The sequence below is a fragment of the Centropristis striata genome, chromosome 5 (assembly GCF_030273125.1).
Source record: "Centropristis striata isolate RG_2023a ecotype Rhode Island chromosome 5, C.striata_1.0, whole genome shotgun sequence".
In the NCBI taxonomy this organism is placed as follows: Eukaryota; Metazoa; Chordata; class Actinopteri; order Perciformes; family Serranidae; genus Centropristis; species Centropristis striata.
In genome coordinates this window covers 8,278,902-8,567,259 of record NC_081521.1, presented here as the reverse complement: position 1 = coordinate 8,567,259, position 288,358 = coordinate 8,278,902, and the positions used below count along the sequence as shown (strand labels likewise).

Below are 288,358 nucleotides of genomic sequence, written 5' to 3'. Positions count from 1 at the left end.
ATTTTTGGTATTTTATGGTCATTTATAGCAAAATATCATCTAATTTGATGAAGTAGAATAATCAGTTTGTACACAAACACCTTACTGCATGCTTTAAAAATCACATTCAAGCTACTTCAAGACATTTTAAAAGTGCATTTTTAAGTTTCTGACAGAATTTGTCTTCAATAATCAGAAGCATGAAAATATACCTTGAAAATGCTTGGAAGGTGCTTCATGTGCAGCATGATATATTTACAGCAGTCTCAGAAAGTGGGGTCAAATATTTTACTATGCTTAAAATTTCTTTCAATTAGGCTACTTTAATTATTAAAAGTAAAATACTAACACTTGATTAAGTGTAATGAACATCTTGAGTAAAAATATCTAGGAGAAGTGGAGCTGAGACTTTGTCAATCTAAGTGAAATCCACCTCTGAGGTGGGATCAGAATGATCCTGAAATTTTGGTATCAAGGTGATCCAGATATCTGCCTTGAGTTTTGAAATACCCAAATCCAGCCTTTTATCTGAATTCAAAGGAGGATTGGATTACCGGAGTGGAATTCTGATCTTCAGGATCAGGGTTATCTGGATCTGTGTTTGAAATACCCAATTTTCAGATCAGATCTAGATTTAATCCTATCCGACCAGGATAATCCTATCCAATCACTCTTGAAATACCGGCCCCTGGTGGCCGCTGGAGGCAGTATCAAAATGACCAAAGAAAGGATACAAAATTACTCAAAAAAGACACAAAATTACACCAAAAAAAAAAGACACAAAATGACAGAAAAAAAAACTGAATAACTTAAAAAAGACACAAAATTACCAAAAAAAGACACAAAATTACTTTAAAAAAAGACACAAAATGACCAAAAAAAGACACAAAATTAAGAAAAAATATAGACACAAAATTACTCAAAAAAGACGCAAAATGACAGAAAAAAACTGAATTACTTAAAAAATACACAAAATTACCAAAAAAAGACAGAAAAAGACTTAAAAAAAGACACAAAATGACCCAAAAAATACACAAAATTACCAAAAAAAGACACAAAATGACTTAAAAAAAGACACAAAATTACCAAAAAATGAAGACACAAAATTACTCAAAAAAAGAGACAAAAGGACAGAAAAAACTGAATTACTTAAAAAATACACAAAATTACCAAAAAAGACACAAAATTACCTAAAAAATACACAAGATTACCAAAAAAAAGACACAAAATTAATTTTAAAAAAAGACACAAAATTACCAAAAAATAAAGACACAAAATTACTCAAAAAAAGACACAAAATGACAGAAAAAACTGAATTACTTAAAAAATACACAAAATTACCAAAAAAATACACAAAGTGACAGAAAAAAATGAATTACTAAAAAATACACAAAATTACTTTAAAAAAAGACACAAAATTACCAAAAAAAGATACAAAATTACTTTAAAAAAAGACACAAAATTACCAAAAAATAAGGACACAAAATTACTCAAAAAAGACACAAAATAACAAAAAAAAAAGACACAAAATGACAGAAAAAAACTACAGGGATGTAGTTCTTACCTTTTTTGTGGTAGATGGAGGCTTCTGAGTATCCACTGCTCAACAGGAGGATAAGAGGCAAGCAGAAAGCAAACACCAGTAATAGAGAGCATCCATGAATGTTACTTATTGAATGTAACATTGTAAAAAAAGTAATATTATTTATTAAATCTTACAAGTCTTATCTCTAGAAAATAAAAAAAATCTGCCTTTGTCACTTGGTCGTATCTTGCGTAACTGTCCAGGAAAACCTAGTAAAGTCCTTGTGATGGCCCAGTAGACACTGGCTCATATTTATAGTCTCACATCACTGCATGGAAAAGAGAGAAAAAAAGAATCTCCACATGTTTAGTTCTTTGGTTTCTTTTGTTTGGAGCGAGCTGTGTTTGGAGTTTAGCGTCTCTAAATATTACCCTTGGCCCTGGTGTGCTGCGTTCAGGCTCCGTGGGAGAGACAATGGTTCAGTTGGTTCAGTGGTGGCCTCAACCACCTGGACTTCAAGAGTTTTGAAGTGACTTTCATTTTATCTTTCAGATTTCTCCTTTCCTCTATCTCTACACTCAAAAAAATAACTTGTTCCCAGAACGAAATAAAATTATGGAAATAATTTCCACCTAAATAAAATGCTTTAATTTAGCGAGAAACAGTTTTGTTGAGTGAACAAAATCTAAATATGTTGGGTCAACATGATGTATTTGCGTTACTGTTAATTTATTACCAGGGCTCAGTCCAACTAGATTTGTAAGGGTAATTAGGGCCTCGGGGCAATCGCACCGAGCACTGGTCCCACACAGCAATAGCTGTAGGGACCAGTGCTGCACTACTGTTATTATGTGGATTTTTTCTTATTCCTCTTCCGGACGCAATTTCGTCCCGCTACTAGTCCTACAACTTGAAGAGTTGCAGGACAAATTATATATCAAAACATGCGGTTTGATCGGGATCGGTGTGCTATTACTTTTCTCTACAGAATACGAATCTTTCGCGACATAAGTCGCGAAAAACTGCCCAAAATTTTGCATTGAAATGAATGGGATGGCCGACAAAAAATGAGTGAAAAAGAACAATAATTGGAGATATTTAAATGTCTACTTCTCTGGCATAATTTCACCTAGAGACTCCATTTAAACTTTAAACAGTAGACACAAGTCTTGTGTATTGATGTATTAATTTGCGTTTCGATAGGTCATATAGTTTTTTATCAATCCCTGTTCAATGACCATGATCATTTTTGGAGAAATTCTGAGATTATAATGGGTGTGTATTGCACGGAATGTTCGTGTCACAGTGTGTGACATCATCGCCAGAGTGTAGAGGGAGAGGAAAAACTGTCAAAAAATAAATTTGAAAACTGCGCTCCAGGCCTCAAATTCCACTCTACAGAAATAATTTATACATAGAAACGTAGGAAAATTTATCTTCTCACTCACAATCCTCTGGTAAAGCTGTCAGAGTTATAGTTTGGGCGTACGACGCACAGATGCACCAACAACACGCACCAACAGCCTCATTGGCTCCCATATTAAAAACGCAGGAAGATTCTAAAAAAAAAGGGATATGGAACAGTTTTTTTAGATCGCTCTAACAAAGCTATTTTTTCATTTTTCTTTAAAAAAAACATATGTAGACGTTCAGGAAGAACTCAGGACGCTCAAAGTGAAGTCGGATCAATGATAGGTATTATGGTTTCGCCAAAAATGCTTTCTGTTCGAGGCCAGAAATTCTAGTTCAACTCTGGCTGCTGTCACTCTTTCGGAACATTAACAGGTGTCACTTAATTCAGTTGATTGCTTTGATCTTTGATGTGATTACAGTTACAGATACACACACATGCGCGTCAGTGCGCACACTCCTCACACATGCATACACCTGCTTCAAACACGCACACACACACACACAGGTAACTTTGTGATTTTAATTACACACATACACAGGTAACTTTATGCGATTTTCGCTACACACACACACACACACACACACACATATTGAGGTTAAAGGGCATAGTTTGAAATCTCTGAAGAATATCATCATAGTGTACACACACCGGCAGTAGCCCCCGTGGCCCTTTCAGAATTTCCCCAGAGGAAATTTTCTAGTTGTAACATACGAACATAATTTTCTTGGGCCATTTAAACGTGTATGACATTATTAAGACTTACTTTATTTAATAGGGTAGTTACAACTACTTTTTAAAATAGTGCAGGACATGAATTAATTGTGTTGAGCCAACAAAACAAAGTTAGGTTGAAGTGGTTTAGCCTAAAAGATTACCTTTATCATATGAAAATGAACATAACAGTAATTATTCAGGAAATAAATAATTTTTAAAGAGTATTATATTCAGCAATTTAATTAGGTTGTTTTCACATAAAGTATTCTAGTACATTTTAAAGTGTTGCATTTTATGCTAAAACTACATGTTTTAAAACTGTTCAACCACAAAACATAATTTTATTTAGTGGAAGCTCAATGTTAGATTTAGGAGAAGGTAGCAGACACCCAGTTTGCTTTTTTTGAGTGTATCACCTCCCGATACACACAGATGCTGACTATTAAAGCTAAACCTATTTTTATGACTGCTGACGTTGTCAAAAAACAACTCTTTGTGCTGACTTTGTCCCTTGTGTGAAGGAAATTGGTTCAGGCCAAATGATCACGAAACTGCATTCTCAAACATCAAAAATGCATGAAAAACATTACAATCTTCAAAGTCTATTTTTCTTTAACTCTGGGAACTTGACCTGTATTTCACAAGGAGCAAAGTGTCAGTTTCCATCACGAAAGGAAAGCTGATATTCTCTATTTACCGACTGCAATTGTGTCTTTTTTGGTTAATTTTGTGTCTTTTTTTTTGTGGTAATTTTGTATCTTTTTTTTGGGTAATTTTGTGAGTTTTTTTAAGTAATTTTGTGAGTTTTTTGGGGGGTAATTTTGTGTCTTTTTTTGGGTAATTTTGTGTCTTGTTTTGGGTAATTTTGTGTCTTTTTTGTGGTAATTTTGTGTATTTTTTGGGTCATTTTGTGTCTTTTTTTTGGTAATTTTGTGTCTTTTTTTTGGGTAATTTTGTGTCTTTTTTTGGTAATTTCGTGTATTTTTTGGGTCATTTTGAGTCTTTTTTTGGTCATTTTGTGTCTTTTTTGGGTGATTTTGTGTATTTTTTAAGTAAACTAAACTAAGGCTAGAGCAGGGGTCCCCAAACTTTTTTCGGTGGGGGCCACATCAGCTTTTCTTTCTGTGATGGGGGGCCACTGTGACCACCAGTGTTATATTGTAAATATAACGATCATTTGTTGGCCTTGGCACCACCTGTTGGTTTGCAAAAAAGTAAGAAAAAGTGTTCACATGTTTATTTGAAGTACCACAGATACTCCTTTTTTTTGTAGAAAATGAAAACACAAGCTGATGCCAGTTAACAATGATTTTCTAATAATTTTCTGTCTTTTTTTGGTCATTTTGTGTCTTTTTTTTGGTCATTTTGTGTCATTTTAAGTATTTTAGTGTTTTTTTCTGTAATTTTGTGTCTTTTTTTTTTTTTTTTTAGCAATTTTGTGTCTTTTTTTTGGTCATTTTGTGTCTTTTTTTATGTAATTGAGTTTTTTTCCTATCATTTTGTGTCTTTTTTTGAGTAATTTTGTGTCTTTTTTTGGTCATTTTGATACTGCCTCCAGCAGCCACCAGGTAATTTGAGTTTGAGACCCCTGATCTAGATAGTGATCAAGTAAAAAAGTGAGATAAAATTATATTACGACTAAAATATAACATTACTATATAGTGTTCAGTCTAAAATACACAAATCTTTGAATAGAGTTGTTAAATACTTTCAAAACAACATTGTAGTTCCTGCTCTCTGTTTGTGCATTACTATTAGAAGCTTTTACAGCAAAATCAGAGTGCAGTTTACATTTTTGGGGTCAAAGGTCAAATAAATCGTCATGATTTTTTAACATAAAAATTACATCATCAAACACTGCAAAAAAGGTGTTTAGTCTAAAAACAAGATAAAAACACTAAATCTGAGGGAAATGATCTTGCTACATTGGCAGATAATTTCACTTGACAAGATTTCTTAAATTAAGATGATTAAATCTAGAAATAAGCATGTTGAACATGTTATAGCCCCTTTAAGACCTGACAGGAAATGACGAGGGTGTCATGGTTTGCACCGGACATTTTCTGCTTTTAACTGTTTACATATGTTGCAGTACATATAGCATGAAGTAAAGACCACAACACTGCCAAGCAAGTATGTCAGACATTTCTTTGCTGTATATACTTTGTATGGAGTCTGACAAAAATAGCTCAAATATTTGTGGGCAAAGTCATAAATGTTCCCAGTTGTGAGTGTATACATGTGTAGATACCGTTACGTCAAAAATATAGACTGATAGGAAGAAACTGCTGTTTCTCTCTGTGTCTCTGTCACACACACACACACACACACACTCTTGTAACCCTTAAAACAAAGTCTGAAATCTCAAAAAAGCCTTTAAAGAAGTGAGGACCGGCCGAAATGTCCTCACTTTGCAAAATGTCCTCACTCTGTTGGTTAGAAACGTGTTCTGGTCCTCACTATGTAGGAAGTACAAGAACACACACACACACACACACACACACGCACACACACATTGTTGTACTTCTATATTTGTGAGGGCCCCCATTGTAACAGTGAATTCCCTTGTAAGGTTATAATAGTTTTGAATTTTTCATTATTTTTAATTTTCTTGTGATTTTTTGTTTTCAAATTCAGTTAGTTTTAATGAGTTTTTAGAGTGAGTTTGCTAGTTTTAGTTTAGTATATTTTTTAAAATGCTTTAGTTTTAGTTCCGTTTTTATTAGTTTTAGTGTTAGTTGTAGTTTTTTGTAATGGGGTATTTGTTGGGTGGGAGATTAAAAGAGGTCACAGTAAATTTTGCCTTTAAATATGCATGAAAAAAGTTGACAAAGATGAAAACGAAGGACATTTTCACTATAATTCTAGTTTTGAAGAAGTGAGGACCGGCCGAAATGTCCTCACTTTGCAAAAATGTCCTCACTCTGTTGGTTAAAAACATGTTCTGGTCCTCACTATGTAAGAAGTACAAGAACACACACACACACACACACACACACACACAAAGGCAGATTGTTCTGCATGTGTGAGTGACCACAGGACAGTTTGTGGTCAGTCTCTTCCTTCCTGACAGCCTCCGGCCAGTAACCAGTGGACTCACCACACTCTGACAGAAGAGAAAACAAACTGGACATCAAGGGACTGGAAGGATCTTGTGGTGGCCGAAGGGGATCCGGCTAGAAACCACCGCCGCCTCCACGTCCCCCTTTAGTCACAGAGGAACAATTTCACGGTGTTGGGTGGTTGGTGGTTGGTGGTGGCTCACACAGCAAGAAGCTCCTGTTGTTTTGTAACATAACCAGTGCTGCTGGAGCCTCTTTTGTACAGACTTTGCATCTTTTTCCTGTGTCTGTATCGGTTTTCCCTGGTGGTCCAGTTTCTCTAACACAGGGAACACATAATACCCTACACCCTACAACAGTAGTTCTCAAACTTTTTGAGTCGCGACCCCCATTTTAACATGCATGTTGTCCGCGACCCCCGCTCACTGAACAGAATCTCATGCGCACAGTTACGAACATACAAAAAAGACACAAAATGACTAACAATACACAAAATGACCAAAAAAGGAAACAAAATGACCAAAAAAGGAAACAAAATGACCATAAAAGGAAACAAAATGACCTTAAAAAAACACAAAATGACTAACAATACACAAAATGACCAAAAAAGGAAACAAAATGACCAAAAAAGACACAAAATGACTAAAAAAAAAGACATTAAATGACCAAAAAGTGAAAACACAGTGGAGACAGAGCTGACTTCCAGGTTGAGAATAGCTGCCCTACAAAGTCTAACTACAGTAACTATGCAAAGGGTCAAACTGAGAAAAATTACTTCAAAGTTTGTTTTTTTTACATTTTTCAAACTGGCCAAGTGACATGTATTGATGATGTGATTTATATGCTCAAAATCATGACGATTTATTTGACCTTTGACCCTAAAAATGTAGTTACTGCACTCTGGTTTTTGCTTTACTATTAGATCCTTTTACAGCAAAACCAGAGTGCAGTATGTATAATGTTGTTGTCTTCTTTCAGCTTTTATATCATTATTATTTATATATATATTAAATATTATTTATATTTGTTATAAGTGTATTTGAAAGTGTTAACTAAAAGTGAAAGTTAACAACTATATTTAAATATTTCTGTATTTTAGACCAAATATTATAAAGTAATGTTATAATTTAGTCTTAATATAATTCTATCTCACTTTTTAACTTAATCCCCGATAAAACCCGATCAAATAAACATATACATTTCTGTTATTTTTGTCTTCACTATTCAACACAATGAAGAAATACAAGGCTCCACTGTATTAAAGTCAAATCAGACCACTTAATGCGGTCTGCTTTGGTTTTGAGTTGGATTTTGTAGTTACTGCAATTTTTATCTCATTATTCTCTGGAATAAAGCAAAATTGAAATCTAAAACTTTGTCACAAGATAAAACAGACATCAGACATCATTTTTAGTCATAACTCAATTTTAACCAGAAATGTAGTTACTGCAGTTAGACTTTGTAGTGCAGAACAAGTGAAATGATTAGATTAGATTAGATTTGACTTTATTAATCCCACAGCGGGGAAATTTCTTTGTTACAGCCGACCACAACAATTTCACACAAAATAATTTCCCTTTTAGATAAAGATAAAAATAAAACTAAACAATCTAATAGAAAAAGACATTCAATAATATACAATATACTATATACCAGTAGTTCTCAACCTTTTTGAGTCGCGACCCCCAATTTAACATGCATGTTGTCTGCGGCCCCCGCTCACTGAACACAATCTCACACGCACTGTTCAGATCATACAAAAAAGAAACAAAATGACCAAAAAAAGGAAACAAAATGACCAAAAAGACACAAAATGACAAAAAAAAGACACAAAATGACCAGAAAAGACACAAAATGACCAAAAAGACACAAATTGACCAAAAAGACACAAAATGACCAAAAATGACCCAAAATGACTCAAAAAAGAAACAAAATGACCAGAAAAGACACAAAATGACCAAAAAGACACAAATTGACCAAAAAGACACAAAATTACCAAAAAAGACACAAAATTACCAGAAAAGGAAACAAAATGACCAAAAAAGACACAAATTGACCACAAAATGATAAAAAAAAGACACAAAATGACCAAAAAAAGGCTCAAAATGACCAAAAAAAGACACAAAATGACCCAAAAAAGGAAACAAAATGATCAAAAAAAGACACAAATTGACCACAAAATGATCAAAAAAAGACACAAAATGACCAAAAAAGACACAAAATGACTTAAAAAAACACACACAGAATGACCACTAGACATTAAGACATTAAATGAAACCAAAAAGACTAAAACACATGAACACATGAACACTTTAACACAGTGGAGACAGAGCTGACTTCCAAAATGATTTGGCGACCGCCAGAAATCATCTCGCGACCCCAATTGGGGTCCCAACCCCAAGGTTGAGAATAGCTGCTATATACAACTCAGTGCAAATTAAGTGAAGAATGTGCATAGTGCAAATTATATGCAAAATGTGCAGAAAAGAAATAAAGAAAGCTCCAACACAGGTTGTGCTGGTGTTGTCCAGTCTTATGGCTGGAGATCATGAAGTCTCTTTTATACCTGCACTACAACTCTCACCTGATCTTGATTTTACCTCTTATCTTTATGTGAGACACAAAAATGTCCGAATAATTTTGACTGGAGATTTAACTGATTTAACTGTCAACTTTCAAGTACATGGTCTGTGTAATGTCACTTTGAGCCTGTGTGTGAATAGAGCGGGTCATTGTCCAGAGAAAATACAGCAAGAGTGGGCATGTTTCTGAACTTTCTGAATGTGACTGGCACAAAACACAGACATCCAACGGTGCAAAACAAGGGTAATTTGTGCAATGACGGCAATGAAAAACCCCTGACCACGGTGTTTTTGCGTTGTGTTCTCCCTTCTGCACACTCTACCCAGATGTCACCCCATGCCTAGACAAAATTTCAAGTAGTTAAGAAAGTGTCTGACACAGACAAAACCCCTGCCAAAGTCTGGAGATGATGGCTTAAAACTTGCCTCTACAGTGCAAAAAAAGAAAAGTTGGGTGAACTCAAAATTTCAAGGCAATAAACTTCGATAAAATTTCAAGTTGGACAATTAAACTAAATATTTTAAGGGTTTTTTTTTAGTTTGCTCAACTCTGAATTCAGATTTTTGTCAACTCAACACGATTGTAACACCGCTATGAAATGTCAGCTAATGTTGTGACCACAATTTTGAGTTAGCACTGATACGCTAATGGATACTCTTGTAGCTGTAACAAGCAGCGCCGCTAACGTCAGTTAGCCGCTAGCGTCAGTTAGCCACTAGCGTCTGCTAGCCGCTAGCATCAGTTAGCCGCTAGCTTTCGCTAATGACCAAATTTCACCGCTTTTTACAGCATTTCAAAAACAAACAAATAAGAGCTAGCAGAACTATTGTCCCTTGTTTTGAAATATAAGTAACAACAACTCACCAACTTGTTTTTGAGCAGACAATTGGCTTCCTTTGTTGTGCTAACTTACATTATTGCCCTAAATGTCAATAATTTATATTTCCAAGTTTTACCAACTTAAATCACTGTTTTAGGCCAAAAAATACAAGTTGGCTTTTTTGCAGTGTAGATGTGATCAGTATCCTCAGAGTTGCATCAATTTAGGAAGGTAATACCTTCACCATTTATATTAAGTGTCTAATATATATTATCACAGACCTGCAAAAGGCTCTTATTCATTCACTTTTACCAAAATCTTGCCCCAGCCTTAATCAAGTGTTTAAGTTTCTAACCCTACACTGTAAAAAATGTCTGTAGCTTTTACGGTGAAAAACTGCTAAACCATGACAGTAAAAGACCGTAAAATGATAAATGGGTTAATTCAGTTTGAGTAACAATGAAACACCATAAATGTATATATCAGGCAAAAAATTTTTTAAAATAAATTATTCCACTGTAAAATACTCTGGCACCATGTTTGTAGCAAAAATATACTGTAATATAAATACAAGCCATCATTTTTGCATTTATATTTTGTAAAAATACTTTTTCTAACTGTTAAATGTATTATACACCATATCTCTAACAGAAATATACTGAAATATTTAAAGGTAAAAACTTTAATTCATGCGGCATTTATAAAATATTTTTTTTTGTCAATTATATGGCAGAACAGCGTTTCTTTTGATGGAAAGACTTTATATTTTTTACGGTAAAATATGGAATAAAATGGCAATCTTAAATGTGAAATCAACAGTGCTAATATAATTTTACCGTAATATTAGAAAAAGTTGCACCGTATTTATTACGGTAAAGTTCTGGCAACCACAGCTGCCGTTTTTTTACCGTAAAAACAACAGGTTATTTTTTTACAGTGTACCCATACCATAAACACCTTTATGGTCACAGAAAGACTGCGGGGTGATGATCCCCCCCCCCTCTGTGTGTTGTGGCATGCTTTCTCTCTTCATTTGTAGGAGGAGCCACAGGTCAGGCCACTACTCCAGTCTGCAGAGGAGGAGGAGGAGGAGGAGCACACCTGAATCCAGTCTCAATCACTGAGGTTATATAGGCCACGTTCAGACTGCCAGCCAAAATCTGTTTGATTTTTAGCCCATCCAGATTGGAACTGGATGGCTCTTTTGAAGTCTGAACAGTCACAAATCACATGAAATCCGATTTTTGCGAACCGGATCGAAACCACCTTCGGGAGGTAGTTTCAGATCACATTTGGACAGATGCGTCTCAGTCTGAACCTCCAAACACTCAGATCGGTTTTGACTGTCCGTGACGTCACTCTACGTGGCCCGCGTAGCGCCGGCAGCACGGAGACGAGGTGTCCACCGGCAGCCGCGCCCGACTCATGCGGCCCGACGGGGGCGTCCATCCGCCCGGTTTCTCCCCTGGTGATCTGAGATGTTCTGCACCTCTACTGGACAGTGATAAGGCCAATATACTGAGGTGACCTGCCTCCCTCATGTTTGTTGTTCTTCTTCTTGAGAAGAATCGCTGTTGCAATTATATGACGTCAGACGCTCTGACGCTGTTACTATGGCAACCTGTCAGATCAGTCAACAATGTGGCCCAGTCTGAACAGAGCCATATCTGATTTGGACACTTGCTTAAAACAGCATGGCCAGTCAGCCCTAAAAATCGGATTTGAGTAGGAATCTGATTTGAATCAGATTCGCCTGCAGTCTGAACGCAGCCTTAGAGGAGCTGAGGCCTCAGTTCTCTCTCTCTCCTCCACAGCCTCCACCTTGGTTTGTTTTAGTTGGTCTGGTTTAGTTTGTTAGTTACTTTCAGCTTATACACCTGCATTTCAACACATTGCATGCATGCACACACCTCACCACTGATATACTGACTCACATAATTGAGTTTCTTTGCGTTTTCAATTAATTAAATAAACATTATTTCCGTATAACTTGAAAACATGTGTGGTCTCCCTTGTTTTGTCGTGATCTATGAGCCGCTTCATGACAGTGGTTATGGCACATACTCACACTCACACTTCATCTATCTGGTTTTATGAACATTTATTGTGACTTTTTTGAATCTGGCACCCAAACAATACCCCATTACAAAAAAACTAAAACTAATACTAAAACTAATAAAAACTAAACTATAACTAACCATTTTCCCAAAAAATTAAAACTAGCAAACACACTCTTAAAAACTAATTAAAACTAACTGAATTTAAAAACAAAAAATAACATGGAAATTAAAACTTAAACAACTAAAAAATCCAAAACTATTGTAACCTTGCTTCAGGAGCATTTGCTCTGAACTTATATTGACGCAGAGGGTTTTACATTGGAGTTAGCTAAAAGCTAGCTGCATCTCATCCGGATGCTAAAGGGTATCAAATATGTTTATATCAACATATATGTGGTTTATACAATGGATGAAACATTTTGATCCCATAAATCGTATCATTCTTGTTTTAACATTATTCCTCAGGCCCTTTTAGGTATATAATAGACTTCTGATGTAACAGCTGTGGAAATTACATTGTTGTATTTGTTTTGGACACTGAAACAGGACTAACTGTATTGATCTCTGAATAACTTGGGAATTACACTGCAAGAAAGATGTGTCTAAAAACAAGATAAAAACACTAAATCTGAGGGAAAGGATATTGCTGCATGGACAGATAATTTACCTTGACGGGACAAAATTAACACTTTTAAATCTAAAGTTTTTTTTTATCTTCGTAAGAAACAAATAATCATCAGGTCACTCTGCTCGGACCAGTTCATCACTGCTTGCAGCTTTAATTTATCTTTTTTAAGAGTTAATTTCTTATTTTAAGTGTTCAACATGCTTATTTCTAGATTTAATAATCTAAATTTAAGAAAACTTGTCAAGTGAAATGATCTGTCCATGCAGCAAGATCATTTCCCTCAGATTTAGTGTTATTATCTTGTTTTTAGACACACCTTTTTTGAAGATGAGGGGATTTTTTTCTTTCCACTTCTCATGGAAGAATCATTCTCAGTATGTTGTGTTTCTGAAACTGCAGCATCATTGATCCATATCTTGCAGGAATTGCACAGAAAATAACGCAGCATACTTGCAGAGTGGAACTGTAAGAAAAATATCTTGATAAATAGCTGTCACACTGTGGTAGGTCAAACAGATTCTACGTGAGCGAGGCTGACTGTGGTAGGTTGGCAGAAAACAAGTGAAAGAGGTTTTGCTCGCTGTTTTGTAACAGCGTGGTAGGTCGAGAAGGACTGAGAGCAGCAGAAAAGGACCACACAGACTCCTAAAACCTCTGATGATCACTAATGCTGTGACAATGTCCAGATCCATCAGTCAAAAGCTTTTCTATGAGATTCATTTCACAGCTTCTCTAACCAGGAGAAACCTGCCACTGTAAATCAACACCTGCTTCTGGGGCTCTCTTAGAGGAACTGATGCAAAGACAAGTTAACTGCTGAGATAATTAATCGACCAACCATTATACAGAATGAGATAGGGCTAAAAATACTGGGAAAGGTGTCAATGTTATTGTTTTATCAACATAAACAAATAAATTAGTCTAGATTGAAGTGGCTCACCAAGTTTTTTGATGCATTGCCAAAAATTCTTTGAGACATTCATGTTCCCCAGAGGATCAATCCTGTTGACTTCAGTGATCCCCTGACTTTTTCTCCATATGCCACCATGGCGTTGACATTTGACTAAAATACCTATAAAACAAAAAACTAACCAGTGGTTTGTATGAAATTGATGCACACAGTCATGTCCCTCTAATGATAAATTATAATACAGAAACACTGATGATCAGCAGGTCAAATTTATGACTGTCCAATAGTTTGGAAAATTAGCAAATACCATACATCCATCCATCCTCCTCCGCTTATCTGGGGCCGGGTCGCGGGGACAGCAGGCTAAGCAGGGCATTCCAGACATCCCTCTCCCCAGCCACAACATCCAGCTCCTCCTGGACCCCGAGGCGTTCCCAGGCCAGGAGAGAGATATAATCTCTCCACCGTGTTCTGGGTCTTCCCCGGGGCCTCCTACCAGTTGGATGTGCCCGGAAAACCTTCAAAACTAAAAGAAATTCCCATCAGCCTCACTGTACCTTTTGCTTAGTGCTTATTATCAAATGCTAACATACTAACACACTAAATTAAGATGGTTAACTTGGGAAACACGATCTGAAATTGTCATTGTGAGCATGTTTGTGTGATGAAGCCAGGCAACCTCTGGGTTGCCGCCTCCGGCTTGTTGGCAGCTCATTTAGAAGAGTAAGAAGGATTCGCTGGATTTGTCTCCAGTCGCTTTCTTGAAAATAGTCGCTAAGGGGGTCTGAAAAGTCGCTAGATTTAGCAACAAAGTCGCTAAGTTGGGAACACTGCTTCGCTGGCTTTTACAAATGGCATGTGTTGTTGTCGTGTAAATGGTAAATGGACCTGCACTTATATATCGCTTTTCTAGTCGCTTGCGACCACTCAACTCGCTTTACACTACAGACTGCGCTCATTCACCCTTTCACACACACATTCATACTGGTGGTAGAGGCTCATTACCACCAGGGTCATTTTTGACCCATGTTGTGCATCAAAAGGTTAAAAGTGAAAGAACTGAAATGGACAGTGGAAGAGGCTGCACAAAATGTACCTGAGGCCTGTCTTTGGCCCTTGGGCCACACTTTGAGCAACTATGCTTTAAGTGTATGGTATTGGTACTGGTATGATACATTTTTAAACAATAGCCAGCTCTCGTCCCAGGTGAAGAATTAACTTAAATGTCAGTTCCAAGCCAGAATGGCAGTGAAAGCTTTGAGGTTTCTAAAAGTAGAACTTTGTACTTTAGTGGAGCCAGCCTTGTGGTATCTCATCCTGCTTCACAGTTCCAAATGGCTACAACACAGAATTCAATAAATAACACTGCTGGGCAACCAGTGTGGTAGTTGCTAAAAGCAGACCACACAGAGGACGAACTCGCTGATGAATTACAGGTACTTACTGTGACAAGCTGCAGATTCTGGAGACACAGGCGGTTTCATCCGTGTGCAGTGGCCCTGTGTGATATTTTTGGTTGTGTGACTCACCCTCAACACTACAGCAGAGCTGCATGCTCTGGCTTGGCTGTTAATCACATAAACAGTCCTGTTTCAATCACAACTTTGTGCATTTTGATGGATACAGGCCTTACAAAAAAATGTAACATCAAATGTTTTCCTCTAGACCAGTAGTTCTCAACCTTTTTGAGTCGAGACCCCCAATTTAACATGTATGTTGTCCGCGACCCCCGCTCACTGAACACAATCTCACAGTTCAGATCACCCAAAAAAGAAACAAAATGACCAAAAAAAGACACAAAAGGACTAAAAAAAGACACAAAATGACCAAGAAAAGGAAACAAAATGACCAAAAAAGACACAAATTGACTACAAAATGATAAAAAAAAGACACAAAATGACCAAAAGAGACACAAAATGACCAAAAAAAAAGACATTAAATTACAAAAAAAATAAACAAAATGACCAAAAAGACACTAATTGACCACAAAATGACCAAAAAAGACACAAAAAGACCACAAAATGATTAAAAAAAAGACACAAAATGACCAAAAAACACACAAAATTACCAAAAAGACACAAAATGACCAAAAGAGACACAAAATTACCAGAAAAAGACATTAAATGACCAAAAAGACTAAAACACATTAACACATGAACACTTTAACACAGTGGAGACAGAGCTGTCTTCCAAAATGATTTGGCGACCCCCAGAAACCATCTTGCGACCCCAATTGGGGTCGGGACCCCAAGGTTGAGAATAGCTGCTCTAGACCTGCACTCATCTTCTATGTTAAAACATCTGAAAGTCACTTTTATAGTATTGGAAATTTAAAAAAATGGTCTGTGAACTTAATTCATGTAAAAATGATGAAACAATGTCAAAAAAATTGTTTGGCACACTGATTTTGATATTTATATTTATTTTGAGTGGTTAATGGCTATGGTTAATTAGACATGACTACGGTTAATTCAGGGGTGTCCAAACTTTTTGCAAAGAGGGTCAGACTAAATAAAGTGAAGATGCCCGGGGGCCAATAGGTTTTTCTGACATTTCTTTAACCATAAAAGTTACATTAAAATACTCACTGTTATAAAACAATATTCATTGTCACAATTACCTTTATTTTTCAAATGGAAATGTAACCAAATATATGCCACTCATACAGACGTGAACAACTATAAAAACACAATTCTGCCTTTCATTCATATCTGCAGAACAAACTGGAGAAAATACCTTAAATATCCATGAGTTTGATAAATAACTTCCTCATGAATAACGCATGAATACATGAATAACAGGAGCTATAAGTAATGCAAAGTGGTCTGTTATTAAAATTTAAAACAAGTTAATTTTTCCCTTGTCTTTTACAATATCTTTCTGAAAGCAATAGCTTGTGTCACATCTTCAGGTACAACTTCAACTTTTACAACCAAATCTTATTCAAGACTTTAATAAAATAAGTGCCATAAGTCCAAGTACATTAGAGTGCTTTTGGCTTTTCACATAGTGACAGAGATTATGGTTCAAAACACTTAATTGCAGATTGATCAAGGAACATATAACTTGCTGACACTAATGAGAAGGATGATACTGAGATTTAGCTTCCAGTAAAGAGGCCATATCTGGCTTGAAGCCAGTGGTTGATATGCGTAAAATGTCACGTAAGTGGGAGTCACTCATCCTTGACCTCAGTCGGTTTTTGTTGAAGTTCATGACTGAGAATGTCTGCGCGCACAAATAAGTAGAGTCGAATAAGCTCAGCATTTTCTTAGCGAATGACCGCAGTTTTGGAAACCTGCCTTTGTCCATCTGTCGGTAAAAGTCAACAAGTGAACACTGCTGGTGTTTTCCGCGGCACTCATTGTAACACTGCAGCTCAATGAGCTCCAGCTGCAGCTGGAGAGGAGCATCATCGGGGTCCGAGGACAATGGAGCAGAGAAAAGCAACATGTCCTTTTCAATAACTGCAAAGTCCAGAAAGCGTTTGTTAAACTCCGCAGAAAGAGATGTGATAGCTGTCGCATAACTGTTCATTTGCGCACCGATGTTGTCCTGCGGGAAACTGTCAATTACCTCTTTCAAAGCTGGGAAGTGCACGGTGCAGGGCTCTGTTTGGGACAAGTGTCTTTGGAAGAGCTGCAGTTTGGTTCCAAAAGCCTTGATGTGAGCGTACAGCTGGCTCACAACTGCATCTTTTCCTTGAAGACTAACATTCAGCGCATTTAGATGCTTCGTTATATCAACCAAAAAAGCCAGATTTGCCAGCCACACAGGATCGGACAGTTCTTCCATTAGTTGTCCCTTCTCACCCAAAAAATGTCCAATTTCCTCTTTCAGAGAGAAAAATCGCTGCAGTGCAGACCCCCGACTTAGCCACCTCACATCGTTGTGAGGTGGCTAAGTTGTATTACATCACCGTATTCAGCCTGGATGTCGCGCAAGAACTGCTGAAACTGTCGGTGGTACAGAGCTTTAGAGCGAATACAATTTATTGCCTTTGCCACTGGTTTCATAACAACGACAAACTTGAGATGTCTGGCGCACAGAGCCTGCTGGTGAATGATACAGTGAAGTTTAATGGCGTTACCTGCTTCTTCGCTGACTTTATTGCAGATCAGTGTGGATAATCCACTTCGTTCACCAGCCATGGCAGGCGCACTGTCGGTAATGATCCCAGAAACTTTACTCCACGGCAGTTTCATATCATCAACAGCTTCACAAACAGAATTGAATAAATCCGTTCCTCTGGTTTGCCCTTTAAGGCTTTTAAGATCAAGCAGCTCCTCCGTCACGTTCATGTTGTCGTCAACTCCTCTTTAAAAAATCAGAAGTTGTGCAGTGTCACATACATCTGTGCTTTCATCGCAGGCCAATGAGAAATAATCAAAAGCCACTCCGCTGTCCCCCAGTTGTCTCTGAATATCGGACGATATGTCCTCAACTCTCACAGTGCCACAGTATTGCGTGCCAAGCAAACGTTCATGAAATGTTCTCCACCATTTTCATGACACAGTCTTGTCAGTCACAGTCTTGTCAGTCACAGTCACAGATGAATGTACCTTCAGTAAAAGGTTTGCCATGTTTAGCTATTAGCATGGCCACTTTGTAGCTGGATTTGGTGATATTTTCATTTGACTCACGGGCCCGCGTGAAGAATCGCTGTTGCGATGCCAGAGCAGCTTGGAGTTGCTTCACCTTCACCTTCAGCGCGGTCACTCCCTGTTAGCTTTTTATATGTAGCATGTTTAGTTTCATAGTGTCTCTTTATGTTAAAATCCTTAAACAAGGCAACCGCCTCGTTACAAATTAGACAAACACAATAGCCTCGATTTTCAGTGAAGAAATATTGTAATTCCCACCGCTCCTGAAAGCGGCGGCCCCCGCTGTCAACTTTCCTCTTTTTCTTTGCAGTCGCCATGGCAGAAATGAATGGAGAAGGTTTTGCGGCAAAGATGCAGAGCCAATGACTGTATATAAACCTGATATAAACAAGTGCAGAGCCGGATAGCATTAGAATGGTGCTGCCCCCTGTGGTGAAAGGAGGAATCACACATTTAAAGTGTTTTGATTTTTTAAAATCTGACAGAGACAAATATTTATTATTAGACATTATAAGACGCTGCGGGCCGTATGAAATCTGACAGCGGGCCGTAATTGGCCCCCGGGCCGGACTTTGGACATGCCTGGGTTAATTGCTTAAAATTATTCTTTGGTTTTATTTATCATTAAAAAGGCAGATATTGCATTAAATGTTCATGTCTGGTTTCTTGTTTGAATTAAATGTTCAAACTGTTAATGTTGTTTTCTTCAATTCAAAAAGCCTGTGAAACACAAGAAAGTGTTATAAAGACTGTATCCCAAATCAGACACATCTGCACTTTCCGGTGTTTTCACGGTCATTTCGAATAAGACCGCCACATCAATGTAGGTTTAATTGATTTATACATATTTAACAATCTACATGTGAAATTTCATTTATGTAAATGGAGATTTACATGTCTAATTACAATATGAAAGTAACTCTGATGAGAGAAAACAGTAAGAACGCTTGGGAGACACTCAGGAGACGATTTTAAAAGTATAGCTTTATTTTTACTGTACTGTATTTTATTGTGAAGGACAGAAGTACAGTCCGGATGTGTTGATAACGATGGTTGATAACGGTGATATTTATTCAACTTACCCAGAAAGATTCAATTTCCCCTGAAAAACTCAGCAGCTCATTGTTTTATTGTTTTACAGTGAGGAGAGCCACATGTCTGATTTAGGATACAGTTAGCACACGGCTAATTCACCGTTAGCGTCCTTTAGCAGACTCTGGTAAACCCGAGGCTAACGTGACTTTCATGGTACCCTCTCTTTTTCTCTTGGAGATATTCAGCATTTTTGTCACCATTTTTCAATTAGCTCTCTGTTTCTGTTATTAGGTGAGGTTACCACTAAGTGAGGTTACCGCAAGGTGAGGTTACCACTAGGTGAGGTTACCGCTAGGTGAGGTTACCGCCAGGTGAGGTTACCGCCAGGTGAGGTTTCCGCCAGGTGAGGTTACCGTTAGGTGAGGTTACCGTTAGGTGAGGTTACCGCCAGGTGAGGTTAGCGCTAGGTGAGGTTAGCGCTAGGTGAGGTTACCTCTAGGTGAGGTTACCACTAGGTGAGGTTACCTCTAGGTGAGGTTACCGCTAGGTGAGGTTACCACTAGGTGAGGTTACCGCAAGGTGACGTTACCACTAGGTGAGGTTACCGTTAGGTGTGGTTACCGCTAGGTGAGGTTACCGCCAGGTGAGGTTACCGCCAGGTGAGGTTAGCGCTAGGTGAGGTTAGCGCTAGGTGAGGTTACCTCTAGGTGAGGTTACCACTAGGTGAGGTTACCTCTAGGTGAGGTTACCGCTAGGTGAGGTTACCGCTAGGTGAGGTATACTGCAGGAGGGATGTTACAGATGTCCTTATTCTCGTGATATAGCCTTTATTTTTTAACTTTTCTATAGTGATTTTTCTATTTAAATAAATGAATAAATGTTTAATGTAGCCCTTATTTAATTGTTTTTGTCCCACTAATGAATTAAATGCTGACTCATCTATATTTAACACATTAGATTTATTACATCCCTTAAAATCTAGAGGGCTCTTAATGTTTTAAGAGTGAAAAGTGTGTCAAACCGTCTTCCCGATCAGAACAGAACAGTGTTTATTGCTTGACCTTAAATCCACATGATGCATTGATTCAGTCCCGATAATGCCTTTGAATGTAAAATATCTTTATTCGACCTTCTCAAAATGTGTTTCAATAACAGAAATTGTCATCATGGTGAGTTGGAATACTATTCACAAATAGGAATTAATTAGACATTATTTTCAAATCAAAATCAGCATGTCATCATAATTCATGAAAAGCAACAAGCCTCTTTCAGACTGTCCACTTGTCCACGATCAAGCAACTTTATAAATAGACTTTTGTACATTTTTGGGTGTTGACAATTCAACAAGCAGTCATCCTTTAGTGAGTCAAAATTGAGATGTTAAATTGGATGTGACAGAACAACAATCATCATACATCATACCAAAATACATAGAAAGTAAACAATAACAGAAAGGAAAGATTCTGTAGTTAACACATGAAACAAAGATCTCATCAGAAGTACTTGACAAATATCAGTATATCATTCTTTTGTTATACAAAACAAAAAACAGATTATTTCTTCTTTTTTTCATGTTAACACATGATAGTTGATGGTATTTTGGCAACATCTCCATTTCAGGAGATAACAGAAAGTCAACTATTATCATAACATAAGTCACTGGACAGTATTCATCTTTACCCCCGACCCATCCCACCCCCAACATTATGTCTTTATACATGATATTGCATGATAAAAACCATGATGAAATCCTTGACATATCAATGGCATTTACATAGACAACAAACATTTTGTTTGCTGCTCGAAATTGGAAATGATTTCTCATCGACTCTGTGTCCTTTTATGCACTTTTCTTTCTTTTTCATGCCTTCATGTGATTCAAGATTGAGGTGAATTCAGCGTTGGAGTCTAATCAAACTAAAAATAAAGGAAAATCAAGTGTTGTTTTTTTTTTATACATATCAAAATATCTCCCCAAATCAAGTTAAATAACTGGGGGAAAAATATTCTTAAATCGTTTTAGTTTGAATTCTTCGACTTGAAACTGAATTGACCTCAATTCTGCAGTAAAACCCGACTAGCATCAGAGCTCAGACAGAGTATGTAGTCTTTAGTAGAAAAAACTACAGTGTCACTACTTGTTTTGCTGGTTCTGCACCACATCTGAATTAAATCAAGAGTTCTTAGAGGCACCTGGAGTGGTACAAATATGTGCTCATCAGGGTTAAGGTATTGTCAGTTCCTTGTTAAGGTATTTTTCAGTTCATCGTCAAGTCCTCAGGAACAAAATACCCGGAGAGGAGACCAAACCAATGATCACACGGGTAATGATGCTTGGAAGCCTGACGTAGGCCTCAGGGCTTTTTTTCTTTGTTATTTCCGTTTTCGTAGATTCGTTGTAAGTATGTCCTGGGCCCATGAAAGAATTCCCAAATGAATGATGCACTATAGTAGATGTCTAAATCACAATATATACTATATGAGAGACATTACCGCAATTTATACCATTAGATATATAAAAAAAAAAGAAAAATCACCATGCTGATGACTTAGCAAGTGCACTGATTTTCTCAAATGACCATGTACATTTCAAAACATATTTCTTGCAATACCAAATGGATGAGGTTTGTAGATACTTTTTCAGAAGTGTCAATTTTATTTTTTCAAATGCTTGCAAGGTTACGTCAAGGTAAAAGTGAAAGAAACTTTTCTTAAATGAGGGCCCACCACTCCTACCGTAAGATAGTTGATAGATGTAGGCTAAGGTCTGTGCAGAGCCTGCATGGTCAGCATCATTAGATTCAGCATAAGGGCTGTTTTCATATTGTCTTAAAGGCGCAGTACAAGAAAAAAACAACTACTGTACAAAAATGTGTCAAACTGAAATCTCACCAGCAAGACACGCTGTAATGTGCCATTTGACCATGATCACATTATAAGAGCATTGACTAAAAATGCTTTAATCCGACTTGACTGTGTTGATTATTTCCATAATGAGCCTTTAATACAATACTGTGTTCACAGCTTCCTGAGAGTTAGCTAGCTACCATTCTGAAAAACACACTACACATCTAGCTATCTGCTCATTTTATGTATATAGCATAGGGATGCATCAATAACCAATACAAGATACTTTACTAGGTTAATATCTGGCTGAGATTAGGTATATTACCTAGCATTTCCCCATTATATTTTTGTATTATATATGAAGTTAAGTCCTTAATTTCTTAAAGGTATACTATGCAGGATTTTCCTAATTTATATATAAACACATCATTGACTCATACAAAAGCCTCCATCATCACTTGTGACCCACTATTAGTGTGTGTCTGTATCTTAAGAGACCACCAATCAGTGGTGGAAAGTAACAAAGTACTTTTACTCAAGTACTGTACTTAAGTACAATTTTGAGGTACTTGAGTATTTCCATTTTATGTCACTTTATACTTCTACTTCACTACATTTTGAGGCAAATATTGTACTTTTTACTCCACTACATTTATCTGACAGCTTTAGTTACTTTACAGGTTGAGGTTTAACATAAAAAAAACACTAAATTTAGGTGATTAGACAATTTTTAAAATAAACCTCATAACAGAATATTAAGTAGTCAATATGAGCCCTACCTTGAGAAATGCATCATTAATAATAATCTAATATAATATTTGGAATATATAAAATAATCTGAGCGGCTCCATTCTGCATAACGAGTACTTTTGATACTTTAAGTACATTTTGATGCTGATACTTTTGTACTTTCACTTAAGTACATTTTGAATGCAGGACTTTTACTTGTAGTGGAGTAATTTCACAGTGTGGTATTCGTACTTTTACTTAAGTAAGAGATCTGAATACTTTTTCCACCTCTGCCACCAATGTTAAAATAATTTTGGGACATCACGCTTTGGCTACAAAGCTACAAAAATTGTGGACACAATACTGAAAAAAACTTGTTCCAAAGCAATAATGAATCTGGGGTTTTGCTTTCACTGAGCCAGGGCAGAGGGGACAAGTTTTAATGTTTTGTTTACTACCAATAAGCAAAAATTCCTGCATAGTATACCTTTAAGGTGTGTTCAGGAGTTCAGACAAATGCGAAGCAAATTTTTTGCGCAGATCGATTACAAACAAAGTCGATGGTAATGCTTATTTAAGCATCAAGATTTTCCTGACATCACTGAAAATCAGATGTGGAAGAAAACTCAAAAGTCCTCCAAACCATACAACCTCATATGTCACTTTCCAACTTTCAAATCCCACAGGAGCGTTTCCAAAATAAGCGCCCGTACAGATTACAGGAGATCAACATGACCTCATACGTACATGTAACGGTCACAGTTTGGTTCAGGTTTTTGCAAAAAACTACCTAAAGGTTAGGGCAAAAGTACATGTTTATGCATTATAAAAGTTAGTTAAAAATGTAAAATTAATGTACACATGGATGTTAAGTTACATTACTTCAAATAACATTGTTTACTTTTGTTTTCACATAGGAAACGAACCAGTATCCTGGGTTAAAATTCTGTGATTTTTTTCACTCATCCACCCTAAGATAACTTTTTCATTCTTCATACTTCGTATCCTCGCTTCCACCTTGGCTTCCTGCCCACTGGCCCACTAGGGCAGTAGTTCTCAACCTTTTTGAGTCGCGACCCCCAATTTAACATGCATGTTGTCCGCGACCCCCGCTCACTGAACACGCACAGTTCAGATTACCCAAAAAAGAAACGAAATGACCACAAAAAGACACAAAATGACTAAAAAAAGACACAAAATGACCAAAAAAGACACAAAATGACCAAAAAAAGACACAAAATGACCAAAAAAGACACAAAATGACCAAAAAAAAGAAACAAAATGACCAAAAAAAGACTCAAAATGACTAAAAAAGACACAAAATGACTAAAAAAGACACAAAATGACCAAAAAAAGGAAACAAAATGACCAAAAAAGACACGAATTGACCACAAAATGATCAAAAAAAAGACACAAAATTAACAAAAGAGACACAAAATTACCAAAAAAGACATTAAATGACCAAAATGACTAAAACATTAACAACAACATTAACACATGAACATTTTAACACAGTGGAGACAGAGCTGACTTCCAAAATGATTTGGCGACCCTCAGAAATCATGTCGCGACCCCAATTGGGGTCAGGACGCCAAGGTTGAGAATAGCTGCACTAAGGGGCGCCACTAACTATAACATGGGTCTTGATAAGTTGCTGTTCAACACATGGGCTCGTATTTCGGGAAAGGACAGTCTTGACAAACTTTCTGGTGTTTCTGGGACTTTACCAACAGGTATAAGGCATCAGTAGAGGTTATTTCCGTCGGAAATGAACGTCGCTAAGGTATGTGGTATCTGTAGAGGTAAAACCGGCCATATTTGCGAACCGAAAATCTGCTTCGCATTTGATCGGAACACACCTTTGCAACAATGTAACAACATCTATATTGTTTTGTTAAAGTAATGATGTCATCTGATATTTTAACCCATAAGAACCCATGGTGACACCCGGTAACAAACACTTTAAATCTTCTATAATCTCCCATATTCAGCTTTATGTTTGACTTTAACTCATTAAATGCCTAAGTGACACATACTCAACACCCTGGTGTGGTGGTCATGTGACTGTGACAGGAAGTGACTTCTCCAAAATGTGGCTGTGACTGGAAACAGAAATGTGAAGAAGTAGCTAATTTCAAAAAGCTTTTTTTTTTTTAGGCTAAGTTTAAACACATTGTCCTGTATTGCATTTAACTTGTTCTGACCATATTTCCTGAACAAATTAAAGTCACAATTTTGATATATGTTATTGAGATGCAAACAAAAAGGCAAATGGTCAATTTGTTTTTATTTATTATTGATTTATTATTATGTTACTTAAAAACAAATCTGAAAAATAATTTGTTGTTAAACAGCACTATTAATGTCTACAACATTTATCAAAATTGTGACATTAATAGTGCAGTTTAACAACAAATAATTTTTCAGATTTGTTTTTAAGTAACATAATAATAAATTAATAATAAATAAAAACAAATAACAATTTGTAACAAATAACAACCTTTTTCTTTTGTATCTCTACAACATTTATCAAAATTGTGAGATGCAAAAGAAAAAGGCAAATTTGTGTCTCTGTAAGCAGAAAAGGTGTCTAGTAGTTAAGTATTATAAACATAAATACCATAAACAGCCATTGTAACATTTATGTCACATCACAGATCTTTGACACTTATAGGGATAGTATTTTTTTTGTTGAAAACATCAGAAATGTGTTTTATGTGGTCCACTTATAGAACACATTCTTAAAGGATAACTGGGTTTGGGTTCTTATGGGTTAATTAAGATGAATTGCTCTTGTTAATAGTGCATCCCTTACATGGATTACAGTTAAATATAATGCAGTAAAATCCCTCACTGGATTGTATTTCCATTGTGATATCGTCCATTAAATAAACAGCTGCAGATCACCTGGTTGGTTGAATTGTTTCCCGTGAAATGGATCCAATAACTTCTCAGTGTTTCACAATATGATCATGCCCCCACCCCACCAAATGGGCAAAGCATGCCAATCTCATAAGAAACGATTAACTGTGTGCTTTTATGACACAACTAATTTAATTCCTGTGATGACTCGACCCAGGTCGGGTGCCTTAGGAGGTTCAGTTACAGCATATCGGCCTGAAGTGCTGCTCTGAGAGGGATAAAAGCCCCGTGGTGCTCTGGATTACAGCATGCTCTGTCATACTGTGCAACTGCAGCTTGTCACATGTTAGAATCATATTGTCACTGATACAATGACAATCAGTAGCGTTGATGCAGACATATCAAGAGGCTGTAGCCTCCAGAGGCCCAGAACTGTGCTCATGGGTACATTGTTGACCTCATACTGGCAACACCATCAAACTGAGTGAAGAATGCCCTTGCAAGTATTGCCCTATTCATGAAATAGGTGCGATTGTTTTGTTGAAAGTAGCACAGGAAACACAGTATCTCCATGGTTACCTCATGAGTTGTCCGAAAAGGCAGTAGTTCTCAACCTTTTTGAGTCGCGACCCCCAATTTAACATGCATATTGTCCGCGACCCCCACTGACTGAACACAATCTCACACGCACAGTTCAGATCAGCCAAAAAAAGGAAACAAAATGATCAAAAAAGAATCAAAATTACCAAAAAAACACAAAATGACTAAAAAAAGACACAAAATGACCAAAAAACGCACAAATTGACCACAAAATGATCAAAAAAGACACAATATGACCAAAAAAAGACACAAATTGACCACAAAATGATTGAAAAAAGACACAAAATGACCAAAAAAGACACAAAATGACCCAAAAAAACACAAAATTACAAAAAAAACACAAAAAGACTAAAAAAAGACACAAAATTACCAAAAAAAGACACAAATTGACCACAAAATGATCAAAAAAGACACAAAATGACCAAAAAAGACACAAATTGACCACAAAATGATCAAAAAAGACCCAAAATGACCAAAAAAGGCACAAATTGACCACAACATGATCAAAAAAAAGACCCAAAATGAAAAAAAAAAAGACATTATGTGACCAAAAAGACTAAAACACATTAACACATGAACACTTTAACACAGTGGAGACAGAGCTGAATTCCAAAATGATTTGGCGACCCCCAGAAATCATCTCGCGACCCCAATTGGGGTCCGGACCCCAAGGTTGAGAACAGCTGCTATAAGGTGTGTCAAGCCAATCACTTCTAGGTTGCCTTGTTTGAAATGTCCTATAGAAAGGACAACTTTTATGTTGCTGGTGTAGCAGTGATCCATATCATACTTATCATACTGACACGAGTGGCTTCGTCTGGAGTGCTACATCAAGGTACATTGTTGTTAAAGCAACAATAATCTGGGTAGTATTAGTCACAATGCTACATAAATAATACTTTTAAAAATGTTATTTGACATTATTTTTGGGTTATTGTTTTATTACTGTAACACATGGTGTGTCTTTTTCTAAGCTGATTCAAATATTGTTAGACTCAATGGGCCTCATGCAAGAAGTGTTGGAACAGTATGAACAGATTATTTTTGGAAATTCTAAACTCATGGTGGATAGTCAACTTTCCCTTTCTTTATTTTTGGATTCATTATTATGTTAAAATAATTTTTGCTTGGCAATTTCTATGGTTCTGTAGTTGCTCACGCTTCAGCTATGCTCTTATCATGCAAAACTTTAAGCCTTAATATTTAAAAAAACAAGGTCATTTATATTAAAAAAGCCACCCCCTCTCAGTTGTCATGCACATGGAAATTAGCTATGGAGACCAAAACCATTTTTTTGTAGCAGGCTGCAAACATTTTTGACCTGCAAGTTATTGGCACTTCCATACTTAGGAATATTACTAAGGAATATTACGTAAATGACACAAGTTAAGTAGCTATGTTCACTTAAGTATGCCATGATGAATGATGACTATGAAGTTTAATAGGGACACAAACAGCAGGCACCTGGGTGAAAGGTTGTTTGTTTTTTCATTTTGACCTTTTTTTCATGATTTCAACTTTTTTTCTCATTAATTTGACTATTTTCTCGTCACTTTGACTTTTTTTCATGATTTCAACTTTTTTTCTCATTAATTTGACTATTTTCTCATCATTTTGACTTTTTTTCATGATTTCGACTTTTTTTCATTTTTACCTTTTTTTCGTGATTTCAACTTTTTTTTGTCATTTTGACTGTTTTCATGTGGCTTCAACATTTTTCTTTTCATTTTGACAATTTCTTGTGATTTCAACTTTTTTCTCATTAATTTGACTATTTTCTCGTCATTTTGACCTTTTTTCATGATTTCAACTTTTTTTCTCATTAATTTGACTATTTTCTCATCATTTTTACTTTTTTTCATGATTTCAACTTTTTTCTCATTATTTTGACTATTTTCTCGTCACTTTGACTTTTTTTTCATGATTTCGACTTTTTTTCTCATTAATTTGACTATTTTCTCGTCACTTTGACTTTTTTACATGATTTTGACTTTTTTTTCATTTTGACCTTTTTTTCATGTGACTTCAACATTTTTCTTTTCATTTTGACAATTTCTTGTGACTTCAACTTTTTTCTCATTACTTTGACTATTTTCTCGTCACTTTGACTTTTTTTCGTGATTTCGAGAGAAAATTGGTTTGGGGTAAAAAACTTAATAGAATTAGAAACTTAATTTCCTCATCTTGATTGCCTACTTACAAAAAAACTAAGGGGAAATGGTCCAATCACTGTGCAAGATGGGCAATTGGCCATTTGATATACAAATTAGAAGGTCAAAAACTCAAAATTTCGCTTGGGAACCATTTTTTTTTGACTCAGCACCCTTGAGATATATAAGGTAGGCCGGTTCCTGACTTGTACCCATAAATGCTCCTCACTTCTTATAGGAGGCCTTTTTTCTGAAATCCGTCTAGACTATTACATAGACTTTGAGTTGAAACATATTTCTTATACGTAACAAACGCAATCTGTAAAATAATATTTTTCTGCTGAAGCGTGATTGAGAATACAACTTCCGAAGTTTGCAAAACTCATAGATAAAATTAGTTTTTTAAAATGTTCTTGCATGAGACCCAGTTTGGCTACTTTAAGGCTACTTTATAAGGGGGATGCAGGCGGTACCCTGGGACGACTTCAGACTATTGATCCGTCTAAAACTGGCTACGGCCCTGCACATAACGGCATAAACATATATAGATAAGAAGTTTGTCAGGATTTAAGGGTAGGACACCAAGTCACAGTATATTCTGCTCATGTTACAGAGAGAACTTTTGTCTTCAATGTTTGGAGTTTTTTTGTCCCACTTATGATTCCTATGACTACTACAAGCAGTGTTTCTTATTCATATTCATAGAGGCAAATAAGTGACATCACCTTAAGACAATGCAGCACTTGGGGCTTCCCTCTGAGAGAAGGTCCACTCATACAGCCATATTCACACAGTCTTAAGACATCTGTAGAGTAAACTGATCACTGTATGCTGGAACCATAAACTGGAGTAAACTGCACACTGGTGAATTACAAAGGAGTGAACTCGGACAAAAAACATGATTTCTAAATCTGACTTGGACAGCTGCAATTCAGGTCAGCAATTAAAGTTTTTACTACATACTGTAGGGTGAAATACTACAATAAGGCTCTTTTTGAGGCCACGCTCATTAAGGGAAAGCATCTTTTTTTTTCTGTGTCAAAAATTGTAATACACAGTCCCCTGCTATTCTGTGGAATATCCATTAAAGATATTCATTTTATTCCCATCTGTCATATAAACACAATGGATCTCCACATACTCCGATGCTCTTCTGGCACAAGGAACATTGAAACCAAGGGTAGAAATACTATACTTGAATGCATTAGAGTCGGATGAGGTTTTGTTGTCGGCTGTTTTTGTCAGCAGTAATGTTATTTACATTGTTAAGTATGTACAGTAGATAATCTCCCAGAGATGTTAGGTTCTGTAAAGCTGCAATGGGGTACTCCTTTAAATTCCTCACATTTTAAAGTCCTTAGATGAAGAGCCATACAGGTCAGTGTTGAAGTGTTTCGAATGTTTTAATAATGGACTTGCTACTGTATTCAGTAGACCAGGAGTATCAATAATCCGCTTTTCTGAAGTTATGAATGTACACAACACAAACTCAAAGTCATTAAATAGCAAGATTTAAGATAAATCATTGTTAAAGCATAGATGGACATTATGGTTCTTCATCTTAAGGATTGAATTTCTCACACAAATCAAGACTTTAAATACAGTAAATCTTTTTTTTTCATCATAAAGGTATTCGTTGAGAAAGTCGAGTGTTAAATGCACTGTACAACCTTTTTTTTTTTTTGAAAATATAGTTTATCCCAGTGTGTTGTTTTTTTTTTTATCTTACAGAATCCTGTACACTTGGTGTCTGCATTAAGATTGGGTGATATCCTGATCATTGGAGAGAGGAGAAGAAGAGATTAAAGAGAAGAGAAGAGAAGAAAAGAAGAGAAAAGAAGAGGAGAGAAGTTGTCCAGGGCCAATGTTTCCCTCAGTGAAGGCGCTGCACTCCGTACCTTGGCTCTCTTCTGTCCCGCACCTCAATCTGAAGAAAACAAGACATAGGATTCTTATTGGTTGATTAAGAGACTAATGCTGGGCTTACACCAAAAGATGTTCCCAGTCCCAGACTAAAAACTGAACTGTTTAATACTTTTTTCCATGACTGTATTTTTGGCCAATTTGTGTCTATTTCGTTAATTTTGTGTCCTTTTTTTGGTCATTTTGTTTATTTTTTGATAATTTTGTTTATTTTTTGATCATTTTTACATCTATTTTTGCCATTTTGTGTCTTTTTTTAGTCATTTTTCCATCTATTTTTGGTCTTTTTCAATCATTTTTAAACCTATTTTTGGTAATTTTGTGTCTTTTTTGGTCATTTTTAAATCTACAGTCATGGAAACATTCTTGATAATAACCAAAATCATTATGAATAAAACCATGTTGTGTTACGTCACTGCAACAAACCCAAGACTAGGAAAAGACTGATATGAAACAGAGCAGATTACTACCTTAAACTGAACCATGGAGATGACGGAGAGCCGTGACTCCAGTAAAACTCCTAGATTTACTAAAGACTTTCAGCTTTTTGTCTGGGACTGGGAACATCTTTTGGTGTAAGCCCAGCATTAGAGGTTATAGATAAGATTTAAACAATTTACCTAAATGTCACTTTATTAGTCATGGGGGAGTACAATTCAGTTAAGGGCTTTGTTGAGTTTAATGGTGTCTTTATAGCAAACACAAAGCAAACATTTTTTTTTTTTTTTACAGTTGGGTAGATTTACAGTTTTGCTGGTGTAGTTTCTTGTACAAACTTAAACCAGCTTGATTTTATGCAAACTGGCTGAACCGGCATTTGTTATTATGACATTATGTCATGGCCAATTAAGGTAACTGACAGACAAGTGACAAAAAGACATGACTAAGTCAGACTAAAAAAACTGACATTGTGACAAAACGGAAACATTTAAAAAAAAAAAGACTTGAGCCCTGAGCCCCTATGTCAACGATTTGTGCAGAAGAGACTTAAACTGGTAAAGAAACGTCTGTAAATCAGCAAATCACCCTCATGAAATTACTCGCTTTACTATCAGGATTTTATTTAGTCTAGAAGAGCTGTAAGATTAAATCGTTTTATTTACTGAGCAACTTTTTAAAAGGAATAAGCAGAGTTTCTTTATACATCAATGGGTGAGCCTCAGTATTTGCTTCTTCTTCTTCTTCTTCTGTTTATTGGCTGTTTGCAAAACACCTTTGAGGTAAGTTACCACAGTCAAATGGACCGGAGTCACTACGCTATCATTCATGGCCTCTCTCAGTCTCATTATGTTCCACTCGGGACCAGCTGCTGATTCAAGTGTGACATCTACTTGTGAAATTCAGTATACTAGTATTAGTCTAGACGGAATTGTCCAAAAAGTGAAAGTGAGGAGCATTTATGGGTACACATCAGGAACCGGCCTACTTTACTTATTTCAAGGGTGCTGAATCCAAAAAAATGGTTCCCAAATGAAATTTTGAGTTTTTGACCTTCTCATTTGCATATCAATATGGCGGCCAAATTGCCCATCTTGCTCAGTTGTTGGACCATTTTCCCCAAGTTTTTTTGTAAGTAGGCAATCAAAGATGAGGAAATTAAGTTTCTAGATCTATAGTCTAGGGTCAGAGCAAGAATATAGTGGAGGCTCATTGTCTTTTTTATGTATATTTATATATATGCAAAATACCAACTTTTAAGGTGAAATTAAGCATTATTTGTGTGTTTTTTTTAAGGCCGACACAAATATTCAATCAATATCACTTTTAAATGTTCCAGTTGGTATTTTGCATACATATATATACAAAAAAAAGGCACTGAGACTCCACTATATCCTTGCTCTGACCCTAGACTATAGATCCAGAAACTTAATTTCCTCATCTTGATTGCCTACTTACAAAAAAACTAAGGGGAAATGGTCCAATCACTGTGTAAGATGGGCAATAGGCCATTTGATATACAAATTAGAAGGTCAAAAACTCAAAATTTCGCTTGGGAACCATTTTTTTTGGACTCAGCACCCTTGAGATATGTAAGGTAGGCCGGTTCCTGACTTGTACCCATAAATGCTCCTCACTTCTTATAGGAGGCCTTTTTTCTGAAATCCGTCTAGACTATATAAACTGGTTTAAAAAAAGGTTTACACCAGCTCTACCCTAGGCAAGATTACATAAAATGTCAATGCAAAGACCCGAATAAATGTTAATTGATATAAATGGATAATACAGTTTAATATGTGTTATGTGACATATGGGAGGTGGGTGACAACAATTATGGTTTGTTTGATACCTTAATTTGAGCACTATACTGCTCTAGGGCTGCGCGATATCAGGCGGCAATCTCCGTGTCTGAGCATGGAGGCCACCAGGAAGTGCATAAAGCCTACAATTCGAGTTTCGAGAAATTCCAGTAGGGGGTGCTAAGTTTGGCTGCAAAAGAAATCTGCCCATTCATTTCAGTGCTAAATTTGAAAACTTCTCACTTGATTTATTACCTCAGAAATTTTTTTCAGGGACAACACTATGGTCTCAATCGCTTGTAAAAAATCTTCTTCAAGACAATTTGATGTCAATAGTGTAAATAATGGCCCCATTTAGAAGAAAATAGAAGATAAAGAATCGTATGATTTGGGGCGGGGCTACCTTTGATTGACAGGTCACTGACAAGGCGAGCCGTCACCAGGAGAGAAGCAGAGCGTATCCACGGCAACGTGTCAATAAAGTTATATATAACGTTATATAGATAGAAAAGAGGACGTTTATCGGTTTGGTCTCATAACTTTGACCCTTTCACACTATATTTTCACTTAATGACAGTTTATTTGAACGTTTTGTTCAGTAAAAATGTCTTGTTCAGCGTTTGGTTGGACTAACAGACACTCCAAGGAGTCGCTGCTCAGTTTTCTGAGGTAAGAAAGATACATTTTGTTTTTGGTTTTTTGCTAGCCAAAACTAACATCCCAGTTAATGCTCCAGTTAATGCTAACATGAACTAGCAGCGGCTTCTCTCAGTCGGGTTGCCGGTGTAGAGATGCGTGTAGTCAGTGTCGTCAGATCTCTCACGCTCCGCCACAGTCCAATTATGGTCTGCTCCGCGTATCGGAAACATGATGGCGACGCAAGATGGCGACGAGTGTAACGCTGAACTCGAGGCTTCCAACGGGCAGTCCACAAACCAATGGGTGACGTCACGGTGACTACGTTCATTATTTATATACAGTCTATGGGCGATATGGACCAAAAGTCATATCCCGATATATATATAGGCTGAATATCTATATACGATATATATCCCGATATTTTTATGGCAAAGTGAGAGCAAATGTTCAGTCAAAGTCAAATATGACATGTCACGAGTAGTTTTATTGTAACCGTTTATTTAAGTGAAGATAAATACTGTATAATAACAGGAGAACCTTTTTTTAAAAAAAATCAAAGCTCCATAAAGTTCACATTTAAAAAAAAAAAAACATCTTAAATAAATATTGTCTATGAAATAAAAAATAGGCCAATTTTTTTCTAAAATAAATATATTCATTTGAGAAAAGAATAACGAACATTAGAAAAGAACTAAATGTGACAAACCCTAGTAAGGGCAGCATATATATATATATATATATATATATAAATATATACACTACTGGTCAAAAGTTTTAGAACACACCAACTTTTCCAGAATTTAATTGAAAATGATGCAGTTTAATGTCTCAGTGTACTCTGAAATTAATGCACATTTGCAACATTTAAAGTTCTTGATTGAGCATGATCGTGTTTTGAAAGTAAAAAAAAGATTCAAAATCACATTTTATGTTGGACTAAAGGACTAAAAAAAAGACAAAAAATGACAAAAAAGACACAAAATGACTAAAAAAAGACACAAAATGACAAAAAAACAACACAAAATGACTTACAAAGACATGAAAATAATTCAAAAATGGACAAAATAGCCCAAGACTCCATAGAGTTAAGTTGTTAACCGTTAACATTTCTTGTTCCCTGAAAAAGGCCTACTTGTATAATTCTGAAATGTACATTATTTTTCAGTTTTGGTTAACCTTACCTTTTTTTATTTACCTCTGGCAGTTCACCACTTACCTTTGTACCCTTTCAAGCTGTTCATTTGACTTGAACAGCTTGAATTTCAATAAAAAACTGGAAAAATTGGGGTGTTCTAAAACTCTTGACCGGTAGTGTAGTGTATTGCTCTAAAGCTAATGAACCTCTACACAGGCAAATCTGAAGATATTACTTTAACATGATGTACAAAGCAAAAGTCAACTTACCCTTGACACAGCATAATCTGCAAGGACAAAAAAGAACAAAAGTGTTGGCATAGACACAGTGAGGCAAGGAAAAGTGCATATTTGTATAAAATAAAATAAAAATCTGCTTATGTAAGTATGAGTTAAGCATTTGGGTCATTACTTATTGGTAAAAAAAAACAACAAATTAAATTTCAACCTATGTCCACATTTTCAGAATTCAATGTGCTTCTCTTAGATGATTTATACTTTCTGTCATTTTGTATTATTATAATGCTGATGCAGTTTACTTTTCAACCTTTGTAACTTTCATGGGCTGTCCATAGGTTCTCACACAGTTTCTTTTTTTATCCCTTTATGTATAGAAGGTAAAGGAACATTTGCTTCTTTGAAAGACATTCGAGCGAAGCATTAGATGCATTGGATGTGTAAAATCACTGAGACTGTCAATGAGGTTAATCAGATAAAAACGAAAAGACACGCCTATGCTCTGGAATATCTCCAGTTACCATGGAAACCATCATGGAGATAGACTGTTGGAGAACCGAGACGTCTTATGTCACTTTTCTCTCTTTATCTCCGTCTTTTCCTCTCACTCCCTCTCTCCTCTACTCCAGTAGTTCTCAACCTTTTTGAGTCGCGACCCCCAATTTAATATGCATGTTGTCAGTGACCCCCGCTCACTGAACACAATCTCACACGCACAATTCAGATCACCCAAAAAAGAAACAAAATGACCAAAAAAAGACACAAAATGACAAAAAGAGACACAAAATGACCAAAAAAAGACACAAAATGACCAAAAAACACACAAAATGACAACAAAAGACACAAAGTGACCAAAAAAAGACACAAAATGACTTAAAAAAAGACACAAAATGACAAAAAAAAGACACAAAATGACCAAAAAAGGAAACAAAATGACCAAAAAAAGGAAACAAAATGACCAAAAAAGACACAAAATGACTAAAAAAACCAAAATAACCAAAAAAAGCCACAAAATTACAAAAAAAACACAAAACGACCCAAAAAAGACACAAAATGACCAAAAAAGACAGAATGACCAAAAAAGACACAAAATGACCAAAAAAAGATACAAAATGACCAAAAAAAGACACAAAATGACAAAAAAAGACACAAAATGACAGAAAAAAATACACAAAATGACCAAAAAAAGACATTAAATGACCAAAAAGACTAAAACACATGAACACTTTAACACAGTGGAGACAGAGCTGACTTCCAAAATGATTTGGCGACCCCCAGAAATCATCTCGCGACCCCGATTGGGGTCCCGACCCCAAGGTTGAGAATAGCTGCTCTACTATATCTTGCTCTCTATCCGTCTGTATCTCTCCGTCTACTATGTCATAGATCGCTCTCTATCTCTTACAACCTCGCTCTGTTTTCTTCTTAAGTTGTAACACATTGGCTTTATGGAGTCAAATCCAACCTGGTCTCACAGAAATCTGTGGAATAGACACGGAATCACTCAAATTTCCGTGAAACTGACACGGATTTCTCTACAATGCAAGTTAATGACAGTCATATCCCGTGGCTATTCCAACATACAAAGTGATTATGTACATTCACTGAGTGAAGATTTAGAAAATAAAACATATATTTCTCGCTAGAAATGTGATCAAAATCCATTTTTATGCAGAAACTGAGTCAAAATATTGATTTTTTTCACTAAAAATGAGAGTACTGTCCGCCATGTTTTTTGTTCTGACCGCCAGGACCTTGAAAGTCACGTGACTTGGAACAAACCAATAGGAACAAATATCCATGGAATAGCCACGGGATATGACTGTCATTAACTTGCATTGTAGCGAAATCCGTGTCAGTTTCACGGAAATTTGAGTGATTCCGTGACTATTCCACGGATTTTGAGTTAAGGATTTTGAGATCATTCCTGTGAGACCAGGTTCATCAAATCACACACATAATTCTTATGTTAGGAGACTTTTTATTGTTTTGCATGTTTTTTCTTATTCTTGCCCCTCCACTGGCTCCTTCTTCCATTCCTTTCCTCCTCTTCCTCTCTTTTCATACAGCTGAAACAATGCAATTCAAGCGTCCTGATGCAACATCATGCAAACTGTCAGAAACCCTCTGAGGGATGTTCTCCCGCTCTTGAATACAGCACTGAAAGCAGTTTGGCTGGAGTTACTGAGGTCAGGTTAGAGTGTAGTCATTTTTCAACCAGGCAAATATTGTTCATGTTAATGCCATCACTGTTAGTCCTTAAAATATGAACGGTTCGGAGCTTTTAGTGACTGTATTACACACTGTGCTCTCCTCTTTGTATTTCTAATCAGGTTCCCCGTTAATGGGGTTTTAAGGGTTAACATGTTGCTTAAATAAGTTGGCAACACCGATGGCAGGGCTGAAGTTTTTCTGGACACGGATATGGCGTAATATAATCGATTCTAGGGAGAAAAATTGATTTTTTTCAAATCACCCCAGAAAAAAATCGCGATATGTACATGAATCAATTTTTTCCCCACCCCTATTAATAAGTAACGGGTATGCCGCCATGACGCCAGAAAAACTCATTTGTCTATAGCCTTGCTTCTGAAATAATCCTGCAGCCTCAACTGTCTGCATTTGGGTCCTTCCCTTTTTTTGCTATTCCCCCTCGCCCCTGTACTGTTAGCTTTAAACATTAGCATAGCCAGCTAAAGAAACCTAGCCATACTCCCGAAACAATGCAGCATATCAAAAGCAATTATATTATTATTCAAGGACATGTTGGATTAATATAAACCCCATTCAGGCCATGGCCAGTTTCCTACTTGCTTTATATCAGATTTCTGGTTAGCTACTCTCCAGGAACCACAGCTAGCCAAATTCAAACCTTAGATAGCATTAGCTCTTTCAACCTCCTCATCCTAGATAAAACATACTGTTCAAACAGACTGTATAAAGGAAGTGTAGCTTCTGGGTCTGAAAAGTGTGCCAATGCAGAAGTGCTTTAAATCTGCATTCTGGTTGTTTGTAAGAAGTCTAATTGTATATAAGTCTATGAGAAGATAACCCTACTTCACACTTGATTTATTTCCACTGTAAACATTTTCCTAATGACTTTATAATCTCAATCCTCTTCAGGTTATGATTTAAAGATACAAAGAATAAAGCATGAATCACATCTCATTGTTAATTGAATTCTGCCTTTCTACAGTAAGAATCCAGACAGGGTTATGTCAGAGGTAAAGGACATCCAGCTGGTGAGGCTGGACTGTTTCATTATTCATTTACTCAGTAGTTCTCAACCTTTTTCAGTCGCGACCCCCAATTTAACATGCATGTTGTCCGCAACCCCCGCTCACTGAACAGAATCTCACACGCACAGTTCAGATCACCAAAAAAGAAACAAAATGACCACAAAATGACTAAAAAGACACAAAATGACCAAAAAAAAGACACACATTGACCAAAAAAAGACACAAAATGACTAAAAAAAGAAACAAAGTGATCAAAAAAAGACACAAAATGACTGAAAAAAGACAAAAAATGACCAAGAAAGACACAACTTGACCAAAAAAAGAAACAAAGTGATCAAAAAAAGACACAAAATGACCAAAAAAGACACAAAATGACCAAAAAGACTAAAACATATGAATACTTTAACACAGTGGAGACAGAGCTGACTTCCAAAATGATTTGGCGACCCCCAGAAATCATCTCAAGACCCCAACTGGGGTCCCGACCCCAAGGTTGAGAATAGCTGCCTTTACTAACCTTTGTTGTCTGTCTGCAGATCATCAAGATAGAAATCTGTCTGCCGGTTGCCCAGGACGAAGGCCAGGAAGGAGAGGATGAGGGCGTCCAGGATGCCCATGATGGCCAGCATATAGGCCCAGCGTACAGAGCAATCACCCAGCGAGTATTTCCCCGTCTGCTCCCCGCACATGTCTCGGATCACCTCGGCGTCCCATCCGTCGGGAAAGATCATGCAACCCAGCACCAGGCACACTCCTGTAGCACATCGTAGAGGAGAAGAGAAGAGAAGATGGGTTAAAGTGGTAACTGGGATTGGGGAGTGGGATCTGTGGGGTATGATGACAGTGACATATGTGGGGTGATGGAGCATACAGATGTCCTCAAATTGGCCTCTGAAATCTGTGTAGGAAACACATTCCTATGAAGAAAATGCAACTGAAGGATAGGGACATTTAGCTTAGCTTAGCTTAGCTTAAATTAGCTATAACTGAAGTGTTAAAACTATTATTTGTAGAGCTGTTACATGACCATTTAAGGCTTACTTCCTCTATGGAACTGCAGGTCAAGAGAGTATGTCCTGCCTCATACTGAATAAGACTCACTTCCTCTATTTGGCTATAGGTTAAGAGAGCACATTGTGCCCTCTTACTGAACCATTAGAGAACTAGATCAGTGCAGCTAAAACAACATACATACAAGACACCATAAGCTTCAAAAAGGGTAATAAGAAAGGGAAGGTGTCTAGTTTTGAAATGAAATATCACAAGGTGCCGAGTATGGGTTGGCTAATGCGTCACCATCCAAAATTGACCAATTGCAACAAGCCCAAACTTGTCGGGGTGGGTCCCAAACCCAGAAGAAAACTGTGAATAAGGAACTTAGGAAAGTAAGTATAGAAGGACGTAAAGAAGGAAGTAAAGAGGGATTTAAAGAAGGACGTAAAGAAGGAAGTAAAGAGGGAAAGGAGGAAGTAAAAAAGGAAGTAAAGAAAGAAGGAAAGGAGGAAGTAAAGAAAGAAGGAAGTAAAGAAGGAAAGGAGGAAGTAAAGAAGGAAGTCAGAAGGAAGTAAAGGAAAGGAGGAAGTAAAGAAGGAAGGAGAGAAGGAAGTAAAAAGGGAATTAAAGGAAAGGAGGAGGTAGAACAGGAAGTAAAGAAGGAAAGGAGGAAGTAAAGAAGTATGTAAGAAGGATTTAAAGAAGGAAGTAAAGAAGGAAGTAAGAAGGAAGTAAAAGAGGAAAAGGAAAGAAGAACTTTTTGGCTCATTGCATTTTGCAATTATTCTTTCAATAAATGGTAAACTTTCTTCAGTCATTTTGAGTCTTTTGTAAAAAACCAACTCTACAACAAAAGGACCAGGGCAGACAGGCAGAAGCTGTCAGTGAAGCATTAAAGCAAGGTGAAATGATCAAGCTAGCTAGCCAACTAGATTTTATGAAGCATACACTACTGGTCAAACGTTTTAGAACACACCAACTTTTCCAGAATTTAATTGAAAATTATGCAGTTTAATGTCTAAGTGTACTCTGAAAATAATGCACATTTGCAACATTTAAAATTCTTTATTGAGCATGATAGCGTTTTGAAAGTAAAAAAAAGATTCAAAATCACATTTTATGTTGGACTAAAGGACTAAAAAAAGACACAAAATGACCAAAAAAAGACACAAAATGACCAAAAAAGACACCAAAAGACACAAAATTACCAAAAAAAGACACAAAATGACTTACAAAGACATGAAAAGAATTAAAAAATGGACAAAATAGCCCAAGACTCCATAGAGTTAAGTTGTTAACCAATTTCTTGTTCCCTGAAAAAGGCCTACTTGTATAATTCTGAAATGTACATTATTTTTCAGTTTTGGTTAAGCTTACCTTTTTTATTTACCTCTGGCAGTTCACCACTTACCTTTGTACCCTTTCAAGCTGTTCATTTGACTTGAACTGCTTGAATTTCAATAAAAAACTGGAAAAATTGGGGTGTTCTAAAACTTTTGACCGGTAGTGTAGCTGGGTCTAACAGTCCTTTTATATCAAAAGCTACCGCCGTTTAACTCCACTCAGTGATTAAACAACCTCTTCAGCAGATTAGGGTTAGGGTTAGCTCGAGACCTGCAGGTTTGCCACCACTGACCTTAAAACCTAGGACCCTTTTTGGGAAAAGCGGGGAAAAGTGGTCCTATGTTGCCCAGTCTCAAACAAAGAGGGGAACATCGGACCCAGGGAACATAGACACGCTCCCCTAACAACAATCGCCATTTTGCTACATACGGCCCAAATGACCACTGTTCTGCCCTGTATGTCTTTAATATGTGAAGAGTTTAAGTTCATTGTTAAAATGTATTTGTATTGTTATTTCCTTAAAAAAAGTTGGTTGAGCTTTTACTTTGAAGGTGGAAAAGAAACAGGAAACAGGAAGTAGTGAAGGCATGTAAACAGAGACTAGAGCATGACTGCAGTTGTAAGGTTTCTCTTAATGAATCCAGTGCAATCTTCCATGTCAATCCTTCAGAAAGCAATGGCTGTAAGTTGTGGATGTTCATTACATGTTTGACAATTGATATTGATGACTTTTGATGGACATTTTTGTAGGTTTGTTCATGTATAATAACTTTCTGTGTGAGCCTATAAGATTACTTTGCTGTTGTAATTCATACCTTGCTACTTGCCTGATATGTTGTCTTTGTTACTTACAGTGTTTATACTTGCCTGTTGTACACCTTATTTATCATAGTTAATGGCAGACTGTTTATATTTACATATTTCTGTGGTAGCAGTCTATTAAGGACATTTTTGTATTTTCCTTTATAGTTTTACTCCGGTTCAATGTGTCATCCTGACTTGACCTGCTGTTTAGAAGTCATTAAAGGAGCAGGCACCAAGGTTATAATAGTTTTGGATTTTTCATTAGTTTTAGTTTTAATTTCGTTGTGAATTTTTGTTTTCAAATTCAGTTAGTTTTAGTTTTAAGAGTGCGTTGTCTAGTTTTAGTTTATTTTTTATTTCTTATTAGTTTTAGTGTTAGTTTTAGTTTTTTTGTAATGGGCTATGTGTTGGGTGCGAGATTCAAAGTGGTCATAATGAATTTTGCCTTTATTTCCTTTGTTTTATCCATCTCAGCCCCAATATGTGTTGCATGTTGAAATAGAAACACTGAATTATGAATGAAAAAAGTTGACAAAAACGAAAACTAAGGACATTTCCACTATAATTTTAGTTAGTTTTGTAACCACGCAATACAGTTTCAGTTAGTTATCGTTTTTTAAAAACTCTAGTTTTTATTTTTATTTCAGTTAACGAAAATGTTTTTTCAATTCTAGTTTTCGTTATTTCGTTAGTTTTCGTTAACTATAATAACCTTGGCAGGCACGCTCACTTCCTGGCTCTTGAAAAGGAGTTTGGCTGGCTGTTTATTTATGTTAACACTTTGGATGCAAAAAACATAAAGAGAACAGTACAACCACAACGAACACCGAACATGTGAACATTAGCAATGTCCGTTCTATTCCCATTCTATTCACCTGCTGCTCATTGTTTAGGGAAAATCTGTGTGTAAATGCAAAAGCTCTTCAGGTGTAGAGGGGTTAACAGTGAACCAGTGACAAGGTGGAATACATACAGTGTATAGATTATTCACCTGGAGACAATCGAATATGTGATGGAATATATAAAACAAACAGACCTGCATGCACTCACACCCACAAACAGGAGTGAGTGCACACAGACCCACACAGCACAAAGCCCTCTGGGGAAATGCATACATGCACACTACAACAAAAATGGTAATCTATACTTTACACCTCTGCCCATTCATCAAAGTGAACATCACTGGGGAGCTGATTGTGCCATATTCCTTGCTCACCAGCACTGTTTAAATAGCATTCAGTCTGTGCCTAAGGGGCTGTAAGTAAAGCAGTGGGCTCCACTGGGAGATGGGGAAAATACATGGCAGACATCAGGCTGAATCTTCATTTCAAACCAGACATGTCTTTTCCACGGGCAACATCACTTGTGATACACATGAAATGTCAGACAGATTTGGCTGAGTTGGTGATTATTACGCTTTGGTCCAATAAATGTTCAAAAGACTTAACGTCTGGAACTCCATTGGTGTGCAATTGGGGATATTTAAAGTGCAGTGTGTGCCATGTGTGTCTATTGAAGGATGTTGGGCAGCATTCAAACACAGTAGCTGCTGTGTGGAATGAGGCGTACAGTCTGCTGAGAGATCACTGGCTGAAATGAAAAACAGAGGATTACATCACTAAACAAGTCTAGAGCCCTATTGCTGTCAATACAGAGATTTAAAAAAAGCTGTTGAAATATGATGTCCACCTAAAATGACAGAAGATCCTCAGAGATCAGAAAGGCTCTTTTTACCTTAGAATGTGAATATATATGGTTGAAAGCTGAGACTGCAGCTGCAACCAAACACAATGTAACACAATGTTGTGCTAGTAACAGGACCTTACAAGCAAATGACAAGCATCGTTTTGTCTAAAATATATAGAGACATGTTACTAGAAGTAGTTCAATTAACTAAATTGTGATCTAGTCCAGTAGTTCTCGCGAGTCGCGACCCCCAATTTAACATGCATGTTGTCCGTGACCCCCGCTCACTGAACACAATCTCACACGCACAGTTCAGATCACCCAAAAAAGAAACAAAATGACCAAAAAAGACACAAAATGACCAAAAAAATACACAAAATGGCCAAAAGACACAAAATGACCAAAAAAAGACAAAATGATCCTAAAAAGACACAAAATGACCAAAAAAAACACAAAATGACCAAAAAAGACACAAAATGACCATAAAAAAGACATTAAGTGACCAAAAACACATTCACACATGAACAATTCAACACAGACAAAAACTGAAATCCTAGTAAGATGAAATATCTTAGATAAAAGGGGATATTTGCTTATTTTTTGTCTGATAAGATATTTCTTCTTAGTAAGCAGTTTTTGTTTTAGACTGTTTCACTTGTTTGATTCCACGGCTTTTGCCTCATTTCAAGAATTTTAAGAAAAAATATTCTACATACAGATAAAACATATTTGTAGCTGTATCAAGAAAAGTTCACTAGTTTTTAGTTTTCTGACTATATAAAGCACCATTTTAGCAAACACAAGGTTTCCAAAGTGCTGCAAAAACAATAAATAGATAACACAATCCAAAGGGATGTAGTAAACAATACAACAGTGAAATGCAATAAGATAAAATAAATTAAAAATAGGATAAAAATAAATAGAATAAAATGTATGTGGTGTGTGGAGTCTGGGGGTTGGTTTCTGTGTTTCTCTTGGCAGAAAAAATAAAATAAGCTGCTGTTTAGATTGTTCATTCCAGTCGTCTGCTTTTTGGGTCCAGCAAACCCCTAATTACAACAATGTAAAATGTACTGCACGCACAAAATAAAATATGCATGTATACAAATAAAAACAAAAAAATCATAAAATCAACACTCTCTGTGGTGTTAAAAGCCAACAAGAAGAGGTGAAGATGATGGTTCTAGCATTTACTTATTATTAATTCAAGAATATTTTTCAACATATTGAGAAAATAGGTTACGTGTATTTCGTTAGAATCAAGAAAAATGCACTGATTAGTTAGAGTACAATAATTCTAAGGTATTTGTGGGTTCATTGAGATTAGATATTTTACTTGTGTTGGGAAGTATTGACAAGCCAAATTTTCTTGTTCCATTGGCAGATACATTTGCTATTTTTAAGCAAAATACACCTAATTTTTGTACTTTTTTTCTCTTGTTTTTAAGAGCTGGCTTTTAGCAGCGTGGGTATTTATTTTTATATTTCTTATTTTAATATAAATAAATTTGCATTTTTCTTTGCATCTCCACAACATATGTTAACCCTCTATGGTACAGTGTTGCCCTCAGGCAACATACACATTTTTGGCCTGTCAAATTTCTACAATGCATCTTTTTGAGTGATGTGATACTTTAAGAAAGAGGGAAGAGTATAGGGAACCAATAGCAGTGCTTTAATTTGTCACATGATCTCTAGGAGGCCATATTGAAACATTATTTTGCAGACTTTTCCAAAGGAAACAGCTTTGCCATTTTGCGCCACAAAAATCACTCAAAACTTAATTTTCTGGCCCTTTTCCATCTGGAAAAATATATTCCTATTGATAGGTGAGTATACTTAATTTATGATAGTTTCAGACACTTAGACTGTTCAAGACATTCATTTCAATGGGTCGTTGGTTCAATGGTACAATGTTTCCTACAGGCAACATTCAGACAAGAAACCGGTTAAAAAAGTTCCTTTTATGTTTTTAAATTGAAATGTTATGTATTGTATCCTGTTGAAGCTACTAAATCTTTTACACATGTTTATTAAATAAATGATGTTAAAATTATTTTTTAAAACTTTCTTTTTCACTTGTGCATCGCTATGGTACAATGTTGCCTACGGGCAACAAACCCCAAAAACTTTGGTATCATAATGTGTACCATAGAGCATTAAAATTGTGACAATAGTGCTGTTTAACAACAAATTATTTTTCAGATTTGTTTTTAACTAACAAAATAATAAATCAATAATACAAATAAATAAACCCTAATAGGGTTAAATGCAATAAAGTGCACCCTATTAACGGATTAGAATTGTTAAATTTAGCCTCATAGCAAAAAATATGCTTTTTGAGCTACTTTTTTAGATTTCTGTTTCCAGTCACAGCCACATTTTGGAGAAGTCACTAAAGTGTTTGTTATACCCATGTCACTGTGGTTTCTTATGGGCTAAAACAAAGCATTTCAACAAAGTGCAGAATGGCAGGGAAATGTTTGCTTGTAGGGTCTGAAGGTGATACATGTGAGTGTATTAAAGTGACGTCCATTAGTCATAGTATGGTTGAACCCTGTCACATTAGAGATTCCCTCTGAAGAGCCTGGGTTTCTCCCAATGGCCATCCATCACCAGGAAATGGTGGGCGGTGAACTCAGATGAACAGATGAGGGAGGATATCAGATTAGTCACCACCTCTCTGTGTAAAGCAGAACACCATGCAAATATGACCAGTCTTATTTCCGGCTGAGACGTACACCCTTGAAAAATGTGACCGCTCCTTCGACAAAATGATTGCAGGCGTAATGAGAGAATGTAATGAGAAAGAGTATAATGACGATAATACAGTAAGTAATGAGAGAATAGAGCAGCGATGGAAGCAATCATCTTGGGAAATCATCATGGTATTAGCTTCTTTTATGACCTTTATACAAGATATTAACATAGATGAGAGATGATAAAATCATTAAGCGAGTAATGAGCGTCAGGTAACATGTTTTATGGGTTTTTGATGAATGTTTCCCCATCTGCCATGGAGCTCATCCAAACTTATTGAGTGTGGGCTTTTTCAAAATGTCGATACAGAGACACTTGGAGAATCCCAATTGGCATATACTTCAACCTCATGGCAGCTCAATAACTAATCATTTTCCTTTGTGGTAAATATTATAAAGTCATATAATTTGTAAGATACGAAATTTGTTCACCAGCTTAAAAAAAACAAGGAATTATAGTGTGTTTGTGCTGTGAGCAATTTAAATCACATTTTCTGAATCAAATCATGTTTTGGCATGATATTAAATCTTACTCTGTGGTATCATTTCATGTGATGAAAGATACTTGGGTTTTATTTTCGTAGCTCCAACCGTTGGTTTGGTTGGAAATTTTCGGAATTGTACTCAACAAAATCCTTGAGATCCCACAAATTGTATCATCTGTGAACAGATACTGTATCTTCATGTGAATAAAGAATATGTTGCCAATGGGAAAATATTTAGGTACTGAAAAATGAGAAGTATTGACCAATCCTGTTTGTGCAGCTAAAGAGTTGTTGTGGCGTGCATTCATTATCACAGGGCTGACTCATCGAGCCAGACAACCATTCACGCTCTCATTCACTCCTACGGACAACTTAGAGCAGGGATGGGCAACTTAAATGCTGCAGGGGGCCACAATTTTTCATGGACACTACCACAAGGCCACATACAGTATAAATAGGAATACAAAATGTTTGAAGCAAATAAAAAATAACCATTTACTGTCATTTCTTTTTTTTTTTTCAGTGCAAGAACAGCAGAGCAACACTAATTGCAATAAGTCATTTTGTGCATTTTTACACTGCACTTTGAAGGTTTCATGTTTTTAGTAATTTTGTGTCTTTTTTGGTTATATTGTGTGTCCATTTGTTCATTTTGTGTATTTTTTTGTTAATTTTGAGTCTTTTTTTGTCCTTTTGTGTCTTTTTTGGTAATTTTGTGTCTTTTTGTTAACAGCGCAGTGACTTAATAACAGTATAAATAGGAATAAAAAAGGTTTGAAGCAAATAAAAAATAACCATTTACTGTGATTTCTTTTTTTTTTTCAGTGCAAGAACAGCATACCAATATTAATTGCAAGAAGTAATTTTGTGCATTTTTACACTTAACTGCACTTTTAAGATTTCATGTTTTCGGTAATTTTGTGTCTATTTGTTCATTTTGTGTATTTTTTGTTTTGTTAATTTTGAGTCTTTTTTTTGTCATTTTGTTAATTTTTTTGTTAATTTTGTGTCTTTTTTTGGTAATTTTGTATCTTTTTGGTAATTTTGTGTCTATTTGTTTATTTTGTGTCTATTTGTTTACAGCGCAGTGACTTAATAACAGTATAAATAGGAATAAAAAAGGTTTGGAGCAAATAAAAAATAACCACTTACTCTGATTTCTTTTTTTTTAGTGCAAGAACAGCAGAGCAACACTAATTGCAATAAGTCATTTTGTGCATTTTTACACTGCACTTTGAAGGTTTCATGTTTTTGGTAATTTTTGTCTTTTTTGGTTATATTGTGTGTCCATTTGTTCATTTTGTGTATTTTTTTGTTAATTTTGAGTCTTTTTTTGTCCTTTTGTGTCTTTTTTGTTAATTTTGTGTCTTTTTTTGGTAATTTTGTGTCTTTTTGTTAACAGCGCAGTGACTTAATAACAGTATAAATAGGAATAAAAAAGGTTTGAAGCAAATAAAAAATAACCATTTACTGTGATTTCTTTTTTTTTTTCAGTGCAAGAACAGCATACCAATATTAATTGCAAGAAGTAATTTTGTGCATTTTTACACTTAACTGCACTTTTAAGATTTCATGTTTTCGGTAATTTTGTGTCTTTTTTGGTAATTTTGTGTCTATTTGTTCATTTTGTGTATTTTTTGTTTTGTTAATTTTGAGTCTTTTTTGTCATTTTGTTAATTTTTTTGGTAATTTTGTGTCTTTTTTTGGTAATTTTGTATCTTTTTGGTAATTTTGTGTCTATTTGTTTATTTTGTGTCTATTTGTTTACAGCGCAGTGACTTAATAACAGTATAAATAGGAATAAAAAAGGTTTGGAGCAAATAAAAAATAACCACTTACTCTGATTTCTTTTTTTTCAGTGCAAGAACAGCAGAGCAACATTAATTACAAGAAGTAATTTTGTGCATTTTTATACTGCACTTTTAAGATTTCATGTTTTTGTTAATTTTGTGTCTTTTTTTGTTATTTTGTGTCTATTTGTTCATTTTGTGTATTTTTTTGGTCATTTTGTCTTTTTTGGTAATTTTGTGTATTTTTTTTTCATTTTGAGTCTTTTTTTGTAATTTTGTGTCTTTTTTTTAAACCTAAGTGCATGTTTTTGGACTGTTGGAGGAAGCCGGTGTACCCGGTGACACCACACGGGGGACATGTGAACACCACACAGCAGGCTGGAGTCGAACCTGCGACCCTCTCGCTGTGATGCAAGAGTGCTGACCACTAGACCCACTTTATGATATCACGCTTAAAAAGCCCCACAAATAATCCAGTCAGATGTCATCTGTCAACACCAAATCCATTCTCATGTCTCTCCTTTTCATGTCAAGTTTATAATGAGACTGTAATCAATGGAAGAAAAAGTCTTGGCTATCCGCTAGCTATTGGAACCCCCAAAATATTAGCCGATGCCCCTACAGGCAAAACTTTTGTCAGATTGTTAGTCGATGGGTCAGGATTGAATAGGTTGTTAATAAATCTGCAGTTCGGTCAAATTTTGCGCAGGTTGCAACAACACAAACAATTTATTTTCTGGAATAATACCTTGAAACCACAATATGTAACTGGCCGTAGAGGCCAAACTGGTCTGAGAGTTGGACCGTGATTACTTTATCAAGGACTTTTCCTCGAAGAAGGCCAGTAAAAAGCCGGTGGTTTAGGTGAGTAGTTTCTACGACTGTAGTCGGACGGTGGGTCTGAACACATTAGTGCGATTTAGTGCATTTTTTTTATTAACATTACAACATGACTCCTCCATGGCATGTGCTGTATTTGTGTGTGTAAGTACGTCTGTGTGCGCCGGCCAGCGCGAGGGAGAGAGAGTATTAATGGGACACTCTGGATACGCTGGTTGATAGTTTCGCTTTTTATCAAAATAGGTGGTTACCTATATTTTAATTAATACTACAAGGGCTGGCTATATGAGCGTTCTGTCTCTCCCATAATATATGTATCGTCCTGTACATGGCAGGTGCCAAACAAAACAGACCTAAACTGACAGTAATGTGTGGTTGTGTGTGCTGGTGTTGTTATGTGCGTAATGGAAAGAGCGCCGTTGCACGCGCACATAATGCGTGTGTAGACGGGCTCGTGGTCATGATAATCCGTCTATGTGTATATCGTCCTGTACGTGGCAGGTGCCAAACAAAACAGACCTAAAATGACAGTTATTTTGTGTAGTTGTGTGTTGGCCGGTGTTGTTATGTGCGTAATGGGAAGAGCACCTTTGCGCGCACACTTCGCGTGTGTAGGAACTAGGCAGGGGCCCGTGGCGAGTTTGTGTCCAGAGGTTGTGGACTGAGGGGTTGCAACCTTGGCTTGATTTTATTTTATTTTTTATCACAGATGAAGTCCCGCAGAGCCAACTTGCAACAGAACCAGAAGAGCCCTCCTGCAGCAGCAATATATATATGCCATTGTTTTGTAGGTTGTGGAGAAATGCCACCTATAAATAGGGTGGTATTACTAATGGACGGCATGATTTCCAATTTACTTTATTCATGTTAAAGCTTTGACACATTTAATTTCATTAAAATGTAAAATGAAAAAAAAAATGAAATGAATAAATAAATACATAAATATGAGGGGAATTTCACTGTAATGTATTTTATTGAACTTAACAAAAGAAGACAACACAACCATGCCAACATGTCAGCACTGAAATGTGCTTAAGAGTACTCCTGAGTGTTCCTAGGATTTGTTCTTACCTAAGAAAAATCCTGGATAAGAAAAAAATTCATGAATGCCACAATCTTCGTAAAATCTTCGTAAGTAGGACTTAAGAAAAAATTTGTTCTTAAGAACGGTTCGTGAATGAGGCCCAATGTTCTGAAATCCCATTGGTCTGACACATAGAATCCAGTGAGTGCCCATGTGCATCTGAAAAAATAATGGTGGTGCTATAATGGTGATAAGGTTTAGGCACAAACACCACTTTATTAGGCTTCGAGAAAGATAATTTCTTCTGACTTTTGGGCCGTAGGAACAATGGCATGGCGCCCTTTTATGAGATTCATAAGGCAGTATGACATGATCTCTATCTGCCCTTCTCCTCCATCTTCAACTGAAGCCTTTAAGTGGGCACCAGCAGGCTAAAAATAACCCCCACCTTCCTACAACCCAAGAAAAGCCCTTTGAAGTTGTTGGGGTTTTTCCTCTTCCTTCCTTCCCTCCACTCTCTCAAGACACTTCATTCTGAACTTGGAGGGGAGGAACTTCAAAGACGGCAAGAGGGGGATTGAACAGAGAAGGAGGGTGGGAGCACTGAAGAGACAGCAGAGAGCTGGAGAATGAAAGGGAAAAACAAATCGTATGAAGGAGAAAGAATGCAAGATGGTTCAGACTGCTCCACTCCATTGTGTCATTTTTTATCATCTCAGTTCATCACTTCCTGTCATTTCTTTTCATCGCAGCGTTCACAAGCCATCAGCTGTTAGAAACAAGGCGTCAAAGATCAAACTCATGAAAACATTTTGAGATATGCTGCCAAGAGACGTTTGTGTTCCAACTAGGTAAAATGACAGTGAACCAATTTATTCATAGTGCCCTAAAGTTATTTATAGACTTATTATGTAAGCATTTTGTCAGACTTTCTAATCTACATGTCCACACAGATCCCTTTCTTCATTCGAGACAAACTGATGATTATATAAGAGCTCTAAAAATACCATCAGGGCACTATATATAAGTGTGAAGTATTTTTGATGGGAGCAGATTCAACTCCTCAGCAGCTAGACACGACCATGACGCCACCCAACACTGTGTCATGTGCTCTGATGGAGTTATTATATTATAGCACACATACACACATTCATATAGACACACATGCGTCCACACACTGGATGTTCCAATGACCATCTCTAATGAAGCTACACAAGCATCCACATTGTCATTCCACTGTTCATGCCAGTGTGAAAAACTAATGTTATAATGTTTTTTTGTTTTTTCCAGATCTTTATTAACAATGAAGGAAATACAGGCATTCAGTATATAAACAAGATATACAAAGAAAAATGTCAGTTACAGTATCTGTAGAATTAAATATATATATAAAAATAAAATAATAACATTATAGGGCAGATAGGGTATAAGGTGCTTCCCTTTATATTATTCTGGGGTTTCTGAAAATATGTTTTTAAAGTGTATGAGTGCGTTCATATTTTTTATTTGACATCAACTCTAAAGTTTCGATATAACATTTTAATTCTCTTGTGAAAACGTTAAAGTTAGGGAGGGATTTGGAAAACTTCATCCTGTGGATGTGAAACTTTCCCATCAGAAACATAAGATTTGATATAAAGCATTGTGTTTTGTCATTAGATTCAAATTTTGAGATGATATCTTTAGGTTAAAAAATGATCTGTCCAGTCTTATCAAGTATGAAGTTTTCCATATCCCTCCAAAAACTCCAAATGTTAACCAAGGCTAGAATAAGGTGGTGACATCATCATTGCATTTTTTTTTGAACAGCAATAAGCTGTGTCCAGGGTCACCCCATATTTGCTACCAAATTGACCATATTTACATTCTACCATTGAATTTGGAATTTAAATTAATTCAAATTAAATGGGCACTACGTTTGACCAAAACCCACAACAGATGATTAGTGCCGATGTCAGCATAACGTCATAGTCAGCTAACAAAACAAACGGAAACCTTGAGGCTAAACCAAATCACTTAGTAAGGATTGTATTATTGGGTTAGACCCTAAGCATGGGCTGTCTAAATATTTTGCCAACCTTTTTGGTTGGTGTCATATGAAACCAGAAGATCTAATGAATCCAGTAATACCAACCATGTTGACGGGAAGGGGTTAAAATAATGCTCCAAAGTTAGGCTATTCATTTTAACAAGGAAAAAATGGACAGGTTCATTTTCAAAGGGATTGCTTGATCTCTGACTTTAAGATATCTGAATAAAAATTTGGCAAACATCTTGGAATTTTTATAACAAGTTCTCCAACAGAAACGGCAGAAGAGGTCGTGTGTCAGTACCACAAATTACGGCGCGTATCGCGGCTCGCGTTTCACAGCACGTTTGTATCGCTCACGGTACAACAGCGCGTTCTAAATATAGCACACACGTAAAGTCCGCTGTTGTAAAAAAAGACTGCAGTTTCTGTGGATAAATATTGAAATAACCACTGACCTTAGGTTTAGTGCAAAAAACTTCTGGTAAGGCGTTATAAAACAGAGTTTAAACAGTAAATAAATGTACGTAAATGCTGGAAATGACATAGTTACAAGGGTCACGTGACTGTCACAGTTTGCATAAAAAACATAACTTAAAACAAAAGTTAAAAATGGTTTACTTTCATTTTCACAAGGGAGGAGAACCCCGCTCTCCTGGGTGAGAGTCCACCGCTTGTTTGACCCGTCTACCACCCCAACCTCCTCCCGGGAATCCACCCTTTTAAACTTTGCTTGGCTGTCAATCACTACTATGGCCCCGTTCACACGAGGACGCTTGCGGGTAAAAACGACAAAATATTTTATCGGAAGTGCCTTTCGTTTAGACGGTGACGGTGTTTTGGGGGCTTGAAGACGCAAAAATCTGAAACCACCTTCCAAAGTGGAAAAGTTAAATACGCTCCGCCGTAGCGTGTCCGTCTACACTGCCAAGACGCAAAACTCTGCTCAGATCTGCTCACGTCACGTATGTGTTTACGTCACATACATGCTCCAGTACAGGGAAATAAACAAACGTGGGATTATTTCCATGCGTCGGACCTTCAAGCTGCTCTGGCAGCTCTAATAAACTTACAGGAGTCTTTCCACCAAATGTACAGGATATGTAGAGATAGTATTAGTGAACAGAGAAGGATCTGTAATTACGTCTATCACATTTTGGATGCAGCAATTTGTCGGAGGTGAGCCAGACGGCTGTGAACGAGACCTGGGAGATCTAGTGGATGGTGGAGAACTTTGTGGAAGCAGTAGCGGATGAAAATGTGTGGCGTGAAAACTTCTGCATGCCCAAAGATGCTCTTATCGCTTTAAGTGATGCCGCCTGGCTGCATACAATCGAATTTCACACACTTTTGCGTCACCGTATGCACGCAGATTTCCTCCCGAAAATGCTCGTCTAAACGAGGAATAAAAAGTGAAGATGCACGCCACTTTTGCGTCTTCTGTTCACACTGTCCTCGTGTGAACGGGGCCTATGTCAGCAAGATGTTGGCGGCCGCGTCACAGCGGAAGGTGAAATTCATAAATATAATTGGTCAAAAGCAGTTTGCGCTACAGAGCGGGGGTTTCATGTCAATATGCATACATGTACGGTTCGCGGTTGTAAAAAAGGCTGCAGTTTCATTACATTTATACCATTTGTCCAAGGTATCCTCTAGGTATATTGACAATAAAAGGGTTTCCAAGCAGTTTCCAGAACAGATGTGCTTGTCAAATGTTAATTGATTAATTAATTAAGTTGTATTACAGTTGTATTACAAAACATTGTGCTGCCTCTCAAATTAATCCAGTTTTCAGATGATGTAACCACTTCTTTGTGACATCCACAGTTGACCTGTCCCCATTAAAATCCACTGCCCCCCACCTCCAATTCTCTATAAAAGGGGTCGGAATGCTCAGGGGTTAATATCTATCTAGTATATATATAAAATAGATAAATAAATATCGCAAAGTAAGGCATTCAGCTGATGTGGAGGTCTCGCCCTTCTATCCTAACCTAAGGCCTGAGGCTGTTTCAATATCCAGAAGTCATCCTGTAAGTCTTAAAGCTCACAACTCACTGCAAAAAAGGTGTAGTCTAAAAACAAGATAAAAACACTAACTCTGAGGGAAATGATCTTGTTGCATGGACAGATAATTTCACAATACAAGATTTCTTAAATTAAGATTATTAAATCTAGAAATAAGCACGTTGAACACTTAAAATAAGAAATTAACTTATAAATTATAGAAAACTTCTAAATCTAAAGGGTTTTTTTAATCTTGGCAAGAACCAAATAATTGGCAGGTCACTCTGCTCGGGCCAGTTCATGCAGCTTTAATTTATCTTGTTTTAAGAGTTTATTTTATTTTAACCGTTCAACATGCTTATTTCTAGATTTAGCAATCTTAATTTATTAAATCTTGTCGAGTGAAATTATCTGTCCATGCAGCAAGATCATTTCCCTCAGATTTAGTGTCTTTATCTTGTTTTTAGACACACATTTTTTGCAGTGCACAGGCTGCATTAAGAACCAAACTGTAAGCTCCCGTTCAAACCACTGGCCTGCTTGTGGAAGCAGTTTGAAGTCCAAACACAGAGCAGCGGAGTGGAAAGGTGTGAACATGACTTCATTAAGAGATCACCATGTCCACTATATAATGTAATAAAGCTGTCTGAGGTCCAACCTTCACTGTGCTACTGCGTCTAGACCTTGGCCTGCTGTCCTCCATCTATCTAATGGACGGCCTCTTCGCTGATATACACAGCTTTTATTGGAGTTGGGATCAGCCTGTGTGTGTGTGTGTGTGTGTGTGTGTGTGTGAGTTAAGTGCGGGTGTGTGTATTGCTGAGGGGACACTTTACAAGATGTTGCTGCCGCCAGGGTTCACTGGCCCATTTGGCATGGAGCTTTCACTCTATTTCCCCTCTTTCATTCTGACTTTACACTGTTTCACTCCTACTGTAAATTATATCTATACTTTTTTTGTTTATATATACATCCAATCTCAATGCATCCTGACAGTGTTTGTATTTAGATCTATCTGTCTGTCTGTCTGTCTGTCTGTCTGTCTGTCTGTCTGTCTGTCTATCTATCCATCCATCCATCCGTGCATCCGTCCATCCATCCATCCATCCACCCGTCCATGCATCCATCCATCATCCATCCATCCACCCATCCATCCGTCCATCCATCCATCCATCCATCCATCCATCCATCCATCCATCATCCACCCACCCATCCATCTATCATCCATCCATCCATCCATCCATCCATCATCCAACCATCCATTCATCCATCCATCATCCACCCACCCATCATCCATCCTTCCATCCATCCATCCATCCATCCATCCATCCGTCCATCCATCCACTATGCTGAGCATCATATTTTCCTCTAATAACGTCTTGCTTTTTAATCATAAATTTACAAATGTCACCAAATCGTTGATGCTGCCTAAATGTTACGCCTTTACCAAACTAATTTCTGCAGATTCAAAACCCAGACTCCAGTCCTCCCCCTCTCTTCCCTTTTCTCTTCCTTTATCTTCTCCTTACTCGTCCCTGTGTCCTTCACCGACTGAGGAGGAAGTTTCTGGCACGAGTCCCGAATCTGGAAAGAGGATTGGCAGCGGTGCAGAGGCTGCACATAATCATATAATGTGTCATCTCACAAGTCCAAGCATAATTTTTCATTGAGCGACGCAAAGCAGTTTTGTGATAAAGTGAGGGATCAGTGAGCGGCCCCTTCTGGCAATCCATCTGATTCATAATTAGAGGAAGAGGATCTCTATGAACCAGCGCTGATACGGAAACTACACTTGACTGAACCTTACCACAATGGATTTTGATGTTTTTTCAAAACTTTTGGTCATTGTCAAATACATTACCATGTCAAATACACACTGTGCTCAGTCTTGCTTTGTGGTTTGATAATATAGAGTTGTGTTTCTGGATATCATGAGATTTGTAAAGTTTTTACAGGTTTAATGGCAAATGTGAAGAAACCCCCAAATTATTGTTTTTAATGATCTATTCGACAACATGATACAGTGTATTTAACATTGCTTATAGCACCTTTCTTTCCCAACCTTAACCAAGACAATTAGATGTCTACACTTCACAATACATCATTGTCTATTCACCATAACCACAGCCTCCCACTTTATTAGGTACACCTGTGCAACTGCTTGTTAACACAAATATCTAATCAGCCAATCACATGGCAGCAACTCAATGCATTTAGTCCTGTAGACATGGTGAAGACGAGCTGCTGCAGTTAAAAGCGAGCATCAGAATGGGGAAGAAAGGTGATTTAAGTGACTTTGAACGTGGCATGGTTGTTGGTGTGAGTATTTCACAAACTGCTGATCTAACAACCATCTCTAGGGTTTACAGAGAATGGTCCCAAGAAGAGAAAATATCCAGAGGAGAATAGTCAGACTGGTTCAACAGGAACTCTAATAACCACTGGTTACAACCAAGGTCTGCAGAAGACCATCTCTGAACTCACAACAGGTCCAACCTTGGAGCAGATGAAGACCACACCGCCACCACTCACCACTTTCCCTGTTCACATTGAAGACAAACAGACCTCGAGCCCCCCCTTTTTTCGGCTATTGATCAAAATTAATTTCTTTGTCTTGTATGTTTTTTTGTAGTATTTTTCAGCCCAGATATTGTTATGTATCATAGTTGATTGTCTTGCAATGTATGTAGTATTGATAGTGATACCATCACTATCTATCTATCTATCTATCTATCTATCTATCTATCTATCTATCTATCCATCCGTCCGTCCGTCCGTCCGTCCGTCCGTCAGTCTGTCCGTCTTTCACTCCCACTGTAAATTATATCTGTACTTTTTTGTTTATATATACATCCAATCTCAATGCATCCTGACAGTGTTTTCATTTGTACTTAGAGCTGTCCACTTGTGTTTGATCACTCGATCTCTTTTATCTATCTATCTATCTATCTATCTATCTATCTATCTATCATCCATCCATCTTTAAATTTATCCATCTATCCATCCATCCATCTAGCATCCATCTATCTAGCATCCATCCATCCATCCACCCATCTATACATCTAGCCATCCATCCATCCAGCATCCATCCATCCATCCATCTTTAAGTCTATCCATCTATCCATCCATCCATCCATCCATCCATACATCTAGCCATCCATCCATCCATCCATCCATCCATCCATCCAGCATCAATCCATCCATCCATCTTTAAATCTATCCACCCATCCATCCATCCATCCATCCAGCATCCATCCATCCATCCATCCATCCAAAAAAATCAGAAACATCTTGTTTTAGAAACGATATTGAGGTTACACTGGATAATCCACAGAGCATTAAAATGAGTAAATCAATTGATAGCAACATAAAAAATACTGGCATACCTAGTCATTACAGATTAAAAACATCAATATACCTCAAATACAAATAGCAATTTCACATGATTCCTTAATTTCTCCTGGTCAAACCTGCTGAAATAACGCAGGGAATCGCTGAACAAACAGCTCTGTACAGTGCACGCATGAGCAAAAACACCCTTGATCATAATGCGAACATGATGAAGCCGAAATCATCTTCTTCAAAAGAATATATCTCGTTTAACGGTCTGAAATGCCTAATATAAAGCCTGACACTGAAAGAGAATGAACAATATGTCCTTTTGAAATGGAGCGATATGTTATTCAGTAAGGATTACACATTAATGAGAAGCATGGATGATGTATGGTACAGAAATTTCCATTTTTCCCCTCCATACTTGTGCATGTTATCAACATGCTTTAGGGGCTTTCTCTCTCTCTTTCTATTGCTTTCTTTCTCTCTCTCTTACACACACACACACACACACACACTGAGTGACAATGAAGAGGAGGGTCAAAGGAATCCATTATTCAGCTGTCAGGATATTTTTAGAAACACCCCAGTGACTTTGGAATTATTTATTAAGCGCCTGATAATTAAAACATGTACGTTTGGTTGGGAAAAGCTGGGCAGAAATCTCAGAGAGAGAGAGAGAGAGAGAAAGAGAGATAGAGGCAGGGATATCCCTCGGGGAACCTCTTCTCTCTGTCTCTCTCTCTGTAGTTCTATATTTAACTCGACCACTGCAGCATCTATTTAGCTGCTGCTGGTAACACATGCACGTGGGCGCATTTATCTACATACATGCACTGGTGCTGGCACACATGTGAAGCTATTCACATCGACGAGCGCACGCTCTTTACACATTTAGTGCAGGAAAAAAAAAACAACACACGCCGCAGTAGCTCCAGAGAAGAGAGAGAAAACGTTCTCATCAATAATTCAAATCTCACACCATCATATACACATTTACCCACTGTTTTACATGCTCACGTGAACATGTGTGGCCACATATGCAGTAATACACACATGCTCACATGCACACACACACACACACACACACATAGGAGCAGCAGCGTGTCGTCAGCATGCACACACACTCATTCAAGCTGTGCTTCACTCACTCTCATTCTGTCTCTCACACATGCTCTGCTGCTTCCCGCTGCAGTGTGACACACCGGGTACTTCACACTGCTTGTAAGAACAACAATGGACAACAGTTTGTGTGTTCATGTAAAAGAGTGAGAGCAACAAAGAGCAAGAATAGACAATGACAACATCATTTATCAAACTGATCCGACAACCCGTTGGTCTGACACATTGAAATATACGTCAAATGGCCCAGTCGTCCAAAAAGCCACATAGATCATCAACGGCAGCTGTGTTTTCTGTTGTGTTTTTTGATTTGCTGTTGTGTTTTTTGATTGTGTTTTTTTATTTGCTGTTATGTTTTTTGATTTGTTATTGTGTTTTTTTATTTTCATAGACAGCTGTTTAAATCACACACATATCTTGCTGTGTATGTGTTATGAACGTATTAATAGCGTCTACGTTCAGTGATCAAGACTTCCAGTCTGTGTTCCTGTTCCTGATTCACTCGCTGCAGTGGGTGGCGAAATAAATTCAATCAATCAATCAATCAATCAATCAATCAATCAATCAATCAATCAATCAATCAATCAATCAATCAATACGTACTAACATTGTTGATTTCTTCCCATGAAACTGACATCTGAGTAAATCAGTAAATTTCAGCTGTCAGTCAGCCTGGTGCAGGCAGGTTAACCAGCTGCTATCCACATGCAGTTTATAGGTTCAAAACACATCTACACTGTAAAATTTTTTTTTTTTAAATCTGTTGTTTTTACAGTAAAAAAACAGCAGCTGTGGTTGCCAGAACTTTACCGTAATAAATACGGTGCAGCTTTTTCTAATATTACGGTAAAATGATATTAGCACTGCTGATTTCACATTTAAGATTGCCATTTTATTTCATTACATAAATTAAAGATTTCACCATTAAATATTATAGCATATTTTTGTTAGAGATATGGTGTTTAGTGCATTTAACAGTGAGAAAAAGTATTTTTACAAAAAAAAATGCAAAATTACAGTGACGGCTTGCATATATATATATATATATATATATGTTACAGTATATTTTGTTACAAACACGGTGCCAGTGTATTTTTTTTAAACTATAAAAAATACTGTTTTGGCTGATATATACATTTACGGTGTTTCATTGTTACTGAAACTGAATTAACCCATTTATCATTTTATAGTCTTTTACTGTCATGGTTTAGCAGTTTTTAACCATAAAGACACCATACAGACATTTACAGTGTACAGTGGGATGTTTGTGTAAGGTCAGTCCTACACATGGGTGTGTATGTACATGTACCAGGAATAGTTATTGACATGACAAAATCATGGTCAGCCATATACTAGGTTTATGACCTAGTGTTGTTATTGTACGCTCTCCACAAGCAAGGACTGAAAACCTTCTTCTTCCCGCGGTCCAAAGCTCCTATGCTTGTGGTGTATACACTAACACTCCACTAGTGCTCCGTGCTCCTGGCAACACGGCTACCTACAGCTACAGTTAGCAGGAGTTAGCAATTAGCTAACTGCTCTTGATGACACACAGAGATGAAAGGGTAAACATAAATGAGAATTTCGTAAAAGTAAGGCTGTAACAAATTATTTGTTTTAGGTGATTACTCTAATAACAATTGTATAAGTAACTAGAAAATTTCTTCTGAAAGGGCCACGGGGGCTACTGCCAGTGTGTGTACACTATGATAATATTCTTCAGAGATTTCAAACTATGCCCTTTACCCTCAAAATGTGTGTGTGTGTGTGTAGCGAAAATCGCATAAAGTTACCTGTGTGTGTGTGTGTGTGTGTGTGTATGTGTGTGTGTGTCATTAAAATCACATAAAGTTACCTGTGTGTGTGTGTGTGTGTGTGTGTGTGTGTGCACGTGTGTGTTTGAAGCATGTGTATGCATTTGTGAGGAGTTGTGCGTGCTTACACGCATGTGTGTGTGTGTGTGTATCTGTAACTGTAATCACATCAAAGATCAAAGGCAATCAGATCAAAGCAATCAACAGAATTAACTGACACCTGTTCCGGCATAGTGACAGCAGATGTAGAGAGGCTGGAATTTCTGGCCTCGAACAGAAAGCATTTTTGGCAAAACCATAATACCTATCATTGATCCGACTTCACGTCTACATATGTTTAAGAGGAAGAGGAAGAAGAAGAAATCCACAGTATAACAGTAGTGCAGCTTGGTGCGATTGCCCCGAGGCCCTAATTAATTACATTAGTCATTACAATGTAAATTATTATTACTGCAGTGTGTTACTTGTAATGACAAGTGAATTGTCTTTCATTCATGCTCTCTATTCCTGCAATACTTTTGCCATCTTTTTTCTTACTTGATTTCACACACACACACACACACACACACACACACACACTAAGAGCGAACAGTCGCTGACAGGTCATTTCTCACAGGACAGCTCCTCCCCTGTGCCACGGCCCATGTCCTGCTTAGTTCTGTTAAATATTGCAACAGACAGGGAAAGACTTGAAGGACAGATGGAGGCGTGAGCTGATGGAGGAGAAAGAGAGTCATCAAGCTGCAATGGCTTGTGGGCTACTGAGCTTTCCTGTGGTACCTCATATCTGCTGGAGGGGTGAGAGAAAACGATACGAATTGGAGAGGGGAGACGGGGGAGGAGATAAAGCAGAAGATGATGGTGGAAGAGAACGATATGAAAAACAAAACAGACCTCACTGTCTCTGTAGGACGGTAAAAACTCAGTTTCTTGCACAAAATCCATTTTTCTTCCAGAAAGGTGAATTAAAACCAAAGCTCTAGCAGTTTTCCCAGGAGCATTTTCCACTGAATTAATCTAAATCCAAGCAAAGGTGCGAGCAGTAGGCTCTTCACAGACCTTGGGTGCTTTTGGGAAATCTAGGCCCCCTCTTGTTCTTTTCTTAGAATATAAGATTTTTCCTTCTAAGTGTGAGAGTGATGGATAATGAGTCCATTATTCACTTTCTCATTGAGGTGTGACACAACTTTGGGACGACAGGGGGAAAAGTCACCTCAGAAACCATTCCCACTTAAAGCAACATTTTGTGTCCCTAGCCCCCTGCCACCTTCATTGTCTACAAATGTATTTGTGGTCCACTTAAAAAACTTACCTACATCCCAGGTTCCAAAAAAAAATAAAGCAAAACAGAATGTATTCTGCTTTTTTATGTTCCACACAATGTACCAACTTTAAAGAGAATTGGATGTTTGGCGCTGTTGGAGACGGCCACCTCTCCAGTAGCTCTCCAGTTTGTATAACTCCTCACTTGGGGGGAGGAGGAGGAGGAGACAGCCACTCACTGTACAATAATAGGCTGAACACTCATCTTCTTTCTTTTCTTTGGCAATAACCGTGCAATATTTTTATTTATCTGCTCATTTAAGTCTTCTTCTTATTTGGTAATTTTATCCACGTACAAAACACAATGCCATACATTCCTCTATATTTATTTAGCTATATCCATCCTCCATAAATGGTAAATGGTAAATGGACCTGCACTTATATAGCGCTTTTCTAGTCGCTTTGCGACCACTCAAAGCGCTTTACACTACAGATTGCACTCATTCACCCTTTCACACACACATTCATACTGATGGCAGAGGCTACCCTAAACGGTGCCTCCTGCCACCATTGGGAATTCATCCACACACCGATGAACGCAGCATCAGGAGCAATTTGGGGTTCAGTATCTTGCTCAAGGATACTTCGACATGTAGGCTGCCATGGTCAGGGATCGAACCACCAACCCTTCGGTTAGGGGCCAACCAACTCTACCACAGCTAAATGAACGTTTAATGTAGCCCTTATTTAGTTGTTTTTGTCCCATTAATGAATTAAATGCTGACTCATCTATATTTAACACATTAGATTTAATACATCCCTTAAAATTAAGAGGGCTTCACGACCCCCCCTGGATCCTTGGCGCCCCATTGGGGGGGTCGGGAATCACTGATATAGAACAATGATAGCTGCAGGAAAATTGCACTAGAAACACTCCAAAAGTGATTATAGCTGTTCCTAACAGCAACACTGACAGCTGGTTCTAAAAGCTGGCTCTCATAAAGAAGGCTGAGATGCACTAATGATTTGGATATTTGGGCATACCTTCAGACTGTCGCTCCTGGAAGGCTTTCATAGTGTTGTACTCACTTGTACACACAAAAAATAAAGAAATAGTAAGCTTAAAACATTATGAATGAATAAATGAGAGTGGAGATCAAACGCTGCCCAGTTGGTGAGCCAGCTTACATCAGAAAACCTGAGTTAAACCCATAGGTGGATAACCCACAAATGTACTTGTGTGATACAGGCCGAAGCTGCTGAGTTTTGCAATCAATTCCTCTTGTATTTCTAACAGCAATGCAGGAGCAGTGCAGCATGCACAGCAAAATCAGGAGTGTTAATTCAACTCACATAGTGTTGAATTTAACACTTTTTCTGAGTTTATATAGTTCTCACAGATTCTGAGTTAAAATTACACTTTGAAAAGTGTTAATATTTTAACTCTTTAATAGTGTTAAATATTTGACAGCCTTGGTGTTGTTTTATGACACCACATAAATGCACTTTTAACTCCAAATTGTGTTATTCCTTTTCACTTTGAGTGTTAATTTTTTAGCATATATCGTGTTATTTTATGACTCAAAGTATATTTTCAACACTAAAATCATGTTACTCCCTTTCACTGTGAGTGTTCATTTTTAACATACATTGCGTTACTTTGACACATTAAAGTGTATTTTTAACCCTAAAATCATGTTATTTCGTTTCACTAATGTGATAATTAATATTCATTGTTTTGTTTTACGATACATTAAAAGTGCGTTCTGTCTTTAGCCGAACATACAAGTCACAAAATGTGAAAATCAACTCCAACTGAAGTGAATCTAACTCAGGTGTTAACATGTACCAACGCTGGCAGAGCTTTTTGATCACTATAAGTTTTAAAACAACTCCACAATCAACACTCACGAACTCAAAATTATTAACACTGAAAAAACAACACTACAGATTTTGCTGTGTGTGTGTAGATAGTTCTGCTGATGCTTTAGTTTCTTGTAGACTCTCAATTGGCTTGGGTTTGTCCCACAGACATCCACATCAATATTGCTTCTTTCAGGTCGTTGGGTAAATACAGTCACTATGTATTGCCAAGAATTATGAGTGGCATCTTATAGTCCAGACGGAATTGTCCAAAAAGTGAAAGTGAGGAGCATTTATGGGTACAAGTCAGGAACCGGCCTACTTTACTTATTTCAAGGGTGCTGAATCAAAAAGAAAATGGTTCCAAAGCGAAATTTTTAGTTTTTGACCTTCTCATTTGTATATCAATATGGCGGCCAAATTGCCCATCTTGCTCAGTTGTTGGACCATTTTCCCCACCATCTTTTGTAAGTAGGCAATCAAAGATGAGGAAATTAAGTTTCTAGATCTATAGTCTAGGGTCAGAGCAAGAATATAGTGGAGGCTCAGTGTCTTTTTTATGTATATCTATATGCAAAGTACCAACTTTTAAGGTGAAATCATTATTTGTGTGGTTTTTTTAAGGCTGACATAAATATTCAATCAATATCACTTTTAAATGTTCCAGTTGGTATTTTGCATACATATATATACATAAAAAAGGCACTGAGCCTCCACTATATCCTTGCTCTGACCCTAGACTATAGATCTTACAAAAAAACTAAGGGGAAATGGTCCAATGACTGTGCAAGATGGGCAATTGGCCATTTGATAAACAAATTAGAAGGTCAAAAACTCAAAATTTTGCCTGGGAACCATTTTTTTTGTACTCAGCACCCTTGAGATATGTAAGGTAGGCCGGTTCCTGACTTGTACCCATAAATGCTCCTCACTTCTTATAGAAGGCCCTTTTTCTGAAATCCGTCTAGACTATATGGGGCAACTTTGGCCCATTTTCAGCTCATAGGAGCCAAGACACACTGTGTCACTCTGCTCTGCCAAGAGGTCTGCATCCCAGTGTACTGGCCTTGGTTCCATGTATTCCTCTCATCTTTTATTTGACCTTAACTAAACCAATAAGTCCCCTTAGTTCACCGCAGGAAGGATTTTTTGGCGCGACAGTTGTCTGAGTCTTTTTGATTGGAAGAATCATTCACTCTGACAGAAAGCAACGCCAGCAACATTGCTGTCCAATGTGGACGTTCAGACAACACTGCATGAAAGGTGTGTCTAAAAACAAGATAAAAACAGTAAATCTGAGGGAAATGATCTTGCTGCATGGACAGATAATTTCACTTGACAAGGTTTCTTGATTTAAGATTAGTCAATCTAGAAATAAGCATGTTGAACACTTAAAATAAGAAATTAACTCTTAAAAGGAGATAAATTAATGAACTGGCCTGAGCAGAGTGCACTGCAAATTATTTTTTTCTTACCAAGATAAAAAAAAGTGTTAGATAATTTATCTTGTTTTAAGAGTTCATTTCTTATTTTTAGCATTCAACATACTTATTTCTAGATTTAACAATCTTAAATTAAGATTAAATTTAATCTTGTCAAGTGAAATTATCTGTCCATGCAGCAAGATAATTTCCTTCAGATTTAGTGTTTTATCTTATTTTTAGACACACCCTTTTGCAGTGTATACAGGTGCATCTCAATCAATTAAAATATCATAGGAAAGTTTATTTATGTCAGTAATTCAATTCAAAAAGGTGAAATGACATATTATATAGACCCATTATACACAGAATGAAACATTTCATGTCTTAATCTATTTAATTTCTTCTAATTATCATGATTATGGCTTACATTTAATGAAGACCTAAAATTCAGTGTCTCAAAAATATTTGAATGTTACAAAAGACCAAGGTAAGCCTTTACAATAACCAACTAAATAATGTTTATAGATGGTCTATAGACCCATTATTTATAATTTACAAAGTGCTATACATATTTAATCTTTAAATGTTTTCAACCAATTTCTTAAAGGTATATGAATCATTTCAATATCATTAACATACTTAATATGGTGCTAAAAATGTTAAAATAAGTGCAACTAAAACTATTAATAAACTATTAATTATAATTTATTGGTTTGTTAATGGTAAAGTAACTATAAACTTACATTAATATACCATTTATTTGCCATTTATAAATTATTTAGTTAGTTAAACATTAATAAATATATATATTTACCATTCTAAATGGCCTATATATGGTTTATAAATGATGATTAAACATTGTTTAATCATCTGTTTGTTTCAACATCTGTTTACCATTTATAAATGATGGCTATTGTAAAGTGTTACCAAGACCAATTTTAAAAAGTATGTTTAATATGTATAAATGTTGTCTCTGAAAACAATGTCCTATATATCTATGTATCTATGTATCTATATGACTCAATACTTGGTTGGGGCTGTTTGACTTGAACTACTGGAAATGGACTTTTCATCATATTTTAATGTATTGAGATGGACATGTACATGAGTGTGAGTGGAGAATGAAACTTTCATTGGGTGAACATTTCTGTCTCACTTTGGTGTTGCTGAATCATGCTAGCAGACCATCGCGATCAGCACCAAAGCTGCTCTTTAATTGACACTTTTGGTCCATTTGGCCAAATTCGAGGCCACCTCCGGTTCAAATTGGCCCTCACTGTATTTGCTGCGGTATACTCTGTCACTGTCCTGTGCCAGGAGACCTGCTGCTACGCCCAGCAGGCCAGAGTGGATGATTAAACCATCATCTCCAAGGTGGTGAGCAGCATTAGGCTGTCTGCCAAACCTATTAGACAATTTACCTCCACCACACATTGTACACATCCACTGGAAGGACAGTAGAACCTTGTGAAGTTTTACAAACTCTGACAACTACTCACAAATTTGAGGCAAAGTGGATAGAAACTAAGTTTGAGTAGAAAAGTATTTAATTAGAAAAGTATTTGGTATATGTAATAACAGTCAGTAGTGAGCGAATTATATGTGAAGCCAAGAATTTCCAAATTAATTATGCTGTAAGCAACTAAGTACATTAACTCAAGTACTATACTCAATAAAATGGCTCCAGGGAGATTTTAAGTCGGAGGTTCAATACTTCCTTACTTATACTTATACTTATAAAATAAATGGACCCATTTATTAAAATGAGTAAAAGTACTGATTAAAGCAGTTTTACTTTTGAAATCAGTTTCTTTGATTCTGTTTGGCTGATAAAGGACATCCCAGATATCGCGATGTGGTAGCTGTTAGCTCGGCTTGTTTCTCTGATAACTTCCAATATCCAAACGTTCTGGAGGGTTTTTTTTGCTTGTGTTTCAAGTCAAGATCCAGATCTCTGATAAATACAATTAAATAAAACAAACTCTAAAATGTTTTTTGCAAAAGTTAAATCTTCTGCTTCTGGCAGACAATCACAACTTTGATCTGACACTACTGACAGGGGACCAAATGAAACAGACCATTACCTTAATGAAATTGAGTTCTGTGGGTTTAAACATTGTTGGAAACATTTTTAAAGATGTAAGTACACAGCCAGGTACAAATATACTGTAGATCTTTTCATTTTTAGATATTTTTTAGCAGAAAATGTCACATTGTATCTTTAATAAAGGATCTGAATATTTCTTCCACCACTGCATTTTCTAAATGTTTTGCTTGATTAATGGTTTGTGGAAAGACCTGGGTTCAATTCCTGTTAAGTCATGAAGATTTAGCTAAAGAGAGTAAATCTATACCTCTGCTATTCTGTCTGATTCGTGCTGATTGCAGAATACCAAACCCTTTCAACACACTCGGCAGAACAGAGGACAGAGTGGGCAGATGAGGATGAGGAAAAGAACAATACTGGAGGAAAAAAAGTGCTGATCTCCCTTTCTCTCTCTCTTTCCCTTCCTGTCTTTTTATTCCTTTCTCCCTCCCTCTCATTCAGTATGCTGACTGTTTCTGTAGAGAAAACTGACTCCCACGCTATTCTGCCTGGCCTATTTATCACATTGATCAGCTTATAAAGAAGTTGGATATACACAGGAGGTTCGCTACTCATGTGCGTATGTGAGAGATCATGATTTTTTGCACCTTCTGAGAGAAACATGCTGCTCTTGCTACTCAAAGGTTGCTGACATGGTCATTTTACTCACTCAGCCTGGCGACATCTAATCACCATTGATTAAACAGATATTTCAGCATTTTTTCTCACACAACAATCTTACATTTTGTTGCAAAAAAAAAAAAAAAGAGTACCGGTGCTGAATATCACAGGAAATTAAAAAGACAACAGCAATAAATCAGATCAAATGTGTAATTTTCTCTGTGGGCTATTTAGAATAATCAACCTTTATCCTGAGAGTAGAATAACATTGTTTAATCAACTGATTCTATAAGCTTTACACCCAGAATATGCTGAATTTGTACCCATAGGGGTTCTACGACTTATCAATGAGGCCTCTTCAGTACAGCTGTGGATCTCTATGTACCTTTTTGAGCACCAATACATGAGATCCAACATCAGCCCTATCAGCCAACCTGGTCTCACAGAAATCCGTGAAATAGCCACGGATTTGCTTAAATCAAAATCTGTGGAATAGCCACGGAATCACTCAAATTTCCGTGAAACTGACACGGATTTCACTACAATGCAAGTTAATGACAGTCATATCCCAAGCTGGTATTTTTTCCTATTGGTTTGTTCCAAGTCACGTGACTTTCAAGGTCCCGGCGGTCAGAACAAAAAACATGGCGGACAGTTCTCTCATTTTTAGTGACAAAAATCAATATTTTGACTTCGTTTCTGCATAAAAATGGATTTTGATTACATTTCTAGCGAGAAATATATGTTTTATTTTCTAAATATTCACTCAGTGTATGTACATAATCACTTTGTGGCGAAGATCTCACCAGAAAAAGACGATCTGATGTGTTTTATTTTGTAATCTACCGGATGTGCTGTGCGATCTCATTGAGTCGCGCTTCGCTGTAAATGGTCCGGACTCTGCTCTCCTGTTTTAGTTAAAATATCTTCATAAAACAAACATTGTTGTCTTTTTTTAGCATAGATAATATACATGCATTATAATTATTTATTAGACAGTGTGTGATATTCGATATATTGGGTAGAAATAGGTTTTCACAACCCTAAAACGGAAGAACTGAAAAGTTTTGCTCGACATAAGTACTGAAGAGAGGTCTAGGGAGTTGTAGTTTTTTTAATAAAACAGGGTTTCCCCTAAAATTGGAAGTTGGAAATACTTAATTAGTGGCTTTCCAGGGGTTTGAGGGCATGTCAATCACATTTTTTTCATCAGACTTTAAATATTGTCTTGTTCAATGGGGGATTTTTTTATTTTTTCAGCATATCCTAAAGCCCCCCCACCCCCACCCCTTAGTGACTATGCTCACATTATATTTCATGTCAACACCTTTCTATGCCCTGGTTAGTGGGTACTTGGCTGAAAAAATATTTCTCAGAGGGTACATCACTGAAAAAAGGTTGAGAACCACTGGATTAGAGGGTCTGAGACAATTTTCTGAAAATGATTTACTGTTTCAGTTACTTTTCAAGCAAACATTATCTGATTCAAAATGCCACTAGCTATTTGATGGGTTTTTTGCCCTTATGATAGTAAAATAAATATCTTTGGGTTCTTAACTTTTGGTCAGAGAAAACAGAACACTGTTTGCCACCTTGAGCACTGGGAACTTGTGATACATCGTTTGCTATTTGCTGACATTCTCTACATACCGAAAATGAACAAATACTAATAACATACTACAAGAGAGCACGACATTTAAAGATGGATTTTTAGTGATGAAACGCAACCTGACTTTGATACATATAATTAATTCAACAAGTTCTCCAACATAAACGGCAGAAGAGGTTGTGTGTCAGTACCACAAATTAAGACTTGTAGGCACGTATTGCGGCTTGCATTTCAGGGCACATGTGGAAAAAAAAGACCTTAGGTTTAGGGCAAAAAACTTCTGGTCAGGCGTTATAAAAGACAGTTCAAACAGTAAATGAATGTATGTAAATGCTGGAAATTAAGTAGTAACATGGGTCACGTGACTGCCGCGATTTACTTAAAAAACTGGCTATTTTGTCCATTTTTTAATCCTTTTCATCCTGCCTGTATACAGCACTTAAAAAATGTTTAAATGCCATGTTGGTATTGTGTGTGATCCTGTCATTCAACTCTGGTTTTTATTCTAGTGGGACTCTATTTTATTTGTGTCTTGTGTGTTTAGCGTAACAATTTTGGTCATTTTGTGTCTTTGTAAGTCATTTTGTGTCTTCTTTTGGTCATTCTGTGTCTTTTATTGGTCATTTTGTGTCTTTTTTTTGTAATTTTGTGTCTTTTTTTAGTCATTTTGTGTCTTTTTTTGTAATTTTGTGTCTTTTTTGTAATTTTGTGTCTTTTTTAGTCCTTTAGTCCATCATAAAATGTGATTTTGAATCTTTTTTTTTAACTTTCAAAACACTATCATGCTCAATAAAGAATTGTAAGTGTTGCTAATGTGAACAAAGGTGTGAAATCTAACATATAAGAGGGTTCCATCCAGTTCTATCATTTTATACTAAATCTATTTGAGCTTGTCTCCTGTTTTACTTGGTATATCATCATCAAACTGAAACTGGCCTCATGGAGTTTACAGCCAGAACTTTAGAGGTAAATTTACAGTAGGGCTCCACGCTGCTTTGTTTTCTAGTCTGGATGGAGTCAACAAGTCTGGATTATTTGGAGCTTTTGGACACTCCAGAGGGTTAAGAACATAACTTAATTTAAAAATGATCTATCTTTGTTTTCACACTGGATGCCAGCCCCGCTCTCCTGGGTGAAAATCCACCACTTGTTTGACCCATCCACCACCCCATCCTCCAACTGAACACAGGAACCCGCCCTTTTTAAACTTTGCTTGGCTGTCAATCACTACTATGTCAGCAAGATGGCGGTGGGCGTATTACAGCGGACGGTGAAATTCGTAAACATAGCTCGTTTTTTGCTGCCTGTACACACGACCTACACTGTAAAAAATAATCTGTTTAATTTACGGTAAAATATCGCCAGCTGAGGTTACCAGAACTTCACTGTAAAAATAACAGTGAGTGGGTTTTCTACTGTTAATTTACATGTAAATATCAGCAAAAACTGTAATTTAGACTGAATAATCCTGTTATTTTTAGGGTTATTGTGTCATTCATTTACACATGGTATTTCTCCATAAATTTTGCATGAAAATGTTATATTTTTACAGCAAAACTGTGTGTTTCTTCCAGTCGATGACAGAAAAAAGTAAACATTTTGTGCTATTCTTTGATTTACGGTAATTAAAAGTGTCTAGTGTCTATTTAAGCCCTATTTCTGATGTATTTGACAGTGTTTTACTGTTATTTCTACAAACATTTTTTACAGTGTATATTGACGTTTTTGACAGGAGAACAGGCTGGATTAATTTATTTGATTTATGTTACTATTGGTTACAAACCATTCACTATAATGTCATACCTGATCCCATTAAAGTGCTCATAAAATCCCATATTTTCAAAGCTCTGGCACCTGCACATATTAAAAGTGAGCCATCAAAGTGAGCATTTGTAAAAGTTACAGACTCCATTTTTTTGACATGACTCTACTGTCCTACAGTCTACCTGAGTCTAACTGCAGTAACTAGGCAAAAGGTAAAACTGAAAAAAAAACCTGTTTTAAAGTTTTTTAACGTTTTTTAACTGGCCAGCCAAATGGGTTATATGTATGTAGATAATAATTTCCCTTTCAAATATGTGAACATTTATATTATTTCTATGTTTAAATTAGTATATATATCCAACGCAGACTGTGGTAAGTGCAATTACTGCTTTGGTTTTGAGTTGGATTTTGTGTTTTTTTTTAATAATAATTTCTCTTAAATTAAAGAAAATCTGAAATCTAAAACTTTGTCACAAGATGAAACAGACATCAAGGAGTTCATTTTTAGTTACAACTCCGTTTTGACCAAAAATGTAGTTCCTTCAGTGAGGCTTTGTAGGGCAGTACACTGCAAAAAAAGAAAAGTTGGGTGAACTCAAAATTTCAAGGCAACAAACTTCGATAAAAATTTAAGTTGGACAGTTAAACTAAATATTTTAAGTTTTGTTTTTGAGTTTGCTCAACTCTGAATTTCTCTGGCACGATTGTAACGCCGCTATGAATGTCAGCTAATGTTGCGACCACAATTTTGAGTTAGCATTGATACGCTAATGGCTACTCTTGTAGCTGTAACAAGCAGCGCCGCTAGCATCAGTTAGCCGCTAGCATCAGTTAGCCGCTAGCTTTCGCTAATGACCAAATTTCACAACAAAGAAATAAGAGTTATCAGAACTATTGTCCCTTGTTGTGAACCCCAACTTAAAGATATAAGTAACAACAACTCACCAACTTGTTTTTGAGCAGACAACTGGCTTCCTTTGTTGTGCTAACTTACATTAATACCCTAAAATCCTTGGCTTTCTTTTTACTTTTTTACCCTTTTATTTGTCTTTTTTATCTCTAACTCTGTTTTGGATTGAGTTTTTATTACTATTTTATTCTATTTTTTTTTCATGTTTTACTGTTTTTAGTATTTTATTCTTTTTATTGTTTTTATTTATATCCAGTTGTGTGTGATTTATTCTATTTTAATAACTGTACAGCACTTTGGTCAACTGAGGTTGTTTTTAAATGTGCTCTATAAATAAACTTTGACTTGACTTGACTTGACTTAAATGTCAGTAATTTATATTTCCAAGTTTTACCAACTTAAATCACTGTTTTAGGCCAAAAAATACAAGTTGGCTTTTTTGCAGTGTAAGCTATTGAGTTGTGTGTAAAAGGTAGCGCTCTATACTCCACGAGAGCAGGAGACAAAGCATCAGCCTCCTGAAAACACTAATCCAATCGACCTGGAATCAGCCCTCAAAATAGCGACACAGGCCGGTGTAAGCCCATACATGGCATCAAACTGCAGCGTATACGATGAGCTGAAACGGATGAATGAATGACATTTGCATTTCATCAGCATAAAGCTATGATCCTGCTGCCACTGCTGTCTTTGGAGATGCAGTGGTGGATCCTGGGAGTATCAGTGGTAACGGGGGAGCTCCGGGCCTGTTATTGCTTCCAGCGCGTGAATAATCGGTAAATGTATTCCTGCACAACATCCTAATTTAGTGTAACAGAACATGGCCTATACCCTTTAGAGTACAGCGTGTTGCTTTCAGCTAAGACAATGAATCTGCTGATATTTCTCTAAGACTTTCTATGAATCTCATGTCTAAAATACATTACAAATATACTCATAATGCATCATCAGCCTATCACACTGTATAATTATACTATAATCACTCATAAATAGTCATAATGCTCTGAGTCTTGGGCTATTTTGTCCATTTGTGTCTTTTTGTGTCTTTTTTGGTCATATTGTGTCTTTTTTTTAGTCATTTTGTGTCTTTTTTTGGTCATTTTGTGTCTTTTTTTAAGTCATTTTGTATCTTTTTGTGTAGTTTTTGGTCATTTTGTGTAGTTTTTAGTTATTTTGTGTCTTTTTTTGGTCATTTTGTGTCTTTTTTTTTAGATACTTGACCTTATAATCATAGCACATAATGAAGCATTTTACACTGACTTATAAGGCATTGTTAATATTTATGAATGTCTATAACTAGGCTATAATTAATATAATTAATTATAATATGAGCAGATTTTAACACATTCTAAGTATATTTATAATGCATTATAATGTGATTTTTTAGAATTAGGGTAAGCCTAATCCTGACTCTTTAACACATCATAAGTAGATTTATTGCGCATTGTGACCTGCAATTATGAAGGACTGATACTTAAACTTTTCACAAATTCTAAAATTCTTTGTAGTGTGCTATGATTGTTGTCAGAAGTCATTATGAATATTTATGAGGACTTATAAGATATGCAATGATGTACTTATAATGCAAAATAAACATGGACTTGTGAAAAAAAAACCTGTCACTGACCAACAATTCTTCCTGACCGTATAAGTTATTAAAAAATAAAGAAGGAAAGCATGTCAAATACATATATATGGTCACCCATGAAGTTGGAATAAAACACTTTTGACCTCTTTTCATGAAATGATCGTGACAATGTGGTTTATTCTTGACAGATAAAGTGTATATCTTCTCAAAACTTATTAATTGTGGTTTTAATTTCATTGTGATATGTTTGGAAGAGGCTGATTAATAAAGGATTATGTCTGAAAACAAAATGATTCCAACTGTATGGGCGACCGTATATAATAACTTTTATGTGAGACTTGCAGTTTTGTGAAAATATGTTGGTAACACTTAACAATAACCAACTAAGTGATGTTTATAGATGGTTTATAAACCAATTATTAACCATTTAACAAAGTGCTATACATATTTAATCTTTAAATGTTTTCAGCCAATTTCTCAAAGGTAAATTAATCATTTCAAAATCATCAACATACTTAATATGGTGTTAAAAATGTTATGAGTGCAATTACTAATAATAAACAGTTAATTATAATTTATTGGTTTGTTAATGGTAAAGTAACTATAAACTAACATTAATATACCATATGTTTACCATATATAAACGATTTAGTTAGTTAAACGTTAATAAATTATGTACTTTTCCATTCTAGATGGTCTATATACAGTTTATAAATGGTGATTAAATATTAATAAACTATCTGTTTACCATTTATAAATGATTTAGTTAGTTAAACGTTAATACAAATATATATTTACCATTCTAAATGGCCTATATAGAGTTAATAAATGATGATTAAACATTAATAAACTATCTGTTTACCATGTATAGATGATGGTTATTGTAAAGTGTTATAAAAATGCTCCATCTTCTCAAACATTTTGAAATATATGGGTGGTATTTAGGGTCAATTAATTCGAAATGGCAACAAATTTAGGTGGATTTAAGGAGCTGGAATATTTCCAAAGTGACTGTATAACTTATTTGCAGAAGGCTCCCTAAAAAATGCATGTATTAAAAATGCAATATTTAAAGATAGTATACAGCGACAGCAGCACTCCTGCATGGCTTCCTCCTGCAAAGTGGCTAATTGCGCAATTAAAACAGAAGGTTCAGTTGAGTTTTTGGTGGGTTTTTGTCTCTTTATCCCTAGTGTTTTACATCTATGTGACTAAAAAACACCATATGTCGCCTCTGCTCCAGTCATCTTTTAAGAGCATGCACCTACCGCACAGCAGCTGCATCCAGGCGCAGGTCTTGTAAACGGTGGAGGTGTTGCAGAAAAAGAAGAGCGCCATGCAGGCGATGCAGCTGAGGGTCAGCACCATGGACAGCAGCACGAACACCGAGGCAGCCTTGAAGGCTCCGGACGGGATGGAGCTGAAGTCGGAGAAGCTGCCCACGCAGGTGAGCTCCCGGCTGGGCGACGGCCCGGTGCCCACGCAGTAGTGGAAGAGGCCGAAGTAGCCGGCCTGCGGCGTGTTGACGCTGTCGCCGATCCAGTAGGGCTGGATGAACACCACCACGTTGACGATGGCGAAGCAGATGGTGAAGATGGCCCACAGCACCCCGATGGCCCGGGAGTTGCGCATATAATTGTCATGGTAGATCTTGGAGGCTTCTTGGGAAGGCAACATGTTTGGTGTTTTTTTTTTCTTCTTATTTCTCCTTATATCTCTCTTTCCACCCTCCTCCTCTTTAGACTCTTAGAAAAAATCTATAGAAATGCCCAGATATTGTTTCCTTATATCAAAGCGTAAAATTCCCCACTTTGGCTTCTTCTTCTGTTGCTCTTAAAGGCTGTTACACGGGGCCTACATAACCACACGATAAACCTGCAAATATGATATCACAAGACTAAACATTGTAAAAATGGATGCTACATTGAAGCAACAGAAAATCATAGCCTACCCACACCACTAATGAATAATTTACCAACACCAGTGATTCAACATTGCTGTCTAAGGCTCGTTTCCTTGGGGCTACACCATGAATGATTCAAAAAAATCCATCAAAACAGGATTTTTCTTTATTTCACAGTGGTCGGGTGGAGTTGGGGGGTGGGTGGGGGGTTAAAGCTGTGTTTCGTCCTCATCCATCAGTCCAGATCTTTCTTCAGGATGTCCCCTTTATGTTATTACCATCCGTGAGATGTGGCCGTAGCGCCAGCGGTGGACCCCGTTTTTACCTTCCGAGGCATCCGTGGGGTGCTCCCCCTCTTTCCTCCTCTCCGCTCGCCTTCAGTGTCCACGCAGCATGTGGAAATCAAACAGAATGGGGGGAAGAAAAAAAAAACCGAGACCAGGTTTCAACACGAGCCCCTCTGTCAAATTTCAACAGTTCTTTCTCGTAAATCCGACATCCTCCACCGCCTCGACTCCATTATCATCATGTTTTTTTGTCGTAGCCTTTATCCAGTATGTCTCCTCTCCCTCTCTCCCCCTCTCTCTCGCTCTCTCTCTCTCTCTCTCTTTCTCCGTCCTCCTCCTCCCGTTTCTCTGCGCGCCCCCCGGAAGATGCTGATGTTGTACTGATGACAACGATGGAGCGCGTTCACGTACGCGCGCGCAGCGGCAGCAGGAGCAGCAGTGGGACATTTGCATCAAAGCGCGTCTCCGTCTCTGATCACCTTGAATTTTAAATTAGATCAACAAATATTCCCTCACGTTTAGATGAACTAGGACTGTTTTCTTTGACCTCTATTGCATGGTGTTCCCATATGGAGAAAATGACATTATCTCCTTTTTTTAAAACATGAAAAACATGTTTTAACCTCCTGAGAACCTGCGTCCTCATATGTGGACTTTACATCTTAGGTTTGCTGGACCTTTATACTATACTTCATTCTGCTTAACTATGACATGTTGTCCTCAGCAGTACACACTCTAGAAAATACATCAATGAGTGAAAAAATCAGATGGCAGCATCTGGTAAAGTCAATCAACAGCTTATCCCCAGAAAAAAGTGGACCAGGTACAAAACCTGATCAGATTTTATGGTTAAAACTTGTTTATTTGTGCTTAATAATGTTTGTAGTTTGAGATTCTGTACAAATTTGACTATTTTTAGCAATAGCAACAAGCTACGACTGCTAATCAGGAAGTTCTCATTTGACAACGAATAGATTTTGCTATCGTTCTTTCAAAGAGAAGCTGTAAATGTATGGAAATAAACAGATTTACACACTGGTGAATTAATTGTGTAAAATAGTAAAATAACGCTTAGTTTTTAATAATACCTTGTTTTTAATAATGCTTAGTTTTTGTACTTATCATGTCCTACTAATCCTAAATATTTAGGAGAAACTAACAATACTTACCAAACTAAAGCTTGGGTCTCAGGAGGTTAATGTTTAGATGTCAAAAGTGGGTCTTCTACTTTAATGTGACAAAAAATTGATCACATACACGATCAAGAAATCCTGCTTGCATTTCCTTTTACCATGGCCATGTGACACCAAGAAGCCCATCATATGAGGGATACAAAAGTAATTATTCCATATTTCCTAATTTATCTTATTTTATCTTTAAATTTCCATCAATAATACCAGTTTAGACGCAATATGTTTCAGTAAAAATTTAAAATATATTATGTATTGCTGTATATGCAAATATATAAATTAACTGAAATGGTTGGGGATCCAGAAAGGCACCAGGGGGTGCACCAGGGAGGACTGACAAATGTGTGAATTATAACATTTATTTTGGATAACACAATTGGAAATCAGAGGAGTTCCACTTGCTCCTACTTTGGTGTTCATTTTCAGTCAATAATCCTAGTCAAGATGCCTCCTGCTTCTGCATGGAGAACCAGGTGAAATTGCATCCGAATGGATATGTAATATGAATCGGATTTAACAAAAACCTATGTGGATGAATACTAAATGAAAGGAATATATTGAACCAATATATATATATATATACACACACACACACACACACACAATACAAATCCATTCTTATTAACACTGAACGTAAGATGTTAATGTTGAACTTGTGCGTAATTCCTTATTTGTGTTTATATATTTCCATTATTAAAGCAATTTTAGGCTGTTTTATTTTAAAAACCGTGAAAAATACTTCCTGTTTAAGTAATAATTTATGCAGGCTATAAAAAATATACACATTTTTACTCATTGAGCCCACTTTTACTGTTCTCTGTGAAAATACGACAGAATAGACCATTTGTTAATAGCAGCCATAATGACAAATATGAGTGCTTTGCGGTTCACAGGACCGCGGAGCATTCTAAAAATAGCACACATGTAATTATACATACATATACGGTTCACGGTTATAAAAACAGCTGCAGTTTTGTTGTATTTAGGCTACAAAACCACTGACCTAAGTTTAGGGCAAAAAACTTCCTGGTTAGGCGTCATAAAAGACAGTTTAAACAGTAAATAGATGTGCGTAAATGTCGAAAGTGAAATAGTTACAAGGGTTACATGAGCTGCTGAAGTTACGTAAAAACTTTTTCACATGGGACACGAACCAACTTGTGCTAATTAAAGTGTTGCTAGCTAGCATATACAAATTTATCATGGCTGCACGACCCACATGGCTCAATGTTAGCACCTTGTTTCCGTAGACGTGCTTTTCTGTTAGAAAATGAAGATATACCATCTTTATACCATCTATACCAACGTTGAGAACTACTGATCTATTTGACTCTAATAGGACCATCATTTCTAAAGATGAAGATTATGCTGCATTGAAGAAGACTAGAAACTAAGAATTGAGACCATAAACTCATTCTGAGTATGTGTACTGAGGTAATACATAAAGTGAGAAATCACGTTATATTCTATTGAATTGCATACAAAAGGTAGCCTGGGTATACCCATAATGCCTTGCACGCTCGATTTCATTTCGAACCTGCAGCCAGTCTGGCAACTACGGAGGTTTCTTAGCCCTGTTTTAGGGATCCAATCACAGAACGGGGAGGGACGGCAAGATGATGAAGCGTACTACTCGACAGATGGAAGCTTGTAGTTTTGAAGTTTTCTTACAGATCCAACATGGCTGCAGCAGACACGAAACTCTCTTTTCATCTAGCTGTAGACGGTGTTTTAAATAGTTTAGAGCGAAAGTTGACTTTAAAAGAAAAACAACGTTTGACTTTACACTCCTGTTGCACCACCAAAAAGGATGTTTTACCCTTGCTTCCCACAGGATTTGGCCGCTACCGCTCACTGCTGTAACCACGGTGATCTAAATAATCTTGCAGAAAGCGAGAACTGGAGAAGCAAAGCAGCAAGCAACACACACCAACACTGCCGGTAGACTGTGAGCAGCTAGAGCCAGAACATGCTGCAGAAAAACGTTGCAGAAGCAGAACTGAGCATTTTAGTCTCAAAGTAGCGATGGGTTAGTCTGGCTACGTAAACATCAATTTCATCAAGGCTATACAAAAGCCGTTCTTCTTGCAACCAATGGAGTCACCCCCTGCTGGCTTTTAAAAGAAATGCAGTTGGAAGGTACTTCCACTTTAGCTTCATTTTTCAGGCCCAGAGGTTGTGACTTGGTAGTAGCATGTTATACACAACCTCCCATGACAATGTTAGGATAGAGCTAAAGATGATAATATTTCTCCAGTAAAATAAAAAAAGGTTTTAAAAACCTAAAACTAAGAAAAAATTCAACTGAAAGTCTTAGGAAAGTCCCTTGAGGGATATTTGTGTTAATTTGCCATATGAATAAATACTCACATGAGGTTACCCTGAAATAAGAACTCAATTAAACCGTAGTGCTTTTATTTTGAAGCGATTTACGTATGTGCGTGCATGCGTACACACCTACACAAAAAAGGGGAAAAAACAATGAGGTAGCTTTTTGTTACTTACCTTAAAGCTTTTTGCATAACGTTAATAAATTGCTGGTTTCTTGCATAACATACAAGCTTTATATTGTTTTTATATGGTGCTCCACTTGATGATAGATCTATAGAGCATAGATGCAGAATCATCCATATCTGGACTGTGATGCATCGATTATACGATAATTTTTAACATTCCCACTCCACATTAACATAGCCTTATTATGTCAATGTCATGTATTCTTACCAAGCAGCTCAGCTTACTGGAAATTAATATTAACCCTCTGGAGTCACCAAAAGCACCAAAGGATGACTTGTTGACTCCATCCAGACTAGAAAACAAAGCAGCGTGGAGCCCTACTGTAAATTTACCTCTAAAGTTCTGGCTGTAAACTCCATGAGGCCAGTTTCAGTTTGCTGATGATATACCAAGTAAAACTGGAGACAAGCTCAAATAGATTTAGTATAAAATGATAGAACTGGATGGAACCCTCTTATATGTTAGATTTGACACCTTTGGTCACAATGGCAACATTTACAATTATTTATTGAGCATGATAGTGTTTTAAAAGTTAGAAGATTCAAAATCACATTTTATGTTGGACTAAAGGACTAAAAAAAACCCTACAAAAAGACACAAAATTACAAAAAAAAGGCACAGAATCACCAAAGCAGACACAAATTGCCAAAAATAAAAGGCACAAAATGAGAAGACAAACTGACCAAAAAACCCACAGAAGACACAAAATGTCAAAAAGACACAAAAAGACACAAAATGACAAAAAAGACACAATATGACAAAAAAAGACACAAAATGACCCAAAAAGACAAAAAAAGGCCAAAAAAAGACATAAAATGAATGAAATAGACACGAAAAGGATAAAAAAAATGGACAAACTAGCCCCCATGACTCCATAGAGTTAAGAAGAAGATGAGGATGAATATAAGAACCTCTTACTCTCATGAGGTGTTTTACAGCTTCACGTGGTCCTCACATCAGCTGACTGTGACTATTTTAACACATGAATGCAGCCATGCAGACATTCACACACAAAATTCACAAACTCTCTGTTTTCTCTCTCTCTCTCTCTGAAAACACCTCTCATTTCTCTAGAGGTGTCCCCTCGCTGCGTACAAGTCTATTTTCTTCCTCTGACATGTCCTCACTTCAGCAGCCACGCTCTACCTTTTTGCTCTCACTCTGCCAATTTTAGCTCACACACACAAACACACACACCCACACACACATATATATAAATCCCTACACACTACGGGAAAATACACAGAAGCACACACCCTCACAGCTTGTCAACTCCCCTGCTGCTGCTAGCAGATGACAGCAGGCCTCTCGATGAAGAAAGATAGTCTGAGTGCTGTGAAAGTAGAGGGCAGAAATATATGTTTGTTTAGACAGCATCCAGATGTGCTACATGTGTTCCGAGCAAAGAAGGAAAAACAGAAAGAATATAGCTTGTGCATTATTAATCCGATTTCTATATGACTTATCAAACATAAACGTATAAACATGAAGGAACATGCTTTCTGTTTCTTTTGACAAGCTCTAATAAAACGTCAGTGGAGGAGTACATTTGGGCCTGGTAGTGATCATCACAGCAACAGTCTTTGCACGTCCTACCTCTGGAGCGTCTGCTCTCTCACCGATCACTGTCTTGGCCTAGTTTTCCATGAATGTGCTAGCTTGAGGGCAGATGTGTTTCTCCCCGGAGTGAGTAACAGAGCCTTTAATGGACGGAGAATGAAGCCTTCTACAGTTAAGTCAACATCTGGGCTGAGAGAAAAAAAGGTTTCCTGAATACAGAAAGCACAGGAAGTAGGTACTGTAATTTTATACTCATATAGTAGATACTCAGTGTGTTCACTCATTACCTAAAGCAGGGGGCCACATGAGATACTGTAAAGGTTGCAGAGGGCTCAAACAAAACTCTGAACTTAATTCTGCTCAACTCTATGGAGTCATGTGGGCTAGTTTGTCGTTTTTTTAATCCTTTTCATGTCTTTGTAGGTCATTTTGTGTCTTTTTTGTAATTTGTGTCTTTTTGTGTAATTCTGGTGTCTTTTTCGTTCATTTTATGTCGTTTTTTGGGTCATTTTGTGTCTTTTTGTGTCTTTTTGACATTTTGTGTCTTCTGTGTTTTTTTTGGTCATTTTGTCTTCTCCTTCTGTGTCTCTTTTAGTCATTTTGTGCCTTTTTTTGTCATTTTGTGTCTTTTTTGTCATTTTGTGTCTTTTTGTAGGGTTTTTTTTTAGTCCTTTAGTCCAACATAAAATGTGATTTTGAATCTTCTAACTTTTAAAACACTATCATGCTCAATAAAGAATTTTAAATGTTGCAAATGTGAACAAAGGTGTCAAATCTAACATATAAGAGGGTTCCATCCAGTTCTATCATTTTATACTAAATATATTTGAGCTTGTCTCCAGTTTTACTTGGTATATCATCATCAAACTGAAACTGGCCTCATGGAGTTTACAGCCAGAACTTTAGAGGTAAATTTACAGTAGGGCTCCACGCTGCTTTGTTTTCTAGTCTGGATATATGTGTGATACACAGTATTTCCAGATATGTTTCATATGAGCACACAGCGCTTTGTGGTTGATCATCATCTTGTGTTGTGTTGCCATCTGTTGGTAAAATACTGAACTGCAAGTGGGTGACTGGAAAAGTCCATAGCTGTTTCTCAATACAGTTTGCTTAAAAACATTTTTCCAATCCTCCTCTCCTTTTCTCAGAATTCTAAACACAAAACTCTTTTCTCCCACTACATTCACAAAACCTCTGATTCTTTTAGCAAAACCATCCCATCGCCTCAAAATAGTTTTACCTGTTCTCAAAACCAAACAATGCTGTCACATCTTGAACTAATTGGTCAGAATAGAAAAACTGCTGATCAGTCATTATACACTACACCAAAAACATTGAAAACACAGTGTTCAAGGCATGTAGCTCATGGAGAAATGTTTATTGGTCACATTAAAGTATAGCACATGCATTTTGCATCTCAAAAGTAAAAATACATTAAAAAAAGATTGCACAACTCAGTGGATTCAGCATTTAGTCTGCATTGAAACATAGCTACTGTGAAAAAAATCATCCTGACATTGACAAATACAAATGAAAGTGTACAGCCTACAATGTACTGTAAAAGGTAAAAAATAAAAATAAAAACCCTCAAACCACTTCAGTTGATCGGATAGGACCAACCTGCTGCACTCTGAACTGGTTTATATTGGTTGTCATGTTGTCTTGACATGAAGAGAAACAAGTGTGATCAGTGTGAATCGTTGTGTTCACTGGATGGCCGTTGTGTTTCATTTGTGTTCATGTTTTGTCACTTGTTGTTACCATTATGTATCACAAGTGCATTTCAGTGACAACTGTGTCTTATTGCAGGAGAATTGTGTTTAGAGTTTTGTAAAAGGAATGACTGAGATCTGCAAATAGTGTTTTACTAGATTAAGATGGCAGATTTATGGCAGCAGTTCTCAACCTTTTTGAGTCGCGACCCCCAATTTAACATGCATGTTGTCCGCGACCCCCGCTCACTGAACACAATCTCACACGCACTTCAGATCACCCAAAAAAGAAACAAAATTACCAAAAAAGACACAAATTGACCACAAAATAATTTTAAAAAAGACACAAAATGACCAAAAAAACACACAAAATTACCAAAAAAACACACAAAATTACCAAAAAAAGACTTAAAAGTGACCAAAAAGACCAAAACACAAGGCTTTATTTGTTTTGCAGTTTGAGTAAGCTTGAAAATGAAGTCCATTTTTTTCTTTTTGCCCATTATATGACAATTTGGGGCTATTTGTTAATACAATATCCTTCATTTTAATGACTTCTTTTGTCGTTTTCATTTTATGAAAGGAATATTTTCTGGCTGTGTTTGCACAGTAACATTTTATGTGAGTAGTTTCGTTCTTGTCTGACAATTGTTTCACCTCTACCAGCTGCAGTGTTTTACATGAACTAGCTATATATTTTAAACAACTGTTTATATTGCAAGTGCAGACATTAACATACAGGTGCATCTCAATATGTGACCTAATACTCTACTCCAGTAGTTCTCAATCTTTTTGAGTTGCGACCCCCAATTTAACATGCATGTTGTCCATGACCCCCGCTCACTGAACCACCTTTGAAAGACACAAAATGACCAAAAAAAGACACAAAATGACCAGAAAAGACAAAAAATGACCAAAAAAGACACAAAATGACCAAAAAAGATACAAAATAACTAAAAAAGACAACAATTGACCAAAAAAAGACACAAAATGATGCAAAAGAGACACAAAATCACCAAAAAAGACACATGAACACTTTAACACAGTGGAGACAGAGCTGACTTCCAAAATGATTTGGCGACCCCCAGAAATCATCTCGCGACCCCAGTTGGGGTCCCGACCCCAAGGTTGAGAATAGCTGGTTTATGGTTTTGTCAAAAGGATGTTGGATTCAGGGAATGAGTTTAGACAACTGAGCAATTGATTCACACAACAGGAATAATTAATGTTTTAGCAATTGAGAAAAACTGTAATGAGCTGTAATGATGTTCAGGGTTTATAAGGCAGTTAGACTGTGATGCCTGCAGCTGTCTTCTATTATATTATTTTGGATTAAGTCAAGTCAAGTCAAATTTATTTATGTAGCACATTTCATATGATAGACGTAAATTCAATGTGCTTGAAGTAAAAATTTTACATGAGAGAAATATACAATATACACACACACTAAACATTGCATTAACATTATATATGAAAGAGATAAAATAAACCAAAAAATAATGTGACATACACTACTGGTCAAAAGTTTTAGAACACACCAACTTTTCCAGAATTTAATTGAAAATGATGCAGTTTAATGTCTCAGTGTACTCTGAAATTAATGCACATTTGCAACATTTAAAATTCTTTATTGAGCATGATAGTGTTTTGAAAGTAAAAAAAAGATTCAAAATCACATTTTATGTTGGACTAAAGGACTAAAAAACTAAAAAAAGACACAAAATGACAAAAAAGACACAAAATGACTTACAAAGACATGAAAAGAATTAAAAATGGACAAAATAGCCCGAGACTCCATAGAGTTAAGTTGTTTACCCATTTCTTGTTCCCTGAAAAAGGCCTACTTGTATAATTCTGAAATGTACATTATTTTTCAGTTTTGGTTAACCTTACCTTTTTTTATTTACCTCTGGCAGTTCACCACTTACCTTTGTACCCTTTCAAGCTGTTCATTTGACTTGAACTGCTTGACTTTCAATAAAAACTGGAAAAATCGGGGTGTTCTAAAACTTTTGACCGGTAGTGTACATAAAAACATATAATACAGCATAACAAATGAGGGTATAGAGTAGGGTAAGAGGTAGTGATATTATCAATATTAAAAGAAACAACAATAGTAGTGCTTTTAAAAGAGCCTTTTACCCTTTACCTAAATAAAAGCTAGAGAAGGAGACCCTGTTGTAACAGACCTGAGTTCCTGTGGTAAAGAACTCCAGAGAGTAGGAGCATAATGACTAAAGATTAGAACTGGATTAGAGTATTAAGGCCACTGCAGCCAGTTGCTCCTTTCTGATCAATCCCTGTTCTCAGCTCCTCCGTCCCCACGAAGGTTTGCTTTAGCTTGATGCTTTAGGTTGTCCTGTGTCTTTGTTCCACAATATCAACCCTACGCCAGCTATTCTCAACCTTGGGGTTCCGACCCCAATTGGGCACGTGAGATGATTTCTGGGGGTCACCAAATAATTTTGGAAGTCAGCTCTGTCTCCACTGTGTGAATGTGTTCATGTGTTTTAGTTCTTTGGTCATTTAATGTCTTTTTTTTGTTAATTTTGTGTCTTTTTTGGTCAATTTGTGTCTTTTTTGGTCAATTTGTGTCTTTTTTGTTAATTTTGTGTCTTTTTTTGGTCCTTTGTGTCTTTTTTTGGTCATTTTGTGTCTTTTCTGGTAATTTTGTGTGTTTTTTTTGTAATTTTGTGTTTTTTTGTAATTTTGTGTCTTTTTGGTCATTTTGTATCTTTTCTGGTAATCTTGTGTGGTTTTTTTTTGGTAATTTTGTGTCTTTTTGTCATTTTGTGTCTTTTTTTGTCATTTTGTGTCTTTTTTAATTATTTTGTGGTCAATTTGTGTCTTTTTTGGTAATTTTGTGTCTTTTTTTTTGGTCATTTTGTGTCTTTTTTGGTCATTTTGTGTCTTTTTTGGTCATTTTGTGTCTTTTAAAAAATTATTTTGTGGTCAATTTGTGTCTTTTTTGGTCATTTTGTGTTTTTTTGTTGTAATTTTGTGTTTTTTTGTCATTCTGTGTCTTTTTTGGTCATTTTGTATCTTTTCTGGTAATTTTGTGTGTTTTTTTTTGGTAATTTTGTGTATTTTTGTTATTTTGTGTATTTTTTTGTCATTTTGTGTCTTTTTTTTATTATTTTGTGGTCAGTTTGTGTCTTTTTTCGTAATTTTGTGTCTTTTTTGTCATTTTGTGTCTTTTTTTGGTCATTTTGTGTCTTTTTTGGTCTTTTTGTGTCTTTTTTAAAATTATTTTGTGGTCAATTTGTGTCTTTTTTGGTAATTTTGTGTCTTTTTTGTCATTTTGTGTCTTTTTTGGTAATTTTGTGTCTTTTTTGGTAATTTTGTGTCTTTTTTTGGTAATTTTGTGTCTTTTTTGGTCAATTTGTGTTTGGATCTAGCTGACGGCGTTTTAAATAGTTTAGAGCCAAAGTTGATTTTAAAAGAAGAACAACGTTTGACTTTACACTCCTGTTTCACCACCAAAAAGGATGTTTTAGCCTTGCTTCCGACAGGATTTGGCCAAAGCCTAATCTACCAACTAGCGCCGCTACCGCTCGCTGCTGTAACCACGGTGATCTGGCTACGAGCCGGGGGACAGCGGAGCCCCTAGAGACCCCCAGCAGCTCGTCTATTGACCATAAAATCAGTGGATGTGTGTGGCTGAATGACATGAGGGGGAATAAGGCGTAAACATAAATAATCTTGCAGAAAGCGAGAACTGGAGAAGCAAAGGAGCAAGCAACACTCTCTCACAGACACACAGACACACACACACACACACACACACACACACACACACCAACACTGCCGGTAGACTGTGAGCAGCCAGAGTCAGAACATGCTACAGAAAAACGTTGCAGAAGCAGAATTGAGCATTTTAGTCTCAAAGTAGGGATGCTAGAGGGCTAGTCTGGCTATGTAAACATCAATTTCTGTCGCTCTACATATGTCATCTGGTATAACTGAAATTCTATTTAAACAAAATAAAATATAAATTTCACTAAATTATAAAAATGCCCTGGTGAAAATTATAACATTTGTGTTGTTTGGGACATAAGTATAGCTATAATATAAGTTTATAAAAGCAATATTTAGTGCCAAAACTTAAATCATAAACATGCTGTCAGCTCAAATGGACAACAGTCCACTGACAGCCAGCTCCTCTCTGAACCCCTGAGCTTTAGTTGGGGGCTGAACAAACAAACAAACAAACAAACAAACAAAGACAGACGTGTGCAGATATGTAAGCGATGCATAAGAATAATTCATTTCAGGGTTGGTGACTTGCAGAGTACACATCTCCAGTTACATTACATTACATTACATGTCATTTAGCAGACGCTTTTGTCCAAAGCGACTTACAATAAGTGCATTCAACCTGAAGGTACTAGACATAGACCATAGGAATCGAGTAAGTACATAACTTTAAGAGCTAACTGTCATCGCTAAAGGAGTGCTATATGTTAAAGAAGAAAAGAAGAGAAAAGAATAAGAGTTTTTTTTTATATATATATATGTTAGGTGACCATGACTTAACCGAGGTATTGTTGGAAGAGATAGGTCTTCAGCCTGCGGCGGAAGATGTACAGGCTGTCTGAGGTCCTGATGTCTGTGGGGAGCTCGTTCCACCATTTGGGAGCCAAGACAGAGAAAAGTCTCGAAGTGGTTTTGAGGCGAGTTGACCCACGCAGGGTGGAAGTCGCCAGCTGTTTGTCAGGTTGAGTTTGAGGTGGTGCGAGGACATCCACTGGGAGATGTCGGCCAGACATGCAGAGATACGTGCTGCTGCCTGTGTTTCAGACTGGGGAAATGAGAAGATTAGCTGGGTGTCGTCGGCATAGCTATGATAGGAGAAGCCATGCGAGTGGATGAGGGAGCCAAGGGAGTTGGTGTATATCAAGAAGAGGAGTGGACCAAGGACAAAGCCTTGGGGGACCCCGGTGGTGAGTAGACAGGGTTCTGAAACAGAACCCCTCCAAGTTACACGGAAGGTGCGGTCCTTGAGATAGGATTTGAGCAGAGACAAGGCAGAGCCAGATACTCCCAGGTGGTGAAGGGTGGAGATGAGGATCTGGTGATCCACAGTGTCGAAAGCTGCAGAAAGGTCCAGTAGAACCACCACAGATGAGAGAGAGGCCGCCTTCGCCTTGTGAAGCTGTTCAGTCACAGCGAGAAGGGCAGTCTCTGTTGAGTGGCCCTTCTTGAAACCAGACTGGTGAGGGTCAAGGAGGTTGTGCCCGTGAAGATAGCAGGATAGTTGATTAAAGATAGCCCGTTCCAGAGTTTTGGAGAGGAACGGCAGGAGAGAGACGGGTCTGTAGTTGTCCTCTAAGAATGGGTCGAGGGTGGATTTCTTTAGGAGAGGATTCACTTTCCTTGGATTCCTTGCTTCCTTCAGAGAGTTAGGAAAGCAGCCAGTAGTCAAGGAAGTGTTGATAAGGTGGGAGAGGAACGGGAGGAGATCCGGAGCAATAGACTGAAACCGGTGGGAGGGAATAGGATCCAGCTGACACGTGGTAGGACGGGCAGAGGTAACAAGGCTGAGCACTTGAGGAGGAGACAGTGGAGTGAATGCTGAGAGGGAGGGAGACACTGATGGGGAGGGAGGAGAGGCAGGTTGTAAGACTGGATGAGTAAATGAAGAGCGTATGTCCTCAATCTTTTTCAGGAAGTGGTTGACAAAGTGGGTCGGTAGGAGGGAGGAGGTAGGAGGGGGGGTTGGAGAGACCAGGAGGTTTGTAAGGATGGAGTAGAGCTTCTTGGGGTTGGAGAATGAGGATTGGATTTTGGTCTGATAGAAAGAGCTTTTTTCAGCTGAGATCAAAGATGAGAAGGCAGCAAGAAGAGATTGGTAGTTGCGTAGGTCCTCAGGGTCTTTAGCTTTCTGCCACTTCCGTTCTGATGCCCGTAGGGGAGCTCTGGTGGCTCCACAGAGTCCGACAGCCAAGGGGCAGGGGAGGACTGGAGCACTTTCCGAGGAGTGAGAGGACAGAGTGAGTCAAGAGAGGAGGAGAGGGTGGCAAGGAGAGTGTCGGTTGCAGAGTTGGGCTGCAGAAGTGAGAATGAGTCCGATGAAGGGAGGGATGAGAGAACAGTTGAGGCCAGAGTAGGAGGAGAGAGAGAGCGAATGTTGCGGCGGACCAGTGCGGTATCTGTCGGTGAGGGCAGACAGTCCGATCGGGAGAGTGGTTGATGAAGAAATTGATGAAGTAGCCCCAACGGGTTTGAAAATTTGTCAGGTAAGATAGCTAGGCAGTGAGGCACTGAAAGCTGAACTTAACTTTAACTTTAAACTGAACCAAACAAATAAAGCATAAAGCCTCAGTAAGCAGAGAAACAATCTTAAGCAAAAAACAATATGCAACCTTAAGCAAAAACAATAAGCAACCTTAAGCAAAAACAATAAGCAACCTTAAAGCAAAAAATACTACCAGAGACCAGGAGCCAGGTTAGATCCGCACAGATTAATGCACAGCAGTTTGCAGCACAGCAGTTTGCAGCATGCAAAAATTGGAAGATTTATAATAAGCCAAGTTCTGGATGATATCTTTACTGAAAATGAGGCAGAGACACAGAGCAGCATGTGGATGAGCAGGTTTCTGAGGTTTGATGCAATAAAGACAGAAAGACAACCATATTCTGCTTCTACAAAAAATATCTCTGCAAGGAACACAATACAAGTGTCACTTTTTGCCACACATGCATCTAAAGACACACACATACACATGCATGTTCTTGCACACAAATATTGGGACCAGTACTTGATTTCTATTGGTTTGATTCGCTTTATTGGTTATTTGCAAATCTACATTTAATACTTATTCTGCTTTTCATTTTTTAATTGTATTCCAGTTCTATTGTGGAAAAAAAACAAACTTTTGTCTTTTTCTTGAAGTAAATGAATATACGGGTTAAAATTGACCTTAACGCCATAAATGTTGCTATAATTTATAATATTAACTGTCTTGGAATTACATAAATTCACTTGAAAGTTGAGCTTTCCAATAGTTCTTTAAACAATCAAAAGTAAATAGTCAAATGTGCCCTCTCAGTGGTTTACTGTGATACACTGTATGATATTTGGAATAATATTACTGCTGATTTAATGTCTATGTTGCATTTAACTGCTGTATGTTTAAGGTTGTGCTCATTTGAACTCATTTTTTGGATTTAATCAACAGCAGTGCATCATATCATAGGATCATTATCTTCATTATGAGCTGTCCTGTGAGAAAATCAGAAAAACAGCCCTGTTTTTAGCTTTGGCAGTGAGTTTTCCAGTTGCTCCAGGAGGGTTTTAAATTACTGTACTTTAAACATACTTAAAATTGCAGTTTCATCATATCTGGTTAAGTGCACGGTCCTATATGTGGCTCTGTGTTAGTGTTGATGAAAAATGGTGGCCTCCTGCAGCATTTAAGTTGCCCATCCCTGATCTAGGTGTCTACCTGGATAATAAATTGGACTGGTCCCTAAACACTGACGCTCTCTACAAAAAGGGGCGGAGCCTCCTCTTTTTCTTCTTGAAGCTCAGATCTCTGGACATGTGTAGTGCGATGCTGCAGATGTTTTATCAGTCTGTGGTGGTAGTGTGTTGTTTTATGCTGCAGTCTGCTGGGGAGGCAGCATCACACACAGAGATGATCAGACTGGTCTAAAGAGCTGGTTCTGGTCTAAAGCAGTAGTTCTCAACCTTTTTGAGTCGCGACCCCCAATTTAACATGCATGTTGTCTGCGACCCCCGCTCACTGAACAGAACCTTACGCACACACAGTTCAGATCATACAAACTCAGTTGATACAACAAATTTTGGACAAATAATGAAGCACAAAATGACCCAAGAGAGAAACAAAATGACAAAAGACACAAAATGTCTAAAAAAACCCTACAAAATGACAAAAAAAAGGAAACAAAATGACCAAAAAAGACACAAATTGACCAAAAAAACCCCCAAATTACCCCAAAAACCCCCCAAATGAACAAAGGGCTAAAACACATGAACACTTTAACACAGTGGAGACAGAGCTGACTTCCAAAATGTTTTGGCGACCCCCAGAAATAATCTCGGGACCCCAATTGGGGTCGGGACCTCAAGGTTGAGAATAGCTGGTCTAAAGAGCTGGTTCTGGTCTAAAGAGCTGGTTCTGGTCTACAGAGCTGGTTCTGGTCTAAAGAGCTGGTTCTGGTCTAAAGAGCTGGTTCTGGTCTACAGAGCTGGTTCTGTGGTTGGAGCCAGGTTGGAGCCACTGGAGGAGGTGGTGGAGAGATGACCTGTCAACATGTTGGAGGCCATCCTGAAATACCAGATCATCTGCTACACAAAACCTTTATGGACCTAAACAACAGCAGTGGACGGCTCCTCTCTCTCTGTTGAAGGACGGAGAGATTCAAAAGATCCTTCTCTCCTATTATTATTATTATTATTATTATTATTATTATTATTATTATTATTATTCTCTTCTACAGCCATCAGGCTGTCTCATTCTAACAGAGATTCTACCAGACTAACTGAATTTACCCTCGGGGATAAATAAATAAAGTAATTTTAATTTTTGAATTTGAATTTTACATTAGTGGAATACTTAACCCATGAGAATAAGAACCCATGGTGACACCCGTGTAACAAACACGTTAAATCTTCTATTTTTTGTTACTAGGCTAAGTTTAAACCCATTTAACAATTCTAATCCGTTAATAGGATGTCCTGTATTGCATTTAACTTGTTTTGACCATATTTCCTGAACAAATTAAAGTCACAATTTTGATAAACAAAAAGACACATGGTTATTTGTATTTATTTATTATCGATTTATTATTATTATGCTACTTAAAAACAAATCTAAAAAATAATTTGTTGTTAAACAGAACTAATAATGTCACAATTTTGATAGATGTTGTGGGGATGCAGAGAAAAGGGCAAACTTGTGTCTTGTTTTTTAAATTTTAAAATACGAAATATTATAAGCATAAATATTAGAATCATAAATACTATAAGCGCCCAATGTAATGTTTATGTCACATCACAGATCTTTGACATTTAGGGATAGTGTTTTTGAAAACACATCAGAAATGGTGGTATATCCCCCATAACTTTCCTTTAAGGATAACTGGGTCTGGGTTCTTATGGGTTAAGTAACTGTTGGTTTACATCAATGTGAGGTAGATATTTTTTCCTGTGAGACATTAGAACAGAAATTGATTTTAAAAAATCTCATCATCTTGTGTATGAGAAGATTTACTTTAATACTTTGACAAAATATTTCAATTACCATTTTTTTTAATTCAAACTCATCTCCGAGGAAAATAATTGAGTTGCAATGTTGTGCTCTGAACACTAGAAGGAAGCATTTCATCAGAACTGCTACAGTCATAGTTCAGACTCCAACCACTTTATTATGGCACGGGCTTTCTGCTCTTCATAAGGCAGCTTTTCAATGCTAAAGATTCAAATTCAGCTCCAAAGAATATTTTATCATTAAGGAATGAATAAATAACTCGGCGAGAGAGCTTTGCTGTGTGGGTGTTTTGACTCCTGCTTCTTAGTTTTCAATGAAGGACAATATCGTGTGGTAAGCTCATGAAAATTCATATCACAGTCTGACCTTTGCTCCCTAAATAATAACGGAGCATCAGCTGTGAGTGTATTGCCTCCGTTGTGGCTCACAGCTTCAATATTTCTTTGACTCTCTGTTTCAGATGGTTTATTGAAGTCAAAGTGTGCTGAGCTGTTGTCTCTTGTGCAGAATGCTGCTCCAGCTGATCACAGACTGCATGTTGGCAGCGGCTCTGCTGGGTTCGAGCCATTCGGACACAAGTATTGTGAATCAAATATGCTGTCACATCATCAAAGGCATTTCAAACTGTGATCGGAGCCGGAAATTGGAGTTGGTAACATGTTGTGAGGCGAGACACACTGAGAAACCCAGTGAGAAACACACAATTAAAGCAGAGGCCAGTTCAGACAGAAACATTTTTTTTGAAGAGCACCATATGGTTTATTTACAGCAGGGATGGGCAACTTAAATGCTGGAGGGGGCCACAGTGTTTTCATGGACACTACCACAGGGCCACATATAGGACCGTGCACTTCAACAGGTATGATGAAATGCAATTTTAAATATGTTTACAGTGCAGTCACTCAGCTATTCTCAACCTTGGGGTAGGGACCCCAATTGGGGTCGCGAGATGATTTCTGGGGGTCGCCAAATCATTTTGGAAGTCAGCTCTGTCTCCACTGTTTGGTCATTTTGTGTCTTTTTTTGGTCATTTTGTGTGTTTTTTGGTGATTTGTGTCTTTTTTGTGTGTGTTTTTGATCATTTTGTGTCTTTTTTGGTCATTTTGTTTCCTTTCTTTGTTGATTTTGTGTCTTTTTTGTTGATTTTGGTTTTTTTGGGTAATTTTGTGTCTTTTTTGGTCATTTTGTGTCTTTTTGGTCATTTTGTTTCCTTTTTTTGGTCATTTTGTGTCTGTTTTGGTGATTTTGTTCCTTTTTTGGGTAATTTTGTGTCTTTTTTGGTAATTTTGTGTCTTTTTGGTCAATTTGTTTCCTTTTTGTGGTCATTTTGTTTCTTTTTTGGGTGATCTGAACTGTGCGTGCATGTTAAGTTGGAGGTCTCGACTCAAAAAGGTTGAGAACTACTGCAGTAATTTAACATATTTCATGCTCAAATGCATGTATAACAGTATAAATAGGAATACAAAAGGTTTGAAGCAAATAAAAAATAACCACTTACTGGCTCAATAAGTAAATATTTCATTCGGGTCAATTATAGTGTGTTGTATACTAGAGCATAAAAATGCCAGAAAAAAAGACAAAAGACCAACCCTTTTCTGGATTTTTCTGGAGGTTTTCTAGATTTTTCTAGAGCTTTTCTGGATTTTCCTCGAAACGTCTCTAGATTTTTCTAAAGTTTTTCTAGATCTTTTTCTAGATTTTTTTCTTGATCCTTGTCTGGATTTTTCTAAAGCTTTTCTAGATATTTCTGGATCTTTTTCTAGATTTTTTTTCCTAGTTTTTCGTAGAGCTTTTCTAGATTTTTCCTGATCCTTTTCTAGATTTTTCTGAAGCATTTCTAGATAGTTCTAGATCTTTTCCTGGATTTTCTAGATTTTTTCTAGATCATTTTCTAGATTTTTTCTTGATCCTTGTCTGGATTTTTCTAAAGCTTTTCTATTTATTTCTAGATCTTTTTCTAGATTTTTTTCCTAGTTTTTCGTAGAGCTTTTCTAGATGTTTCTTGATTCTTCTCTAGATTTGTCTTGATCCTTTTCTACGTTTTTCTGAAGCATTTCTAGATATTTCTAGATTTTTTCCTGGATTTTCTAGATTTTTTTCTAGATCATTTTCTAGATTTTTATGGCTCCTTCTCAAATTTTTCTGAAGCATTTCCAGATATTTTCCTGGATTTTGTGGATTTTTTCTAGAGCATCTTCTAGATTTTTCTAGATCCTTTTAATTTTGCTAAATATTTTTTAGATATTCCTGGATTTTTTTCTAGATTTTATTTCATAGTTCTTCCGAGAGCTTTTCTAGACTTTTCTTGATTATTATTATTTTTTTTTTTCTAGATCCTAGATTTTTCTAAAGCATTTCTGGATTTTTCTAGATCTTTTTCTGGTTTTTCTAGATTATTTTTCTAGAATCTAGAAATGCTTTACAAAAATCTATAGAAGAATCAAGAAAAATCTAGAAAATAATCCAGAAATATCTAGAAAAGCTTTCGAAAAATTAAAAGGATCTAGAAAAATCTTAAAAAATGATCTAGAAATGCTCTTGTAAAAATTAGAAAAAACATCCAGATAAATATCAAGAAAAATCTAGAATATGATCTAGAAAACAAATATCTAGAAAATCTAGAAAAAGATCTAGAAATATCTAGAAATGCTTTAGAAAAATCTAGAGAAGGATCAAGAAAAATCTACAAAATAATAAAAAAAATCAAGAAAAGCTCTAGATTTCTTTTTAATATCACCTTCTAGATTTTTTTAGATCCTTCTCAAGAAGTAATTTTGTGCATTTTGACACTGAACTTTGTGTCTTTTTTTGATGATGTCATCACTCTAGCCTCTCCATAGGGTAACATTGGGGGGATTTTTTGGTGTGTTTGTCTTTTTGTGTCTTTTTTTGTTCATTTCATCTCTTTTCTTGTTCATTTTGTGTCTATTTGCTCATTTTGTGTTTTTTTTTTTTGTTCATTTTGTGTCTTTTCTGGTCATTTTCTGTCTTTTTTGTTCATTTTTGTGTCTATTTGTTTACTTTGTGTCTACTGTGTTTACAGTACAGTAACTTAACACATTTCATGCTCAAATGTTTAACAGTATAAAAACAAAAGGTTTGAAGCAAATAAAATATAACCACTTACTGTGATTTCTTTTTTTTATCAGTGCAACAACAGCAGACCAACATTTATTGCAAGAATTCATTTTGTGCAGTTTTACACTGCACTTTTAAGATTTCATGCTCAAATGCATGTAGTGAGGGCCACTTCAAGTGAGGGTGCGGGCCGTATGCGGCCCCCGGGCCTCCAGTTGCCCATCCCAGATTTACAGCATCACTTCCTCAAGTCCTTTTAGACTGAATCTACAGTCAGACATTACGTGCTGCTGCTTGCTTTGCTATAATCAGCAGGAGCTTGTGCGTATTTGTGGCTCGATCTGTACGTTTGAACCATGAAGCATCTCATTTGGCGCACTCAGACTGGCTCACCATATCCTAATCAGAGAGAATTGTGAATGTGGCAGAAACAAGACAAGTTGCAGTTTATAGGAGTCCTGCATGCAGGTCTGTACAGTCTGAAATGAAGCAAATTGCTTACTTAAAAGAGATAGAGATGTCCTTCAGCAAACTTTGAAAGCATCTCCAAAAATGGCCATGCTCATTTTTGAAAGAAAACATCTGTCAACTGAGAATGGGTTGCTAATTCTGCACTGTTCAGTTATTGTTCCTGACAGTTAAATTGCATTGGAGATATAGACAAATGGAAATTATACCAAGCATATATTCATATTATAAATGACAAATCAGATAATAAAGGAACCAAATGTTTCCCCCTCCACTCAACATCATTTGCTAATGTTGTTACTTGTTGTTGTTTGAGCTTCACTGTTACGAATGATGAATAATGGACTTAAATTCCCCTCAAAAACATCAATATAGTGTGTTTTTTTACAGGCAGGAAAAATACGACTCACATTTACATTTTAGAGTGTCATCCACCACTATCTTGCTGATGTAGTAGTAATGATCGACGGCAATGAAAGAATTTAAATGGTGGATGTCACACTTGTTCCTTGACCCAGGAGAACAGGGTTCCTGTCTACGATGGCATATTAGGGCCAAGTATGGAAAAAAGAAAAAAAATATGGATCCAGGGGAGGGGGGTAATATTTTGAGAAAAAATTTACAAATTTACGAGATTAAAGTGGCATATCTGCTAGAAAAAAGTTGCAGATTTACGAGATTAAACCTGGCAAATTTGTGAGTAAAAAGTTGGAAAAATAGTGTTTTGTATTTGTCAAGGAACCTGAACACACCACAGACACCGCCCGGAAAGCATCACATTTCATTCGTTCATTCATGCTTGTTTCACAGCAGCATGTTTATTGTTCCCAGCCTTCATCCCCTGTTTTCCAGGCGGCATCTGTGGTGTGTTCAGGTTCCTTGACAAAGACGTAACACTATTTTTCTGACTTTTAATCTCGTTAATCTGCAACTTTTTTTCTTGTAGATTTGCCACTTAAATCTCGTAAATTTGTGATTTTTTTCTCGAAATGTGTCATACTTGGCCCGAATACGCCGTCATACCTGTTCCAAATGAAGACAAAAGTAAATGACTCTTTATGTAACTTCCATTTCTTATGCAACTTCAATGGCTCACTTCACCTCCGGAATTTACATACATTTATTTACTAATCAGGATGTTTTTTGCCCTAAACCTAGCTCAGTGGTTTTGTAGCCTAAATTCTCCGAAACGGCATCTTTTTTTACAACTTCAAACTGTATGTGTATGTATATTGACGTGTGTGCATAACCGTGAATCAATTATATATGTTTGATGCTTTTTATTTTTTATTTTTTACACATCATTTACATGCACTAAATACATTTTTAAAACTATCTTTTATAACCCCAAACCATGCATTTTTTTGCCCTAAGCTAAGAGAAGTAGGTAACGCTTTATATTAAGGTCCTTGTAATAATCATTAATTAACAAGTAATAAGGCATTGTTCTCGCTTTAGATCCCTTTAGCTGCAAAAAGCATAATTAAGTGTTAACAAGTGCATAGTTAACTTATAATAGATGAGCAATAAAGTATATTTTAATATCAATAAGCAAACAAAAGATTAATAAAGGCATGGCAAAGACATAATGGGTGGGTTATGGGTGTTTGTAATGCTATTATGAAGAATTATAAGATACTCATGAGGCTTTTATTAATGTTCTTATTATAAATCTCTTATAGCCTGCTATTAGCTGTATTATAATGCCATTATTAATACTTATATAGGCTTATAAACACACAGTAATGTTAATAAGCATCTTGTACAAGGGCCTTATTACTTGTTAATTAATGGTTATTACAAGGACCTTAATATAAATCGTAACCGAGAAGTATTTTTGTAGCCTAAACTCAACAAAACTGTGTCTTTTTTTGAATGCCTAAATCTAAAGAAACTAAGAGTGAGATGTAACAAAACAGTGACAGAGCCAATAGCAACCTACTAGAAGTTGGAGCAGGTCAATACAAGCTCTTTTGGGATGAAAAGCGCTGATAAACAGCCTTCAGAATCCCGATGGGATGATTAAACAGATGTTTAAAGCTCTCATACACTGCAAAAAAAGAAAAGTTGGGTGAACTCAAAATTTCAAGGCAACAAACTTCGATAAAATTTTAAGTTGAACAATTAAACTAAATATTTTAAGTTTTGTTTTTGAGTTTGCTCAACTCTATGTCAGCTCATGTTGCGACCACAATTTTGAGTTAGCATTGATACGCTAATGGCTACTCTTGTAGCTGTAACAAGCAGCGCCGCTAGCATCCGTTAGCCGCTAGCATCAGTTAGCCGCTAGCTTTCGCTAAATCGCTAATTTGTTAATCTTTCACTGACCGAATCTCACAACAAAGAAATAAGAGTTAGCAGAACTATTGTCCCTTGTTGTGAACCCCAACTTAAAGATATAAGTAACAACAACTGACCAACTTGTTTTTGAGCAGACAACTGGCTTCCTTTGTTGTGTTAACTTACATTATTGCCCTAAATGTCAATAATTTATATTTCCAAGTTTTACCAACTTAAATCACTATTTTAGGTCAAAAAATACAAGTTGGCTTTTTTGCAGTGTAGGCCTGTTATAGGATCATACATTAACATTTATTTTAATGTTATTTTTAATGTTAAAATATAGCCACTACCAGCATTTATTACCATTCATTTTTCAGGTCCAAACATAGCCATTGGATGCTGAAAGGAAAAATACAAATCTTGGGAGACATTCTGTACTACCTCTCTGCTTTCTTCTTTCCAATATTTCTCACCTTTACCCAACGAATAAATAGGACCAACACATTTTCACTCAGTATTTACCACAACTTCTCTCTGATACAGCAGATTTAATCAGGAATGGAAAAAGAAGTTTAAAAAAAATCAACGAATGAGTAAGTACTTCTTCTCTTTACATTAATGCTTGTCGATTTCGCTGTCAGATGCCTGCTTTGCTCTGCAGTGAAATGGAAACTAAACAGGATTTCTCCTCCTTGAATAATTAGCTGCCACTACACACACACACACACACACACACACACACACACACACACACACAATCCAAGCCACTGTCCGCTTTATCGTCCGACCACTTTATTTATAGATCATCCGGAGATGGCAGTGTTGAAAATGGTAAAATAACTAGAATTTATTTATTTATTTATTTTTTACTATCCTCTTGCTCTACTCATTTATTCTCTCATTTATCTCTCTCACATTTTTCTACCTCTGGCTCCTGTTTTTTTTTTCTTCTATCCTCCTTCCATTTCTGGCTCACTCCCCATTTCTCTCGCTGCTGTTTTGCTCAGACCATGAAAATTTTCAATTTCTGCCTGATCAGCTGCAAAATTGAGTGGATCTGCATGTGCACACACACACACACACACACACACACACACACACACACAAACACACATACAGCTGAGAATAACATCTATTTGTCATTTTTGTGTGTGACAAGGCCACGGCAGAGCTGATCTCACTATCCTGTGATCTAGACAAGTCTATTTTGATCACATAGAGATTCAACCTGTACGTTAAACAGGAGATCAGCCTTCTTCCCCTTTAGTCTTATACTAAACGTTAACATCTTTGTATGAATCGCTTCTCCTTTTTTTCCTCTTCTTGTAACATATTTACGCCCTCCTCCTTCCTTTCATCTGATTCTCAGACCTTTGCAGCTTTGTTTTCCAAAAATAAAATATTTCAAAACACTGCTATTTTTTGCAGCTTCGAAATGCAATTGCGGTGATTAGGTGACAGTGGGAGGCTTTAAAGAGTGTGTCATGATGCTTTCAGGAGAGCTGATTAATAGAAAATTACAGAGAAGCCCTTCCGGATTTAGAAGCGCAGACATCTTATTAGAAGGTGACAGCTTGTTTCTTCTGTTGAGCTAATTGACCATGGGTGTGCCAGCCCGACTGTTTGATTACCTGCTCCACTGAATATATATATAATAATATATAATATATGTGATGTAACCGTTCCTTTTCACTATTACAAGGTGAGCAATAAGTACAGTTAGGGTGTTAGAAGCGAGAGGGGAGAGGAGGGAAGCATGGATTAGGAGGACGGGTTGCTTTCCTCTTTAGAGTTTCCACAGATACAATTTCAGTGAATTTAGGCTTTTCATGCTTTAGCTTCCACAAATGGAATAATTCACATTGTTGTCCTCGGGTTACCCTTATAATACCCAAAACATGTTGTTCAGAAAGTTTAATCTCAAATATGTGAACTCCAACCTATTAAAGAGGACATGCTATTTTTAGGTTCATACTTGTATTTTGAGTTTCTACTAGCATACATTTACAGACTGTAATGTTCAGAATATACAGTCATGGAAAAAAAATATTAGACCACCATTGTTTTCTCTAATTTCTTGTAAATTTTATTGCTATATATATATATATATATGGTAACACTAGATTAGGGAACACATATTCAACATTAATTAGTTGCTTATTAGCATGCTAATAAGTAACATATTGGCTCTTAATTAGTCATTATTCCGCATTGTAAAGTCAATCATTACTCTACAAAGTGGGTCACTTAGCGCCAGTGTTGGCTGTCTCATTCTTCAAGAGACCCTACCAGATTAACATAAAGTAATTTTAATTTTTAATTTTAACAATCCACCAATCCTCATCCAATCATCCAAAAGGAGCCACCAGTCACGTCAAAGGTCTGGAGAAGGTGGCTATCTGCCGTTTCCATGGTTTCCTTCACCGATATATAGAGATTATTAAGTCCATACAAAGTAAAGCATATTAAGATCATAACTCATATACAACAACTTCCTTACTTACTACTAATAAGCAATAATTCTGACGTTACTGAGGGAAAACTCTTGGTTAATGTCTTACTGGTTGTATAATAAGGCCATGCAGAATAACGCATTAATAACTACTGAATAATGACTCATTAAGAGCCAATATGTTACCTATTTGCAAGGGTCAACAAAATGACCAAAAAAAGGAAACAAATTGACTAAAAAAGACACAAATTGACCACAAAATGATAAAAAAAAGACACAAAATGACAAAAAATACACAAAATGACAAAAAAAGACACAAAATGACCAAAAAAGACACAAAATTACTAAAAAAACAAACACAAAATGACCAAAAAAGACACAAAATTACTAAAAAAACAAACACAAAATGACCAAAAAAGACACAAAATTACCAAAAAAAGACATGAAGTGACCAAAAAGACTAAAACACATTAACACATGAACACTTTAACACAGTGGAGACAGAGCTGACTTCCAAAATGATTTGGCGACCCCCAGAAATCATCTTGCGACCCCAATTGGGGTCCCGACCCCAAGGTTGAGAACAGCTGCCCTAATCTATATATATATTTGTATATATATATATATGTCTATGGTCTCACGTGTTAAATCCATGGGGAATGTGAAGTCACGGTCCAAACTGTCGCTAATCGATTACTTGACGATCGAAAACCAATACGTCATGTCCAGAGTCTCATAAATCCCTCTGGGGCCTTTTTTTGTAATGGAGACCCACAGAGTGAGCGTTTACATGTGAGAGGGCGTGGCCTGAGGCTTTCCCAGCCGCCACTCTTTACCCCAATGGAAACACATTCAAATGGCTTATGATAACCCATCTTCAACTGTTTCATCAACTGATGTCATTGGCATCAGTTATGATTGAAATGAATGAGGGATGACATAATATTAGCTGAGGTAGGTGTAAACTCTCTCAACTCCCATAAATGGAATTATTTCTTTTCTCCTTATTTAATGTGAGGGTGAGGATCAGAAAGCTGCAGTCTTAACAGCCCTTTGCTTTCAGATGTTTTTTCATATGACATTTTCCAATAATTGCAGTTTTTTTCCACTTCACTGCAAAAAAGCCAACTTGTATTTTTTGGCGTAAAACAGTGATTTAATTTAGTAAAACTTGGAAATATAAATTATTGACATTTAGGGCAATAATGTAAGTTAGCACAACAAAGGAAGCCAGTTGTCTGCTCAAAAACAAGTTGGTGAGTTGTTGTTACTTATATCTTTAAGTTGGGGTTCACAACAAGGGACAATAGTTCTGCTAACTCTTATTTCTTTGTTGTGAAATTTGGTCATTAGCGAAAGCTAGCGGCTAACTAATGCTAGCGGCTAACTGATGCTAGCGGCTAACTGTTGCTAGCGGCTAACTGATGCTAGCGGCGCTGCTTGTTACAGCTACAAGAGTAGCCATTAATCGTATCAATGCTAACTCAAAATTGTGGCTACAACATTAGCTGACATTTCATAGCGGCGTTAAAATCGAGTTAAGCAAACTCAAAAACAAAACTTAAAATATTTAGTTTAATTGTCCAACTTAAAATGTTATCGAAGTTTGTTGCCTTGAAATTTTGAGTTCACCCAACTTTTCTTTTTTTGCAGTGTTGTTGTGACATACTGGTAAGGCTATTCTGTGTCCATGAAGTACTTTGGTGACATTTTCTTTCAACAAAGGTTGTTCACTTTGTCGGAAGGGCATTGTGTTTCCAGAGCTGCACACCAACTTTTCTTAAAATGGGCCGTTTGGTCTTCATCACCATAAAAGTTGCTTTATGTACTGTATGATCCACTACCCTGACTGGCCTAAAGACTAATGCCTGCTAGTATACAAACCTGATTTAGACCCTGAAACTCAATAGCCTTTTCTGCAGCTGTAGCTTTTCTCTCGGCTCACATGAAGAAAATTGTTTAACTGCTGATGGCAAGATATTGCATTTCTTACTGTTTAACCAATGTTTGACCAATAAATCAGACATAGATGTGAGGTGATTAGAACTTATTGGAAACATCTTTTCCATGGGCATCCCTGTATTACTGAGATGAAATGTTTATTTCATATGATTGATATGTTTCTTATGCATTTAAACAGATTAGTAAATGTATATGAAACATTTTTCATGAAAAGTACACTGTTAAGATGATGTTTGCTATGATTTATTACAAATATATGTGATGTTCAGATATTCTAAACCTAAGAGGTTTTAGCTCCGTGGTAATGTACCCCTGAAGAGAAAAGGTTTTATTTGTTTTGCAGTTTGAGTAAGCTTGAAAATTAAGTCCATTTTTTTTCTTTTTGCCTATTATATGACGATTTGGGGCTATTTGTTAATACAATATATTTCATTTTAATGACTTCTTTTGTCGTTTCCATTTTATGAAAGGAATATTTTCTGGCTGTGTTTGCACAGTAACATTTTATGTGAGTAGTTTCATTCTTGTCTGACAATTGTTTCACCTCTACCAGCTGCAGTGTTTTACATTAACTAGCTATATATTTTAAACAACTGTTTATATTGCAAGTGCAGACATGAACATACAGTTGGATCTCAATATGTGACCTAATACTCTACACCAGTAGTTCTCAATCTTTTTGAGTCGCGACCCCCAATTTAACATGCATGTTGTCCGCGACCCCCGCTCACTGAACCACCTTTAAAAGAAACAAAATGACCAAAAAAAGACACACATTGACCACAAAATGACCAAAAACAGATACAAAATGATGCAAAAAAGAAACAAAATGACCAAAAAAAGACACAAAATGACAAAAAAGACACAAAATCACCAAAAAAGACACAAAATCACCAAAAAGACACATGAACACTTTAACACAGTGGAGACAGAGCTGACTTCCAAAATGATTTGGCGACCCCCAAAAATCATCTCGTCATTTTGTGTGTTTTTTTGGTCATTTTGTGTCTGTTTTGGTCATTTTGTGTGTTTTTTGGTCATTTTGTTTCCTTTTTTTGGTCATTTTGTTTCCTTTTTTTGGACATTTTGTGTCTTTTTAGGGTGATCTGAACTGTGCGAGTGAGATTCTGTTCAGTGAGCGGGGGTCACGGACAACATGCATGTTAAATTGTTAAAACTGGGCCAGTCACAGCAAAAAGATTTACAGTGATGAGAAGCACTACAGGTTAGAGAAAAAATATGTATTTTTGATTTTGAAGCGAAGAGTCCCTTTAAAGCTGAGTGGCGTAAACACAGATAAACAGGTGACTACATGTAAGTGATTAATCACATATACACACGGGAGAGAGAGAGAGAGAGAGAGAGAGAGAGAGAGAGAGGTGCTGTTGTCGGTGCCTCCGGTTGGCTGCGCTCTCCTCCTCCTCCTCGGCACCGGACAGACACCGGGAGCGCACCGTTAACGCATGAAGGATGAATGAACTTTAAATCTGCCTCACAACTTTCACTGCCTCTCTCCCTCCCTCTCTCTCTCTCTCTCTCTCTCTCTCTCTCTCTCTCTCTCTCTCCGTCAGTGCCGTGTCTCTCCGGTCCCTCCTCCGCTGTTCTACAAGCCAAACACCACAAGAAGATTTCTCCGACAATGGATTTACTGCAATCACGATCCTACTGTGAATGATCATCACATCTTCTTCTTCTTCTTCTTCTTCTTCTTTCTTTTTTTTTGGCGGATGCTCATTAGCGTCGTGAGTCGAGATGATGGCATCAATAGGGGAATTCGATCCTCTCAACACCAGAGTCCCTGCAACTAAAATAGAAGTTACTGTTTCGTGCCGGTAAGGTCAAACTCACGCAAATACACATTTTAAATCCGTTGAAATGCAGATTAAAAGTCGTGCAATCAGTCTAATATGAAATTCAAATTTACAAGGAGGCAGCATCAAAGAGGCGGAAGTTAATGACATGTACATTTATGTTTTCTTCTGATCTATCTATCTATCTATCTATCTATCTATCTATCTATCTATCTATCTATCTTATGCATGACCTTTTACCTGACGCCACCCTCAGGTAAATGGTAAATCCCATCAGCTGCCTCCATTATGCATCATAGTGATTATAAATCCTATAGACTGTCATGATTTCTGCATGAGGTCCAGCCAATGACCCGCTAGATCACCATTGATATTCACAGACATGCATGCTTGATTATTGAATTGTCTACCGTATGATGCCAGTAAATTCACTAATAATAAAAACCATAAAATACATTATTATATATCTATAAAAGCCCAGAACAATAGAGCACACCTGGTGAGCAGTGTGAATGGTCAGCTGCTTTGCTGGCCGTCTGGCTGGCTGACTGACTGACGGAGCAGTTACAACTCAGGCAGGGTTTTGCAGGCTGTCAACCTGCCTGCTTGGCCGTGTGCTGACTGGCTCTCCAGTCCACTCCTGAATAATGAATAGCTGCTGGTCCCTCCTGAGATCAGCCGGGATTGAAGTGGCCAGACACCTGAGTTAGACAGATCCGACATGGGAGAGGCAGGTTTGGGAGAAGTTGTTTTTCGCCCAAATGATTCGACACAGATACACTGCAAAACCTGAAATCTAAGTAAGATTAAATATCTTATATCAAGGGGATATATGCTTATTTTTTGTCTGATAAGATAGTTCTTCTTAGTCGCTAGTTCATCTTTTATGTTCGACTGTTTCACTTGTTTTAAGTGTTTTGGTCCTTAATTATCTACACCAGTAGTTCTCAACCTTTTTGAGTCGCGACCCCCAATTTAACATGCATGTTGTCCGCGACCCCCGCTCACTGAACACAATCTCACACACACAGTTCAGATCACCCAAAAAGGGAACAAAATGACCAAAAAAAGGAAACAAAATGACCAAAAAGACACAAAATTACCGAAAAAGACACAAAATTACCCCAACAAAGAAACAAAATCACCAAAAAAGACACAAGATTACAAAAAAAGACACAAAATTACACCAAAAAAAGAAACAAAATCACAAAAAAATGACCAAAAAAAGGAAACAAAATGACCAAAAAGACACAAAATCACCAAAAAAAGACACAAAATGACAAAAAAAAGACACAAAATGACCAAAGAAAGGAAACAAAAGGACCAAAAAACACACAAGTTGACCACAAAATGATTTAAAAAAAGACACAAAAGGACCAAAAAAGACACAAATTGACCACAAAATGATTAAAAAAAAACACACAAAATGACCAAAAAACACACAAAATGACCAAAAAAAGACATTAAATGACCAAAAAGACTAAAACACATGAACACTTTAACACAGTGGAGACAGAGCTGACTACCAAAATGATTTGGCGACCCCCAGAAATCATCTCGCGACCCCAATTGGGGTCCCGACCCCAAGGTTGAAAATAGCTGATCTACATAATATATTACAATAAATGCTTGAAACTAGAATATCAACAGTTACAAAGCTCTTTCATCAACACTTACAAGTAAAAAAAACTGCTATTTTAAAGTAATTATTTCTTATTTCAAGCATAACTAAGAAATCATAACTTTGACATAATTTGACCTCTTCACATCCTTAAAACAAGCAGCCAGATGGAATCAATTGTTTTATTATCAATGAAACAATAGAGATGTGTATTGTTGTGTATGTCTGTATGTAATTAATTAGTACATTGGTACATAGCTGTAAATTGACACTTGATATTTAAACATTTAACATGAAACATTTAACAACAACAATAAAAATAAAAATCACTTTTTTTATTAGTTAGAATACACTAATTCTAAGGTATTTTTGGGTCCGTTAAGATTAGTTATTTTTACTTGTTTTGGATAGTCTTGACAAGCCAAATTTTCTTGTTACATTGGCAGATAATTTAGCTATTTTTAAGCAAAATACACCTAATTTATGTACTTTTTTCCTTCTTTTTGAGAGGTTGCTTTTTGCAGTGTACAATTACACACTGTAAACAATTGTCTTGTAAATTAACAGTAAATACTGGCAGCAGGGTTGCCAGCTTTCTACTGTTAATTTTACAGTTCCTCTATTTTTTTTTTACTTTACAGTATGTTACTGTGATAAAACCACATACTGAATTACAGTAAAATCCTGCATTTCATTGATTTTTACAGTAGACTAAAACACAGTATAGTGCTGAAGCTAGTTGCAATATTGTTGCAGTATACAATGCAGTCATTTTTTGTAAATAGAGCAATTACTACGAATTAAGCGCTGTCTTCACTGTAACCTCAATAATTTTAATATACAATATACTGAATGAGTTATTTAAGTGAATACAGCCATTAAAATATCATATATTTTATGGGAAACAGCAAGCTACCTAGAATTATTGCCCAGAATGCATGGTTTTCTACAGTATAATACCTTTTTAATGGAAAACAGTATGTTCCTGTCGCAATTTGGCTGTTTTCTTACAGCAATTTGTTACACTGCATATTATCTCAAGTATTATTCAAGTTTAACCATTTTCCACCGCAAGAACATTATGACCTTTTTCCATTCCTGTTATTATTTTGGAAGATCTAAACTCCTTTTCGTTTTGCCTCCTTTTGCTGAGGATTTGGGGTTTTTTAGGAGGGGATAGCAGGTCAACAGTAGATACCATACAGGTACATCTGAAAAATTAGAATATCATGAAAAGGATAAGAATATTTTTTGTCAGTTATTTCAGAAAGTGAAACTCGTATATTATATAGATTCATTACACATAGAGTGAAATATGTCAGCCTGTTTTTCTTGTAATTTTGATGATTCTGGCTAAAAAGATAATGAAAACACAAAACTCAGTGTCTCAGAAAATTAGAATCAATCAAATCAAACTTTATTTAAATAGCGCTTCATACATAGAAATGTAACGCAAAGTGCTTCACAAAAAATAAAAAATAAAAACAGACAATAAAAATGATAAACCCATCCCTCCCCTCCCCAAGTACACATCTGCACGTACACATACATTCACACACACACACACACACACACACACACACACACACACACACAGACTCTTGACAACAGCCCATAGACTCCTATGGGCTTCAGGTCAGCCCATCTATATAATGTATGAATTTCACTTTATGAAATAATTGACAAAAAATATTGAACTTTTTCATGATATTCTAATTTTTTTAGATGTGCCTCTGTAAAAAAAAGGCACAAAATTACCAAAAATAGATGTAAAAATGACTAAAAAAGACACAAAATGACCAAATAGGAAACAAAATGACCAAAAAGGAAACAAAAATGACCAAAAATAGATGCAAAAATGACCCAAAAAGACACAAAAATGACCAAAAAGACACAAAAATGACCAAAAAAGACATAAAATTACCAAAAAATTACCAAAAAAGAAAAAAAAAATTACCCAAAAAGAGACATCATTTTACCAAAAGAGACACAAAATACCAACTGTGGACTCAAAATTGAACTTTTTCCACAATATTCCAATTTTCTGAAACACTGAGTTTTGTGTTTTCATTATCTCTAAGCCAGAATCATCAAAATTACAAGAAAAACAGGCTTGAAATATTTCACTCTACGTGTAATGAATCTATATAATATACGAGTTTCACTTTATGAAATGATTGACAAAAAATGTTGAACTTTTTCATGATATTCTAATTTTTTGAGATGTACCTGTATAGAGGTGTACATGATATGAAAACTGGGTACCTGAAGATTTATCCAGGATGCAGCTCGGCATTGTGTCAAGATGATCTAATAAATCAACTAATCAGTTAAGTAAACCTGTTAAGGTGTATAGGAGTTGAGAAAATCAATGTTTGGCTTCCTGAAGTCCATTTCCACGCTCAACTACTGTATGTCCCATTTAACTGTTGATTAAATATTACAGTATATTTCTGTTAGAGATATGGTGTTTAGTTCATTTAACAGTGAGAAAAAGTATTTTTTACAAAAAATAAATGCAAAAATAACGGCTTGTATATATATTACAGTATATATTTTTTGCTACAAACCAGTGTATTTTACAAAAAAAATAAAAATAAAAAATAATGTAAAAATGATATATACATTTACGGTGTTTCATTGTTACTGTAACTGAATCAACCCATTTATCATTTTACGGTATTTTACTGTCATGGTTTAGCAGTTTTTCACCGTAAAATCTACAGACATTTTTTTACAGTGTACTGTAGGTCAGCTATTCTCAACCTTGGGGTCCCGACCCCAATTGGGGTCGCGAGATGATTTCTGGGGGTCACCAAATCATTTTGGAAGTCAGCTCTGTCTCCACTGTGTTAAAGTGTTCATGTGTTTTAGTCTTTTTGGTCATTTTGTGTCCTTTTTCTTTTGTCATTTTGTGTCCTTTTTTTTTTTTGTCATTTTGTGTCTTTTTTTTGTCATTTTGTGTCTTTTTAGGTCATTTTGTGTCTTTTTTTAAATCATTTTGTGGTCAATTTGTGTCTTTTTTTGTCATTTTGTGTCTTTTTTTTGTCATTTTGTGTCTTTTTAGGTCATTCTTTTTTTTTTTTTAATCATTTTGTGGTCAATTTGTGTCTTTTTTGGTCAATTTGTGTCTTTTTAGTCATTTTGTGTCTTTTTTTAGTCATTTTGTGTCTTTTTTTGGTCATTTTGTGTCTTTTGTGGTCATTTTGTGTCTTTTTTTGGTCATTTTGTTTCTTTTTTGGGTCATTTTGTGTCTCTCTTGGTCATTTTGTGTCTTTCTTGGTCATTTTGTGTCTTTTTTTGGTCATTTTGTGTCTTTTCTTGTCATTTTGTGTCTTTTTTGATCATTTTGTGGTCATTTTGTGTCTTTTTTTGGTCATTTTGTTTCTTTTTTGGGTGATCTGAACTGTGCGTGTGAGATTGTGTTCAGTGAGCGGGGGTCACGGACAACATGCATGTTAAATTGGGGGTCGCGACTCAAAAAGGTTGAGAACTACTGCTGTAGGTAATACACTGAGTATGTATAAGTACTTAATTAAACCCTACTTAAAAAATCTGAACTATCCCTAACACAAAGACTGGAAGCAGGGGAAAGAGCTGTCTGAAGGTAACAGAAACCATATATAATACACTACTTAACACCAACACTTACATTAATAATACATTCCTCTTCCGGAGGGTTTTCTTCAGCCTTTGACTCATAACCTAGTGTACACTATCGTATATGGCTCACTTACTGGCTTGAATGTTTGGGAGAAAGTTGGCAGCAATGTATTTTTAGATGTTAGTTCCACAGAATAACTTGGGGAGCAATTTAAATCTGCCCATGACCTAACTTTCAGGGGCTTAGCTGAGACTTGAGAAACACTCAGGGGAGCAGAAAAAGGAAAAAAAAAAGAGCGAGATAAAATTCGGGATATGTTAATGAATGAATACATTGTCTTAAAACAATAAGAAATGATCCATTTTTACCTGCACTTGTGCTGTTTTCACAGGAGTCTGCTGGATGTGGATACATTCTCCAAGTCAGATCCAGGTATGTATGAACCCGTAACTTTATAAAAGGCTGGCATTAACCCTCTGGAGTCCATCTATTTATTGAAAATACATGTTTTATTTACAGTAATAACTTTATTTATACATGATATTTAGACAAGCTGAGAACGCCAGGTGAAAGTTCAATCATAGGAGCTTTCACAGTGTGACATTTATGTTTGTAGACCATTTTTAAAATGTGAATTTTCTTTCTACAATCAAAACTATTACTTTTTTTAATTTACATGCAAAAAGACTGTTTTGTAGTTTTATTATTTATTATTTTTTCTGCTGTTTTTGTGTGTATAAATGGTAAAAAAAAAGGGTTCATTTTCATAGAAACCTGTGTCTTTTGTTTTTATTTTGGGTTCCTGGCAGCTTTATACTTTAATTAAAATAAAATGAAAAAAAAAATAAAAAAATAAAAAAATAAATAAAAAATGAACAGAGACAGAAATGAATGCATAGGAAGTTGACAAATTTGAACCAAAATCTCCTGGACTTCAGAGGTTTAATGGAACATTATTCATTATTTAAACAACAATCATTGACAAAATAAACAAAGTATTTTATTGCTGATTTGGAACCTGAACTGAATGAATTGTTGCATTTTTTCCACATTTTGTATACACCAGCATTGTTCCCTATAGTAAGAAAAGCAGTACATACAATGAATGGTGTTCTACTCTCCTCTGGCTCTTACACTGTAAATAAGCCAGAAGGTCAGAGCTATCGATGGGAGAATAAAGAACAAGGACAAGACTAAGGAGGGACTGAAAGTCAAGGTTGAAGAAAGGTCAGGATGTGAGTCTGGCTGAGCTTCAGTATGTTGGCTAGTAAAACATTTGACAGGGGAAGGATTTAAGTGAGGGTTTGATACCCTCACTGCAAAAAAGGGAATCTAAAAACAAGATAAAAACAGTAAATCTGAGGGAAATGATCTTGCTGCATGGACAGCTAATTTACTTTGACAATATTTCTTAAATTAAGATTATTACTAGGGCCGGGACTCAATAAAAAAAAAATTGAATTAGTTAGAGGCTTTGTAATTAATTAATCGAAATTAATCGCATTTTAATTGCATATAAATATTTGACCTGAGAACAGTGAGAAGTAATTTTTTTCACATGGATTTTTAGCATACCATTGAATAATGACTTAATACATGAGCTTAAGCAACAAAAATATTGTTTAATATTGTTTGTATTGTTAAATTGTATTGTATTGTTGTATTGTTAAATTGTATTGTTACATTGTATTGTTAACAGACCAGTGCAATTTTTGCCATTAAGTGTAGCAATAGCATATTTATAAATATAGTACATTTCATAAATCCAGGTAGCCTATTGGTAGGGAGAACTTCTGTAAACTAGAATACTTTGTTTTTTTAAGTAAAACACAATCCACGCTAGCTAGCACACTAGCCGCTAGCTGCTATATGTTTAGCATTGAGGTGATACTTGAGGCTGGATGTGCTGCGGTGATATGGGAATTCCTTGTTGCCTAGCAACACAACCATGCTCTTATGGACGCTTCCATCCATTGGTTTTTAGTAACTAAATGTCCCATCATCCACGGGGCCAACCAAAGCGTCTCATCAGCTTCTTCCTTCATGTTCACTGTGGTTTGTTGTTGTCTCAACTCATCAACGCTAGTTGGTGCTCCAGTATAATCGGTCCTCCTGAAACTCATCCAGTGAGAAACGTTCCGCGGTGCAAAAATAACTTAAAATGCGTCAATTTAATTTTTTTTTACATTTTTGTGTAATTAATTAATCTTAATGAATGCGTTAATGTCCCGGCCCTAGTTTTTATCTTGTTTTAGACACACCTGTTTTGCAGTGTGAACACAGGAACAGTGACAGAAGTCTATTTTGAAAAGCCCCTATCGGAAACTGACATGCTCAAAACTGAAACAAAACTTTGCATTGCTATCAGATGCTGAGGGACAAAGCATCGGTATCCGACGAGTTGGTATGAGGATGATGTGTTTCTGAAACAGTCTGAAGCCCCCCTGTGGAGGCTTGAAAAAGTGAGATAAAATTATATTAAGAATATAACATTTCTTTATAATATTAGGTCTAAAATCCTTGAATAGAGTTGTTAAACACTTTTAAATACACTGATAACAAAATAAATCTGAAAATGTTTATTCACTGAAAACAAAATATAAAAGCTGAAAGAAGACAACAACATTGTAGTTAATGCACTCTGTTTTTGCATTACACAACATTATTATTTTGATGCTGTCTGTACATCTAACTACTGCTATGGTGTTGCAGCTCTGGATGTTTCAGGGCCAATCATCTCTCTGCAGGAAGCAGTCTTGTTGCCACTCCAGTGATAACTCACAAGAAGCATCACAGAGAAGCGCTTAAATATTTATTTTATTTTCAAAGCGCAAAATCTTTCCCAGTCAAGAAATTTTGGGAATGAAACATGAAGAGCTGAGGACGGCATATAACATGCAGAGCTGGATGGCATTAAAACACAAAAAGCATATTACAGGCTATGACAGGGTTAGTTAGAGAGTGAAAGTGGGACACAAGATGTGAGTGTGGTGCTTCAGTCATTTGAAACATTATACTAACCGCCTGCTGCAAGACCTCAATTGATGCACTTCTTAAGAATTGTCATGAGTACACTGTAAAAAAAATTCTGTTGCTTTTACAGAAAAAAAAATGGCAGCTGGGGTTACCAGAATAATTCTGCAAAAAACAGTACAAATGTAAACAACTTTACAGAACAACTTGTATATTTCAATGCACAATAAGCAAAATCTTCACGTAACATTTGCATAAATAATTACTATAAAAGCAGCATCATCCTGTTAAATTAGCAGTAAAGGACGGTAGACACAAAATTACTTAAAAAAGACACAAAATGACCCCGAAAATACACAGAATAACTAAAAAAGACACAAAATGACCCAAAAAAGACACAAAATGACCCAAAAAAGACACAAAATAACTAAAAAAGACACAAAATGACCAAAAAAGACAGAATGACCAAAAAAGACACAAAATTATATAAAAAAGATACAACATGACCCAAAAAAGACACAAAATGACCCCAAAAATACACAAAATAATTAAAAAAGACACAAAATGACCAAAAAAAGGCAGAATTACCAAAAAAGACACAAAATTATATAAAAAAGATACAACATGACCCAAAAAAGACACAAAATGACTAAAAAAGACACAAAATTATAAAAAAAAAAAAGAAGACAAAATGACCAAAAAAAGTAATTAAAGGGACCTTCCACACACAACACGGTAAAGTGCCATTCATATAAAACTCACATTAAACTTTCATATCAAGGTGGGGGCCACAAAATATCGTCACGAGGGCCACATTTGGCCCACGGGCCGCGAGTTTGAGACCCCTGATTTAGAGTAATCAGTGTTACAACAATATTAGCACATGATTATTGTGCATTTATAGCTTAATAATGTAAAATGCATTGATACAGAGAGAGGTTAAATACAAAGTTAATGAATTACTCATAATGAATCAGATACACTGCAAAAAAGCCAACTTGTATTTTTTGCCCTAAAACAGTGATTTAAGTTGGTAAAACTTGGAAATATAAATTTTTGACATTTAGGGCAATAATGTAAGTTAGCACAACAAAGGAAGCCAGTTGTCTGCTCAAAAACAAGTTGGTGAGTTGTTGTTACTTATATCTTTAAGTTGGGGTTTACAACAAGGGACAATAGTTCTGATAACTCTTATTTCTTTGTTGTGAAATGCGGGAAAACGGCGAAATGCGGTCAATAGCGAAAGCTAGCGGCTAACTGAAGCTAGCGGCTAACTGATGCTAGCGGCGCTGCTTGTACAAGATTAGCCATTAGCGTATCAATGCTAACTCAAAATTGTGGTCGCAACATTAGCTGACATTTCATAGCAATCGTGCCAATTCAGCACATTGCAGAATTTAGCAGGAGTAAGGATTAAAAGTTATTACAATGTAAAATTATAAGTTAGCACAACTTACAGTTGAGTTGACAAAAATCTGAATTCAGAGTTGAGCAAACTCAAAAACAAAACTTAAGATATTTAGTTTAGTTGTCCAACTTATAATTTTATCGAAGGTTGTTGCCTTGAAATTTTGAATTCAGCCAACTTTTCTTTTTTAGCAGTGCAGTGACCCCCATCCACAGAGACAGAATGACAGATTATTCTAACAGGAACTACCTTTAACTCCAGCTATGTTTAAATCCATAATAAAATAATAATCATTTTTAGCTTCACAGAAGTGCCTGAACACAATGATCATAGCACAAAGCGTGGCAGACAAGGCTCTAGACGAATGCCAAGAAAATGCTTTCGGTGGAAACATGATGGTGACAAAAAGACTGAGTGCATTTGTCCCTCTGAAAAGACTTCAGAAAGTCGAAGAGCTGTAGAAAGAAAATTACAGGGAGTACATCTTCTCTTCAACTGGCAATCCAAACTTCTCTGTCACAAGTCTCAGTTCTTTATTCCTCCTGCCCTCCTGACACTAAAGCTTTCTACCTTTACCAACTACAAGTCCAGCAGCCTTTGAACAGAAAAGCACCTTTGACAGCCTATTAGGTGCAATTTTCTTTCCACCCAAATCATCCAGACAGTCAGCTTTTTAAATGAGTCACACACATCACAGCTGGAGAGCACAGCTGTCTAACTTTGGGCCAGGCTGGTCTCGGGGCTCGGTTGATAATGCCTGTGACTAGCCAGTATGGACCAAGGTTATTATAGTTAACGAAAACTAACGAAATAACGAAAAGTAGAATTGAAAAAACATTTTCGTTAACTGAAATAAAAATGAAAACTAGAGTTTTTAAAAAAACGATAACTCACACTGCAAAATAAGAAAAGTTGGGTGAACTCAAAATTTCAAGGCAACAAACTTCGATAAAATTTTAAGTTGGACAATTAAACTGAATATTTTAATTTTTGATTTTGAGTTTGCTCAACTCTAAATTCAGATTTTTGTCAACTCAACTGTAAGTTGTACTAACTTATAATTTTACATTGTAATAATTTTTAATCCTTACTTCTGCTAACTTCTGCAATGTGCTGAATTGGCACGATTGTAACGCCGCTATGAAATGTCAGCTAATGTTGCGACCACAATTTTGAGTTAGCATTGATACGCTAATGGCTACTCTTGTAGCTGTAACAAGCAGCGCCGCTAGCATCAGTTAGCCGCTAGCATCAGTTAGCCGCTAGCATCAGTTAGCCACTAGCATCAGTTAGCCGCTAGCTTTCGTTAATGACCGAATTTCACCGCTTTCCTGCATTTCACAACAAAGAAATAAGAGTTAGCAGAACTATTGTCCCTTGTTGTGAACCCCAACTTAAAGATATAAGTAACAACAACTCACCAACTTGTTTTTGAGCAGACAACTGGCTTCCTTTGTTGTGCTAACTTTCATTATTGCCCTAAATGTCAGTAATTTATATTTCCAAGTTTTACCAACTTAAATCACTGTTTTAGGCCAAAAAACACAAGTTGGCTTTTTTGCAGTGTAACTGAAACTGTATTGTGTGGTTACAAAACTAAAATTATAGTGAAAATGTCTTTAGTTTTCGTTTTTGTCAACTTTGTTCATTCATAATTCAGTGTTTCTATTTGAACATGCAACACATGGTAAATATGTTTACTGAGACTGGGATGTTTACACTCCAACCAAAATTCAAAACACCCAGAACTGTATGAGTTAATAACCTTATTGGGGCTGAGATGGATAAACCAAAGGAAATAAAGGCAACATTTATTATGACCTCTTTGAATCTGGCACCCAACACAAACACAAAGCCTTTCAATCAGTCTACAACATGGGCCAGCAGTGTTCAGACCTGCCCACTGCAGCTGGAAGATGCTCTAAGAGAGACACTGATAGTGATTGGAACCTAAGTCACATACACAGCTGAGTGTTGTTGTTTTTTTTTTTGTTTTTTTTGCATATATGCATCTACAACAAGTTGGGATTTATGATGCAATTCTTATGTTTTCTCTCCTCTTTGGTTGAAATCCATTAAAAAACATGACTGTATGATTAGATTCAGCTCAAGCGTGCAACAGAAATATTGTATTTGCACAGCACAGGTTTGTGAAATGTCACGGTTTTGGGATATACGCTTTTTGGTTTGGTTAGGTACGGTTTGCTACAGAGAGAAGACATTGCTGATTTCAATATGCTTTTGTAGTATATTTTATGTTACAAGTGGTATATTTTATGTTACTTTTAATTTAAGTCTTCTGCTTTACTAAAGGGCCCCATTAAGGTGAAAAGTAGACCTAGCAGCGTGCTCGTTCACAAAAACGTGCCAGATACGTTGAAGATGTGGGTTGTTACAATTATGGTTTACAGAATTGCTTAAAAATTTCCTAACACAGACAGAAAATGCAGATAACTTAACACCCAGTTTTAGTTAAAACATTTTTTTTTTCATTTCTGATTTGAGCATGAATTGTCGCTTTGACCTATGTGTTAAAAACAGAGATGGTACTAAAAGGTGATTAGCTAACCTCAAAAAAGGACTAGAAATATTTGCAAATTTCTGTTTGTGGACAGATGAAAAATTGTGTTAATGAGCTACAGAGGTGCTGATAGGTGGGTTTTTGAATCTATGATTTTAAAGCTAAGCTAGCTGTTTGCACTGCTTGCAGTCTTTATGCTAAGCTAGGTTAATTGCTCCCCATCTCCAACATAAGAGTGGTATAGCCCTATAGCTCTACGGAGTTTTTTAGTTTCTCTTATCTCTTTGTTTTGATTGTGCTTGCCAGCAATTTAAATTCAGCAGAATTTTGTGTAGTATATTTTATGTTTCAAGTGGGTCACAGTCAGACCTTCTGTTCAGAACAGAACTGTAACAACTGGTTTAAACCAGAATAATAAACTGTAGGATCTGGTATTTGACATTAGAGGCTGTGGAATATGAATATAAACGGTATAGGTTGTATCCTTGGTGAAAAGGTTGCTTGTTCACGAAAACGTGCCCCATACGTTGAAGATGTGGGTTGTTACAATTATGGTTTACAGAATTGCTTAAAAACGCCCTAACACGGACAGAAAAGGCAGATAGAACAAGGGCTTTTACTGGAGGTAGACCTTTTTCAGCAGCCTTTGATATTGGTCAAAGTTCTCCTCTGCTGTTGCTAGGCAGTTTATTCTGATGTCTGGTAATAAAGAAAACTAAAAGGAACTTTGACTTGATCTTTAATTCACTTTCTCATTCAATTTGAGGTTGTAAATTTACACCACACTTTTATTTAAGTATTTCTTTAGCTAAAAAGGTAGCAACTGTTTGCCTTAACAAAATGGCTAACAACATAAATACTTCTTCATTGTCAAATTGTCAAATCTTGTTCGAAAGAGTCGCTTCTCTAATACAGCTATTCTCAACCTTGGGGTCAGGACCCCAATTGGGGTCGCGAGATGATTTCTGGGGGTCGCCAAATCATTTTGGAAGTCAGCTCTGTCTCCACTGTGTTAAAGTGTTCATGTGTTAATGTGTTTTAGTCTTTTTGGTCATTTAATGTCTTTTTTTGGTCATTTTGTGTTTTGTTTTTTTGTCATTTTGTGTCTTTTTTTGGTCAATTTGTGCCTTTTTTGGTCACTTAATGTCTTTTTTTGGTCATTTTGTGTTTGTTTTTTTGTCATTTTGTGTCTTTTTTTGGTCATTTTATGTCTTTTTTGGTCATGTTGTGTCTCTTTAGGCCATTTTGTGTCTTTTTTTGATCAATTTGTGTCTTTTTTTACCATTTTGTGGTCAATTTTTGTCTTTTTTGGTCATTTTGTTTCCTTTTTTGGTCATTTTCTGTCTTTTCTGGTCATTTTGTGTCTTTTTTGGTCATTTTGTTTCCTTTTTTTGGTCATTTTGTTTCCTTTTTGGGTGATCTGAACTGTGCGTGTGAGATTCTGTTCAGTGAGTGGGGGTCGCGGACAACATGCATGTTAAATTGGGGGTCGCGACTCAAAAAGGTTGAGAACTACTGACCCAGCATAAGTGCTTGGAGCTTTGGTTCTCACACTTCTCATGTGAGCATCACCTGAGAAGGAATATAAAAAGGTGACCATGTCAGGTTTAGCTCACAGTTAAAGCTCTGCTTGGCCTATTTTCTTCCATGCCATATTCTCCTGTGTCCATTCCTGAATCAGACTTTCTGCATGACAGCCCCACACTGCAAAAAAGGTGTGTCTGAAAACCAGATAAAACAGTAAATCTGAGGGAAATGATCTAGCTGCATGGACAGATAATGTACCTTGACAAGATTTATTAAATTAAGATTATTAAATCTAGAAATAAGCATGTTGAACGCTTAAATTACGAAATTATCTAACAATACAATTGTAAAGTTTTTGGTAACACTTTACAATAACCAACTAAGTTATGTTTATAGATGGTTTATAGACCAATTATTAACCATTTACAAAGTGCTAAACATATTTAATCTTTAAATGTTTTCAACCAATTTCTTAAAGTTATATGAATCATTTTAAAATCATTAACATACTTAATATGGTGTTAAAATGTTATAATCAGTGCAACTAAAACTATTAATAAACTATTCATTTTAATTTAATTGTTTGTTAATGGTAAAATAACTATAAACTTACATTAATATACAATCTATTTGCCATTTATAAATTACTTAGTTAGTTAAAGATTAATACATTACATATTTACCATTATGAATATACAGTTTATAAATGATGATTGAACGTTTTTTTTTATTTTTTTTATCTTGGTAAGAAACAAATAATTTGCAGTGCACTCTGCTCGGGCCAGTTAATTGCTGCTTGCAGCTTTAATTTATCTTGTTTTAAGTTAATTTCTTATTTTAAGCATTTAACATGCTTATTTCTAGATTTAATAATCTTTATTTAAGAAATCTTGTCAAGGTAAATTATCTGTCCATGCAGCAAGATCATTTCCCTCAGATTTTGTGTTTTTATCTGGTTTTTAGACTAAACACCTTTTTTGCAGTGCAGTTTTCAGCTTTGACCACTCTGAGGTTTCACACTGTATAATGATATAAAGTGCATCATTTTGCAACACTTTGTTAACTGCTCCCATCAAACCGGATTGGATCTAACAAGCGAGCAATAACTCTCAAATTGTGGCCATCATAGCAAGCCTAAATGACTGACAAGCTTAACAACCTGCAATCTGATGACACGTTCACTGGCATCCTGGTAATTGCAGAAGCTCCACTGCAGCACACCATTTATCCCTAATGTCTCTGTCTGAACATTTCTGAACATGGTCATAATCAAAACATAACAGAAACTCTAGCACACCACTTTCTGTCTATTACAATATTGCAAATGCTGAGAGCTGTTATTGTATCCACTTAGCAGAGTGTTATTTGGATATGTATCTGAATACACCTGTTCACAGGTGTTTTCATAAGTTGGACCACAAACCCTTAAACCTTCAGTTAACCCTTTGATGCACAACATATAAACACCTTCTAATGCCAACACAAAAATGACCTGCATCCATTTCTCATGTTATTTAATGATGCTGCTGTGTGTTTCTATCTTTTTAAATCAATTTATTTTATGGTTGAATAGTCCAAGTATTCTTTAAATATCTTTTTTTTTTATTACAACCTATCATTATATCCATTTTTTCCTTTCATAAATTGTGAAGAAAAGTAGTTTTTGTATTATTACATCAATTTTACACGTGTGAAAAATGACTCTGAAATTACTCATTTAAAATTAAATGACCTAATACTATAATAATAGTAATTTGTTTCAAATAGTTACTTTAGCAGTAAGAGGGGCCAAACACTCATATATTTAATATATTTCACATGTTTATGTATAATTTTGTCACACATACAGTGTATCTGGAAGGTATTCACAACGCTTCACATTTTCCACATTTTGTTATGTTCTTCTTATCCCTAGTATGTTATGTTATGTATCTTAAATTAATTTAAATTATTTTTCCTTAAAATTATACACACAATACCCCATAATGACATTTTTGACCCATGTGCATTAGAAGCAGTGACACAAAAAGGGTTTTTATTCAAAAAGTAAGAAATGAAAACAAAAAATTAGGATGTATGATGATCAAAAACAAGTTGATTGAGGAAAATCTGGAATACTGAATGATGAAATTTATTCATTGAAAAGATATAGAAAATAAAAACTCAGTCGGGTCACTTTAGACCCATGTTGTGCATCAAAGGGTTAAGTGATATATTTATGATCACAGCTGCTAACTGCTGTTAGCGTCCTGCCTTCATGACTCCAGTCTCCAAAATGGCTAACAACATAAACACTTCTTCATTGTCAAATTGTCAAATCATGTTCGAAAGAGTCGCTTCTCTAGACACTGCTGGTCATGTCCAGTGTGAATTTATTGATTTATTTTAAGTTTAAGTTAACTGGTGTGAGTAGGTAAATAATGTAACTAAGTACATTTACTCAAGTACTGTACTTAACTACAACTTTGAGGTACTTTATTTTGAGTATTTCCATTTTGTGCAACTTTATACTTCTACTTCACCACATTTTGAGGCAAATATTGAACTTTAAAATAAGAAATTAACTCTTAAAACAAGATAAACACTTCTAAATATCTTAAATGTATCTTGTAAGAGTTAATTTCTCATTTTAAGTGTTCAACATGCTTATTTCTAGATTTAATAATCTTAATTGAAGAAATCTTGTCAAGGTAAATTATCTGTTAGTGTCCTGCCGTCATGACTCCAGTCTCAGCTGTTGGATATTTGTCACCAAACTTTCATGGATGGAGGCAAATGCTATGGGAGTAATGTGACTGCAGTTTATGACAGGAAGTCATTAGTGGTGTGGGTGCCATGCAGGAGAGAGGAGATTGACCTACTCAATCAGTGATTCTTTTTCCACCTCTCATGTAAACCACTTAATCAAATTACACACGCCTAATCAGAGCTACTTGTTTGACAGGAATAGCTGTAGACTTCTGATTGTGTAAATGCTAAATATAGTCACGTCACAGGACAGAGAGTACAGAAATAAACAATCCAAAATCAGGGGGGGAAGTTTTTCTCTATTCACCTGAATAGAGTGAGCAACTCATCTTCAGCTCTAATTACATTCAGAACTACAAGGACAGCACTCAGGAAATGGGTGAGCTGTTTATTACAACCCCAAGTTGGTCTAAGGCAGTAGTTCTCAACCTTTTTGAGTCGCGACCCCCAATTTAACATGCATGTTGTCCGTGACCCCTGCTCACTGAACAGAATCTCACACGCAGTTCAGATCACCCAAAAAAGAAACAAAATGACCTAAAAAAGGAAAAAAAATGACCAAAAAAGACAAATTGTCCACAAAATGACCAAAAAAGACACAAAATGACCAGAAACGACACAAAGTGACCAAAAAAGACACAAAATGACCAGAAAAGACACAAAATGACCAAAAAAGACACATAATGACCAAAAAAAGACACAAAATGACCCAAAAAATAAACAAAATTACCAAAAAAAGACACAAAATGACAAAAAAAATACACAAAATTACCAAAAAAAGAAATAAAATGACCAATAAAGTCACAAATTGACCACAAAATGAAAAAAACAGACACAAAAAAAGACACAAAATGACCCAAAAAAAAGACATTAAATGACCAAAAAGACTATAACACATGAACACTTTAACACAGTGGAGACAGCTGACTTCATAAATTATTTGGCGACCCCCAGAAATCACCTCCCGACCCCAAGGTTGAGAATAGCTGGTCTAAGGGAGTAACATAAAGCTAAAAAAAGTTAAAGTTAGAGCAGTCCCCGACCATGGCAGCCTACATGTTGAAGTATCCTTGAGCAAGATACTGAACCCCAAATTGCTCCCGATGCTGCGTTCATCGGTGGGTGAATGAATTCCCAATGGTGGCAGGTGGCACCGTTCAGGGTAGCCTCTGCCACCAGTATGAATGTGTGTGTGAACGGGTGAATGAGTCAGTAGTCTGTAGTGTAAAGAGCTTTGAGTGGTCGCAAATCGACTAGAAAAGCTATATAAGTGCAGGTCCATTTACCATTTAATAACCCCATTATTGTTGCCGCCAATGTCGTAAAGAAAGTAACTGGGTGATGTCTGTCTGAGACAACAACCTAGAAAATACCATCAAGACAAGACACGTTGCATTTGTTTTCAAACATAGATGTTCATGTCTTTTGCACTGCAAGGGTTTTTTGGCATAGACTGTATATAAATAATGGACGTAGTGACTGTGGCGTCACCAGTTTGTTTGTGGCCCGTTGGAAGCATCAAGTTCAGCATTACACTGGTCTCCGTCTTGTTTGTGATATGGGGAGCAGACCATATCTGGACTGTGGAGGAGGAGAGGGATCTGATCACTGACTACAGCCTCTCTACACCTCAACCTGACTGAGAGAAGCTGCTGCTAATTCATGTTAGCATTAACTGGAGCATTAACTGGATGTTAGTTTTGGCTAGCAACAAACAAAAACAAAATGTACGTTACTTACCTCAGAAAACTGAGCAGCGACTCCTTGGAGTGTCTGTTAGTCCAACCAAACGCTGAACAAGACATTTTAATGAACAAAACGTTCAAATAAACTGTCATTAAGTGAAAATACAGTGAAAGGGTCAAAGTTATGAGACCAAATCGCGAAACGTCCTTTTTTATATCTATATAACGTTATATATTACTTTATTGACACGTTGCCATGGATACGCTTTGTTCTGCTTCTCTCCTGGTGACGGCTCGCCTTTTTAGCCACCTGTCAATCAAAAGTAGCCCCGCCCCAAATTATTCTTAATCTTCTATTTTCTTCTAAATGGGGCCATTATTTACACTATTAACATCAAATTGTCTTGAAGAAGATTTTTCACTAGTGATTGAGACCATAGTGTTGTCCTTAAAATTCTGAGGTAATAAATCAAGTGAGAAGTTTTCTCATTTTGCACTGAAATGAATGGACAGAAATGTTTTTGCAGCCAAACTTAGCACCCCCTGCTGGAATTTTCGGTTGAATGCAGCTTAAGGCACTTCCTGGTTTGCCTCCCTGGTCAGACCCGGAGGTTGCCTCCTGGTTTTGGGGTGTAATGATAGTGGGGAGCCTCACCACTGTTTTGGCTAAACCACAGTTGGATTTGGCAGACAATGGAACCAGGTTTAGTAAGCTCTACGGCCATCGTGGCAAAGGCAAATGGGCCGAAGCAGCCATTGTTGGAGGAAGCCTAGAATGGAAAAGGACAAACCAAGTGACTGAGCAAGAGGCTGCTGGACAAGAGTCAATCTCAGACTGGCTTTTGCAGAGCTGCATGAAATAAAAGGCTGCAAGACAAACGTGAGGTTGGCCATCTTGCTGTTGGGCTAGTAAGTAAAAATAGCTGGTCCTGGCTGTGATGTAGCCCCTGGTTTGTTTTAGCGTTAGCAACATGGCTATTTTTAGCCTGATCTTGGTGCTATGATTCCATTGTTTGTCATTTCTGCTACGTGGGAATAGCTACTTTAAGCTATTTTATTGAGTTGTGAGCTATTTGTTTAATCCTAAGATATTTTATTGAGTTGCTTCATAGCATAATGTTCCCTAGTAGACTTTTTTTTGTGGGAAGACTGATGGTATTATTCCATAGCCATTACATTGTACAGTCAGCATTTACTTCAGAATGATAAATTAAAGCACAAAACTTGTTTGTTACCACATTACCTGATTAACTGAAATTGAAACTTCACACATCAACACGCACATCACACCCTGCTATTTCACCAATTCCAAGGACCATTAAGGTGCCTAAATTACTAAACACAAGTGAAGGCATGGTGGAGGAAAAAGATTCATTATTTGACTATCGGTCATTATCAGACAAAAGTCACCTGAACACACCTTATAAGTGTTGTTTATTTGTTTTTCAGAAAAACTGTATGTAGTAAACATTTGATGGATTGATCAATTATTCAGCTGATAAAATATGAATCAACAATTTTTAATTAATTAATTAATTAATTAATAATTAATTAAAGCTGAAGTGCAGGACATTTGCATATAAATTAAGTCAGTTACTTTCAAGCCTTTGGCAAAAGAGTTCACACACTGCTGATTAAGACTATCGCCAACAGGGAAAGCTCTCTGTTTTTCCCAGTATACTGCAGTTGTGGTGTCTGAGATCACATTCCTGCACTGAGACAGCTTGGTTAATGTTAAATACTAATGCAGTGTCTCTTTGGTATTATTTGCACAGAAAGACTTGAGGAGAGCACTTCTGGGGGCTGATGCATCTGCACAATAGACTGTATAATAATACTGTAGACTAGTGTTGGGACAGTGAAGCTTCGTGAAGTATTTGCTTTATTTATGGAGCCCACTAGATGGCGCTCTTTGTTTAACAAAGGGCTGAAAACACACTCAGTTATCAATGCTGAAGCCTTTTTTTGAAGCCAAGTCCGCCATCTAATGGGGTCAAAAAATAAAGCAAATGCTTCACGAAGCCTCATTGTCCCAACACTACTGTAGACGATATAATAATACTGTAGACTAAATAATAATGTAGTCACTGTGACGTCATCTATTGGTTTGTGGAATACATTTTTATTAAAGATATATTTTGGTCATTTTTGATAGAGAATCAGTCAGGTTCTACAAATACTAGAACACAGGTTGTTTAAATCCACAACGTTAAGAAGTTTTCAGCTCTACTATGGTTTAGATCAGCTATTATTGGCGTACAATTGGGTTTGCGAGATGATTTCTGGGGGTCGCCAAATCATTTTGGAAGTCAGCTCTGTCTCCACTGTGTTATAGTGGTCATGTGTTTTAGTCTTTTTTTTGTCATTTTGTGTCTTTTTTTAAGTCATTTTGTGTCTTTTTTTGGTCATTTTGTTTCCTTTTTTGGTCATTTTGTGTCTTTTTTTTTAAAAATCATTTTGTGTCTTTTTTTAGTCATTTTGTGTCTTTTTTTAAAGTCATTTTGTGTCTTCTTTTGGTCATTTTGTGTCTTTTTTTAAGTCATTTTGTGTCTTTTTTGGGTTATTTTGTATCTTTTTAAAGTCATTTTGTGTCTTTTTTTGGTCATTTTGTTTCCTTTTTTGGTCATTTTGTGTCTTTTTTTAAGTAATTTTGTGTCTTTTTTTTGTCATTTTGTGTCTTTTTTTAGTCATTTTGTGTCTTTTTTTGGTCATTTTGTTTCTTTTTTGGGTGGTCTGAACTGTGCGTGTGAGATTGTGTTCAGTGAGCGGGGGTCGCGGACAACATGCATATTAAATTGGGGGTCGCGACTGAAAAAGGTTGAGAACTACTGGTTTAGATATTCTGCCTGTGATGTTGCAGATCTCTACCAGTGAGAGTGAAAACAGGTGTGCATCATTATGTCCTCTCAGCAGTGAGCGACTGAGTTTTCTCAACTGAGAGCAACACTATTTCAAGACCGAAAAAAACCTTAAGTCAAGGTCCACTTATCAACTTTGAACCATGCTTCAGTCTTAATGAGCATGGTCTTTTTCTAGGCTCAAGAATGAACTGAGGACCAAACTCAGAGACAGAAACTGAGCTCCTGAGAAGTTCACTACAAGCAAAGAGAGAAAAAGTCAAACAGCCTGTGAGAGCCTGTGAGGCTATAATGATGTGGGTGCATATTATCATGTGAGGTTGTGAAGGATCAAAGTTAGTGATCAATGACAGATCCACAGTGCAGAGACCATGAGAGAGATAACATCACCGACATGAAAGATGGAGGCACATGATTGCACATTTGGGACACATACAAAAATAGAAAGAATGAGCAAATTAGAGACACAGAACCCAAAAGCTTCTAGGCTTTGATGGTACTTCATATCAGATGATACTTTATGATACCCAGTTAGAGATATTCACTCTCATTTCAGTGCAGTATTGAATCACAGTTTTGTCTCTGAGGTAGTCAGAGCTGTAGCCTTGGATCTGATTAGATTTTCTTCAAGAATATGATGGGAAAATGATATTTTTTTTGTCCCCCTCGTTAGAGTTTCAGTCGCCAATCCTTTTGAGCGTATTGTGTATTTGTGTGTTGCAGCTCTGTGCAGGAATGTGCCAAGATACCCAGCAAAGACTCTGAAGTACTCCTCCTTATCTAATTTATTGACGACTCAGTGTTTGTCCTTGGGGATGTTGTATCACGTTGCCTGGTCATTGTGTAAATTAAATTTATTTCTTCTACTCCACCATCAAATTACCTGATGCCTCTCTTCATCCACCCACACATGAAGGATGTATAACTTTGCAATCGATGTGTGTCTGAAGTGAAGAACCAAGAAGCTGGCTGATTTCTTATTGATGTTTTAGATGGAAATTAGGCAAACATATCAAAGATGACATACAGTATATCCATTTCAGTGCAGTGCTCTGTCTTACCGAGACAGAAAGCTTCCAATTATTTTCATTAGTTCTTTCCACTTTTAGCTTTATGCTGAGTTACAATGCAAGTCCTTCTTTTTACTCTTGACATTGACATTTTTCTTTTTATGTTTAATTTAATATGACTTAAAAAGAGCGTGCACCCCAGGCATGCAGTGTTCAGGGTTGCAACGCTGAAATTTCTTCTTGGTATTATTCGTCTCAGCTATTACAGTCTGTGATCTTGACTGAGTCCAGCTTCTTTTTTTGACTCTTTTCCTTTTTGCCTTTCTGTTGAACTTTGCTGACAAATTTCTCATAGAGATAAAAATGTTTTTAAAGCGGTAATAATATCAGTACCAACAATGGCTTAAATTAATATGTGTAATGTGAAAGTGATCTCTTCTCGTAACCCAAATACTCTGCATCTTTTCTGGGCTCTATGCAGAGATTAAATACATTTCAGTTACCTGTTTTAGTTTTTGGCCCGCAACTTTACTATTTTAGTTGGGTCTGACTGCCCCAACAGCTTCATTTCTTATGGCCCTTGGTTTGACATACCAATGAACACAGAAACCACATTGATATAGTTTTGGATGTGAGGAGCATGGTGTGTTTCTTTTTGCTATTTACATGCAAAGGGACTTTTCAAAATAAACGGTTAATTTAAGGCAATAAAATCACTTGACCGAAATTAGGGTAAAACAACTGGGTTGGGTTTTAAACAACTACTTCAGTACTGGATGCAGTTATGCAGGTCGACTGCATTTCACATATTTTAGGAAGAAGTCAACGCAGTAATGGCAACTTGATTACTTCCGGTACTTCTCCAAATTTCTCTATATCTCTATACCTATATAAGAAAATATGTCACTCTTTGTATTAGCCCACCTCTTATACCCATAATGTGCTGTGGCTCAGTTGGTAGAGCGTTCATCCAGTAACTGGAAGGTTGGTGGTTTGATCCCCGACCATGGCAGCTTCATGTCAAAGTATCCTTGAGCAACATACTGAACCCCAAATGTGTGTGAATGACCCAATGGTGGCAGGTGGCACGGTTTAGGGTAGCCTCTGCCACCAATATGAATTTGTGTGTAAATGGTTGAATGAGCGTAGTGTGTAGTGTAAAGCGCTTTGGATAAAAGCGCTATATACACTGCAAAAAAAGAAAAGTTGGGTGAACTCAAAATTTTAAGGCAACAAACTTCCATAAAATTTTAAGTTGGACAATTAAACTAAATATTTTAAGTTTTGTTTTTGAGTTTGCTCAACTCTGAATTATGATTTTTGTCAACTCAACTGTAAGTTGTACTAACTTATAATTTTACATTGTAATAACTTTTAATACTTCTGCTAACTTTTGCAATGTGCTGAATTGGCACGATTGTAACGCCGCTATGAAATGTCAGCTAATGTTGCGACCACAATTTTGAGTTAGCATTGAGACGCTAATGGCTACTCTTGTAGCTGTAACAAGCAGCGCTGCTAGTATCAGTTAGCCGCTAGCATTAGTTAGCCGCTAGCTTTGGCTAAAGACCGAATTTCACCACTTTCCCGCATTTCACAACAAAGAAATAAGAGTTATCAGAACTATTGTCCCTTGTTTTGAACCCCAACTTAAAGATATAAGTAACAACAACTCACCAACTTGTTTTTGAGCAGACAACTGGCTTCCTTTGTTGTGATAACTTACATTATTGCCCTAAATGTCAATAATTTATATTTCCAAGTTTTACAAACTTAAATCACTGTTTTAGGCCAAAAAATACAAGTTGGCTTTTTTGCAGTGTAACTGCACCCCAAAAACTGATATTCGAAAAGTTCAAACCAATGTGTTTTTGTAGAATGAATATCCAAATCCAATTTCTAGCCTCTTGTTGACAGCCATGTACACTACCTGCTCAGCACCAAGTAACAGACGGACACAGTTAGACTGATGGATATAACAATGGAGCATTTATCAGTTAAAGAACCAGACATGTCCCTCAAGAGTTGAGACCAAAAGATTAAAGGAGAGCACATATTGGACTATCTAATGTAGATTCACTAGACTCTAAATGAATGCTAATGCTGCTCAACCAAGAATGCAGGAAGGGTAAATTGAAAAATGTTTGTTAACACATTATAGAGCTCAACTTCATAACCTGACTAAATAGGTCTTGATATTAACACGCAGTATAATAATCAAATCTATCAATCACTAGTTGATTTTACACTGATATTTAGTTCCCCAGGATTGAAGTTATGTAAACCCTTTTTAGAAGTACTCATGCATGCTGTGTACCAATTTACGCTGTCAGTCAGTGTTTCAGAGTAGGTGTCACTTTTTTTAAAATGATGGATGTTTTATTTGGAAACAAAGCCCTCTTCATACACCATGTGGTGCCTTGCTGTTAGTCAGCTGGATACTTATACTGGCCCTTTGTGTTTTCCAGAACAGTCTTGACTGGGTTTTAACATATTCCAGGCATGCGTGACCTCAGACACATCGACGCTGCCCTTGGAGAGATGCAAACGGCTCTCATGCATTTCCCCCAGCGAGTAAAATTCCTCTCCATTTGAACTGTGGTAGCAGAGAAGAATTGAAATCCCTGAAGAGATTATGGGCTGGAGAAAAAAAACAAGGTTCTGTCATTTGGTCAGAGACAAACTCATCTGTACAAGTCATTCTTTTGCACCCAGATTAAAATAATGGAATTCATGAGATATTTTTCTTCTCATTCTCCATCGCTAGAATGGCACTTCTTTGTGTTCCTGTCACGGAAGTGACCCTTTTGCACTTCAAAAAGTGTAATTTCCGGCTCTAATTCCTATTCAAATTTGATATTGCATTGATATCGTTTCAGTTCTCGAGTCGTAAGAAAATCACGGATGACATTGGCTCATTAAAACTTTGGAAGTTTAAGAGAGAATACTTGAAAAATTGGGGCAATCTTTTAGCCGCTTCATGTTCTCACTGTGCAGCTCCTAAAGCTACACACTACTTATACTTGTATTTCTATCCACCACCATCTAAACTGCTATCAGGCTCCCATATGAAACATCCCACTTCTCTTATGTAACATCATTTGCCAGTGGAGTACTGACAGTTTCCATCCAGAAGCATGAGTGTTTCACTCCATTAAAATCTGTAGGAGAAACGGCCTCCCTGCTCCCACCAGTCCAGGAGCATTTAAAATTAAATAAAACGATGTGTATCGAATCAATTATGAATATTCGTCTCTCATTACAAAGTAAGTGAATCATGTTTATTAAATTACACAGACTATGTGATACTCTGTACATTCAATTTGTTGTATCTGCTTTAGGATTGTGACTCACTAGGAGGTAGGTGTTAATGTTTTGTTATAGCACAGCAGGTGTGGTTTTAGTTTGTTCCCTGTCCTGTTATAAAAATCTGTTTTAGTGCCTGCTGTGGTTATACAATGACTCATCTGGATGACTATATTCTGATAAACAGTCAATACTAAATGATTTCTGCTGCTTTTATGTGATTTGGTATCAAGACATTTTACTAGTTCTCCAGTACTGCTGCAGTAGTTTCTCCATGTGGGTTGCTTATTTCAAAGTATTTCGGATGCTATCACATAATTGAATGGACATTATCAATAGTTGTCATGCTAATAATTTTGGGTGAGAAGGCAACTGCTCCACCTTCTCGTAGTTGTAGTAGGTTGTTATCAGCCCATGAAATGGTGGGTCACTAAGAAAAGCAAGCAGTCACGTTTTGTTAAAAGGTTTCAGTCTCATTTTTTGCACAATAAAAGTTAGAACCTGGTCTCACAGGAATCCGTGAAATAGCCACGGATTTGCTTAACTCAAAATCCGTGGAATAGCCACGGAATCACTCAAATTTCTGTGAAACTGACACAGATTTTGCTACAATGCAAGTTAATGACAGTCATATCCCGTGGCTGTTCCATGGATTTTTTTTCCTATTGGTTTGTTCCAAGTCACGTGACTTTCAAGGTCCCGGCGGTCAGAACAAAAAACATGGCAGAGAGTTCTCTCATTTTTAGTAAAAAAATCAATATTTTGCATAAAAATGGATTTTGATCCCATTTCTAGCGAGAAATATATGTTTTATTTTCTAAATATTCACTCAGTGAATGTACATAATCACTTTGTATGTTGGAATAGCCACGGGATATGACTGTCATTAACTTGCATTGTAGCGAAATCCGTGTCAGTTTCACGGAAATTTGAGTGATTCCGTGGCTATTCCACGGATTTTGAGTTAAGCAAATCTGTGGCTATTTCACGGATTCCTGTGAGACCATGTTGAAAAGTTATTGGTTAGGCTCAATAAAAGACAGTTTTTATAAAGTATAATAAATGCATGTTGACGCCAGCAGTGAAGGGGTTACGAGGACAACTTGAGTACTGACATAGCATCGTTCATAACATATAAACATGATGCATGTAAGTTAAGTTAGGGCTGGGCGATATGGACCAATAGTCATATCCTTATATATTTAGGCAATAATTATTTCTGATAATTATTAATAATTCTGATAGCCATCTACACATACTTTTGACCATGAGACGCACACAAGTGTTGCTCAGAATTGAGGCATATAAGCCCTTACATCAGGGATGGGCAACTTAAATGCTGGAGGGGGCCACAATTCTTCATCGACACTACCACGGAGCCACATATAGGATCGTGCACTTAACCAGATATGATGAAACTGCAATTTTAAATATGTTTACAGTGCAGTAACTTAACATATTTCATGCTCAAATGCATGTATAACAGTATAAATAGGAATACAGACGGTTTGAAGCAAATAAAAATTAACCACTTACTGTGATTTCTTTTTTTTTTTCAGTGCAAGAACAGCAGACCAACATAAATTGCAAGAAATAATTTTGTGCATTTTTACACTGCACTTTTAAGATTTCATGCTCAAATTCATGTAGTTGTACTGAGGGCCACTTCAAGTCAGGGTGCGGGCCGTATGCCGCCCCAGGGCCTCCAGTTGCCCATCCCTGCCTTACATATTTGATTTCCCCAAATAAGGGATAGTACTATACTTGCCCCAATTTACAACATAACTTAGCTAACGTTACTTGTGAAACAAGTCCTAGACATCACTATCAAGAGTAATGTTTCACATAAAGTCAGTAGGAACTTTTCAGCACAGCTTACATTCATTCATTCACTGTATATTTTTATTTTATATTGTATATTTATCACTCATGGTACTTCCCTGATTTGTTCATACCTATAAAAGAATGTATGTGACTTATTTTGCCCTCTTGAGACAAAATGTGCAAAATTGACATTTGAGTAGTTTAAACAAATGTAGTTGTTTTTAGAACAAATATCAAAATCTCATTTTTGACCACCATATGTACACTACCTGCTCAGCACCAAACAACAGACCGACACAGTTAAACACAAGCTGATTAATATAATAGTGGCGCATTTATCAGTTTAAGAGCAAGACATCTCCCTCAAGAGTTGAGACCAAAACAGAGATAAAAGGAGAGACATGACTTCATATGAATGCTAATGCTGCTCTTTAAAGCATACAGGATAAGTAAATTAAAAAAATAACTTTGTGAACATGGCAACAGTAAGTACAGCAGAATTATATTCCATGGCACTAGATAATAGACATTAGAAATGATGGGAAACATTTTATTTTCCATTCGTAACCTTTACCTCACCCATTGTGTTGACAAGTTCCATTTTCATAAGCGGGTCAATTATAATTCAATAAAGGCTCAGTGGTAGATGTGAATAACGGCAAGGCTTGACTCATACCATCTAAATAAAGGTCACTGGTCTCTAATTACCCTCGAGGACTCCTGCTGAGATCTGAGGAAAGAGTGAGCTGCCCCTGTTAATTCAGACGTTCATGGTCGTCCATCTCACACCCACGCCATTTAATAGCCACATTCATTTGAAAACATATTAACTCTAAGTCAGGAATGTGTTGATTTACACATGGAAATAATATGACAAGGAAACATACAGCTGTTACAGATTTAGCAAGAGCAACTTAACACCCAGTTTTAGTTAAAACATTTTTTTTTTCATTTCTGATTTGAGGATGAACTGTTGCTTTGACCTTTTTGCACTGACCATGTCTGTGTGTTAAATACGGAGATGGTACCAAAAGGTGATTAGCTAAACTAAGAAAAGGACTAGAAATATTTGCAAGAAATGTTACATTTCTGTTTGTTGATTGATGAAAAATTGTGTTAATGAGCTTCAGAGGTGCTGGTAGGTGGGTTTTTGAATCTATGATTTTAAAGCTAAGCTAGCTGTTTGCACTGCTTGCGGTCTTTATTAATCTAAGCTAGGTTAATTGCTCCCCATCTCCAGCATAAGAGTGGTATAGCCCTATAGCTCTAGGGAGCTTTTTAGTATCTCTTATCTCTTTGTTTTGATTGCGCTTGCCAGCAATTTAAATTCAGTCTTTTTATTATTTATTGATTTTATTATTGTTTTGGGTGATTTTATATCATCTACACCCAACAGCAGAATGTTGTGTAGTATATTTAGGGCCTCGGGGCAATCTCACCGAGCACAGTGCTGCACTACTGTTATACTGTGGATTTCTTCTTCTTCCTCTTCTGGACGCAATTTCGTCCCGCTACTAGTCCTACAACTTGAAGAGTTGCAGGACAAATTATATATCAAAACGTGCGGTTTGATCGGGATCGGCGTGTTATTACTTTTCTCTACAGAATACAAATTTTTTTTTCTGCCCAAAATTTTGCATTGAAATGAATGGGACGGCCGAAAAAAAAAATGAGCGAAAAAGAACAATAATTGGAGATTTTTAAACGTCTACTTCTCCGGCATAATTTCACCTAGAGACTCCATTTAAACTTTAAACAGTAGACACAAGTCTTGTATATTAATCCATGTTTCGATAGGTCATATCGTTTTTTATCATCGCCAGAGTGTAGAGGGAGAGAAAAAATAAATTTGAAAACTGCGCTCCAGGCCGCAAATTCCACTCTACAGAAATAATTTATACATAGAAACGTAGGAAAATTTGTCTTCTCACTCACAATCCTCTGGTAAAGCTGTCAGAGTTATAGTTTGGGCGTAGGACGCACATATGCCCCACCAACACCACCAACAGCCTCATTGGCTCCCATATTAAAAACGCAGGAAGATTTCTGAAAAAGGGAGATGGAACAGTTTTTGTAGATCGCTCTAACAAAGCTATTTTTTCATTTTTCTGAAAAAAACCCAAACATATGTAGACGTTCAGGAAGAACTCAGGACGCTCAAAATGAAGTCGGATCAATGATAGGTATTATGGTTTTGCCAAAAATGCTTTCTGTTCGAGGCCAGAAATTCCAGTCTGTCCACCTCTGCTGTCACTCTGCCGGAACAGGTGTCAGTTAATTCTGTTGATTGCTTTGATCTGATTGCCTTTGATCTTTGATGCGATTACAGTTACAGATACACACACACACATGCGTGTAAGCGCGCACACTCCTCACACATGCATACACATGCTTCAAACACACATGCGCACGCACGCACGCACACACACACAGGTAACTTTATGTGATTTTAACTATACACACACACACACACACACAGGTAACTTCATGTGATTTTCACGACACACATAAACACACAAATGCGCGCGTAATCGCACACACTCCTCCAGATACACATTTCACACACACACACACACACACACACACACACACACATATATTTTATGTCACGTTTTAATGTAAGTCTTCTACTTTATTAAAGGGCCCCAGTCAGACCTTTTATTCAGAACAGAACTGTAACAACTGGTTTAAACCAGAATAATGAACTGGAATTTGTCAGACATTAGAGGCTTTGGAATTTGAATACAAACAGTATAGGTTGTATCCCTTTAAGGTGAAAAGTAGACCTAGCAACTGCCCGTTCATGAAAACGTGCCCCATACGTTGAAGATGTGGGTTGTTACAATTATGGTTTACAGAATTGCTTGAAAACGCCCTAACACAGACAGAAATGGCAGAGAGAACAAGGGCTTTTACTGGAGGTAGACCTTTTTCAGCAGCCTTTGATATTGGTCAAAGTTCTCCTCCGCTGTTGCTAGGCAGTGTATTCTGATGTCTGATAATAAAGAAAACTAAAAGGAACTTCGACTTAATCTTTAATTCACTGTCTCACTCAATTTGAGGTAGTAAATTTACACTACAGTTGCAAACTGGGATATTTGCATCCTGGCCTCTCAGGTAATGTGAAGGGATGATTTACCGCTATTGCAGCGTCACTTTGTAATTTCGGCCTATAAGAAGACTGGATTTCCACAGAGAAAAGAAAATCCCGCCTAGTGCAAGGGATCTTCACATATTGTGCAGCTTTGTAATAGCTGCTCCTCTGAGGCTCAAGAATTGGCCTGCAAAGGTCCGGGGCTCTCTTGCCTTATCCCTCTGTTGGCAGCTGATCAATAGATTAGCGGGGATGTGTGCCCACCCCACCTCACCTAAATTGCTGTGTGAGAGGTGTATCTGTGAGGGATTTGTGACAGTCAAGCCTTTCTTCTCCAGCTGAAATCTGCCTGACAGTGGATTTCCACTCTGTTTCCCAAACGGTCGCCCATCCATCTCATCTCCATTCTTTTGATGGCCTGTTTTTTTTATCTTTTCTTTCTCCCAGACAACTTCTCTATCATTCTTATTCCACCATCCCTCCCAGTTCTGCACTTTAATATTCCTTTTTGTCCTTCAGTCCTCCCTTCCCAGCCCCACACTCCTGCCACCCATTCCCCTCTCTGTTTCACCTCACAGCGAGTGGCTTGTGCCCCCGGCCTGTAAGTAAGCCTGTGGCATCCTGTCTACGTCTGCCTACTCTCTGATTATATTCTCCTGCAGAGAAAATCCAAGTGGCAGGCAGCAAGAAATCCCCAGTCGTAACAGCCCTTCACCCAGGTGACTGTTGCTGTCAGCTCACTCTGCATTAGCTGGATGAGTCCAAAAGTACAGTCTGCCATTTTCAATTATTCTCATCACAATGATTGGGACAGAAACTTTACCACAGAAGAGACTGAATGTCTCTTAGTGTGTTTTGTTTGCATGTCAACATCATGTCTACTGGAGATTCCATGTTCTCTAAATTTGTAGCAATCTGTTAAAAAGATAAATTAGATTGGAAAATTGCATTGCGTTAAGCAACCTTTTCCAAAGGCGACCCATTAAACACAAAACACACACACACAAGAATTTGCAATTCAACACAGTGTATTATACAATTCAGTGCCCCCAAATACAACCCATAATTCACACAGCCCAAAACACCAAAAATAGTCTCTTTCTTCCAACCAAAAATAGTCCTTTTCAGGTACCCAACAAATGAACAAGTCAGTAGAATAGTCAGTTTTTGAAAATAAAAGTTGGTCAAACAAGACCCCAACTAAGTGCCGCCTCCGGCGTCTAATAAATAAGCTTTACCTCCCGGTTGCCGGCAGACGTCGGAGAAGGACCGTCGGGTGGAAGCCAGGAGTTTTGGAGCCAATGGATAAATCCAAAGGTGAGAAGCGAACACTACACAATATAACACAGACTGGAAACTTGCTGCCAGGGGTTGGCAAGCTAACGGAGCAGACACTGGACGAGCTAGACCTCTTCCTCCTCAGTAGCTGCGGGCCGCCATCTTGAATTTCCCCATACTGGCATTTTTGTGATTTGCTGAACAGAGGGCGTGCTGGAGTCCGGGGCTCCCGGAAGTATGACAGCATCGCTACAGGCTGTTCTGCCAGGGAGGTGCACATACATAGATGTTAAAGTAGTTTGAGTTGCTGCCCCATTTTCCTCTTCAACAGTAGTGCCTCACTGGACCAAATTAATACATATAAATGAACAGATCTTTCCAGTCATTTATGATATTATTGCTGTTGCCTCTGTTGACCTTATTTCTAACTTTACACCAAGTAAGAGGACTGCATTAAGAATACATATTTTATGGAAAAGTATGGCTTAAAGAAGGTCACTTCACTTTATTACCAACAGGTCTGCAAGCAGGATGTGGACCAAACTAAAAACTCAAAGTACACATCATTTTCCCCCCCAGTGATAGTTTCTGTCACTTTGGGTAGTTGTTACTACAATGATATTTCTATATGAGTACATTTTTTCACAAGTTTGATTTTATTAAGTTATTTGAGGCAAGAAAAAGATGGTGTAATGTTATCTCTTAACCCATCAACTATCATCTCATGATGCTGATCAGGCTGTAAACAAAGACATGCACATGGAAGAGAAAATCTTAGGTCACGCTTTACACGAGGTAAATATTTATCGGAAGTGCCTTTCGTTTTAAAACTGTAATCCACTCCACGAGGTAAATATTTATCGGAAGTGCCTTTCGTTTTAAAACTGTAATCCGCTCCACCGTAGTGTGTCCGTCTACACTGACAAGACACAAAACTCTGCTCAGATCTGCTCACGTCACGTACACGTTTACGTCACATACATGTGCCAGTACAGGAAAATAATGATCTGTAATTACCTCTATCAAATTTTTGATGCACCAATTGGTCGGAGGCGAGCCAGACGGCTTTGGAGGAGACCTGGGAGATCTAGTGGATGGTGGAGAACTTTGTGGAAGGAGTAGCTGATGAAAATGTGTGGCGTGAAAACTTCCACATGCCCAAAGATGCTCTTATCTCTTTAAGTGATGCTGCCTGGCATGCATACCCAATCCAATTCCACACACGCAGATTTCCTCCCGAACCCCAGAAATATCAGGCCCAACCAATATCAGAAGTGTTCTGAGATTTGTCCTAAACCCCAGGTAGTTTTGTTGCCTAACCCTAAATTATCTCCATTATGGTGGCATGTTTCTGTGAGATCACGGTAAGATTAAACAACCCCTAAAAAATATACAGTATATTTTTAAGCACTTATCCATCCTGTTGTACATACCTTAGCCAAACACACACACACACACAAGTATTTTCTACTTTTGTAGTCAGTTATTTCTACTGTTTTCCTTCTTAACATGGAACTGTAAGACCATCCAGTGCAGGTTCGCTATATTATATGGTATCAACTTGGTGGTTTTGCAAATTACAGTGCTCACTTAAAGAGGGAACAGACAGAGGAAGTAAGAAAAGAAGAAGTAGATTTGATATATATATTCTCCAGTAAAGTATGCTTGACTCCATATTTTGGAATGCGGACAATACCAACATGGTGTCACAGGAATCCGTGAAATAGCCACGGATTTGCTTAACTCAAAATCCGTGGAATAGTCCAGAATAACTCAAATTTCCGTGAAACTGACACGGATTTTGCTACAATGCAAGTTAATGACAGTCATATCCCGTGGCTATTTCCAGCATACAAAGTGATTATGTACATTCACTGAGTGAATATTTAGAAAATAAAACATATATTTCTCACTAGAAATGTAATCAAAATCAATTTTTATGCAGAAACTAAGTCAAAATATAGATTTTTTCACTAAAAATGAGAGAACTGTCCGCCATGTTTTTTGTTCTGACTGCCGGGACCTTGAAAGTCACGTGACTTGGAACAAACCAATAGGAAAAAAATCCATGGAATAGCCACGGGATATGCCTGTCATTAACTTGCATTGTAGCCAAATCCGTGTCGGTTTCACAGAAATTTGAGTGATTCCGTGGCTATTCCACGGATTTTGAGCAAAAGTGTAGCTATTTCACGGATTCCTGCGAGACCAGGTTCGACAATACAGTGGATGTGGTGGTGCCCCTTTGTATTAAATGAGCCACTCTCCTTTTTACAGAAGATCTGTCCTTTTTCCGTGCCACTGCAGAACTCTCTTCACTGTATACTATTGTGGATCCACATGAGAATTTAACATGATTTGTGCTCAATTCCGATTCATTCATGTTCAGTCACCTGGGTACTCGTCCTGCAGCCAGACGATTGTCAGGAGTTGTAGTTGCAGTAAGGATTGGAGAGACAACGAATTGCCTTGTGATTTGTCCCCTCCATAGCTGACCAGATGGGCTCTTTCCTTTCTCAGTCACTTTCCATAAGGCAGGCAATCAGTCAGATTCTCAGGAAACGGCCGACACTGATGTAGCCCTGACTCAGATTAGTCTGAGCCCACTGTTCGGGCTGTAGCGCTCTTACTCTGCAACCTTGGGGAAACATCAAGGTCCTGTGACTTTGATGTCTGATAAAGAGACATACTCTCTACATTATTTCAGTTGCTGAGCCACAGAGAGCATTGGGGTATGGCTTTGATAGAAGCAGATTTAATCCCTAGAGTGTGTTTGGCTTTATTGTTTTCTGTTCTGTAATCTAATTGAAGGCGAACATGTTTTTCACAAACTGATTAACTTGTAATACCCTTTTAAGCAGCACTGTACGCTTCCCGTATGGTTAACAATCTGACAAAGAAAAGATTGTTTTCTTCTAAAGACACAATGCCCAAAAGGTTTGCTGCCTGCTGCCCTTTCTCTGTTATCTCCCCTCTGTTAATTGCTCATTAGGAGGGAAAATGTGGTTTTAATTGTCTGCCAGTTCAGACAGTCTGAAGTTCATTAGAGCTAATGTCCAAACTTCACAGAGGCACACAGTGGCTGATGGTGCCCATCTAGACACAAACAGCAACACTCGGCCAGTTATTAATAAATCCTATAAGGGTCTTTAGTGGCTGTTGTTTGTTTGCTCATGGGGGACCTTATATATACTTGATCCCAACATGACAACATGATGAATTTGTGGGCTGCATCTGCCTTATTGCATATTTATGCAATTGTACTCAAAGAAAAATATCTCCTCAAAAGACAAATATAACTTTTGCTGAACAAACCACAGTCAGACTCTGTAAACAGTAAATAATGGTTAGTCTGGGGACCAATACTTTAGCTTGTACTTACTGAGGCTTCTTTTATTTTAACAAGGGGCCCTATTTTAAACCCAGAGCAAAGTGGCGTACAATGCCACTGAAATGTCATAGCTAGTTTCAGACCAACACAGTTGTTATTTTCAATTTCAATTTAGTGCTTGCATGTTGACAATAAGAGCGACATTTAACACAGGGAAGAGTTGAAGCTGCTGGGAATGTTATTAACCCTGTAAGACCTAGTGTTGCAGAATTACAACAATTTTGGTTATTCACAAAAAAACTCTAATTTTTTTTGTTTTTTTTTGGTTCAACCACATAAACATGATCATTGGGTCCTATTGTTTGTACTCACAATGCGATTGGATCCAACATTTGTATATAAGGCCCACTCCCAAAGGCCCCTTACAACAACATCTGAATGGTTGAATTTTTTATTTTTTTTTGCGTTTTTCTATATTTGGGTTTTACAGGGTTAAGATTCATCATGTGGGGAACATGAATATCCAAACCAAAATCTTGTATGTCAAGACATCTCAACTGGTCACATGAAAATTCTGACCTGCTGATGGCGCAACATAAAAAGTCAGGTTATTACCATAATCATTAGGTTTATAAAACTTCCTGGTTAGGAGTTATAAGACAGTATAAACAGTAAATAAATTTGCATGAATGCCGAAAGTGAAGTTTTTACAAGGGTGACGTGAAAAAAGGGATTCACAAACAGTGAGCCACAGAAGTTACATAAAAAAAAAAAAAGAAAAAAAGAATTGAACTACAATTCTACAATGTCATTTAGCAGAAACTTTTATCCAAAGTGACGTACATTTGAGAGTTAATACAACACAAGCAAGGATGAAGTCAGAAACATAGCAAGAGTCAGAGCTAGGGGTATGCCATATCGTATCGTTCATGATAATACCGGTATATTTTTTTATGGTTAAAAAAAATGCATATCATGATATTGGCAACATTCCTACTTCTTGATGTAGTGGCGTAATGATTTCCCATTAATGTCCTAGACTGTGGCGGACTTTCAGGTGTGAAAGCACCCTAAGGGCGTTTTCACACCTGAAAGGTCCGTGTTCTGTTACATTGTATACATTTGGTCCGGTTGGTTTTGGTTTCACACTGCAAAAAGAAGAACGGACTTTACAAGACAATTCTACTGGACACGTCATCTCCCTGTGGACTTCCGCGGCTCATTTTGTTTTGGTTACGCTGCGTTATTAGGCCGGCCGGCATCTGACGTCAGTGTTACTTCCTTAACGTGTTTACACAAAATGAATCCAGCGAGCCACCTTTTACTCCGTTTGAGTCCTTTTCCCATGCGTTATTTCAGTCTTGTGGCAGTGAAGGGTTCTGCTGCTGTCCTCAGCTCCATTGTGCACACAATTAAATGTTTGTCCTTGGTCTTGTGTTACCTTGCCGCTGATTAGTCGCGGAGCAACGCACACGCCGTCGCGCGCATGCAGCAGCACGGCCGCTGTCACACACACGCAGCTGCACCTCCAGGCAGATCGCCGCAACAAATACTTTTGCTGGTCTTTGCTACCAGCAGCACCAGCTTAATGAGCAATACGTGAGAGTGCTTGGTATTCGCAAGTACCGTAATTCGAGAGCAGAAGAAGAAAAAAACTTCCTGTCATTGATACGAAGGTCCGAACTATAAAAAAAGTTGTTTTCACACTGCAAAAGGTTCGGACCTTGGTTCCGAGACCACCTCTTTTGATCGGACCAAACTTTGGTCCTTTGGTCCGGACCGTGGTCCGTGGCACCTTTCACACCTGGAATTTAGGTTCGGATCAAACTGAAAAGTCCGAAAGTCCAGACCAAACGAGATAGGTGTGAAAGCGCCCTTAGAGAGGTTGAGCTAAAGATGGTGTTCTGTCATCCATGTGGAGATATCAGCAAGGCAAGCAGAGATATGAGCTGAGAGGTCATTAGGTGGGAACAACAGGAACAGCGGGGTATCACCGTAACAGTGGTATGGGAAGCCATGATTGCGGCAAGTGAAGTGCTGTAAATCGAGACGAGGAGGGGGCCTAGCACTGACCCTTGAGGCACCCCAGTGGATAGGTTTTGTATAGTTTGGACACTTCTCCCTTCCAAGATAGGCCAGCTGCTCGTGCCAGACGTAGTGATTCTGTTACAGACAGGAGTGCAGTCTCACTAAAGTGACGCTGCTTGAAGCCAGACTGATTTGGATTGTAGAGGTTGTTCTCGGAAAAAAACCTGTTGGAGGAGGGTGTGAGGAGAACAGACTCTAAATAATATTCTACAATTATGGGTACCAACAATCTACTATGTTTTCCAGACTTCCCTAAATAGCTACTTAACTTAACTCAGTTATATGTACTAACACAGTGCATGACCCACATAACTATAAATACAAGAGAGAATTACCTCAATCCACACACCCACTCCGCACGTCCTTTGATGAGAGGATGCAGCTCAGTTCACACTTGATCACCACTTTGTTGCACATTTCTGACTCATTGTAATCAATAGAGTCTCTGGGTTCTGGATTAGCTTGCCCTGGCAATCATACAGAGTATGGAGCGCTGTCAGGAAGTCTGAACAGATCCCCGTCTACCTCTCCCTTGAGCCCTTTTATACACGCCGTCCCACCTATTCTAACATAAGTGACTATTCTAAGGTGTTGTCTTCTCTTCATTGGTCCTCCTTCAGCATCCGCTGGCCTCTTCACCTGTAGGAACACAGTCACACATCTTCCATGCATCTCTCATGCACTCAATGTGTGAAGGTTCCTCATTCTCACACAGACACAAGCAGACAGTTCTTTTGTTTCATCAGTGACACCTGTTCTGGATGTTACCCAGTTCCTTTTTTCACTTTGTGGTCCACTGTTGTCAGTTAATTACACAACAGATACTTACACGACACATATGTGACTTCTATGAGAGAATGTGCACATTTGAGAGTAAAACAACCGTTATATAGAAGTAAGAAAGTGCTGGCCAGATGAAGCAATTTTGCACATGATCTTAAATTTATCTCATGCATCATTACTATGGAATATCTTAAAGCACTATCAATACTATGGATTATCTTAAAGCACTAGCAATACTATGGATTATCTTAAAGCACTATCAATACTATGGATAATGTTAAAGCATTATCAAGCAATATCAATGCAGGTTAGCTGACTTTAGAGCAATATCAATGCAAGCAAGCTAGCTATTACTCACAAACCCAGAGTCTTGGTTCAGGATTATGCACTCCAGAATTTTTGATAAGAATAGTAGGAGTGAGACAGGTCTGTAGTTTCCCACCTGGGCTGGGTCCAGTGTTGGTTTCTTGAGCAGTGGAGTGACCCACGCTTGCTTGGTGCGTGATGGGAAACACGCCAGTTGTAAGTGAGGAGTTGATGATGTGTGATTGAGGGGTTTACTGCCAAGGGAATGGTTTGTGGTATTGGATCCAGTGGGCAGGTGGTTGGTGGAGAATCCAGCAGGAGTTTGGAGACCTCCCCCTCGGTCAGAGGGTGTAGAGAGGTGAGAGAAGCCCGGTTAGGTGGTGGCAGCTGCTGTAGTTGGTCAGGCTCAGAAAACTTGTTACTGATGGCAGAAACTTTATCAGTGAAAAAGGAGGCAAAGATGTGTCACAAGCAGGTTTGGATGTTAGAGGACAGAGGTTGTTAAGAGAGGAGGCTAGAGAGGAACAGAGAGTGTCTGTAGCCTTATGGCCTCTGTGTACTTGTATTTTTGTTTTTGTCGAAAATGTAAATATGAGTCATATTTTGCTACCTGTACAAACACGCTACGTTGTCTTTTTTTAGGGGAGACCATTCTCAACATTTCACTCTGAATCAAAAATGTCAACTTCTATGTGGAGCTGGAAGAAATGTCAGGCAATGTAGGATACATCTTCTGGAGCCCTTGGATGTCTGTAAAAAAAATTCATGCCAATCCAACAGTTGTTTAGATTCAATCTGGACCAACGTGGCGATACAACTGGCAGATGGATATTGCCATTCATAGAGCCAATTTGCCAGCATAACTCTTGCATAAAGTCTCCCAAATTAAATGACAAGAATATATTTTGTAAGTGTCCTTAAGAATTACAATTATCAGCGTCTTCTAATTGCCACCACTATTGACAGGGTAAATGGCACTTATATAGTGCTTTTATCCAAAGCGCTTTACACTACACACTACATCTAAAATGCGTTAATTTTTTTAACACATACATTTTTGTGTAATTAATTAATCTTAAGGCGTTAAAGTCCCAGCCCTAATAATAATACGCTCATTATGGACTATTAGTAACGTTGGTAGGCTAATTTAGACTGAGTAGGTTGTTTTATCTTCATTTTGAGGCTCAAAATAAAGTTAGTGGCTCCATTCTGACATTTTTTTTCTCTTTTTTCGGCCAACAATGGCTCTTTTGTTAGTAAAGGTTGCTGACCCCTCGTTTAGGGAGACTATATTCAATATAGATTAACATTTCATCCCCATTTTCAGAGTGGTGGCTGTGAGTGACGGGGGATTTTGTGGGGACCCATATATTGAGGTCAGAGGAAAAGGGCATCTTTCTCTAAGATTTACCATGACATGGTACTGGTTCCCTCTTGAGTTCGAGATACTAAAAATCTTCTCTGTAGTGTTAAAAACAAGCTCACTTCAACCTCTGAAAGTCACTCAGAACCCTAAGGGGTGAAATATACTTAAAAGGCCTTAAATGTCATGAGTTTGTCATTCTAACAACGAGATGTAACGGTTTTTATTAAGCAATTATTGACTTTGCTTTTAGCTACACTGTATCTAATGAAAATGGATGTGGGTCACATTGATTTTCTTACCTGAGTGTTTTAATATCTGTCAGATGCTGCAGGTGCCATCAGGCTAATCACTAAATTATCTTCTTCCTTTTGTCTTCTTTTCCTCACGTTTCCCCTCCGGCCTCTCCTCCTCGTCTCACCTCCTCGTCTCTCCTTCCAGTGGTCGTGTTGTATTTGCAGGCCGTGGGAACCAAAGAATGGAGGGAGGTAAGTTCAGCAACCTTCTGCTCTCCAATATCCATATCCAATGTCTGTCTCCTTTTTGAGATAACGGAGCCAGCTCTCCTACAAAATAGCTTTATAGTTTTTTGATCTATTTGTAGTTGTGCTGTGTCACTTTGTAGTCCTAATGGATCTCTCAGTGGTTTTGTGTCTGTTTGTTGTTGTTTTTGCCCCTTTTCATAGTCCTTCTTGGTGTCTTTGTAGTATGTTTGTGTCTGCTTATGGTGGTTTTGTGTGGCTTTGGGGTGATTTTGCCCTTTTCCATAGTCATAAGTCTCTTGTGGTCTCTGTGTATCTATTTGCAGCTGTTTTGTAACCCTTTGTAGTTGTTCTAGTCTTTTTTCCATCTTTTTGTCGTAATTTTGAGTGTCTTTGTAGTTGTTTTTTTGTCTCATAGTGGTTGATTTGTGGTCTCTGTGTATCTATGTGCAGCTGTTTTGTAACCCTTTGTAGTTGTTTTAGTCTTTTTGTAGTCATTTGGACTGTCTTTGTAGTTTTGTGTCGTTTGTAGTTGTTTTTTGTCTCATAGTGGTTGATTTGCCCTTTTCCATAGTCATATGTCTCTTTGTGGTCTCTGTGTATCTATGTGCAGCTGTTTTGTAACCCTTTGTAGTTTTAGTCTTTTTGTAGTCATTTGGACTGTTTTTGTAGTTGTTTTGTGTATGGTTGTGGTTGTTTTGCCCTTTTCCATAGCCATTATAAGTCTCTTTGTGGTCTCTGTGTATGTGCAGCTGTTTTGTAACCCGTTGTAGTCGTTTGTCTTTTTTCTGTGTTTTTTGTCTTTTTGTCGTCATTTTGAGCGTCTTTGTAATTTTTTTTTTGTAATTAATTTTTTGTCTCATAATGGTTGATTTACCCCCATTCAAAGTCATTATAAGTCAGTTTGTGGTCTCTGTGTATCTATTTGCAGCTGTTTTGTAACCCTGTGTAGTTGTTTTTAGTGTTTTTGTATTCATTATGAGTGGCTTTGTGTTCTCTCTCTATTTGCAGCTCTTTTGCAAATCTTATTAGTTGTTTTGGTCTTTTTGTACTCTTTTTGTGTCTCCTTGTATTCATTTAATATTTCTTTGTTGTCCTTTTGAGTCTCTTCCTTGTTGGTTCTTGTCTCTTTGAGTGACCATTGTAATGGAAGCCAGGGGGCTCCTGACACTTTAGGCCCCTGGACCTGTGCAAGTGTCTGCCATATAACAGAGTTTTCATTCAGGAAGGCTAAATTGGTCCAGTTAGTTAAATTTTTCCTGATGTTACTGACTCTCCATCACGTCTTATAGAGGGGGTTATGAAGATGAAGTCCAGAGGAAACTGACTGCAAACCACAAGAATATTGTTGTAGAAAATTGAAAGTGTCAACCTCTTCACTTGCTCACAGAAGTGTAACCACCATCTGAAATTGACTCACATAGGGGGAAAAAAGCTTAATGTGGCTGACCCAAAGTGATGAATTAATAGTAAAGGTTAAGGAATAAATAAATAAAATGGATCTCATTTGCAGATGTTAGACAAAAAGAATTTTTAGCATGACTCAGGGCTTGGAGAAAAAGAGGGGAGATTCCTTTTCGTCTCATCAAATATGCACTGTCTGCTCCTCTCCACTTTATGCCGTCTCGCCCTTTGTCACTCTTTTTTTTTATTTTTTACGTGGGGTTATGTGACTCTCCATTCATTACTGCTTATTTGAATTTCAGCTTCTTTTTTCCCCACAAAGATATTTCCATATCATCCCCCAGCTCCATTTCCCCCTCATCCTATTTGCCTACGACATCCTGTCTTTAGTTGGTGTATTTACCCATTTGCAAAATCAAAGTCAACACTGATGTGTCAGTGAAGGCTTTGTCATCGTTGATCCCCTCACTTCCAGAAACCTCACACCTTCTTTATTCCATGAGCGAGGCTTTAATCAAAAACACGACATGAAATGCACTGCAATCAGCAGAGTAAACATCTCCCTGTCAGCCACACACACTATGAGAAGATCATTGTGCTTTAATAGAAAACTGACTGTTTTTTGACATAATGTGTGCATTATGGCAAGACTCAATATATTTACATTAAGTCATTTAGCAGACGCTTTTATCCAAAGCGACTTACAGGAACAAAAGGGGAACAATAAAGGTATAGTGCAATATAAATATATATATATATATATATGAATAAATGTAAATAAATATATATCAATAAATATATATATATATAAATATATATATCCATGTAGTCGGGGAAAATGGAGACTCTCTCACCGTGGTAGTGCAGGGGTGCCTGTTAGCAGCCGAGCCGCAGTATGCTGACCACGTCTCGGTCATTGTGGACCTTGGCAATGATGATGCGCGGACGCTCATTAGGCTGAGGCTTAGGTCGCAGGATACGATGAGCCCGGTCTATTTTCACGGGTCTGCTGAAGTTATCTTGGCCGAGTAGCTCTGGTATCAGCTTAGAAACAAAATCAGTGGGGTTGCCTTTCTCCTCCCCCTCTTTAATGCCCACGATTCTGACATTGAGTCGGCGGGAGCGACCCTCCAAATTGTTTACTTTAGCTCTGAGGAATCCGTTAGCCACCTGTAGCTCGTTGCAAGTAGCCTCCAGAGTATTTATGCGACCATCAGCAGCTGACAGGGCTTCATCAAAGTCATCAAAGCGACGCTCAGTTTCATGGTGTTTCTTCTGAATCGATGATACAGATGCTTCGATTGCGAGGTGATTTTAACGAGCTCCACACCGTGGTTAGCGATAGCCGCAAATATAGCATCGTTGCTAGCGGCCGATGAGCTCGTCTTAGATGTATCCCTCTGACCATCGTCTTTCTTAGGCATTTTGACACAAAACCACTTCCGACAGGCTACAGCATGGTTTAAAGTAGGACCCAGCGTAAGATAATATTGAAGTGCAATGATATAATAATAAAATGAAGAAGATGGCACGGAGCAGTGGAAAAGCACGTCTACTCCATCACTACTCACGAGCGCCCCCTACAGACCCATTTGATAGTTCTACCTAATAGCCCATGCTGAAAACAATTGTCTTCCAACTGCTCTGCTCCAGGACAGAGAAACACATCTCTCATAGTAACAAAGCAATTCTCTAACCTTCATGCACGGTTCAGCACCTATTAACCAATCACGGCTGAGTGAGATTTCAAACCAAAGCCTCCAGCCCCAAAAATAGTAGCACTACAAGGAAATATCATGGGATTTTCCTTTTGGGTCGATAGGGCAGGGAGACACTGAGGTCCACTACAGTCCCCTGTGTGTTCTTGGTAATGGTTAGTCTGGGGACGCAGCTGATAGGACGGATTATGTGGGCTGGGCACTAAAGACATGAATCGAGGTATTGAGGCTGCAGTGAGGCAGTGCCAGGATCAATAGCTCATTACACGGTGCTGTCGGGGCCGGGCCGCGGAGGCGAGGCTGGCAGTCCACCGGGGGGATTACCGGGTGGTTGTCAGGGAGATGGAGAGACGGCTCGGCCCAGGAGGGGAGCCAGGACCTGGGACTCCGCGGGCTCAAAGTTGGGTCAAATGTAGCTCTAATTTCTCTGGAGACACAAGATTCAGCACAGAGCACAATGGAGCTGGTCATATTTTCTATGTTTTCCAATCCTGTGTGAAATGTTACTATGGTAATATGTGTTGCTGCTGAATCTCATTTCTGTTACTCACTTGTTTTTCTGGTGTATTTTTCTTAGTGTGATCTTAACCCATAAGAACCCACGGTGACTTTAAATCTTCTAGAATCTCCCTTTATGCTTCATAGTCTAGACCGAATTGTCCAAAAAGTGAAAGTGAGGAGCATTTATGGGTACAAGTTTTGAGTTTTTGACCTCATTTGCATATCAATATGGCGGCCAAATTGCCCATCTTGCTCAGTTTTTGGACCATTTTCCCCAAGTTTTTTTGTAAGTAGGCAATCAAAGATGAGGAAATTAAGTTTCTAGATCTATAGTCTAGGGTCAGAGCAAGGATATAGTGGAGGATCAGTTTCTTTTTTATGTATATTTATATATATGCAAAATACCAACTTTTAAGGTGAAATTAAGCATTATTTGTGTGTTTTTTTAAGGCCGACATTAATATTCAATCAATATCACTTTTAAATGTTCCAGTTGGTATTTTGCATACATACATATATATATATACATAAAAAGGCACTGAGCCTCCACTATATCCTTGCTCTGACCCTAGACTATAGATCCAGAAACTTAATTTCCTCATCTTGATTGCCTACTTACAAAAAACCTAAGGGGAAATGGTCCAATGTCTGTGCAAGATGGGCAATTGGCCATTTGATATAAATTAGAAGGTCAAAAACTCAAAATTTCGCTTGGGAGCCATTTTTTTTGGACTCAGCACCCTTGAAATAAGTAAAGTAGGCCGGTTCCCGACTTGTACCCATAAATGCTCCTCACTTCTTATAGGAGGCCTTTATTCTGAAATCCGTCTAGACTATCACATTAACTCATTAAATCCCTAAGCGACACATACTCAACACCCTGGTGTGATGGTCATCTGACTTTGACAAGAAGTGACTTCTCCTAAATGTGGCTGTGACTGGAAACAGAAATCTAAAATAGTAGCTAATTTCAAAAAGCGTATTATTTGTTACTAGGCTAAGTTTAAACCCATTTAACAATTCTAATCCATTAACCCTCAATAGGGCAGTCATTGTGACAAAACAACTAAAAAGGTGCAAATTTACAGGGAAAATTGCCAACATTTGGACAAAGACACATGTCAGCATGCTTAAAGTTAAGGATTAGCATTACCATTAGCATTATGGGAACCTTAACCCTTAATAGAACACTTCCAAATTTCAACCCTAGAGAATATTGGAGGATATTACATACTGCCAGAATGTGTAAAAAAACATACAGACCTGGGGGGAGGGGGGTAATATTTTGAGAAAAAAAGTTTACGAGATTAAAGTGGCAAATCTACCAGGAAAAAAATGCGCAGATTTATGAGATATAAAGTGGTGAATCTGTGAGAAAAAAGTTGCTTTTTCCCCCAATTTTTTCTCGTAAATCTGCAACTTTTTTGGCGCAGATTTGCCACTTTAAATCCCTTAAATCTGTGACTTTTTTTCTTGTAGATTTGCCACTTTTATCTAGTAAATTTGGAAAGTCATTGAAGAATAACTCTATTTGTACGACTGTTTCTTGCAGTTTGTTTTTTTTTACATTGGAGGTCCAGGTCGATAAAGTTATTATTATTATATTATTATCATACTGATTGGTCAGATGTCTTTGATCTTTGCTGATTAGCTGGAAGAAAAATCCATGTGGTTCTACGACCAAACAGAGAGACATGGGGACCATTTAGATATCCACTGAAGTTACCAAATATAGTTCTTTGTCTGATAAAGGGTTAATAGGGTGTCCTTTATTGCATTTTCTATTAGAGTTTATTTGTTTTGTTTTTTATTATTGTGTTACTTAAAAACAAATCTGAAAAATAATTGTTCTTAAACAGCACTATTAATGTCACAATCTTAATATACACTTCCGGTCAAAAGTTTTAGAACACCCCAATTTTTCCAGTTTTTTATTGAAATTCAAGCAGTTCAAGTCAAATGAACAGCTTGAAAGGGTACAAAGGTAAGTGGTGAACTGCCAGAGGTAAATAAAAAAGGTAAGCTTAACCAAAACTGAAAAATAATGTACATTTCAGAATTATACAAGTAGGTCTTTTTCAGGGAACAAGAAATGGGTTAACAACTTAACTCTATGGAGTCTTGGGCTATTTTGTCCATTTTTGAATTCTTTTCATGTCTTTGTAAGTCATTTTGTGTCTTTTTTTAGTCATTTTGTGTCTTTTTTTGTAATTTTGTGTCTTTTTTTAGTCCTTTAGTCCAACATAAAATGTGATTTTGAATCTTTTTTTTACTTTCAAAACACGATCATGCTCAATCAAGAATTTTAAATGGTGCAAATGTGCATTCATTTCAGAGTACACTGAGACATTAAACTGCATCATTTTCAATTAAAATCTGGAAAAGTTGGTGTGTTCTAAAACTTTTGACCAGTAGTGTATGTTGTGGAGATAGAAAAATGTATGTTTCTGTAAGCAGAAAAGGTGTGGAGTTAATTGATATTAAAATATGAAATATCATGAAATTAAATACCATAAACGCCCAATGTAACTTATATGTCAAATCACAGATCTTTGACATTTAGGGGTAGTATTTAAAAAAAACATCATAAATGTCTTCTATGTGGTCCACTTGCTCTGTGGTTTATCCCCCATAATGTTCCTTCAAGGATAAATTGGTCTGTGTTCTTATTACCACCAACTATCACTTCCTTTTCTTTTTTGTAGTTTGGCAGGACGGAGGTAATCGATAACACTCGAAATCCAGATTTCGTCAGGAAGTTCGTCCTGGATTTCTTCTTCGAAGAAAAACAAAATCTAAGGTTTGATGTGTAAGTATTTCATTCACTTTTTTTTCTCCCCCAACTTCTCTTTATTGGGGTTTTTTCTTTCGTTCACATACAAAAATAAAGTAGATATATGTTGATTTCAAGCATCAATTAACACGAAAGAACAGAATGATAGTAGAGAAATAAAAGCAATAAATAAAAAAATAAAAAACATAGGTGGAGTCAAATCAAATATCAAAACGATAATAGGGTTTACAAATAAAAGAAAGAGATTTAAATAGTAATAATACAACTTGGAGGGTGTCAAGTGTTCTAAAATTTACAGGTAATTTTTTCATGGGATGATAGTTGGTATAAATGGCTGCCATATTGTGTAAAAGGTATTTATCTATATATTGTTCTTACTGCAAATGTTTCATTATATCATTTATTAAAGCTTGATCGACTGGAGGATTTTTTTGTTTCCAGTTCAGCAGAATGATTCTTCTCACTAACAGTGTCACAAAACAAATCTCATTCTTCTGGTTGTTTGATAAAGAGATTTTCATGGCAGCTGAGCCAACCCCAAACATTTTAAGAACTGGCAAAATCTGGAAAATCTCAGATAAACTTTGAAATATCTCGTGTTTAATTCACTTTTAAGTGAATTCTACGATGTAGATACCTCAGCTTGGTTCTGGAGTAACCAAAAATAGCAATGCTTTTGATTACATTTGAATTTCTCTCTGCAGGGATTTACTCCAGCGAAAAAGCTGCTTTTGCCTGGTTAGGATAAAGGAACAGGCTAATCACTGCTCAGATTAAATACCGGGATGTCCAATCACAGAGGAGGGCTGTAAGAAGGGTCACTGGCCAAGGTTGCTTGATAGCCCCACTGATTAAATTAGTGTCTGTATACCCACTTGGCTATTCTGTTCACTGCACTTACCTGTTACCCCCAATCAATACCTGGGAGGGATCACTTACATGCCTTTGTAGCTTTAATCAGGCACAGAAATGTGCTTTTAATGCTCAGCGGGGCCTGTAGGGCTGATGCTTGTATACAGCAGTAGTTCTCAACCTTTTTGAGTCGCGACCCCCAATTTAGCATGCATGTTGTCCGCGACCCCCGCTCACTCAACACAATCTCACACGCACAGTTCAGATCACCCAAAAAAGAAACAAAATGACCAAAAAAAGGAAACAAAATGACCAAAAAAGACACAAATTGACCAAAAGAGACACAACATGACCAGAAGACACAAAATGATAAAAAAAAAGACACAAAATGACCAAAAAAAGACACAAAATGACCCAAAAAAGAAACAAAATTACCAACAAGACACAAAATGACAAAAAAGACAGAAAATTACCAAAAAAGGAAACAAAATGACCAAAGAAGACACAAAATGATCAAAAAAGACACAAAATGACACAAAAAGACACAAAATGACCACAAAATGATCAAAAAAAGACACAAAATGACACAAAAAGAAACAAAATGACCAAAAAGACACAAAATGACTAAAAAAAGACACAAAATTACCAAAAAAAGGAAACAAAATGACCAAAAAGCCACAAATTGACCACAAAATGATCAAAAAATGACACAAAATGACCAAATAACATACACAATGACCAAAAAAAGACATTAAGTGACCAAAAAGGACTAAAACACATTAACACATGAACACTTTAACACAGTGGAGACAGAGCTGACTTCCAAAATGATTTGGCGACCCCCAGAAATCATCTCGCGACAAGGTTGAGAATAGCTGGTATACAGGTTGAACATAAAAATGGGACAGGAATGTTGTTTATGATGATACTATTATGCTGGTGGTGTACATAATTTAAACCTCAGAGCAACTCTTCTGCTTTGGAAGCTTATTTCCTAGTTTCACTCCCCAAATAATAAACTTTGTGAAATAACCCAGTTACTGCATTTCAAGACAACAGCACTTTCAGATATATTCGGCTTGTCTTGGGTTTTTTAGTCATTGAGTTTCTAAAGCAATAAAATATGGGAAAAATGTGTTAAACACTTGAAAAGAGTTTTGACAAACAGTAATGGAAAAAAGTATCATTATTAGAACACCCTTGTTTTCTTCAAAATAAAACACAGCGGATCGTCTTTTTCTGGCGAGATCTTCGCCACAAAGTGATTATGTACATTCACTGAGTGAATATTTAGAAAATAAAACATATATTTCTTGCTAGAAATGTGATCAAAATCCATTTTTATGCAGAAACAAAGTCAAAATATTGATTTTTTCACTAAAAATGAGAGAACTGTCCGCCATGTTTTTTGTTCTGACCGCCGGGACCTTGAAAGTCACGTGACTTGGAACAAACCAATAGGAACAAAAACCAGGTTGGGATATGACTGTCATTAACTTGCATTGTAGCGAAATCCGTGTCAGTTTCACGAAAATTTGAGTGATTTTGTGGCTATTCCACAGATTTTGAGTTAAGCAAATCCATGGCTATTTCACGGATTTCTGTGAGACCAGGTTGGACGTCACGGTCAAAACTGTCACTAAGTGATTACGTGACAATCGGAAACCATACGTCACCTCCAGAGTCTCGTAAATCCTTCTGGGGCCTTTTTTGTAATGGAGACACACCGAGGACCGAGGGCGTGGCCTGAGACTTTCCCAGTGGCCACTATTCAGTACAAATGTGTTATGTTCGCCTATTGTATTTGAATATTCTAGCCTTCTGGGGTCTCTTAACAGTCTTGGAATAGCATAAATTGGTTATGACTGGAAAGCTGAAACTCATGAGGATTCTCACACCTCAGTTGTATTCATTTGTGATGTTAGTCCCCACAGTAGTCATTTCATTGTAGTTACAATGTTACAATTTCATTTAACAGACGCTTTATCCAAAGCAACGTGTATCTGAGAGTACAACACAAGCAAATATCTAGTCAGAGTTAGTTAGACCTCCTTTTTTTTTTATTTTTTTAAAGTAAGGCATTTCACACTGTTATACACTACCGGTCAAAAGTTTTAGAACACCCCAATTTTTCCAGTTTTTTATTGAAATTCAAGCAGTTCAAGTCAAATGAACAGCTTGAAAGGGTACAAAGGTAAGCGGTGAACTGCCAGAGGTAAATAAAAAAAGGTAAGCTTAACCAAAACTGAAAAATAATGTACATTTCAGCATTATACAAGTAGGCCTTTTTCAGGAAACAAGAAGTCGATTAACAACTTAACTCTATGGAGTCTTGGGCTATTTTGTCCATTTTTGAATTCTTTTCATGTCTTTGTAAGTCATTTTGTGTCTTTTTGTGTCTTTTTTGGTCATTTTGTGTCTTATTTAAGTCATTTTGTGTCTTTTGGTGTCTTTTTTGTCATTTTGTGTCTTTTTTTTGTCATTTTGTGTCTTTTTTAGTCCTTTAGTCCAACATAAAATGTGATTTTGAATCTTTTTTTTACTTTCAAAACACTATCATGCTCAATAAAGAATTTTAAATGTTTTCAAATGTGCATTAATTTCAGAGTACACTGAGACATTAAACTGCAACATTTTCAATTAAATTCTGGAAAAGTTGGTGTGTTCTAAAACTTTTGATCAGTAGTGTATATCAAAACTGGAAAGGGGTTGGGGATTGGGATAGTTTTCACAAAGCTTTGTGGTTCTGCCAGCTGTCTGTCTGTGCATGCTGGGAATTCTCTGAGTATCATGCACGGTAACAAATTACAGTATAATACTGAATATTACTTGTTTTTTCCCTTGTGGTTTGAAAAACTTGCTAGATTTTTTTGAATACAGTTGCAAAGAGGGTCAGAACAGTCACTTAAACTAGTGTGAAAATCATAAAGTTGGCAACACTGGTTTCCATTCCCCTATGTCAACAAATATATTTATCTTCTGTGTACTGTTCTCATCTGAGTTATGAAACAGTCAGCTCAACTCATCTCTCCAAAAATCTCCTCCGATGATCAGTTCTTGGCAGGATTTTAATGAAGAAAAGGTAAAACTGAAAATAAACAAATAATACAGACAATGTTAATCATGTGCATAAGTCAAATATAACAAATATAACTTCTAACATATATAACTAAATCCTCCGAAACAAATATACAAATACAAATAAACATACTCACTGGCAATGTCACAAGAATCAAGAAGTTTGCAGATAACAAAAACGGGACTCCTCTAACGTAAAGAGACCGAAGAGTCACCAAAATAAAAGTCACCTCTTCAAAATAAAAGTTCAATTTCTCCTAACTGTTACATGACATTCTGTTTTGATGTTATAGCATTATTGGGATTAATAGCATAACTGTATCCCAAATAGGGCAACGTTCAGCTAAGATTCTATCAAAATTTCACATTAACTACTAATATAAATGATCGTGTTAATATTCCAAATAATGAAATGGTGTGAAACTAAAGCCTTACTTGTTATCTTTAAAACCGTATATTGTTTTTGTTGTACGTTAGTTTTCGGGGGAAATGGGATGTTTCTGGGTAAGCCAAATAAATATCGCCGTTATCAACCATTGTTATCAACACACCTGGACCGTACTTCTGTCCTTCACAATAAAATACAGTACAGTAAAAATATAGATGTACTTTTAAGATCTTTCTTACTGCTTCATCTCATCAGAGTTACGTTCGTATTGTAATTAGACATGTAAATTTCCATGTACATAAATTAAATTTCACATGTAGATTGTTAAATATGTATAAATCAATTATACTTATACTGGTGGTGGCGATCGTGTTCAAAATGACCGTGAAAACACTGAAAGTACGACATTGCAGATGTGTCCGATTTGGTATACAGTCTCTGCTGGCATAGAACCTCTATTAAACCACAAGCTTTACTCAGTAATGTGTTACTGCCTAACACAAAAAATGAAGCAAGGAAATTAAGCTTCTGTACGGAAGCCCTAAACGGCCATGCATTCATATATTTTCTTCCCTCCATTTTCTTGTGATAATGAGTTAATTTCATTTGTTTTCTTGAGATCTCGAGAAAATGATCTTGTTATCTTGGGAAAATGACAGTAGTTTTCCCAAGATCATTTTCTCGAGATCTTGAGAAAACAAAACTTTGTTTTCCCGAGATAACAAGATAATAAATTCAAGATCATGAATGGTTCTCGAGATCTTGAGAAAACAAATGAAATTAACTCGCTATCATGAAAAAACGGAGGGAAAAATAATGAATGCATGGCTGTTTAGGGCTTCCGTACTTCTGGAAGTAAACAGCTTGAAGACAAATATCAGACAAGCTGTAAATCTCTTTAAATGCAATGTCTCTTCTAATCTTCTTGCAGGTACAATGTGGACTCCAGAAGCTGCAACATTTCCAAACATGTAAGTAGAGTATGTCGAACTCAAATGACAGTTTTGACTCAGAGCTGACAACTTCCATCAGCCCTCAAATTGATTGCATTGCATTCAGCATTGCTCACACTGTTAAAGCTAATTTACATTGAATGAGGTCAGCAGCTGATGATGATTTAGCATGAATAAATATATGTGGGATGCACTGTAAAAAATGTCTGTAGATTTTACGGTGGAAAACTGCTAAACCATGACAGTAAAAGACCGTAAAATGATAAATGGGTTAATTCGGCTTCAGTAACAATGAAACACTGTAAAGCCAAAACAGTATTTTTTTTTTCATTTAAAAAAAAAAAAATACATTACTCCACTGTAAAATATAATGGCACGGTGTTTTTTTTTTGTAAAAATACTTTTTCTCACTGTTAAGTGTAATCACCCTATCTGTGAAATTAATTTAATTCATGTGGCTTTAACTCAAGTATTTTCTTGTCAATTATATGGCAGAACAGTGTTTCTTTTGATGGAAAACCTTTTTATTTTTTTATGGTAAAATATGGAATAAAATGGCAATCTTAAAGGTGAAATCAGTGCTAATATAATTTTACGGTATTATTACAAAAAGTTGCACCGTTTATTACGGTAAAGTTCTGGCAACCACATCTGCTGTTTTTTTACCGTAAAAACATTTTTTTTTTTTTTTTTTAGATTTTTTTTTACAGTGTGTGCATCTTGTGACTAAGCCTTTTTTTTCTTATTCTTCACAAATCAACTCATGTGGGAGAGCAGAAGGTGAGTGACGTATGCAGATTGTGTTATCCTCTTAAGTCCTAGTACTACCTGTAATATCCTTCATTCTTTTCACTCTTTATTTTCCAATATGTTTCTGTGTTGCCTGAAGAGAATTTTCCGTGTTTCATCCACTTTAATTTACTTGTATTTTTCTCCCATTCTTTCATCTCATTCCATCAAGGACACACACCAACAGCTCTCATCCCGGAAAGCTTCCCACGTAGTCTTGTTCTTCATTTTGTCTGTCTACATTTTATCACTCGCTCAGGTAAAGCAACTTTCAGAACTCGACTTCAAAGTGAAAGCAGCTGTTGTTGTTTGAGACAGCAGATTGTGCATGTCAGGACATTTACAGGAGCTACACACACACACACACACACAAACACACCTACACTTGCTCACCCACACACGACAAACATCAACCCATAGTGCTGTGCCCTTGTTGCTGTGCAGGAGTTTTATAATGTTGTGTCATCTCTTTGCCTTTTCATGTTGCCATATGTTTTTTTCTTTGTCGTGTGCAGGCTGGTTGTAAACTTCAAACTCTGTGATTCAATGAAAACGCTGATTGAAGAGGAAAACATTTTTTTTCTTGTGCTTTTATAAAAAATAAAAACATGAATAATGCACCCTACTAGTACTTCCAGGCTTTGACCTAGTTGGGTTGATGCATGCTCATAATAAAAGGTGTAATGAAACCCTAAATTTAAGGTTTAATTTAAAGTGACACATCAATAAAATCGAGATTAAACTTTAATGGAACTTTAATAACTTCTAATAACTTTATCACCATCCCTTTTGGTTTGATGGTCATTTATAATTGCTATTGAGCCTATGATCATCAGTGGTTACCCTGTTTATGAAAGCACACAAGGTCCAGAAATGTGTAGAGTAATTAGTTTAATGTTCATATATTTTAATGAGGTGGTTCCCCTGTGCCAACTTAAAAACTCAAATGGTGAGAACATTTTACAGTTCTTCAAATAAATGTGAATCTGTAACCATCTGAGCACACTGTGGTGTTGTAGAGAATGGTGGATCCTGTTTTTATTAAAACATTGATTAAGATTTTTTCAAGTTTTTATTAAGGCGGTAGTCAGGTGCCCATATGAATAATGGTTTGATTTGCTGTAATAGGTTGCTGTTCATACTGGTATCAAGAAATCCCTTCTAAAAGTGATTTTAATAGAAGTAATGGAGGCAGGCTTGTCTCATGAACAGTATGTAGATATTACAAAAACAAAATGAATGCACTGGATTTTCTAGCTCCAATGAAATTTTGTCCGGTTAAGCAACAAAGCAGAATGAAAGCCAATTAAGTACCCTGTAGAACCTGATCATGTAATAAATTCCCGGTAATGTAATAACCCAGATAATGTCATAAAAATCTGCACTTGAGTCCATTGAAAATGTAATAAAACCTGATAATGTAATAACTTCCCGATAATGTAATAAAGTGCATTTCCCAATAATGTAATACACTTTTTACCAATAATGTAATAAAGTATAACATTAATGGAAGGTTTTTGATCAAATCAAAGATGGCGGAAAATCCAATATGGCCGAAAACCACCATTGAGGATGCATTGAGCTTGGATTGGCCCAAGGGTTCCAGTGATACATCCTTTGTGAAAAAAGGATGAACGGGTCAAAAGTGAATAAACATTCAACTTTGACCTGTTGGTGGCGCTAGAGCTCTTGAGCTAGAGTTGATACACAGTATCACCACTTGAACCCAAGTAATGGGGGGTCTGCTGTTAAATTATTACAATATTGGGGAATTATTACATTATCAGGAGTTGGGAAATGAAGGCTAACCTGATAATGTAATAACCTCCCATTAATGTTATACTTTATTACATTATTGGTAAAAAAGTGTATTACATTATTGGGAAATCCACTTTATTACATTATCAGGTTTTATTACATTTTTAATGGACCCAAGTGCAGATTTTTATTACATTATTGGGGTTATTACATTATCTGGGATTTAATACATTATCATGTTCTACATACCCTAAAGGGCGGGCGGGAGGGTGCTGGATGGATGAAGCTAGCCCCCAGGTTTTTCCCAAAGTGACGAATGTTCGTGTTCAGTTCTGTTGTTCATATCCACGTTAGAAGTTATGTACATCTCAGGTGCATCTCAATAAATTAGAATATGATAGAAAAGCTTGTCAGTAATTCAATTCAAAAAGTGGAAATAACACATTATATAGATCCATTACACACAGAATGAAACATTTCATGTCTGTTATTATTTCTTCTAATTATAATGATTATGGCTTACATTTAATGAAGACCTAAAATTCAGTGCCTCAAAAAAATGTAATATTACAGAAGACCAATTTTAAATGTTTAATATATAAATGTTGTCTCTGAAAAGTATGTCCATCTATATGACTCAATACTTGGTTGGGGCTGTTTGACTTGAAGTTCTGGAAATGGACTTTTCATCATATTCTAATTGATTGAGATGAACCTGTATGGAAGTAGAACTACCCTGTTTGTTTTTCTCAACCTTAGCTGAGCAGCTTCGGTGCCTAAAAATAACCAAGTAGTTCAGTTTCACAGTCTTTTTAAAACAGCCACCAGTCATATTTTGTAGGAGAACCACACTGCAAAAGCTTTAATCTGAAATATAAGGAGGTACAAAGAGACTAAGTGTGAAGGACATCCTCATTATTTGTGTTACACAGACTGCTGAAACAATGTTAGCCCGAGAGAAACATTGGACTACATTTTTGCTTGGAAGGACTGTGGATTTATTATCCAGTCACTTACATAAAAAAAGCATTATGAAGGGATGCCTTAAGGGCTGATATGAACAGAGGGATGATAGTAGTAGTAGTAGTAGTGTTATTTAAAGGGAATCTGTTATACTAATTTTCAGGTTCATACATACTGTACCACCATCATTACAGATTGGACAGGACTATAACTAAGTATTGCAGCACTTTTACTGTGAAAAACTACCAATAAAACTTGTTCCAGCAAAAATGTGATCCAAAAGTGGGCAGAAATGAATGACATTAGGAATAGTGTTGTTTTTTGCGGCAGGTTTTCATTTGAGTTGAAGTCTTAGTCTAGTCTTTGTGTCAAGCTGTCATTTTAGTTTTTATTAGTTTTAGTCACGTTCATACTCTTTTGAGTCTAGTCAAGTTTCAGTCTACTAAACGTCTGAGCAACTTAGTCTTATTTTAGTCAGAATTATCCGTGACTATTGTGACTATCCGTGTCTAGTTTTAGTCGGTGAAAATAAACTACAATCAAAACAAATAAAATTTGTTTCCATCTCAGGCTCTGTTAACAGAAATTGCTCTGAGATAATATTGTATTAAATTATATTATTTTTGGCAATTCATACTGCCTGTCAAACATTTGCAGTATTACTAAAAAAGCATAAAAAGTCTGTGTTATAATGCATCCACTTTAAGAGAGGCGTGGCTCCTTTAAGAGTTAGCAGTTAACAGTTAGCTCTGTAGCAGTACAGTGTGTATGTGCTAACAGGCTAACAGTTTGCTCTGTAGCAGTACAGTGTGTATGTGCTGCAGCAGCATGTGTTCACTAAGCGACCTCCGTTTTGCACCGGACACTCTGTGCATGTGTCGTACGTTGTACGACCAGCGGTGGACACCACGTGTACAGTTAGCATGCGGGTTTGTTTACAATAAGCAGCGTCTGCTGTGCAGTTAGCAATGGCGGCCGCAGTTGTTGTGCAGCTGCTGAGCTGAACAGTGAAATTCAAAATATTCCCACAACAATTCCTTTTATTTTAACTAGAACTAGCCGTCATTAACTTAACATCGAGTAACACACTCACTATGCTTCAGCTGGCTAGCGTCCTCACTATGTGTGTGTGTGTGTGTGTGTGTTGTGTGTTCATTGTGTGTGTGTGTTGTGTGTTCATTGTGTGTGTGTGTAACATTTTTTCTCGTCTCGTTTAAGTCAACGAAAATGAAGAGACATTTTAGCAGAGTTTTTTTATTTTGTAAACCCCATTTAGTCTCGTTGTAATTCTTCAACTAAATTGCATGATACATTTAATTATAGTTATCACCACATGACCGGCATTTACGTTGCGTCTTATTTTCGTCACGTGATAAAGATTCGTTGATGATGATATTTAGTCACAATTTGGAGATGAATTTTTGATCTGAGCCTAATATTGAAATATGAAAAAACAAGCTTTTTTTTCTTCGTTTTTTGTGTTAGAATAAAAAACAAAATAACCAGCCAATTTTTCATTTCTGATTTTTGCCAATTGAAAATGGAAAGAACAAATGATACACGTGTAATCTATGCAGACTCTGCGTTGTGTTTGAAGAACATAGAAGAATCCACACTTGCTGTCTTTTTGTCAGATTTATTCTGGTAACACAAAGAGGACAGTCCTGGTCAGCCACAGACACCACACACTGCACACACCCAGTCTTTCTTATCACATATTGATAAAAGCAAATTAGCGACCTAGCATGCTAAGCTAACTAGTATGATCTAAGCACTTTCTGTACAATGGATTGAATAAGCATTTATGACAGTGTAAATAATGTCGCTACATTACACGGGAGCATTAACACATCAACATTGTATGAAAATTAAATATAACTAGAAAATTTCCTCTGGGGAAATTCTGAAAGGGCCATGGGGGCTGCTGCCGGTGTGTGTACACTATGATGAGATTATTCAGAGATTTCAAACAATTAATACTAGTAATGTTATGATACTATATTATATACAAGGAGCACACCTACAACAAGCATTCCTCTTCAAGTATTTATTTATACAGCAACCTATGACCTTTAACCTCAAAATGTGTGTGTGTGTGTGTGTGTGATTAAAATCACATAACATTACCTGTGTGTGTGTGTGTGTGCGTGTTTGAAGCATGTGTATGCATGTGTGATGAGTGTGCGTGCTTACGCGCATGTGTGTGTGTGTGTATCTGTAACTGTAATCACATCAAAGATCAAAGGCAATCAGATCAAAGCAATCAACAGAATTAACTGGCACCTGTTCCGGCTCAGTGACAGCAGAGGTGGACAGACTGAAATTTCTGGCCTCGAACAGAAAGCATTTTTAGCAAAACCATAATACCTATCATTAATCCGACTTCACTTTGAGCATCCTGAGTTCTTCCTGAACGTCTACATATGTTTTTACTTACGTCGCAAAAAATTCGTATTCTGTAGAGAAAAGTAATAGCACACAGATCCCGATCAAATGGCACATTTTGATATATAATTTGTCCTGCAACTCTTCAAGTTGTAGGACTAGTAGCGGGACGAAATTGCGTCCGGAAGAGGAAGAAGAAGAAATCCACAGTATAACAGTAACAGTATACCAGTAGTGCAGCACTGGTCCCCATACAGCAATAGCTGTAGGGACCAGTGCTCGGTGCGATTGCCCCGAGGCCATAAACAATAATAATAATTACCATAAACAATCAAAATATGTGTATGACTGGGTGCGATTCAACCTACCACAGGCACACTCCTCGTACACTGACATGGCTCAGTCACGTACAATGGTATATATATATATATATATATATATATATATATATATATATATATATTATATATTATATAAAATACAAAACTTCAATATAACTTGTTGGTATTGGTTGATTAAATCATGGCAAGTGGAATCACCCAATAACTCTGTTACACACGGATTTAACACATTTAAAACTTGGGCCCTGTTTAATTTGAACACCCAACACTAACTTTATATGTATGGCAGAAAATAAGAAAAATCATAGGCCTATTAGTTCCCCTTGAAGTTCTCTGTGGGTCGTATTTATGGTGCTCCTCTGTTGGCTGGTATCTTGGCCCTGGCATGCAATTAATTCTCTCTCTTCTGTCTTTTCCCCCCTCAGGACTTTCTTGGCCAGACTTTCTGTACCCTTGGAGAAATCATCGGCTCCACAGGGGGACGGCTGGAGAGGACCCTCTCGTAAGTCCCCCAACCTGCTTATGTTTATGTTTTCTGTATTAAAGAGGCATTTTTGCCATCTTTTTTTTTTCAGGTTGTTGAATCATATTCATAATAGAAATTATGCACATAAATAATTTAATGAGACCGGCAAAGTGAGAATGAAATGAGTCCCCCTCCGTGTCTTGTTCCATATTTATTGAAGGCTGCTGTGGAAAACAACACTATGTGAGTCATCTCACCGATGCAATGTGTATAGATTCACCAAGTTTAAATAGCCTCATCTATTATATTGTTGGATCAAAGTATGAAAGGTCAGATCATCCTGCAGCATCATTGAGCTGTTATTGCTGAAGTAGTAATTACATTTTTATATGTTTCAAAAAAAGCAACTGCCTTCCAAAATTTTGTTTTTTACACATACAAAGAGTGGGCATATGCATTTACTGCGAGTAGAGATGATCCGATACCAAGTACCAATCCAATACCAGTATGTTATTTAAAAAAAACATGCTGCACCTGCTTGACTGTGCCATGATTATCATTGTGGTGATTGTGGCCTGGCTCAGGTTAAACCCTTTGTAAAACATGAATAAATACAGCGGATTCAAGCCATTTATTTTTACATTTACTTTTAAATAAAACAGTATACAAAACAGTAGAGCAACAGCAACTTAAACTAGAAAGTTTAAGTTGCTGTTGGTGCGTGTTGGTGGATCATCTGTGCGTCCTACGCCCAAACTATAACTCTGACAGCTTTACCAGAGGATTGTGAGTGAGAAGACAAATTTTCCTACGTTTCTATGTATAAATTATTTCTGTAGAGTGGAATTTGCGGCCTGGAGCGCAGTTTTCAAATGTATTTTTTGACAATTTTTTCTCTCCCTCTACACTCTGGCGATGATGTCACACACTGTGACACGAACATTCCGTGCAATACACACCCATTATAATCTCAGAATTTCTCCAAAAATGATCATGGTCATTGAACGGGGATTGATAAAAAACTATATGACCTATCGAAACGAGGATTAATACGCTGATACACAAGACTTGTGTCTACTGTTTAAAGTTTAAATGGAGTCTCTAGGTGAAATTATGCCGGAGAAGTAGACGTTTAAAAATCTCCAATTATTGTTCTTTTTCGCTAATTTTTTGTCGGCCATCCCATTCATTTCAATGCAAAATCTTGGGCAGTTTTTCGCGACTTATGTTGCGAAAAATTCGTATTCTGTAGAGAAAAGTAATAGCACACTGATCCCGATCAACCGCGCGTTTTGATGTATAATTTGTCCTGCAACTCTTCAAGTTGTAGGACTAGTAGCGGGACTAAATTGCGTCCGGAAGAGGAAGAAGAAGAAATCCACAGTATAACAGTAGTGCAGCACTGGTCCCTACAGATATTGCTGTATGGGACCAGTGCTCGGTGCGATTGCCCCGAGGCCCTAATAAATAAATCAAGTAATATATTTAAGTTAAAGTGCAGCCACAATATTAGCCTAACCCAGCGGTTCTTAAACGTTTTTAGCCGTGCACCCCCCTTCTATGTCCCAACCAGGCTGACGCACCCCCAATCCCCCACCTTCAACCTTAAAAAAACACATATAATAAAATAATCACAATCACAACAATGAGCTCTCGCATTTGAATTAATCTGAAACACAGTTTCAATATAATGCAACAAAGTTATGCGCAAGCTTCCACTTTTCAGAGCAAAGAGGATGATGACAGGCTCAGGATCAGAGGCAGAAAGCAGGTGAGTTGGGAAAATGTTATAATATTTTGAGCCGCGTTAAACAAAAATTGCAGAAAGTTTAAATTAACGTGGAGCTAAAACAACCCGTCATCACAACACAGGTTGGAAAAATGGAAGAGAACTTCTTCTACGCTTCATTTTAAGATGAAGTGCATTTTGAATAGCCTGCATTAATTAATTAATTAATATTACAGTTTTTGATTTTACATTTTACAAAGGAAATGTTTATTTACACCTCTTTATTGTGTAGGGGGGAAAATGTAATTGTGTAATTATCAGACCGCCATTACATTTTTCATCTCGCGCCCCCCCTAGCGGCAGGCCGTGCACCCCCAGGGGTCAACGCACCACACTTTGGGAAGCCCTGCAGAACGAGGCAGTAAATAGATTACTAATTTAATAATTTACGTGGTATCAGATCGGTGCCTGGTCTACAGTGCTCGCCGATACCGATGCCAGCAATTTCGGCAGTATCGGAGCAATTTCCGATATGGTATCAGAATCAGAACAACTCTAACTGCGAGCACAAACCCTTTTATTGTATTCACTGTATTCTTTTTATTTTTTAAATATATGTTTATTAGTTTTCAACAGGGAGGACAAAAACTCAAAACAAACAAGCAAACAAACAAACATTTGGCTCACATAATATTCAAATCCAAATCCATACATACAGGCAGAAGATTCAGGGGTCATATCCCATACAAGTAAGAATAAATTCACAACAAATAAGTAAAATAAAAGGTATACAGAAGTAAAAGTAAATCAAATAAATGATGAGGCAGAGTGTCCCAATTAGGGTTGGGCAATATGGACCAAAAGTCATATCCCGATATATTTAGGCTGAATATTGACTGAATATTGACTGAATATGATATGTATCCCGATATTTTTATCGCAAAGTGAGAGGAAATATATATAACATAAATACTGTATAACAACAGGAGTACCTTTTAAAGCCAAAGCTCCATAAAGTGCACATTTAAATAAAAATAAATCTTAAATAAAAATATCTCATAATATGAGAAAAGAATAACGAACATTACAAAAGAACTAAATATGACAGACTCTAGTAAGGGCAGCATTTATAGAAGGGAAACAATTTTTTTTAACTATATCGATATATGCAATATGGTCTAATTCCATATCACATTTAAAAATATATCGAAATATCTTGTATATTGATATATTGCCCTAGTCCCAGTTGAGGCAGAGCACTCTGAGCTATGATACAAGGGGTTCCCATGTTTTATGAAAGGCATCTTCGTTGTTGTGACGTTTACATGTCAAATAGTCCAGCAGAACATATTCAAGTATAATCTTTGCCACTGAGCCTTACATGGAGTTTTATCTGTGATCCAATTCAAAAGAATACTCTTTCTAGCACAGAAAGCGTCTGATAAAGTTTTCTTTTAAGCTTGTCAGTGATGGACATATTAGATATACTAAGTAATAAATACAAAGGGTTACTTTTGCTGTTGATAGACAGAGTCTTATTCATTTTCTGCCCTATAATTTGCCGTACTTCTCTACAGTACAACAAACAATGTGTCAGAGCACCACCTTCTATCTTACACTTGGGGCACAATGGAGATGCATTAGGGTTATATTTATGACGTTGAGAGGGAGATATATGAATCCTGTGTAGGAGTTTCAGTTGCATAGCTCTCACTCGGTTAACACACTGTATTCTGAGGAATAAAAGGAAGGCTGGGAGACAGAGAGATGTGAGGTCAGTGAAGGTATGAGCCAGATTTGAACCCGTTTTATTGCAAATATAAGGAATCCCCCATGTCTGCCTGTACACTGTGAAGCTGAAACAGTTCTTCAGAGTAACACTCATAGAGCAGCATATCGCCTCATAGCATAATTGCCTAAGTCATTTTTTGGCCAAATTGTGATATCTGCCTAACTTTACTCTCCTACCACTGCTGCATCTTTCTGCCTTATTGCCTATGTTCTCAGCCTATCAGAACACTTGTTAGAGTCCAAAATCACTTTCTGCCTTAGTCATCTCCTTGACTTAGGCATTTTTGCCGCTACATACAAACCAAACTACATTATTTATATGTAAGAGAAAAATTGCCTTAGTAAGGGCATATTCTGCCTAAATCACTTTTATCTGTTATGAAATCGATGTGTTTAATTTTTTATGCAAACTTGTTCATGCTTCTACTTGAACTTACTGTTACAATATCAATTAAGAATACCAATGAGCTTACTAAAAATTGTGTATTTTCTTGTTTCCCGAAAACGTTCAAATATGACTTAGGCAAATATGCTATGAGGCTAACGATATGCATCAGAAGTACAGTTGAAATCAGAAGCTTACATACACTATATAAAAAGACACATATGCTTTTTTTCTCACTGTCTGACATGAAATCAGACAATCACTTTTCCAGTTTTAGGTCCGTTAGGATTAATGAACCAGGCCTTTCAGTCCATGTCTCAGGACTCGTTTCACTGTGGATAATGACACACTCTTACCAGCTTCAGCCAGCATCTTCACAAGGTCTTTTGCTTTTGTTCTTGGGTTGATATGCACATTTTGGACCAAAGCACGTTCATCTCTGGGACACAGAGCCCGTCTCCTTCCTGAGCGCTATGATGGCTGGACATTCCCATGGTGTTTATACTTGGATATAATTATTTGAACAGATGAATGTGGAACCTTCAGGCATCTGGATAAAGCATATGCGTCTATTTATATAGTGTATGTAAACTTCTGGTTTCAACTGTATATAACAGCTTGTAAATGCCTTCTGCCGCTAGGGCTGGGTGATATGGACCAAAAGTCATATCCCCATATATTTAGGCTGAATATCGATATACGATATATATCCTGATATGTTTATCGCAAAGTGAGAGCAAATGTTCAGTCAAAGTCAAATATGATATGTCACAAGTAGTTTTATTGAAACCATTTATTTAAGTGAACATAGATATTGTACAACAGGAGTACCTTATTTTAAATAAAAGCTCCATAAAGTGCACATTTAAATTAAAAAAAAAAATCTTAAATAAGAGCCGCAGCTTGCTTGGAGCAAGGATCACTGTGCAAATTTGAACTATATCAATATATGCAATATGATCTAATTCCATATCACATTTAAAATTATATAGATATATCGCCCAGCCCTATCTGCTGCACAGTCGGGCTGTTGGAATGAGTTTCAGGAGTCAAGTATATCTAGTATAACATCTGATAGTAAAAAAAAATATCAATCAATGAATGCTGAAATTACTATTCGAATGTAATGTAATGTAATGTTTGGCTAGCAGTACAATGAACCTAGCCTACTAGCCAGCTCACACCGGTAGAGCGCTTACCATGTATGCCGTGTGCTGCGGCGGAGCCGGGTTCGAATCCGGCCTGAGCTCCCTTTGCCGCATGTCTTCCCCTCTATCACCCCCTTTCTATCTATCACAATAAATAAAGCAACAAAATGCAAAAAAAAAATCTGTAATTTACATTGAATAATTCTGCTTTTTTTAAGGGTAATTGTGTTATTGTGACATCATGGTGTTTCTCCATTCATTTTACATGAAATTTTTATATTTTTACGGCAAAACTGTGTTTTCTACAGTTCATGACAGGAAAAGTTTTGTGCTAATCTTGGATTTACAGTAATTAAAAGTGTTGACTACGATGATATACAATTTCTAATTACACATACACACTGTACTGCTACAGAGCTAACTGTTAGCCTGTAAGCACATACACACTGTACTGCTACAGAGCTAACTGCCTCTTCAACGCTTGTTAAGAAGAGTAAGAAGGAGTCGCTGGATTTGTCTCCAGACACTTTCTTGAAAAATAGCTGCTAAGGGGGTCTGAAAAGTTGCTAAATTTAGCAACAAAGTTGGGAAGTTGGGAACACTGCTTCGCCTGTTAATTAGTACCTCACGATTATCGAATAGTACTTTTGCCTGAAATTCACATCCGTAGTAGGTAATATATTGTAGAGCTTTGTTTGGGAGTAGCTCCTTACTGACAGGCTCGTGTTCTTGTCTATGTACCTTGACAGTTTCATATGCAGCTTTGCCTTCCTCTAAAGTATTCCAGGTGGTGTTGAAATGTGCAGCGCCAGTTGGTCACCACCACCTGTGACACTTCTGAAGAGAGTTACAGTGTAGCTGAATCTGTCAAGGTAACCAAGCCACAAGTAAGCTACTGTGAGCAAGAAATATGAGAAATGGCCCACAATGTATTTGAGACAGGCCATTTCCAACTGTTAGTCAGGATACCTGGTCTCCTCCAGGGCTGCAACCCAATTATTATTTTCTTGAACGCTATTTTCTATTACGTTTCAGAGAAGCGGGAAAAAACATGAGTCAGTTTCACATAATCCAAGGTGTTAAAGTCCTAGTATACAATGTACAATTTTATAAAAGAGGGAAAAAAAGTAAGTACACATTTTAGAAGCTGGTACCAGCAAATGTGTGGCATACCTCACTGAAACGTGACTTAAACAATTAATCAATTATCACAATAGTAATAATATCACAATTATTTTTCTGACGATGGATATCCAATGGATAAATCGACTCAATGATGCAGATTTACTTTTTTAATGACCAACATGTTCCATTTAACTTTGAGAAAGTTAAAACAAACTGTGTACTAGTCAATGATGGAAACTTACTGTGATGGGTCACTATGATAGTGACCTATCAATGACAGGGTAGCCCCGCCCTAAAGCATGTGTTACTTAATTATCTATTTTACTCTAAATGCGACCTTAGTTTACTAAATTAACATAATTCTGGATTAGGAAGACTTGAAACTTGTGATTGTGATCGTAGGGAAATTGTGACTGGTTAAGTGAGGTAATAAATCAAGTGAGAGTATGCTCCTTTTCTCATAGACTTCCAATATGTCACCAGTGAAGTCACCCCCGGCTGGCCATTACAAAGAATTTGTGTCACATTAGCTTAACTTTTCAGGCTTGGAAGTTGACACTTGGATGTCTCTGTCTCAGTAGACTGTTAAGTTAGTATATTTCTTTCATTCCTACAACTTCAAAGTTAGAAGTTCACTTTAAATCCCAAATGATTTGCATTTTATATTTTATTCATGCTTTTTTTCTATTTGCTGTCCAAGTTTGCCAGTCAGCTAATTGTACTCCCTAAAGCTTCTTTGGTGTTGCTCATCGAAGTTTAGCTTAACCAACAGCGACAATTCTGCCTGAAAACAAATACTTGTATAATTAAAACTCCAATCTGTCCACAGTAAGTCTGCCTGGTTTGTACATTTTTTTCTGTCTGGAATGGTAGTCGAGTAAATGAATCGCTGCCAGTGACTTCAGGACTTGACTTGGTGATGAGTCCAGTCGGCGAGGGGCCAGTTTATGGCCCTGTCCGTCCCCTGCCAGTGGCACTATTGACATGTTTTAGAGAGCTTATCGTGCTCAGACAGACCAAACAATCATCCGGTTATGGTCCGATGGCCCATATGCCACAGGGAAGCGAGGGGCCAAGGGAACAACAGAAAGGCAGTGGAGAGAGATGGAGAGCAATGAACTATTTTACATTTTGGCATCATTGTAATGCAAAGTGAATGTGATGACAGTGTCTGTACACACATACACCACAGAGACAAAAATTAAACTCGACCTCAAAATTGTAGGAAATAACTTAAATCAAATCAAACTTTATTTATATAGCGCTTTTCATACATATAAATGTAAACACAAAGTGCTTTACAAAAAATAAGAATAAAAACAATAAAAAGTGACAAAACCCACCCCTCCCATCCTCACATACAAATCTACATGTAATGTAGACATACACATACATGCACTCACACACACATGGATACGTACGCACATAGAGGACGCCGTCACAGAGACCACCAGGACCCGAGTAGACCGGGACGGACTCCACACATGGTGCAGAGCTGCCTAGTCCCCCGGGCCCAGGGAGTCTCCAAGACCACATCCCCACGGGCAGACAGAACACACACCCCTCAGTGAGGAGGCCCACATGAGGGAACACTGGAGCTAAAAACTCAAAGACAACAGGACAGGATAAAAACTAAAAGACTAAAAGACAACAGGACAGGATAAAAACTAAAAGACTAAAAGACAACAGGACAGGATAAAAACTAAAAGGCTAAAAGACAATAGGACAGTTTAAACCTAAAAGACTAAAAGACAACAGGACAGGAAAAAAACTAAAAGACAACAGGACAGGATAAAAACTAAAAGACAACAGGACAGGATAAAAACTAAAAGACAACAGGACAGGATAAAAACTAAAAGGCTAAAAGACAACAGGACAGTTTAAACCTAAAAGACTAAAAGACACCAGGACAGGAAAAAAACTAAAAGACAACAGGACAGGATAAAAACTAAAAGACAACAGGACAGGATAAAAACTAAAAGACAACAGGACAGGATAAAAACTAAAAGGCTAAAAGACAACAGGACAGTTTAAACCTAAAAGACAACAGGTCAGGATAAAAACTAAAAGACAACAGGACAGGATAAAAACTAAAAGACAACAGGACAGGATGAAGACTAAAAGACAACAGGACAGGATAAAAACTAAAAGACTAAAAGACAACAGGACAGGATAAAAACTAAAAGACAACGTGATAGGATAAAAACTAAAAGACTAAAAGACAACAGGACAGGATAAAAACTAAAAGACTAAAAGACAAAAGGACAGGATAAAAGCTAAAAGACTAAAAGACAACAGGTTCAGATAAAAACTAAAATACAATGGGGAAGAAAATACAAACTTTATTTTTCTCTTCTCTTCTTTTCTTCTTTAACATATAGCATTCCTGTAGCAATTACAGTTGGCTCTTGAAGTTATGTACTTACTTGATTCCTGTGGTCTAAGTCTAGTACCTTCAGGTTGAATGCACTTATTGTAAGTCGCTTTGGACAGAAGTGTCAGCTAAATGACATGTAATGTAATGAACAACTAAATAAATAAATAGATAAATAAATTTCTTTCTTTCAAAATCGCAAAATCAAGGTTTTACAGGCATTTTTAGGCCTAAATGGGTTAAGGAGGTATCCAAGCCATAATCTGCACGACTCAGTAAACCTTTTTAAGCCTTGTCTTTGTTTAACTCTGCAAACACACACACTTAAACGTACATACACACAAATGTGGACACTATAGATTTATAGATTTATGCCCCCCCCCCCCCTTTTTTTTTTAATTGAATGGACTTCTAAAGACTAGGACAATTACTCACACTCATCACAAACCTGCCATAAGTTCCATGTGATTAATCATCTACCCTGTACCCGTTAATAGAATTCACCTTGAGGAGAGAAATGAGAAAAGTGACATAAGTGAAAGGTTACATACAATAAAACCTCTGTCTGAAGGATTCTTATAATGACTTATTGTGTGATTAATGGCAGACAGTGGAGCTAAAAGACATTGACAAGGGGGATTCTCCAACATCAGGCAGATAACAGCCCCGTCTATCCATCAAATACCTGTAGAAAAATGCTGGCTGTAACCTCACAGAATTTTAATAACAATTGAAGTCATATTTGTGGCAGGATGTGCAAGCCTTTTATATCATATTTAATCGTGTATTTTTTCAAGCCTTTGGAGATTGGGGCTATTTTGATGGGTTTTCACAATTTTTTATTCTGACTGTATAAACGACTTATGCTTGTTTCATTTTTTTCAGCACAACCTCACCTGATTATTATTATTTTGTCATTTTGACTAACTGGATCAACATTTTGAACACGTCCATGTTTTTTGTTCTGACCGCCGGAACCTTGAAAGTCACATGACTTGGACACAAACCAATAGGAAAAAATACCAGGTTGGGATTTGACTGTCATTAACTTGCATTGTAGCGAAATCCGTGTCAGTTTCACGGAAATTTGAGTGATTCTGTGGCTATTCCACGGATTTTGAGTTAAGCAAATCCGTTGCTATTTCACGGATGTCTGTGAGACCAGGTTGGACTGAGAGAAGTCACTGCTAATTCATGTTAGCATCAACTGGAGCATTAACTGGGATGTTAGTTTTGGCTAGCAACAAACAAAAACAAAATGTACGTTACTGACCTCAGAAAACTGAGCAGCGACTCCTTGGAGTGTCTGTTAGTCCAACCAAACGCTGAAGACATTTTTACTGAACAAAACGTTCAAATAAACTGTCATTGAGTGAAAATACAGTGAAAGGGTCAAAGTTATGAGACCAAACCACTAAACATCCTTTTATATATATAACTTTATTGACACGTTGCCGTGGATACGCATTGTTCTGCTTCTCGCCTTGTTAGTGACCTGTCAATCAAAGGTAGCCACGCCCCAAATCATATGATTCTTTATCTTCTATTTTCTTCTAAATGGGGCCATTATTTACACTATTAACATGAAATTGTCTTGAAGATTTTTTTACTAGTGATTGAGACCATAGTGTTGTTCTCCAAAAATTTCTGAGGTAATAAATCAAGTGAGAAGTTTTCTCATTTTGCTGAAATGAATGATGAGCAGGAGATGTCTGGGTTCTCAGTTTAACTTCATTTTATTACAATACGTCAAGAAATAAACATGTTGAACGCTTAAAATAAGAAATTAACTCTTAAAACCAGATAAATTAAAGCTGAAAGCAACGTTGAACTGGCTCGAGCAGAGTGACCTGACAATTATTTGTTTCTTACCAAGATTTAAAAAAAACCTTTTGATTTAGAAGTGTTGGATAATTTATCTTGTTTTAAGAGTTAATTTCTTATTTTAAGTGTTCAACATGCTTATTTCAAGATTTAACAATCTTAATTTAAGAAATCTTGTCAAGGTAAATCATCTGTCCATGCAGCAAGATCATTTCCCTCAGATTTACTGTTTTTATCTTGTTTTTAGACACACCTTTTTTGCAGTGTGGGGAGTTAAAAGCTGTATTTCCTGGCTCACAATTTAGTAGGTTATCTACAATACACAGTGCATTACTTTTTGGCATAGATATAAGGTCTATGTAATTTAGATATAACTATGACCAGCCTGAACTTGGTGCCATTTGGTGCTGGGCAGGCAGCATACAGTGGTTTATCAGAGCTTTTTCCACTGAAAAAGCTGCTTGTGGTGGCTGTAAACAACACTGATGACAGCAGTGAGAGTCAATCAAAATAGTAAAGTTGCAGGCCATAAAAACAACAGGAACAAGGAGCTGAAGGTGGACAACGCTATGTGGAGCTGAGTGGGTGTTAATAAGGGTTTTGTCACTAAAAGTGAACCTTTTTAAATTATACATAATCATTTCTTCATTAACCGTTTCCCTTGGGATAAACACAGTTCTATCTTTGTTGGTTAGTGGAGCTTTAAACTGAAACCTGCACTCAAAAAGAATAAAGGAAAGAAGTCTTGCCAGCCTGTGGCAGATTCTGTTCCCATGTTGTACTGTGCTGAAAAGTACAATGACAAATATTTAACTGAAGCTGACATTTTATTTCCATAATCCGAACAAAATGCTTCTAGTTCTTTTTTATCTCAAATGTTCTCTGCTATGCATACAAAAATCCAAAAATACTCGAGACAAAAATACCTGGTGGCCTCAATTCCCTTTAAAGACAAGTGTTTTGAATTTTTAAAAAACAGCCCAAACAAGCTAAACAATACAGCAGAGATGTGTCACTGTCATATTATTCCCTAACGCAGCTATTCTCAACCTTGGGGTGGGGACCCCAATTGGGGTCGCGAGATGATTTCTGGGGGTCGCCAAATCATTTTGGAAGTCAGCTCTGTCTCCACTGTTAAAGTGTTCATGTGTTTTAGTCTTTTTGGTCACTTAATGTCTTTTCTTTTGGTCATTTTGTGGGTTTTTTTTTTTGTCATTTTGTGTCTTTTTTGGTCATTTTGTGTCTTTTTTTGATCATTTTCTGGTCATTTTGTGTCTTTTTTGGTAATTTTGTTTCCTTTTTTGGTCATTTTGTTTCTTTTTTTGATCATTTTCTGGTCATTTTGTGTCTTTTCTGGTCATTTTGTGCCTTTTTTGGTCATTTTCTGGTCATTTTGAGTCTTTTTTGGTCATTTTGTTTCCTTTTTTGGTCATTTGATTTCTTTTTTTGGGTGATCTGAACTGTGAGTGTGAGATTCTGTTCAGTGAGCGGGGGTCATGCATGTTAATTTGGGGGTCGCGACTCAAAAAGGTTGAGAACTACTGCCCGAATGATCCCCTGATACAACTTGTGTCCGTGGCTTTGTCACAAAAATACCAATTTCCCCTCCACCACCACCACCAGCAGCAGCACCACCAGCCCCCCTCCCATCTCCACCACAAGCCAAGCAGTTTGGCTCTTGACGGCCTGAAAGATTCAGCAAGAAGTCAAATGAAAGGAACCAAAAGGAACAAGAAGTGTTTTGGGAAAGGGCTAAAAATGAAAGAGAAAACAACACAATAAGAGACCAACAGAGCACAATCACTATTCCTCCCATATGGTCAGTGTCTCTGATGGCTGCCTGCAGGGAATAGACAGCTGTCTGCAGCGTCTGATAGATCAGACACAGCAAAGCCCAGAGGGAGAAACAAGGAGGGGATGAAGGGAGGAAAGGGGGAGATAAAAAGTGAAAGGGAGGTATGTGAAGGGTGACAGACAACTCAATAGACAAAGGAAGGAGGGAGGACAGAGAGGAAGAAAGTGAAAGTAATTCACAGAAAGGAAATAAAGAATGTGTAGGAGATTGAAAAAGGTGCAAAAGATAGAAGAGGAGAGAAGATGATAAAGTTGGTAGAAGGGAGCTGGTCCGATAGGAAAAGGAAGATAGATGCAGGGGAGGACAAATTTCCTGAGAGAGACAGAAAGAGACAGATTTGTGTTTACTTTCTAAACTGCAGAGACCGCTCATACGGTGTGTGTGCTGTCATTTAGAAGACTCACACATACAGGCACGCACAAACATGCTAGAAGGAGAGAGCCCACTTCTCAAAAATGTCCTCACTCTGTCATTTTAACATTTATTATGGTCTTCGCTATGTAGGTAGTACAAGTTTCTACACGCACACACACACACACACACACACACACAAACATACGCACACACATGTGCACAATTAGGCCTTGAAGAAGAGAGCACTGAGCACCAGCCAAAATGTCCCCACTTCTCAAAATGTCCTCACTCTGTCAGTTCAACATTTATTATGGTCCTCGCTATGTAGGTAGTACAAGTTTTTACACACACAAACAAACATACGCACACACACACACACACACACACACACACACACACACACACATGCGCACAATCAGGCCTTGAAAAAAGAGAGCACTGACCAAAATGTCCCCACTTCTCAAAATGTCTTCACTATGTCAGTTTAACAGTTATTATGGTCCTCACTTTGTAGGTAGTATGTTTGTACACACACGCACAAAAACAAACATACGCGCACACAGACACACACACACACACACACACACACACACACACGTGCACAATCAGGCCTTGAAGAAGAGAGCACTGACCAAAATGTACCCACTTCTCAAAATGTCCTCACTCTGTCAGTTTAACAGTTATTATGGTCCTCACTTTGTAGGTAGTACAAGTTTGTACACACACACACACACACACACACACACACACAAATACACATATAAATAAAACTGCTTGGACAAAGACAACACAGACCCTGTATATAAAAAAACTTGGGTTATTGATTTTTTTTCTGCATTTTTCTGTCTTCAAACACACACACACACACACACACACACACACACACAACATATATGGTTCTGGTAGCCTCATGTCGGTGGGTGTATGTTTTTATAGGTCAACAGTTTTAGAAATGGGCTTCATGCTGCGTGGCGAACTAAGCACTCCTTTCCACTTACCTGTGTGTTGCTATGGTAACCGAGGGGGGCTATTAGCCGAGGCGGTAAAAGTATAACAATGATATAAAAATACACCCTTTTGAAAAAATAAATGGGGAGCTTGGTGGGATATATTTCATGGTCACCCATACGACCACATACTGGAGGTATTTTAAAACTGGGATTGACTGTAGTCCAGAGAAACATAACCTGTTTCACACATAGACACGCAAAATGCATGCATTCATCTATATAGGGAGTAGAGAGGAATAGAATAGAATAGAATGCCTTTATTGTCAATTTACACATGTACAATGAGATTTGAGAGTTGACTCCAAAAAGCAGTGCGACAATAAATAAAATATATATAAAATTTAAAAATATACAAAACAAAACAGACATAAACATGGGCAAGAAAGGGAGGTAAGGTGTCTTTAATTCAATTTGCTAGAAGCAGATATGATGCTGTGCAGTGTTCATAAATATATTGCACGTTGAAGGACAATTTATTGCACAAATTATTGCACATTGCCAAGTATAGTATATTTAAAAAAGAACACACAGTAGTAAAGTCCATATGAAAATCAGCAGGACTGAGCATGAGGGAAAACTTTACCATATCATCAGTACTTGCAGTTGACAAGCGAGCAAAAACCAGACAAATCACCCATTTGTAAATGTAATCTGTAAAAATGAGGCCGATCTATTAACAATCCCACATGCTGTCAGTCGGCCAGATGTAGATTGATGAGGAGGATTGTGGACTAAATCAGCTGTCCGCGGGGATGGTTGCTGCAGGGTGTATGACAGCAAACAAGCCTGTGTCATGAAATTATACCTGTCTGGATGTGGCTGCAGGACATTGGTCAGTGTGTTGGAGGGCAGGGGGTATGATTAGGGGCAGTTGGTGGAATACCTCTTGCTCTGTGGCTGTCTGACAAAGACCAGCACACACACATAGTCTAGACGGATTTCAGAATAAAGGCCTCCTATAAGAAGTGAGGAGCATTTATGGGTACAAGTCAGGAACCGGCCTACCTTACATATCTCAAGGATACTGAGTCCAAAAAAATGGTTCCCAAGCGAAATTTTTGAGTTTTTGACCTTCTAATTTGTATATCAAATGGCCAATTGCCCATCTTGCACAGTGATTGGACCATTTCCCCTTAGTTTTTTTGTAAGTAGGCAATCAAGATGAGGAAATTAAGTTTCTGGATCTATAGTCTAGGGTCAGAGCAATGATATAGTGGAGGCTCAGTGCCTTTTTTATGTATATATATGTATGGAAAATACCAACTGGAACATTTAAAAGTGATATTGATTGAATATTTATGTCGGCCTTAAAAAACACACACAAATAATGCTTAATTTCACCTTAAAAGTTGGTATTTTGCATATATATAAATATACATAAAAAAGACACTGAGCATCCACTTTATTCTTGCTCTGACCCCAGACTATAGATCTAGAAACTTAATTTCCTCATCTTTGATTGCCTACTTACAAAAAAACTTGGGGAAAATGATCCAACAACTGAGCAAGATGGGCAATTTGACCGCCATATTGATATGCAAATGAGAAGGTCAAAAACTAAAAATTTCGCTTGGGCACCCTTGAAATAAGTAAAGTAGGCCGGTTCCTGACTTGTACCCATAAATGCTCCTCACTTTCACTTTTTGGACAATTCCGTCTAGACTAATATAGGATGGCAAACTTTTGGCTAAAAAAAAAAAAGGTCAGCAACACAAAATGAGATATGTTCCACACGGTGAGAGTTAGCAAACATTGACAGATTGTAAGCAATGCTATGTTACTGGTACTAAACTGTAGGAGGCATCTGCAGATGCTGTCTAATTCTACTGCAACACAATATAATGCAGCCAGACAGGTAGGAACACACTGGCCCTCATTTATCAAACGAGCGTACGACAGAAAGTGAGCGTAAAGTGGGCGTACGATCATTTTTACTCAAGCCTCGGCATTTATCAGTTTGGACGTGAGCGGAGGGTACGATCAGATCTCAGTCTGCTCTCAGCTCATGTACGCAGGTTTGAGTCAGCGTGAAGTCCAAACGTCTAAGTCTGAGAATTGATCTTAATGATAATAAATAATACATTTTATTTGTAATGCACTTTATATTACAGGAAATCTCAAAGTGCTACATGTTAAAAGCATTTATCAGATCCCTATATTCAGATTCCTGTCCATTCCTGATACACGCCACAATAGCAGTGTCGTGCGAGTACTTCTGGATGTGGCAGGACTCAGAGTTGTATTTGAAGTCACCTGTGTACAGTGTGAACAGGAATGGATCCAGAACAGTGCCTTGTGGAGTCCCTGTGCTGCTCATTAATGTCCCAGAAACACAGTTCCCCACCCTGCCATACTGTGGTCTTCCTGTCAGGTAATCTGTGATCCAGGAGATGAAGGAAAGATCCACTCTCACAAATAGCTTTTTTGCCTAAAGCTATCTACCGTAGAAACAAATGATTAAACCTACCGATCCTTAAAGAGTCAGAGAAAGTCTTTAAAAAGCCACAGGTTTCATGGTCACCAATTAACATTTACTCTACATTTAATTTAGATAATTGAGTTGCTGCTATTATGTTTGCCAGATACCCAATAAAAATCTCAATTACACTGAGTCGTTAAGACTTTATATTTCTTCCTAAAATTCCATTTTCTACAATAAAACTCACTCAATCCCTCTCTCTTTCTGTTATTATGTATTTGTCTCTCTCCATCATAAACACACACACACACCAGTGTCGTCATTGTCTGTCCCCTGTGGTCTGCGTCCCCCAGAACCGTCACCTGCCATCTGGTGTGGCGGTTCAGGTCTCATCTGGCCTGCTCTGCTGTGACAGGCACCAAGACAAAACACTTCTGCTGCTGCTGCTCTTCTTCTGTAGGGAACGTTAAACCTTATCAACCCCAAAATCAAATATGTGACATTTAATCTTGCCTCTGCTGCAAATGTGATTTAAAAAGTATAGTTATCCTTCTCCATGTCGAAATTGCAAGACTTCCAAGACACCTTTTTGACTTCAGTCTTTGCAAATACCATCTTAAGCAGTGAGTGTGTATATATACACTACTGGTCAAAAGTTTAAGAACAAACCAACTTTTCCAGAATTTAATTGAAAATTATGCAGTTTAATGTCTCAGTGTACTCTGAAATGAATGCACATTTGCAACATTTTAAATTCTTGATTCAGCATGATAGTGTTTTGAAAGTAAAAAAAAGATTCAAAATCACATTTTATGTTGGACTAAAGGACTAAAAAAGACACAAAATGACAAAAAAAAAGACACAAAATGACAAAAAAAAAGACACAAAATGACAAAAAAAAAGACACAAAATGACAAAAATAGCCCAAGACTTAAGTTTTTCTTGTTCCCTGAAAAAGGCCTACTTGTATAATTCTGAAATGTACATTATTTTTCAGTTTTGGTTAAGCTTACCTTTTTTTATTTACCTCTGTCAGTTCACCACTTACCTTTGTACCCTTTCAAGCTGTTCATTTGACTTGAACTGCTTGAATTTCAAAGTAAGAGTACAAAAGAAAAGGATTCTTTGTTTTTTCAGTTACAATGTCTCACGACACAGCAGATGAATCAGAACAGAGATCGAATTACAACTGTGTATCTTCCAACTGGCAAGAATTAGTTGTTTCTTTATCTTGTAAACCAAAGATATGTTTGCAATTGGCTCTGTTTGAGCAAGTGGAAATTAGCTTTGAACTAGTTTCATGGTTTGCCAGCTTTGAGTGTCTTGGCAAATACTGTGACAATGTTATTCTGAAACAGTCAACACCTCCAATCTGTTAGCAACACTTGTTGGAACTACAAAGGATCTGGTGTGGAGAGATATAGTTTTTGGATTAGATCAGCAAATGATGAGATAGCTTTTGCAATAACAATGCCATTATTTGCTCAGTATGTGTGATGAGGGTTAAGAATTGTTCTATTATTAAAATACATTATGATCTTTATTACTTTTCTCTATGTGTGCTTTGATAATTAAATCAAAATACAAATTAAAGCCATAAATAATAGACTAAAAGTCATATCAGTGCTTTAAAAGTGATCAGCATTACTATAACTTCAATGAGTAAAATAAAGAATAACAAATTAACTCACTTAGAGAACAAGTTGAAACCTCCAGGCTTGAAAAGTGAAGCCAAATAAACCTGCATAATACTTTATAAATGCCGCATGAATGAAATATTTTACCATAAAATATTTCAGTATATTTCTGTTAGAGATATGGTGTTTAGTACATTTAACAGTGAGAAAAAGTATTTTTTACAAAAAAATAAATGCAAAAATGATGTCTTGTATATATATTACAGTATATGTTTGCTACAAACACAGTGCCAAAGTATTTTACAGTGGAGTAAAGTATTTTTTATTTAAATAAAAATGTAAAATAAAATAAAATACTGTTTAGGCTTATACATTTACAGTGTTTCATTGTAACTGAAACTGAATTAACTCATTTTACGTGTTTACGTTTTATCATTTTACGGTCTTTTACTGTCATGGTTTAGCAATTTTTCCACCGTAAAATCTACAGACATTTTTTACAGTGTAGATCAGTAGTTCTCAACCTTTTTGAGTCGCGACCCCCAATTTAACATGCATGTTGTCTGTGACCCCCGCTCACTGAACACAATCTCACACGCACAGTTCAGATCACCCAAAAAAGAAACAAAATGACCAAAAAAAGGAAACAAAATGACCAAAAAGACACAAAATTACCAAAAAAGACACAAAATTACCCAAAAAAAGAAACAAAATGACCAAAAAAGACACAAAATGACCAAGAAAGACACAAAATGACCCAAAAAAGACACAAAATAACCCAAAAAAGACACAAAATGACAAAAAAGACACAAAATGACCAAAAAAAGGAAACAAAATGACCAAAAAGACACAAAATCACCAAAAAAGACACAAAATTACCCAAAAAAGAAACAAAATCACCCAAAAAGACACAAAATGACTAAAAAAAGACACAAAATGACCAAAAAAAGGAAACAAAATGACCAAAAAGACACAAAATTACCAAAAGGCACAATATTACCCAAGAAAAGAAACAAAATCACCAAAAGACACAAAATGACTAAAAAAAGAAACAAAATGACCAAAAAAGACACAAATTGACCACAAAATGATAAAAAAAAAGACACAAAAGGACCAAAAAAGACACAAATTGACCACAAAATGATAAAAAAAAAAAGACACAAAAGGACCAAAAAAGACACAAATTGACCACAAAATGATAAAAACACACACACACACACAAAACAGACACAAATGACCAAAAAACACACAAAATGACCAAAAAAACCAACACAAAATGACCAAAAAAAGACATTAAATGACCAAAAAGACTAAAACACATTAACACTTTAACACAGTGGAGACAGAGCTGACTTCCAAAATGATTTGGCGACCCCCAGAAATCATCTCGCGACCCCAATTGGGGTCCCGACCCCAAGGTTGAGAATAGCTGGTGTAGATGACGGGTATGACCAGAGAAGGTGATGTGTACCTATCTTCAGTGGATTAAAACAAAGCCAGGAATTGTATGCTGGCTGTGTAGTAATGCCAGAGGCCTGTTTTATTTCATGCATCTCTACAACCAATGTGTATAATTAAATTGTTTACAAGAGCACACATTTCATACCTAGAGGGCCAGAGGTCCATCCACCACAGTCTCTCAAAATCCTGAAGGAAACATTGTCATCAACATCTCTTCAGTCTAGAAGTGGGTCGGATTGAGACATTGATCATAAAAAAATGTAATTTTCTACTTCTAATGTCTACTCTTTCCCTAAATATCCCATTGGCCCCAATATATTGGCCCCTGTGGTGCATTCCAGCTGTGCTTTGGCTTTGACACGGTTTCAATGACCACTTGCAATATTTTAGAAGCGGATCAGCTGTTTGTTAGTAGCCACAATTAGAATTAGTTGTTTAGCTGACACTTTCTATGTTTTACGAGCATAAAGACCCATTGACAGCTCATTTAGCTGTGGTAATGGATGTTTTTTGGCTTTATTGAATATGACAACCTCTCATTGCTTCTAACCTTCTCTGTCACCACTCATTTAAATGTCACCATAGCCCATCCCAGCTGCTGGCATTAAACTGTATGTGTGTTCATTTGTCTGATGATGTTGTGATCGTGAAATGACGTCTTTATCCGCAGCAGTATTTCATAAAATTTCAAACTCTTTGCAAAAATATGTCAGTGTGTGTCTCCTGCATTTCTCCCTCCATCCCTCTCACAGGCACTAGCTTTGTGGTGTGTGAAGTCAGAAACAAATCAAGTGTGTCATTAAAAATACATGTTCAATTCAATTATAAACAGTAAATTTAAAGTAAGTAGGGTATTTATATTCAGTACTTTTACAAGTGAATTTCACGGCACAGAACTAATGTTCTCGCAAATTCACGCGTAATCAATTGATATAACTGGAAGAGAATCAACATCTCATTAATGACTGGAGACAAATCCAGCGACTCCGTCCTAACGAGCGCTAACGAGGTCGGCCGGCTTGTTTACGAGCCGGCCGACCTCGTTAGCGGCAGTTAGCTACAGTTAGCTCTGTAGCAGTACAGTGTGTATGTGCTGCTGCTGCAGGAGGTGTTCACTTAACGACCTCTGTTTGTTTACAACAAGCACCAGAGTGAGCGGTGTGAAAAGACGAGTGAAAACCTCTAACCTGTTGACTTCAGGTCTGTCCCCGCCCATCATGACGTCTTCACGTTGTGAAATACGAGCTGCCGTGAACCTGAGGTATTTTATTTTGAAAATATACCGGATGTTTTATTTTGTGTCTGTGCACGACTTCCTGTCCCGAACAATCTGTTCTATGCTGAATGTATGCGCCGTGCTCCGTCATCCGACAAAAATAGAAGCTCTGCGCAAGTGTTGGAGGGCTGTCGGGTGGCCATGCGTCGTCGGACTCATTACGCAGCGGATCTGCAGTCGGTGGAATCTCACACATTGATTATAATGAGTGCGTAACGGCTCCGACGATGGATCTGCAGGCGTTACGCATCCAGTGGAATCCAGGGGTAAGAAGTCCAAGAAGAAAATAGTCCTCATCCTTAAAAACCTTGTAAAACCTGGGGCGTTCCGGTTGCTCAGACTGGTAGAGCGCGTACCATTAAGGCTGAGTCCTGGCTGCGGCGGACCCGGATTTGAATCCGGCCTGAGGTCCCTCTGCCGCATGTCCTCCCCTCTGTCTCCCCCTTTCTATCTGTCACTTTCAATAAAAAGCATGAAAAATCTTTAAAAGCCTTGTAGAACCTGATAATGTAATAAATTCCCGATAATGTAATAAATTCCAGATAATGTAATAAAAATCTGCACTTGAGTGCATTGAAAATGTAATAAAACCTGATAATGTAACAACCTCCTGATAATGTAATAAAGGGCATTTCCCAATAATGTAATACACTTTTTTACCAATAATGTAATAAAGCACCTTTAGATTTCAAGAAGCTGTTGAATCATTCGGTTGTCATGGATACCTCGTTAGTGAAAAACGGAATGAACAGGTCAAAAGTGAATAAACATTCAACTTTGACCTGTTGGTGGCGCTAGAGCTCTTGAGCTAGAGTTGATACACAGTATCACCACTTGAACCCAAGTAATGAGTGGTCTGCTGTTAAATTATTACAATATTGGGGAATTATTACATTATCAGGACTTGGGAAATGAAGGCTAACCTGATAATGTAATAACCTCCATTAATGTTATACTTTATTACATTATTGGTAAAAAGTGTATTACATTATTGGGAAATGCACTTTATTACATTATCAGGTTCTACAAGCCTTTTCTCTTGTAAAGTCTTACATTTATGCCGATTGGTCTCACATTCACACCCCTGTCACACTCTTGGAATATGTAAGAATCATTTCCTCCAGAGGTTAGAATCCTCATTTTTCAGAGTGTCTTTCTGAGCTGCTCATCATCTGTGCCAGTGGTGATTCTTCACAGCTTGACAGATGATTCAGTCCTCCATCTGTTGCCTCAAGACGTGTGGAGATGCTCTCTACACTAGCCATCAGAAACTCCCGTAGCTCACACTTTGCTAACTTGAATGTTTTTTTGCAGACTAACTCTGACAGATACACTATTTACTGGCTTTAAAAACGTCCTAAACTAGCTGCATTAAGACTACAAATAATCCATAATGCAACACTCTTTTGTAGTTGCTTTACACAGGTACTATTAATTTTTCCCTAAATATAATGCATTTAACTTTTTCAAACAAAAATGATAATGGCATCATGCAAAGCATGGGGCAAATACCAAATGCAGACTGGTTTCCCCTCAAAAACGTTAATATAGGGAGTTTGTAGAGGCAGCAAAATCCGACTCATATTTACATTTTAGACCAGCTATTCTCAACCTTGGGGTCGGGACCGCAACTGGGGTCGCGAGATGATTTCTGGGGGTCGCCAAATCATTTTGGAAGTCAGCTCTGTCTCCACTGTGTTAAAGTGTTCATGTGTTAATGTGTTTTAGTCTTTTAGGTCATTTTGTGTCTTTTTTTTGGGTCATTTTGTGTCTTTTTTTTGGTCATTTTGTGTCTTTTTTTAAATCATTTTGTGGTCAATTTGTGTCTTTTTTGGTCATTTTGTTTTCTTATTTTGGTCATTTTGTGTCTTTTTTTAGTCATTTTGTGTCTTTTTTTGGTCATTTTGTTTCTTTTTTGGGTAATTTTGTGTCTTTCTTGGTCATTTTGTGTCTTTTTTTGGTCATTTTGTCTTTTTTGGTCATTTTGTGTCTTTTCTGGTCATTTTGTGTCTTTTTTGATCATTTTGTGTCTTCTTTTAGTCATTTTGTGTCTTTTTTTGGTCATTTTGTTTCTTTTTTGGGTCATTTTGTGTCTTTTCTGGTCATTTTGTGTCTTTTTTGGTCAATATTGTATCTTTTTTGATCATTTTGTGGTCAATTTGTGTCTTTTTTGGTCATTTTGTGTCTTTCTTGGTCACTTTGTTTCCTTTTTTTGGTAATTTTGTTTCTTTTTTGGGTGATCTGAACTGTGCGTGTGAGATTCGGTTCAGTGAGCAGGGGTCGCGGACAACATGCATGTTAAATTGGTGGTCGCGACTCAAAAAGGTTGAGAACTACTGTTTTAGACTGTCCTTGCCGATGTAGTAGTAGTGATGATTGACGGCGATGCAGAGTTTAAATGGTGGATATCACACTCAGGGAGGGGAGGTAGATGGTCGAACAAACAACTGACTTTCACCAGGAAGTGCCTTAAGCTGCATTCTACCATAAAATTCCAGCAGGTGGCGTTGACAGAGGTTACAGAAGAATTTCGGTCCAGTCATTTCAGTGCAAAATGAGGAAACTTCTCACTTGATTTATTACCTCCGAATTTTCTTTTAGGACAACACTAAGGTCTCAATCACTAGTAAAAAACCTAATAGTAATAGTGTAAGTAATGGCCCCATTTAGAAGAAAATGTAAGAAAAAGAAACATATGATTTGGGGCGGGGCTACCTTTGAGTGACAGGCCACTAACAAGGCGAGCCGTTATCAGGAGAGAAGCAAAACAATGCGTATCCACGGCAACGTGTCAGTAAAGTTATATATATATATATTAGGGCCAGGACTCGATTAAAAAAATTAATCTAATTAATTAGAGGGTTTGTAATTAATTAATCGAAATTAATCACATTTTAATTGCATATAAATATTTGACCTGAGAACAGTGAGAAGTAATTTTTTTCACATGGATTTTTGGTATACCATTGAATTATGACTGAATACATAAGCTTAAGCAACAAAAATATTGTTTATTTTTGTTCAAGTCCAACAGACCAGTGCAATTTTTGCCAATTTTTAAACTAGAATACTTATATGTTTAGCATTGAGGTGATACTTGAGGCTTGATGTGCTGCGGTGATATGTGAATTCCTTGTTGCCTAGCAACACAACCATGCTCTTATGGACGCTTCCATCCGTAGGTTTTTAGTAACTAAATGTCCCATCATCCACGGGGCCAACCAAAGCGTCTCATCAGCTTCTTCCTTCATGTTCACTGTGGTTTGTTGTTGTCTCAACTCATCAACGCTAGTTGGTGCTCCACTGTAATCGGTCCTCCTGCAACTCATCCAGTGAGAAACGTTCCGCGGTGCAAAAATAAGTGTCATTAAAATGCGTCAGTTTTTTTTAATGCGTTAATTTTTGTGTATATATATATATTATATATATATATATAAAAGGACGTTTTCCGGTTTGGTCTCATAACTTTGACCCTTTCACTGTATTTTCACGTAATGACAGTTTATTAGAACGTTTTCTTCATTAAAAATTTCTTGTTCAGCGTTTGGTTGGACTAACAGACACTCCAAGGAGGAACAAGATGGTAATGAGTTTAACGCCGAACTCGATGCTTCCAACGGGCCAAAACCAATGGGTGACATCACGGTCACGTCCATTATTTATATACAGTCTATGGGTTGAGATCTTGTTGACCAAATGTTAAGTGTGACTCTTTATTTCTTCTCTTTTTTTTCTTTTGCAGTCCAACTTGATCATTCAAGTTGAGCAAAATCCCCCGTTAGCTTTCATTCAAAATGTTTTGTATTTAGATTGTTTGTCAAAAGTGCAGTGCACAGCTGTTGGTTTGTGTGTGTCTCTGTCCATGCCAGCTGCACACAGAAAAGGAGGATGAAAGCCAGGAAAAACAACTAAGTCCATCGCGTGGTCTCTTGTGTCATGTCACCTAGATTCATACAAGTTTTACAATCTGCTGTGTTCCTCAGTTCTGCAGTGGAATAATACTGTAACATATGTAATGTAGGTCCAATATGAAAAGCCTCTCTCGGGATTACAAACATGTCTTCTATATATAACAGTGATAAAGTTGGTCCCTGCAGATATAGAGTGTGACAGGCAGACAGTAAACAAGGTCCTCTCTGTGTACCAGTGATGTCACATTCAGGTTAAGGTGACATCCCCTCCCCTTGGCTTCTCTGTCACAGCTGGTTCCCCCTCTGTGTGTGTGGTCAGGCCACAATGTTGCTTGTTCAACGGAGCTGGTGACTGGTGTGAGGTGCACTTTGAACAACACTGGCCACATTTATATTACATAATAGTAATAACTACACTGTGTGTGTGTGTGTGTGTGTGTGTGTGTGTGTAATTAAAATCACATAAAGTTACCTGTGTGTGTGAGAGTGTATCTTTAACTGTAATCACAGCAAAGATCAAAGGCAATCAGAGCAGAGCAATCAACAGAATTAACTACCACCTGAATGTCCCGGAACAGCCAGAGGTGGACAGGCTGGAATTTCTGGCCTCGAACAGAAAGCATTTTTGGCAAAACCATAATACCTATCATTGATCTGACTTCACTTTGAGCGTCCTGAGTTCTTCCCGAACAGCTAAATATGTTTTTTGTGAAGAAAAATGAAGAAATAGCTTTGTAAGAGCAATCTGAAAAACTGTTAAATATGCTTTTCTACAGAAATCTTCCTGCATTTTTAATATGGGAGTCAATGAGACTGTTGGTGGCGCATCTGTGCGTCCTACGCCCAAACTATAAATCTGACATCTTTACCAGAGGATTGTAAGTGAGAAGACAAATTTTCCTAGTTTCTATGTATAAATTATTTCTATAGAGTGGAATTTGCGGCCTGGAGCGCAGTTTTCAAATGTATTTTTTGACAATTTATTCTCTCCCTCTACACTCTGGCGATGATGTCACACACTGTGACACGAACATTCCGTGCAATACACACCGATTATAATCTCAGGATTTCTCCAAAAATGATCATGGTCCTTGAACAGGGATTGATAAAAAACTATATGACCTATCGAAACGTGGATTAATACACCGATACACAAGACTTGTGTCTACTGTTTAAAGTTTAAATGGAGTCTCTAGGTGAAATTATGCCGGAGAAGTAGACGTTTAAAAATATCCAATTATTGTTCTTTTTCGCTCATTTTTTTTTGGCCGTCCCATTCACTTCAATGCAAAATTTTGGCCACTGGTGCTCGGTGCGATTGCCCCATGGCCCTAATAATAACTTTATTTAAATAGCACCTTTCAAAAACGAGTGACAAGGTGCTGTATAACAGAAATAAAACATATCAAATACAATTAACTGACAACAACAAAATAAAACCACAAAAAGAAATGACATTGGATGTAAAAAAAAAATTAAATTTTAAATCACCATTCTCAACTAGATACAAGGATAATAAAAGGAAATTGAGAGAAGGCCAATTGATATAGACTACAGAATGAGTTCAGGCTCGTAGGGTAAAAGCATGTAATGGATATAGACAGGAGCCTGACCATTCAGGGCTTTAAAGTCATAAAATCTTAAAATCAATTCTAAAACTCACAGGCAGCCAGTGGAGGGCAGCAAGGGTTGGAAAGATGTGGTCACTTCTCTTTTTACCTGTTAAAATCCTGGCAGTAGCATTTTGTATTTGTTGTAGCCTCCGGATGTTTCCTTTGCTAATCCCAGAGTACAGGGCATTACAGTAGTCTAGTCTTGAAGAGATAAAAGCATGGACAACCTTCTCCAGGTCGGTGGAAGAGAGGAAAGAACGAATTCTTGTTAGCTGTCTCACATGTGCTGACATATGTCAATTTCTGTTCTGGATATTAGTAGTAGTATTAGTTACAGTTGTTGTGTTGGAGGTCATGTATAGCTTTTCTTTCATGATTTTTTAAAACTTTATTAACAAAGTCACAGATACGACTGCGTATTAGGGCCAAGTATGAAAAAAAAAATACAGACCCAGGGGAGCGGGACAATATTTTGAGAAAAAAGTAGCAAATTTATGAGATTAAAGTGGCAAATTTACGAAAAAAAAACAAACAAAAAAGAACATTAGTTTAGTAACTCCAGATTCTATGAGTATAGGCGCAGCCCTCTACAATCTGGCTCTCAACGGCTCCATAATGGCTGAAGAAAAAGCTATTTGGCGAACCGATTGTCCAGACTCACCACAATTTATATGCGTATGTTCCATACTGTTGCACCTCTTCACTAATGTGTCTGTGTCTGTGTTGTGTTTAGGTTCTTTGACAAAGACAAAACACAATTTTTCCAACTTTTTTTCTCATAAATCTGCTACTTTTTTCTTGTAGATTTGCCACTTTTTCCCATAAATCTGTGACTTTTTTCTCAAAATATAACCCCCCCTCCCCTAGGTCCTTTTTTTTTTTTAATACTTGGCCCTAATACACCGTCGTACATAGATCATTGAGATAGGTGAAAAAATATTCTCTTAAATCAAGGCATAATATTTTAAAATATGCATACGGCTGAAAAGAAATATTTTAAATTGCATGTCTAAACAAAAAAAATTAATCTTGATACAGGGTAATCTATTGTAAATCCAAGTTCAGTTTCAAATATTTCACATTTAATGATTCAATTATGTTGAAGACAAAGATCAAGCCCTCCCTCCGCGGACTCTGTTGCTCTTTATCATAGACATGTTATAACAGATGTGAATGTGCATGTAACCCATTTGTTTGTTGACCAATGTTTTGAAGCCTTGAGTTTGGCATTTTGCCCGTTGACATCTTGGTCGCCATCCACACTGTAAAACCCAATGTTACTTCTTTGTTATTATAACTATTTTTTCCTTTTCAATGCATCAAAGATGTGTGCAAAAAGTAGTTTTAACTGAAAATATTGAGTCAAATAGCAAGATTCATTTGAGTTTACTCCGTTGTCTTTGTAGTCTTGACATAAAATTCTTTGGCAACTCAAAGTTGGATTTTACAGTGCAACGAATATGGCAGCCAGGAGGACGCTATGTTATCAGCTAATGCCAGTTATAAATAACTCATGTTAATTGAAAACTCACTGTGAAAAAGTCAAAGTTCTAAGCCAAAGGCAGACAATGCACCGTGAACATGACCTGTCAATCAAAACGTAGTTCTGCCTTAATGCGTTATCATTTACAGTGTTTTGCTCTAAATGAGACCATAATTAATACAATGGACATCATGCTATTTTGAATAACTGGGGATTTCCACCGGACGCGTTACAGCAGCAGCACGTCTCCACAGCGTTTTTGCTGCGTCTGTCAATTCACACCGGGCGCGTTACAACAGCAGCACGTCAGCTTAGCAAGCCGACCGTATATACGCAAGATAACGAGATCACGCGATAATCCTGACCATACGGGAGACCGCAAGATCCCGTGATAAACTTTAAACTCTATTTATACAGTCTATGGATAAACTGTGTGTATAAAATAAACAACAACAACAAAAACCAACTTACTTTGCTTCTCTGAGGTGAAAGATATGTTGATCTGACCATCTATCCTTATAAAAACAATATCTTATGTCATAAATGATTGTATGGTGTTCCACTTCAACAATCAGTCTCTTGTCGTCCGTGTCGCCGATCCTCTGAGACCCTTTGATTGATTGCTGATCTGGTGCCCCGGTCATAACATAATGTTGATGTGAAGTAGTTTTAGGCTGCATGAACTGCGTATTGTGTTTTATTTTGAAAGGGGCGGAAGTGTTTTACGCTGATTCTGAGTCGGACTTCCTGTCTGGTGCGATCTGCTCTGTTGAGATTCATGCGATTTGGCAGCGTCTCGCGGAGAAATGGAAGTCCTACCTAATGCTCGCGTAGAGACGCTGACGCGACGCTGCAGTAACGTTACGCTACGCGCCCGGTGGAAATGCTCTCATTGATTAGAGTGTTACCTATTTGCAACGTCATACGCGACGCTGACGTGACGCTGACGTGACGCTGCAGTAACGCGCCCGGTGGAAATCAGGCTTTAGACTATAAACCATCGTCCGAGACCATTAAAAACGTTATTAAATCAAGTGAGAAGTAGGGCATTTTTTTCATAAACCGTACAATCAGACTCCTTATTGCAACCAGTGGAGTCGCCCCCTGCTGGCCATTAGAAATAATGCAGGTTTAAGGCACTTCGGTATTAGCTTCACTTATTAGTAGAGGTGTGAATCCCCAGGCCCCACGATACGATATTACTGTGATTTAAGCATTGTGCGGTATGGTGAGTATTGCGCTACAATTTATTTAGATTTAACTGTTTAACTGCATATTGTTTTGTCCAATAAGATAATTTTCAGTCTATTCATCTCACTTCAGTCTTTTTATTTCTCCACAATGAGAGTCAAACCCACAAACTGACCAACAAAGTATTCAGTCAAACTGAACTGATATCAAACATGTATACACCAGTAGTTCTCAACCTTTTTGAGTCGTGACCCCCAGTTTAACATGCATGTTGTCCACGACCCCCGCTCACTGAACACAATCTCACACGCACAGTTCAGATCATACAAACTCAGTTGATACAACAAACAATCAATAAAAGACACAAAATGACCAAAAAATTGCATAAAATTAAGCAAAAACGGATTCAAATTGACCACGAAATGACAAAAAATGACCACGAAAAGACACAAATTGACCACAAAAATGATCAAAAAAAGACGCAAAAAGACCAAAATAGACAAAAAATGACCAGAAAAGACACAAAATGACCCAAAAATGACATTAAATGACCAAAAAGACTAAAAGACATGAACACTTCAACACAGTGGAGTCAGAGCTGACTTCCAAAATGAATTGGCGACCCCCAGAAATCATCTCGCGATCGCAATTGGGGTCCCGACCCCAAGGTTGAGAATAGCTGGTATAGAAGACAACAACTGCAGCATTTTATCAAACATTCAAAAACTTTAAGCTTCACTGCTCTTAATTTTTTGAATGAAACATAAAAAAAGTCAAACTTTGCAGCTTTATTTCGACAACTTCCTGACGCACACGGTGCCTATAGATTTCTTAGATCTTCTAGTTTCTACGGACTCCAGGAAAAACAAAAACGGCGAAAATACTGCATCCCGTCGGAGCACTAAATATCGATACTTGGCAGCCACGAATCAATATAATATTGCCATGGAAAATATCACGATACTATGCTGTATCGATTTTTCCCCCACCTCTACTTATTAGCCTCTCGCTCTTTATACTACGTAACCAGGCTTTCTTTGCTTGATTGTATAGGAAAGTTTATAAGTTAGTACCGCTTAATGAAAACATGTTTGTTTACATGAAAACTAATTTCAGCTTTTGGACTTTAGTGGTGGAGGGGGAGCACTGCAGCACATTCAGAAACAACAACGTGATAATAAGGATGTAGTGGTTATGCTCTCTCACAAGGAGTTTATAATTGGTTCAAGGCAGGCCTCGGAAAAAGAGTCCAACAAACAGATGTTACAGAGGTTAACTGATCTGGGAGTAACAGAGATGGAGGGGATTGCACTGACTGAATAAAATGCATAAGAAATTAGTTTAGTGTTTAGGGGCTACGCATAGGCAGAATGTGGAATAAACTGATTTAAAGGAGAAATCCAAGGTGAGCTGACCTTCCCAGTTGATGCTTTGCTATTGCTTAATTAGTGGGACTAGTATGTAAGTAAGATTTCATTTTAATTGCCACCACAGCAGCAGCAGTAGGCTCATCCATCCATATTTTTGTAACTGAAAAGCAGGAGGTATTTACAGGAAGACATTTTGAGGATCTGGTGATGGGTGAAATATTGGGTGGGGATTATTCATTTTTCATATATTAGGGGGCATGTTAAAATTCTGCTGATTACTTTAAAAGCACTAATAGACCTTACTCCAAAATACACCATTGATTAACTGCTTTTACATCTGTTTCATTCCATTCCACATCATTTTTTAAAAACGTTCTTGATATGTTTCTTGTTGTTTTACCTTTTCATCCTTGACATTTTTATAAGTGCCTCTCCTTTTAGGTCAAATAATAATGATGTTTGCATTGCCCTTTGCTTTTATTGTGTTCATTTTCCCATGAAGCACCACTCAATAAGACACTAAAGCAGTCAGGTTGGGAACTCGTAGGTTTATGCATATATTGTTGCATTTAGTGTTTCTCGAAATATGACCGATCTTATTTGACCATAGCTAAAGTTTCACCCTAAAAGTCAGTTTCCAAGGATTCCTTACACAGTGTTCTTCTGCGTCAATGAAGGCTTATGTGGACTGGGCCGCTTGTGAGTGCTTTGGGACAATGCTACTGGTTAAGAAGAGTAATGAGTCTCCAATAACACCAGAAAAAGTCGCTAGATTTGTCACTAGTCTTTTTTAAAAAAAGAGTCTTTAGAGGGTCTGAAAAGTCGCTAAATATAGCCACAAAGACGCTAAGTTGGCAACACTGCTTGCCGAATCGGTCTGTTGTCACATTCGAACTCCAATTCAAATGTTGTCCTTGCAACCATTTAACTTTTGAAATTTCTGTGCATGTATTTGACTTTTTATCTTTTGTAATGCCTAACCAGGAAACCTTGCAACTGAAGGTGAAAGTGGAGAAGGCCATAGAGTTGGCTGATACAGCCTGTCCTCCAGTCAAAAACGCCAATATAGGTTGTGTGTACAGGCAGTAATCAATAATATCAATAACTGATGAAGCAGTGATTGACAACCAAGTGCAGTTTAAAAGGGCAGATGGGTCAAACAAGCAACGGACTTTCAACCAGGAGAGTGGGGTCCGTGTCCCGTGTGAAAACAAAGTAAACCATTTTTAACTTAAGTTACGTTCTTCACGTAAGTTACATGACTCACGTTTGTGAACACAATTTACTGTCTTTTATAACGCCTTACCAGAAGTTTTTTGCCCTAAACCGAAGGTCAGTGGTTTTGCAACATAAATCCACAGAAACTGAAGCATTTTTTACAACTGTGAACTGAACGTGTGTGCTATTTTTAGAATGCGAGCCTGCGAGCTCTCCGTTCCCTATACGACCAAAGTGAGAGCTGTGTCCGCATACTCGGCACAACGTTTAAACACGTTCCCAGTGGGTGTTGGCCTCCGCCAGGGTTGCCCCTCGTCTCAGATTCTGTTCATGGTCTTCATGGACAGGATCTCAAGGAGCAGCCGGGGGAGGAAGGGATCCAATTTGTTGACCTTAGAATTACATCTCTGCTTTTTGCAGATGATGTGGCTCTTTTGGCTTCATCAGACCAGGACCTCCAGCACTCATTGGGGCGGTTTTCAGCCGAGTGCGAAGCAGTAGGAATGAGAGTCAGCACCTCCAAGTCTGAGGCCATGGTTCTCTGCTGGAAAACGGTGGACTGCCCCCTCTGGGTAGAGAGAGGTACTACCTCAAGCAAAGGAGGTCAAGTATCTGGGGGTCTTGTTCAGCAGTGAGGGTAGAACGGAGCGTGAGATGGACAGGCGGTTTGGTGCGGCGTCAGCTGTGATGCTGGCGTTGTACCGGACCGTCGTGGTGAAGAAGGAGCTGAGCCTGAAGGCAAAGCTCTCGATTTAAAGCTCCATCTACGTTCCAACCCTCACCTATGGTCATGAGCTTTGGGTAGTGACCCAAGCGGCTGAAATGAGTTTCCTCCGTAGGGTGGCTGGGCTCAGCCTTAGAGATAGGGGGAGGAGCTCAGACATCCGGAGGGAGCTCGGAGTAGAGCCGCTGCTCCTTTGCGTCGAAAGGAGTCAGTTGAGGTGGTTTGGGCTGGTAAGGATCTGGTAAGGATCCTCCCGGGCGCCTCCCGTTAGAGGTGTTCCGGGCAGGAGGCCCCGGGGAAGACCCAGAACACAGTGGAGGGATTATATCTCTCGTCTGGTCCCCCAGGAGGAGCTGGACGTTGTGGCTGGGGAGAGGGACGCCTGGAATGCCCTGCTCAGCCTGCTGCCCCTGTGACCCGGCCCCAGATAAGCGGAGAAAACGGATGAATGGATGGAGCCCGCGAGCCACGCCGCGATACTTTAATATGTGCCTTGAAAAACACGTGCCGTAATTTGTGGTAGTGACACACGACCTCTTCTGTCGTTTATGTTGGAGAACTTGTTGGCTGATAACAACCTACTGGACCTACTAGAAGGTGGAGCAGGCCCTACTTACCCATACTTATGGGATGATAACCACCCATGATAAACACCCATTCAATTATAATGTCCAGATCTGGTAAATTACAAATGATCACCCAAACCTATTATATATAGTTTTATGTATAGCATGTATATACATGTCAATATGCAGCATGTAAGGTGAGTGTGCATTTTTCCTGTAAAATATAATCTATAATGAAAGTTTTAGTGACTGATTTGTAGTGTGCATCAGAGTGATGTCCTGTGGGGAGAAAGGAGATTCTTCATGCTGCGATACCTGCGACCACAAACAAGCTGAGAAAATAATCTGTGACTGCCGTGAGCTAATCATTGAAATCCCATTCTCCATTGTTTGCTCCAACTAAAAATGTTGTACACAGTCCTCCATGTTTGATAATGCCTGAGTCACAAAGCCCGGCATGAGATAGAGAAATAATTGTTGGGTCGATTCCCAGAAAATAAGAGGCCTATACGCCCATGCATGGCACTCCATGAACTTTTCAAACGATAACTATGACCCCAAGGTTAACCAGAGCTCTGTCAGGAGACCATACTTTATTTCAGTTCATTAATAGCAGATGGCAACTCAGCCTGTTGTGTTTCCCGTGAGCTGTTTACAGCTCATGAAATAACTCACAGCTGCCTCATTTTTATGGTATTTTGCATAGGTAGTGTGGAACATTTAGCAAAAAATCCTAAATAAACTGAGTGTTGCTTCTTTGCGATTATATATCTTACAGCAATATGAACACATCCTCAGCTCTAACAAGTCTCTCTGGCCTCATACGCATTTTATGATGAGAGAAAGAACAGGCTTAATTCTTTTAATATTTATCAGAGAAACAATATGTCATTATTATTCTGTAGTCAGTGAGCAGTCAAGGCTTGGACTCCAGAGTCCAGGCAGCTCTTGTATCCGTTGGGCTAGCCGACGGGCGTGCAGTCGGACACACTGTGTAGATAAATTCATAAATAATTCTCTCACTGTAGCCGGCTGCTACAGCTGGCGGGCAGCGTGAGCGAGAGAATCCAACCACTTTAAAACTACGTCACGGAAGACAAGGTGAGAGTGGAGAACAGACATTCTCTCCTCCAGCTCTCCCTCTTCCCTCCGTGTGCTTCAATCTTTAAATGGTCACTTCTTTTTTAAATTTTTCTGTCATCCTCTGTCAGTTGTTGCTTCCTCTTGTCTTTCTTTTATATCAAAGCTCAATAAGTCTGTTTCAGTGGTCCTTTGAATGGGTTGTTATTCTGCATTCTGCTTTATCGTGACACTGAACTGGGACACAGCTGAAATATTCAGGGTCAGTGAACAGCAGCTCTGCCTCCTGGCTCTGCCTCAGGCCCCCCTCCCCTCCAAAAAGTTGAATTTGGACACCACTGTGGCAAGGCGGCAGATAAAAATTAAACAAAATTACTCCCCACGGAGGACAAAGGGGCAGATATAAAAGAGAATAATCACTTCTAATGAAAATTACAAAAGCTAAGACGTTTTATTCATTCTTACTGACTTACTGACATTTTTCAAATCAAGGTGAAACGCATTACAGATCAACATTAGGTTGACATCTCAAATATTCATATTTAACAGACGTGTGTCTACTTTCCTATGAAGGAAGAGGACTCTGGATATCAAGCCCCAAACACATTGTGACCGTGCCATACAATTTGACACAGCTGTCAGTGGAGCTGACAACTGTGGAAACAATGGATGTCTCTCAGTTTACTTTTCAGAAGCACAAATGGTTCCAGTCTGTTCTTTGAACTGAAGGCCTTTACACCGGAGGCGGCTTTTTTCCCTCTGTGCAATTCTCACATCAATAATATTTTCGAACAGTTGATTTCGAACAGTTGATTTTGTCAGTGCTTTCACACAGAACATGATTATTACATGCATCTTTTTTTAAACAAGGATTTTTGACGCCATGTCTCCCCCACCATCGGGAACCCCCTGAAAGAAAGAAATGAATTTGTATTGTCTAATTTATGTGATGTGATTTAATTTCAGCTTGGTATGAGATTCTGCATTTTGCTGTCATGCTACAAACTTTCGTCTACTTTTAATTGTTTTTCACTGAGGCAGGGGCGTTGCATGCACACACGGGGTGGAGCGCAGCACAACAGACAGCATGAGAGAGAGCATTCAATCATAGACTGTATATAAATAATGGACGTAGTCACCATGACGTCACCCATTGGTTTGTGGCCTGTTGGAAGCATCAAGTTTATGGTTACACTCGTCGCCATCTTGCGTCTCCATCTTGTTTGTGATACGGGGAGCAGACCATATCTGGACTGTGGAGGAGGAGAGGGATCTGATCACTGACTACAGCCTCTCTACACCTCAACCTGACTGAGAGAAGCTGCTGCTAATTCATGTTAGCATTAACTGGGCTGTTAGTTTTGGCAAAAAAAAACAAATGTATGTTAGTTACCTGAGAAAAATGAACAGTGACTCTTTGGAGTGTCTGTTAGTCCAACCAAACGCTGAACAAGACATTTTTAGTAAACACACTAAACTGTCATTAGGTGAAAGTACAGTGTGAAAGAGTCAAAGTTATGAGACCAAACTGTTAAATGTCCTTTTTAAAAAATATCTATATAAAGTTATATATAACTTTATTGACACGTTGCCGTGGATACACATTGTTCTGCTTCTCTCCTGATGATGCTCAAAGGTGCATCACCCCAAATCATATGATTCCTTATCTTCTATTTTCTTCTAAATGGGGCCATTATTTACACTATTAACATCAAATTGTCTTGATTTTTTACTAGCGATTGAGACCATGGTGTTGTCTGAGTTAATTAATCCAGCGAGAAGTTATCTCATTTTGCACTGAAATGAATGGACAGAAATGCTTTTGCAGCCACACTTAGCACCCCCTGTTGGAATTTTCGGTAGAATGCAGCTTAAGGCACTTCCTGGTTTGCCTCCCTGCTCAGACCCGGAGGTTGCCGCCTGCATGCAATACACGCCATAGTCCACTTACTTGTTGCACTCACTACTAATATTAACTGCTCTGTTTCAACATTGTTGGGCTGAAAAAACTTCTGGAATGTACTTTAGTTACGTCATGCTCATGATGTCCTTAACTTGCATATAAAACATAACAAATAAACACAGGACTTTCACCAAGGATGCCGTTGTTTATCTCTCATGTGAAACCAAAAGTCAACATTGACTTATTTTAACGTACATGCATAAGATAACACACATAAAGTACTTAACTCAGGTCATGGACATAACGCCCATAACTTGCATATATAACTTAAATTACCTCACAAACCAAAGTCATGATAATCCCCTAAACCTAACCAAGTAGTTTTGTTTCAATTTACATCGTTAACCATATGTTTAAAAACCATTAAAGTTATCAGAGAGTTTCTCTCAATAGCTTAGTTTACAGTTTAATTGTGTAAGATTGTATTTTTTAGGGAGACAACGCTGCAGGGATTATTTTAGAAATGTTTCTCAGCCTTCAACCACATCTCATGGTTGTCATTCAAAGAGAGCTTGCTCTGTATTTATCATGTCACCAAAGTTGCAGTTATATAATCAGGTGCAAGATCAAACAGTGCCTCGTTCTTAAAAATCCATTCCAGAAGAGATTGTGTGTCTATGGAAAGATGCTAAATTTGTCCTTATGTGGGATAAGATAAGATATGAGGTATATGGGGTTACAGTGATATTATAATGAAATTAGTCATTCAGTCTCTGTTTACAAGATTTAGGTTGGTGAGTCTTTCAAAATTTAAGGAGGATTTCTTTGGCCTTTTGTTTTTGTATGTCAAGTCTAGGTGCTTTAAAAGTAACACACATTTTCTGGTAGAAACCCAAAATATAAGTAAGGAAATCCAAGTACGTTTGCCGGGTGCAAACCTTTAAGAGCAGGCTGATATGAAGCCAAACACCAAACTGGACCAGTATACTGGATTTTACCACTAGGTGTCACATTTAACTCAGCAGCTGCTTCTGAGTGGAACATAATGAGGCAGAGAGAGTCCATGAATGCACCTCTAAACTGGTTTGCTAATTGCAAATAAACAGAATAAGAAGCAAAAGTTGTGGCTCATAATGTTTCAATTTTGGTGGTTTTACTTTCCTTTCGAGAAATACAATCCTTTATATTTTTTTCCCTTCTAAATGGGGCCATTATTTACACTATTAACATCAAATTGGCTTGAAGAAGATCCTTAAATTGCGATAGAGACCATAGTGTAAATTTTCTCATTTTTGAAATTTTTGAAATTTGAAATTAATGGACCAAAATGCTTTTGCAGCCACCGTCAGTGCCCCCTGCTGGAACTTTTGGTAGTAACAGAGTAACACAGTGGAGGGAAACTGCAGAATTCAACACCGTAGAACCACTTTTGGACAGTCAGCTCTCTCACTTAAAGGTTGTAAAATCTGGAATACATTACCAACTGAAATAAAATCAATGACTAATCTTGAAACATTCACAAAAAACGCTAAGTTTTGGCTTAAAGCAAACCAGAGCTGTGACCATTCTTAAAGTCTTATAGTCAAAGTAGTTATTTTGGATTGGGTTGTAATGTTTTTCTTTTTATCCTTTGTATTATCATTGTATATATTTGTTTGAGTAGTTACCTTGAATTGGTATGTAAGTTTGTTTTTTTGTTGTTGTTTTATTTCTTTCTCTTCTCCTTATTGTTGTATAGATTTATGAGGATCTTAAATTCTAAGCTATATTTATACAGGGTTTATTTTTATTTTTTTTCACAGGGTAAATGTATATTGTAATTGGTTGTAATTTTATTCTATTTTGTAGATGGGGTAATTGTATATTGGATTTTTATAGTATTGCGATTTTGTATGTAGTTTTTAAAGCCCAACTAGGGGCAGGAGTTGAAAATTAGCTGAAGCTATATCTCTATATGCAGCACATCGGATGCATGTCCTGTATCCATGTTAACTGCATTGTCCCTATCAAATAAAAAAAAAAAAAAAAAAAATAAGAATGCAGCTTAAGGGACTTCCTGGTTTGGCTCCCTGCTCAAACTCAGAGGTTGCTGCTTGTTTAAACCCCAAGTTACCTCGCTAACCCCGCTTGGCAGTAGTTAGAAGGTGTTTCCTATTCTCATTCAAGTCAAGTCCTTTCTTCATTCTTATGTGTCTCTCATCCCACCTCCTCCCCCTCTCCCATCTCTTTTAACCTCATCTTGTAATTCAGGAAACTATGATGAAGCAGCAGAAGAGCTCAGCCCTTTTGTTCCCCAATTGTCACAAAGTTACTCCTCGTTTTTCTTCTCTCGCTCGCAATCTGGTCGTCCTCTCCTTTTCACTCAGTCCACGCTATAGACATTCTTCAATTTCTTCCTCTTTTGTGACGGTTCAGTGAATTGTTCTTTCACCACAGTCAATTCAGTCTTGAGACTTCAAACTGAATGTAAGTTTAAATGGGAGAGAAACAAAAGAAAAGTAGTGGAGAAAAAACCCTTTACACGCTTTGACCCTGAGGACATGGTAAAAAAGGAGAAGACTGAGGCTGTGGTGGAAATGATGTGTGCAAGTCTGATAATTCTTTGTTCCAAACCAAAATGATAATGATCTAATAATAATAAAAACAATTGTTCACCAAGTGCTACTTGATGATTCAATGTTTTACATATTCCTTTATGAGATCACTCTTTTTAATCCAGTATATTACACCTTGTTCACTAAAACCACTTGTGTTTGATTCAATCTAAACAATTTCCTTTGTTGTTCATTTGACCTCCACTGGAGGTGAGACTCTGCTTGAATCAGTTGAGTGAATATTTAATTGATATAATTGCTTCCTTTATGTGTCATTAAAAGATCCCTGTGGAGCTTTTCAGTAGCATTGTACTGTTTTGTGAGCCTGTTTTTTCCCCCATTATTATTAACATAAATCACCAAATAACAAATAATAAACACACAACGAAACGCAACACTAACTGTATATACAACAGATGCTTCCTTACAATCACAAACAACATGAATAACAAACATTCAAAATGTGATATAAAGAGTAAATACATATCCGACTTCATATTCCTTTTTTACTATTATTGTACAGATTTTTTTTAATTACAAAAGCAAATCATTTAAAATCCTAAACTTAATGTACTTTTTAAATCAAAGCAGGCTGTTACTGTCTAATAAAGCTAAAAAATGTCACACAAAAAATGTAGTAATAATAATTAGGGCCGGGACTTTAACGCGGTAATTAAGATTAATTAATTACACAAAAATGAATGCTTCAAAAAAATTAACGCATTTTAATCGCACTTATTTTTGCACTGCGGAACGTTTCTCACTGGAAGAGTTTCAGGAGGACCGATTATACTGGAGCACCAACTAGCGTTGATGAGTTCAGACAACAACAAACCACAGTGAACATGAAGGAAGAAGCTGATGAGACCTTTGGTTGGCCCCGTGGATGATGGGACATTTAGTTACTAAAAACCAACGGATGGAGGCGTCCATAAGAGCATGGTTGTGTTGCTAGGCAACAAGGAATTCACATATCACCACAGCACATCCAGCCTCAAGTATCACCTCAATGCTAAACATATAGCAGCTAGCGGCTAGTGTACTAGCTAGCGTGGATTGTGTTTTACTTCAAAACCAAAGTATTCTAGTTTACAGAAGGTCTACTTACCTATAGGCTACATGCATTTATGAAATGTACTATATTTATAAATATGCTATTGCTACACTTAATGGCAAAAATTGCAATTAAACAATATTTTTGTTGCTTAAACTTATGTATTCAGTCATTATTCAATGGTATACTAAAAATCCATGTGAAAAAAATTACTTCTCACTGTTCTCAGGTCAAATATTTATATGCGATTAAATGCGATTAATTTCAATTAATTAATTACAAAGCCTCTAATTAATTCGATTTTTTTTTTTATCGAGTCCCGGCCCTAATAATAATAATAATAATAATCTGTTTCTGTAACATCACCCAGTATCACAGAGTAAAATTATGGTTTAGAGCACAGCTTTAAACATGATTACGAAAAGTGTCTATTTTCTATATGTGGAATATGGAAAAGCTCTTAAATAGATAGAGGTTAAGTAAAATGCCTTTTTTTTTAAACAAACAAACAAACTTGGTTCTGTTTTATCTGTATCAAGGACGCACACACTAAAGCCTGCAGGCCACACAAACATTTCTGCTCAAGGTTGAATGCAAAGCCCTTTGCACAGAAAACATTGTACCTCGCCTTAGCAGGACAGCACAAATATTAGATATAACATTAACAATGGCTCTGTTTGATTGAAAAGACCCAATAAACTATTACAGCACAGTAAGTGTTTTCATCCAGCTGAATGGAAACAGGGACTTTGAAAGAAAAACGAAACCATTTTTACGCTTGGCTGAGGTGGAAAAGTTAGTGTATCCAGTGAAGCTTCTGCTCCACTGGACAGATGAAAAGTGGCAGCAGATGAAAAACATCAGATCTGTGTGGAGCGATGACAGGCCTGAAAAGAACATAAATATCATATTTACCAGCCCCAGTAGCGTGTGACTGGAATTGTTTTTTACCTTGTGGGTCTGAATGTGTGTTTGGCAAATTGTGGTCTGGAGACAGTAAAAACAAGTTGAACCACTAAAGCAGCTTTAATTACATACTAGCAGGTGTTTTTATGTCTGTCTGTTTGTCTGTGGACATATTTTGTAAAGATGATAGCAGCACAACTGTGCAAGAAGCAGCCAGAAAACTTTATAGGTGTGTGGCTGGAACCTGGTCTCACAAGGAATCCGTGAAATAGCCACGGGTTCGCTTAACTCAAAATCCGTGGAATAGCCACGGGATATGACTGTCATTAACTTGCATTGTAGCGAAATCCGTGTCAGTTTCACAGAAATTTGAGTGATTCTGTGACTATTCCACAGATTTTGAGTTAAGCAAATCCGTGGCTATTTCACGGATTCCCGTGAGACCATGTTGGTAGCTGAGATCAAACTGAAGGCTGTGTTCCAAGCATGGGGACTGGAGGTAGGGGGGTAGTAAACAGGGAAGGGGCCATTGGTGTTCCAATTTGGTTTTGCAATTAGTGTGATCCCAGAACAAGATGGTCTTTTGTTCCATCAAGATTTTTCTCTTGTTTGAGGTTAGACTCAAATGTTGGCGAGTCTGACTCGATGTCCCGGACTAAGAAGACTGGTATAACTAAATTTGAGGATTTTGTAAATTAAATCTAATGAGACACTTCTGTGTCTTTTGTTTTTGTATGTCAAGTGTGTGCTTTAAACGTATCAAATTTCAAGGAGAAACTAAAAATATAAGTAGGAAATACAAGTATGCCATGTGCAAAAGCTTTAAGACCAGATTTATATGAAGCCAAACACCAAATTGGACCGGTAGACTGGATTTTACCACTAGGTATCACACTTAACTCAGCAGCTGCTTCTGAGTGGAACATAATGAGGTGGAGAGAGTCCATGAATGCACACTCTAAACTGGTTTGCTAATTGCAAATAAACAGAATAAGAAGCAAAAGTTGTGGCTCATAATGTTTCCATTTTGGTGCAGTTTTACTTTCCTTTCCTTTTGAGACATTGCCATGTCTCATCTCATCATAACAAAAACAACATTTATTTATTTATTATTTTTTACAATTTTTATTTTACAGTAAATAAACACAACATGCTTCTTGCGCCTTTACATCAGACTGGACCAACCAATCCAGAACTGGTCAAAGATTTTTTCTCTTTTTGGAACCGTTCTCTGTAAACCCTAGAGATGGTTGTTAGATCAGCAGTTTGTGAAATACTCAGACCAACAAGATGCCACGTTCAAAGTCACTTAAATCAACTTTCTTCCCCATTCTGATGCTCGCTTTGAACTTCAGCAGCTCGTCTTCACCATGTCTACAGGACTAAATGCGTTGAGTTGCTGCAATGTGATTGGCTATCGATGGTTTTCTTGATACTTACTTTGGTTATGATCAAGAAAACAATGGAAAATGTCTAGACATCAGCTCTTAAATTAAACTCTTATGAGCTTTTTTTGTTGTTATCATTAAATTTGTCCAAACAAATGTACTTTTAGTTGTACCAGACATTAAAATGAACAAGAAGCACTAGCAGCATCACACGATAATTCTACTCCTTAAAGAATTGTTACTAGCACTTATTGATGCACTAATAGCTCTCACTGCACTATACCTTGATTTTTTGCTTTTATTCTTCCTGTAAGTCACTTTGGATAAAAGCGTCTGCTAAATGACTAAATGTAAATGTAAGAAATTGAAAAAATCAAGGGTGGTCTAATCATTTTTTCCATGACTGTGTAATCGATTGTTAAGGATGCCGATCCGTTAAAGAAATTGCTCAAAATTTGCATCCCAAAAAGCTTGTGGCCACAGTGGCCTGTGCAGCAGATACTTCATAGGGTTGCTTTAAAGTGATTATCCTATTTCGAACAATACTCCGTCCACTTTCTGTGTTAGCGTTCGGATTGTGAATGTGGACTGGAAAAATTAGTCTGACCAGGAGGTGCCCCTCCATTGTTATCACCTCAGAGGTAACCTTAAGCAAGGCACTTTACTTCCAGCTGCTCCAGTGGAGCTCCTCAGGGACCAAATTAGGTTGGTGTAATGAGTCGCTGCCAGCATTTATACTCACAGCAATTACCCTGGTAAAAAGTGAGTCATTTTATGAAATAACTATTGCTTTAAAGGCTTTTTTATGAACTTATTCAAATCCTCCCGGAGGCCAGTGTCCTTAGCCAACTGTCTGTCTTCCAGAGGCTGCAGCAGGCTCAGTGTTAAGGCTGTGAAGATGCTGCTAGAAGAGCACACTAAAAGCAGCCATTGCCACCAACTATGGATAGGTGGCTAAAAACACACCAAAGTTAGGCTGAAAGTGAAAAAATGCTCTCGCCATTTTCAAAGGGTCTTGAAATGAAAATGTGGTCTATGGGTACCCACAAGTCTCCCTTTTACAGACATGCATATAGTACAAATATGTTATTTTTGCCTATTGCATTTGCATATTTCTGAATACTGCGGTACCCAAACATTCTTCAAATTGCATGAATTTGAAGTCACTGGAAAGCTGAACCAATTGAGGATTCAATGATTTAATTTTTTTATACATGTGTAATTATGTTAGTCCCCAAAGTGTTCATTTTATTGTAGTTAGAGCATTTTTTTAAACTTAACCTCGCTGTATGAAATGAGCTGTGGTGACCTCTAGGATAATCACAGCCTCATTAAAACTCTACACCAATAAACTAGAGCTGAAGTGCTTGCCATCCGATCTTTATTGTTGATACTGGATCACAGTATGGATTTTATATGGTGTTTCTTAAGGTCTTGGTGTCATAATGTGGTATTTTGGAGATATTTCTAACAATTTTTTATCAAGTCTTGAGTAATCAAAAATGTTTAAATTCAGCACCAAATCATACCTGTCAAGTATCCAGTTTTGGCCAGGAAAGTCTTAGTATTTTCCCGTGAATCCCTCGTATTTTAACCGGGCCCGGGCTGCTTACAGGTGTGCAGCTGACAGATGTTCAGCTTATCGTTCCTCATCGCTCCCTGAGCCTCCATCCGCTCCTCCCTCACTCACGTCCTGAGTCTCCTGGACATACCATGTGTTCTGAGATTTTCCTCTTTTCATTTCCAAACAGAAGAAACCTGCCAACTCCATAATCTATAACGGTAATGATCTATTAATCGATTAATAGTTGCAAGCACACATGCGCAAAATAAAAAGTATATATACAGTACTGTGCAAAAGACTGTTTTGATAATAGACACTTTTATTTTGAAAGGACAAAAAGAAACTTGATCCTGTCAATCATAAAACTAACTCAACTGAGGTAAAGATAACGTCAAGGAGTTCAATGTTTTATGTTTTAGCCCCCGAAGAGGGGTAGAATGCAGCTTAAGGCACTTCCTGGTTTGCCTCCCTGCTCAGACCCGGAGGTTGCCGCCTGGTTTATGCAGCTGCCATGTGACGAGAGAACGTACTGCGTGAAAATGAACAAATACTTCACTGAGACTACTCATTACTCCCTAGTCATGATGATTACTTCAAATTGAAGGAAACATTCAAGAAAAACTAATCTTCATATTCCAGGCTTCCCGATGATGTACACTACTTTTTTGTGGCATTTATTGACCTGCTTTCTCCCCTTTAACAGCCCCCTGTGAGTATCAGGCCTGATTTGTGTTTGGAAAGTTATGTCCAAAATGTGCAGCACATCCACAAGATTTAGGACTGCTGTGACTGTTATAAAAGTTGGGCAATTAATGGTTAGAATAAAATAGACAGCACTTTGTCGAGAAGGTACCCATATTCAGAAAAGTAAGTGTGGGACTGCAAATGTGAGCTTTTTCTTGTTGTAAATATGACAGTCTGCGTGCTGGGCTGTCACCTCAGACAATTACAGCTTGTAGCTATGAATGACATCAGCTTGGCAATTGTATTATTTATGTCATGCCACCATTACTGTCTTTCTCCATCTTTCTCAATCGTTGTCTCTGTCTCTGTCTTCTTTTGCCCTCAGTGGGATACCAGGGAAGAAGTGTGGAGTCATTATCTTTACTGCAGAGGAGCTCAGTAACTGCAGGGTCAGTACACACACACACACACACACACACACACACACAAACACACACTCGAGTAAGCATAACCTAAGTGCTGTTGGAATATTTTCATATCGTCTGCATTTTATATTTGCCCATATACTGTTGTCGTAATAGCTTTCCCACACACACAAACACACAGCAACACACAAAGACAGAGACGATATTTAATGATGGGCCAATCTGAAAAGACAGATCAGGACATGTCCACAAGTTTAACCTGTAAGTCCCTTCATGGGGACCCCCCCTGCCCACAGTTAAGTTAATTGTTCAGTGTTCAGCCCTGATGTTGTTTTACCCAGACTCTTTAAATGTGTTTAGAATTAACTGTCAAGATGTTTTCCTGCTATAAAGTGATTTTATCTTCCAATTTTGCTATTCCCCTGCCACAATAATATATTACTACTAACCAGGCAGTCAGATACTAAGTGTGTGTGTGTGTGTGTGTCTGTGTGTGTGTGTGTGTGTGTGTATATGTGTGTGTGTGAGCGCTCCAGAGACCATTATGTGAACAGGCTTATCCTGGTTGTGTTTACCATCGTTACTCTGGGAGGTTTTGCTCTTGACAAGATCCAAATGCTCTTCAGAAATGTTGATAAGCGTGTGTGTGTGTGTGTGTGTGTGTGTGTGTGTGTGTGTGATAGAGAGAGAGAGATGGTGAGAGAATGACGGTGAGAGTGTGTGTAGGCTGACAAAACCTATCTGTCACTGACAAGCTTAGGTTTCACATGATGCCTTCCTACTGGAGGCAATAACTAAAGTACCTCATTAAAGTCTATCCATCTATCTATCTATCTATCTATCTATCTATCTATCTATCTATCTATCTATCTATCTATCTATCATCCATCCATCCATCCATCCATCCATCCATCCATCCATCCATCCATCCATCCATCCATCTATCTATCTATCTATCTATCTATCTATCTATCTATCTATCTATCTATCTATCTATCTATCTATCTATCTATCTATCCATCCATCCATCCATCCATCCATCATCCATCTATCATCCATCCATCCATCCATCCATCATCCATCCATCCATCCATCCATCCATCCATCCATCCATCCATCCATCCATCCATCCAGAAAAGAAATATAGTTTCTCATTAGCTGGTGTAACATCCATTCATATGTATGAATCCATTCCCTCTGCTGCCTCTCTGACTATATTACAGACAGACACTAATAAAACCACATTCTCCCACAAGTAAAGTGTGTAATTTAGAATAAACCCAGGACTGCAATCACTGAAATATATGTATGCGTCAGTTATCAAGCCGCTCCGACTGCCGGTGTTTGGGCTGCTGATCCACGTTTGCATTGCTGTTATGCATAAGTCTTTACACTGCCAATTACTTTGCATTCAGATTGAGTCTCAGTTCCACAATTATTGCGTCCGTGTCCCACGGATACCTCTGCCTTCATCCCCCAAGAAATGAGTTCCTGAAGTAAACAAATTGCTGACTTAGAAATGATATTGCATCAGATTGAATATATTGATGTTCAATTAAAACTGATGGTTTTCTTTCTTAGGATATTGCTACCATGCAGTTGTGTGCCAACAAGCTGGACAAAAAAGACTTTTTTGGCAAGTCGGACCCCTTCTTGGTTTTCTACCGGAGCAATGAGGATGGAACGTGAGTCTGAGTGTTCAGGGGGCACTTCTGTCTGTAAGCCTTTACTAGTCAAGATGGATTTCAGAAAAAAGGCCTTCTATAAGAAGTGAGGAGCATTTATGGGTACAAGTCGGGAACCGGCCTACCTTACATATCTCAAGGGTGCTGAGTCCCAAAAAAATGGTTCCCAAGCGAAATTTTGAGTTTTTGACCTTCTAATTTGTATATCAAATGGCCAACTGCCCATCTTGCACAGTGATTGGACCATTTCCCCTTAGTTTTTTTGTAAGTAGGCAATCAAGATGAGGAAATTTAGTTTCTGGATCTATAGTCTAGGGTCAGAGCAAGGATATAGTGGAGGCTCAGTGCCTTTTTTATGTATATATATATGTATGCAAAATACCAACTGGAACATTTAAAAGTGATATTGATTGAATATTTATGTCGGCCTTAAAAAAAACACACAAATAATGCTTAATTTCACCTTAAAAGTTGGTATTTTGCATATATATAAATATACATTAAAAAGACACTGAGCCTCCACTATATTCTTGCTCTGACCCTAGACTATAGATCTAGAAACTTAATTTTCTCATCTTTGATTGCCTACTGACAAAAAAACTTGGGGAAAATGGTCCAACGACTGAGCCAGATGGGCAATTTGGCCGCCATATTGATATGCAAATGAGAAGGTCAAAAACTCAAAATTTCGCTTGGGAACCATTTTTTTTTATTCAGCACCCTTGAAATAAGTAAAGTAGGCCGGTTCCTGACTTGTACCCATAAATGCTCCTCACTTTCACTTTTTGGACAATTCTGTCTAGACTATACCAGCCAGGAGATAATAGCAATATGTAGAAGTTAAATGTGCTGCTAGTAGGGATGTAAACAAAATAGGGATTAATTATTCAAATATGAACAGATGGAGTCTTCCTTGTTTTGCTCTGTCACAGTATGTCCCTTTCAAATTTGATCTGTTGCTTTTCTTTTGTGTCTTTTGTGTTGAGTTTTGAACATATCTGTCTCTTATTACAAACCATACACTGTAAAACCCAACTTGTTGTTTCAACTTAAATATTTGAGTGTCCATGCTGCCAAATAATTTTATGTCAACACTACAAAGACAACAACGAGTTATTAATTAATCTTGCTATTTGACTCAATATTTCAAGTTAAAATTAGGGCCAGGACTTTAACGTGTTAATTAAGATTAATTAATTACACAAAAATTAACATGTTAAAAAAATGAATCGCATTTTAATCGCATATAAAAATTTGACCTGAGAACAGTGAGAAGTAATTTTTTTCATATGGATTTTTAGTATACCATTGAATAATGACTGAATACATAAGCTTAAGCAACAAAAATATTGTTTATTTTTGTTTATTTTTGTTCAAGTCCAACAGACCACTGCAATTTTTGCCATTAAGTGTAGCAATAGCATATTTATAAATATAGTACATTTCATAAATCCAGGTAGCCTATAGGTAGGTAGACCTTCTGTAAACTAGAATACTTTGTTTTTTTAAGTAAAACACAATCCACGCTAGCTAGCACACTAGCCGCTAGCTGCTATATGTTTAGCATTGAGGTGATACTTGAGGCTGGATGTGCTGCGGTGATATGTGAATTCCTTGTTGCATAGCAACACAACCATGCTCTTATGGACGCTTCCATCCGTTGGTTTTTAGTAACAAAATGTCCCATCATCCACGGGGCCAACCAAAGCGTCTCATCAGCTTCTTCCTTCATGTTCACTGTGGTTTGTTGTTGTCTCAACTCATCAACGCTAGTTGGTGCTCCAGTATAATCGGTCCTCCTGAAACTTTTCCAGTGAGAAACGTTCCGCGGTGCAAAAATAAGTGATTAAAATGGTTCAATTGTTTTAACGCGTTCATTTTTGTGTAATTAACTAATCTTAATTACCGCATTGTTATTATTACATTTTTTTGTGTGACATTTTTTAGCTTTATTAGGCAGTAACAGCCTGCTTCGATAAAAAAAAGTACATTAAGTTTAGGATTTTAAATGATTTGCTTTTGTAATTAAAAAGAAATGTGTACAATAATAGCAAAAATAGAATATGAAGTCGGATATGTATTTACTTTTTATATCACATTTTGCATGTTTGTTATTCATGTTTGTGATTGTCAGGAAGCATCTGTTGTAGTTTGTGTTTTGGTGTGAGTTAATTTTTGTGTCATTAATTAATCTTAATTAACACGTTAAAGTCCCGGCCTTAATTGTAATAGATTGGTATGGGCTGTATTCACATTTCATATTGTGTAAGAAAGAAGGTAGATGATGCAATTTGAATGGTAAACAGCCAATCAACTGTTCCTGATGAGGAATCGGATTTCTCTTCTTGGCCATCTCCACCATGTGTAGCAGACCAATTGGTTAAGGTTAGGCATCCACCTGGAGTCATTATAGTGAGCATAGCCCATTATTTAGCTGATAGGACCTGAACAAATGGGTTATCATTACCTCGTGCAAGCATGGATATCTGGCCAAACCTAGCACTTAAATGCAACGCAGGATGGTTCTTGCCAAGAACAGCAGTGGAATTCATCATAATACACCCGCCACTGGGGTGATATCAATGTATCAAGTCAAGAAATCTGTTTTGCCTGCAACTTTGAGTGTGTATGTTTCAAGGAATGTAAATTATCAGTAGGCTATAAGCTGTAGGTGATTGATTTCAATATATTAACCAAGGGAAACATTAAACATTTGACCTAGGTAGAGACTGTTGAGAAAGATCTCATTAATTTCCTGTTCAATTTTTCAAAACTGAAAATGTGAATTGTTTTAAATATATTACATGCAAAGTTAAAAAAAAAAAGTGGAATTATTGCAGCCTATAACTTGTCAATGATAAGCAGCAACACTGATCTCATTAATTTCCTGTTCAAATTTTATGCAAACTTATATGCTTAGAGGATAAAATGCGCTCCTAAAAAGCAAGCTATAAAAAATATTATACATTCTAATATTCTCCTTTTATTGTACTGATTTTTTTCACCTACATCTGACCTAATTACTGATCTCGAACACGAATTGATTTTTAAATATTTCAACCCTTTAAATGCCATGTTTTTGTCATTACACCAGCATGTTTTTTGATGAAAAAAAACAGAAAATATGAATTATTTTAAATATACGACATGCAAAGTAAAAAAAAAGTTGCATTATTATTTTTGTGCAGTGTCAAATGCTTACACTTGTACTGTTTAGAGCATAAAATGCGCTCCTAAAAAGCAACCTATAAAAAATATTATACATTATTATATTCTACTTTCATTGTACTGATTTCCCCCCTACATCTGACCTCATTATTGATATTAAACACTAATTGATTTTTTAATATTTTAACCCTTTATATGCTAAAGTATATTCTGTCACGATGTCACCATGTTTATAGACCTGGCTGCAATCATGGCTGTGTAAATATATATGTTTATATTTATTTATTTTTATTTTATTTTTTTAACTAACTAACATCTGGACTTCCTACTAGTGTACCTATCGTCACCCTTCAGTTAAAAGAAATCAAATCATGGCCAAATGTGATTCTGATTTATATTTTCTTGTTGTATTTTTGTCTTGACTTCCATCTTTCGAAGGTGGGGTTCAAATATAAAAAATGCTTTTAGTGACATATAGTACTTGTGTAGTCCTAAAAAACTATTGATGAAAGCTGAAACCTTAAAAAAATATGTTGTTTTCTTTAAAGCAGCCTGGCTGTCCAACAATGTCATCTATTCCTGAACATGTACTAAAACCCTGGAGTTTGTGCATCTTTATTACACATTACACTCGTAGGGCTGTTGCTACAAACCATTGACATCACCTTGTCTCCTAATGGGGAAAAGTAGCATTAAGGTAGTGCTTGTCCAAGCACCACATCACTTTATATTCAGTGGTACTGCTCAGTGGAAAGCAGCAGCTGTGGTCTCACTGTGACTGTAGAGTGGGATGTTGCTGAACATCAACAGCAGTAGGCAAACAATTCATTGGAAAATTAAAGGGAATTATGTCATGAACAACTTTAAGCAAATAATTAGTCTGTTCTCAGTCACAAGTTTCGTAAGAAACCCAGCAGACATTGAGGTTTTAAATGTTGTTTGAACATCAAATCAAGACTTCCTGAAATGGTTAAAAAATGACAAAAGTCAGCATAGGGTGGAGGTTGGGGTGCATGGATGGGTCAAGAAACAGAAAACTTTAACCCAGATCCTGCTGTTCATGTCCCCTGTCACACCAATAGTCAACATTATTATTTTTAGTTACATAGTGACATAGTTTTAGTCACATATCATATAGTTATGTACTTGATATCACTAACAAGTATCCGTTTTGGTGGCTAAGCTTAACCAAGTAGTTCAGTAGTAACATTAACAGCTTATTTGAAACTGGAAATAGAACAATCATATTCCAAAAGATATAGGGACTGTTGTGCATGTATATTTGTGAAAGATATATGTATGAGGAAATGTTGTAATGTCAAATTTCTAGGGGTGTGACTAGATATCGTGCCAAGAGATCTCGCGAGATTAAACTTGACGATATTTCTTGTTGCGTTGAAAATCAGTCTTGCGATATTTGTGAGTTATCCAAACTTTTATTTGTGACCTGTGGGGGCAGTAAAAGGAAAAGAAGAGGAGGAGGAGAAGGAGGAGAAGCAGCAAGCAGCCAGAATGATGTTGCAGGGGCCGGCAGCTCCTTAAGAAGAGTGGGAACGAATCAAAGCGGCACAGTCCTGCTAACAGGCTAACAGTTAGCTCTGTAGCAGTACAGTGTGTATGTGCTAACAGGCTAACAGTTAGCTCTGTAGCAGTACAGTGTGTATGTGCTAACAGGCTTACAGTTAGCTCTGTAGCAGTACAGTGTGTATGTGCTAACAGGCTAACAGTTAGCTCTGTAGCAGTACAGTGTGTATGTGCTAACAGGCTAACAGTTAGCTCTGTAGCAGTACAGTGTGTATGTGCTGCTGCTGCAGGAGGTGTTCACTTAGCGATCTCTGTTTGTTTACAACAATCACCAGACATTCTGTGCACAGTTAGCGATGCTGGTTAATTCAAGATCACTATGTTTTTATGATAATTAGCCATGCTGCTTTGTTTATGATCAGCTGCTGATGTTGTACAGTTAGCGACGGCGGCCACAGTTTCGTCTCCCGTGTTTAATCCGTCACTTATATGATCACAGTCAAAACTGTCGCTTAGCGATTATGTGACGATAGAATCAGAATCATTTTATTAAGGATTTTATTTTTTTATTTATCTTATTTTAACGTTTTATAAATTTTAGTTTTAGTTTCAATTTGTGGAAGAAGAAGTTTATTAAAAGGTCATGCATACATCATGCATGTAAAGAGTTATAATAAAACATTTCAAAATGCATGTGCAACTCGGTTAAATAAAAGTCTGTTGGTCCAGTCAGATATTGAACCCAATATCGTGTCTCGTCTCGTGAGCTGAGACTATCGTCACGCCTCTACAAATTTCACATCTGCTTTTCACTTTTTCCCATAAAAATCAACCTTTGTGTCTGAAGTCAAAGTCAAATTTATTTATATAACGCATTTACAGATGGCTGAGCCGCATCAAAGTGCTTCACATAAAAGTCCAAAAAGTGCAATAAAATACAGAATTGACAAAGGTTACAAAAAAAACAAAACAAAACAAAATTAAATTTAAAATAAATTAAAAGAAGATGGGATATTTTTAAAAGCACCGTGGGGTTACTTGGGGACACTATTCCCTAGCACTTGCCGGAGGAAAAAACTTTAATAGAAGGCAAGAGAAAAGAGGTGGGTTTTCTTCTGACACAGCTGCTGGGACTTATTTCAACTTTAACCTCCTGTGACCCTGCGTCCTCATATGTGGACATTTCATTTTAGGTTTGCTGGACCTTATACTTAATTTTGCTTAACTATGAGCTGTTGTCCTCAGTAGTCTATACATTAATCAGTATAAAAATCAGATGGCAGCATCTTGGTAAAGTCTATCAGCAGCTTATCCCCAGAAAAAAAGTTGACCAGGTACAAAAGCTGATCAGATTTTATGGTTAAAACTTGTTTATTTGTGCTTAATAATGTTTGTAGTTTGACTATTTTTTTAGCAATAGCAACAAGCTACGACACTGCTAGTCAGGAAGTACTCATTTGAGAACGAATATATTTTTACTGTCGTTCTTTAAATGAGAGGGTGTAAATGTAAGGAAATAAACAGTTTTAAACACTAGTGAATTAATTGTGTTATACAGTAAAATTAACCCTTTTTTTTCTTCAAAAAACTCCTTCCTGTTCAAAGACAATGCTTAGTTTTTGTACTTATCAGGTCCTACTGATCCAAAATATCTAGGAGAAACTTACAATACATACAAAACAAAAGCTTGTGTCTCAGGAGGTTAAAGATGATTACTGATTTCCTTTCTCTGTCTTGGAGAGATTTCAGTAGCAACAAAACTATCTGCAATTCTGTCATATCCCCCAGATGTACTCAGACAGATATAAAAATAAAACACAAAACAACCTCGAAAGCATTTTGGAGCATTGCAGAGGATGCTGCAGATAAACGATGTGGGATTATCTTCACAGGTACAATTTGAGCAACAGGAATGTGCTCTCCCTTTAGTGGCCCTGTGTTTGTTATTTTGCTGCAGGTTCACCATCTGCCACAAGACAGAGGTGATCAAGAACACTCTGAACCCCGTGTGGCAGCCCTTCACCATCCCTGTTAGAGCTCTCTGCAATGGGGATTATGACAGGTGAGAATACATTTTGCACCACTCTATTATGTCATTTGCACAACTCTATTATGTCTCACCTTGAGATGTCGTTATTATTTAGCCAGTGAAGAAATGTGTTAATTTTTTCACATTTTCACCATCAGCTTTATGTATCGCTGTGTCGTGATTTTAACCCTTTAAATGCCATGTTTTTGTCATCACATTTTCAGTTTTTTTCATATAAAAACATGCTGGTGTTAATTGTTTTAAATATACTACATGCAGTGGAATTATTGCAGCCTAGAACTTGTCAATGATTAGCAGCAACAATGATCTCATTAATGTCCTGTTAAATTTTTTGCAAACTTGTATGCTTAGAGCATAAAATGCGCTCCTAAAAAGCAAGCTATAAAAAAATATTGCCACAATGATTATATTCTACTTTCATTGCACTGTTTTTTTCACCTACATCTGATTTAATTTTTGATATCAAACACTAATTGATTTTCAAATATTTTAACCCTTTAAATGCCATGTTTTTGTTATAACACCAGCATGTTTTTAGATGAAAAAAACTGAAAATATGAATTATTTTAAATATACAACATGCAAAGTAAAAAAAAAAAAGTTGAATTATTGCAGCCTGGAACTTGTCAATGATTAGCAGCAACACTGATTTTGTTGCATTATTATTTTTTGTGAAGTGTCAAATACTCAAACTTGTACTGCTTAGAACATAAAATGCGCTCCTAAAAAGCAAGCTATAAAAAATACTATAAATTATTATATTCTACTTTCATTGTACTGATTTCCCCCCTACATCTGACCTCATTATTGATATTAAACACTAATTGATTTTTTAATATTTTAACCCGTTATATGCCAGGTTTCTGTCATGATGCCACCATGTTTATAGACCTGGCTGCAATCATGGCTGTGTAAATAACTCTTTTTTTTTTTTTTTTTAACCCTCTGGGGTCTGAGCCTATCTTGGCCATTTTTGAATATTTTTGATTTTACCCTTCATGTACCACATAAAAAATATTTACTATACCCATATTTTGTATCAATTTTCTTCACCTATAGGATCTGACAATTATCTTCTCACTTTAACCTACTTTATCAACATATTGAGCCCAAAAATCATGAAATCCAAGTTGAAAAATTATCCTATTTACTACAATAAAAACCACAAATATGCTCAATGAACTGTTCCAGAACTTACATAGAATACAAATATAAGCATATAAAAAGGTAAAAATTTAAATATCATAAAACTATATACAAAAAAGTCCCATAAAAACATGTATATTTATAGGCTTTTTTTCCTTGTTAGCTGATGTGTGAAATTACACAGAGAGCTACACCAACGCTCAAATATTTCTGTACTATCAAATTAAAACTATCATATCTTTGGTTTTACATGACCTAGGAATGTCAAAAAAAAACTAGGAAAAAGTTTCAAGTCTGTACTTGAAGAGTGAAGTTGATAGCAGAGCTCCATGTGACCTGGTTTTTCCTGATCATAGACCTCAGAGGGCTAACTAACTAACATCTGGGCTTCCTACCAGTGTACCTATAATCCCCCTTCAGTTAAAAGAAATCATGCACTATGGCCAAATGTGATTCTGATTTTTATTTTCTTGTTGTATTTTTGTCTTGACTTTCTTCTTTCAAAGGTGGGGTTCAAACAACATGGTCTCACAGGAATCCGTGAAATAGCCACGGATTTGCTTAACTCAAAATCCGTGGAATAGCCACGGAATCACTCAAATTTCCGTGAAACTGACACGGATTTCACTACAATGCAAGTTAATGACAGTCATATCCCGTGGCTACTCCAACATACAAAGTGATTATGTACATTCACTGAGTGAATATTTAGAAAATAAAACATATATTACTTGCTAGAAATGTGATCAAAATCCATTTTTTTGCAGAAACTAAGTCAAAATATTGATTGTTTCACTAAAAATGAGAGAACTGTCCGCCATGTTTTTTGTTCTGACCGCCGGGACCTTGAAAGTCACGTGACTTGGAACAAACCAATAGGAACAAATATCCATGGAATAGCCACGGGATATGACTGTCATTAACTTGCATTGTAGCAAAATCCGTGTCAGTTTCACGGAAATTTGAGTGATTCCGTGGCTATTCCACGGATTTTGAGTTAAGCGAATCCGTGGCTATTTCACGGATTCCTTTGAGACCAGGTTCGGTTCAAATATGAATAATGTTTTAAATGACAGGTAGTACTTGTGTAGTCCCAATAAAATGATGAAAGCTGAAACCTTAAAAAATATGTTGTTTTCTTACCTGTGTCGTGGGAAATCTGTCATGATTTTCTGTGATTAAACACTAAGGCACAGGCAGATTCTTATGTGGATGACATCACCTGTTGCTGGGGCGGTCAGAATAATGCCAGCAGTCGGTCATGGTGTCCCAGGGACCAGCACTGGTGTTATTGAGACTGACTCAGTCTTCACACATCATTCTGTTACACAGTGAAAGTCAGATTGGACTGTGATGAGCAGCTGTGGTAGCCACTTGCTGCCACACACACACTCCATACAGTATGCATGCACCAATGCATACAGTGCCACTGTTGCAAAAATAGAAGCAATTATCCTCCACCTCTCCTTGTGATATTTTATAGGATTTTGTTACTTATCATCCCTTTATACGTTATCTGATTATTGCACTTTTAGAAAAGAAACATTTTCGCTGATAAGATTAAAAAAGGAACAATAATGTGATATTTTAGGCCAAAGAGTTGCTTATCTTAAAGGATAAAAGGGGCATTATCCGTCTGGCTGTCAGAAATCCCATTAAAAGACTCACACTGGGAGGGAGACGGTATTGCATTTGCTGCAGATTACTTCAAATTTGGTGCATTTGTAAGTATTTGTTGTATGTAAATATGTGTGTCATAGAGGTATAAATGACTGCATCTCAAGCTATGGATACACAGGTAGTATTAGTAGGGAGTAGTTACATTGGGAAAAAGATGTATGTAAATCAGCAGACTTGATTAATTCAGTATAATAATAATAAGAAGAAGAATTGTAAAGTTCTAGAATCTAAAGTTCTAGAAATGTAAAGAGATAGAATCTACTTATTTTGATCACATTAAATATAATTTTTATGAGTATGTAATTCTAAATCAAGAGAATTTTGAATGAATCCAACACAATAAAATGAGTCCGTTTTTAACTGACACTTAACACTTCCTGTTTAGTTGTTATTAACTCAACTTGTAACGTAGTTACACTACTGGTCTTTAGAACACACCAACTTTTCCAGAATTTAATTGAAAATTATGTAGTTTAATGTCTCAGTGTACTCTGAAATCAATGCACATTTGCAACATTTAAAATTCTTTATTGAGCATGATAGTGTTTTGAAAGTAAAAAAAAGATTCAAAATCACATTTTATGTTGGACTAAAGGACTAAAAAAAGACACAAAATTACAAAAAAAAGACATGAAATGACTAAAAAAAGACACTAAATTACAAAAAATGACATAAAATGACCAAAAAAAGACACAAAATGACTTACAAAGACATGAAAAGAATTCAAAAATGGACAAAATAGCCATAGACTCCATAGAGTTAAGTTGTTAACCCATTTCTTGTTCCCCGAAAAAGGCCTACTTGTATAATTCTGAAATGTACATTATTTTTCAGTTTTGGTTAACCTTACCTTTTTTTATTTACCTCTGGCAGTTCACCACTTACCTTTGTACCCTTTCAAGCTGTTCATTTGACTTGAACTGCTTGAATTTCAATAAAAAACTGGAAAAATTGGGGTGTTCGAAAACTTTTGACCGGTAGTGTAGATTTAATTAATAATATTGCGTGCAATCTGTTGCCTCATTTTTATTCAGTAGCTATGGTTTATCTTTTTTTACAGTGTACTGGTGTCGGATCAGTACTCGGTATCATGTATCGGGAGGGAAAAAATGTTATCTGAACATCTCTACTCTTTAGATGTGGCTTAAATTCTACATATGCGGTGCAAACTGTAAAGCTTGTTTTCATTTTCCACTCCTAGATGTAGAATTGATGATGCTCATGGCTGGAAGCAGTGAGCATAGATAGAGCTTTTTAATTCAGAGTTCACATAATGTCCTGGACCTGCTGTGCCAATAATCCTCTCCAGCATGACACTATTGAATCAGTGAATGTGTAATTGCTCTGTTCCCAGTGTGATTCAGTGAAATGATTTTTTTTCGTAATTCAATAGAACTACGGGTTCTCTTCTTTATTAACAGGAGATGATCTGGTATAGAGCTACAGACCTTTAGGAATAAGATATTCTCTGTCTATTTCAGGACTGTGAAGGTAGACGTCTTTGACTGGGATCGAGATGGAAGGTAAAATCATCCGTGGATAACCACTCATTATGGAAACGTAATTCACATTGCTGTCTCTCAAATGTCAGATGAAAATGAAATGGCTTGTGTACATTCTGGAGGTGAAAAATTGCAGATTTGATGTGCTACAAAACAACTTATTATGCAGCAAGGAGAGAGATGTGGCATATACTGGAAGATTGACAGAAACAAAGATAGAGAAAGAGATGTGGATGGAGACAAAGAGATGGCAATTTCTCTCTGATTATAAAATATGTGTTAATGTTTGTCTGTCTTTGTGGGTGTTTGTCTGCAGCCATGACTTCATTGGTGAGTTCACCACCAGCTACAGAGAGCTGTCCCGGGGGCAGAACCAGTTCAATGTCTATGAGGTGAGACGTAACATGGGGGTGGTTTGTTCTTTCTCATTGTTTTTGTCATATCAAAACCTCGTAACTCCAATTTAGAGATTTTAACTTCAGCTGGCTGGCTCTCCAAAGGCTGAAAAACTCGACAACCGCTCACAAGGGCTTGTACAACCTTTTATAAAGTGAAGTAATAAAATATAGATGACAATAATAGGTGCTCTCAAAGTGAAAAGGCTTCACATTTTGCAGATGTAATTCTTTCCCCTGACACCAAAATTATGCAACCTTCAGAGGAATGGATGTATCCACAAACAGAAACACATGAATTAATAAAAGCACATGAATTTAAGGCCCTAGTTATGTTCATTTATTTTATTAATGTCTTGCTATGTTGTTACTTTCTGTTGTTATGATACAGGGTGAGAAATATAAATGTTAAATTACATTGAATAAAAAAGAAGACTAAAATAAGGCCAACCTGTGACCTGGCCAGTTTGAAAGGCTGTTAATCATTTCCGCCCCAATTTTTGTGTAAGTAAATATATAATCTCTTATGAATCTGCAATTTTTGTGTCCATGTTTCCATTTTTCACAAGAGGACAGAGCTTTTTTTAAATATATGTCAGGATCATAGACCATAAAAGAAGTAGATATAGCCTCCATGACCTCAGCCACGGTTTGTGGATTTCTGTTGAAGCCTCAAGTTTTGAGTTCTGGCCGTTGCCATCTTGTTTATTTGGAACCAGAAGTCACTATATTTGGACGTGATGGTGGCACGCGGAAAGAGTGATCATCTTTGAAGCCAATTTTCTTGGAGGTCAAACCGCAAAAAATTACAACTTCCTGCTCCAGAAAAGACTTACATTGGGAAAAAGACGTATGTAAATCAGCAGACTTGATTAATTCAGTATAATAATAATAATTGTAAAGTTTGTAAGAGCCATATGTACGGTGGCCCTGAAGTGCAAATCACAATGATTTGTTGTTGTGTTTCTTTATTTGTTGATTTTTGATTTGCTGTTGTGTTTCTTGATTTGTTGTTGTTTTGTTGCTGCGTTTTTTGATTTGCTGTGTTTTTTGATTTGTTGTTGTGTTTTTTAATTTGTTGTTGTGTTTTTTGATTTGCTGTTGTGTTTTTTAATTTGTTGTTGTGTTTTTGATTTGCTGTTGTGTTTCTTGATTTGTTGTTGTGTTTTTTAATTTGTTGTTGTGTTTTTTAATATGTTGTTGTGTTTCTTGATTTGTTGTTGTGTTTTTTGATTTGGTGTTGTGTTTTTTGATTTGTCATGTTTTTTGATTTGCCGTTGTGTTTTTTGATTTGTTGTGTTTTTTTATTTGTTGTTGTGTTTTTTAATTTGTTGTTGGGTTTTTAATATGTTGTTGTGTTTCTTGATTTGTTGTTGTGTTTTTTGATTTGCTGTTGTGTTTTTTGATTTGTCATGTTTTTTGATTTGCCGTTGTGTTTTTTGATTTGTTGTGTTTTTTGATTTGTTGTGTTTTTTTATTTGTTGTTGTGTTTTTTAATTTGTTGTTGTGTTTTCTGATTTGCTGTTGTGTTAAGTAATTTGTCATTGTGTTTTTTGATTTGTTGTGTTTTTTGATTTGTTGTGTTTTTTGATTTGTTGTTGTGTTTCTTGATTTGTTGTTGTGATTTTTAATTTGTTGTTGTGTTTTTTGATTTGTTGTTGTGTTTTTTGATTTGTTGTTGTGTTTTTTGATTTTCCGTTGTGTTTCTAATTTGTCGTTGTGTTTTCTGTTTTGTTGTTGTGTTTTTTGGTTTGTCATTGTGTTTTCTGATTTGTTGTTGTGTTTTTTGGTTTGTCGTTGTGTTTTCTGATTTGCCGTTGTTTTTTTGCACTTCAGGGCCACTGTACATATGATTATATAATTTTATTTCCATTTAAGTTACTGGAGCACTCAACTGGAAGTAGCCAGCTCGGCTGGTGGAAGTCTCATAGATATAAAAGAGTCATAAAAGATCATGGTCATTTCATACACAGATGTTACTCATCTTTGGATTCATATGCCACTGATTACCTTTTAAAGGAATAAAAGGGTTCCTTCTACAATGCCGTATCCAGTTTACTTTATTGGTCCATGTGCAGAGCCAGCTAGCTCTTGCTGATTTGCTTGGTTTGCAATTTGCATCTTTAATTCTTGTGAACTGTGATATTAATTCGGATGCAAAAAACAGCCAACTCCTTAGAGGATCAAAGCTGGTGAGCGTAGAACCATTGAAAACATTTTCATCCTGAAGCAATTTTGTGGAACTTTGGAGCATTTTTTTTAGCCAGAACTTTTATTTCACGTTAACTATGTTGATTTTTTTTAATGAGTTAAGTATGTCAAATTAATTGCAAACATTAAATTGTTCATTTTGACCGCAGTAACTACATTTTTTAGTTTTTTTCTACAATGTTGACCATATAAGTATACATAAAAATACAAACACCAAGAATATATTAAGGTAAATGTACCTTTTTTATATTAATATACACTAAATGTCAACAAACAATTTTTTTTGTTACTTAGGCAAGGCAATAAGTATATTGTGATGCTTTAGGTAGAGAATAAGGGTGATTAAAGCTGTGGTCATTTAAATGAAACTGTCCAAACTAAATCATTACTTGACAGGAGCCATTTATAAACTGTGCTTGGATTAAAAACCCATTAATGCCCAAAACGTATTTAAACCTGCTCAACAGAGGAATAATTTGCTCCCAGCAAACCAATTAATGATAGTACTGCAGCGTATTGGATAAATAAATCTATAAGTCTTATTCTAATTATTTGTTTTAAAGAAGAAAAGAAAGTTTATTAGTCAGATTTGTAATGACCATGGATGGATGGATGGATGGATGGACGGACGGACGGACGGACGGACGGACGGACGGACGGACGGACGGATGGATGGTTGGTTGGGTGGATGGATGGTTGGGTGAATGGATGGATGGATGGATGGATGGATGGTTGGGTGGGTCGTTGGGTGGATGGATGGATGGATGGATGGGTGGGTGGGTGGGTGTGTGGGTGGATGGTTGGATGGATGGATGGATGGACGGATGGATGGGTCGGTGGATGGATGGATGGATGGATGGATGGATGGATGGATGGATGGATGGATGGATGGATGGATGGATGTTGGATGGATGGGTGGGTGATTGGATGGATGGATGGATGGATGGGTAGATGGGTGGATTGATGGAAGGGTGGTTGGTTGAATGGATGGATGGATGGATGGATGGGTGGGTGATTGGATGGATGGATGGATGGTTTAATCTTTTCACCTTTCATTTTTCCTTTCTCTACTCTCTATATACACACAGTTAAATATAAAATCAGTCTCATTTCATGGCCTTCCAGTATCAAGAATCTGTTGAATTATTCATGTTCATTATTAAAAATCACTTCCAGGGTATGAAGTGATTTTACAAGTACCCTCTCAGCCACTAACTTACTTTCCCCCATCACCGGCAGGTTTTAAATCCCAAGAAGAAAGGAAAAAAGAAGAAATACATCAACTCTGGAACCGTGAGTACGCCCACCTCTCCCATGTCCTATTTCCTCTGTATTGGTATTTTATCTTTTATATATTTATATAGGTATCATCACCTCTTACATCTGCTTCCCTCTCACCGACTCTGTTGCTGTCTGGCCACCTGTTTGTCTTTTCCCTCCCGCCTACCTGGCCCTGCTCCCTTTTCCACCCTCCTTCTCTGTTTATCACTGTCTGTGTATCGGTATGTGTGTGTGTGTGTGTGTTTGCCAGGTAACTCTGCTGTCCTTCAAAGTGGAGTCCGAATATACCTTTGTGGATTTTATCCGAGGAGGGTGAGTGGAATAATAATTAGCCTGCTCTCACAGTGAGTGTCAATAGCCACCATTTTGTTTGTGTGTGTGTGTGCGTGTGTGTGTAGTTATTCGCTGACACCAGATTGAATTTCCCAAAAGCACTTTTGTGAGCATCAGATTGAATTCATAATAAGCCTGAAGAGGTGAAGTTTTTGGGGAAGTTTGCATTGATAAATCTCATTTGTAAATACCTCATTTATTCAGTTCATTCACTTCTAATTAATGGTTCCATTTGTTTTACCCAATTAGGCCTTCAAGATGGAGAGAATATTGTCGTGCCATACTAATTAGCCAGTGAACCAGTAAACTGATTATATTGAACCTAATTGTGTTTGTGTGTACGTGTGTTGGAGATACTGTGTGTATCAAGTGTACTGAAGTGTGCGATCTTTGTTGTTCTCCTCTTTGTTTCACATTTTCTTTGCAACAGAACACAACTGAACTTCACAGTGGCGATAGACTTCACAGCATCCAATGGTAAGTCACTTACTGGTGTTTTTTTTTTAGATAGCATGCCTTTGTCTGCCATTTGCAGTATTTTCATTCACAATGGTGCCCATGTTTTATCTACCCAGTCACCAGAATAAATGTTGGCATTGTAAGTTTCTGCAAACCAGAGATAACATTGAATCTTAAAATGTGGAACCAAAAATATGTTGAATTTGAATGTTTCTGAACCGCCGCAACCCTTTCATTCCTTTAAACATGCTAAATGTGATGATTACGGTGGCAACGCTGCAACTTAAGAAAACACATGCAAATACATAAAACACAAGCAAATTGAGGAAACATCTTTGTCAATTTGACAACACAAGCGCAGCATTTAGAAAACGAGCTGCAAAGACCACAACACAACAGAAGTGTTTCCAGAGGACATTAAAAGTGATGCACACGTCTGGAATGTGATATTATAACATTATTTCAAGATAATGATGATGATATAAAACGATCATAGCATGCTTATTTTAGCGGTGAATCATGTCCATGTTAACGTAAGCGGCTGATGAAAGTGAGCCAACGTTAGCTGGTGATCGATAGCGCGCTAGCGTTAGCGGGCTAGCAAGACCAAGACCAATTCAGTGCCATTTAGAGAGACCAACTAAAACGTGTATCATTCATTTATTTGATTTGTTTAACTGCAATGTGATTGATACCGCTAGCGGGCTAACGAAATATCATGTTATAACATGAAAATATCACGTTATAAAATTTTCACGTTATAATGTGAAACAATCATTATCTTGAAATAACTTGATAATATCACATGCATGTCCAGACGTGTGCATCACTTTTAAGTGTCCTCTGGAAACACTTCCGTTGTGTTGTGGTCTTTGCAGCGTTTATTAAATGCTGTGCTTGTGTTGTCAAATTGATGAAGACATTTTCTCAGTTTGCTTCTGTTTTGTGTATTTGGAAGTTTTTTCTTAGGTTTCAGCACTGAAACTCAGCTCTAAGGGGCACCGTAAATTATTGCTGTTTTAAACACTTTGGTAAAAGGTTAGGCAAAAAGGGTAACATGGTAAGGCCTGAAAAACACTAATTGTAGAGGTAACTTCATATAATCGGACACATAAAACTATTTTTCTGGACAAAACTTCCAACAACAGGACATGAACACCAGTCTCTTGCTCTTACCAGTCACCAGCTTTAGTCATAATACAAACAAAAGGAGAGGATTAACTTATCTGTGATTTGCAAAAATGTAAAATGCCAACATTCTTACCTGGTGACTGGGCTGCTTTTCTAACTCCTCACTTCATTCCAGAGACCAGCAGTGATCTCTCAACCATTTTGAACTTAAATCAAACATTAAAAAAATCCCTCACAGCTTGCAGAATGCCCATATGTACCCCCAGTAATGAATCAGTTGTCTTTCATAACCAATAGTAAAGGAATAAAGTCGGAATAGAACAATTCATAATTAAAAGTCAGTGACACAATTGTCATTTTTAAATTGCTGCTTCGCTTTTTGAGCATTTGGCAACTCCAGGCTAGTAGTTTCCCCTGCTACCAGTTGTAATGCTAAGCTAGCTAGTTTCATATCAGCATAAATTGACTCATTTAGCTCTGGGAAAGAAGGTGAATAAGCATATTATTTTATAAACTGTTGAATTATTTCATAGTTACTCAAAGTGGGGCAATGATAGCCCTCAAAAATATTTTTCTTTGCCCCCAACACTAACATACCATGCATTATATTTATTAATATAGAGACATATCTTGCATCTTTTAGAGTTGGTACCACCAATGATATTTTTACCTAACCTGTTTGATTAATTATTATTACACAAATGTATCACCATTTTTACCCACAGTAATGTCAGGAAAATTGAATACTGAGAATTGTCTTGAATTGAAAAAATCCTGAAAAATATTATTTAGTCAAACAATATTACAGTTGTTGGTGAATTCGTAAAGAAGTTAAAGAATTTGCATATAGCAAAATACTTTGCTGATTATATAATACAATTAAATCTTGCATGAGGACAGTTGCCAATCCAAATGTATTTTTCTCCGTGGGAAACTATTAAAATGACACGGCTCTACTTTGTGTTTCCATCTCTTACCAACAGGAAATAGTTTACTTTTAAAATATAACACTTCAGTGTGAAAAGCACTTGTCCCTTTTCCCCTCTATAATGTAACATGACCTTTCTTCATTTTTCATGGCAGATACACTGGCATTCGTGATGGAGGGCACACTGCTGTCTTGAATAGATTGTTACATTTAGGCTCTTATTTCCACATGATGGAAAGTGCAGTCGACCGTGCAAGGTGCACAGGGCGTGGTGAATGTGTTTGGTATTATCGTGGCCAGAGGCGCGCGGTACACCTGCGGCGCAGTTGGAAGCTAGATGGGATTAGGAGGAATACATTAGCAGTAGGTGTGTTAGGAGCTGGCATGTGTCGTGGCTAATCAAATCATCCCCCTCCTTTCATTCCCTTTAAAGCAGGACACTTGTTTCATAATGGAGGAGATACTCCAGACTTGCTCATCCCAAGGGGAGAAGTCAGAGTTGGCACTCAGTCAGATTTCACTATATTTACATTTGTGTATTAATTCCACCACTGAAAAATATTAAGACATTTACATGATTGCATAAACTGATAACTCCCCATAATAATCCTGTTATCATGACTCTTTGATTTTATTCCCTTTCCAAATCCTGTTGACTGTTCAAGCCACAATCATTATAATGTATTGTTATATTTTCTTGCAAATCAAAATGCAAATTGTAGATGCTACTTTCGTGTTTGAAAGCAGGAGATGAAGCATGGTATTTCCTTAGCATAAATGAATGCTTGTATGCTCCACTGACCACCCACTCCACTGTTCTGTATGGGGACAGTGCCCCTCTGATATTTAAGAGGCTATAGCTTTAACGTATAGTGAAGATATCCATTAATAATAAAAGCCTGCTGCCCCTGCGACGCGACCCCGGATAAGCGGACAAGAATGGATGGATGGATAATAATAATAATAACTTGATTTATATAGCACCTTTTTATAAAAAAAACAAAAAACAAAACTACAGCTTACAAAGTGCTTAAGAAAACACATTGAGCAAATTGAGAAAACATCTTCAACAATTTGACGAAACAAGTGCTGCAAAGAACACAACACAGCACAGAAGTGTTTCCAGAGGACACTTAACCCTCTGAAATATTGGGCTCTTATGTCCTTTAAAAAAATTGCTAAAAATCTTCACCATGCCATGTTGGTATCAGTTTTTTCAGCGTTATCTCACCTATATGTCCTGATAATTCATTTTTAACTTTGATTTACTTGATAAAAATGTTGAATCCAAAAGACACAAAGGAAACATAACATCTGATCATGAAAATTATATTTCGATACACAGAATATTAAAATTAATACAGGTTGCAAATATTACATATAACAGGTAAAATGAGGATAATCTCTAGTTCTATATATTTATACTAAATATATTTGACATTATCTCCAGTTTTAATTGGCCGAATATAATTTTTTTTTTAAATCTGGCATGGAGTTTCAAATTAGAACTTCAGAGGGAAGCTGATGGCAAGACTCCACGTTGTTTTATTTTTATGTCTTCACGTCATGAAGTCATGTGCCGATGCTTTCATGGACTCTAGAGGGTTAAAAGTGATGCACACATCTGGACATGCTTGTGATATTATCACGTTATTTCAAGACAATGTTAATTTTACGTTGATCATAGTGTGCAACCAAGTTAGCAACCAATCGATAGCATGCTAACGTTAGCGGCCGATCAATAGCATGCTAACGTTAGCGGCCGATAAGTAGCATTAGTTAAGTAGCGTTAGTGGGCTAGCAAGACCAAGACCTCAGTGCCGTTAAGAAAACAATTTTTATATTTAAAAAAGCCCTAAACAATAAAAGACAGTGTAGGATCCATCACAAGACATTCTCTGATACCGAGGAAAAGTAATCTGATAAAGTAATGAGAACAGAACACTATGTAGATAATAGAATAGAATAAAAAGAGTATCATGGAAAAACATTACATAAAAGCAAGTCTATAAATTTGGGTTTTTAAGAAGTGATTTAATAGAAGTTAGCCAAGACTAAGATGTCTCAGTATCTATCAGTACCCACACACATGTCCACTCTACAGACATGCCCACTTTGTGCTAATCCCGTTCAATTTGGGTCAAAATATATGAAGCCTTTTGTCATGCAGTTTGGTGGTTTGGTTTATCATTGTATTTCTGCATACAGGGCTTCCTAAACAGTCTTGAAATTGCATAAATCAGGAAAGCTGAGACTCTGAATCGATTCAATGAGCCCTATATTATTATGTGTTAATTCATGATCGTCCCCATAGTAGCATTTTTTTTTTAGTGAGAGCATGTTTTGACCTCTAGGATAATCACAGCCTCATGAAACTTTACAACCACAAACTACCAGAGGATGGATGGCTTCCCTGGGTGTAAGGGGGTTTCTGAGAAATTGCTAGAACAGAATTGGTCATAATCCAATCACCCAAAAATGTAATTCTTACAGAAATCTGAGAACATTTGAATGGTTGGATCTTGGCGATGATAGCAGTATTTCATTCCTCTAAAATCACACGTGGTACCAGCCACAAATTGATCTGGAACCATTCAATTCATTGTGTTTTATGTGTGTGTCGTCCTTCAAGGGAACCCCTCCCAGCCCACCTCCCTCCACTATATGAGCCCCTACCAGATGAATGCTTATGCCATGGCCCTGAAAGCAGTAGGTGAGATTATCCAGGACTACGACAGTGACAAGCTCTTCCCCGCCTATGGTTTCGGAGCTAAGCTGCCTCCTGACGGTAAAATCTCCCATGGCTTCCCACTGGTAAGTCACACATGTGAATGCGAACAAACATAGAAATCCAGAGATACAAGACACACACAGTCCACATGAGTAGGGTGAGGCTTGGACCAGGAGTTGTTGCTGCAACAGCTGGTCACGCAAATTGAGACGTTGGCTCATCTGCCTGCCAGCAGGAATCTCCCAGCATCCCCTTCGCTTCCTCCTTGCATCCTCCTGAGGGATCAGGGCAACCAGGAAGCTTAGCTGAAGGGAAGCCAAGTCAGACTTTAGGTCTAGACCAGTATGGCCTCTGCTGCTTTGATTCAGATTTTTCAACACTTGTGGGTCCCTGTACTTTATGGCAGTCAGAAATAACAATAGCTTAAAAGTAGGGCCGGGACTCGATTAAAAAAATTAATCTAATTAATAAGAGGCTTTGTAATTAAATAGTCGAAATTAATCGCATTTTAATCGCATATAAATATTTGACCTGAGAACAGTGAGAAGTAATTTTTTCACATAGATTTTTAGTATACCAATGAATACATAAGCTTAAACCATTTTTACCATTAAGTGTAGCAATAGCATATTTATAAATATAGTACATTTCATAAATCCAGGTAGCCTATAGGTAGGTAGACCTTCTGTTAACTAGAATACTTTGGTTTTTAAGCAAAACACAATCCACGCTAGCTAGCACACTAGCTGCTAGCTGCTATATGTTTAGCATTGAGGTGATACTTGAGGCTGGATGTGCTGCGGTGATATGTGAATTCCTTGTTGAATGGATGCTTTATTTCGGTTACAAAAAACAACAACAACAAAAATCAAAAACAAAACAAAACAAAGACAAAATAAAATCATGTTTTTTACAAAAGAATCCATCAGACAGCAACTGAAAAAGGAATAGGCTGAAGCCCCAAGGCTTATTTTTGCCTTTCCTAGATCTACATGTATACATTATATACATTACATTAACTGAATAATTCAATAATTCAATAATTGTTGCCTAGCAACACAACCATGCTCTTGTGGACGCTTCCATCCGTTGGTTTTTAGTAACTAAATGTCCCATCATCCACGGGGCCAACCAAAGCGTCTCATCAGCTTCTTCCTTCATGTTCACTGTGGTTTGTTGTTGTCTCAACTCATCAACGCTAGTTGGTGCTCCAGTATAATCGGTCGGCCCGAAACTCATCCAGTGAGAAACGTTCCGCGGTGCAAAAATAAGTGCGATTAAAGTGCGATTTGTGTAATTAATTAATCTTAATTAATGCGTTAAAGTCCCGGCCCTACTTGAAAGTAATGTCTGTGCAGGAGCATAACTGCCAAGCAGTAATACATGAGAATCAGACACTACAATCTTAAAAAACAGAAGAGGTTAAAATGATCACAAAACATAATAATAATCATATCATGAACAGTATTTGCTCTGTCTCTCTCATCTCCATCACCTTCTCTGTCTTTTTATGGGTTCTTATGGGTTAACAAACAACAACAACAACTTTGAACTTCCATGAACTTAGCTAGCTTACTGTACTTGTGTGAACTTGCTAATTGCATGAGAAAGTGACCAGTCTTGCCCTCGGTAAAACAGAAAACTGGCATAGCATTCTACAGAGTGTATCTGATAATGGTACACCAGATAGATTGCATATCTTGACAGCTAGCAGCATACTTAGGTTATGTTTCATTACCTTTAATTGGAAGAACTATGTAAAAATGTGTCTGCAGTTATGTGCTCTCGGTGGATTGACGTCCCTTGCTTATTGCACTGCCATGTTAATTATATTCTTTGTTCAGTGGATATGTGAGTGTACTGAGTGTACTTCATTAGTGAGCTGTATGCTGTCTGTTGCAGAATGGTGATGCAGAGAATCCAAACTGTGTGGGCATAGAGGGGGTCCTGGAGTCCTATTTCCAAAGCCTGAGGACGGTGCAGCTGTATGGTCCTACCAACTTTGCACCTGTCATCAACAAAGTGGCAAAGTAAGTCTGAAAGTGTGTGTTTATGTTTGAGTTCTGGCATTATACCTAATTATACCTTTTAGATTGAGGATATAATCATCCCATTTTGTTTTCTTTCAACCAATCCTGAGCTATTTTTTATTTATTTTTTGTATTTATAGGCCTTGAGCAAAGCTTCTTAGTGACATGACTCAAAAGAAGCTAATACACCAGATTAGAGATTTTGTTTTATTTATGAATGTTTAAAGTGTGGGGAAAGTCAACATGTGCAGGATTAAGGAGGTTACAGCATCTCGTCAACTACAAATTAGTGTTTTTGTGCCTTAAAGTGCAGCATAAAAAAGAGGGAAATGGGGCTTGATTTTGAATTTAAGTTATTTGCATATTTAATTTAACAGTTAGAATCCCACTAATGTTATGTATCAAGAAGTTGTCAAAAACACATCAGGCAATCAGTGACTGGTTGCTGCTTACGTTTTCCTTGCACACTACGAAAAAATTATTTTTCTTGTTCCGAAGGGAAAGCATTTCCTTAAAATGAATTAAATTAAAAATCTAATGAGGGAATATATTCCTTTACAAGGTTATCAGTATGAGTTTGGAAAGTTAATTTATTTGATTTATTCATATTATCCATATTCCAAGATATCTGTGTGAAGAAAAGGTTCATATATTAGGTCTTTTGTACATTCAAGGTTATTTCTAATTAGTAAAATGATAGCTGCAGTTTGAGGAGGGCATTCTGGAGGTCATTGATTGAAACATGGGCCAACTGGATAGATAAAAGTGTCATCTGCATACAAATGAATCTTCACTGGCAGGATCCTTTCTTTATGTTATATGACAATGTGAAACAGAACATTTGCTAATATATACAGAAGCACAGAATTTGTGATTTTAGGATTGACACTAATGCATTAAACCTCAGAAATCCTCAGAATCACAGATATGACTCCAGTAAGAAGACAGTATATATATATATATATATATATATATATATATATATATATGTTTTAGCATATATTCAGTTTTGTCTTGAAGTTTTAAACCTTTGTAGTTTTGAGCTATTGTATCCGCTTCTGAATCCTTTTCATTCCGCCTCTATAAACCACCTAAATGCAATGTTTGCCATGACATGTTGGTATCATTTTTTTAGCATAACCTCACCTATATGACCTGATAATTAGTATGAAGAATGTGTTGTTTTTTTTTACTTTTAACACACAGTCATGCTCACTGAAGAATTTTAAATTTTGTTAATGTGAATACAGGTTGCAAATATAACATATAAAAGGTAAAATGAGGATAACATCTGGTTCTATATTTCTATAGTAAATATATTTTACTATATTTCTGGTTTTACTTGGACAATCATCATCAAACAAAAACTGTAGTAAAGTCTCAAGCCATTACTTTAGAGCAGCTATTCTCAACCTTGGGGTCGGGACCCCAATTGGGGTCGCGAGATGATTTCTGGGGGTCTCCAAATCATTTTGGAGGTCAGCTCTGTCTCCACTGTGTTAAAGTGTTCATGTGTGAATGTGTTTTAGTCTTTTTGGTCATTTTGTGTTTATTTTAATCATTTTGTGTCTTATTTAGTCATTTTGTGTCTTTTTTTTGTCATTTTGTTTCTTTTTTGGGTCATTTTGTGTCTTTTTTTTTCTCATTTTGTGGTCAATTTGTGTCTTTTTTTCGGTCATTTTGTTTCCTTTTTTGGTCATTTTCTGTCTTTTGGTCATTTTGTGTCCTTTTTTTGATCATTTTGTGGTCAATTTGTGTCTTTTTTTGGTAATTTTGTTTCTTTTTTGGGTAATTTTTGTGTCTTTTTTGGTCATTTTGTGTCTTTTCTGGTCATTTTGTGTCTTTTTAGATAATTTTGTGGTCAATTTGTGTCTTTTTTGGTCATTTTGTTTCCTTTTTTTAGTCATTTTGTGTCTTTTTTGGTCATTTTGTTTCTTTTTTGGGTGATCTGAACTGTGCGTGTGAGATTGTGTTCAGTGAGCGGGGGTCACGGACAACATGCATGTTAAATTGGGGGTCGCGACTCCAAAAGGTTGAGAACTACTGCTTTAGAGGGAAGTTGACAACAGGGCTGACTCCAGAGGGTTAACATTAAAAAGGAAACAGTAGGTTTACTATGAATGCATTCATTGATATTCATCCTATTTTTCAGAATAGCAAATCCGTGTTGAAAATGGCAAGAGATTGCTCGTTGACTTGAGTCTTGCCATTAAAAACGAACAACCATAGTCTAGCATGGTGCGTTTCCATGCACATGTTATCATGCTCCTAAAAGATCTTGAACATTTTAATGCTTTGCTGGGAAGGAAAAGTGGCCGTGTTGATTAAAGCAAAATGTGGCAAAGTGCAATTAAGGCAAACAGATTCAGCCAATAATTGATAATGTACATGATGCATGTGACTGAAGCTTCTGCTCCACTGAAGAAACAGTTTTCTAAATTGTTTTTCACCATTTGAGGTGACTGCCGCTCTTTAAATTTCGTCATCAGGTTGCGCCACATTCTTTTGCAATTGTGTAATGGTTTTCCAAATAGAAAATTGGCGTCATCTATACTGCCCTACACAGTCTAACTGCAGTAACTATGCAAAGAGTAAAACTGAGAAAAACTGCTTTAAAGTTTTTTTAACATTTTTTAACAGGCCAGCCAAATGGGTTATAGGTAGGTTAGTGATATGACACTTATTTCTACATGAATTGATGATGTCATTTTTATGCTCAAAAATCATGATGATTTATTTGACCTTTGACCCCAACAATGTAGTTACTGCACTCTGGTTTTGCTGTAAAAGATTCGCTTAAGATAAGAAATTAACACTTAATACAAGATAAATTATCTAACACTTCTAAATCTAAAGTTGTTTTTTTTATCTTGGTAAGAAACACACGCTTTATTTCAGATAAATAATTGTATAAAAATTGCAGTAACTACAAAATCCAACTCAAAACCAAAGCAGACTGTGATAAAGTGTAGCCTTGTATTTCTTCATTGTGTTGAAAAGTGAAGATAAGAATAATAGAAATTATAAGTTTTTTATAGGGAAATTATTATCTAGATAGTGATTAAGTGTAAGTAAAATGTAAAGAGTGAGATAAAATTGTATTAAGAATAAAATATAACATTACTTTATAATATTAAATCTAAAATACAAAAATATTTGAATAGAGTTGTTGAACACTTTTAAATACAAATACATTTTTTAATACATACACAATTTTGAAAATGTTTATTCACTGAAAACTAAATATAAAAGCTGAAAGAAGACAACAACATTGTAGTTACTGCACTCTGTTTATCATTACTGTTAGAACCTTTTGTGATTGTGTTCAGTTGTGGTTGATTGTGTGTCGGGATAATTTATTTTGACTCTTTGAATCATGACTGGCAATTAATAAACAGGCCTTGGAAAGAAAGAAGAAGCTTTTTAATGCTTCAGACATAACTTGGGTGTCTTCTAGAGTAAATGTGAGGGGGTTTTTGACTTCAAGCTATGAAATCCTTGGTTTTCAACTCCAGACCTCCAGGCATTTTCCCATTTTCCAGATCTCTCTGCTCTCACACATGAAGCAGCTGATACTCGAGCCCTGATCCAACAAAAAGGCTGCAGAGTTGCATCAGATGTCTTCAAACACACCAAGAAATGATCTTGCTGCATGGACAGATAATTTCACTTGACAAGATGTCTGAAATTAAGATTATTAAATCTAGAAATAAGCATGTTGAACGCTTAAGATAAGAAATTAACACTTAAAACAAGATAAATTATCTAACACTTCTAAATCTAAAGTTGTTGTTTTTTTTATCTTGGTGAGAAACACTCTGCTCGGGCCAGTTGATCACTGCTTGCAGCTTTAATTTATCTTGTTTTAAGAGTTTATTTCCATGGTTTTCTTGATCATGATTTAGGTTATTATCAAGAAAAACATGTAAAATATCTAGATATCAGCTCTTATATTAAACTCTAATGAGTTATTTTTGTTGTTATCATTATATTTATCCAAACAAATGGACCTTTAGTTGTACCAGACATTAAAATGAACAAGAAAATGAAGAAAACAAAGGTGGTCTAATATTTTTTCCATGACTGTTTATCTTCATATTTAGTACAAAGGCACATGAGAATATTTTATTTATTCTCAAAATAATGTGTGGGAAATAAACCACATCCACAAAATACATATTTCACTTTGGGAACTCAACAGTTCCAAATAAACTGGATCTGATCTGCTTCGACACACCATGGCAACCCCTTTGTTCTAGGAAGCTGTTTCCACAGCAGACCACAGAGTTGTTTACAACCTAAACCACAACCTTGAGCTACAGAGAGACCCTTCAAAAATAACAAGCACCGAAAAACATGGCATGAAGACAACCATGTGACCCTGTTTCTTGTTTTTCCATCGCTCTTCATTCCCTTTCCAACTCAGGCTTCGATGAGAAAAACAAATAACATATCCACATCTCCAAACTCATTTGGCATCATATCAAGCCAGAGCTGATACTTGGCAGTGTTTCAACACGTAGGTGTGTGTGTGTGTGTGTGTCTGTATGTGTGTGTCCTTCACCTGCTGTTTGTGTGCTTATTGCAAGGAGACAGAATCTAATATCAGCCACTAAGCTGTTCCACCTGGCTGAACATGACATCGATCTGTGAGTCTATGTTTTTCTCTGTGTGTGTATGTACGGGATATATGTGCATGTGTATTTAAACTCATGTTAGGATGAGCCTGTGTGTGTGTGTGTGTGTGTGTGTGTGTTGTGTTAGCACCTATGTCTTCGTGTGTGTGTGTGTGTGTGTGTGTGTGTGTGTGTGTGTGTGTGTGTGTGTGTGTGTGTGTGTGTGTGATGGATGCTAGCTCTATGCTGCTTGACTCGGTGGTTCAGCCTCTCGGTGCAGTGACACGTAGACTGAACTGTCCAGAACTGTTCTGGTCCAACAGGTTAATCCATGTTTCCAAGCCAGATCCCTTGTCTTTTTTTATTAACCTTTAATCGACATTTAAACCTGATGTTTATTCTCGGTCTTAGCTTTAAGGTGAAAAAAGAGTTTGTTCCTTTATCCCTTTAACCCCTTTTTGTATCCATCTAGTAATTGTAAAACAAAAATGACAAACCACATTCTCTTACAATGGTAAAAAAAAAATGTTAACAGCATTTGTCATTTTGTGAAAAATGGAATTAGTTGTGATGGTCATGATTTCCACATATTTATTCTATATAATTACCATATTTACTTGGAAATCATCTCAGAAAGTGACAAAAACTACACACTTAATTATTTATTTCAGCATATTTATGATGGAATAACATTAAATGTTTCATATTTACAGCAATGAATGATCAGAAGTTATGATTTCATCGCACATAGTTCATTATAATGACATTAGCTCAACATCAGTTAATTATAATTCAGTTAAGCACTCCTTTCATTGACATGTGGTTATTCAAAATGTGCTCTACCATGTGGTTGAGCAGGCAGTTAAAGGGTTAACTGGTCGAAGATTGTAACCTAGTTTAAGAAATCTGCAAAAGAAAATGCAAATGAATGCTTATTTCCACCAACTTGGAATTTGGTTCATTATAATAATCAGTATACTGCCCTACAAAGCCTAACTGCAGTAACTACATTTTTGGTCAAAAATGACTTATAACTAAACATCAACTCCTTGATGTCTGTTTTATCACGTGACAAAGTTTTAGATTTTAATTTGGCTTTACTTCAGATAAATAATTGTATAAAAATTGCAGTAACTACAAAATCCAACTCAAAACCAAAGCAGACTGTGATAAGGTGTAGCCTTGTATTTCTTCATTGTGTTGAAAAGTGAAGACAAGAGTAATAGAAATTATAATTTTTTTACAGGGAAATTATTATCTAGATAGTGATAAAGTGTAAGTAAAATGTAAAGAGTGAGATAAAATTGTATTAAGAATAAAATATAACAGTACTTTATAATATTAAATCTAAAATACACAAATATTTGAATAGAGTTGTTGAACACTTTTAAATACAAATACATTTTTTAATACATACACAATTTGAAAATGTTTATTCACTGAAAACTAAATATAAAAGCTGAAAGAAGACAACAACACTCTTTTACTCTAGAAGACACCCAAGTTATGTCTGAAGCATTAAAAAGCTTCTTCTTTCTTTCCAAGGCCTGTTTATTAATTGCCAGTCATGATTCAAAGAGTCAAAATAAATTATCCAGACACACAATCAGCCACAACTGAACACAACAAATGTCTGAATTATCGACAAATTAAGTTTATTATGGACAACAGTACAAAGAAAATATATTTTACTTGAGAGTTTCAGATAATCTAGCGCAGCGTTGTGGGCTCAGTCCCTACGCGTACCAAATGGCGTGTCTCCTACTACTGTGCTCGGGCGAGGTGTGGTACTTCTTGTAGCCAGCGGGGGGCGCTATGACTGTGTGTCAATATTGACATGTGGGTGTGTTCAGGGCTGGACCCTCATCACGTGAGAGAAATTTGGGACTGATTGGACAATGTATGGTCAAGTTATACGGTCTCGTGTTGTGTGGCGGGATGCCATATTTTGGCGGGATACCATATCTTGCCGCCATGCCACGCCCACATAGTGTGACCGTCTGCAAAGCTTTCAATACTTTGTGATGCCTTGTGATGGTACTGACCAAGTTTGAAGTCAATTGGGTTAAATCTGTAGGTGTTCGTTAAAGTATGCAACATGGAAATGACGAAATTCCATATGCGATCCAAGATGGCCGACTTCCTGTACATTTTAGGGTATGGCTTCTTGAGACTTTTTGGTAAGTCTTCCCATGATACATGTATGTACCAAAGTTTGCGTCTCTACAACAAACCTGTGTGAGGGGCTGAATTCTAGGGGGCGCTAGTAGGTGATTTTGCCACGCCCATTTCTGAAAGCAATGAAATACATACATTTTTGACACGATTGAATTTTGGTGTGTGTTTAGTGAGTTTTTGAATATGATAAAGCCCTCTTCAAGGTGATTCATTTGCCGTTATAATAATGAACGGACCAATTACAATAGGGTCCTTGCACTTTCAGTGCTCGGTTCCTAATAATAATACCAATGAAATGCATAAATAATACAAATAAAAAATACACAGGTGAATAAATAGGATAGAGAAAGAGATAATTAAGTAATAATAGTGGGAACAAAAGCTACTATGACTGTAGTGGGCTCCTGAAAAATTGGGCTTGAAAGGGCTTCATACTTCTCCATTCCCTCATTAGAGAGTATATCAAATTTTAATAGGTTGTAAGCATGAAAAAGCTTAATACTGAGCCCTGTGTGTGGTGCTCAAGAGGTATAAAAAACTCCATCCTATATGAGGAGCATGGTGGTGTGAGTGGAAGCAGATATTTTCCCCACTTTTTGGACCTTTGCCAATCACATGCCTGGGTTTGGTAAATTAACACTACTGAAGACAGTGATGTCATCATGGGACCAGAGAATTTTCCCAAAGTAATTTATAATTCAGCATCTGGAGAGCAGACAGGAGAAAAGAAGAGACCGTACAAGTGACTCAGTCAGGCAAACATAACTTTAGGAAGGTCAAAGGTTTAGACAAATAACTTAACTGCACTGCAAAAAAGGTGTTTAGTCTAAAAACCAGATAAAAACACTAAATCTGAGAGAAATGATCTTGCTGCATGGACAGATAATTTACCTTGACCAGATTTCTTAAATTTAGATGATTAAATCTAGAAATAAGCATGTTGAACACTTAAAATAAGAAATTAACTCTTAAAACAAGATAAATGATCTAACACTTCTAAATCTAAAGTTTTTTTTATCTTGGTAAGAAACAAAATTTGCAGTTCACTCTGCTCAGGCCAGTTCATCGCTGCTTGCAGCTTTAATTTATCTTGTTTTAAGAGTTAATTCAATCACTGTGTCTTTTTAGTGGTAATTTTTACATACATTTTTGGTCAGTTTGTGTTTATTGGTCATTTCAAGTCTTTTTTTTGTTCATTGTGTGTCTATTTAATGGTGATTTTACGTTGCTTTTTGATCATTCTGTGCCTTTTTCGTAAATTTGTGTCTTTTTTGGTGAATTTGTGTCTTTTTTGGTGAATTTGTGTATTTTCTCAGTCATATTTACATCTACAGTCATGGAAACACTCTTGACAATAACCAAAATCATTATGAATAAAACCATGGAAAATGTCTAGATATCAACAAGATAAATGATCAAAGTTTTTTCTATCTTGGTAAGAAACAAATAATCATCAGGTCACTCTGCTCGGGCCAGTTCATCACTGCTTGCAGCTTTAATTTGTCTTGTTTAAAGAGTTAATTTATTATTTTAGCGTTCAACATGCTCATTTCTAAATTCAACAATCTTAATTTAAGAAATATTGTCAAGGTAAATTATCTGTCCATGCAGCAAGATCATTTCCCTCAGATTTAGTGTTTTTATCTTGTTTTTAGACACACCTTTTTGCAGTGTGTTATAGGTTGTTATAAATCCTGGGCCTCCATAGACTGAGAAATATTGTTAGAGTGCTGTGTGTTTTCATCAGTAGACTTCTACATTTGTGTTTATGTGTGTGTGCATGTGTGTGTGTGTGTGTGTGTGTGTGTGTGTGTGCACGTTCCCCAGCTGTGCAGCAGAGATTACAGATGGTTCTCAGTACTTTGTCCTCCTGATGATCACAGATGGAGTGATATCTGACATGGTCCAGACCAAAGAGGCTGTGGTCAATGTGAGTAAATAAACACACACACACACACACACACACACACACACACACACACAGACACACATACACACTCATGCGTGTGTAAACATACAGAGACTGATGGATAGCAGCGGTGCTTTCACTCAGCTACTTCTGCTCCTAATGTTCATCTCAGCATCCTCTTCTATTTGTGTGGGGGGAAAAAGCTCAATTATATTTCTCAAGAATGTTGATTTCTCTGATAAAAGCATCTTGATACTGTATGTCCCAGAGCTCTATGTTAAGTAATACCTCAGAAATATAGTAGAAATTGAATTCAGTAAGTCAGTATGATGAAAATATATGTTTTTATTGAGATTTTAGGGCTGCACGATTATGGCCAAAATGATAATCACGATTATTTTGATCAATATTGTAATCAAGATTATTAATCACAGTTATACATCATGTTAGGTAACATCTGTGTGCACTACTTTTGAACAAACAATAGGAACAGTTTTTAGTGTCTGGTGCTTGTTGTAAACAAACAGAGATCGCTAAGTGAACACCTCCTGCAGCAGCAGCACATACACACTGTACTGCTACAGAGCTAACTGTTAGCCTGTTAGCACATACACACTGTACTGCTACAGGGCTAACTGTTAGCCTGTTAGCACATACACACTGTACTGCTACAGAGCTAACTGTTAGCCTGTTAGCACATACACACTGTACTGCTACAGAGCTAACTGTTAGCCTGTTAGCATTTAGCAGACTGAACGCTAAGGGGTAAACATCCCCTCCGGCTCTGCAGCTGGGAGAGACTGCTGCAGGAGGACTGTGCCGATTCGACTCGTTCTTACTCTTCTTCTTCAGAAGAGTAAGAACGAGTCTCCAATAACACCAGAAATTACAAAAAAACCCACAAAAGATCGCATTAAAAATGCTGAATGTACACAGCAAAATTAGAAAAATCTCTGCAAAAAAAGTGGAATCATGTTACTACTCTTGGTCAAGGTGTTTTTCACCTTTGCTGAAAAAGGGTTGACGCACTAAATGTGACATGGAAACTTGTGGAAAAGCCAAAACTTGGTGCTTTCATGGACTCCAGAGGGTTAATGGCCTCACCTTTCAGATTAAAATAATGAATAACAAGATTGAATCAAAATTTAATTTATTTTTTCGAGACAATGCTTGCTATATGTAGGTAATTCAACTGTCTTGAAAGCCGTTGTTCACCTAAAACTTCCAGATGCATTAATGCACCCTAAGAATAAACTGATATATAATATTCATTGTCTGTCCTTTTGTCTCCTGCACAGGCAGCATCACTTCCCCTGTCCATAATTATCGTAGGTGTTGGACCTGCTGAGTTTGATGGTGAGTGATCCATTATAGTAACAAGCCCATAAATATTCATGTGTGCATGAGTAAACATGAGGAATAGAGAGGACCAGAAGTCACAACCAAAGACAAAGTCATGCAATAGAGATGCCCCTTAATTAACAAACACAGAGGTGGTCCCCTCATGACAATTCACATTTCACCTGGTTAAGGGAGGCAGCTACAAAACAATTAATAAGCGTGCAGCATTAGAATGAGGAAGATGGTGGCAACTAGTCAAAAATGTCAGGTATCATAATTCACTGTAAATATCTTCAAATATTAAGACACATTTTTATCATGTCAAACAGTTACATTATCTCTAAGCACTTTAATACTTGGTCTCCCATAAAGTTGGAATCATTTTGTTTTCAGACACAACCCTCTGTTAATTGGGGTTAATCAGGTTTCAATATATATTCTCAGGTTTCAATAAATATTCTCATAATTTTAATATATATTCTCAGAATTGTAACATATATTCTCAAAATTTTAATATATATTCTCAGAATTTTAATACATATTCTCAGAATTTGAATACATATTCTCAGAATTTGAATATATATTCTCAGGTTTCTATATATATATTCTCAGGTTTCAATATATATTCTCAGGATTGTAGTATATATTCTTTCTCAGAATTTTAATATATATTCTAAGAATTTTAATATATATTCTCAGAATTGTAATATAGATTCTCAGAATTTGAATATATATTCTCAGAATTTGAATATATATTCTCTGGTTTCAATATATTTTCTCAGAATTGTAATATATATTCTCAGAATTTTAATATATTCTCAGAATTTTAATACATATTCTTAGAATTTTAATATATATTCTCAGAATTGTAATACATATTCTCATAATTTTAATTTATATTCTCATCATTTGAATATATATTCTCAGAATTTGAATATATATTCTCGGGTTTCTAAATATTTTCTCAGGTTTGAATATATATTCTCAGGTTTTTATATATATTCTCAGGTTTCAATATATATTCTCAGAATTGTAATATATATTCTCAGAATTTTAATACATATTCTCAGAATTTTAATACATATTCTCAGAATTTTTATATATATTCTCAGAATTTTAATACATATTCTCAGAATTTTAATATATATTCTCAGGTTTCAATATATATTCTCAGGATTGTAGTATATATTCTTTCTCAGAATTTCAATATATATTCTCAGGTTTCAATATATATTCTCAGAATTGTAATATATATTCTCAGAATTTTAATACATATTCTCAGAATTTTAAAATATATTCTCAGAATTTTAATACATATTCTCAGAATTTTAATATATATTCTCAGGTTTCAATATATATTCTCAGGATTGTAGTATATATTCTTTCTCAGAATTTTAATATATATTTTCAGGTTTATCTATCTATCTATCTATCTATCTATCTATCTATCTATCTATCTATCTATCTATCTATCTATCTATCTATCTATCTATCTATCTATCTATTTCCTGAACAGCTTGCCGTGTGTGTGTGTGTGTGTGTGTGTGTGTGAAGGTTTTGGTCTTCTGTAAACAGAGTGATTGTCTGTTATTGAATGCAACCTCTTTGTGTCCTCTGTCATCGTCAATCAAGATAACAATGAATGCTTTCAGTTTTTCATAACACTTCCAGCAGACATGGAGCATCATTAACATTCAACATGAATCATGTCTGTGTGCCTTTGAATAATGTAAGTCCAGTGTGAATCAAAACAGGAATGTATGGGTTTGTAAGAACCAAACAGTGAGCAGAAAGATAGCGCTGTGGAGAAGGATATGTTCTTCCCTCATCAGTAAGTGCTGCTACTGCTGTCATGATTTCCATTCCCACACAGCACACATGCAGTTATAATGATAATGGTGGCAAATTTACCACAAAAATTACCACTTTACATTTTTTTTTATCTCAGACCAAAGTTGACAAAAGCAGGCGTCACATCTCGAACTGGGAATCCTGATTTTGCCACCTGTAATGACTGCTGTCACTAGCAGATTTAGTCAGCTATAGGTAGCTAACTAATGAGGATAACTTTATTACCTTTACTTTTTTTCTAATTCAACTTTTATTAAACCAGGAAAAAAAAATTCAGAGTAAAAACATATTTATTTATTTATTTATTTATTAAATGGCCAAGACAGACAATAATAACAATTAATTAAAAACAATATCAGAGATGAACACAAAATGCAATAAAAATAGACATATCTTAAACAATCATGTCAAAAATGAATCTGAAAAACAACTTAAATGGGACAAAAAGTTGTCCATAAAGACACCAACCATAAAGATAACTAGGACTGCAAGCAGTACTGAACGGGCCCTCGCAGAGTGGAGCCGTCGGAGGAGGGCACGTCGGGGTAGGGCACGTCGGGGGAGTCCCTATGCGTCCCAAATGGCGTGTCTCCTACCACTGTGCTCGGGGTGTAAAACATAATACTTGCTGTAGCCAGCAGGGGGCGCTATGACTGGGTGTCAATATTGACACGTGGGTGTGTCCAGGGCTGGCCCCTAATCATGTGTGTGAAATTTTGGACAGATTGGACAATGTATGGTCAAGTTATACAGTTAGATGGCGAGACGCCATATTTGGCCGCCATGCCACGCCCACATAGTGTGATCGTCGGTAAAGATTTATACAACTTTTGATCCCAAAGGCCTTGTGATGGTACTGACCAAGTTTGAAGTCAATTGGATAAAATCTGTAGGAGGAGTTCGTTAAAGTATGCAGCGTGGAAATGGGTAAAAATTATGAATTGTGCGATATTCGAACCAAGATGGCGGACTTCCTGTTGGGTTTGAGATATGGGTCCAAGAGGCTTTTTGGTATGTCTTCACATGATTCAGGTGTGTACCAAATTTCGTGTCTCTACGTGAAGCCTACTGCGAGGGCTAAGTATAAAACATGTGACTTCCTGTAGCCAGCAGGGGGCGCTATGACTGTGTGTTAATATTGACACATGGGTGTGTTCCGGGCTGGACCCTAATCACGTGTGTGAAATTTGGGACAGATTGGACAATGTATGGTCAAGTTATACAGTGTCTTGTGTTATGGCGAGACGTCATATTTTGCCGACATGCCACGCCCACATAGTGTGACAGGCAGTAAAGATTTATATAACTTTTGATCCCAAAGCCCTTGTGATGGTACTGAGCAAATTTGAAGTCAATGGGATTAAATCTGTAGGAGGAGTTTGTTAAAGTATGCAACGTGATCATTTGATGAAAGGGGGCGTGGATTAAGCATTAGGGGCGGGGCTTTATGAAATATTATTATGTAGAAGTGTTAAGGGCTAGACTCTGATGAAGCATGAGGAGTTTGGACCAGATGGGACAAAGAATGGAAAAGTTATAACAATCTCGTGTTTTATGGCGAGACGCCATATTTTGCCGCCATGCCACGCCCACATAGTGTGACCGACGGTAAAGATTTATACAACTTTTGATCCCAAAGGCCTTGTGAGGCTACTGACCAAGTTTGAAGAGAATTGGATGAAATCTGTAGGAGGAGTTCGTTAAAGTATGCAACGTGGAAATGGCCCAAAACAGCAGGAAACGCCATTTTCGATCCAAGATGGCCGACTTCCTGTACGTTTTAGGGTATGGGTTCTTGAGACTTTTTGGTGCGTCTTGCCATGATATATGTATGGACCAAATTTCGTGTCTCTAGGTGAAAAAATCCTATATTGTGAGGCTCTTTTGAAAATTTCAAGGGGGCGCTAGTGAGTCATTTTGCAAGGTCCATTCCCGCGAATACCAGAATACGTAAATTTCACGGGAGATTGACGTATATTCCAAAAATTGTAAAGTTCTGAATATGATAAAGTAAAAAAAAAGGCAATTCAAAAATCACAACAAGAAGAATAATAATAAACGGACCAATTTCAATAGGGTCCTCGCACCGTTAGTGCTCGGTCCCTAATAAGGCCCAATCTAAAACAATACCTTAAAGGGATAGTTCAGGATTATGGACACTGGAGATGTCACGTGACCAGCAACCGCAATGGTCACCGAAAACTAGGGCTCCTCGCCAACCTCTGTTTTTTCAGTAAAAATAGGGTCTGTTTCACTACATTTGTCCCAGAACCGCTTTACTTGTTTATGTATTCATCAAGTGAGATGAGTAGTAAGACGAAGAAGACTGGGTCGTTGCCGTCTAAACTGTCTGCAGAGAAACAGAAAGCAGCTAATACGTCGGATAATGCTAGTGCAGAGTTAAGCATGGAGGAAGTTATTGCTCAAGTCCTAGAGAAGCAGCAAAGCGTGCTCGAATCGGTAGTCCACAATGCCGTTAAGGGAGCACTATCAGAAATTAATACTTCACTACAACACATCAGGACAGAGCTGGAAAGGCAGGGTACAAGTGTGCAGGACCTGATGCAACGAATGGATAAAACCTAATGAGACAATAGAGAGGTGAAAAACATTGTAAATGCCTGTGTCAAGGACCAAAAGTCATTTGAACTTAAGCTAGCCGAAATGGAAGACCGGTCTCGGCGTAACAATGTACGCATCATTGGACTCAAAGAGGGCCGGGAAAAGGATGACCCGATTGCGTTCCTTCAAAAACAACTGCCGGTATGGATACCCGCACTAAAGAATAAAAACATCATTGAAATCGACAGGGCGCATCGCATATATGGGAATGCTAAAGGAAATCACACTCTGACATTTAAGTGTTTGAGGTACCAGGACCGCCAAGCAATTCTTCAAGGCACAAGAGCAGTGCAGCAAAAGGAAGCGATTCGTGACTCAAAGACAACATTAAGATTCAAACCGGACTATAGTCCATCTACCATCCAGCGTCGCCTCGAGTTTGTAGGGGTACAGCGCAAGCTACATGCTAAGGGCATTTCCAACTCTCTCATCTATCCTGCTACGCTGAGAGTATCCCACAGAGGTGGCGAATTTACCTTCACTACGGCCAAGGATGCCGCCGATTTCTGCCGAGACTTGGGCGTTGACGACAGTGGCGACACACCCCCGTTGTATGCTTTGCGGCTGGACCAGCTTCCGACTGGTGAAAGCCCAAAGGACGACACACTTTCACTGGACACTCCGCAACAGGCAACGGGCTCATCAGACATGGACTAGTGCACCGGCTGCTTAGATAAGGCTACGTAAGTTTTGGCTTTACAATTAATATTTAGGGACAACAAGCTAATATGCAGTTAGCCTACGGCAACTAGGTTGGTTTGTTTTTTGTACTTTTTAGAAATCCTTGTGGTCTGCCTTTGGAATATTGATATGTGTTTAACATGAAGGACTCATGGGACCTGTTGCAGAAACTCTGTAAGGCAGGGTGGGCTGGGCTTGACTGGAGTTTGTGCGAACTGCGTTTGATGTGGCCATGCATCTTACAAACAGGGGGTGGGGCTTGCGGTCTAAGTGGGAATGGGGGTTTATTTTATTTTTTATGTTTCTATCACACCTTGCTTGGACTCAAGAGTACACCTTTCAATTGTATAATCTCATGGAAGAGATCTGGTAGGGGACAGTTTAATATGCACACATGCTTTGAGCAGGGCCGGTTCTAGCCCATTGGCTGCCCTAGGCGATATTGAGATTTTGCACCCCCCCCCGAACCACATCCATTCCATGTATTCATTCTGATATAGGTACACTATGTTATATGTATTATGCTGTACACTAATATTTGATACATGAACTACAAGCAAGGTAATGGTCTCAGAACATTTTTATTTTTAGAAACTTTGGAACTTTACCAACAACAACTGAATTGAAAATACGAATAAATAAATAAGAAAACACAGATCTTCATCAAATTAAGAATGGCAAAGACTGAAAATAAATAAAATGTAGACATACAAATGCAATAAAAATAAACATAAGGATGAAATTTAAATGTACATTTATATTTGATACATGAACTACATACAGGCAATATAATGGTCTCAACATTTTAATTTTTAGAAACTTTGGAACTTTACCAACAACAACTGAATTGAAAATAAGAATAAATAAATGAGAAAACACAGATCTGTTGATTGTAAAGACTGAAAATAAATAAAATGTACAAATGCAATAAAAATAAATATAAAAAATTAAGAAATGTAAAAATGTAAGTACTATGGTATTTCACCATCAAAGGTTAAAGTAATATGGTATTTCACCATCAAAGTGTAAAGTAGTATGGTATTTCACCACCAAAGTTCAACACCAAAGTGTAAATTACTATGGTATTTCACAACCAACTGCTCACAATGGAACACGCCTAGCCTTCCTAATCGCGAATTCAAGCAACAAAGATGTATGCTTAAGGGCGCCACAAGGGGGCGCCCCCTGCCAATTTGGCGCCCTAGGCAGCCGCCTTGGTGGCCTGTAGGAATAACCGGCCCTGGCTTTGAGAATGGCTAAACTTTCAATAATTTCTTACTTAATAACTTAATGGGCCGGTCAAGAGGGCTAAATTCCTGGACTATTTAAAAAGAAAGAATATAGACATTGCTCTCATTCAAGAATCACATCTACGTAAATGTGATGTGAATCGATTACAAAATAAATATTACAAGGTTGCTGCTTCATCCAGTGATGGCACTAAAACTCAGGGCTCCATTGTTCTGATGGCAAGGAGATGCTCTCTTGCTATATATAAATGTAGCAAAGATCAAACTGGCAGGATAGATACAATACTCAAGATACACAAACAGGTCCTTGGACTGAACAGCAGTATTCTATTGCTTTGTACTATTATACCTAATGTTCTCATGATTTCCTGTTATTGTTCCAAATGGTGCAGTGGAGTTTCCTAAATCAGAGCTGCTCCTATCTTAATCAAGCAGCTTTCCTGTACAGAGAGACTGAGACTGTTGTTCATATTCTGTGTTTGTCAAATCATATGTGATGCATTTTTAAACTGCTATATGTCTGATATTTTATTACATCTTCAAATTAATCTATGACTAATAAAGGCACAACGAATCTTCGTGAAGCAATTTATTTCTTTTTTTGACCCCACTAGACGGCAGTCTTGGCTCTAGGGAGATTTCCAAATTCAGATCCTCCAAACAGAATACATCGGGCAGGTTTGGCCAATCAGTGTTTGTCAGGCCGGGCTCGAAGCAGGACTCAGACGCAGAGATATATCAGAGTATGTCAAAAGCACTTTATTTAGGTACTTAGTCAGCAAGAGGAACTCCCCGAACAGAGGAAACAAAAAGGTTATGAACATTAACAGTCTAAAGGACCTAACAATAATAATCCCTACAAAGAGGGAAAAACACAAAACTCCTGCCTATCCTGAAACTCAGGGCAAACTATCCTATGGGGTAATGAACAAGCAACTAGACAAGGGAAGGGGGGAAAAAGGGACAAACTAAAATACTAATAAACCAAAGGCGCTCCAAAAGGGAGGAAAAACCTAAACAGGGAAAAAGACTAAACTAAAAATCACTCCGTAAAATGGAGGAACGATCTAAGGGCAAAAACTAGATAACACAAAATCACTCTTAAGGAGGAAAAACAAACGGCAATCTAAACAACTAACAAACTAAGGGAGCAGCTAAGCTGTGAAAATTTACAAAAGAAAATCACTCTTACGAGGAGAACAAACTTGAAAACGAAGCAAGGCAGATGACTGTGGCGATGACAAGAACTGTGGAAATGCTGGCGAGACGAAAAACGACACACTGGCACAGGACAAGGGAGACACAGACTATTTAACACATGAGGGAGGGAGCACCAGGTGAACACAATTGGTAATTAGGGGAGACACTCAGGCAGGTGACACACACAGGGAGGGGCAGGTGATCTGAAACGAGAGGAGAGTTACTTTTCAAAATAAAAGCAGTGACGAGACCAAACATAAAAACCCAAGACCTCACCACGGTGTGACAGTGTTATTCCCAGTGTTTTTCTTTCCTGCAAGTTATTGCCGTATGGACAAATAGTTGGACCATTGTTTTTCCTCACTGTTGTCGTTTTTAGAACTGTTTGTGGTGTCTTTAGCACCGTTAGCTGGTAAACTCCGGCTTAGCCACCACCATTGAGAGCCATGTGCACACAATCGATACACTCTGAATTCGATGGACAGCCACTGTAAGGTTTCCTGTTCACGTTTTATGCCCCTCACCAATGCACCAATAATATATGTATTCTTACAAAAATGCTGATTGTATATTTTTTTATTCTTTGAACAATTCTGGGACTTACTTGCTTACCATTTAATAAGGCAAATAGCTGAGCAGAATTGAGAGCCGACCACAGGAAGGAGCAGCTTCGTGTCCTGAATATATTTTAAATGCTAAGTAAATTACATTAAACAACCTTGACGTTGTGAAGACTCAAGTACTGTGTATGGTATTTTCTATAAAAGGCAGCATTCGACTTTGACCTTGGCTTTTACCTGACTTGATGGGACTCGTGAGGAAAGCACTTCAGCAGCTGTATCATAATTGGTTTCTCATATACACCAGTATGCTTTTCCACTTGGAGAGTTGATGCAGAAAGTCAATGGAGTCAAGTGTGCAGACATTTTACAGACCATAGATCAATTGCTTTTCACTTGGGACTGTGTGTGTGTGTGTGTGTGTGTGTTTGTGAAGTCTGTTACTGCTCAACAGGGTGTGACGACTTAACTCCTCATCATTGTGTCAGCTGGCCCATTATTTTCTACTCGTTTAAGCAATCGAATGGTGGGATTGGTAGAGGAAGCACTCAGGCATTTCTTGGGTTCATAAGGTCCAACTGGTTTAATAGCACCTCTGAGTTTCTTTATGTGTGTGTGTGTGTGTGTGTGTGTGTGTGTGTGTGTGTGTGTGTTTGTGTAAACAGAGACAGAAACAGAGGTCCTCACTTGGTTGCTGTAGAATGATAGTCCACTGTTGGTAAGATAGGAATGTATGTGTATGTCTACACCACCCTGTGTGTGTGTGTGTGTGTGTGTGTGTGTGTGTGTGTGTGTGTGTGTGAAATGTTTAAATATTGATAACTTTGAAATGAAATGACCCATTTGTGAAAGAAACAAAGGCAATAAACAATAAAGGCAATAAACGCTGATAGGCAGACATCAATCAAGGCTTCAAGTCCCCTTTTTTCAAACACCTTAATACATTTTAAAGCACATTTGAAGTACTATGAGAAACAAAACAAGATATATACATTTTATTTAAAAAAAAAAAAAAATCTTTTCAAAATAACCAGAAACAGAGGTCCTCACTTGGACGCTTTAGAATGATAGTCCACTCTCAAAAGACTCTTGTCTTTTGTGTGTGTACTCCATTTCTGAACAGGAGGAGTGTTTTAATCTCCACTTCTCAGTTATTATTCTGTCAGTTCTAGTGTCTGTGCTGTAATTTCGTCTGGTCATGTGTGCGTCTGTTTGTTGATTTGACCTCACGTTGTGCTCAGCCACCTTTCCAGGCGGTTTTGTGCATTTGCCAGAGCGACTCCAGATATACACTGTTGTACAGGTGCTGTTTTTGAAGACCTCTCACAATGACATCTCCATCAGAGTGCAATTTTAGAGCAGGCACCAATTTCTATGTTTGGCCACAGTTGAAATGGCAGTCTGTAAGGGCTGCTGCAGCTACGCTGTTAAGCTATTGAGCTTTCCCTATGAGTGGCCGGAATTATTTTCATTTTCTGACCTGTTGTGTAATTATGCATCCTTTTTTTTGCATATGAAATGGCATTTATTAACGCACAAAGTGTCCTAACAATTCTCTGCTGAATACTTATTCTTACTCCCCATGCTGTGCTCCACTTCAGCAATTACGTTATGCACATACAAAAGAGCATACTGTACCTTCTTTAAATTCTCCCTTGGCGGTTCCAGTATTGAGTCATGCTCTCTCTGTCGCTTTTTCTTGTTTTAGCTATGGAGGAGCTGGATGGAGATGAGGTGAGAGTGTCCTCCAGAGGACGTCTTGCTGAGAGAGACATTGTACAGGTACTTATCATATTTCTGTTTAATGTTGCAGGTTAAACTTAACCATACATCTGTCAACAGCAGCCACACAGAGGAGTTTTCCCCCTGGAGGAGGAAAGCTTACATTCACAATGCACTCAAACACACACTGGGAACTGCCTCATACAATATACAACACCCATCTCTTGTGGGTCCCTGAATAAACGCAGTGCCGTGCTCAAGGGTATGATACCATTATTCTGGTTTTACTCTCCACACAATTGAAGAGTACACTCACCAATATAAGGTCAGTCTCACAATGGATTTTTTTTTTTTTAATTCAACGGAACAGTCAGATCCGTTCTCATCAAAATGTCTCAAATGTCTGACCTTGACTATACTGACTTGTCACCAGAGAGAGATTTTCACATCCCTCTACTGAAGGGGGGAGAAGTCTGTGCACTTTCCCTAAAATCTGAGATTCAATCCAGGCGACAACCTCCGGGTCTGAGCAGGGAGGCAAACCAGGAAGTGCCTTAAACTGCCTTCTACTGAATATTCCAACAGGGGGCACTGACGGCGGCTGCAAAAGCATTTCGGTCCATTTATTTCAATGCAAAATGAGAAAACTTCTCACTTGATTTATTACCTCTGAATTTTAAGGACAACACTATGGTCTCAATCACTAGTAAAAAATCTTCTTCAAGACAATTTGATGTTAATAGTGTAAATAATGGCTCCATTTAGAAGAAAACAGAAGATAAAGAATCGTATGATTTGGGGCGGGGCTACCTTTGATTGACAGGTCTCTAACAAGGTGAGCCGTCACCAGGAGAGAAGCAGAACAATGCGTATTCAGACACCATGAACTTGTTTGTTGTTGTTCGTGTTTCCATCCAATTTCGTCTCATAACTTTGACCCTTTCACTGTATTTTCACTTAATGACAGTTTATTGGAACATTTTGTTCATTAAAAATGTCTTGTTCAGTGTTCGATTGAACTAACAGACACTCCAAGGAGTCGCTGTTAATTTTTTTTTTAGATAAGTAACGTACATTTTGTTTTTGTTTTTTGCTAGCCAAAACTAAAATCCCAATTAATGCTCCAGTTAATGCTAACATGAATTAGCAGCAGCTTCTCTCAGTCAGGTTGAGGTGTAGAGAGGCGTTGTTACGTCCACTTGACCAAACCCGGCCAGCAGACAATAACACGACAATCATAAAATCAAACAAGTCAAAGTGGAGTGAACAATAGTGCTTTATTGCAACAAAAAAAGACACACTTAGGTGGGCGAGGATGGGACAAGTGATTGTACCAAAAGAAAGTTGAAATACATACAATACAAAAGAAGGCCTATCTAAACTACCTGTGAAGAAAAACAAACAAACAAAAGGCCTAACTAACTTCTCTAACAAAATGACTTAATCAGTGATCAGATCCCTCTAGAGCAGGAGCGGACAATTAATTTTCCCAAGGGGCCACATGACCAATACCACGAAGGTTACGGGGGCTGGACAAAAACTCTGAACTAAATTCTGCTCAGTATTAATTTAACCGCTTTATGAAATACAGTAAATTATCTGGTTTTGAGCTGCTACTGATAGGAACACATGTTATGATCAGACTGTTAATGTGGAGTAAATCAAGTATAGCAGTAAAAAGTAGTAAATACTCCAATCACTATTTCATGTTTCCAGCTATTTTAAACACAACTGTAAATGACCTTTAGCAAAGTTCCTATTGGTGTTTTTGTGTTATATAGCTTGTTTTTCATGTTTGTACATTCTCTAGGTGTTTTACAATGTTGTGATGCTTTTATTTTGAAAAGGTGCTGTCCACTGTGAAACGGTTTGAAAGGTAGTGACAGGAAATAACAGGTGGAACGGTTAAATGAAAAACTAACGGTACATAATAACGAGTGCGTCATAATTCATATAAAGTTGATATAAAGTATCAAAAGGCTTCTTTAGTGGCTGGTTGACAGGGGAACAAGGTTTGTTAAAGTTTATTTTCTTCTGTCATATATATTAGTGGCTATATTTGTTGTCTTAACTATAGTAAAAGTGCTTGTTTGCTCAAGTGCTAATGCTAATGTTTGTTATTGTTTTCCCACCTCGTAGCTCTTATGGTGGATTCACAAGGTGACCAAGGAATTTATTAACTTGTTAATTATTAATTTATTACCTTTATGCAAAAAACAATAGGCGTTTTTGACAAGGTTACCTAGGTAACTCGGGTAACTTATACGTAATTCGCCTTCAAAATAAAAGCACTGTGGTTGTATTGATTTCTAATTTCTGGGTAACGTCATATGGTCTGCTCCCCATTTTTGAAAAAAAGATGGCGTCACATGATGGCGATGAGTGTAACGTCAAATTCAATGCACAAACGGGCCACAAACCAATGGGTGACATCATGGTGACTACGTCCATTATTGATACAGTCTATGAGGTACGCCAATGTAGAAGTGATACCGTTTGCCGGTTAGTACTGACTAGTGTTGGGACAACAAAGCTTTGTAAACCATTTACTTTATTTACGAAGCCCAAGAGATGGCGCTCTTTGTTCAACAGAGGGCTGAAAACACACTCAATCCCCATTATTCAAGAACTTTTTTAAGCCAAGACAACCATCTAGTGGGGTAAAAAAATTAAATTGCTTTATGAAGCTTCGTTGTGCCTTCATTAGTACTGGCCAACTTCAAGCACTGGGACAGGCCATAATGGAACCCATGGGCTATGGTTTGACAACGCTTTAGCCTAGATGTCTGGACAACAGATAATGAATGGATATCTGAGCCAATACTTTCTCTTCCAAAAAAAAAAATGCTAATAAAAAGCTAAATTTACATCTACATTTAGTGATTTAGCACAGTAGTTCTCAACCTTTTTGAGTCGCGACCCCGAAAAATGACCAAAAAAGACACAAAATGACCAGAAAAGACAGAAAATGACCAAAAGAGGAAACAAAATTACCAAAAAAAGACACAAATTGACCACAAAATGATAAAAAAAAAGACACAAAATGATTCAAAAAAGTCACAAAATGGCCTAAAATGACACAAAATGACACAAAATGACAAAAAAAAAAAACCACACAAAATGACCAAAAAAAGACATTAAGTGACCAAAAACACATGAACACTTTAACACAGTGGAGACAGAGCTGACTTCCAAAATGATTTGGCGACCCCCAGAAATCATCTCATGACCCCAATTGGGGCCCAACCCCAAGGTATAATGCAAGGTATAATGCAATAGGAGCCATTAGTGCAGCAATAAGTGCTAGTGACAATTCTTTAAGGAGTAGAGTTGTTGTGTGGTGCTCGGAGTGAATCTTTGTGAAATGATAGCTGTTGGGCACAGAGACTGCATTGGGGCAATTCACTGCATCTCTTTTGCTCTCCTGCATTCATCTAAAGCAGCTATTCTCAACCTTGGGGTCGGGACCCCAATTGGGGTCGCGAGATGATTTCTGGGGGTCGCAAAATCATTTTGAACAAAACATTTTTTGTCATTTTGTGTTTTTTTAGTCATTTTGTGTCTTTTTGTCATTTTCTGGGTTTTTTTTTTTGTCATTTTGCGTTTTTTTTTGTCATTTTGCATCTTTTTTTTTGGTCATTTTGTGTCTTTTTTTTAGTCATTTTGTCTTTTTTTAAAGTCATTTTGTGTCTTTTCTGTCATTTTGCGTCTTTTTTTGTCATTTAGTGTCTTTTTTTGTCATTTTGCATCTCTTTTTTTGGTCATTTTGTGTCTTTCTTAAGTAATTTTGTGTCTTTTTTTGTCATTTTGCGTCTTTTTTGTCATTTTGCATCTCTTTTTTTGGTCATTTTGTGTCTTTTGTCATTTTGTGTCTTTTTTTGTCATTTTGCGTCTTTTTTGTCATTTTGCATCTCTTTTTTTGTCATTTTGTGTCTTTTGTCATTTTGTGTCTTTTTTTGTCATTTTGCGTCTTTTTTTTGTCATTTTGCATCTCTTTTTTTGGTCATTTTGTGTCTTTTTTTGTCATTTTGCATCTCTTTTGGTCATTTTGTGTCTTTTTTAAAGTAATTTTGTGTCTTTTTTAAAGTAATTTTGTGTCTTTTTTGTCATTTTGTGTCTTATTTTGTCATTTTGCGTCTTTTTTTGTCATTTTGTGTCTTTTTTGTCATTTTGCATCTCTTTTTTTGGTCATTTTGCATCTCTTTTTTTGGTCATTTTGCATCTCTTTTTTTAAGTAACTTTGTGTCTTTTTGTCATTTTGTTTCCTTTTTTTGGTAATTTTGTTTCTTTTTTTGGGTGATCTGAACTGTGCGCATGAGATTGTGTTCAGTGAGCGGGGGTCACGGACAACATGCATGTTAAATTGGGGGTTGCGACTCAAAAAGGTTGAGAACTACTGATCTAAAGCCTGCTCAAACATTAACATTAATCAAACTACCAACAGAAACCAGAATGCTTCCAATAGCTAAACCTTGCCCTGTTGCCAACAGATTCTGCATTCCTTTGACAGTAAATGGATTTATATATCCTAGAGTGCCTGTATTGTACTTATTCATCCGAAACTGTATCTACTGCAAACGTTTTACATCTAATATATAACATACTGTAGGTAAGCAACTTTTTCCATTTTAAAGAGTTCATCCTCACTCCAAAGTGAACCAAGGACATTTACACCTTTGGTCATGTATATTTTTATTGAATAGAAGGCAATCTCTTTAACATAAGCCGATATTAATACTAAAAAAGTGCACTTAAAGCCTTGGGGGAAAACATTTTTTATTGGTCACTATAAAAGCTGGCAACAATCTGCCCTCAAAGACACTTCATCCATCATTATTTTTAAAGTCCACGAGAGAGCAGCTCATAAATTGTTTAGCAGTGGGTTTTATGAAGAACAAGCAGCAACCCCATAGAGACTGATAAAAAACTGATCTGGCAACAGAAAATAGTAATTTTAGAGAGTGCGATAGTACAACACAAATAGGAAGCAAATACAGTGGCCCCTGATAACAATAACCATGTACTTGCAGATTTAGTATAGAAGAGGAGACGACTGGCTGGTCATCTGGCAGAGCATAGGGTACAATGAAAAATGAGCACTTAAAATGCTAAATGTATAGATGTTTAAAAGAATCGTCTGAGAATATAAGATAGCAAAAATGTAGTTCTAGCAAAGTGGCAGTGGCTATTTACTGCAAAAGAAATATCCAGTTTGGTTACAACCTTACCATATATACCATATGGCCTAAATTAACATAAAACATCAATATATTCTGGCATCCTTAAAAGGTTTGACTTAATCTCTCTGTGTGCTCTGATACAGTTACGATGATGAAAAATAAGATATGAAATATGTAGCTTGATCCCCACACCAGGTTAATACCAGGGTCATTTATGTTCATTTTAAAAGCTGTATTGATATTGCTAAGATATTCCTGTCCTCTTTGTTTTAAGTTCACTAAGAGCACTTATTAAAGTTAACACACTTACATTAATCCTTGAAATGGCTTTAACCTTATTATGACAATAATTAAATCAGGATGTCTACACTTGTAGCAGAAAAAAAGCCTTTTCATGCATTTGTGTTGTTTCTGATTCAATATGATGAATGCACTTTACTGCAGTGACGTTCATCATTTTCCTGTCATATTTGTCCACATGGACCTCCACTTATACACCAGAAACTAATAGAAAGGGGAATTTCCAGAGACCCCAAAATATGATATTATCACAATATGTGATAGTTTTATGATATTAAAAGTTTTGTCAGGATTGTCAAGCAGACAGACTGACCAGCACTGTCAGACAAACTATATTACAGTCTACATAGTAAAAATGTACGACGGTGTATTAGGGCCAAGTAGTGTTTTGTGAAAAAAGTTTACAAGATTTAAATTGCAAATCTAAGAGAAAAAAAGTTGCAGATTTACGTACCGAACCTCCAGATTCTATGAGTTCCTTGACTAATACAAAACACTATTTTTCAGACTTTTTTTCTCATAAATCTGCTACTTTTTCCTTGTATATTTGCCATTTTTTTCTCATAAACCTGCTACTTTAATCTCGTAGATTTGACACTTTTTTACCTAAAATATCTGCAACTTTTTTTCTCGCAAATTTGCCGCTTTTAATCTCGTAAATCTGCAACTTTTTTTCTCATAGATTTGCCACTTTTTTCTCATAAATCTGCAACTTTGTTCTCGCAAATTTGCCACTTTTAATCTCGTAAATCTGCGACTTTTTTCACGTAGAATTGCCACTTTTTCTCATAAATGTGCAACTTTTTTTTGTAAATTTGCCACATTTAATCTCGTAAATCTGCAACTTTTTTTCTTGTAGATTTGCCACTTTTTTCTCATAAATCTGCAACTTTAATCTCGTAGATTTGCCACTTTTTTACCAAAAATATCTGCAACTTTTTTTCTCGCAAATTTGCCACTTTTAATCTCGTAAATCTGCAACTTTTTTTCTCATAGATTTGCCACTTTTTTCTCATAAATCTGCAACTTTTTTTCTCGCAAATTTGCCACTTTTAATCTCGTAAATCTGCAACTTTTTTTCTCATAGATTTGCCACTTTTTTCTCATAAATCTGCAACTTTTTTCTAGCAAATTTGCCATTTTTAATCTCGTAAATCTGCGACTTTTTTCTCGTAGAATTGCCACTTTTTCTCATAAATCTGCAACTTTTTTTTGTAAATTTGCCACACTTAATCTCATAAATCTGCAACTTTTTTTGTAAATTTGCCACATTTAATCTCGTAAATCTGCGACTTTTTTTCTTGTAGATTTGCCACTTTTCTCATTAATCTGTGACTTTAAATCTCAGAATTCTGCCACTTTTTTCTCATAAATCTGCAACTTTCTTCTTGTAGAATTGCCACTTTTTTCTCATAAATCTGCAACTTTTTTCTTGCAAATTTGCCACTTTTCATCTTGTAAATCTGCAACTTTTTTCTCCTAGAATTGCCACTTTTTCTCATAAATCTGCAACTTTTTTTTTGTAAATTTGCCACATTTAATCTCGTAAAACTGCAACTTTTTTTCTTGTAGATTTGCCACTTTTTTCTCATAAATCTGTGACTTTAACTCTCGGAATTCTGCCACTTTTTTCTCATCAATCTGCAACTTTTTTCTCGTAAATCTGCCACTTTTAATCTCGTAAATCTGCAACTTTTTTCTTGCAGATTTGTCAATTTAAATCTCGTAAATCTGTGACATTTTTCTCGCAGATTTACCACTTTAATCTTGTTAATTTGCAGCTTTTTTCTTGAAATATAACCCCCCTCCCCTGGGTTGGTATTATTTTTATATATATATATATATATATATACTTGGCCCTAATAAGCCGTTGTATAAAATACGGTGGACTACTGTACATGTATTTTAAACAATGCATTTAAAAAAAAACCAAGTCCCTTCAACAGCTTGTGAATTTAAAGTAAATTATTGTTAAATCAAAATTAAATTTAACAAACCATCTAAACTCAGCACTGTCTATTGGGCTGAAAAGCAACTAATTTGATTAAACCAAAAAGTCTAATTTGTATTTGAAATATTAATATAACAAAAACTATTCCTCACTACTATTAGTATTGACAGTATTGTCACACAAAATATTGTGACACTTTTCTCTATCATTTTTTTCCCTCACCCCCAAAATTTAATGGACAGTTTTCCTTAAGTAAAATCTTTATAGTATGTATTCGATGTAAACTTCATGTACCTGTGACCAGTTTCTGCAAGTGTAATAATTATAGGGTTCTGAACAAAATATGTACACATGTTGTGTCTGTGAAGTATGTCTTGATTGCAATGGCAGTTTTCATATCTAAATGTACAGAGACAGAGATTTGATCTTCCTTTCTTCTTTGTGTTGAAGAAAGAAGACAAAAGAATCAAATACAGGTCTTGACCCAGAATCTTCACGAAATCTGTATGAAGGTGTTAAGAACTTCCTTCTTAACACCAGTTGGTGAATGTGGCCCAATGTCCTGTCAGGCATTATAAAGTAGGAAGCACGAATTGTCATCACAATGAAATTGATGGGAATATGATTAAGGGGTTTCACTGTGAAGAAGTGGGGGCAAGCATCCCTTGCGCTCATGGCGGTCATTAATTAAATCGTTGACAGCGAGATAAGTTTTAAAATCCATCACTGATGCAGCCAGTGAGAGATCGAAAAGAAAGCACTTTTCTCCCCTTGTGTCATTACTTTCCAGCTCTGCTCCCTCTCATGCATTTTGTGCCCAATTTCTCTCAAGCATGGTGTGTAATTCTAAGACTGTCTTCCAACGACTTTAGCGGGCTCAGTTTAAACACTACATTTGATATACTGGAATCATATAGAGACCTAAGAAATCATTGGTACCAAACATGTCATGACATATTTTCATAAAGGGGCTAAATAACACTCCAAAGTTAAGTTGAATTTCGGATACAGGAAAACTGGCACATTCATTTTCAAAAGGGTCAATTGACCTCTATGGGTAGATATATATGCCCTCTTTAAGCTAAACCCCAAAAACATGTAGTTTTTATAAAAATGTATGTAGATTTTACGGTGAAAGACTGCTAAACCATGACAGTAAAAGACGGTAAAATGATAAATGGGTTAAATCAGTAACAATGAAACCAATGAAACGCCGTGTTTCTTACAGTTTCTTTAAATACATTAATCTAATGTAAAATACACTAACAAAAATATGCTGTAATATATATGAAATTACTACAGAATCATTTATCACAGTGTGTGTAGGGCTGAGGTCCCTGTTTCAATACAAAGTATCTTAAAAAATCAAAATTATTATCTATCCCTCCTTCCAGTTTGTTCCATTCAGAGACTACATCGACAGATCTGGCAACCAGGTCCTCAGCATGGCCCGGCTGGCGAAGGACGTCCTGGCTGAGATCCCCGACCAGCTGCTGTCTTTTATGAAGAGCCGAGGGATCGAACCGCGACCGGCCCTCTCTTCCTCGCCGCTGCCGGCGCTCCACCGGCACATCTGACCCCGACACAGCTACGTCCACTCGTCTCTGCCTCTCCACCCTGACTCTCTTTCTCACCCCCTCCGCTTATCTGCTCTCACCTCCCATATATAGTTATTTGTCAGTTTAAACGGAGCAGAAGGATGGACCCGTGGCGTGCCCTCTCCCTCTCTTATCATCAGTGAAGCCAAACAGGCGAATCACACCGACGCAGCGGGCGCTCATCCCTGACTCACCTGCTGTTCTTCATCTTTTTCTTCTCTAACTCACCCTGTTATAGCATTTCCTTTCATTTCCTGTATGACGGAGCGGTGAGACAGAGCCGTGACAGTCCCTCGCTCCTCATTCTTGAATTTGTCTGTTTAATTCCCCTCACCAGACATGTTTTTGCACTAAAAGTTTTTCTATTTGTCCTTGTCCTCAGCAATTGTTGACAGTAGTCACATTTGGCAGGAGTCCCAGGAAGAGCAAGGCACTAAACTAAATTGAAGCTAGTCCCCAAAATGAAAGCAGAGCTCTTGATGAGCAATATACGCCAGCTTGTATCAGTGCTTTGGGGGTATTTTTGGCGAAGCTTCCACTGTAATCCATTGGAGTAATTGGTCATCATGAGACAGGTGTTTGTGATTTATACTTTACCCTCGTCATTATCAGCCAGCTGTGCCAAATCTCCTGAAAGTGAAAGCAGAACTGCCAAACCATTAGTTGAATCCAGGGGTTGTCTAACTCAAGGCGAGCTTCCTCAGGGGGCACAGAAGGCGAGACACCAGGCACAGATTACATCATAACTTCATTCATAGTTATGTAGTTTGACCTGTTGAGTTTTTCCATCACCATCACTGTCAGCAGTGCGAGCTGCCTCAGTGGCTCACATAAATTCATCAAGGCAACTTTAAAGGAGCAGTAGACTAGTGATCCAGTTCAAAGAGCCGGCTCTTTTAAGTAGAGTTGTTCCGATTCCGATACCAGTATTGGAAATTGCTCTGATAGTGCCAAAATGCTGCATCGCTATCGGCGAGTACTGGAGTCCAGGCACCGATCTGATACCACGTAAATTATTAAATTAGCTTTTAAAACAGTGGCGCTGTGCTGCAACCTTCAGCTGCTGTTTTAGAGGGACGAGGAGGAAGTGATCACAGTGATCAAACATCGCTGGTAAAACAGAGGATTAATGTTCCGTTAGTTAGACTATTTACATTGCAGTGCACATAGAGAGTCCGGCTGCTAATGATGCGTTCAGGGTCTACACGACTGTCAGAATTTTCAACGCTGTTCCAAGCCACCACAGAATTTACAAGAAGACTGTCAAAATATAAGAGGATATAAGGAATAAGACGCCTCAAATAAAACATAGAAGAACCCTTATTCTCCTTTACAATAATTCTCTAAAATATGCAATGATTAAGATGGAATAGTGGCATTAGAATGTGCAAGAGGCACCAAATTTAGGCTTTCAGGGTAAAAATGTTCTCCGGGCGAGTATGCCCCCAGACCCCCAGATTTATTTATTTAAGTTGCTGTTGCACTACTGTTTTGTATACTGTATACTAAAATATACTAAAATAAATGGCTTGAATCTGCTGCATTTATTCATGTTTTACAAAGGGTTTAACCTGAGCCAGGCCTTACCACAATGATAATCATATCACAGTCATGCAGGTGTAGGCTGATATTGCTTTATAACATACTGGTATCGGATCAGTACTCTGTATTGGCCGATACCCACAGCACAAGTATCGGAATCAGTATCGGGAGGGAAAAATGGTATCGGAACATCTCTACTTTGAAGTGAACGGTGGGAGCCGGCTCACGTCCCTTCTTCTTTCTTCTTTTCTTAGTTTTTTTAACTTCTCTCATTATGAAAAGCACCCGTGGGTGCTGCGGACGCTGACTACGGGTGTCACGTTCATGCTGTGCAAGAGAGAGAGTGGTGCAAAGATGAGTAAAAGTTGAAAAAGAAGTAGCATTTGGATGCATTTTGACATTTGTGACAACTTGAAAGCACAGTGAAAAGTTGCAGATTTATGAGGAAAAAAATGGCAAATCTACGGGCGAAAAAAATTGCAGATTTATGAGAAAAAAAGTCGGAAAAATAGTGTTTTGTCTTTGTCAAGGAACCTCAACAAACCACAGGCGCCGCCCAGGGAGCCCTTTTTTTTCTTGCAAATTTGCCACTTTGAATCTCGTAAATCTGCAATTTTTTCCCCTTTATATATAACCCCCCTCCCCTTGGGTCCGTATTTGTTTTTTTTCATACTTGGTCACACCTTCTGGACAGGTGGTCGTTTGGTTGGTTCATATGCTCTCGTTTGTTGGAATGTGTTCTTATTAGTCAGACATTCATTGGTGTTTATTTCATAAGGCAGTGTGTCAACCAAAGTACTTTTTCCCAGCTATTGTAGTGCTTTGTAGGGGCGGCGTTTCCTTTCAGCTGAGATGCAGCTCAGCTGGTGGCCACGCTGTGGAATATCCGTGGTAGTAATAATGATGCCACATGGTACAGTACTTGATTTAAGTCTTGCTCTAGATGAAGGGGAGACTGAAGCAAGTAGGCAGAGATGGCAGCCCTTGCTTTGCATGCATCAGTAATAATTTATCCTCCATTGTCATAACTGTTCTGCATTGCGTGTGATGATTGGTCTTTTTAGCATTTTTTCCTGAAGGAGACTGAACCACTGGGTGACAGTGACGAGTGGCACTGTTTGCTCAAACACTAATGATTTCATCCTTTGGCAAACTTCACTAAAAGTGCAGAACATACGCACAGGGACTTGTTTAGCTGACTCCTGATATAAGCTGCGTTTCCATCAGGTACTTTTCACGCTAGTGAGCCACTATAGGTGTGGCTTGGGAGACAGGATCCGCCCAATAGTCGAGACGGATTTCAGAATAAAGGCGTCCTATAAGAAGTGAGGAGCATTTATGGGTACAAGTCAGGAACCAGCCTACCTTACATATCTCAAGGGTGCTGAGTCCCAAAAAAATGGTTCCCAAGCGAAATTTTGAGTTTTTGACCTTCTAATTTGTATATCAAATGGCCAATTGCCCATCTTGCACAGTGATTGGACCATTCCCCCTTAGTTTTTTTGTAAGTAGGCAATCAAAGATGAGGAAATTAAGTTTTCTAGATCTATAGTCTAAATGCTCCTCACTTTCACTTTTTGGACAATTCCGTCTAGTCTACAACTTCACCGGTTAGCATCTCAGCTAGTGGCTGAGAGAGTACCTGCCTAGGGAAGGTCTTTTTCTGAGCAGCTACTGAGTGATTTCGCGCATGCATGATTCATTTGCAGAATTTGCTGGTGCTAACTGGACACTGTGGGGTTAACAGTTCCTGCAGCTGGGAGAGACTGCTGCTGGAGGACTGGGCCGCCTGTGAGTGCTTTGGGACGGCGCCTGCTACTCCTTAAGAAGAGTAACGAGTCTCCAAAAGTCTCCAATAACACCAGAAAAAGTCACTAGATTTGTTGCTAGAAGCTTTTTTTTAAAAGAGTCGCTGAACAGTTGCTAAATATAGCGACAACGTCGCTAAATTGACACTGCTTGCCGCATCGGTCTGTTGTCACATTGGAACTCCGTTGGTTAGCCGCTACAAAAGTACCTGTATGGGAACAGAAGCTGAGGGGAACAAACTAGTGGGCGGAGCCAAAACACTCTCAGCCGCTTTCCAAAAAGTACTCAGAAAGTACTCAGTGGAAACATGCCTACTAATTGTGTTTTCATCAATACATTTCTATAGATTTGAAGATTTGCATGAAAAAAGCTTGATGAAAACACCAGAATTTCCTAAAACTTTTGAATATATGCATCCAAGTTTTCACGCTTATTTGAGATAGTTTTTGTCTTTTTTCATAAAAATAGTTAATGACCTAATGGATGGAAACGCTTTTTCTGAATAAATTTAACTCACATGACTGATCAGCTGTTTCTGCTCTGAAGAAGGAGAAGAGGCTGTTTTCGTTGTCTGTGTTTTCTGTCGTCGGTTGCCAAAGTTGTCAGATTATCAACCTCTTTTTTGTTGTTTTATCTCTTTTGTGCAATCTCTTCTTCTTCTCCTGTTTACTGCAGACTAGCCTACAGCAATGCATTACACTGCCATCCTCTGACCAAAATACGTTCATACAGCTTTGTTTATTTTCTTTAATGCAACATTTCAAAACTTTGCTTCAAATTCGCCTTCGACTTAAATGGAAACACGGCTATAGATATCCTTTCCCCTGTGTCCACTGTAATTAAATGTGTGGAAGAGCGCAGTTATAACATTTTTAAATCACAATTTAGTTGTGAGCTGATAGAACTATAATTGTAGCTGTGTTGAACAAGCATATGATATTGCCTCATATCTATCACAGGCCCCTGAATTGAATCCAGTCTAAGTGGTTTAAAAATCAGAGTTATGACAATGACGGTGTATTAGGGCCAAGTATGAAAAAAAAATACGGACCTGGGGAAGGGGGGTAATATTTTAAGAAAAAAAGTTGCAGATTGACAAGATTTAAAGTGGCAAATCAGTGATAAAAAAAAGTTGCAGATTTATGAGGAAAAAAATGGCAAATATACGAGAGAAAAAAATTGCAGATTTATGAGAAAAAAAGTCGGAAAAATAGTGTTTTGTCTTTGTCAAGGAACCTCAACAAACCACAGGCGCCGCCCAGGGAGCCCTTTTTTTTCTCGTAAATCTGCTATTTTTTTCTCGTAGATTTGCCACTTTTTTTCTCATAAATCTACGTCTTTTTTCTCGCAAATTTGCCACTTTGAATCTCGTAAATCTGCCTTTTTTCCCCCTTTATATATAATCCTCCTCCCCTTGGGTCCATATTTGTTTTTTGTCATACTTGGTCACACCTTCTGGACAGGTGGTCGTTTGGTTGGTCCATATGCTCTCGTCTGTTGGAATGTGTTCTTATTAGTCAGACATTCATTGGTGTTTATTTCATAAGGCAGTGTGTCAACCAAAGTACTTTTTCCCAGCCAGACTTTGTGATATTAGCAAATATCGTATCGTTGTCCAAAGAATTGATATAATATCATATTGTGATGAAACTCGTGATGCAGTTGTGTTGATGCTGTTAAATGTGAACCCCTGGTTTAATCCAAGCAGATGAATAAGTGACGAGAGGATATTCATAGAGACTCTCTGAGTTTCTGATGTCATCCAGAGGAAAGCAGGCGAGTCGGTAGGTGTAGAGTGGGAGTTCCGGGAACATATTCATTATTTCCAGTCACAGACCTTCACACAGACAAACGCACACACCTCTGTCTGCCACGCCACACCCACCCTCTCTCTGCTCAGCGTGGGCCGAGGCTGGGTGCAGATTCACCTCCTGCTGATAGAGAAATGCCAGACTCTCTGGCTGCCCTGCAGAGAGGAGGAGGAGGAGGAAGGAAGGAAGGAAGGAAGGAAGAGACAGGGAGGAGGTGGGAGTCAGGATAGTGAGGGAAAGAAAAAAAAAAAAAGAAAGACAAGGCCATAAAAGAGTGAGGAGGAACGAGACGGTGTGGAGATTAGTTTGTCTGAAAGAAAAAATGGCAGACGAGAGTTTAAAGCTTCTTTGTTTCTATCTCAGTTTTTCTCTGTATGATAAGTTTATATGCATATATTTTGCGACATAAATCTCAATGAAGGATAAATGCACATTCTCCAAAAAGCAATATACCTGACTCCCAGTGTGATGTTCCCCTATGCATGTCCCTCCCTCTCCCCTGCCATGACTTGACATTTTGTTCCCAGGCAGACTGGAGCTGTGTGCAAAGTGGGCAAAGTCTGCCACCTAGTGTTCATCGTTTGTATAGCAGGGTATCTTTATTATGCATGACTACTGTACATTCCTATACTAACTCGCACAGTACAACCTGATGCAGCTGTGTTCTGCCCTAAAAAGCCTGACTGCAGTAACTACATTTTTGGAAAAAATTAAGTTATCACTAAAAATGAGCTCCTTGATGTCTTCTTTTATCTTGTGACAAAGTTTTAGATTTCAATTTTGCTTTTTTTTTCAGAGAAATAATGATACAAAAACCACAAAATCCAAATCAAAACCAAGCAGTAATTGCACTTACCACAGTCTGCTTTGGATATTTATACTAATTTAAACATAAAAAATGAAAGAAATTATAAGTTTATTTGATAGGGGGATTATTATCTAGATAGTGATTAAATAAAAAAAAGTGAAATACAATTATATTAAGTTTTAGATTTCAATTTTTCTTTTTTTCAGAGAAATAATGATACAAAAACCACAAAATCCAACTGAAAACCAAGCAGTAATTGCACTATATATATATATATATATATATATATATGGATATATACATACTAATTTAAACATACAAAATGAAAGAAATTATAAGTTTATTTGATAGGGAAATTATTATCTAGATTGTGATTAAGTAAAAAAAGTGAGATACAATTATATTAAGTTTTAGATTTTAATTTTGCTTTATTTCAGAGAAATAATGACATAGAAATTGTCATTGTCACAAAATCCAACTCAAAACCAAAGTTCACTTACCACAAAGCTTTAATAGCCTTGTATTTCTTCATTGTGTTGAATAGTGAAGACAAGAATAATAGAAATTATTAGTTTATTTGATAGAGAATTTATTATCTAGATAGTGATTAAGGAAAAAAGTGAGATAAAATTATATTAAGACTAAAATATAACATTAATTCATAATTTTAAGTCTAAAATACACAAATCTTTGATCTTTGAGTTGTTTAAATTTTTAAAATACACAACACAAAATGAATTTGAAAATGTTTATTCACTGAAAACAAAATATAAAATCTGAAGTTACTGCAATAAACATTTTCAAATTCACTTTGTGTTGTGTACTTTAAAAATTCAAACAACTCAAAGATCAAAGATTTGTGTATTTTAGACTTAAAATTATGAAGTAATGTTATTTTTTAGTCTTAATATAATTTTATCTCACTTTTTTCCTTAATCACTATCTAGATAATAAATTCTCTATCAAATAAACTTATAATTTCTATTATTCTTGTCTTCACTATTCAACACAGACAATTTCTATGTCATTATTTCTCTGAAATAAAGCAAAATTGAAATCTAAAACTTAACATAATTGTATCTCTATCTAGATAATAATTCCCCCATCAAATAAACTTATAATTTCTTTCATTTTTTATGTTTGAATTAGTATTTATATCCAAAGCAGACTGTGGTAAGTGCAATTACTGCTTGGTTTTTAGTTGGATTTTGTGGTTTTTGTATCATTATTTCTCTGAAAAAAAGCAAAATTGCACTCTGTCTTTGCTTTGCTATTGGAACCTTTTTCAGCAAAACCAGAGTGCACTAACTACATTTTTGGGGTCAAAGGTCAAATAAATCATCATGATTTCTTAGCATAAGTATTACATCATCAATACATGTAGAAATAAGAGTCATATCACTGACCTACCTGGCCGGTTAAAAAACTTTAAAGCATTTTTTCTCAGTTTGACCCTTTGTGTAGCTCCTGCAGTTAGACTCTGTAGCGTTTTATTAACACAGTGAATTCAGGCGTCACCAACAACTACAAAATCCAACACATGTTTGTGAAATGTGACTTTTTAAGGGACATTCTTGTTAATGTCAGTGTGATGACGGTGGCTTAGAAGGGTGTTTATGCTGTTTTATGTGTCGTGTGTGAATATATTGATTTTTATAAACTTGTACAATAATTAGTCAAGTTTTTTGCATGTTGAGGAATTAAATGCCTTCTGGTGTTCAAGTAGTCACTGCAACAAAAAAAGAGAAGTATATCTCGAAGTAATATGCATTTTTCTTGTGTCACTGTACATTGTGGTTTGTGGAGCTGCTGTGTGCAGTGTCTTGCAGAAACCTGGTATATATTCAGTGAGTAAAACTTGTGAATTTCCCCATTGAGAGACATGTATTTTTGATATTTTGCAATGACATGGAAAGTTCCCAGGGTCATAAAAAAATAGATATGTGAGGTCTCTGCAAGACACCAATGGTATCAAAAAGTATTCTGATGGCACTTAAAAGCTGTAGTGTGATTTTTGTACAAGAGCATTTTGTCTGTCTTGTAACACTTTATAATAACCAATCATTAGTAAATTGGTAAAGGTTTAATAGCAAGTTTGCTGTTAACAGACAATTAAAAGATAATTAACAATGCTTATTAATGATTATGTGAAGGCTACGTAAGGAATAGATAAATAATTTGACACAATATTCATTTTTAAATTATTTTCTGGAACTGCATCCATAGCAACAGTTCACTACTAACTAACACATACATTTGTTAAAATTACAGATTTTTTTTCCCCAACAACTTTGCTTACATAGTCAAACATCAAGCAAGTGCAGCAACACAAGACACACTAAACCAGATAATATTTTCCCCAAGTCCAACAGCAAAATTACCACCTCCACTGCAAAAACCAACTGACAAAAAAGGAAAATAAACAACTACAATGAAGCAAATACATGCTTGAAACAAGTCAAATTATCTGCCAGTGCAGTAAGTAAATTTTCTTTGTAAGTAAAAATATCTAGGCACTGGAAAAAACAATGATCGCTTGAAATAAGTCCAAATATACAAATTTCAAGCAACTGTGGCTTGTAAAGCCCAACTGTAGTAACATTAAAATAAGCCAGAAATACTTGAAACTAGCACTTTTTTTTCTCATTCCAGTATCTGTGGGTAGATACTGGTGGTAGAAAATGCTTTTGAAATATCATTTAAACTTCATGCAACTAAAACTCTCAACTGGAGCCAATATTTTAGGTAAAAACTCACCATATTCAACAGTTGAATAGATTGAAAAGCATGAAAAAGCTCACAATGCCAATCCTAAAAACAAGTCTTTACACCAGACTGAAATCCCTGTGAAGAGGTTATTCACTCATTTTAGTTACAAAAATACTTTTTTTATAGGTTTTATCAACTATACAAGACAAAAAAAGACACATGTTCTTAAAATAAGCACATACAACTATGTTCAGTAGGTAAATTATACTCAAAACAAGATCATTAAGATACTATTGATAGATAGAAGAAGAAAATACTTGGTAAGCTTCATGTTTTTTTGCAGTGACTGTGTCTGTTTGCAGCCTTTTATCACTCAAAGTTCTTTTAAAGGCCAAGACGAGATTTAATCAAAACACTGTCACTGACAATATTGAGCTAACTGATTGGAGCTTATGTTAGCATTATTACTGATAGCTTATGTTAGCATTATTCTAGCGACAAGCTGAAGTTACCAGAGATTCTTTCTGCAGATTGATGTGCATCAAAGGGTTAAAGACAGATAGATCATAACATATAAACACCTTTTAATGCACAACATGGATCAAAAATGACCCACATTAATTCCCCATGTTATTTCATGCTGGCTGTGTATTTGAATATCTTTTTTTTTTTCATTACAACAGATCATAATATCCATTTTTCCTTCCATACTTTATGAAGAAAAACTGTTTTTGTATTATTAAAAATTATTAAAAATGACCTTATGCATTACAAGCGTAGTGATACAAAAAGGGTTTTTATTGAAAAAGTAAGAAATGAAAAGAAAAAATTAGGATTCATGATGATCAAAAACAAGTTAATTGAGGAAAACCTTGAATACTGAATGATGAAATTAATTTATTGCAAAGATAAAGAATATAAAAACATGATGTGCATCAAAAAGGTTAAACATTATTTGGATGGGTATTATAAAGTTGAGACTGATGATTACAACATATTGTTAAAATGTGTAATAAATACTTTGTAAATCGTTTAATGTGTAAGTAAAACACACTTAAGTAAAAGTACTAATACCACACTGTGAAATGACTCCACTACAGCAAAAGTCCTGCATTCAAAACTTACTGAAATAAAAGTATCAACATCAAAATGTACTTAAAGTATCAAAAGTTAAAGTATTTGTTATGCAGAATGGACCCAGTCAGATTGTTTTATGTATTATATATTTTTCTCTGCAATCGTTCAAATATTTTAGCAAAGGTTTTTAATGTAAATTCAGATTTATCATAGGTTTATTATTTATAGGTTAAGTTTATTTTTAATGTACACTACAGGTAAAAAGTTTTAGAACACCCCAATTTTTCCAGTTTTTTATTGAAATTCAAGCAGTTCAAGTCAAATGAACAGCTTGAAAGGGTACAAAGGTAAGTGGTGAACTGCCAGAGGCAAATAAAAAAAGGTAAGCTTAACCAAAACTGGAAAATAATGTACATTTCAGAATTATACAAGTAGGCCTTTTTCAGGGAACAAGAAATGGGTTAACAACTTAACTCTATGGAGTCTTGGGCTATTTTGTCCTTTTTTGAATTCTTTTCATGTCTTTGTAAGTCATTTTGTGTCTTTTTTGGTCATTTTGTGTCTTTTTTGGGTGATTTTGTGTCTTTTTTTAGTCATTTTGTGTCTTTTTTGGGTCATTTTGTGTCTTTTTTTAGTCATTTTGTGTCTATTTTGGTCATTTTGTGTCTTTTTTTGGTCATTTTGTGTCTTTTTATGGTAATTTTGTGTCTTTTTTGTCATTTTGTGTCTTTTTTTAGTCCTTTAGTCCAACATAAAATGTGATTTTGAATCTTTTTTTTACTTTCAAAACACTATCATGCTCAATCAAGAATTTTAATTGTTGCAAATGTGCATTAATTTCAGAGTACACTGAGACATTAAACTGCATAATTTTCAATTAAATTCTGGAAAAGTTGGTGTGTTCTAAAACTTTTGACCAGTAGTGTATGTATAGTGTATGTTCAATGTATGTTTGACTGCTGCTACTGGATGCATGAATTTCCCTCGGGATAAATAAAGTATCTATCTATCTAAATATATTTTTAGATTATTATTATTGATACATTTATGTAAGCAGTGTTTAATGTCGTCAAGGTAGGGCTCATTTTAACAACTTAATATACTTTTATGAGGATTAATTTAAAAAGTGTCACATCAGTTTAAATGTATCATGTTTTTTTATGTAACATTAACCAGCAGCTTAATAAAGTGGAGTAAAAAGTACAATATTTGCCTCTAAATGTAGTAAAGTAAAAGTATAAAGTTACCTGAAATGGAAATACTCAAGTACAGTACTTGAGTAAATGTACTTAGTTACTTTCCTTAGTCACTGGTAATAATGCACGTAATGTGTGCAACAACAATAATTTAAATAAATGAAATAAATTATAGCTTTACTAATGATGGCATAATTGATTAGGTAACACTTTACAATAATCCTCATTTATAAATGGTAAACAGATTTTTAAATGTATTTATTAATTTATTAATGTTTAATCATCATTTATAAACTCTATATATGCCAATTAGAATGGGAGATACATAATTTATTAATGTTTAACAAACTAAATCATTTATACATGACAAATAGATGGTATATTAAAGTAAGTTTATAGTTACTTTACCATTAACAAACATTATCAATTATAATTAATAGTTCATTAATAGTTTTGGTAACACTTTACAATAACCAAGTAAGTGATGTTTATAGTTGGTTTATAAACCAATTATTAACCATTTACAAAGTGCTATACATATTTAATCTTTAAATGTTTACAACCAATTTCTTAAATCATTTCAAAATCATTAACATACTTAATATGGTGTTAAAATGTTAAAATGAGTGCAACTAAAACTATTAATAAACTAATAATTATAATTGAATTGTTTGTTAATGGTAAAGTAACTATAAACTTACATTAATATACCATCTAATTGTCATTTATAAATGATGTAGTTAGTTAAAAATTAATAAATTATGTATTTACCATTCTAAATGGTCTATATACGGTTTATAAATGATGATTTAAACATTAATAAACTGTCTGTTTACCATTTATAAATGAGGGTTATTGTAAAGTGTTACCATTGATTATAATTATTTATTTATTTTTACAGTAAAATAACTATTAAGCGATAAGTTTGATTAGTTTTTGTAAAGTGTTACCTGTCTCTTACCTTTGTCTTATGGCTGTATGAATATGTGTATTCAGCCCACTGATCAAAGTATTAGAAATGATCATTGTATATAGTACATGATGAAATATGTTTCCCACTTGTTTGCTTACAGTAGAGCTACAAAAGCCTTTTACATTTGTGTCTCTAATAATAATAAATCTATATTGTATGTTGACATTTTTATAAATGTCCAATAAGACGAATGTAGAACTAGAAACCCCTGAAACTGTTTTGACAAATCTGTCGTCGTGTTTTGATATGAGGTTTGACTACGTTTGTGTTTACTCATATTTACTGCATTACAGGAATACCAAACATAAAGTGACACAATCTGATTGTTGTTTGTTGTTGTTGCTGTTTGTCTGCAGAGAGATGATATAACACGACACACGGAGATGAAGCATCTCCAATGAAAATGAGTTCTGGCTTGAAATGTTCGATTCAGTAAACAGATTAAAGCACTTGAATGCACATAACTATACATAATGTTTGCCTCATAACTGGTTTACAGCATCACTACCTCCTCTATCTGTTTCCATCTGCTGTTGAAAATAAACACAGTATCTGACACAGAGTTGTATTACAAATATAAATGTAAGGTAGCGGCTTTATGTGTCTGTGGCAGCAGGATCCATATCAGTACACTGTAAAAAAAAGAAAAGTTGGGTGAACTCAAAATTTCAAGGCAACAAACTTTGATAAAATTTTAAGTTGGACAATTAAACTAAATATTTTAAGTTTTGTTTTTGAGTTTGCTCAACTCTGAATTCAGATTTTTGTCAACTCAACTGTAAGTTGTGCTAACTTTTAATTTTACATTGTAATAACTTTTAATCCTTACTTCTGCTAACTTCTGCAATGTGCTGAATTGGCACGATTGTAAAGCCACTATGAAATGTCAGCTAATGTTGCGACCACAATTTTGAGTTAGCATTGATACGCTAATGGCTACTCTTGTAGATGTAACAAGCAGCGCGACTAGCATCAGTTAGCCGCTAGCATCAGTTAGCCGCTAGCATCAGTTAGCTGCTAGCATCAGTTAGCTGCTAGCTTTCGCTAATGACCGAATTTCACCGCTTTCCCGCATTTCACAACAAAGAAATAAGAGTTAGCAGAACTATTGTCCCTTGTTGTGAACCCCAACTTAAAGATATAAGTAACAACAACTCACAAACTTGTTTTTGAGCAGACAACTGGCTTCCTTTGTTGTGCTAACTTACATTATTGCCCTAAATGTCAATAATTTATATTTCCAAGTTTTACCAACTTAAATCACTGTTTTAGGCCAAAAAATACAAGTTGGCTTTTTTGCAGTGTAGTGATGTAGTGGGAACATCCAACACTTTCAATTAATCAATCAATCAAACTTTATTTATATAGCACTTTTCATACATAGAAATGTAACACACAGTGCTTTACAAAAAAATAAGAATAACAGACAATAAAAATGACAAAACCCACCCCTCCCATCCCCACATACACATCTGCATGTACACATACACACACACACACACACACATTCTTTTACTTCTATCTTTGTGAGGGCCCTCATTGGAACAGTGAATTCCCTTGCAAGGTTATAATAGTTTTGTTTTTTTCATTAGTTTTATTTTTAATTTTAGTTAGTTTTAATACGTTTTTAGAGTGAGTTTGCTAGTTTTAGTTCAGTATTTTTTTTTTAATGCTTTAGTTTTAGTTGAGTTTTTATTAGTTTTAATGTTAGTTTCAGTTTTTTGTAATGGGGTATTTGTTGGGTGGGAGATTAAAAGAGGTCGCAGTAAATTTTGCCTTTATTTCCTTTGTCTTATCCATCTTCATTATGTATGAAAAAAGTTGACAAAGACGAAAACGAAGGACATTTTCACTATAATTTTAGTTAGTTTTGTAACCACACAATACAGTTTCAGTTAATTATCATTATCATGTAACCTTTAACCCTTAAAACAAAGTCTGAAATCTCAAAAAAGCCTTTAAAGAAGTGAGGACCGGCCAAAATGTCCTCACTTTGCAAAAATGTCCTCACTCTGTTGGTTAAAAACGTGTTCTGGTCCTCACTATGTAGGAAGTACAAGAACACACACACACATAGACACGTATGCACACAAACACACACTCAGACTCACACAGCACGTATTGATTGACAGTGTAGAGACATGGCAAGGCACCGAGGATCCAGATGAGGAAAAAGCAACCTGTGGGAGCATCCACACTGAGAGGTGGCAGAGCCCACAGCCATAGAGGACGCCGCCACAGAGACCACCAGGACCCGGGTAGACCACCAGGACCCGGGTAGACCGGGACGGACTCCACACATGGTGCAGAGCTGCCTGGTCCCCTGGGCCCAGGGAAACTCTAAGACCACATGCCCAGGGGCAGACTGAACACAGACCCCAGTGTGGGGGCCCCCATGAGGGAACACTGGAGCTAAAAACTAAAAGACTAAAAGACAACAGGACAGGATAAAAAAGGAATTCCCCAAAAGGGAAAAAAAACCCTTATTTAGAACAAACAAAGTCCCTTTGGGTCGAGCTGTGACAGTAGAGTCAGTGTTGTAGAAATGTCACACTATGTCCTGAAATTGTTCAATTTAGGAGATATTTTCAGGAGCAAAAACACAAAATGAAAAAAAACATTTTTAAAAATTTATAAAATTAGCTTGACAGATTTTTTAAACTAGTTCAACATTTTTGTATGTAATGACTCAAACAATGAAATGAGGACTATTAGTTTTTTATGGAATGACTATGGCACTCACAAGTATAGTTAATTTTGACCGACAAGACATCATATATGATAATGTTATAAAACAGCAGAGAGCTGTATGAAAGCACTTGATGCATGAAGCATTTGTAATTTGTTGTAAGGAGAAACTGCTACTATGATGAGCACAAATGACTAAATGTTGTAGAGGTTGAACTAACTGTTGTGCATTGCACCTTATTTGTTTTATAGCACCAACATTTTTATACTGCATATTCATATTTATTATGCACTGGAATTCTACTCCTGAATACATACTCCTTCTTTAGACACTTTATTTTTATTTTTACATTACATTTTATTGTATTTTATTGTATTTTTATATTTTATTGCTTGAAGTATGCCTAGGTTGTTCTTTTTATTTAATTGTGTTATTGTCTCTGTGTGTAATGCTGTAATCTATCTATCTATCTATCAAATGTTAATATTGATGTGAGAAATGCAGCAAAGTGACTGAGAACTGTAATCACTATAAACTTATTATTTAAGGAGGCCAAGTTACTGAAACCATGTCATTATTACTTTTAGATGGAAGTTCTTTGGTGTTAGCTAGGGAGATAAATCCACTCAGAGCTCTGAGAGACAGGATGGATCCTCTAACACTCCCTGATCACGTCTTCATTAGACAATAGAGGCTCTCTAGGCCTGCAATAGTTTTTCTGGCGAGTGATCTTAAGTTAAAAATCTAAGAACGTCCTAAGTGAGAAAACTAAGAACAATATAAACATAAACATAAATGTGATCTTGTGATTGTGTGTGATCTTGTCATCCAACTCTGGTTTTTATTCTAGTGGGACTCCATTTTATTTGTGTCTTGTGTGTTTAGCATAACAATTTTGGGGGTTTTTTTTGGTCATTTTGTGTCTTTTTTGGTCATTTTGTGTCTTTTTTAGTCATTTTGTGTCTTTTTTGGTCATTTTGTGTCTTTTTTAGTCATTTTGTGTCTTTTTTGGTCATATTGTAGGTTGGGTTTTTTTGGTCATTTTGTGTCTTTTTTAGTCATTTTTTGTCTTTTTTAAGTCCTTTAGTCCAACATGAAATTGATATATACATGTTGTGTGATCCTGTCACCAACTCTGGTATTCATTCTAGTGGGACTCCATTTTATTTGTGTCTTGTGTGTTTAGCATAACAATTTTGGTAATTTTGTGTCTTTTTTAGTCATTTTGTGTCTTTTTTTAGTCATTTTGTGACTTTTTTAGTCCTTTAGTCCAACATAAAATTTGATTTTGAATCTTTTTTTAATGCTCAATTAAACTAGCCTGGCTAACACCAGACAAATCTCAAATGAGATTTGTACGGTGGCCCTGAAGTGCAAAACACACCAGCAATTCACACAACACGCCAGCATTTCACCACAGCACACCAGCAATTCATCAAACCGGAAAGGGTAGGTACATATTGGACACTGATCCTCCTCCTGATTGGTTCCTGCCGTCATTCTGCCGTAAAACCAGTCGCCCATGTAGTGCGTCCGCATTGTGATATTTATGGTAAATTCATTGAGCCGGTCCAGAGCGAGCTGACATGAAGGATAAACACTTCACTGTCATTCTTTTTCACTTTGCAGTATAAAACTCTTACCTGCAGAGAGGAGATGAAGTGTTAACTTTACATGGACACTCCACGTGATATAATCAAATTGCGTCGTGCCGAAAATGTATTTGTTTTGTCGGCGAAATTCATAATAAAATGCGCTTGGATAATTACTGTACAGTAAATATCAAAGGGTTTTTTATTCTGATATTCCACAGAGACACGTTCTGTGAGTTTGTGAGTGAGAAGACCCGAGGTCCTCCGGTATTAGACTGGAATTATTGATTGGAAACAGATTATTTTTTAATATAATGTAATATTTACTGGGCTACACACATGTGTTTTAGTCTTTTTGGTCACTTAATGTCTTTTTTTGGTAATTTTGTGGGGTTTTTTGGTTATTTTGTGTCTTTTTAGGTCATTTTGTGTCTTTTTTTAGTCATTTTGTGTCTTTTTTGGGTAATTTTGTTTCTTTTTTGGGTAATTTTGTGTCTTTTTTGGTAATTTTGTTTCTTTTTTGGTCATTTTGAAAAATTTATTTTTTAATATTTTTTAAATTAAATATTTTACCATTAAATATTACAGGATATGGTGTTTAGTACATTAAACAGTAAGAAAAAAAGTATTTTTTTTACAAAAGATAAATGCAAAAATTACAGTGATGATTGTATATATATTACAGTTTATTTTTGCTACAAACACAGTGCCAGAGTATTTTACAGTGGAATAATGTATTTTTCTGTTATACTGAAAATATACTGTTATATAATACTGTTTTGGCTGATATTCATTGTTACTGAAACTGAATTAAACCATTTATCATTTTACAGTCTTTTACTGTCATGGTTTAGCAGTTTTTCACGGTAAAATCTACAGACATTTTTTCCAGTGTATGGGCGACCATGAATATAAGTTCATTTCAGAGGAAAGGACGTCTCATGTCCCTCAAAACTTTTCCTCTCTCCATGCATCGCTGGTGGGAGGGACTAAGAGGCAAAGAAAAGGACAAAATTGAGGGAAATGTGGATGCATTTCAGGGACACCAGACACACCCTCTTTCTCTCCACCTTGATTGAACCAGGCGGCAACCTCTGGGTCTGAGCAGGGAGGCAAACCAGGAAGTGCCTGGCTAAGCTGCATTCCACCAACAATTCCAGCAGGGGGCGCTGACGACGGCTGTAAAAACATTTCTGTCCATTTATTTCAATACAGAATAAATGATAAATGTTAAATGGACCTGCACTTATATCGCACTTTTCTAGTCGCTTTGCAACCACTTAACCCATAAGAACCCAGACCCAGTTATCCTTAAAGGAAAGTTATGGGGGATATACCACCATTTCTGATGTGTTTTCAAAAACACTATCCCTAAATGTCAAAGATCTGTGATGTGACATAAACATTACATTGGGCGCTTTTTTTTTCAAGTATTTATTTTTATAATATTTATGTTTATAATATTTCGTATTTTAAAATTTTAAAAAACTAGACACAAATTTGCCTTTTTCTCTGCATCTCCACAACATCTATCAAAATTGTGACATTATTAGTTCTGTTTAACAACAAATTATTTTTTAGATTTGTTTTTAAGTAGCATAATAATAATAACTCGATAATAAATAAATACAAATAACCATGTGTCTTTTTGTTTATCAAAATTGTGACTTTAATTTGTTCAGGAAATATGGTCAAAACAAGTTAAATGCAATACAGGACACCCTATAAATGGATTAGAATTGTTAAATGGGTTTAAACTTAGCCTAGTAACAAAAAATAGAAGATTTAACGTGTTTGTTACATGGGTGTCACCATGGGTTCTTATGGGTTAAAGCTCTTTACACTACAGACTGACTCATTCACCCGTTCACACACACATTCATACTGGTGGCAGAGGCTACCCTAAACGGTGCCACCTGCCACCATTGGGAATTCATTCACACACCGATGAACGCAGCATCAGGAGCAATTTGGGATTCAGTATCTTGCTCAAGGATACTTCAACATGTAGGCTGCCATGGTCAGGGATCGAACCACCAACCTTCTGATCAGAAGACGACCTGCTCTACCAACTGAGCCAAAATAACAAATCTTCTCACTTGATTTTTAGGACAACACTATGTCTATGTCTCAATCACTAGTAAAAAAAATCTTCTTCAAGACAATGTGATGTTAATAATGTAAATAATGGCCCCATTTAGAAGAAAATAGAAGATAAAGAATCATATGATTTGGGGCGTGGCTACCTTTGATTGACAGGAGAGAAGCAGAACAATGCGTATCCACGGCAACGTGTCAATAAAGTTAGATAACGTTATATAGATATTTTAAAAAATTATGTTTAGCGGTTTGGTCTCATAACTTTGACCCTTTCACTGTATTTTCACTTAATGACAGTTTATTTTACTATTATTATTTAATGTTTTATTCATTAAAAATGTTTGTTCAGCGTTTGGTTGGACTAATAGACACTCCAAGGAGTTGGTGTCTGTCAGCATCTGTAAGAAATATCTGGCTCTTTGGCTACTAAATGCTCCACTATGTTCCCCAGCTACTAGCTAACTTCAACAGGCTGCTAAGGGAATATGTGTATTTGCTTAGAAACATGTCCCTGCACAGGGAATAGTCGAATGGGCTGTTTATTATTATTTTAGTATGCTGTTATGTAGACACTAGCACAGCAGAGAAAAAGTGACTAAACAGATCATTGCAATTGCACAGAGGAACAGTCGGTGCCGGACACGCTGCAGCGAGCCATTAAACATAATGAGTTAAAGAGGCAGAGGAGCAGCTCAGCCGGGATGTAAACATGCTATTAAAGGAGGTGTTTTGAAGCAGGCAGGAGCCGCAGACAAACTGAGAGCAGTTGAGGAAGTGGGGCCTCATTGTAGAAACTTTAAACATGGCAGAAAGACTGATCTCCCTTTCATGAAGGTGCACTCACCAAAAGCGATTTCTTTTTTTCACATACCCACTGGCACATCACTCTCCTGCAGCTCTGGACAACAACAAGCAGATCCTGATGTCATTATGACATTCTTTTTTTTTTCTTTCTAAACATAATTTTTTATGAGTGTGTGGAAAGAAACAAGGCACAACATCTGGCAAAAACGTGTGTTTTTTAAAGGGACTTGAACAAACCCGGTTTTGTGGGACTTTGGGTAATAGGTCAGGGAGGCTTAGCTCAGGGAAACTTTGGGCAAACAGAAATAAAAAAAAGAAGAAGAAAAAGGAGGCACACTTGAAGTTTGCAGTGAGTTGCATGAGGGCTATTGGAGTTGGACAGGCTACTGTAAGATTGAGCGCAACACAAGAAAATTGCTTTAATTTGTGGTCTCAAATAAAATACATTGAAGGTTTTGTGCATGTTCCAATGAGGCATCCTCAAACGTTAACTGGAACCAAATTTAATTATAGCTGAGGAAGTCTATATGATCATTTACGAGAGTATAGAATGACTCTGCTTAATTCAGAGAGACAGATTCCGCTGTTCACACTGCAAATTAATGCTGAGTAAATAATCAGGGAGACGTAATCGTGTCGAATTTTAAAAGGTCCAATAAAAGTACCAGTAGTATTACCAATAACAACAATGTAGTCTTTCTGTTTTTCCACTTACCTCACCGCTGAGCTGCTTTATAAAACAGCTTTTTGTTGTTGTTATGCTGTCACAGCTGAGAGGTGCTGCGGACGCACTTATAAACCAAAGTCGCACAATCATACACTGTGTAAAACCCGTGTAATGTCTCTCTGGAGGGGCTGAGTCAATACCTTTTTCAAGGAATAGTTCACTTTAAAAAAAAAAAAATACACTTATTTACTTTCTTGCAGAGAGGTAGATGACAAGATTGATACCACTCTCATGCTGCTCTCCTGAGTTAATGTTCTGTGCTTGTTTGAACCCTCCTGCCACCCTTACCTTAGTTCTATATACTCTGCATCCGCTTCCCCCTTTGCTTTTACACTCCTCAAAAGGCGCGTTTCCATTCGGGTAAAAAGTGGCCACTGGGGAAGTCTCAGGCCACGCCCTCTAAAATGGACCGAACATGTCTCCATTTCACAAAAAGCCCCCAGAGACTCTGCAGGTGACGTATGGTTTACCATCATCGCATAATCACTTAGCGACAGTTTTGACAGCATGCATAACAACTGCGGCGGCTGTTGCTAACTGTGGTCAGCGTCCACCGCTTATTGTAAACAAACGGACATGCTAACCGTACACAAAATGTCCACTGCTGATCGTAAACAAACAGGCATGCTAACTGTACACAAAGTGTCCACCACTGATCGTAAACAAACCGGCATCACTAACTGTGTACAGAGCGTCCGGTGCTTGTTGTAAACAAACAAAGATCGCTAAGTGAACACCTCCTGCAGCAGCAGCACATACACACTGTACTGCTACAGAGCTAACTGTTAGCCTGTTAGCACATACACACTGTACTGCTACAGAGCTAACTGTTAGCCTGTTAGCACTTACACACTGTACTGCTACAGAGCTAACTGTTAGCCTGTTAGCACTTACACACTGTACTGCTACAGAGCTAACTGTTAGCCTGTTAGCACATACACACTGTACTGCTACAGAGCTAACTGTTAGCCTGGTAGCACTTACACACTGTACTGCTACAGAGCTAACTGTTAGCCTAGAACGAGGTGCTACTGTGCACCTCGTTCCATGACACCGGACTGCACTATGGAAGGCCAGAATATCACTTTGCCTTCACAGGATCACTATGAACAAAGGCGAAAAGCCGGCACAGATCTTTTTCAGTGATATTTCGGGAAATTTGCAGGACCGCACTATTAAAGGGGCTAATGTTTCCTGTTGCTTGTGACTCCTCGCTACTTCGCCGGCTATTAAAAATGGCGCGTGCTGTTGTGGCATCGAGCACTACGTCACATCCTGCTTAACGTTCTATCTAATCAGCAACCAGGCTTTTTCAGCGGAGAATAACGGCTGATCAAACAACCGCTATGGCCGGCTCACATTCATTAGGGGCATTTCAGCGAGGGAGACCCGCCTCACTCCAGGGTTTTCGACTATAGTTGAAACGCACCTAGAGTCACTTTTACCCTACATAAATATTAGGCCCACTAGAGGGCAGAACTATGTACAGCAGCAATCATCAACTGGCGGCCTGTGGACCACATACGGCTCGCCAAATCTTCCAGTCCAGTCCGCAGAATAATAGCCGGATTAATTAAAAAAAATGTGTTCTGGTATTTACAATGAATGTTTCCATAGTCAAAGTTTTTTTACCATCTCTCCTCAGTGAACTGCCTCCTTCGCAGAAGTCTGAGAGCATTTCAAGTTAAGTATCTAGCTATTATGGATTTCCCAATTAAACAAGAAGATCTAATACCTCTGACCTCAAGACATGTGACTGAATGAATGAAAATGGGCTCTATGAGTACCAATGAGTCTCCACTACAGACATGCCCACTTTATGCTAATCCCATGCAGTTTGGGGCCTGTAGTTTTTTCTCATGCATTATAAATTTGTTATTTTAGCCTTTGCTTAAATGGTGTATGTGAGTATTTCTGCATACTAGGGTCCCTAACTGTCTTGGAACTGCATAAATTCAGTATGACTGCAAGCTGAGACTCTTCTGGGTTCAATGAGCCAAGCTCTATTCTATTGTGCCATTTCACTGTAGTGAGAATATATTTTGAAACTAGAGCTCATTGTATAAAATGACCTGTTGTGATCTTTAGGATTATCACAGCTTCATGGAACTCTATAACCACAGTCTAAAGACCTAGGGCAATCAGAGGAGGTATTGCTCCAAAATGTCAAAAGTTTTTGATAGAAAAATCACAACATGGATTTTCATATGGTGTTCCTCAATATCTGGGTGTCTTAATGTAGTTTCGAAAGGTTTTTGAACATAATTATCAGTTCTAGAGTGGTCAGAATGGTCAAATAGCACCAAAATAGCATCAACCCAAAAGTTGAGTGTTTATAAGACATAATAGAGCATGGAAATGGCATCCAAATGCTCCTGTCATAATGATCAGTGCCCTACACATGTTTTACAGTCACTTTTTAAATTAATTCATTAATTTTATCTTATTGTAAATGTATGACTTAAAAAATATGGCACACAGCACTTATCTTTTAACCCTAAACATTCCCTCTCAATCTTCATTTAAATGCCAAACAGTGTTTACCACTGAAGAGGGTGCATTGGTGAACAGTTTGTGGTACGACGATGGAGGACAAATTCAGCTGCACCCCACTGCACCTTCTAGCTACAAAGGTATTCACTTACTGTAATGTGAACTGGTAGTTTGGATAAAATCATCCACTAAATGGCTGGTATGCTCCCCCACCAGTGCAGCAACAATTACACTAACAGCATACTTGGATGACATTGCATCTTACATATTGTACTTTTCTCATTTCAGTTAATTCCCTTAAAGCTACTCACAACTGATTATCTCAATATAAGCAGGCAGTCCACTGTTTGACAAAACATTTCTTCCTCATCACATAATCTCTCCGTCTCTTCCCGTCATTGGGATCTGTGAATAGGCAGAGACACATAACTTAAAGCCATTAAATCAGGAGTTGGCCAGCATCATGTACTGAAGCAAACCATTTTTAGCTCAGAACAGAAAGAGGAGGAAGGGGATATATAATACCCCTGTTTTGGAGTTTGAATAAAGGCAAAGCTTTGTTCTCTGTGTCTGTAAACGGTTTGGATTAGGACTACAGACCCAGGATTTGGAGGCATAATATTCTCTGCGGAGCATGGCTGTAGTCATGACAGCAATGCTAAACACTGCAGTCTCTGTATCTGGGACCTGGCTAGTTTTGGAAAACAATGGTGGCGATGACTGAATTGATTATTACTTTTTAGAGCGTCATAGATCTCAGCAGCAAAAGGTCATGCCTTGAAAGGTGCAGTCCTAAAAGTTGAAGACAAAGTGACGTGAGGAATCATCTCAGTTCATGGCTTCTCACTGAGAGCTGTAAACAATATATACTGTATGTACATACAATAACCTCTACTGTTGAATGTCTGTCAGACACATGTTGACCCAGGTGGTCAATACATTTTGAATGAAACTTTTTGTTTGATGATAATAAGTAGAGATACTAGAGATATTGTCAAATATATTTCTTATAAAAGTATAGAACTAGACGTTATTCTGTGTCGAGGCTTCGAAGCGTGTGTTGAGTAATCAAGCAAGATTTTGTGGTGACATTCGAAGCATAGACTGTATATAAATAATGGACGTAGTCACCGTGACGTCACCCGTTGGTTTGTGGCCCGTTTGAAGCATCGAGTTCAGCGTTACACTGGTCTCCATCTTGCTTGTGATACGGGGAGCAGACCATATCTGGACTGTGGAGGAGGAGAGGGATCTGATCACTGACTACAGCCTCTCTACACCTCAACCTGACTGAGAGAAGCTGCTGCTAATTCATGTTAGCATTAACTGGAGCATTAACTGGGATGTTAGTTTTGGCAAAAAACAAAAACAAAATGTATATTAATTACCTCAGAAAACTGAACAACCAACCAAACACTGAACAAGACATTTAATGAACAAAACGTTCAAATAAACTGTCATTAAGTGAAAATACAGTGAAAGGGTCAAAGTTATGAGACCAAATCGGTAAACGTCCTTTTTTATATCTGTATAACGTTATATATAACTTTATTGACACGTTGCCATGGATACGTATTGTTGTGCTTCTCTCCTGAAGACGGCTCGCTTGTTAGTGACCTGTCAATCAAAGGTAGCCCCGCCCCAAATCATACAATTCTTTAACTTCTATTTTCTTCTAAATGGGGCCATTATTAGAACTATTAACATCAAATTGTCTTGAAGATTTTTTTACTAGTGATTGAGACCATAGTGTTGTCCTAAAAAAAAAGAGGTAACAAATCAAGTGAGAAGTTTTCTCATTTTGCACTAAAATAAATGGACATATTTTTTTTGCAGCCAAACTTAGCGCCCCCTGCTGGAATTCTTGGTAGAATGCAGCTTAAGGCACTTCCTGGTTTGCCTCCCTGCTCAGACCTGGAGGTTGCCGCCTGGTCTGTCACAGAATCAGTGGGGGTCTGCATACTAGTGCAGGTAAGCTAGGCTAACAGGCTGTTGGCCATACTTTAGCTTCATAATCAGTGCACAGAAAGACAGTGATGTCAATTATTTTTTGTTTACCCCATGACAAAAAAGTGAATAAGAAAAATGGGTTTTACTGAATGCAAAGCTTCTCTATTATTAACTGAAAGTAAAAATTTTGCAACCTGGCTACTACCGATAGTACTTTCCTCCTCTTTATTAATAAACTTAGAAATTCAGTCAAATTAAAGCCAAACAAGACCATATTTTATGCACCTGATCTGCTTGGCCACCAGCCAGTAGGAAGCATTAGCATAGACAACAAAGAGGGGACATTATCTCACAGCAGGCATTATGGGGATTTTGCATATTTTGGTGCCATCCGTGGGTTTTTGGGTTTGAGTAAACTGCCTTTCATCCACATTAGCATCAGGTATTTATCAAACACAGAGCCACTCACAGAGCCAGATGACACTGGTTCCTTTAAATGGAATACCTGATTTCAGATATCAGGTTGAATAGTGACTTTCCTATTTACACAAGGCTCATGTTGTTAAATATTCACTGAAGAAATCCACAATGGGAGAAAAATTCTGCTGCAGGAGATGAAACATTATCAAGAAGGTATATATAAAAAAATGAAATACAAGCTTTTTGAGTTTAACCCTCTGGAGTCCATGAAAGTGCAGAGCACGACTTCTTCATGACGTCACAACGTAAAAGCAAAGCAGCATGTTTCCCTGCTGTCAGCTGAACTCTAAAGTTTCCATGTCCAATTTAACCCATTGAAGCCTGGAAAGCGGATACGTCGTTTTGTAGTATTTGTATAAGCTCTCAAATACTTTTTGAATTTAATTTCTATTTGCTACAGAGGCTGAAAAATCTATTATTTAGTAGAAGCGTTGACACTTCTGTTGAATTTCCAGAAAAACTTCAGGTTTTAGGGGGTTATTTTAAAATCGCCCAGAGGTTTTACAGGTGTTTTAGACGTCAATAAGGTAAAAAAAAAAAACACCTTGAAGTGTATTTACATGATTTTACTTTTACTTTTACTGCTGAGATTTTTCTAATTTAGCTTTGTGCATTTATCATTTGTAATGCAATCTTTTCGTGTTTTTTTTGTGTGTTTTTTTATCTGTGTTTTTTGTAATTTTGTGTGTGTTTTTGGTTTGTTTTTCATGTTTTATGTGTTTACGTGTGTTTTTTGTAATTTTTTTGTGTTTTTGTGTTTTTTTTGTGTTCAAAATGTTGATCCAGTAACTCAAAATGAAAAAATAATCAGGTCATACAGGTGAGGTTGTGCTGAAAACAATGATACAAACACGACATGGTAAAGATTTTTAAGTGGTTTATACAGGCAGAATGAAAAGGAGTCAAAAACCGACAAAATAGCCCCAAACTCTAAAGCAGCTGTTCTCAACCTTGGGGTCGGGACCCCAATTGGGGTCGTGAGATGATTTCTGGGGGTCGCCAAATCATTTTGGAAGTCAGCTCTGTCTCCACTGTGTTAAAGTGTTCATGTGTTAATGTGTTTTAGTCTTTTTGGTCATTTAATGTCTTTTTTTAGTCATTTTGTATCTTTTTTTTAGTCATTTTGTCTTTTCTGGTCATTTTGTGCCTCTTTTTTGGGTCATTTTGTGGTCAATTTGTGTCTTTTTGGGTAATTTTGTGTCTTTTTTTGTTAATTTTTTTCCTTTTTTTGGGTTATTTTGTTTCTGGTTTTGTTAATTTTTCTCTTTTTTTGGGTTATTTTGTTTCTTTTTTTGGTCATTTTGTTTCTTTTTTAGGGTGATCTGAACTGTGCGTGTGAGATTGTGTTCAGTGAGCGGGGGTCGCGGACAACATGCATGTTAAATTGGGGGTCGTGACTCAAAAAGGTTGAGAACTACTGGTCTAAAGGGTTGAGTAATGTGAATGCTTAGACTTCTAAGGATTAAGTATGCAGGTATTCATCATACAGTTTATGGTATTCACAAATAAAAGCTTGACCCTGAGGTTTGTTGACAACAGAACTGGCTCACAACCTTGAAAGGCAGCTGATGAACTTTGGCTTGGACGTGTTTTTATAGTTTAAACAAATGAAGGGCCACAAGAGTAAATAGATGCATACACTGTAAAAAATGTTTGTAGAAATTACAGTAAAACACTGTCAAATTGCATCAGAAATAGGGCGTAAAATTAGAAATTGTATATCATCGTAGTAGACACTTTTAATTACTGTAAATCCAAGATTAGCACAAAACTTTTCCTGTCATGAACTGTAGAAAACACACAGTTTTGCCGTAAAAATATAAACATTTCATGTAAAATTAATGGAGAAATACCATGATGAATAACACAATTACCCTTTAAAAAAGCAGAATTATTCAATCTAAATTACAGTTTTTGATAATATTTACATTTAAATTTACAGTAGAAAACCCACTCACTGTATTTTTTTAAGGTGAAGTTCTGGCAACCACAGCTGCCGGTATTTTACCGTAAATTATACAGAATTTTTTTTACAGTGTAGTGTATGGAGGATTCAGGCTGTTGCAGCACAGTCTCCTTTTTTTCTCTTTGAAACAGACTAACACAGCAGAAGCTACGATTACAAACAGTCAAAGGATGAATGTGGTGTGGAAAAGTAAACTGTTACATATCATGTGCGTCATTGTGTCTGAAGTCACGGTTCATTAACCTGTCTCTCTTTCTCTCTTTCTCTCTCTCTCTCTTTCTCTCACTCTTTAACCTTGAAACATATCTGGACCCACTTTTGACCAAAGTGTAATGTGTTGCTTCACTCTAACTCTTTCACCATGAGCACACAGATTACTGTAACGCTCTTTCATAATAAAACTAAAAATGATGACAGACTGGAGATGGTCAATATTCTTTGAAATAGTCGTTTACTAATGTAGGTCATAAAGAGGCATAAGGATTACATTTATAGTGTTAAATAACCAGCAAAAAGTTCTGTGTAGTATGTTTAACTTATAAGTTAACTTCCACACACAACTACATCATCATCTATATCAGTAGTTCTCAACCTTTTTGAGTCGCGACCCCCAATTTAACATGCATGTTGTCCGTGATAACAAAAGGGAAAAAAATGACCCAAAAAGACACAAAATGAGCAAAAAAGACACAAAATGAGCAGAAAAGACACAAAATGACCACAAAATGATTTTAAAAAAGACACAAAATGACCAAAAAAAGACACAAAATGACCAAAAAAGACACAAATTGACCACAAAATGATTTGAAAAAAGACACAAAATGACCTAAAAAGACACAAAATGACCAAAAAAAAGACACAAAATGACAAAAAAAAAAGACACAAAATGACCAAAAAAAGACACAAAATGACCAAGAAAAGACATTAAATAACCAAAAAGACTAAAACACATTAACACATGAACACTATAACACAGTGAAGACAGAGCTGACTTCCAAAATGATTTGGCGACCCCCAGAAATCATCTCGCGACCCCAATTGGGTTCCCGACCCCAAGGTTGAGAATAGCTGATCTATATCACCTTTATAACTACGTCACCATGTAAATACTATATAAATAGTTATTTAAACTGCCCAAAATGACATGTTTTAAACAACAAACAACCGATTTTTCAACGTAAATAGGTTTTATTTTGAAAGGCACCATTTGAACTGTTTTAACTACGTTTTCATAAGTCATATTGTTTGAGGTTAGGTTGAAGTTGAGTTGCATATTTACCCTTGATCAAGGTTCTTAGTCACTATATAGTCAGCCAGGATAAGATTCATAAACCATAGCTAAGTTTAAAAAATGATAAATATTCGTAATATATATATATCTTTGTAAACTACATTTTCAATGCACACTGACTGGAAATGAGAAGTCCACTCTTGTGTGCCTCTTTCTAAAGTCAAGGGGACATTATATACATATATACTGTATATATACTGATTCTAGCGGCGCTGCTTGTTATATATATACATATATATATATATATATATATATATATATATACATGTATGCATATATATATTTATATATATATGTACATATATATACATATATATATGTATATAACAAGCAGCGCCGCTAGAATCAGTTAGCGGCTAGCATCAGGTAGCCGCTAGCATCAGTTAGACGCTAGCATCAGGTAGCCGCTAGCATCAGTTAGACGCTAGCATCAGTGAGCCGCTAGCATCAGTTAGCCGCTAGCTTTCGCTAATGACCGAATTTCCCAACAAAGAAATAAGAGTTAGTTAGCTATTGTCCCTTGTTTTGAACCCCAACTTAAAGATATAAGTAACAACAACTCACCAACTTGTTTTTGAGCAGACAACTGGCTTCCTTTGTTGTGCTAACTTACATTATTGCCCTAAATATCAATAATTTATATTTCCAAGTGTTACCAAATTAAATCACTGTTTTAGGCCAAAAAATACAAGTTGGCTTTTTTGCAGTGTGGGGCCCCATGTTGTGCAGAATGTGCCCTTTTTAATTTTTTCTGAGTCCGCCACTGAGTAAGAGTCTGCAAAGGTTTTCTGCCACATGGTGGCTGTGTATAAATGATTCTATACCCTTGAATGTGAGTCAGTATGTAGGCAAAAGGCAAGGACACTTAATCCATCAAATAGGATGAGACTTGCCAGCGTAACTAAAAGCCAACTAAGCTGTATAAGAAGTGAATTAGACACAGAAGGGAGTGTTTGTATGAGTGTTGTGTTGGTGGCAGTGGTGCGGTAGCGATTGGTTGGGGGTGGAGGGGTTGAGGTTCTTCACAGCTTTTTAAAAAACACATTGCATAATTCTCAGAGGCAATCTTTGTTCCCAACAACAAGCTGGGTTTTTACAAATATTTCACGTTGCGGTTGGTACTGTGAGTGTCTCAGGGGATTGTCTGAAAATAGATGTGTGTGTTTGTGTATTGGGTACTCGAGGAAAAAACAGCAACTTTGGGCAAAGGGTGAAGTGTCCTGTAATAAATTTAATCTTTCATTTAAAAAAAAGACCTTTCTCGGAAATGTTTTACATCTCAGAGAAAAACAAAACATGAAAGGTCACAGGGTTT

The 288,358-nt window shown here is 37.0% G+C and overlaps 2 protein-coding genes across 2 annotated transcripts; one reads left to right on the top strand and one right to left on the bottom strand.

Moving 5' to 3' along the window:
* Positions 1 to 29,227: 29,227 nt before the first annotated feature.
* Positions 29,228 to 75,557, bottom strand: LOC131971748 (LHFPL tetraspan subfamily member 4 protein-like). The gene is made up of 4 exons (XM_059333329.1): positions 74,358 to 75,557; positions 38,449 to 38,685; positions 34,726 to 34,742; positions 29,228 to 30,449 (listed from the first exon to the last, which is right to left on the bottom strand). Exons 1-4 carry the CDS (start codon positions 74,764 to 74,766, stop codon positions 30,396 to 30,398), a joined length of 717 nt encoding a protein of 238 aa, XP_059189312.1. The 5' UTR covers positions 74,767 to 75,557; the 3' UTR covers positions 29,228 to 30,395.
* Positions 75,558 to 100,659: 25,102 nt separating this feature from the next.
* LOC131971386 (copine-9-like) lies at positions 100,660 to 259,390 on the top strand. The gene is made up of 22 exons (XM_059332809.1): positions 100,660 to 100,732; positions 103,479 to 103,572; positions 109,168 to 109,208; positions 143,321 to 143,367; positions 149,690 to 149,793; positions 155,028 to 155,067; positions 156,011 to 156,097; positions 161,711 to 161,787; positions 205,774 to 205,837; positions 207,395 to 207,498; positions 214,148 to 214,252; positions 218,548 to 218,589; positions 218,885 to 218,960; positions 222,414 to 222,467; positions 222,706 to 222,767; positions 223,219 to 223,265; positions 227,939 to 228,120; positions 229,940 to 230,067; positions 238,689 to 238,791; positions 240,069 to 240,126; positions 249,984 to 250,057; positions 258,823 to 259,390. Exons 2-22 carry the CDS (start codon positions 103,493 to 103,495, stop codon positions 259,003 to 259,005), a joined length of 1,758 nt encoding a protein of 585 aa, XP_059188792.1. The 5' UTR covers positions 100,660 to 100,732; positions 103,479 to 103,492; the 3' UTR covers positions 259,006 to 259,390.
* The last annotated feature ends 28,968 nt before the right edge of the window (positions 259,391 to 288,358 follow it).

Bases quoted from the DNA above. Each gene is read 5' to 3' on its own strand.
- LOC131971748 (XM_059333329.1), bottom strand. From the start codon at position 74,766: ATGTTGCCTTCCCAAGAAGCCTCCAAGATCTACCATGACAATTATATG. The intron at 38,686-74,357 runs GTAGGTGCATGC...GATGTGCTACAG, and splicing joins CTGGATGCAGCTGCTGTGCG to GAGTGTGCCTGGTGCTGGGT.
- LOC131971386 (XM_059332809.1), top strand. From the start codon at position 103,493: ATGATGGCATCAATAGGGGAATTCGATCCTCTCAACACCAGAGTCCCT. The intron at 109,209-143,320 runs GTATGTATGAAC...CTCTCCTTCCAG, and splicing joins ATTCTCCAAGTCAGATCCAG to TGGTCGTGTTGTATTTGCAG. The intron at 222,768-223,218 runs GTGAGTGGAATA...TCTTTGCAACAG, and splicing joins GTGGATTTTATCCGAGGAGG to AACACAACTGAACTTCACAG.